This window comes from Diadema antillarum, unplaced genomic scaffold, assembly GCF_040938485.1.
Source record: "Diadema antillarum isolate AM-2024a unplaced genomic scaffold, OU_Dant_1.0 scf00000127, whole genome shotgun sequence".
Lineage (NCBI taxonomy): Eukaryota > Metazoa > Echinodermata > Echinoidea > Diadematoida > Diadematidae > Diadema > Diadema antillarum.
Window position 1 is genome coordinate 1,712,407 of NW_027271016.1, and position 243,793 is coordinate 1,956,199.

Here is a 243,793-nt window from a genome sequence, read left to right on the forward strand (position 1 = left end):
ATCCCCCCTCCTCCATTTCAGGGGGGGGGGGGATATACCCCCCCCCCCATCCCCCCCCCCCCCGGGATTTACGCCCATGACACACACACGTGCCAGTATGTTATAGAAGACACGAAGTTTTTTTCAACTGAAACAAAGACTTGTATTATTTTGCGTATACATAAAATGTTACTTTATTATTGTATCATTTGATATCACTTGTAAGTTGTGTGTATACGATTGTGATAATAACCTAATTCATACTGTGTTGTGTTTTGTTGGAAAAAGGAGAATGAAATAAAATGAAATGAAATGAAATGAAAAGTTACGTTTGGGCTGCTGTTCTGTAACAGACCTATAATTTCCTCATTAGCAAAATGATGAGCAAACAGACCCAGAATGCAGCTTATAATTGTGACACGCATGAGCACATTCCCACTCATAATATTGATTATTTTCACATTATAAAAATTAAAAACACCTTCAACATGTACCCCCTTGACATAACCTTGTAAAATCTCAACCATATCAATTCTTCACTATCAGTGCTCTAGCGCTGTAATCATTTAGCAATGATGATTCCTTAAAGGAGAGGAGATAGTCCAACAGTTGCTCGATTGTTGAGAAAAAAAATTATTTGTACTATATGTCAGGGAACTACACTAATAGACGTACCCCTCCCCCTCCCCCGATGAGTCTATATAGTATGATCACTGTTTAACTACGCTAGTACTCTATTACTAGTATGTGATGCTGCCGAAAGAATTGAAGATGCATCATCTGCACTTGTTCAGGATGGGTAATTTTACACCATCAACTTGAGTATGTGGGATTTGTCGTCCAGATCAACAATACGAAGAGGGGATATACAGGAAACAGACACAAGGGAGACACAAACAAAGGCTACTGAGCTTTCTGCCGGATAATAGCATTTGAAAGTAGAGTCGATCGGCATATATATTTTTGGGCGTCTCTATTAACTGTTGCCTAGGGGCGCTGATATCTAGTACAAGGGTCTGCAGTAAGTATCTCGCGTATACAGGCACACAATTAGCGGTGCGGGACACCGCTATCGCCGCAATAAAAACATGCAGACGAGAGTTCGAATCACCGGCTAGGTACATTCGGACACTGAAAATGTACGGGATGCATTCTCGTTACCAGTACAGAAGATCACAGTTTTGTAGTTTTGTGCAATCGATGAAAGTTCATGACCCGCGCTAACCGTCCAACAGCAGTCTAAATGCGTTCCAGTTCTTCATACTCTTGGGCTTTACTGTGTTGTTATGTTCGCCATCAAACTGCAAAGGTAACCGGCAAATGTCCGAGTCATTGGTCTAATAGCAATGTACGATTAAAGTTCATGTGGTAGCCACAGAGAGGACAAAGAGTTGAATTAGGTAGAGGTAAAACTTCCCGGCGAATAGGGTATTGTTAAACACGTAGTCATCGCCTGTAATGAGGTCAGTGTCCCTGATAATCATATTTGACAATAGGACACTTTGGAGCTGACCCTCTAGCAGAGGTGGTACAAGAAGAGCTAGACTGGCATGTTTCGGATATTTACGTCCTTTTACTGCATTTCTTTTTTTTTAGGGGGAGCTGCTGGAAAGAACACAGTGTCCCACAGTGTGTTCACAGTGTGTTCACATACAATGTAGTTGACTATGTGAAAATTCTCGGATTTATCAGTGTGAAGATGATTTCACACTGTGGTGTGATTTTCACAGAGAGTTCACATAGTAATGTTTTGTTTTACACCGTGAATTGATGATTCACAATGTGTTCACAATGTTAAAACGCTCGAATTTAATAGTGTGAAGAGATTTCACACTGTGGTCACAATGTGTAAACACTGTGTTTCACACTGTGCTAAACACTGTGCTTCACACTGTGGAACACTGTGTTCTTTCCAGCAGGGGGCTGTGGCATAGTGAGTGCCTACGTCCTTGGACAAGATATTTTACTCGCCATGACCCAGGTGTGTAGATAGCAACCTAGCAACGCTATTATAGGGAATAATACTGGTAGGGTCCTCTGGTAGAGAAGTGGTAACACTGAAGAAAATACTATGCAACGAAGACCATATTATCATTTCCGCAAGTTGTTGTTGTTGTTGTTGTTATTGCAATTGAAGGATGCGAATTCTGTTTAAACGTCCATTTTTAGAAGATTCCCACTGTACGTTCTATTATTCACCAATGACTGACACTCACTGGTGAGTTTGTTATGTCATTATTTCCCTAAAGGTACTGCAATATTGCACAGATACTTTGACACTGGTTTTAGTGGAATGCTTCAGGATAAGATAACATGTCCAGTTCAGCACGATCTGATTTCAGAAAGTTTGTCAAATACTTGTGATTCATTAGTTCTTCTCACAAAGCTACAAATCATAGCAACTCTCAAGATAATCAAGACACATGTTTTTACCATCTTATTTAAAGAGTATTAAGCAGCTGCTTGATTCATTCATTAATTAAGAAACAAAAAAAAGTCTTGATATCAATTCACATACTACTACTTTTTCATAACAATTGTAAAGATGAGATTATGATAAGAATCATGTTTCAACGGCTACAAGCTGCAAACATGGTGCTAAAAAAAATAATGCGTGATTCGTAAATGTCTTTATGCGTAATTCCGTTATGCGTAATTCCGTTAATGTAACTTGATACGCTTGCACCTTTTCTTGAATACATCATGGAAGAAGATCTTCATCTCAAAAGCAAAGAGTTTGAGACAAGCTCTCCATCAGTCAGAGTGGCATGTTGACAACAGTTTTTTTTTTAAAGTATCAGGTAAAAGAAAGCACGTCAAGGTAATATTCAAGTTTTCTTAATAGCGTTTTCGATCGTTACCCATTGTTGGAACGACTTCTTCTAGCTCATCAGTGATTGGTCGCTGTTATTGTCTGACTATATGACATACAGACAATTTAGATGACTTTGACATAAAGAGATTTACGACCGTTAACCGATAATGCAACGACCGGTCCATTACTTCCTTGGAAAAACTTTGTATCCTCAGGCTCTCTGATGAACTGTCACGAGAAATGTCACGGCAATGAAAAGGGATTCCGATGATGATATAGCCCGCCCATCCATAAGCGCGTCGATATTTTAGGATTCCACCGAACAGCGTGCGGGCTGCGTAGCTGACGAATCTCCCTTATAGCAAATTGACCGATCACGTGGTATATATCCAATGCATATCTCTATTACGACCTGGCGCTGCGCACAGTCGGTGAAAGTGTCGTTCCATGCTGAGACCGTAATGAGCAGTGGATGTGTATGCATCCATCCAGTTGGTTAAGCATAAGTGACACATCTGGCCCTACATTTCGAAGCAGGTGTGTAAGTTTGCTTAAATGCACCACTGGAAATAAAATAAAACATAATTATGCACGTATATAGTTATGTATATATCCATATATATATATATATATATATATATATATATATTATATATATAGTGCATGAGGCTGAATGCACTATAACAATATAAGCACCGACAAATTCTGAATTTGCCCCGAAGGCCAGTTATATTCAATGAGGCCGCAGGCCGAATTGAATATAATTGCCTGAGGGCAAATTCAGAATTTGGAGGTGCTTGGTACTTGTTATAGTGCAATAAGATGTCATGCACTATGTGATATATAAAATAGCATACATACCCAGGCAAGATAAGCCTACATCATTTCTAACAGTTACACGTGTCTACACAAGCAATAATACCAGTTTCTTTGAACCTGTGTAGACAAAATCCTGAAGATCCAAATTAGTCTAGGGTCTACGTGGTTATATCTAACGTTTTCTAGGCCCTACGATAGGTTAGGTCTAGGACCCTAGCAGAGACTCCAACTCTCCCGTTTTCGACGGGAGATCTCCCGCCGAAAGCCCATTTTTGCACAATCTCCCGTTCTCCCGTTTGAGATTTGATTTCTCCCGCCCTGGCTCTGTGTCTCCCGGTGGAAAGGATTTCTTACTTATTTCTATCGTATGTTGAAAAAATAAGCCTTAGATAGCACCAGAGAACATCTAGAATCCTAGGAACTTCGCGCTTCGCACACATCAACTTGGAGTCTCCCGTTTGCTAGGGGTTTCGGGCGGGAGAATCTCCAGATCAGAAGGTGGTTGGGGTTGGAGTCTCTGCCCTAGGGGCCCTGGCCTAACGTTTTTATACTAGATCTACGTACCGGTACGCTGTACTGTACGTCACTTATACGAGCGACAGAGCTAGTCAACACTTGACCCTACAATAGGTCTAACACTAGCTACCATGGATCTAGCAGTAACACTAACAGTAACACGTTAGACGCCCTACTTACTGCACTGTGGGTCCAGGACCAGGACTAGATGATGTTTTGTAGGATTAGGGATCTACTGGATTTAAACACAAGGCTCGTGCCAGGCCCCATGCCATGCTGCACATGCGGATTCCGAGAGTGTGTTGTGAATGTCGTAGTAAAGTTCATAGCGTAGCGTGGTGATCAAAGAGCGCTTATTTTAGCGTATAGACCGATTCAAGCGACTGTTCATGGAAGTGCGCCCTCTTAAGGCGACGCCATAACTGGGGGCCAAACAGGCTGGGTCGGCAAGCGCCCTGCGTGCGTAGCAAGGGTGCCAGCGGCAGCCAGTGCTTTTACCACCCGGCGCCAGCCGGCCAGCTAGCTATCTCTGGCGCTGGCAGCGATCGACGCATCTGGCTTTGTGACAACAAGAGTCTACTTTTTTTTTTCGCTAGCTAATTAAAAAAAAAAAAAAAAATAAACAACTTATACCGACTATGAGTGAATGGGTAGATGACATACGGCTGTAGCCAAAACTTGAATTTCAAGGTAAATATCGGCACGATCCGTGAATGTTTGTAGACTATTTCTTTGGCGATGACTTGGGTACTCGCGTGTAAGCCCCGTAGATTCACATTTGTGGAAGAGAATAAAAACCGCTGGGGAGAATTATTGCTAGGCGCAGGCAGACGTCTTGCTAATAAGCCTAGGCTGTTGACAAGTTAACTGATATATAAGTAAATACAAATAATGAATAAGAATCTTGAGCTAGATATGGCGTAATAAATTGCAAGCAATCAGTTAACTTAACCTAATTTTAGGGCAGGCTAGGCTTTACTCGGGAGTGTCGGGCCAGCAGAGTACAATCTGTCTAACGTTAGATCTTGTCTAGAAATCTAGGCAAGAGTCCAGACTAGATCTAGACCTATTGACTTCTAGAACCCGTCCCTACACGACGGTTGTCGATAACTTCAGGCAAGCCTAACTAAGCAAACCAAACGGAATATAAATCTAGGCGTTTCTGATAGGCCGTATATGCCTAAACTTACGAAACGACTACGTCGCCTGATGTCTACAACCAAAACTTCTACTGCTTTAGGTCTAAGTAACCTTGCATAACATCACGCTAACGCCTAATATCATAATCTACAAAAGTGATTTTTAAATCATACTTTATTAGTATGATTATGAAACGGATGTTTGCCACCATCCATGATTTAATATTTATAAGTATCACTTTATCAAAAGTCAAATTCAGAGTTCCAGGCCAAAATTGAATAGGCCTATGGTTAATTCAGTGCTGAACATTGAAGAAGTGCAAACAATATAAGAATTTAACGCATCTTGAAACATTTATTTAGCTGTAGTGTAGACTGTAAAATGTTTGTCATAATAATACAGTCTAGCCATGAAGTGTATTCTAACTTTGGCAAGTAGGACACGAAGGATTTGTTAAAAAAAAAAAAAAAAAATCAGTGAATTATCAAATTCTTTGATCTTTGATCTAAACTTGTCTTCTAAGATGAACAACTTATTTTACGAATATGCAGTGATAACCTAATTAAATAGAGAATCTAGTAGACATAGTTTGTTTCGAAATCTGTGCATTTTTATACCGTTGTATTTTACTTAATTGTCTTAATTTTGCCTTGATTTATTATGCGTCAGCGGTGTCTGAATTTCACACACTGCCGTGCTGTTTCCATTTCCATTTTTCTGTTATTTGTGTACCCAACAACTGCACGATGTGTTTTCCTGATCCTTCCTTTGAAGCTTTCAAAGTAGATCAATATGTCTGAATCACTCAATTTGTCCAAAAGAAGGGCATTAAAAGCCGCTGAATGACTTTTCCACACAGTGAGTAAACAATCACAATTATGATATTAGCGCGGCGCCGGCGGTCGCCGGCCGCGGCGCAGCGGCCAGGCCCGGCTAACTATGCGCGATGGGTACGCTAGGCTGCTAGCTGCAAGTGCAACTCGCTGGGTAGCTAGCTCGCTGGAAGCCCCCGTTGGCTCCCAGTTATGGCGACCGTTATAGCGCCGCTAGCGGCGGTAGGTGAATAGGTCATCGAAATTGAATCGGTCTATACTGTACACGCCACACGCTGCCCATTTCCACGGCGCACTTCCGCGTAGAATGTACGGAGGAAGCGGCACAAATCATGGGTTGACTTGCTCAGTAATATCCGTCGGATTGATTCCTTTTTCAGAACAGTAGGAGTCCAAAATTCGTAGGGCGTATTTGATGGCATCCTTTGTGTCCTTATTGTCTAAGATACTGTTTATGTAGATCAGTCTCTCTAAAAGTAGCGAACCTGTTCATTTCAGCTTCCATGTTTAAATCTACCGCTGAAAGTCTAGTCCCATCACACAGATAAGTTGCTGGCATAGCCAGCCTGCGAGAATTGGGAATAACGATAATATCGAGCAAAACATATCGCGGTTGTGGCGCAATCGCGTTGATAAGGTGCGGGATTCAAGTACTCGATGATTAAAATGAGGGAGCAAAAACCGATATCAAATCGATAGTGGGTTATCGTTTGCAATCGTTATATTTTGCGTGCACTATAACTTTTGTCGTGCACTGCCGGCCTGTATCATAAGTATGTATGCTATTTTATATATATATATATGTATATATATATGTTCAAATTCTCTAGTATGTGAATACATAGGCCTACAATGCATATGTATATCTATGTATATGCACATACATGTATATATGCATATTTATTTATTTATTCATTTATTTATTTATGTATTATATAACACATATTATATACTCATATATTCCTTTATTGTATAATGTTCAAACAATTTGATTTATGTGAGCCATGACGGGCGAAAAAGTTTAAATCCGTCTGTATGTGTCCGAGAATGAAAGCGACGGGGAAGAGGATGATGGTTTAAAGGGATTGTATAGTTTTGGTTGAGACCTAACTTCAGGTTTCTAACATTTTTTGTTGAGATAATTATAAGCCTCTTTTGAAATGTGAAAGAGCATGCAATTCCAAGGGGAATACAAGGTATATTTGATGGAAATTGGTTTACAAATGGCTGAGATATCCAAAACAGAGCAATCCTGATAAAAGGTGGGACCCACCTGTTATTATGATCGCTTTGTTTTACTTTGTTTTTGGATGTCTCAGCCATATCAAAGCCGATTTCCATCAAAACTCGAATTCCTCTTAAAATGGCATGCTGTGTACTATTTCATAAGTGGTTTCTTAGTATCTCGCAAAAAGTTATAGTCCAATCCTCGTCTCCACCAATACTATACTATCCCTTTAAGTCTTTCCAAGGAGGTAGTAGGCCCTCCTCGATCTTTCCAGGTTGTCGTGTAATAGGGGTCAACTCCGGATGCTATACTAATACATTAAATAAGTGGGAACTACATAAGAGAGGTAGAGACTAGCCGCCTTCCGTGATATTGTATGATATTCCGCGATGATGTACTTAACGACAATGATGAGGACACTTCAAAAAAAAAAAACAAAAAAAAAAACACCACAGACTATTTCCGGTAAGGTAAAAAGTTTTGGTGCAGCTCACGCTGATCTTTTAGTAATTCGGAATAGCCAGTACACAGATCGAATGACTTTACCACTTTTATCTTGTCAAAAATTGGAATACATTGAAGATGATCGGAATGCTAACGATGAGAAACAGAAAAAATAACGACAAAATGGTAATGGTAATAATAACAATAATCATGATTAAAATTGATGATAATGATAAAAATAAGAATAACACCAAGAACCCTCATACAGCAAAATTCAGAACTGAGAAAACTTACATAGCTACAGAAAAACGGCACAACATTGATAATTAAGTAGCTCTAAACTCATCATTTGAATAGGTTTAAAACATCAGGATCTGAAATGTTCAGTAGTTGATAATATGTATATGACAAAAACGATAGCAATATTAAAGAATATTTATAATCCCAATGTTATGCACAACATGACGTTTGGATTATTTGTCCTTTTGTTTTGCATTTTTCTTTCTTTTTTGCGGGGGTGGAGGTACTTGTATGTAGTGATTTGCTCGTGATATAACGCATCGGGTTGTTATTGACCAAGAATTGACATCATGTGTTTGATACATCTACATTTTATAACCGACTACTGGTACTTGTCTTCTCAAACCCCTACATTGATAGCCAGGAAGACATTCAGTGTTTGTATTCTGAACAAATTGCAATGGCTGGGGTCGATATGCTGGGAGGTAGATCAATATGCGCATGCGCGAAAGAGAACTCTTCAGATTGTGGTTCCGTACCAAGAGAAGCCGGCGCCCTGTTCATGTAAAGGTACGGTCTGTAATGGGATGGAGCGGTTTGCCCTGTGATTGTAACGCACGGGGTTGTTATCTGCTGCAGAAATCGAAGCATGCTAGCTCCTTGTATGTAGGGAACGGCAATAACATCGCCAACTCTAAGGTCGTCGACCATTATGTACCATTCGCGTAATTACGTTCGCTTTTCCGACTTCTTAAGGCATAACCAGAAGACAAGATAAGCCTAGGTTAGTCATACACATTATATACATTCACACACGCACACGTAAACACACACACACACACATACACACACACACACACACACACACACACACACACAACACACACACACACACACACACACGCACACACACATACACACACACACGCACATGCGCACACACATACACCCTCTCACACTTTGATGCAAACACATTTTATTATAGTGAAGTGCTGATAGGGCAATATCTGTTTTCGAACCGAAAATGGTCTCTGGGGATATTCGCAATTACTGAAATGGCAACAACGCAAATTCACTATTACCTCGTAATAGGTCATCAATGTTGATAAGGCGTCTTGTTGTTGAAAATGGCTTCAGGATATAATTTTCTTTTTGGTCAATTGATTTGCCTTATAGTTCACAAGAATATCTATTGACCAAAAATTTAGATAGAGGCCATCTATGGCCAAGAAAAAAAAAATGGTCTTTTTCTTCTCTGCAGATGTGAATTTTGGCAAGAAGGTCAATAAATACAAAGTGTTCAAAATGCAAATATGCCCTAGATGAAATAAGGTTATCATTTGTAAAAGTTACATTATTACCCTCTACGTTGCCCTGACTGTAGGATACGACGTGAGCGATCATTATAACAATTTGCTAAATGATTGCCCCATATACCCGTGTGTTTTTGGTCTTTCATAGACCTTCATTTCGTGTAACGATACTACAAAAGGGGGCAAACTATTTTGATCCAAGAATCTGGGCAATGGAGACAGAGATTTAGAATCCTTCCCACTTTGTTAATTTGCAGTTAGCACAATTATTATTTGTCCAGATCCTCTTAAAAACCAAACATTCCGTACAACATGGAAGGAAATGGTCACTTCTTGCAAACTACTCTTCGAAAAAAAAAAGTCACAGAGAAGAGAATGTATGTCATAGACTTATTTGGTGCTTCCACCAAGCAGGCAATGCGTATTTGAAACAGATTCTATGATCTATTCTATTATATGGTTCTATTCCTTTCTTTGCGAGAATCTATCTTTTGTTCATTGCGAGGAGTGCCAAAGCGATTTGCCACGAAACAAGTCATGGGAAGTGGGAGTAGTAAATGTTGTTATGGAGGCCGCAAACTGTGGGAGAACTGATGAGGTAAAATCGAGACGAAGCAATATATTTTGCAGTAATGGGAAGAAAAATCTGTAATTTGTCACTTGCGTGCAGGTGAGTCGCCTGCACGTGACTGTCCAAAGAATGATTTTGTTGTTTGTTTGTTTGTCATGTGTTTTGTTCTACACTTGCTGCAGAGCGAGATAATTCGCTCTGACCACGACGAAAGCTATTTTCTGCTGGTTTGGAAAGCGACATGGAGGCTTTTTTGTTTTGTTTTGTTTCGGACCACCACCTCATCCTAGTTGAAACGTACGAATTAAGTGGTTTAGACCATGGAGAGACTAGAGAAAACCAAGGACCTGCAATACCTCATTCGGGGTAGTAAAGTAGTTTGGGCTTTTTTTTTTTCAGCCATCAGAGCCTCACCGCCAGCTTAGGTGTGGAATGAACTCATCTCGCAAACAGTCTCCCATCGTGATCATTGTTAGTCTGTATAGTATGAGTTTGAGCAGGTTCTTCATCACGAGCACGGAAGTGTATTACTATCTGTCAAGAAACTCTTTACAGCCCCGCCTACTTCGTAAATCGAGATACCATCACCACGGCAACCAAGCGTGATTGACAATGATGACTATCTAGGCTTTAGTGTTGGATAATACACCTCCTCCTTCACTGTGTGCGTGGGTGTACGTGTGCATGAGAAAGAGAGGAGAGAGGGGGTGGGGAGGAGGAGAGAAGAGAGAGAGACAGACAGACAGACAGACAGACAGACAGACAGACAGACTGACAGACAGAGAAGATAGAAGAGAGCAGGCATTCTGATATCAGTAAAAGACAATGACATGAATGTCTGGAGACCGCATTTTCATCAGGTTTAAACTAAACTAAATGCTACTATTGCCAGGTATTAACTTGATTTGATTCATTTTCATTCGTTTGTTTGACAGGGCCTATAATTATAGTCAGCGGTCTCATCACCACGCATAAATAAAGAAGCATATTGATATCATGACGCAACGCCGAACGCAGAGCATGTATGTGACTTGGGCATTACAGCGGCATTGTTGAACGGAACTTGCTTTTTTGAAATGCTTGAAGGCTAAAGCTGTGGTTTGTTTTCATTCTTTGACAGATTACAATCAATATCGGCGCATTAATTGTGTCAGATGGTTTCTTTTTCCTGTAATAAGCTGCTTTTAAACTTGTCTCATATGCATATTAATTCGTTACTCACGAGCCTCGTCTGGTTGTTTGTGTTTGATCGCGGAAGAGTATTATCACGCCCGAAGAAACATTATGTACTTCGCGTCATTTTCCCCCGATCATTGTTGCGAAACTCGGATAAAAATTTGCATGGATTTTTAACCACAGACTGCCTCAGAGCAAAATTTGGAATGTTTACTCTGTGGAAACAACATGAAAATGATTTGCCAGTATCACGTTTTACGATTCCCTGGGGGTGTTTATTATGGTAGTCCAACTTTGCAACCCTTTTCGTTATATTATCGTACCAAATTTTGACCTGATTATTGCTTGATGAGAACGCGTAGAGAGTCTCACTCTATGGCAAAACTTTGTGAATCTCTTTCCTTCTTTGCAGCATCAAAATGAAAAGGTTTCCCTCGGGAGAAGTGAATTCGTTCTCTTGAGAAGCGGACAGACGACTTCTTGGAGGAAAGAAAACCGCCACCAGCGGGCGTCGTGAGTGGAATAATTGACTGAAATCAGAGGAAAGTCAGTAAATCATGCAAAAAACACCGCCTCTTGGAGTCACTATAAATCAATGACAACCCTGTCTTACATATTTGTGTGAGCGTCTGTCTCTCTCTCTCTCTCTCTCTGTGTGTGTGTGTGTGTGTGTGATTTAGTCAAAATGTCTTACTGTTAGTTAAGCCATGTCATTATGCGCTGTCGTTTTGTTTTCTGGAAAAAAAAATGACACCAGTTACAGAGTGAATAATGGTCATGTCGGATTTTAAGTTCGGAAACGAAACGCAAAGGAGGCCAAACCATCCGCTCTGTTTGTTGGTTTGTTTGTTTGTTTGTTTGTTTGTTTGTTTGTTCATTTGTTTGTTTGCTTTTGCGGCACAACCCGCAATCTTCTCTTTCGTTCTCTTCTTTCCAGCGATGTTAGCTCTCACCAACACCACGAAATATAATACATCACTCTCAAGTCAAAAAAATGTAGGAGAGTTTGACACGGTTTTGGCGTGCTCTTTTTGAGTGACGTGGCGCTGGAGAAAAGTGAGCTGAACTTCAATAAAGATGTGTGCACACAAAGTAAGCTCCTCGGATGGAGTGGGAAAATCCAGGAGACTACCTCAATACGAGTATACGAGGAGTGATTTATCGCGTCTTAAGATGAGAGTAAGATGATACGTGCCTATTAGGCTGCGAAGTGACAAACTTTGAGTGTTCACACGGGCTTACTGTGCGGTCGAGTGCTGGAAAGAATGGGGAAAAAAGATAAAAGGGAAGAGAAACTTGTAAAAGGCAGATCTGCGAGGATACAAGGAGACGAATGATACGCACCAAAGCGTACCAACTAGAGAAGACAACTAGACGAGTAAGAGATGTGATGGTGGTATGCGAGATAGATAGGTAGATAGATGGAGGATAGATAGGTAGATAGATAGAGAGAGACACACACACGCACACGCACTGGGGGAGGAGGGAGGGAGAGGGAGAGAAGAGGGAGAGGGGGAAGGAGAAAGAAAATTGGAGAGAGAGGGGTGAACAATATGAAGCAATGAGCCACAAATTTACCAAAGACAACACGAGCTTTTCTTTTCAGCGAAGCAGCATTGTGTTTACTTGCATACTTGAGCTGAAATCGCAGCGCAATATACAATTAGTATTCTCAGTGCTTCGTATGCTTTAAAGGAACTGAAAACAGCACAAGAACAGAACAAAAAAAAAAGAGGTACCGACGCTCTCTTTGTCCAGAGGAATTTGATTATCAAACTCTAAAAACCGCCATCTCAGAAGATCATGACTCAGATTAAACAAAGCCAGATGTATTTGAAAGGCGGGAAATCGATATCATTCGCTCAAAGTGATATCGATTCCAGTGTACTGAAGAAAGGACGCTGTGAATTCGTGACCGTCGTTCCTATGAATATCTTAAACAACTTCAACTGCACAATTTCTCCGCTAATACACGAGGTATAGGATAATATCTGCGTCTACTCACGTCAGATACAATTACAAAATCATTTCAACAATATGTTGAAAAGCACTTGCAGCAGCACGTAGTTGGAAGCGCAGTCAGAATAAAAGTCATTTAATTATCACAGCCATCAATGTAATTATCAGTTGTTTCATTGTCACCATCATTAGGACCTATACTATCATTGTTAGCAACTTCACTATGCACTTCAAAAGGGCTTAACACAATAGGAAAAAATGAATTGGCAGGAGAACACAGAATTATATTTTTTCTGTCCAAACCAGCAGACATTTATGACCTTTTGCATTGCAGATTTGTATTGTTTTTGTTTACAATAACAATATACCTACACATAATACTTTGAAGGAAATCACATGGTTTTTAAAAGTGGGCTTATATCTCTGGTCGCCAGACAGAATTAATGGTAATGAATTCAGCCTGTGAATATTGGGAGCGGTGTCATCTACACTTGGCAATTATTGCAGAAATTTTATCCTTACTGCATAGATTCTGTCCTTGCTCTGTCTTTGGTCTTTATAACCACATCCAAACGTGTTTCCAAGACGGCGGATGAGTGTACCAAAAGCTCTCGTGGAACTGCCAGCACCCTCCCGCCTGCATTTGCCGATGCAAACAGATGGAATGATGGCCATTATGGTTTGTTTTGAAATGCTGATCTTTACTTCAACAGGTGCGGAAGGGATTCTGATGAGTGATAGCTAATGGCTGCATTAAAACTCAAAAATTATCTTAGTGCGAAAATTACAATTTGTGTGATGCATAAACCAGGTGTATGTGTGTGTTGCTGTCTGTTGAGCAAGACGAGAATGCAATTTTTTTTTCAGAAGACATGAGATTTTCCAGTATCTTTCCTCACAGTCATGATTGATTCAATTGTAGCGCCAGATAGACATTACCTGATCTATCTGTCTCTACTTTTATCAGTCTGCCATGATGAACAGTACATCTATCACCCTGCCCTTTAAAAGTAAAAGAAAATGAGCATACATAAACTGTTCACTTTGTTATCAAAAAGATAATTAAGTTTTTTAATCGGAGTCAGCGAATTCAAGCTCTCTTTTTGTACCCATTCAGGATTAAACCTTGCTCCGCTAATTCGGCCAAAACACGTCTCTGTTTCCCATTATTGCTACATGCAGTCAGTTTTTGGAGAGATTCTGCCTGTAACTAGCCTAGATTTCCAAACATGAGACCAAGTGATTTGCAATTTATCCTCTTAAAAAAAAAAGAAAGATGATTTTGACAGGCCTGACCGCGGTGAGCAGATGGTTATTTGACCTTCGAAAATGGGATAGTCCATCTGTAGTTTCTGAGCAAAGACGTGAAATGGATCTTAACATCAGGTCAAGACATTACGGCGACTGTATTCTTCGAAATCACTGGAGGTTAGCTGGAAGTCATAATGTCAATACATCCCATGGGTAGAACAATGTGGGACAAGTTCCGACAGAACTGCCATGTTTTCTCCTCATTGCGCATCGTGGATGATGTCAACCGGACCGTGCCCCCCCCCCCCCCCCCACACACACACCGGTCACAATGTGCTTGATGGAGCGAGATGTCAAAACGTCGGCCCTGTTTCATGGGGGGCAATGTCTCTTCGAAAGGCCTACAGATATGAGGTCGATATCGCATTAATGTCAGACGTGTTCGATCGATCAGGCATCCTTGGTGAGTTTCCTCCCTCTCTTCTTCTTCTCCTCCCTATTCTTCTTTTTCTCTCTCCTTCACTCATCCCTTTTCTCTTCTGTTCGCCCTCTCTCAGTCTCTATCCCCACTCCTCCCTGCCTCTCTCCCTTCCTCTCTCTTTCATTTTCTCTGTCTCATTCCTTTACTTCGTTTGTCATTTGTACAAAAGTTTGATCTATGATTGTATCATTGTCCATCATACCTTATTCTATGTGCCACAATATGCACTCCGGAAATCCATGCAAAGAAAACAATCATAAAAACTCCCAGACAAAGACGCAAGATGTCCATGTTACCATTTCCAGAAAACACATGCCCCCACACGCGCTTCCATGAGCACCGATACATTATGGTATAATATCTGCTTTTTTTCTGTTCTTTAGTTTGTGTGTTTTCTTTTTCTATAGCATTGTCTTGTTTTATATCGAAAACATTCGCACACTGCCATTACACTTTAATTGGGTATCATTTTTTTTCTTTGGGGGGGGGGGGAGTGAAGCATGATGATAATGAGGAAAACGATGATATTACCAAATGTGGAAACGACGATGACCGCAGCAAATATTACGATGTGGTTGTATTCTATTCACGCAGGGAATGCTTTTCACTGAATTAGCATCGATCTCCCAAGGTGTCCCGAGCCTGTCATCATTCCGCACTGTCTGGCTTCAGTGTTAACACCTTGGCCGAAAGGGACACTTTGTGAGAACAACATCTCGCCAAACAACATTACGATGCTTAAAGAGTCTGGGGCATAATAATCGATAGTGGTGCAAAGCTCCAACAAAATGAAAAATGTACTCACTGTGGATGAATTATGAAGTACGTCGAGCTTTCCCCGACATTGGGTTCTACCCAGTTACAAGGCGATCCTCCAGGTGGAGCTATAGATGTAAGGGTTTTTGAAAATTTATATCCTGCCTCATGCTGCTCGAGCAAATGAGGCACTTACGAGGTAAGAAATAGAGCCGTTCCGTCGTCTATTACTTTTTTGACCTTTCCATCACAATCGTATATCGCCGAAGCGTCCTTTAAACAGCTTCCAATTATCATCTTAACGTGGCAATTTCAGCGTGAATACATGTCGTGAATTCTTAATCCAACTCCTGAAAATGCCACCTTAATTGTTCACGTTCTATTTCTTTTTTTTTTTGTCTTTATTCTTATTAGGTAGTGATGGGACATTTAAAAGAGACTAAAAATAATGATAGGAAAGACAAAAAGACTTTCGACGATAGGAGTCTCTCTAGGCAGCAACACACAAAAACAACTTTCAAAGATTCTGCCTGTTGCTGTGGTAGTGTAGCTCGTGTTACAAAGGGTTAATGTTCCTTGTGATGTTGCGGTTTGATTTTCGTTCCGTTTAAGGAGCTGTAAAAGGAAAGAAAGAATGATTATTTCATCCATCTGGTTACTGAGCAGTTATACTACCAATTCCTAATTCTTTGTTAAAATCACGCAATGGATTGCTGCTTGATTTTTTTTTAACTTTTTCATGGGGTCCGATTCTTATTGACAATAATGAAATTCTTCTACTTTTCATGTTCGAAATATGGTTGTTCAGTGCTGTTACGCCCACTTCTGGTTGATGATATAATTTCGCAAATACACCATGTAATTTGAATCCTCCACTAAAAAGAACAAAATTTCCTATCCAAAATTCCGGATAAGGCTCCATTTGTACAGTATAGAGTCGATTTCCCCCTTTAAATTCGAAATCGGGATCGGTTGTGGTTGCTCAATCAGCTGCCTTTTAAGTATCTGATTCGTCTTAAAATACAATGCAAAGTATGAATTACGCGTGCATTATACGGCCTAGCACGTGCGAATGGTAAAGACACCAATGAAATGCAACCTAAACCTGTGTTGTCTGCTCCTTTCATCTCACAGTCACAATAAATCAATGTCGTTTGTACATATTCATATATACTTTGAGGGTAGCATCAATTTAAAAACAAACTAACGTCGGTATGGACTGTAAGTGGAGTTGAATAAGAGACTGTTTTTGGCGTCGGAACGAGGGAAATTATTGAATGCTTGCAAGCAACCACAAAACCGGAGTCCAGAAGGAATGGGCAATACGTGGTTCCATGGCATTAAACTTTGCTCCTTCGACAATTGCTCCTGTAAAATATCTGCACGCTTATCCAAACATAAAACCTACTCACAAACATAACCCTAACCCTAATCCTAATCCTCGCATCAAACTAACTCTAAAACCCTATCACAACTCTTACTTTAATCCTAAGTCCTTGGAGAAAATCAGACCGGCGCAATTTGTCGTAGGAGCAAATGTTGTCTCACCGCGATACGTCACATGCGCAGGACCAGGCCCTGAGGACAAAGTACCTTACCTGAAAGTATTACCTCTACTACTATAAAGGACCCTAAGGAAGTACCTCGAAATTGATAGTCTGCGGCTACATCCACTCAGCTTTTTTTGAAAAACTGAGTACACTTCCTGATGTTGATTTTTTTTTCTGAAATCCGTTAGGTCGATCTGTCTGGTCTATGAATATACTGGTATACAATCTAACGTATCTGTTGAATCAACTAGTTTCATACTTTTTTTTGTTTTTTTCTTTATAGCTCTTCGGGACTTGTCTTGTAGACTAAACCTGCATTGTCTCACAATGGAACAACGTACAAGACTATGAGCATGATAGCAGCACAGTGTAACCAGAATACTTTCTTTTCGTCTTCTAAATGTCATTAAAAAAGAGCCTTTCAATTAAAATGTGCATTTACCATGTAACTGATATGTTTCTTTCTACATTATGCATCCCTCTCTCTGTTTAAGAGTCTTAATTGTTTTAATTTTACATTTTCTGTAAACTGTCATTTCACTCGAAGATTTCTTCCTGTTGACAGTTGCTGCATGTGAAAAGTATAACGCTACCCCCCCCCCCCCCGTTTAATAACCACATGGGAGTTTCACCGAGGAGGGATGGCGTGTCGCTATCAACACAAGCTTCGTCTCGGTGGATATGTTTCGACGCTTGTGAAACTAGTGAAACGCAAGTAATGATAATGATAATACTAACAATTATGATAGGTCCGAATGCAGAGGACATCATGCTAAGTGCTTGACAACTGCAGAAGAGAAATTCACCTTAAGGATCCGTTTAGAACACTGCTCTGAATCCCTATCGCTTTAGTTATGATAGACTATGGTTTAGAAGTAATAATAGAAAACAAAGGGAAATTCGGAAGTTCCCTACTCCGCGGTGAATGCACTCTAACGATGCGATTAAAACTTTCTGATTACTAGTAGTGTTTCTCAGTACTTTCGTCAGTTAAATATTTCACGCACGACGGTTGCTTTTACAATAAGCAGTATAAAACAAATATTACAATATTGAAACTCTCAACAGTTGATTGCATATCAAACAGAGCGTAAAGTAATTTTTGTCGTTTATGTAGAAATTCATACTTCAATTTTCTCCTTAATGATATTCAAGGCATTAAGGTCAGAAGATATAAATCAGCGTAGTAATTTTCTGACGCTGTTCCAAGTGTATCATACCTTTATCGAGGTTGATGAATTATGCAACTACAATAAATCAGTGACACTTGCTGGTCTATTAAGGGTTTGTGTATGATATCTAAAGAAGAAATAATGAGGTTTCCAGGCGTCATCGTTGTACTGAATATAAATATCATTACTGTAGAGGAAACCACCCAAGATACTGATTGTGACATGAGATAGTTATGAATGTAAAGTTATATCATGCATACTTAATATAACTGGACATAGAGAGACGCGGATATAGTTTGCTGTAGGTGGGTGTTGAAGAAAGGACCAATCAAAACTCTTTGACGTAATCGCGGATTCTCGTTATCTACTTGTCACTTAGAGGGATCGTACAGTCTTGGTTGAGACCTAATTTCAGGCTGCTAACATTTTTTTTTTTGTGAGATAATGAGAAACCTCTTATAAAATATGAAAGAGCATGTAATTCTATGAGGAATTCAACATTCATTTGATGAAAATTGGTTTTGAAATGGCTGAGATATCCAAAAAAAAAAAAGAAGAGCGATTCTAATAAAGTGTGGGACCCACACTTTGTTACGATCGCTTTGTTTTTGGATATTTCAGTCATTCCAAACCTGATTTTCATCAAATAAACTTTGAATTCCTCTTAAAATGGTATGCTCTGTGCTATATCACAGGTGTTTTCTTGGTATCTCGCAAAAAGCTAAAAGCCCAATTCTCATCTCCACCAATACTGTACCATCCCTTTAAAGTGTCCGGTTTAGAAATGGCCTGCAATATGACTACAGCAACTGCTGAACTTTGACAATTAAGCGGCCTCGTAGTAACCCTATTGTAAGTTCTGCTTTTATGGGGTACTTCCTATTGATTCGGGTGGGGCAGAACAAGTGAAAGCTATACGAGACATACCTTTTTCATTTTTGCTATTATTTGCCATGTTTCTTCGATAGTTATTTAGTCAATATCGGTTATAGCGACATCACCCACGTCTCTTTCTGGTCCTCTATGACATTGTGCAAAGACGAGGTGAGTAAATAGCGGATCAACGAAGAGTATAATCGTATTGAAGAGACGTAAATTCAGATTAGTGTGACATGGCAAATTGCTTCGTAATTAGATGATTTAATTCAAGTCACCCATAAAATATGCAACAGTAATCTACAGTTCAATACAAGATATTATTGATCTTGTTCGTGTGTGATTTTTTTAAGGCAGAATTAAGAGGGGAGTCATCCTCAATTAAAGTAATTAGTGCCGTAGTCGGAGTCAAATGCATTTACACATCCATTAATGTGTTCACATCTAACAACGATAGCATACCACTAACTTCCCCGCTTTCATTAGGAAGGTATGCATGTCTCCTACGCTGTGATTTTTTCATGGCACTATTGCAAGTCTGTGCTCGAGGTGCGAAGAAAATGCAATGTGTTCGTCGCATCACCACCCCTCCCCCGTTTGCTTACATCTTACAATGTTGACATTACCCTAGCTTCTTCCTTTTGGTATGAATGTTTCCTACTCTACGATTTTCATTGACACTTTCTATGATAAACCTATATGCTCGAGGTGCCAAGAAAGTGCAATGTTTTTGTCAATGTATAGTTTATCGAAGTGTTTGTTGCATCACCAGACCACAGTATATTCACATCTAACATTGATAGCATTACGCTAGCATTCCCCCTTTCAATTAGATGACATGTATGTTTCTAGCACTAAGATGGCGCTTCCTACTGCAAACCTATGCTCCAAATGCAAATTTGTCTTGCCTATGCATTGCCAATGTATGGTTTATCGAAGTGTTGGTTGTATCACAAGACCCAGTGTGTTCACATCTAACAGCGATAGCATTACGATAGCTTCTCCCTTTCATTAAGACTGTATGTTTCCTATACACTGCGATTTTCCATGGCATTTGATAATGCAAACCTATGCTTGAGGTAGGAAGAAAGGGCAATATTTTGGTCATACCTCTGCATTGCCCGCGTATCATTAATCGAAGGACCAGTCTTCCAGGCTCCACTCCGCTACATTCAGAAAAGCTCAAGTCCTCTCCTGCTACAGAGGAGGTTATCAGCGAGGTGTTACAATGTTTGAATTCTTCAATAAAAGACTTTATTTTCACTTCCTACTCTTCAAAAGATGTGATGTTGTTGTTGTTGTTGTTGTTGTTGTTGTTGTTGTTGTAGGAGTTCGGTTGCATCCCTTGCGTTGTGTTTGAAGACACAGGGGCATCACGAGCTTTTTCCCAGGGTGGGATACATTTATATTTCCACACATGATAAGTAAAACTTTTGAATGGGTCTGAAGGGGGGGGGGGGTACGTTTGCACCAACACCCCCCCCCCCCCCCCCCGTGACGACCAGAAGACACCAAGATCACAAAACGCAGGTGAGGGGTTAAACCTAATCTATGTATCGCCCACCAATATCAGTGAGATGCAGACTAGACACAATGGTGACCAACGATGTCCGAAATTTGATCTATAGATTCAAGATATGACAATGCAATGTAGGACATTTCTCAGTGACACAGAGCTAGGCAACACACAAAACAGAAAGAGATTAAAAAGTGATAAATAAATAAATAAAAAAATCCAAGAATATTGATTATATTGATACAAACCCAATTATATTGATTTGAACCCAATGTAATAATGATGATTATTTTCGGGTGAATGTAATATTGATTGTTGTTATAATAATAGTGTAAATTGTAGTTTTGTTTTGATAACGTTTTCAATGTGTGGTTATGATAATGGTAATTTGGATATTGTTAGGGAATAAAATGAAGCTGAAGAAGGAGAAGTGGAAGAAGAAGAATGTAAAGAGTGTAAAGAATGTAAAGAATGTAAAGAGGAGGGGAAAGAAGATAAAATGAAGAAGAAGAAGAAGAGGAGGAGGAAGAAGATGTGAAAGAAGTTGAATCTTTTAAAGTAATTTTGATTATTTATGATGATGAGAACAGTGGTGTTAGAAACTGTAAATGCATAATTGTATTTGTTTTGCTGTAAATGTTAATACTGTGCAATAGTTAAGATGAATATGTTTGTTTTTTTTTTTCATTCTATGTGTTTTACTATCCTGTACATATTCTATAGTAATCGTGTTCATTTCTGTGAAATGTCCGCAATGCAGCCTGCGGGCTGCAATGGATACTCATCAATAACATACCCTTTTCAATTCCATTCATTTCCATTCAATTCGATTCAATTCAATTCAATTCAATTCAATTCAATTCAATTCAATTTTCAATTCAATACAATTCAAGTAGATCAGAAAACAAGGGAAATTCGGTACACGAAAACGTCAAATATTTGTCAAAATTTCACGCTATAACTGTAGAGAACTAAACCAAAGGACATCCTGGCCTTTAAGCATACAAAAAATAGAGAATAATAGTTACATGGAGTTCGGAAAGACGATCAGCCTACACCCTGTGAATGACAGCTAAAAAAAAGGAGGGAATAATCTCTTCGTGTCGTCCAGAGAAACGGTAGCATACACCAAGTGAATGAAAGCTGAAAAAAGGAGAGATAGATTGCTAGATGCACTTCAGAAAAATTGTTAGGCCTACACCCTATAAGTGAAAGCTGTTCAGAATGGATGGCACCACCACATCGACTATGATACATGGCTGACTTGAGTTCAGACGACTTGGATTTTGCCAGGAAGTAGGTTACGTGATCATTGATACCGCTCGTGAATTGGGGTCCCACGTCGCGCTTTCTCTACGCCTCTTTGACCTTGGCACTTACTTAAATGGCATACCCATTTTGGGTCTGGCACCTCCGTACCCCGCTTCTCACCATAAAGCAGGCAGGCGGGCAGGCGGGCAGGCATATTTTGAGTACGTCATTGTCAATTTCATCGACAATTTGTTCATCTCGTGCGTCCTTCTCTACGAGGGTCTTTTTTCCCCTTTTTTCAGAGGGGTCGTCAGAAAACAGTGGAAAGTGGTAATAGTGGCAGTGGCACTTCGCCGGCAGTATAAAATAATAAGACTTCATGCCAGGCAGTCGTCATAATGTTAAAGGTAATTTTAACCTTTGGGAGCAGTGATTTTAAAGATGTTCGAGTTATCACGATTGATGCACATGTGTAGGCCAGTTGTATCACAAAACAGCCTACCATGTAAAAATTTTGCAATAAAACATAGAATATAAGGAGATACTACTGTTTTTCTCAATAAACAATAACTGTAGACGGTTTATTCTAGAAACAATCGTATCATAACTATTGTTCACATTTTGTATATCTAACAATACATAACATTGATTATACGGATTTACATTTTAGAACTATTTTGAAGCACTAAAGCTGGGTTTTTGTGTCATCTGCAAATGGTAAATACTGCCTTTAATTCTGCTCTCGTATAGCATTTGTATTGGTGGGCGACAGCAGCGGTGGTGTTGCAAGGAAGTATGTGCTGTGAATGAGGAGTCTCTTTTCCCCTATTTTGTTCTCTAAAACGGGGAAAAAAAATCTCGCACTTCCTTGTGAAATATGCTCGCAAGCGTCGCTAAGTGCTTCTTAGGGGGATACAATGTGTTTACTATACGATACAATCAAGCAGTATTAATAATTCCATACGTGTTTTCTCTTTGAGTTGGTGTATACATCTGCAATAATGCATCTGATGTTCAAATTAAGTGACCAGTCCTTACGCCATCCTGATAAATCCAGACTCCTAAACCCGAGAAAAGGATCAAATATCGTGATCTTGCTAAAGAAGTATGAACATTGAGGTAATATTCAAACTTTTGTAATTCTTGCCCCCTTTCTGAATTTTTGAAATAAAAAGAACGTTTAAAGAGCAAAACTTGTAGAGTTCTTGTCTTGTTTTGTATGAGCATGTTACTATAGTGTTAATTCACCGGATTGTGTTTGAATGCTTGTCTACACGTATTGATGCAAAAGTGTTTTCTTCAGCGATCGGTTTTCATGCTTTTTATATGTGGCAACTATACTTTATATTACGAGAAGTGAAAATGGAACGAATTATACCTCTTTGAAAATCTTAGCGTCTGAAAAAGTTAGATATCCCAAAATAAGCAAAAATCGATATTGGGCTACTTCATTCGGGTTTCGTCGAGAAGGGTAACATAACAGGAGTGGTAATAGTGTTGACTTGTTGGAGTGTCTAACGCAGGCGGTTCCGGCGGCGACCTCGCCCATCGTGCTTCCGCATGGGCGACCTTGGTTAAATCGGGCGGGAAATTTTTGCTGCACATGCGTTGCTCTCTAAATTTACCTGCTTTTCCTTCGAAGAGTCCAAGAACCCGACAAACAATCCATACCCTCTCAAAAGAGGGGCGGCATTAAGGACGAGAAATGGCCGGCATCCATCTAACTATTGATGACACACACTTCAAGTGCAGCAATGATCGATTTCTTTTTTCCCTGTCCCGTTCCAACAGCAGTGTTCGACGCCATTCCAGTTTGACACATTATGTGTTCAACGCTTTTCCTACACGAACCATACGAAACATGCGTTCTTGCATGAACCATTGCACGCATTCACAAATTCACGTGAACAGAATATAAATACATCGTCCCGCTTTCCCACATTCGAAGAAAAAGAGATATGCGCAAACTAATATGTGTTACTGAATGAATTGTGCGTACTTATTCAAGTCAATGATTGTTGCGTCGAGTTGTTTTGAAGTATTTTTGAGTAATAGCCTACGATAAAAACTCATGTGCAATCACACTCGAGTATGTATGCCAATGAGATTTTATCAAGGCTATCGATCAAAAATATCGAATAATCGGTGTGTACCGTAGATCGATGAAGGTCAATTTGAGTAATTACTAAAAATAAAAACTCATTTATCATGGCTATTACTACTCAGTATATGACTGTGTGTGTGTGTGTGTGTATGTGTGTGTGTGTGTGTGATTATGTACAATGTTAACAGAAGTTGCATTTTTATTTTGCCCTTTCTCTCGAAAACTGTATCAGTCATTACTTAAACTTAAAATTGACACTGAGTCTTACACATGTACTTCGAGTATTGAAGAAGATGACAAGAAGCATTTTGACACCAATGTCACTGCCGAAGTGGGACTGATGGCGTGATATGGCCCTGAGGCTTCATCCATGCAGTACATGAGTATGATCAAATTACCTCCGGTAATTTGGCTCAGTCGGTAGCGCGTCTACCTCCAGATCCAAACGACACGGGTTCGATTCCCGAGTCTAAACTGAGCAATGTTGTGTGTAATCATACCGTCCCCTCTAGTAGAGGCAAAACACTCTGTCCCACGGATAGGGCATAAAATGGAGGTGCCCTATGTGAGAGTCACAACTTGTGCACGTGAAAGATCCCGCTTCATTCATTCATCGCAAAGAGCAGAGTGCATATCCCAGTGAAGTGGTCTCACCTCACATCAAACTGGACCCTATGGAAGACCAGCTTGTGCAGCTGAATATAGGCTTTCCAGCCGTCTTCTCAGATGGAAAAATGAAACTAACAAACAAACAAACAAACAAACAAACGAACAAACGAACAAACAAACAATAGCTAAAAGTATATTCAATGGAAGCAAACAGAACACTGTACGTTGTATCAAACATGCATAAATCTGATATAAAATATGAAAATATGTCTCAGGTATAAAAGTAATACTTAGTTATTAAAGTTTAGTCAAATATGTAAGTCATTAGATTTCACACGTTTTCCATGGAAAGTCATATCGGCCTCAGTGACACATGCAAACTTATTGTAGTGAAGCTGGCGTGGCCTGCTTTAACTCGGAGTGAATTTACAAGTGATTCTTTTTTGATTTAACACCAACAGTGCGAAACAATAAAATATATAAGAAAAACATTTTTGGAACATATTCTAATGGGTCATTGAATGCAAGAGGCGAGCAAGTTAACTTCTCTATTTCCATCGATCTTGACTTTTGTACACGACATAATCTTTTGGTTGCCTTTTCTTAACAATCCTGTTACATTACTTATTGATGTCTCTCTACTCAACAAAGCGTATATAACTTATCTGTCCCCGAAGAAATACACGCAGAAAGAATATTAAATGCTTCTGACTGATATGGACTACCAACTAAAGTTGGCATTTTCTTCACATTACTTTTGATATGAGAAGATGATGTATCATTTTCCTAAACCTCATGTGTCAGAAAAAAAGGTAAGTGTTTATCATGCAGAAATAATCTCAAGCAAATGCCATAGGCAAATGGACAAACGTATAATGACCGAAAAGATTGTATATGCAAACATATCTGCTTTCCCAATATTTTTTAATATTTTATTCATGTCGTTATTGGGCGACTTCGCCGTTCACCGTCTGTTTGTCGCCGACAGCGAGAAAGGAGAAGGATGCTGCAATTAATGCAGATCCAGTTACATGAAAGAGGAATAACGAAAAAGGTATCACAGATAGTTCATTCATAGCCCCGTGCAATTCTGACTTATCTGCAAAAGACTTCTTGGAGAAAACACAAATTTCTCTACGTCGTGTGGATAAGGTAGCGTCTTTTCTGCGGCTTGGTAGAAAAAAAAAAAAAACCGACAATGCTTGCCAAAGAGAGCCGTGGTTTTCAGGCCAGTTAAGAGAAAGTCGTAATCTCGTTCACAAACGTGAATGAATAAAATATGAGCTGTAGTGGGAAATAAGTTTGTAAAGACAGAAATCAAAAGAATATGCGACAAAAACAGCAGATAAGCCCTGTTGTTGTGAGCAGCTTATCGCCGGCAAACAAGGAAGTATATTCGCTCTTAAGCCGATGCCACTTCTGTAGTATTAGTGCGGGGAAAGGCATTACTGATGTCTTTTCTTTGTTCGTTCGTTCGCTACTTGTTCGTTTGTTTGTTTTCTGCATTTAAGTTTGTGATACTAGTAAGGCTGCAGGAAACACCAGAGAAACCGTACAAAGAGTCATTCTCAAATAATGAAACATGACATGTCAATCATTGTGTGTTTGTTTATTCATCTACAACTCCGCCGCCCGCTTGGAAACCCTTAAACTTGTCACAAAATACCGTAAGGCTTATAGAATCATCCCATCACAAAGAAATTGTGCTAAATGAAAGCAACTGATACTTGATCACGGATATAATATTTCTTTGCTATCATGGTTGAAAATATATTTAGAAGAATTGGAAACATTTTCATTTTTTTTTTTGGGTGAAATGCCTCATTTCTTCCAACTAGAAGAACATCAAATACATTAATCATTACAGAGATAAATACGAAGATGCACAGACAGTGATGAATAGAGATGAATGAATATTCAAACAGTTGTGTTGAGGAAAATGATTGAGTAATGAGTATAAATAATTCTGATGCATCAGTGAATAAGTCTATTGATAAGTAAATGCCTGAATAGATGAATAAACTGACATAAACACTAATGCACTGATTAATCAATGCATAATCAATGCATAATTGATGAAGGGATCATTATCGGAAACAATTCACTTTCTAATCAATTTGATTGATGTCTAAGAATGTCACCTGATTCGTTGATTTAATTCATTTTCATATATCTGAGTGAAAAATACATTAGAGAAAACCAAAAAAAAAAGAATAAAGCATAATTAAACATTCCTAACATAACATGGCTGTAAAGCTACGAAAAATAATGTGATTCTGTGTAATACGATGGCAGAGAAATACGGTGGCTTACTTGAAATCAAGCTTGTCATGCGTAGGGTCCAGTAGAATACGATTGTAAAGAACAAGATGAGGAGCGCGGACACAACATAGGACCAAACTAACGAGAGAAAAAAAAATTGGGAGCATAGGCAATTCTTCATAAAAACTATTTCAATAAAGTGGGTTTTAGTTCTACAAACATGCAAACTTCGTTTATTCTACATTGTAATGTAATTTATGCACTCAATTTCCGTTGGAAATAGAAAAAAAAAGGAATGGATGAATAAATGAATGAAAGATGAGTAATGAAGGAACAAGAAGAGAACAGATAAGCCACATGCTGCAGACAAATCAAAGGTTGTTATGATAGCAATATTGACAGTAGTGTAATATATTAGTGCGATTGAGACATTCATAAAACTATACAATCAACCTGATCAGGTCTTCATCTGATCATCGGTGAATGACAGTCCGGGGTTGACTGCGAAGTTTCCCTTATAATGCCCCGTTTCTACCAGCTTGTCCATCTTATTAAGAGACAACGGTAATGTAAAAACAAGTGATGTTTGAATATGTCAAGAATCAATGAGTGTGTGTGTGTGTGCGTGTGTGTGTGTGTGTGTGTGTGTGTGTGTGTGTGTGTGTGTGTGTGTGTTTATGTGTGCTCAGTTATTATGTTCCCTCTGACCTTTCAAATGAAAATCAATTAGAAACACGTGAACTCTTTTCATTCCAGTAATAACCGTGACCATACCGGCCAAGATTCGCCAATAAAGTGGGTTCGGCTTCTGTAGTTCTGTTTGGCGTGCACTTTTGTCAGAGACACATACGTTGACATTCAATAAAGTAAAACAAACGTTGCCACCGCTGACTTCACAATAACGTCCCTCGGAGTGACGGTTTATTGAGTTACGAGTAATTAATAATCATTCGACGGCATGAAATGTACTTTAAAGGACTGAGGTCACTTCTCGTGTCAACAACTCCTCTTAATTTTTGTCCGTCTGGAATACAGAAAAAAAATCCTTTTTAACAATTATCCACCGTAGTCTGGCAATGCAATCTCTTCGTCTCTCTTTTTTTCTTTCTCTCTGTTCTTCCTGCATATCTCTTTCTGTGGACGACCTGGATTATGATTGCAAATAATATTATTCGTTTGATGCCGTTTTTGGATACCGTACACCTTGTCAAATCTTCTCTCCGCAAAAGCTAAAAACCCGAAATAGATTGGTTAAGCAATGTTTCGAACCATGAGTTTCCTGAATGTGTGGTAAATACAGTCAGTATAAAAGCAAAGCATGGTCAAGTAAAGCTTTCAAAGACTTCTACATAATATTATGCGGAACATACACAGGATAATACGAGCACTTTGCAAATTTCCGTCAGGAGCTGTGTATAAAGTGTATTAGAGTTGTTTCTGGGCTTATCATTCTTTCATTCATTCATTCATACATGCATGCATGCATGTGTTTATTCATTCATTCATTCATTCATTCATTCATCCATTCATCCATTCATTTATCCATTCATTCATTTACTCACCCTAACCCACACAATTTACAGTGTATGATTGATAGCATTTGATGACATATGGCTGGTTAAGCTGCGTTTGTACCATATTTCCGGCGGCCACGGCAGCCCTATTTGCCAGAAAAGTAGTGCGCCGTGGGTAGATTAGACATTCTCCTACCCCCCCCCCCCCCCCTCGCATTCTAGTCTTGTTCGTTCCGGTCTTCGTCCGGTGAACATATAGCTATGAGACGCTGTTCTCACGACGTCTGTTCAGGCTAGACTATCAATATTTTCAGTCGCGTCCCGCTACGGACAGCCTCCAAGTTTTGTTACGGCCTATTACGTGCCACCCCGTTTTGTTGCGTTCACCCCGTTTTATCACGGGATACAAGATTCCTCATTAGCACCGGGACTGCCGTGGCAATTTTTTTGACAATCTGAAAATTTGACATGGCATCCACAGCAATCAAGGCCTGTCACGTTTGCCTATCCCGTCTCACCGCGTTTTGTCCACGGTGGCCTGAAACGGGGCTACCGTGTTTGCCGGGAACATGGTGTAAACACAGTTTTACCTGAGGAGAACCACAAGGGACCGGCAGCATTCGCATAGCTTCCGGTGCAGCTGTGTGAGTGAGTGAGTGTGTGTGTGTTTGTGCGTGTGTGTGTGTGTGGGGGGGGGGGGGGGGGGCTGTTCAGGGATGAAGGGCGAGGGAGGTGGCTTACTAGTACTGTATCTGGTGTGTATATCCTTATGTGGGATATCCCTTTCTGACAGTGGTCCGAGGCTTTGACTCAAGGGCACGCACAGCATGATCGCTCACAAGAATCATTGACGCAATTGATCTCGAATCCATGTCCCATGATTGCAAGACAAAAAGAAAAAAGAAAAAAGGTACCAACTAAGCCAACTTATCACTGGTCACAGAAAAAGATTCATTCACACACCCAGGCGTATCCTTGTTTCAATCTGATAACTAAGCATGATTATAAAACTCATAATGAATCCCCAAACAATCAGGGGCACCAATCTTGTTCATAATAATTCACCTAGGTGAAGCAATAATAATAATAATAATAATAATAATAATAATAATAATAATAATAATAATAATAATAATAATAATAATAATAATAATAATAATAATAACAATATATATAATACACACACACACACATATATATGTTCATCTTGGAATTTTCCACGTGTTGGACTTCGAATGTTATGATTATAAGAAGAATGAGTCTCAAATACGCCATCTGTAGATCCAACAAGATCCAATAAAAACCTTCTTGTTGGGTCTACAGATGGCGTATTCGAGACTCATTCTTCTTATAATTATAATATATATATATATATATATATATATATATATATATATATATAACTATATATACTGTTTCGTCCTTTACATTTCTTACAGTTTAAAGGTACAGTTTATCATTGGGAGCAGCGATTTAAAAAATGTTCGAGATATCACATTTGATGCATAATTCAATTCAATTCAATTCAATTCAAACTTTATTTTCACTTTTCTTTTTCCAACAGAATGTACAAGAAACAATATTATAAGTTTGACATGCGAGTAATAAAATAAAATATACATAACCAGACAGGATTAACAACATGTTCATGTCTACATGATCAGTACAAAAAAGATACAAACAATCTGTATACACTCTGCGAGAAAAAAAAAGTGGAGGTACCCACTCAAAAGACTATGCTTGTATCATGTGGGCACCTCTGAGAGAAAGGGGTGAAATAAGGGGGTGAAAAGCTTACAACTACAAAGAGTGCGGGGAAACGGAGAAAGTCGGGAAAAGAAAAAAAAAAGAAAGCAAAAGTGTGAAAAAGGGAACAAAAAACAGGTAAAAGAGGAAGAGAGAGAGAGAGAAAGAGAGAAAGAAAAGCCTAAATCATTTTGATGCAATCACCAAGGGCGGAAAGCCCACAGAGACAATTAGCCAAGCGTCTTCGAAAGTGATACATTGTCAAGCCGCTTTCCAGGGGAAGAGATTGTAACTGTGATGGTCAATTGAATCACAAAATACCCTGCAATGTAAAAATTCCGTAATGAAGGCTAAAAGATAAGGAGATATCAGTATTTTCCCCATTAAACCATAACTGTAGACGGTTTAGTCTAGAAACATTTTTATCATTACTATTGTTCACATTTTGCATATTTAACAATACTTAACATTGATTATACTGACTCAAATTTTTACATTGGTTGTTTCTATCCCTAACTCACATTATTTTTAGAACTATTTTGAAGCACTAAAGCTGGGTTTTTGTTTCATCTGCAAATGGTAAATAATGCCTCTAATTGAAAACAGCGTCCTCAAACTACAATTCTGTCTCCAGCTGTATAAATGTTGGTGAATAAAGATGAATCCTAGTCATAATAGGCCTATGCGTGTGTCAAATCTTCATACCCTTTTGCCTCTGTTAGCTTTACTTCTAAGTTTGTTTTCATACAACGTGGATTTGTACATAATCGTGCATAGTTATAACGACGCGATGAATAATAAAAACACGGACATTCGGTTAAACGTGTTTTTTACGACCTAAAAAAAAAAGAAAGAAAATATTCTACGGCGTGCTGTTTAAAACAAGGACGCGAATAAAACCAAAAGGATATGCGTATCGATCGTTTTTGTTTTTGCAGAGAAGCACAGAATACATGAATTTTTATATTACTCTAAGGGTTTCATCTCCTTCAAGAGTGGTATAAGATGTGGTGGTTGGTTATTGCGCTCGTTATATTGAAGGCACGCGGACATTGTGCTCCAAGCATATCTTTTGAAGCGGAAGTGTTTCATAGGCGTCTTACAAGCGTGTTTATCACACCCATGTGCCTCACTTTAATATACGTACAGACGGGTTTGCTTTGAGATATATGCAAACATATTACAACTACTAACCAGTTCTCTTGTGGTACCTCTATATCTACCTTGTGCACATTGTACAATGATAAAACAAACTTGGGAATCCTTTTCGACTTCTGCGAATTGGACTTTGCTCTTTTTTTCTTCTCCTAGCCTGTTCAACTTATTTGCAGTGATTACCAAAGATAGTACAAAATATGCTACCGTTGCAAAATTTCTATCCAGCCTCGGCGCATTGTGTATAAAGGGAATTTGGCGTCAGGTACAAATTGTACTCTAAGACTTTTCAGCAGACATGCTAAACTCTGTGCTTGCTTAAATGTTAAAAATGGTTTGACGTTCCTTGGTGCATTTCTTTCCCCAAATCCTTTTTGGTATCATCAAGAGGTAATTACAACGCGCCGTTTGAAGAATAAGTTTGTTCAATTCCATATGTATCATTGGATTCTCACAAATAGCTGTTATCTTACCAGTCGATACAGGTTGTTGTTTTTTATGGTGCCGGCGGGAAGAGGAGAACACCAGCCTCAAAAAAGACAGCTTGAGTTGCGCTGAAGGTGAAATTGGCTAGACATAGAATACGTCCCGGCACGTCAGGGGGGAAACGTAAGCATGACATGAAATTGGCGTATTATAGCGGGATACGGGATTAGCCATCAGGGAGCAAAGACGTCGATCTAATGCTGTGTCATTAGTGGCAGCATAGAGTGATATCTCCTTGGTTGCAGGTTCAGGTATTCATGACAAGTCTATCAATCGATGGTGATAGGGGGTGCCTCTATTACGGATGGTTCGGTCATTAGGACGCATCACTTCACATAAAATGTGACAATCAACATGTGACATTAAGGCTCCCTTCTCAATTATGACTACTTTTTTACTTTCGTTTTTTTCACTATTACGTTTTTATCATTTTTTTTTTAGAAGTATTGTTGTGCACTTCCGTCAAAAGTATACCTTAATGCGTGTACGTACAGATTTTCCTTGCTGGTATATCATCTTGTGTATTCTTCGTTTGTTCAAGATTGAAATAACGCATAATCCTTCTAGAACAATGATGGCACGAACGGAGAGATGATGGACATATGCGCCGCTCGATCCGGGGTGAAATGAATTTGTCCGGCTCCGAGTGGATTTATGTTGTCTTGAGCTTTTTAGCTAACTTCAGTAAGTTTGATTGATATCAAGTTTACTTAGTTTTGTTTAGCTTAGTTTAGTTTAGTTTAGTTTAGTTTAGTTTAGTTTAGTTTAGTTTAGTTTAGTTTAGTTTAGTTTAGTTTAGTTTAGTTCAGTTTAGATTTATTTTAATTACTCAGAGCCGAGTGGATATATGTTGTCTTGAGCTTTTTAGCTAACTTCAGTTTGATTGGTGTAGATTTTACTTAATTTAGTTTAGCTAAGTTTAGTTTAGTTTACTAAAGATAAGTTAGTTACATTGTAAGTTGATATCAGCTTACTAAAGCTTAATTCAGCTTAGTTTATTGATGTATAGTTTGATTAAACTAAGTTTGAGCGAAACTTATTCATTTCAGTGCAGATGATTTTTTTAACTTAGTTCAGTTTACTTTTGTTAAGGTTAGTTTAGTTTTGCTCAGGTTTGTTTGACTTCATCGCAGCAGTAAAGGCAACTTTAACGAAAGGAATAACAAATATGTAATAGACCCTGCCGAAATGCTTATCTAATGACAGATATTAATTTGATAACATTAGTTATAACTTTCGTTCGATAATAGGCATCGAACGACTGTGATTACTGCCCTCGAAGGCCGTTAGATAATCTACTTCCTGTGAAAGAATTACGAGTATTATCATTAATGACCAGAGTGTGAGTACACGTGGAAGATGAAATTGATCCGTTTAACGCAATGGCTATCGTTGCATCGTCCCCATTAATTACTTCTTTATTTGATGCTCAATAATAGAATGACAAGCAGGGCACAAAGAGACAGACAGACAGACAGAGCGGGAGGGAGAGAGAGCGAGCAAAAAGAGAAACAGAGAGAGAGAGGGAGAGAATGAAAGTGTGTGCGAGGAAGATAGATAGAGGGAGAGGGAAAAAAGAAAGTTAGTGTGAGAGATGAATAGATAGAGAGTCAGCGGGGAAAAAGAGAGAGAGAGAGAGAAGAAAAGGAAGAGAGACAGTGGGAAAGATAGGGAGAAATAGATCCGCCCTTTTTATGTCAAAGGAGGTTCAGTTATGTGAGTCGAAACCTCTATGGCCACTTTTTTTTCTAATCTTACCAGACTCCTTCAGTAGACTCGTTGGTAACTTACTGTGGTTTTGTGCCCGTGTTCGCCCCGCTCTGCCGTTTCCACCCCATTAAATGCATTTAATGCATAATGCATGCACAAGTAGCTGTCGGATTCTGCCTTGCCGAATTTCAAACAACCCGTCCCCTATGGACTCCCAAGTCGCCTTCCGTTCTAGGACTTGTCATCAAGAGTAGATGTTTTAACATGTGTTTACATTTTTTGACTCTTAAGACCTTTTGTTTGACATCGTCATCGAGCCATAACGGCAAACTATTTTCGACAATCTATAACGGATTGTATTATACTGAAGGCCCTACATGTATTATTATATGTACACTAATCCAGAATCTATCGCTGGGTATTTCGTCTGTTTGGTATAAGTTGCCACAGAGAATACAACAAGAACGTTACTTTATATTCATGTGCTTCCGCATGTTTATCCTTTTCTCATCCGTCTTACTTTTACGGAAAGCGAAATTGAAAGCAGATAAGCCAAAATTGTAATAAGGAATACATTTAAAGACTATTATCCTTCATTTGCTTCTAAACTGAATTGGATCAGCCAAGAAAGGACGGTATGTATTTTGTTAAAAAATAAAATAACAGGAGATGGTAACCTACTCGCTTTTTATATCATGTATATCATTAGAATTTTCGTTCGATGGTTCTATTTTCTTCTTCATTACTTGTTCGTCCTCCTGTTCTGATTTTTTGTTTTGTTTTATCTTTGGCTCATCTAGCTCCAATGTTACTCTCTCTGGCCTGCTCGAATGATGAAAATACCATTGTCTGTTTGTTTGTTTGTTTGTGTGTGTTGTTGTCGTTTTTTCTATCACACAGCCGTCTCCACCTCTCATCCTGTCTCATTTTCTCTTGATGCCGACAACAAAATGTTTACATGAACGTGTGCCTCTTCTCTCAGGATTTGCGATGAACCTCGTCTATCTCTCCCCCCCCCCCCCCCCCCCCCACTCTCTCTCTCTCATCTTAACCTCCTTTCTCCGAGTTTTACTCGTTTGGCGTAGATCCTTTCAAGAATCTCTCAGGTTGTGTTGCTATCAGCTCAGCTTCTCCCGACTCTGCCTTGTTGGTTAGATTCATTCAAAATCTATTTTCCCTTCGCTGATTGTGTGTATATGTGTGTGTGCGTGCGTGCGCGCGTGCGTGCGTGTGTGTGTGTGTGTGTGTGTGTGTGTGTGTGTGTGTGTGTGTGCGTGTGTGTACCTGTCTGTGCTCATATCTTATTTCTTATATTTTTCTTACCACGTCAATTCTCGGATGAACATGCATAAATATTGTGAGAAAGACACCGTGCACCATCGGATCCCTCGTAATACCTCTCAGTGGTGGAAGTTGATGGGATATGTCGCGTGAAATATGGCTCTCGTTCGGGGGGGGGGGGGGGGGGTATGATACCAGAGCGAGATGTTCGAATGGTGAAAGGAGTCTGCAGGTGCTCCGATGGGAAAAATGAAGCGATTGTCTTGGCTCTCCGCGGGACCACTCCATTCTAGGATGTCGAGGGGGATCTGCATTGACCAATTTGCGCGGGACTTCGCTGATACTTTCGTACCAGTTAATTTGACTTGGAAGGGATGTTTCAGTAGCTTCCTGCCGCATTGGGGCTTCTGAAAGTCTCGATGTGGGGGGGGGGGGGGGGTCATCGCCGGTCTTTATATCTATTTTTCAACTGATGGCAGGGAAATGGGCAAGAAAGTAAAACGATCATTTGCTCTGCAGTACATTTCCGTTCGTGTTCTCAAAACAGTCTATGTTTGTCCGTTCCTTCTCCAGTCATTTTCTTCCAATCCCTAAATTTTTATTGTTTTGTTTGTTCGGTTTTTTTTTTTTGGTTTCAATGTTTATGTTAATTACAGTGGCGGATCCAGGGGGAGCGGACCGGGAGCCCCCCCCCCCCCTTTGTTTTTGGCCAAAACAAAAGAATAAAAAGAAAAAAAATTAGGGAATTCCCTTTATTTCATTTCAATTCTACAATTACAATTTGTACAATTCAAAAGTACAATTACAGAATGACATTTAAAGACACATAGTTACACGAAATCAAAGCATCTCTCTCCCTCTCTCTCTCTCTCTCTCTATATATATATATATATATATATATATATATATATATATATATATATATATATATATATATATATATATATATATATACTATAATACACACACATAAACTTTGTAAACGCTTATTAGTGATACACATTTACATGTAGATTTTACATTCTTTGATATGAAGGTGCGTGAATTACCTACATATTTGTGTTGATGAATATTCACTGATTAGGTGTGAAATCATCAAAGGTATAGTGACTCATCAACAAAGTAACTTTTAATAATGTCAAATTCAATTTATTTTCCGATTCCTCAATGAAAAATGTATCAGCAAAATGGAATAGTATATAATATGATATCCTGCTTGGAAGTATACAAAGTGTTGCTAACATACAATGTTACTGTCAAATTTGTTTTAAAAAAAGTGAATGTAAATGAAAATGAAAAAACAACAACAACAACGGCGGGAACTAACTTAATGGCAACCTCGTTCAGCATAGGTCCCAGTAGAGATCAATGAAATTAAATAGGTCCTGGTAGAGATCAATATAATTTAATTCAGTTCAATTCGATCGCGTATATCATGTAGAAAAAGGTACGGAGCACGGATATAGCTTCAGACCTAACCATACAACAGAAAATAAAAAATGATACTAAGGTTAAATGATATGTTTAGTAGATACAGTAGTTCTCAAATACTATTGAACATGACAGATATGATGCTGCATGTATACTTACACCAGAGCTTGGTTAGGTAAATATTGATTTGTTTTGCCATCCTTTTATGTTAGCGTCATGATTATATTAAACTTGGCAAAATTTAGTAGGCGGTAATGTGGCTGTATCACTCCCTGCTACAAGACCTTGTGCCGTGTATTGCATTCGATAAAATTGATGTTTGTTTGTTTTTTTTTCCGAATCGGATTGTGATAAGGCAACCCAATTAACCTTTTACGAACAACATGTATATCTGTCAAGGGAATGGTTGCTACGTGTATCATGACGTATTATGGATTGCTCCGCCCAAAGAGGGAAATCTCCGGCAAACTTCGGGCTTCCAGTTATCATGGCCAGTGAATCGTGTGGAAAAGTCTATTATTCAGATGTTCAGTCCATGTTATTGTAGGCCAATCAGAAACCAAAGAGATGGAACAGGGAACGACTATTAAAGTGTCAAAATGGAGAACATAAGATTACATTCGGAATGGAGTCCAAGTTGATAGCAACAGAAATGATATGATGCTACTGAAAAATGATTATAATGATACAACTACACTCCACGACTCCAACTAGCATGGTTAATGATACTCCTAAAGCTAACAGGATAATGTAAGAAATAAAACGAATTAATTATACTAATAGAAAGAAGAAGAAAAAAAAAGACGAAGAGGCAGAAGTTCATGACAACAATAAAACACGTCAGCTGCACGTGTTGAGTGATGATAGAGTTTTTATTTGACCTTGTTTACTTTTGATAACTTCTTCAGTGCGTGCGCTGTTCTTCCAAAGGATCCTGCCATCGTCACTATCCCAGCATTTGCCCAGTTCCCATTTTACACACACACACACACACACACACACACACACACACACACACACACACACACACACTCACACACACACGCACATGTACACACACAATCATTTTCATCCATCATACCCCGTCACTCCCACGCGTTCCATCACGATATGAAACGAAAAACAAAAATACAAATGTGCGGCTCACAAAGAAAGCAAATGAACATATACAAAAGCAGCACCACACCGCCTTAGTAGTGTCGGTAATATCATTTTGCGTATACACTCGTATACTCAGTGATTATCGGAAATCTGAGCAGATCACTAGGTAATGACATCAATGTCTATAACGTCACCACTCATACTTCCCTCGAAATAGGGGCTGAAATAACGAGACAGACAAGGTAAACTGAGTACACGAAAATTATTGCAATTTGCTTTAGATGACAGCCGTCTTTCGATTCATTTCGCACAGTAACGAGGTTTAGTACAAATTTGCCAAGTTCCCAAGAATCCAATGCCGAGAATCGAATGTTGAAACAAACGTTATGATAATATACGATGATTTTGAATGATGTTTGCCACAAATTAGACAAAGAGTACGACGATCCTTTGATCAAGTCCCTCCCTGGAATATCTTGGAAGTCATGAATATATCGAGGTAAATATTGTTATGTATGGGTATTTGAAGTTGATATACCATGATTTAACCCTTTCATGGGAAAAACATCAACAAATTTCACACACAGATTTGAACGGGAGACTAATGTGGCACGCAGTGGGTTAAACAGGGAACAGCATTATGTATAGTGCAGCTTCTCTGTCCCTTCTTAAATCAACATCAAAAGCACATATCTTATATGTTTGCTCATCTTCATCTCCAACTCAATGTATGTACACACATTCGCACTGTAGGCACATTAGTATATAATTATATATGAAATATGCATATATATGTATATATTATATATAATGTGTATAAATACACATATATATTTATATAATAACGCTTACACAAGAAGATGACTAAAGGTTCATCAGTGCTTTATTGCTGAAGGTTGAGAGTGTATATGATACGTTACATATACACGTATTCACTGTGCGTGCGTTTTCCTTGCCCGCTGGGATTTCATCTAATAATCGCAAACAAGGTGTAATGCGGTTCTCAAACGATGTTTAGCGTCGCAGCTTAATAAATGACGTTGTAATTTCCTGTTTCGTGGGCACTTGGGATATTTGCGTGTGTATGTGTGTGTGTGTGTGTGTGTGTGTGTGATCGCTTTAATAGGGAATGCGCGGGTAATTTCATGACATTAATCATGATGTGCCACGTCGTTTGGAGGGTATGTCGATTCGAAAGAACGCATTAATCCTATATAGGTACGAAAATTTACATTCCGTTGCTCAAAGTTTTCACACATTTTCGTTGTCAGTCTGAAACTGCTTTTGTCGTCATTCACTCGGTTTTTCGTTCTTCTTCCTTCTCCTTCTCTTCTTTCACCTTTAACTCTGTTTTTCCTGTCACGTCTTTCTTTCACCTTCTTCTCCTCTTCAGCTCTCAATCTGTCTTTCCCTGTACTGTCTCTCCTTATCCTCTTCCTCCTCCTCCTCCTCTTCAGCTCTCACCCTGTCTCTCCATTGCATATCACGCAATTTTTCTTCTTTTTTTTCCTTTTCACCTTTCGTCCTGTCTCTTCCTGATTGGCCATTCCTGTTTCTTCTTTTCTTATTCATCTTTTACTCTTCACCATCCAGTCGTGCGTTTCCTTCTTTGTAATTTCTTTGCATCATCATCATTATTTTTTTTTCTCTTCACTCTCGTCGGCCAATGCCGCCACCGAGTAAACGAAGATGTCGTTGACACCGTCTGAATAGACGATGTTGTTTTGCCCCTTGGACATGTGCGGGGTATGATGTAGTCACATCATACAAATTTCGGCTCCCGAAATTGTTTCTCTTTCATGCCTATGGACCGCTTGTCACGATCAACGACAATATCCGACCATTTCAATCCCCCAGGATAGGCATATCAGGTGGATATGTCGTCTAAACTGCATATGCAAATTGTACAGAGTTATGAAGTTGGAATGGATATGTTGGGATTCCAGTGCGCCTACGTCTGGCTGACTGGCAGTGGCGATGAAAACAACATGTCATTTGAAATGCTACACCGATTTGCTGTTGCATGGAATAATCAAGGCAGGGTATTAAGTGTGCGCCGGGTGAAATATGCTGCACAGTCATTGTAGGGCTGTGTTTCGGTTCGATCAGCGTCAGTAACCGGTGACAGAGATATTGCTCACGACGTTCCAGGCTATCAATAAATGTCGAAAGTCATTGTCATCACAGCGCAGTTCAATTCACTTTTTTCCCCCGTATGCCTCCTATATGATTCGCCTGTCATTCACAATATATCTGCTCAAACGCGACACGATATATATTGATCATTTTAAGGATCCTCTTCTCCCGTGCTGTAGAATTAAAAGGAGACAAAAAAAAAATCAGGGAGAGTTGGTGCATAGATAGGCTAATTTCATTTGTCCTTGACCAACGGTTGCAAATTTGCATCTATCAAGAGAGGGGAGGAGTTATCTAGATTCGATTGTGGACTAATAACAATATGAATGGAGTCCTCACTCTAACGACCAGCTCCACATCCACACGTAGCCTTTTACCTCTAGTCGATAGTGTTTTATACCGAGATGAGCTGTACCGCTTCTTTTCATCTTGTCAAGTCGCCGTATCATTCTAATAGCTGGAGGACGATACTTCGAATGACATTCCAGAGAAAATGAAATACAACTGGATGACGTCTTAAACGTTGCAAGCAGCAACCCAGAAGACGTGGAATATACAATAAATCTCGCCGCTAGTGGAAATAACGTGCCGATGGTCAAGTCTCGATATTCAACTTAAAGAGCCATTTCAGCATTAGCTAACAATGTACAATTTAGTTATGGCAGTGATTTGAAAACAAGGGAGTTCACTCTTTCTTAGATAGAACAGAAGAAGATTGTTCCGCATTTGATAGTAGCACATCCCTTCACGGTTTGCACAACGTGTCCTGCAATAGTTCTGACTATCTATAAAACTATAGAATAAAGTAAAGAGGAGATAGCAGGACATCATACAGCTCTACATACCTACAGTTACCTCATCCTAAGCTGATTCTTTGATAGTAAATTTCGTTGAAATTGCGCATCTTAAGTTTTTTGATATGGTGCCATGTTGTTGTTTTCATTTATATTTCAATACACTTTTCTAATTTGCCCATATTGTTTATATGCTTTTGTTTTTGTTTATTTATTTATTTATCTATCTATTTATTTATTTGTTTATTTTGCTTAAACGTATTTGAATTTGCTTGATGTACATGATTGCCGTTCCCTGGAAAAGAAAAGAAACAATAAAGAAAGCGATATACATGTAACACTTACGTTGACACGACTTTTCCAAGGTAGATAAGCGGTATAACGTTTCTCACGGATGTCGCGGATGCTCGCATGTTTGTGCATCGGGTCTCGCCCGAGAAAATGCTCTTATAAGTCAATTGAAGTTCAGGTACGAGACGATGAATTGCAGCTCTATGGTGATCGTTACACTACATGCACTAGGTTGAGTAAGGATATTTTCCTCACTTAACGTCTGGTGTTCTTGTATAGGAAAGACTCGTTCCATTATCATCTTCGCATATTGCCTTCTTATCTGATCTCAACGTGACTTTATTTGTTTGTCTGGTTGGTTGCTTGCTTTGGTTTTATATTTGTATTTTCGTGTTCTCCGTCAGGCGCATAAGGGCGGACGTCCACTTGGGCGCGGACAAGCTCCGGAAGGGTTGCGGAAGCAAATTTTGTTATTTCGGCATCCTGTCCGCGACAGACGCGGAATAACTTTGTGAATCGGCTTGTCCTGGGACATTCCTAGGACTGTCCGCGGACTGTCCGCGGACTGTCCGCGGACAGACTGCGGACAAACCTAGGAATCACTCCTGAAGAGCGCGAAATACCTCGGAATATGCTAATCGTAGCCGGGCAGCGCGGAAACATCTAGGATTACACCAGGAATGAACGCGGACAATCAGGATGCCTTCCGGACAACACAAGTTAGGCATGCGGACAAACTGCGGACAATACCAGGAAAATGGAAAGGTATAAATTTGGCGCTGACTTTGACTTTTCCTCATTTGACTGCTAGCCGTCATTGATGCTCCTTGTTGTGCTTCCGCAGTAGCGGCTGATATTATATTGATATGATTGGTCAATATTATTTGATGATAGAATGTGACCACCAAAAGTCGAAGAATAGGATTGTCTGCATGTCGGCTGACGACTCATTTTTTTTACCCACGCCGATGAAAATCGGCAGGGGGTTATGTAAAGGGTTCCGTATGTTTGTTTGTTTGTTTGTTTGTTTGTTTGTTTTTTTGTTTTTTTGTTTGTTTGTTTGTTTGTTTGTTTGTTTGTGTACAAGATAACAAGAGAACGGGTAAACGGATTTGCACGAAATGTTCAGGGAATGTTTGGATAATGACAGGAAAGAATCGATTAGATTTTGGTGATAATCGGTTGACCCTTGCAAATTCTGTGTGACCTTGAAGTTTTGACCCCATGGTATAGTGACCATTCCGAAAATTTCCCGTTTCTCACTTTGCGATTTTCCGCTACCATACGAAGACATAAACTCCCCAACGATCCGACTTCGCTGCTCAAATGTTCGTAAGAATTCCGAAATTTACGTTTAGGCCTATTTGAGGGACTATGTCCTTCTAGATTTATGAAAGTTCGTTCTCCGTCATCACAAACTGGCTCGTATTTTGATGATTTTTCAAATTAACATTGATTGTTTTTTTCGTTGGAGGAGCATTTTGCTCGGTCGCAGTCACACTGCACGATATGCGTGCTCAATGTCAATGCGTGTGCAAGGCCGCTGAAAATGCATCGCGCTCTACACTGTTGGTGCGAAATTGCACCGGGGACGTTGCGGCGCTCGTTGGTGGCCGAATACTGGTGCAGTAGACATTTGCATTCAACCCTTGCATTGAATAATTCCCGTAGACACTAATCATAGGGGTAATTGCCTAGGGGGTACGTAAATTTTGTTTTTCTTTTTTGCTTTTGTGGATACCATCAAAGATCGTACACTCATACGACCTTTGATATTTGATGATTTTCTCAAATTAACATTGATTGTTTTTTTTCGTTGGAGGAGCATTTTGCTCGGTCGCAGTCACACTGCACGATATGCGTGCTCAATGTCAATGCGTGTGCAAGGCCGCTGAAAATGCATCGCGCTCTACACTGTTGGTGCAAAATTGCACCGGGGACGTTGCGGCGCTCGTTGGTGGCCGAATACTGGTGCAGTAGACATTTGCATTCAACCCTTGCATTGAATAATTCCCGTAGACACTAATCATAGGGGTAATTGCCTAGGGGGTACGTAAATTTTGTTTTTCTTTTTTGCTTTTGTGGATACCATCAAAGATCGTACACTCATACGACCTTTGATATCATCACACTCTCGGCTTGCTATAATCAAAATATCCCGCAAGAAAACGGCGTATTTCTCGATTTTTAGCGCTTTTTCCGCGACCCGTCGCGTAGACAATACTCTTAAAACTGGACTTAATTCGCGCGCGCTTGGAAAAGTTCCGATTCTGCACTTTTGACGGTGGAATTTGGGATTTTCGATGGATTTTTGGAGGAGACTTAAGGACTTTCCTGTACGTGAATGAGTGTTAATACCGTATGTGTAATTATGTGATTTGCGTGTGATGTGACTGTAGAACCAAAGATCGTACACTTTAGTGTACGATCTTTGGTAGAACTCACTGGCTGGTGATAAAGCACACTGGCAATTAAGTGGCCGAATTCTGGTAGATGACCGAATGCACATTATGTTTACCCCGACTTTGTACTTAGGCGTGGGTCTGCCGCCTTTGACGGCCCCTCTCTAGTTTTTTTTGATTTGTCTCATCTGGGAGAACAATTTTTTCTCTGCCTACAGTCACATGGATGATATTCGCAAACTTTTTGAACCATATATATATATATATATATATATGATATACATAAAAATGTAAATGTATATACATATATATATGTATATATAATCATGTTGATAAGGTAGTCCATGTTTGGGCAAGATAAAAAGATAAGTAACAAAACTGCAACAAAGTTCATGCTGTATTCACCAACGGTTTATTTCTTCACAAGAAATAAACCGTTGGTGGATACAGCATAAACTTTGTTGCAGTTTTGTTTATATATATATATATATATATATATATATATATATAGGTATATATATATATTCTTTATTCCCTTTTTTTAGACCTGTGCTTTATCCATCGTGAAGTATATACATGTTTTGTCTGATACTTCTGTAGAGCATGCCAAAATGATCCTAATCATTAAATTTGTTTTTCTTTCTCTGATTTTTAGCCTTGTGCATCTCTAACCCTCTCTTATTTTGATCACTTTTGAACATTTTCAAGTCCGAGATTTTTTTTTCATGCTTAGAGCTTACTAGCCTATTGTCAATGAAGTGTAAACATGGGGAAATATTTTTAACCTACTTTAATTTACTTTTTTTTGGGGGGGGGGGGGTTCAGCTTGGCTGTCAAATTGGACAATCGAGTTTATTTGCAACTAAAACAAAAAGAGAAAAAAAAATTATTAGGAAATAACAACTACGAAAATCATTTAGGTAAAGAATATTTCTGAAATGATTTGTGATGCTTAATGTGTACTTTTAACACTCAGCAAAAAAAAAAAGAAAGACAGAAATTTCACACTTTTTCGAGTTCATGATTTATTGCTTTTTCTCTCATTTCACTTGAATTTTGAAGTGACAGAAAATTCTTCATTTTCCTCCATCATCTTTAGCTTTCATTGTTATTTTGGGCTTCAAAGATATTACATTGTAATGAGACCACAGGTATGTCTTTGCAATTGAATTCATGCTTTTTAGTGTGATGAATTTGTCTTTTGTTCTAATATGTTGTATCATTAGAAAGCATTTACGTATGAATAACAACTTGTTCATGTTTATAATTATAATACATTAACATTTAGCCAAAAATTCTATGCTTTTTTTTTCTGAGTGTACTTCCACCTACTTTGTGATTTTTCAGCTGGGCTGTCACATGGGACAACATAGTTTGTTTGCAAATAAAATACGAAAACAACATGAAGGAAAATGTACTATAGTAAGTAATAGGAACAAGGAAGGTCACTCAGATGAAAAATAATTTCTGAAAAGATCAAATCAAAACAAACTTACTAGGAAGTTAGGGGGCTGATTTCACTTCTTTCTGGTTGCTTTTGGCACAGTCTCTACTACCTTCTTCTTTGCCTTCTGGGACCGGAAATTCGTTAGATTTACCTGTTCTTCATCACTAGACGAAAGGTGTGCCTGTGATGGAGATATTTGCATGGGGGCCTCGCCTCCCTTCTTGCTCATTTTGCGTTTCATTGGCATGACGCTCGCGGAAAGTGTCGACATTTTCATGTCTGGATCACAAAATTTCCGCATAGGTTCCGGACACTTGCATATATAGATCCGCATCGGCTCCGCGCTGTCCTAAAACATTCCTGGTGTCTTCCGCTTTCATTCGGGAAGCTTCCCCACACCGCGGGATTCTTTCCGGAGCGTGTGCGGAAGGAGCGGAAGGGTTCCGGACAAGCGGGACATCCTCAGGACATCGTCAGGACAAGTCGCCGAAGGTGTCAGGAAGTTCATTTCCGCGTCCAAATTTTGGTCTCGATCAAAATTTGGACGCGGAAATTTTTCTCTCTCCCGAAGGTGCGGAAACGCCCGGACATGTTTAGGACAGTGAGCGGACACGTTCAGGAACGTGCGGACAGGTTGCCGAAGGAGTGCGGAATACCAAATTTGCATTCCGGGTCTTGTCCGGGTCTTGTCCGCGCCCTAGTGGACGCCTGGTCTTAGTAACAAGTGTGTAGGACAAGTGTGCAAACACAATGGAAGATGCAGATCAATATAGGCATTGTCAGTTCCGTACCATCAGTGACCAGTAGTTGAATGCTGTCTCTGGTAATAAATCGTACAGGAAAGTAGCGAAATTGCATACTGTTAATCTCACGCAAAAGAGAGAGAAAAAAAAAACAGGACAGGAGACTTGTCATGAGCATAGATTGACTTTGAAAAAAAAAATACTTGCACATTCACATCACCATACCGTGTATGTAAGCTGAAGGAAAGGCAAATAATATATTGTGCAATGGGGTTTGTGTGTGTGCGTGTGTGAGTGTGTGCAGGCGCGCCGGAAGCAGTTTTGGATTGGGGGGGCAAACACTGGAGGGGGCTCAAGATTAGACCATGCATATGTTACACAATATACACATACACACACACACACACACACATGCACACACATCTATTATATATATATATATATATGTATATATATGTATATATATGTAAAGTGGCGTACGGTGGGTCGAAACATGGGGGAACCATCAAGTAATTTTGACGGTCTGTATGCTTGTGCGTGTGTGCGTGAGCAATAATGGGACTACAATACATTACGATGTGATACATTCAACAACGCAGTCATTGAGGAACATTGTAAGTTTTCCTTACGTGGATTATGGAATGACGGTGTGAAACGATCGACAAATTATATACTGTCAGCAACATAAGGTGAATGGCATAACAATAAAATGCGAGCGAGCGAAGCGAGCGAGCTTGAAAATTTGATATTCTACAGTTCCAAAACTGGAGTTTTAATTGTAGCTATATATTTCGCTTTGGAAATAAATGGGGGCGCATCGGGCGCAACTGCTGGCAATTATTTGCAGCAACATTAGGAGAATGGCATAACGATTCAATACGAGCGAGCGAAGCGAGCAAGCTTGAAAATGTTGACATTCTACAGTCCCAAAACTGGGGTTTGTAGCTATATCTTTCACTTTGGAAATTGATGGGGCGGTGCATCGGGCGCAACTGCTGGCAATTACTGGCAGCAACATTAGGAGAATGGCATAAGGATTCAATGCGAGCGAGCAAAGCGAGCGAGCTTGAGAATTTTGACATGTTACAGTCCCAAAACTCCCGTTTGTAGCTATATCTTTCGCTTTGGAAATTAAGGGGGGGGGCATCGGGCGCAACTGTTGGCAATTACTGGCAGTAACGTTAGGAGAGTTGCATAACGATTCAATGCGAGCGAGCGAAGCGAGCAAGCTGAAAATTTTGACATGTTACAGTCCCAAAACTCCCGTTTGTAGCTATATCTTTCGCTTTGGAAATTAATGGGGGGGGGGGGGGGGGGGCATCGGGCGTAACTGCTGGCAATTACTGGCAACAACATTAGGAGAGTGGCATAACGATTCAATACGAGCGAGCGAAGCGAGCGAGCTTGAAAATTTTGACATTTTACAGTCCCAAAACTCCCGTTTGTAGCTATATTTATCTTTCGCTTTGGAAATTAAGGGGTGGGGGCATCGGGCGCAACTACTGGCAATTACTGTCAGCAACATTAGGAGAATGGCATAACGATTCAATGCGAGCGAGCAAAGCGAGTGAGCTTGAAAATTTTGACATTCTAGAGTCCAACAACTGCCGTCGTAGCTATGTTTTTCGCTTTAGAAATTAAGGGGATGCGCACCGGGCTCAACTGCTGGATGCGAGCGAGCGAAGCGAGCGAGCTTGAAAATTTGACATTTTACAGTCCAAAAGCTGCCGTTTGTAGCCATACTTTTCCCTTTTATTCATATATATATACATATTATTTTATTTTCTTTATTTATTCATTTATTTTTATTATTATCATATTATTATTATTATTATGTTTGTTTGTTTGTTTTTTTTTGGGGGGGGGCTTTTTTGGGGGGCAAAAATGCGTTTTGCCCCCAACTTTTGGATTGGGGGGGGGGGGGGCGGCCGCCCCCCCTGCCCCCCCCCCCCCACTTCCGGCGCCTATGAGTGTGTGTGTGTGTGTGCTCGTCCGTCTGTCTGTCTGTTTCTATAATCAAATTCTAAGTAATTTTAGGAGCGTTCTTTATCATCGAATCGCTTTATCAATGAAATTATGTGAGGATGTATGTGCGTGCATGTGTTACAGTGTATATGAGAATGTAGATTCTATTATTATGTACGTAGATGTGTTAATGTAGATAGCGTTATGGTGCAGTGATAGCTCGTGCACCATAAGCTGCCCTTTTATAATCTTGTGTAGTTCAAAGTATACAAGGTCGTAGTTGTCTCAAATCAATGCCTAACATTATCATGTCCGAGGCGTAATTAAAACTTCAATAACTAATCCCAGGACGCTTTGATATGTCACATTTTACTCACAATACTTCCTCTGATTTTATCACAATGGGAATAATATCTATATTTTAGTGAAATCCGGCATGCTTTCACAGAACGTCGATATGAAAAGGCTATGAACATGTTCTATCACTGTAATGTGATGCGACTGCTTTTTTTTTTCTTGTTATCACATCATGTTGAATAGCATTGTAATTTTATAGTGCTCTGTTCCCTGCACAGTTGGATAAATGCCAAGAGCACTTCACATATCTTTTTATAACTTTGACCTCACCCTATAAAGACAATGATATACTAGAGTCACAATTTGCGACTATATCCTCTTGGTCCCCTAGGGCTAACTTTCTGGCCGGGCAATTCAAACAAATTTGCCTGTGCGTGTACGCCAGCGAAGATAAATTAGGCTGCTAATTGTGCGGCGAAACGACTTCAAACTGTAACGTATATGGCTCAATGGCTGCATAAAAATTTTATTACCAGCTTGCTGGAGAAAAACTGATTGGGTCCATCGTTACCGGATGTAATGGAGTATGGAACGCGGGATGATGAAATATTGGGACATGAGATCTGATGGGCAATATGCACGAATTCAACGAACTAGGCCTATATAAAAGTTGTCGTAACTGGAAATAGATAGATGGATGGATGGATGGATGGTTGGATGGGTAGATAAGTAGATAGTTAAATATATATATATATATATATATATATATATAGATAGATAGATAGATAGATAGATAGATAGATAGATAGATAGTTGTAGATAGATAGATAGACTTGGAAACATAATTCTATGGGCAGATAGAAAGCCAAATGTTTATATAGAAAAAATGGACAGAAAAATGAATGGATTCACGGATGGATAGATAGCTGAGACGATGTTGAAATATCAACTATGTTAACATTAGTTGGTAAACTGATAGGTGAAGTGATTTATAAATGCTAAAGGTAGGATAGTACATACCACAAAGCTATAAGGGAGAGTCAGCGAGAGTAACGTTAGGAGCAAACTACCAGCTAGCCAGCCTGATAGGTAGATGGATGGAAAATAAGAGGACAATTTATATGGCAAAAGACAGCTAGGGACAAGACCGTCGTGTAAACGATTGGCTGATTAGATATCGATGTATTGCGCAGTTCATAGAAGCGTGCTACAGACAAATACTCGGTAGACAGACAGACAGACACTGACAAAATACTATTAATACTGAGCACAGGGAAATTTGGCTCTTTATGACTTTAACGTGGTTTCAATCCAGTATAACAGCAAAAAACAAAAAACAAAAAAATAACTACAACAGCAGCAGCAGCAACAACAACAACAACAACAACAACAACAACAGAAGGTTAGTAGGACCATGGAGCTATGGACCGATGGGAGAATATTGAAACGAGTTTCGGAAGAGAAATTGATCATACATAGGGCAGACAGACAGACAACCCGACTGATAGAGTACTCGAACAGGGGTGGGGGGGGGGGGGTAAACTGTTGAAAGTGCAACGTCTCTCGATGTTTGAATTCACTGGTGTTGATAACAATACTTTCAGTCAACTTCGCCTACGTCGAATCTAAACAATGCACCAGGACTGTATATATGTATATATATATATATATATATATATATATATATATATATATATATATATATATATATATATACATATATATGTATACATCCGGGATAGATTGTTTCTTCGACTTAGGCATTTTTTTTTTCGACGTGTGCGATGTCGATTTACGCGAGGTTGACTGTATATACTGCATTACAGAACTTTAGAAATGTCGCCCAGTAGGACATACGATGAGAAAATTATAAAAGTTTAAAGGGTCACACCCATTTTCACGGAACAGTGATAGCAGTCGCATCGCCATTATTTCATGCAAGTTGGGTTATGTGATGACGTCATCATCTCACTACCTTCTCATTGGCAATGGTTTGTACACACATTGATATAAAATGCTGTCCATAATACAGCAACTACAACTAATTTCCCTGAATCTTAATTCATGGTAGCTTACCATAACCATGGACGTATACTATATGCTACCACCAAGCAATAATTTGATACGAAGGGTATAGTAGTTTTCTTTTTATTACTTGATGTTTAAAAAAAAAAGCAACAACGAGAAACCTGATAAAGATTCGATGGAGAGTCGATTTGAAATTGATGAGTCAATTACGTCATCACCTCATCTAAGCTGCAAAAGTCCCACTACTTCCTCATTTCACATGTCCAAATTTGATGACGATACATTTACCATTTTGTGTTAGTGAGTATTACTTACTCAGTAGTTCCCTGACGCCAACTTATTACATGGAATGTTCTTGCACTTTAAGTACATTGCAGAAGAGCTAGAGATCGCAAGAGAAGAGAAGAAGCAGAGATTGCGCGGTGACGAAGGAGAGATGGCATGTGACACCGACGTTGAAAATGCGACACATCCAAGTGAGAAAACGGATAGGAACAAGATATAAGGGAAGCACGTGATGTTCTGGCTATGTTCTGGCTAGGAAATCTGAGATGGTGTCCGATATGGGGATAAGACAGCAGTAGGAGCTGACGTATGTGAGACTACGATGAGGACATGAAATTGAGACATCGTCAGAAGGGGGAGGAGGAAGAGGAGGAGGAGGAGGAGGGGCAGATGAGGAGGAGGAGGAACAGATGATGATACTCGTCAGGTGTAAACGATTGGTGAGAGAAGGGCTCGTCACCAAGGCCGGTGGATAACAGTCGCATGGCGGCAGACGTTTTTTATAGATTGAAGAGTGACAGTGACTGCTTTCGGAATGATTGTTTTTCACATCACAGAATAGAAAAAAAAAGTCTGGTAATGATGAGGCTGTTGCTGAATATCGCCAATGTCATGATGGCATCTATATTTAGTCAGTCCCCATTCCTCGAGTGGGCGATCGAGGGGAATCGATAATCGACACAATGGAGGCAAGCTCTGTACGCGCGCAAATCGGGAGTTGTCAAGGCTCGCAATGTGACTTAAATCTGCTGCGAAATGAATGGGAGTAGCGTCCAAATGCGACGTTGAGTTGATGACATGCCAGACGAGATTACCATCTCAGGCTCTTCAGAAATGACCATTACTGAAAGAGTTTTATATCAATTGCCATGGCAACACTCACAAACGCTAAGCCATTCGCTGATGATGTTTGCAGCGGTGGCTTTGGATCGAGTCGTGTTTATCTTTTCGACAGTGTCGTAAATCTACGTCGCTGAAGAGAGGGAGAGGGAATTTGAAAAGTAGAATGAAAATCATCATGATAATCACCATCCAAATCAGTCCCTTAACAAAGAAGAAGAACAAGAAAAAATCCGAAATGTATTGCAAGGGACATTAACACAGAGGCGACGTTTTCCGTGTATTTTTTTTTCAGCACGTACCACACAGTGTCACGCGACAAGACAGAGTAATGAATTACATCTCCAACAGAAGGTTTGTATGACGTCTCCCTCCCTCCCCCCCCCCCTCCCCCGTGTGTGAGTGGGGGAGGATCGGGGTGGGATTGGGTCTCCTCATAACACTGAGTAAAGCGGAAAGCTTGTAAATCCACATTTTAGTTGATTGAATCATGGATCTACATGGCAACTTCTGCAGCTCACGCAAATAACATTAGGCTTTAAAGGCATTATTTACCATTTGCAGATGAAACAAAAACCCAGCTTTAGTGCTTGAAAATAGTTCTGAAATGTGAGTTAGGGATAGAAACAACCAATGTAAAAATGTTAATTAGTATAATCAATGTTAAGTATTGTTAAATATACAAAACGTGAACAATAGCCACACAGCTATAGTTTATTGAGTAAAATGACAATATCTCTTCATGTTTTAGACTTTATTGCGAAATTTTTATATGGTGGGATGTTTTGTCATATAACTGACATACACATAATCAACTATGCACCAGTGTGATAACTCAAACATTTTTAAATCACTGCTCCCAATGCACATTAGCTTTAAACTGCGGTATACGTAAATAAAGGAAGAGAGAGAATAGAAGGCGACTTTTCAAAACTCGCCAGTTCGCCTTGTTTAGGATATCAAAGCAAGGTGGAAGGTGGATTGGTGTGGTAGCACCATGGTTGAAACTAACCCGGCGTCTTGTATTGGTACCTGGCTGGTCTCTTTGATCTTTTTTTTTTTTTTTTTTTTTTTAAGCAAGACGCCTTCTCGTCCTAAACGAGGTATAACTAAACGAGTTTCAACAAGTCACCTGCTTGTCTTCTTCACAAGAGAGCTTTTAACAAGGCTCCCCCTTTCTCGTCCTAAACAAGGTGCCTTAGAGAATTGAAAACAAGTCGCCTATTCGACGCTCATGTACATAGGCTTCCCACGCGGAAAGGGAGCTGCTTTCTTGGCAACTCCATTCGTGTTATCGGTTCCTCCAGGGACCAGGGCTGAACGAACGAGTGATTGGCCTGAAACGTATATATATCAGCGGTTGCGGGGCAGCAATATGTATATCGAATATTTTTTTTTCATAGCTGTCTATCTTTGTCCCTCGCTCATTTCAGAATATATAGAAAGAGGCATAACGATGTAATTGCTCCTTAGCAATGACTTTGCCCTCGCGAGTTTGCCAAGCTAATGTGGCTCATTACATTGGAAATGGGCAAATCTATCACTTCGACATAAAGTATGACATTTATATTCTCTATCTGGCGTCCTTGTTTCTCTCTCTACTTGTATAGGTTATTATAAAAAAAAAATGAAATTTTGGCGTTTGTTCAGCATGTCAGTTAATTGGAGGAATGCAAAGTTATGCTCTCCCTATGTCAAATTCCAAACGTTCGAATGACTTCAATTTCAATTCAATTCAATTCAATCATAGTTTATTTCCAATCAACGAAAATCAAAAACATAGTACAAAGTATACATGAAATAATATTGTTCAAACGTTTGCACAAGATTCATGTAGTATACGAGATGAATAAACTTATTATAGAACAACATATATATATACAACAATTAGGAGGAACGATGTATATATACTTCGTGGGCGAGCGGAAAATGAATTCGATTATGGAAAATAATGATCCACTAAAAAGCAAAGCTTGTCGGACGTGGATTGCTAGATGAATAATGAGTAATTATATATTATTCGAGGGTTTTTTTTATAGCTATTGTATTCAATATAGGTTATCTAAGTCATTTACAAAAATACACATGTAGTTATTTTGAGATACAGAGGTTGGGAAAAAAAAAAAAAAAAGGAAAATAGAATACCAATGCTCATGCCCGGACACTGTTCACTGAACCACGTGTACCGGGAAAATATGACAAGGACAACACATTCGTACACACATTCAATTACCCACACGTATATACACTGTAAGACGCGAGACTTTGATGATAGATTTGCAGAAGAGTGCACAGAATGATCTCCCATTACCACTACATTCATCAATAATTGCACGACCATCCAAAAGGTTCATTCAATATGTGTGGATATAAAATTTACTGGTAATTTTCCACTTCGTTGGTAATTTTTGTCGCTAATTTGCCCCTCTCCTGTGAAGATAACACTGATCACGCGCATAAAAAAAAAAACCCACATACATTTCTATCTTTCTCTCTCTTACTTTACCATTCATGTTATGTTTATCATGTTTATCATGATTTTGCCTCACTCCCTACGGTTTCAGCTGCACAATTCTTTAAGTCGGAACATCCCCTTTCATTAGGTAGAGGCAACTCGGAGGTTTGCTGACGCGCTTGCCCCTTGGACAGGTTTGATGTAATTATTTCATGTTGAGAAAAATGCTACCGTAGATGGCGCTTTTCCAATAAGCTCACAAGATACGAAAATCAATTTTTCTTGTCGTCACATGTAATGTGTAGTTTTTCTTTCAACAGCTTCACTTCATACACACTGACAAGTGATAGTGTTCTAACCTCACGTTTGTCATTAACTCTCAAAGCAGTGAGTTTAATGTATTTTATTAGTTGTGTTTCTTCTATTTTTTAATGAATTAAATGTAATGTTTTAAGCTGTCTCCTACGATATTGTGGCATTTATCAAAACGCATTTCTACCGGACCCACCAGCGTTCTATCAGTAATAATTACAGTCAACCTCGCTCACGTCGACCTCACACAAGTCGAAAAATTCTAAGTCGAAAAAAATTCTACCCACATGTTGCGTAAGCCATCTACCCACATCTATTGCGTAAGCATGAGTCAAAGATCGTGTAAGTCGAAGGGTTTTCTCCGGTCCCTTGGATTCTATTCAAGCGAGACTTACTGTACTTAAAAGATGTTTCCATGGCATAGTTAGATTCAAAGTTCAAGATGCAAAATAGTCTACTTCATAAGATGCGAATACATTGTAAGCAGTCTATATATTATAAATATATATATATATATATATATATATATATATATATATATATATGGGGCCTGTATATAAAATATCAGAAGACGATGCGTAACGTTTTCGTTCTTTCGGGATCAAAACATCGAAGAACAATCTGAGGATTAGTGTGTTCAAACATTATGAACGTGGTGTTTAACTGTAAATCTGTTTCTCTATCAAAGTATGTTTTTCGCTTGACAGAGACCTTGCCCCAAAAATACACTTTGGCAAGTTTGCTGACCCCTTCATGTGATGAAACCGGATGTGAAAAAAAAAACAACAACACCACATAACTACACGTGTTCGAATAGTAGACGCAATGGAATGAAATCTCCAGCGACGATTCCGTTATTCTATGTGGCACAATAAAGCACCGTGACGATCGGGTGATCAGAAAGAAATCAGTGCTGTATAACCACGTGCGCACACACATCGCCACTATACAACGTTTCGTGGGGAAAGTCAGCGATAATGAGTTGAATCTTGAAAAGCGAGTATGCATGATTGTTTCTTGAACAACCCTCCCATGCCAAAGCCAAGCCAAGTAAAGCAAAGAAAAACAAAACAAAACGAAACAAACAAAAATATTAAAGGCTCCAGTCATCCTCGATGGTATTACATATCGATGATTCAAGGATATAAAAGACTCTTTCAGACAACGTTTAGCCCACCATTGTGGTGTAGCTTCAGACTGCTTCGATCTTCCTCTGGGAACATGTGTAATCCTCTATCACAGCAGAGAACAAGCTGACACTACTGCGCAAAATGAGTGACGAAGACAGCACCGAAAGAATTGTGGTCCCGTTTTCGGGGTGTTTTCGGATGGGAGTGTTGGAGGGGGGTTTCCAACTCAAGGAAATTGTTTCTTTCGCTAATCGTAACGTAGGCGAAAAAGCTCAAATCCGATTGATTATTTTATCTATAGCTCCTCTTTCAAACCCAAGCAACATCTGCTTTGGGTTTTAAAAGCGAAAACGCTTAGAGCAAACCCAAGCAACATCTGCTTTGGGTTTTAAAAGCGAAAACGCTTAGAGGAAGCGTGTTTCTACTGAGAGCACCTCACATCCCTGGCATCGCCACGAATTTTGTCCAACGCAGCACCTCGTATTTTACGACCACTCGAGCTGTTTCTACTGAGCGATAAAATACGAGGTGATGCAAAGGTGACGTGCAAATGCGGCGATTCCGGAAGTCAGGTATTTTTAAGTCACAGATTTGGGTCACGCGCGCACTGCCTGTTAATACGATCCGAACCCTGCCTGCTTTGCTACAACTGCGTCGGCTATTTTTTGATTAGCCATTTCTCTTCGTCTTCCCATCCAATATACCCCGAACTAACATACTGGTATCCTGCCACTGACTGATGAGAAATCTTTGGAGATCGAGGGTCCAGTTGAGATTTTCTCAAGGCTGCGACACACTAATATGGTACTCTCGCGATTAGAGACAATATAAAATGAAATAACGCGGTGCAAAATCAAGTAAGTGATGAGGGCTTAGTAATGCAATAAGTTAGGCTGTTAATCACGCGAACAATAGGCGATGAATGCCACAATTCACATGTAACGTAACGTATAGGGCCTGTAACACATACACAAGCGAGTTGGTACCAACAAAGCATGATGCGAACACGGTCGCTGTGTGTACCCACGTATTTTGTACACATGTGTGCGATGAACCGATTGAAAAGCGCGGGGAGAAATTCTAGACGTCCGATACACCTCGAATTTCGCTACCCGGTGTGTTTCTACTGAGAATCGTCCTTCGCGTCACCACGCATCGACCACCTCAATAGATGGACGACGGAGCACCTCGCATCAGCCGGCATCGGCCACTACCAGATCTGTTTCTACTGAGGAAAAATTCGAGGTGTCACCACGCATCGGCCGGTATCGGCCGGCATCGGCCGGTATCACCACACATCGGCTGGCATCACCTCGAATTTTCGTCGCTCAGTAGAAACACGCTCTATTATATCGACGAGTCAGCTCAATTCCTCATGAAAGTAATGGTGTTTTGCTTTCACGTGCGGATCCTCGATAACAGAGCTGTTGGCATTTTGCACGGCTCTGATCAACAAAGATGGTAAAGGTGATAATGCCAGTTTCCTTGTCCAATTAAGAGAGTGAAGAAGACAATGTCGTCCGATTTGCCTTTTGCGAAAAGTCATCTGGCAACATTACCGAACTCCCTCACACTCGTGCCCCTCCAAGATGACCCTCATTTAGGCATGCAAGTTGCTGTCTGCTGATCAAAATGCTCATCCTCCACGAGTTTAAATTTGCCGTAAAGGAGATCATTAAACCCCTGTACAATCTTATTTATTACCCTTCCCCGCAGCATGGAAGATAACGTGGAAGGCACAACCGAATGACGTCCGGACGTCAGGTCACAAAACCTTCTCGAGGTATTTCACAGAGTCATTGTTTATGGTTATGTTCGCTGGCGCGCTGGAGGCTGCTGCGTGACGCAAACGATGAGATACGGTGATAAAAGAAACTTTGCAGCTCAGTCTCTCACATGAAAACAAACATGGAAACGAGGGAAAGCAGAGCCACATCTCCATCGTGGATATCGGCAGAATGCAAGAAGGAACGGAACTATTACTACAGTTATGTAATGACTTCTACTATGTACAAGCCAAATGCAGTTAATCAACGAAGTGCGTCCTGGCTTTTATCATTTACTATGGAGAAAAAATCGAAAGAATTGACATTTGCACTCAGCAGAAATATCATTCGGAAAGTTGCAGCACGTCATGGCAACAGAATTTGCAAAAATTGAATACAATAACGGCAATGATGATTAGAAGCGTTTATGCTGACAATTTAAATCACCACTACTATTTTTTTCTTTGTATATGTGTTTGATATATCGATGCAGATTTTAATTGATCCAGGTAGTATGATTACAACAAGGAATTGCATCTGTTTTTCAGCTGGTGAATGCTCGCTAGACAGACAGAGCTGCAGAAGGGACTCGGACGAGTCACGAAACTGTTCCGTTATTTTCACGAGTGAGTCCAGCCGAACCAGATTTAATAACGTGGTTTGTATTGTAATACCAACAAACTGCTAATTTTCTGTCCTTTTTCTTTCTTCTATTCTTCATGATCAATCCCTACTTGCTTCCCTCATCATGTATCCCATCCTCCCTCTCTCATTCTGTTATCCTTCTGTCTTTCATATCTTTTTCTTGGTCGTGTCCCTTCTCTACCCTTTTTTGTATGCAGCGCTGTTTTGCAATGTAGTGTCCCTTTACATTATCCTTTAGTTGAACGTAATTCTGCATTTTTTTTTGCGCGTGTATGTTAAGTCTGCATTTTCTCTCTTTACAAACTACAAGGTACAGTCTTCTCTTTTTCCCATTGTCAGTATAATTATATAATTGAATCTTACATTAGAGTGATTATGACTTTTTTTAATTGCCCCTCTAATGAAGTTTACAACGCAGAGTGTTAAGATTCTGTAGCAATGCCTTCCCTCATGCCTGTTCTTGTGACTGTTACCTCACCCCAGACCCTCTCCTTCGTCCTCCCCCTCTCTCTCCATTTTCCTTTAATTGATCCTTCTCCATGTCAATTTAAGTCTTCCCACTTTCTTGATAACATGCTTTCGGCCATGATATTTTACCGTTAAGGGTACAGAAATGTTGAATTCTGCCATTGCATTATTATAGTCTTACAGTTAAGCAAAATGTGAAAACCCTTTCAACAGTTGCACACATTTATATGTATGCATTTGTACTCATAATTATACAATATTGGATGGCCTTGAGATTAATACAAGGAAATATTGGACGAGCTATGCACAAATATTGGTCGAGTCGAAGACGAGGTCAATGTTTTGCTTAGCGAGTCCAATATTTTCTTGTATCAATTGAAAATAGGACATCAAATATTATCATTATTATCCTACAGAGGATTTTAGCAAAGAATATTTTCACTTACCCTTTCTGTTTCCGAGTGCTGTATTGTCTCCTACTTAGCTACTGTACTTGATCCTGACATGGGGTATGGTACAATCTTCAGTGCAAGTTAATCTACTTCATTCCCTGATAAAACAGTAATCTATGTATCCATGGTAGCCGTCATGTTACTGTAAGGCCGAGATCTAGCTAATTTAGACCAGAATTAGATGTTCTTGTATCCGAGATTTGAGACACAATTCACGTCACATCTACCGTAGATTGTGAAAGATCGAATTACTCGTACTGTAGTCCTATGGCCTATACTGTACTTAGTATACACATAACGTAACATGCATGCAAATGCAAGCGGCGGTGGCCGGTTACGTATTTTTATAAATCGCGCCCAGGCTATCTAGCAGTAGCGCTAAGCTGATCAATCGTCGCCTTCACAAAAAAAAAAAAAAAAAAAAATGCAATTTGTTTTCATCAAACCTAAATTTAATTTCCTGGTATGAAAGTTATATTTTGAAAAAATTGTATGCAAAACAATTTCAACTAATTGATATATGAAATTTGTTTGTATAAACACAGAATTTTAGAAGAAACGATATTTTAGTTAATTCGTGATTGACCAATCACAGACGTTTGTACTTCATATTTCAGGTCATCTCGTATACATCTCAGCCAATCACGGTGCAGTTTATAAAAACTTTGGGGAATCCCCCTCTTGCCGTCCAATATTTTAGATATTGGTCGCCTCGGCAAAAAATATTGGTCGAGTTCAACAAACTTTCTAAGCGGGTCGGAGGTTATGATGTTCCACGATAAAATAACACTTGTATTTGGGCTCTGAAAAATCCTCTGTATGGATAATAATTATATAATATTGGATGGCCTTGAGATTAATACAAGGAAATATTGGACGAGCTATGCGCAAATATTGGACGAGTCGAATACGAGTCCAATATTTTGCTTAGCGAGTCCAATATTTCCTTGTATCAATCGAAAATAGGACATTCAATATCATCATTATTATCCTACAGAGGATTTTAGCAAAGAATGTTTTCACTTTGGCCTACCCTTTCTGTCTCCGACTCCGAGTGCTGTTCCTACTGTGTAGTGATCCTGACATGGGGTATGGTACATGTACACTCTTCAGTGCAAGTTAATCCACTTCAGTCTCTGATAAAACAGTGATCTTTGTAGCAAGGTAGCCGTCATGTTACTGTTAGACCGAGATCTAGCTAATTTAGACCAGAATTGGATGTATTTGTATCCGAGATCTGAGAAACAATTTACGTCACATCTACCGTAGATCGTGAAAGATCGAATTTACTCTACTACTACCACAACTAGTCCTACTGTGCTGTATATAACGTACTTGTACACACGTACGTACATGTACAGTAACTGTAATATGCATATCGCGCATGCAAATGCAAGCGCAGCGGCGCGGGCTATCTAGTTTAGCGCTGAGCATGCAGAGCTGCAGATCAATCGTCGCCTTGCGCCTGCATGCACAAAAAAAAAAAAAAATGCAACTTGTTTTCATCAAACCTAAATTTAACTTCCTGTTATGAAAGTGATATTTTGAAAAATTGTGTGAAAAACAATTTCAGCTAATTGATATATGAAATTTGTTTGTATAAACACAGAATTTTAGAAGAAACGATATTCTAGTTAATTCGTGATTGACCAATCACAGACGTTTTTACTTCATATTTCGGGTCATCTCGCATATATCTCAACCAATCACAGTGCAGTTTATAAAAAACTTTGGGGAATCCCCTCTTGCCCTCCAATATTTTAAATATTGGTCGCCTCGGCAAAAAAAAAAATATTGGTCTAGTTCAACAAACTTTCTAAGTGGGTCGGAGATTATGAGGTGCATCGACAAAATAACACTTGTATTTGGGCTCTAAAAATCCTCTGTATGGATAATAACGCAATATATCGGAATTCACTCACCGACTGTAATATAAACGATTGAAATAAAACCATTCTTGAGTTGAGTCGAGTTGAATAACGAAGAGTGATTAACGCCGTAATAATAACAATGGGGCAGAGATGACGATATCTTTAATAACTTTGACGTTAGAAGCGATAAAACCACAATATTGACAGCATTGTTAATAGCTGGATAAATCGTTACTCACATTCTTACATAATCCACAGAAACATCAGTAGGCCTTAATAGAGAACATTAAACTGGTTTTTTTTCCCAAAAAAAGACAGACACTGCGTGGCAACAACTCACCAAACCCCGCAAGTGTTTATCGCTACTATTCGTTAGTTCTGCATGAACCGTCCAGAGCATTCATGAGGATTGGCTTTCTCTCTCCCCCCCCCCCCCCTTCCCCTCGCTTTTTTTTTTTTTTTTTTTTTTTTTTTTTAGAGAGAGAGAGAGAGAATTTACTGTACTCGTAAGTCCTTCTCACTGTAATCTCAGCGGCAAAATCTGATGCGTAATTGGATTGAGATATGCAGGTCTTACGGGAAAAAGTAATTCGTAGACTTATACAACCTGTGCATAATGGTGCCGTAATCCTTTCTACCTCTCTTTAAAGTCACTGAAAATTTGCCGAAGCGTCTTATCCCCCCTCTCTGCCCCTCCTTACCTTATGTATGTATATATATATATATATATATATATATATATATATATATACATACGCATGGCATGATATCAAGCAGTTCACGGGATATAGGACAAAGCGGTATAGTGTGGGCTATGACACTGACTGTATGATTTAAGCTCGCCATTGTACCAACGATGTACTCCAGCCCATGCTTTATTGTTCGCCAACAAGCTTATGTGTTTGAACGAATATTTCATCGATTTGACCACAGAAAAAAAAGATATGCTCATGAGAGTCAGTAGTTGAATAGTGTCAGCAAAAGTTGATTACACTCACAGATTAAACTTGTAGGTTCTAGACAAGTACAGAATGAGAAGTTTAATCCCAGCGTTCAACCAGTAAAATCTTGAATGAGCCAAAAAAAAAATACAATATTGAGCATTACAAAGAACTTCTTGAAGACCATTTTCAAGACATTTCCAGATCACTGTCAATATGTCTTCAAGAAACTCACACTTCCCTCAGATCTTATCTTCAGCTTGGACTGAAATTTGACTATCGTATGAACTTATCGCGATTATTAAACAGAACAAGAATGAAACATTTGACATTAATTTAAAGGCACCTAGAACTGTACAAACTCATGTAAACTTGCGCATAAGTACTCAGAAGGTCTCACCAGTCATTTTGAGAAGATTGGGAATTGTGAGAAATGTTGATTGGAATCTTCCATTTTGTAATTCGTCGGGAATATGACTGCAATTTGAGTAGAAAATAAAATAAAAGACAGTGCAGAGAAAGAGAGAGAGTGAGAGAGGTGATTTTGTGAAGTGTCTGAAATACAGTACAGTCACCTCGAATCTTGAGTATTAATCTTGGTAATGAGAAGGCGGAGATGGGAATATCACGCTTACAGTATACATTTGCTTGGTGACGAGTATATGGGCTTCAGAGCTTTTCGTTCCGCGCATTCACAAATGTCATGCCTGATTTGGGAGATATGAGATTCTCATTGCATTTTTATCCCAATATCCGGTGGTCAGTTAATCTTAATTCAATCATTGCCGTTAATCCCTATGTTTAAGGCGCGTCGTCAGGCACAATAGGGACTGGGTGCCTGTCGAATTATTGACTATCTATTCTGATATGCCTGCATGTGACTAATGCAAGGGGTACTGAGTGAGAGAGGGTATTGACATATATGTATGCTCATTAGGAATTGCAAGGTGGATAGTCGATCGGATACATTATAATATGCTATTGTGCTCCATCTGGCGACTGCCGACTCAGCGGGGGATATTATAGAATCTCAGTTTATAAAATGGAAAGCTCTTTCACCTATTATTTGTGTGTTACTAATTCAACCACCGCTATTACAGAATAACTCTACTATTGGTGATGATGATGAAATAATGGAAACAGTAGTAGTAGTAGTAGTAGTAGTAATAATAATAATGATAATAATGATGATATTACTTATGATAACATTTGTGATTATGATAAAAATTGTTGATAATGATGGTAATAATAACACTTACATTTGTATACTGCTTGATAATGATAATAATAACAATAGTACTGATAATACCTGTCGCAATAATCACATGAAATTACATATATGAAAATATGAATAACACTAAAGTGACGATAGTTGGCATCATTACAAAAAAAAAAATCCCTATTTTGACTGTTACTGTGTGTGTGTGTGTGTGTGTGTGTGTGTGTGTGTGTGTTTCTGTGTTTAATAGCAAGGAAATGAAAAGCGCGCAAAAAAAAGTTATCAGTAACGTCGTCACTGTCCGTTTCCAGTGGAGCCAATCAACTATAATCCCCCTGCCATGAATATGATACGGTGTAATCATTGCCCATATTGGAAAACAGAAAACGAAGATGTGGTCAGTTATTAGCTCTGCTTTTGTGGCTCCTCCATATATCACATCTTGAATCGCTCAAGGTAATGACATCGGACATGAAAACTATTGTGCCAAATTACGACTAGAATTGATGGCTTGTTTTTGTACCTGGGGTCTTTTTAGATTATTTTCTTTTAGTAAGAAGACTTATGTTCTTTTTGTTCTAACGATGTATCTGACTGTAAGGCCACTCGTCTCTTACAAATTAGAATGAGAAGCGTGCTTTTTCTGGACCAACGTAGATCGCTTTGACTCTCATCAATGGTTTCCCATGGCCCTTCTCCTACATGTCCGAAATGTCAAAGTCAAGGAACTTTTTCCTTTCTGCTGTTAAATAGGACACGATTTGATATTTAGGTCAGTTGACGTCATCAAGGGTGGGAGTGGCTCACGACGATTATTTGTGTCAGTTTTTGTATACATTCAAGTTCCTGACTTTTACTGTCTTCCGCCGCTTGCGTTTCGCTGTCTCTTGTCTATTTTACTTTGGATTAACGCAGCAACGTACAAAAAAGCACAACTCAATTCTCGATCTACTTATCATTCATCTGCTTAACTATCCATCTATCTATCTACCTTATTATGCATAAAATTTTACATGTATACTTATTTATTCCTTCATTTATATATTACAGAAATACATTTGTATAATAGAGCTATATAATTACCTTAATGAACACACATACACACACACACACACACACACACACACACACACACACACACACACACACACATATATATATATATATATATATATATATACATATATATATAAGAAGAATGAGTCTCAAATACGCCATCTGTAGATGACGAAGGCCTGAGGCAGGCTGAAAATTTTGTGAATAAAAACCTTCTTGTTGGATCTACAGATGGCGTATTTGAGACTCATTCTTCTTTTAATCATAACATTCGAAGTCCAACATGTGGAAAATTCCAAGAAATGATATATATATATATATATATATATATATATATATATATATATATATATATATAAGGCGTTGGCCATCCATGCCAAAGACCTGGGTTCGATTCCCGGCGATTACAAACATTTCAACTCTTGCACTTTTCCGAAAAGGAGGAACAGTGAGAGGAATAATGATGTCAAAGCTACGCACCGTTTTCTCCTTCCTTTCTCACATATATATTCATGAATACATATACAATGCGATATACAACATGACATGCAGGAAGATGTGATTTGGTAGAATGAATAACATTGACTTAATTGACACTCATGATTAACCATATACTTTCGTTTCCTATATAATGAACTTCTTGATATGTTGCCTATATTCCGCGCCAAAATGGCGGGGAATGGCGCAACTTAGTAAACGAGTAATTGTGAAAGGAGGTGAATTTTTAAATCACAATTCAGTTTTAAATCCAGATCATGGTCAGAGATGCATACATTTTGAATGCTGATTATTATAATGTTTGTCACTGTCAAGTCTACGAAGAAACACACATGAGCTCTAAAATTGATCGTTGTGTATTTCTGTTTTTGTTTGTTCTTAGATCCATGATGCTGTGAGTAATGCCCAAATGGATACTGGAATGAAGTTCACGTGTCTTTTTTTTTAAACATCTTTAAATTACAGTTCTGTTTTGAATTCATATATTAATTCGACATGCATACATTATGAATTGTGATTATCATGTTTGTCGCAGTGAAATCTATAAAGAAACACACATGTAAACTCTAAAAAGATAGATCACTTGTGTGATTATTTTGTTGGTAAAATCCACGAGTTTCATGATTGCACCTGAAACTGAATTGGAGGTCACGTGTTCGATAGATCTCAAAAACTTAAGACGTCACGACAGAAATCCTCGGAAATCACGCTGACCAAGTCGTAATCTCGAAACGTCACAACAATACGTTGCAAAATGTTGAAAAACAACCGCAGAAACCCGGGATTTCTTGAAAGTAATAGGAATTCTTCTGTGGGGTAAAACGATCCTTATTTGCCATCACTTTTGTCTACCGGTATTTGAACAGATATTTGAAAAAAAGACCAACAAACAAACACGAAACCCACATCTAGAGTAGCAGCTTCAACGTCCCTCCCCCTCCCCCCAGAAAAAAGACCGACAAACAATATTCAAATTCTTTGCGCGTTAAAGGTCTCAAAGGTTCAATTATGGCATGATAAAACAGACATTACGTTTACTCATGCCTTCTCTTTAGCTTCACCCAAATGAACTTCAATTAAGCTTCCTGATTTGTGAAAGAGATCTGTCAAAATGTGCCGACACGAGATAAGATGAATAGCCAGCAGCGGCGGTGTAGTTTCATGTGTTAGTAGTCATTAATGGTAAAATAAATCCTGTATTGGAATCATCGCAACGGCTTTCAAACCCACCCCCCTCCAGTCTTTATCATATATCTTTGTATCTCTGTCAGTCTGTCTGTCTGTCCGTCTGTGTCTTTCTCCTGACGTATTATTCTCGGTCTGTGGATTTATCTCCCCCTCCCTCCTTTCCCCCTTCCCCTTGCTTTCACTGTTATGTGGATCTTTTTGCTTCATGTGTCCCCGTTTTCTGCTGTTCCTGTATGTTTTTTCTTTTTTTTCTCGGAAGCCATAGATCTAGCCATCAAAAACAAAAGAAAAAAGAAAACAAAAACAGGAACTGTTTGTCCACTTGTTTTCCCCCTTTTCTAAAGGTGTCACACGCATATCAACTGCGCATATCAAAACATTACGACTCTGACGTGTATCCAGCACGCGTTCTCATCTTGGTGTTTACTACAGCATGAATCGAGGAGCCATTTTCTTTTTCTCTCTTTTTTTTCTCTTTTCAACGATCGAAATGCTATTAAGAGATTCCGGTTGCAGTGGAACGCGTGAGGAATTCCAATGGATGGAACCTGTGTGATTGGTAAGACACGCCAGAGCAGAGGGACTCGACGTGAGAAATTCAGATCGTAAGCCGTGATATGGGATAACGATATTATATACAGTTACAATTAGCTTATTGGATAGGTAGTTTTATAGCCTTTAAGAAGTATGAGATGATATTATGAGAATATCAACGACGGTCGAAATGGGAGAGGGAGAACATTGACCCATGCGCTATTATACGTGAGATTCAGGGATGCCAATAAACTTTCTTTTCAGGATTATCCCCCCCCCCCTCCCATTCCTGCTGGCCAGGGATCCGTAGAAGAAACAGAAGTTGAAGATGTAGTATAGTTGTTGTATCTTATTGAAATATATTTCAATTCATCACGTTCATCATCTGCGTAAAACCAGTGAACAAAATACACATGACGATGATAAATCAAATACTGGTGGATGACCCTACTCAGTGATGACGATCGTGGCAAAGCTGTTTTCCAGAGGGATCCATTTAACACTCACATGCATGTATAATTTCGTACTTTAATAATAAAAGGGAATTCCATTTTTTTTTTCATAAAAATTACACATTCCATCAACTTGATATTGTCATATAGTTATGTTAAGGGTAGCAATTATTCCCCTTACTTTCTGAAAGCGGTTAGTCAAGTGCTCTTTCATTATGCTAGAAAAGTGAAATCACGTTCATTTTTCTTTATACTTTCTTTATAATTGTTGTCCACACATGATGTCATAAACTCAAGTATAGTCTCCTCTTCCAGCGGTTCCAAACACAAAAACTTTGAAAACTCATAACTTTTGCATCGATTGTCTGATTTTTCTCAAGCTTTCACTGATGTGTTCCACTAATATTTCTAACATTTCTCTTTGGGTTTTGGTTCCGTTTAGATATCACAAGGCGACCGTCTACAGTGAATGGTTTGGCTATATCACCGCGCTAGATTATAGTGTTCTTTTCTTGGGTAATCGATTGATATATGTCGTTAGCATATGGGGGTAAGATAATTACAAGAGAAGATTCTACAACAAAAATTGCGAAATATCTAAACATCAGCAGAAACTAGGAGAAGAACCAGGGGATGATTACTATGGTACCCGCAGAAGCATGAACTGTAACAATCTCATCTGAAGTTTTATGCAAGAAATAAAGGTACGATTAATTTTCGAGTTTATTTCGCATCTTTAACAAAAATACAGCTTATGGATTACATATCATATTTCAAGTTAGAAATATAACTATATGAAATACAAATCAAAATGTTACACAAAATAGATGGAAATAAAGTCAGGTGATAAAGCAATCCTATACCAAAATATTTGTGTGTGTGTGTGTTTCAGGGTTGAATGTTTCCCTATTTGTCACAAGGAGGATTGATTGAGCATATACGTGTGCTCTGACGCTAATACACCCTGAAGTGTTCATCGTGTGACATCACGAATCGGCAAAGGAGAAAAAGACGACCCACTTTTCAAATCACGATGAAAATTTATGATTATGTTTGAACAGGGCGTGTTTCTTCGGGGCGCTGATTCAAGATGTGCGTTCATGACGTTCTTAAGTGTTTAGATTTGCTTGAACAGCTTTATAGTTGATGTATGAGGCCCACAGGAACCTACTGATAAGATCTACTTTTGTCCTGAAGTGGTTGGTCGAGATGTCAGAAAACTGGAATCTAGAGTTACAAGGACACCATACGTTTATTCAGCAAATTTCTTTTTTCTTCTTAATTATTGCTCTATGATTATGCATTTGTGATGTATCGTCTAATTATTCAATTTAAGCTATAAATGTCGTTGTTCTTTTTTATATTATAATAGCAAAGTAACTGTAGGAGAAAATAGTATATATGCAATATGAGCTGGCTATAAACAAGAAATAATAGTGCAAACTAATCGAAAGTTTCATATTCCAGGTCCGAATTTCAAGTCTAGGAATGTATTGAAGAGTTCATGAAGCCTGCAAGCGTTGCATCTTGATCCCTCTGAGTTCAAAGAGTACAAGATTACATCAATACGTTTTATCGTTTCTTGTGGTAAAAATGTAAAAAAGAATATGATATATTATTGTGATTAGAAAGATTAGATTTAATGTAGAATTTGATTATCTAATTCAAAAACAAAAATATTTGGCCGCTTTAACAAACAGGTCACATTCACTACATATATGCATACTATGGTGTGAAATTAGAAAAAAGAAGAAGAAAGAAATTGTTTATTTGTAAATTTCAACGATTTCTTGTCTAGCGATAACCTAACAATGATAACCGGGGTTATTTCATGATATCTTGAGCACAAAACATTGAGAGAATTTTATGTTGATTACATCACCTTTACGGCTATAAATGGTATGATGGTTGAGGCCACAAGCAATATTCAGTAAAATAAGTTGAATTTAAATATTCCACGACTATGTCATTCCCTTTGTTTCATTGTACCCCATTCAAAGTCCATTAAACTCGGACGTGCTGCCAAACTGCACTTCAGAAGAAGGCATTCAATGTAAACACTGTAAATGTGAATAGTTAATACTTGAATGCGTTTGATTTAAAAAAAAATCCCTAAATATTTATCGCATAAATGCAACATGATTATTGACAAATGTTATTCTTTGCTATCTATGTATCATTCCTTCAAACGCATGTTGAATCTGTATTTTTTGTACATTCTGTTGAAAGAAGTGAAAATAAAACCTTTGAATTGAATTGAATTGAACATATTCGTATGGCATCAGAATTTCTCTAACACCACTTAACGTAATATCATATCAAACCATTATTGAAAACATATACGCATATCAAACCCTCTATTGTTGAAGCAGTGCCGGTTTATACTGCCGTTCACATTGAAAAGTAATCGCATAAAAATGGAATCGTTCTCCAAGATGCACCAAGGTCTGAAGGAAGGAAGATAGCGGAGTTTCTACATGGGTTTATCCTATGAAAATGCAAAGTAGACGTTCGGCCATCGGCAAACTAACGGCTCTGGACGGTCATCGCCTCTCGGAGTACACCGATACATCATGATGACAGGACCATAAATAAATCATTGTCCTAGTCGTTGACGGAATGGACTGAGTGGCGGGGGTACGTGTGGCGTGTTGCGATGGACATAGCGTTTATATCGGTTATCATTTTGTAAGCATGGATGGGGTAACGTCTTGGATGAAGAATTAATGTGCATGCATCTCCGCTGTCATTCAGATTCTATCGGTATTCCGTTCATTGTGAATGTGCTTCCGAACATTCTGGAAATGGGCAGCACGACCGCACCTTCTGGCAACTCGTGTTCATTCAATGTAGATGAAATAAGCAAAGCAGTCAAAATCGGGCACTACACACAAATGTAAGCGGCCTATCGTACTGTCTATCAGATAAAAGAAAAGTGGGGAAACGTAATTTTATATACACAGTGTATCAATGATCAACTATTTTTATTCAATAATGGTTACTGATGGCAGTCTATTATGCACTTTGTCTTTTTAGACAGAATTACAAAAATGGAATATGATCTATTGGTAATGTTCAATTCTTGTAAAGACTTCACTGCTTGCTCATCAACCACGTCTGTTTGAAGAGCTGTTCCAACATGATCATTTATGTAATGCCATTATGTGTACCTAAATTAAAACTAGTAATAGCAATAATTATAGCTAGTTTTTATATAGCGCATTTCACACTTGTTAGGTATCTCAGTGCGCTTTACAGACTATTATTACTACGCGTAGTTGGTTGGGACGGGAAAGATGCAAAGAGTAACCGTTCCCCGATTCACAATATCATGTTTTCGAACGGCAAGAAATGCTACTGTGGGTCTTATACCTTTTCGGGAATCAGTCATCATGAACAAGCATTTCATCAATATGTCTTTTTTTTTCAGAGTAGCAAAATGATTGTGGCATTGTACCTTTTAGTGGTAAACCAACGTGTGCACGTGTGTGCGTGTGTGTGTATGGGGGTGTTAAACGCTATAATAATTCAGATCTGATTTCGTAATGAAGTTCTGCAATGTGCATGGTTGATGGATGGGTTACGTTATTTCAGTCATTATCATTTCGCAGAAGAATATTATACAAGTGCACCTTGCGTCATTAATAAAATAATGTTGGGTTGCATCACGACGGTTAGCGATTGAATATGGCAGCAGTACAGAGATACATAAATCAAGCTAGTCGGTCCTATTCCTATAAAAGGGTCAATCTTTTCAGGGTGATGAGAGGCGATCAATTATTGACGCAAGCACAGCGACGGTCACATTGAGAGATGGGAAAAAGAGAGATAAATGAAATGAGCGAAAGATAAAGAGAAAAAGAGAGATAACATAGAGAGATAGACAGGAAGATAGATAGAGAGATAGATAGATAGATGGATAGATAGATACTCTATAGATAGATCGAGTGTGTAAATATGTACAATGTACGTGTGTAAGTGTGGATGTGTGTGAAAGAGAAAGACTCCTAACGTACAAAATCAAATGATTAAAATATGGCATGCCGCTGAAAACAAAGAATATTGCCGCGATCAATTCGCCACCTTCGGAGTCTTTCACACGGAAAAAATGAACTTCGGAATGATGCCGCAATACCCGATGACTTTAGCTAAGTGAAATAATGGTGTTCACACGAAACTCGCACACTGGAAACCTCATTCAGAAATCTTTCGGAGATTTGACGCCAAATTGTAAAAGTACCTGAAATCTTGCAGTTAAGTCATCTTGAAGATTGATGAAAGTATAGAGTAATGATACACAAGCACAGCTGATGTAATGCTTTAGTTTTTATTGATTAAAAAAAAAATGGCAGTTAAAACCGGTATGGGAAAGCCGATATCGACGTCAACGAGTTGGAGAAGCTTTAAAGCGATGCCAGTGGCGTCACAAATACTGGGAAATTTTCGTCCGTGTAACAAACCGACTGCACTGGCCATGAATATTTTCTGCGATAATCTTAGAATAGAAGCACAAAAAGCACAAATTTATGTCTGCCCTTTTTCATATCATCAATCTTGGTCAGATTTCAAGTCATGTAGCCAGATATAAATCTTGCTCCAAATTTGTATACCAGTTTTTGCTTCTGGATTTGATTATAATCTAAAATCAAAATTTCACTGTCAGTATACTAGAGACAGTTGATTTTGCTCACAGTTTTGAAGAACCGATTTCTGAATTAGTTTTTATCATTTCTATCTATGTGAAGAGCACTTCTAAGTTTGATTAATCTCTCCGGTTCTCATGTCACGTATCAATTCATTGTTAGATCATCGGATTCTAACTCTTGTTAAAGATATTTAATAAACAGAGAAAAGCTTTTCCATTGAGTAGTGCTCGAAAAAAATAGAATGAGACGAGAAGTTGTGTGGTGAAACGTTGTGGAAGGATCCTACAGTGATTGTACGAAGCAGCAGGGCACGGTTTACAACCGTTTTGATTTGTTGTTTTTTATGTATTTCTGAATTTTTCTCGATAGCAACAAAAGAAGTCTCTTTTTTCTTTCACAATTCGTGTGGCATATGATTCGACATTACAGAAGCATTTATTCTTGACAACAGTAAACATCGATGTACGGCAATTTGTCAATCAGTTGCAATAAAAACATCTCGACGAAAGAATTTAACAAAAACATACACAGTACCCGCTGCATGCTATAAAGATTAGTTATAAATTAAGTTATATTAGTTAGATCATAAAGATCTAGTGGAGATGACGCCTGTCCGGAGTTCAGGAGGTCGTAGGTTCGAATCCTGCTCGAGTACGTACGCCCATGATTTCTTTTATCATGGCTACTACTAAACACTGATCATGTCAGTGCTTATTTACGTCGATATACGGCAATTTGTCAGTCATTTGCAATAAAAACATCTCGACGGAAGAATTTCACAAATTTGAGTAAATGACAGAAGAAACAAAAAGACGTCTGATATATACATTCTTTTAAATATACAATTGAATATGTGTAATTATCATCTATATAGGACGTTTTAGCGGCGCATTAAAAACGCGTATTGTAGTCAACTCAATTTTTACCGTTCAATATCGGAGCATATTGAACGAATCGCATAGACCAACGTATTAATTCCCCATAGGCTACCGTTGTTACTTGCCGTTCAAGATCACACGATATTCAATTCTGTCTCGTTTATTGCGTGAGCGCTTGCTGAATGCGCAAATACTTGCTACTAGTGCGCGTCATTTTGTTACATTTTTCACAAGCGCGCAAACATCTTGCTAGTTGTTTGTTTCAATACGCAGTTTTAGGGGCTTCCCCTTTTCAGCGCTGGGATGGGACTGCCGAGTCAACTTCAAAGGTGAGTAGAAGCTGGGTAATTTTGTGCAGTTCATGGTTGCTCTACTTGATTGTATAGATGATAATAATTATATTGGATGGCCTTGATTCATGGAATACCAGGGAATATTGCACTCGTTAGAGTCAATATTGCACTCATCTTCGATTCGTGCAATATTGGCCCTAACTCGTGCAATATTCCCTGGTATCCCATTCATAGCCATCCAATATAATATAAATATTGATACAATTCGGAATACTGTACAACAAAATACAAGGGAATGGAGAGAGAGAGAGAGAGAGAGAGAGAAAAGAAGAAGAAGAAGAAGAAGAAGAAGAACAAATCTCTCTCATAAGAAACAAAAATCACCGGAAATGGAACAAAACAAAACAACAACAAAAGACCCGTTACAATTAAACAAATAAAAACTAATCATTGCTTTGTGACATGTCACAAAGTGACTGTATGAAGCAACGGGTGATGTTACAATGTAATATTTTCATAAATAGTGTTCTATTTTTTGTATTTAAAAAAAAGTCGTCATAAGAGTGACGTCATTTTCCAAATAGTCTACCATGGAGTGTCAATCAAGCAAACATTCTGAAGCTGTTGAAATACAAATAGTCATGTGAAGATCGATAATGGTTGAAGTTCAAAACTTGAAAACTTAAGAAAAAAAAAAGATGTCCAAGCTTGAAGTTCTGAACATGAATGTGCCTTTATAAGAGAAGCGGCATTTATGTGCTGTTAACAAGCCGCTGCGATTATACAAGAGGCTTTTCTGCATGAAATATCGGCGCAATCCTTATTGCTGCCTTTTGCCTCAAAGAAATGGCTTAATGTCAGCATGTGTCGGTCGAACGATATTCAATTCAATCGGAGAGAGATGAAAGAAAAAAGTATGTTTAGTCAAATTACAATGGCCAACTGCGATGACTTTAGCCAAAATAAGAAGAAGAAGAAGAAAGGAAGAAAGAAACAGTCTTACCAATTGAAATATTTGATCCCTCATTCTTTCCCTTTTCCCTTTGGTGAGAAAGTCCTTTTATCTGGATCACGTTTTTGTTTTGTTTTGTTTTATAATCCGCATCAGGGGACCACGTGGGACGTTCCCCCCGCTACTTGATATCTACAGGTTTTGCCGCTACGCGCTATTTACCCGATTTTCGTTTTCCACTTTCTTGTTCTCTCAGATGTGCTTGCGAGGGATTACTGCTTAACACGTTGTTACAGCATGACACAGACACGAAGAAACGTGATAGCAAGCGTTAAAAGGAATGATGGGGTTTGTAAAGCCCAAAGACTATACACCCTACAATAATGCACCATAATCCTCACAGGAAGCTTGCTCCAGATTTGCTGGCAGAGGATACACTAATCCATTAAAAGGAATTATTTTATATAGTATGCTTCTTAAAAAGAAAAAAACCGCTGAAAAGAATAGAAAAGCAAGCAACTTGGAAACGAATTGATACATACTTTCTGACTAAATCTAAATGGTATTCGACGAAATAGCGTTGTTGTGAGAGTTCTGAGTCTCCGTCAGTAAAGTTTTCATTTCATTGTCATCTCCGTTTGGTATAAAACGAAACAAATTCACGCACGGGGACTAATTGTATTTAATAATAAGTGAATAATTTCACCTTTTCCTGAAGTTCATCATTCGTTCCTACAGGTGTGTCGATTCAGTGTGTCCTTTGATATCCACGTCAGCATTCCGCAAACTCTGTACATGCTATATGAAGGCATGAGAGCTCGTTCTTCTTGGCGGAGATTTGACTCTTCGGCGAGTTGTCATAATACAGTTTGGTATGTGACTAATGCAGCATAGATCGAAGTCATAATAGTATAATAGCAGTGACGTCACCTCAGGTAATACAATTACAGAATTTGACTGGCTACTGACGGGGCTAGTATAAAACGATATGTATTTATGTAGACCATAAACTCTAAAGTCTAATATTACCCTGTCTATCGTTATAAAAAGGGCAATATCTGTATCATAAGAAATGCCCCCCCCCCCAAAAAAAAAAAAGAATCGGCCCAACACAATTTTATGTTTGTGTGTGTGTGTGTGTGTGTGTGTGTGTGTGTGTGTTGGGGGGGGGGGCATAGGAGCAGATTGGTGGCACCTTGGAGTTTATGTTTTTCAATATTAATGTATACATAGGGGTCATCCGACGAGACCAACACCCGCGAGTCATATACAGCCCATGAGTTCGACACTAGGTAAAAACAGCCCACGAGTTCGACATTACAACATGGGGCTTCATGTGTCGGTCTCGTGGGCCTTGTTTATTAATAGTGTCGAATTCATGGGCTGTATGACTCGTGGGCTGTATCATTCGTGGGTGTCAAACTCGTGACGTGCACATATAACCACATCGTAATTCAGGGTCTTTTTCATTTTTCATCCATTCATTCATCGGTTTCTCAAACTTTTTCATGAACCTAAAATCTTTTACGAGGTAAATACATAAACAAAATAATTATGATGAAACTAAGGGTACATTTTGATTTTGTGATAAAAATCGTTATATTATACAGGACTCTCCTAATCAATGAGTAAGCTAACTGCATTATCTATTTACAGCTGATGAATTACAAACACTTAATATCGATACATCAGATTATAATCAGACGGATTAATTTGTAAAGATCACAGCGACTGTGATTCGATTATATTGATCATGTATATTTCTATTTTAATTTCATTTGTATAGGACAAAGCATAAACTGCTACGTCGAGCAATCATTGTTCGTCCATTTAAAGTAGATATCTAATACTTCTGAGGAACAGGCACAAGTAGTAAGTAATGATTTCTGACAAAAGAGTTTCAGAGCCCCTTCCGTATGCAAGCAAGTGGCGGTTGCCAAAACACTTCAGCGACATTCAGGGCATAATCATTTTTTTTTCTTTTCCGCCACCGGCCCTCTTCTCTTTCTATCTAAATACTGGCTAGATATACAAAGACGAAGATGAAATAAAAAATTCTTTCGGGATTTACCCCCAACTACTGTCATAATCTGTTTGGCGCATTTCAAGGTAGTAAATGGGCCAAATTGTGAATTAATGTGCCCCACTTTGGCGGGGAAATCAGGTCAAATAAATACAGAACGTATATAGTTCGGCAAATAAAGAGGCACTACGGGTACATCATGCGTATTGCTTCTACAGGAACCCCATGAAATTTTAAATAACCACCCCACCCCCACATTATCCCAAAGCTCTCTTTAACCATCCTTCCATCACTCTATTTCGTTCTCTTTCGCTCTCTTTCCATCCCTTTTTCTCATCACTTCGTTATCAATCAATCTCACTTTCGTTCTCTCTCTCTCTCTCTCTCTGACACACAAACCCAGCCCAGCACATTCAGATTAACACGCATGCGCACAATTCTACATTTTGAATGTGCACATCTCTTCGTTGTTATTTAGTAAGCATTCTTTCAGTTTCAAAATTGTTTTTTTTTTTCTGTCCATCTCATTTTCTATTCGTCACTCATTCTATATAACTTTCGTCACCAGTACCGATGTACAGACTGAGGATTTTGTCATCTGCTGCATTTTCATATTTCTTTTTCCTTTGATTCACCTACAAGGTAAAATAACAACAGATATTACATAACACTTTTCTTTAACATTTACAGCACTGATTATCAGCCTCTTAGGTATGATGGTTTAAGGATTCAGCAAGCTTCATTGCAACGTCTATTTAACAAGTGTAATGGGCAATCGACGAAAAATCAAATTGTCACGAATCAATCATCTTTATCATCTTGAAACTATCGTGACACACAATAACAGTCCTTTCTTACCAGTACCTACATAGGATATTTATCATGTCAGTTTAATGTGTATTTTCATGATATAGAACTTCAATAGCGTCACCAAATTTTGCTAGAGACTGCTCGGTACATTAGCAATTTGTCTGCGCATTGTAAAATAATGTGAAACCGCGAAAACACAACTTCAACAGCCTACGGTGATGTGGGGGCGCTACACCTTGCCCATTAAGATAAATATTGGAAAAAGAAAATGTTGAATGACCGTTTGGTTCCAGTAGGGCATAAGCCCTTTACAGTTATATGGACGAAATGCACATACCATACATGACTTCAACATGAAGCAAATCGGAGAAAGAAGGAGAAAGTGTTGTACTCGTTGATCGAAGTGAGTCTCATAAAAACGCATTCAATTCATGAAATAAGGGTCGTTAATCCGAAAATGAATAGAAAGTGTACTACCGAACCTTCGAAATTACGGACCTTATTTCATTTTCGAATTAACGAACCTTTGGAAAAACGAACTGTCACCAAAGATAAACACATACATTACTCGACAATATTATACACACACGCACTCAATCGATTACGTTTAGAGTGAATTAACTTACATTAAGGAGTTGGAAACCCACCTTAAACGTGAAAAGTCTTAAAAGCATATCAGTAGAATAAACTGCTTGCTTGTCCATCTGTTTGTATAGCCATATATATATATATATATATATATATATATATATATATATATATATATATATACATGCATACATAATAAAGCTTTGTATTTTTTGTTCCAGTTTTGTATTGGTATAGTGTAGCTTCTTCAACGTCAGCACTGTTTTTATTACATGATAAAAGATTGTCTTTGGCAAGGACCATGTAGGGCTTCAACAATTATTTTGTTCAAAGAGTTTAAATCATGTTGTGAAATGTATATGTTCATGTCCTTTTTGCTGCACTGAATTTTGTCTCTTTGTAATTACTTTATTTGAAAGACTTTATGTGATAATGGAAATTGAATCTTATTTGAATTGAATTGAGAACAGTACCCCGTACCTGTAAAACAGTTATGTATGTGTGTTTTTGTGTTTTTGTGTGGCTTTTTTTTTTGTATGTCTGCATATATGTTCATATGTGTATGTATACGTCGGCGGATCATAGATCGAAAGTTTAAACTACGAAGGGAGATGTGTACTATTTGTCTGACACAGATTCCATTGGAGGCCGGGAGACGTCTAAAGTTTCGGTTGAGCAATTTGCCCCCTGAACTCTCTTCTGTGTCACTTTCAATTTCTTATTCATCGATATCTGCTGGAGTCTTTATTTTCTCTTTTTTATCTGTCCTGAATAACCTCGAGCTGAATTTGCCAAGCCTTCGGTTGGCTTTTTTTTTTTTTTTTTTTTTTTGGGGGGGGGGAGTGTTTGTGTGTTTTTAGTGGACGCTTTCTTGCGCCAAGTTCGGATAGCATTTCAAGTTTGTTTGCTCTTTCAATTTAGCGTTCATGTCAGTTTGCTGATGTTTTCAGCGGTGCGGCCAAAACGGAATAGATCTACGGCCCACTAAGATGGAAGAGCACAATGACGGAGTACTGACGGAGATGTAAGTGAGCTCTGTAATGGAAATATAAACAAGGTCACTTGAAAATGGGAAGGGGTAGACCCTTGGTTCAACCGTTGACTTTTCAATGATAAAATAAAATGCGATCTCCTACGCCTTAGGTAATCAAAACGAGTTCCTGTCTCGACCTAGAGATTTACCTGATTTAATCGGGTTTTTAGAATACCGGAAGCGAGATTATGGCAGTCATGGCTTACACAAATGCTGAGATATCATTCTTTTAAAGCCAAATGTCCATTTCAGTGCGGTCGAACATCGCTATCGACACAGAAGGTACCCTATAACTCTTTTCAAGGAAAAACGGAAGGTAAACATTATACTTTCAGTGTACACCTAACTGTATGGAGGCCAAAACGATCAAAATGCACGTGGTAATTTTTTTCGCGTTGTTCTTCATATAGCTCCACGACAGCGTTTCGTCGAAATGGGTAATTTCATTTTCAATTTATTTTCCCCTCATTTTCGTTCGCAGACCGACTTGAGCATGAGAATCGGCGAACTGCACACGAGGTGATAAAGGGGAAGAAAAAAAAAGTCTGGAATTGCCGCCTTCTTCACCCTGCCTATACAACAATGTGTGCCGGAAAAAAAGTCAAGGCCCAGAAACTTGAAAATTCCGAATAGTCGCAGCCAGTAATGAATGCAGTGCTGCAGGAATGAATTATCTGTAATTCAAGAGCGCTGGAATCTATAAAGGTTTTTTTTTTTTTTTTTTTCGCGAGTAGAAGGGTGGGGCTCAGGGCTGCAGAATCCCTCCCCTCCTCCATTACGAATGACGTGAAGAGTACTGTCGCCCACGTTAACATGTCGGTCATAATCATGGAGGGTCCATACTACTAGTAGTCATATCAACACCGGGCCTTTTAGTTCAACTTTGCTCCTAATTTCATGTCTGTAATTTTCGAAGAACGTAATAAGCAAAGGTATAGCAATAAGATGATATCGAAAGTGACATTGCAGGCTCATTCCAAAACAGCTTATTAATCGGTTTGAACTATAGATTCTTAAGCAATTCTTATTTGAAGCGAAATATAAGCTATAAAAACCATCCGTTTTGACTCTTAGTTGCCCGATCGGGGCACCAAAGGATAAATTTGGTGGCCTGTCACCAATTTTTTAGTGTCCCTGGGCCACTGCGAATGTCGGGCCCTGTAAATATACGTATATCTATCTATATATATATATATATATATACACATTTGTTTGTTTTATTTATTTTCTTCAACATAACTTTATACAGTACATAAAATCAGAATTCCTTTCAGTTATACCTGTAAAAATATTGATTTCAATGTACATGATTCAAAGGAGAAAATATGTGTAGATTGATTCCATTACCAAAATATATTGTATTACCAAATTTGCAAATAATTACCTAAGAAATTATGAAGCAGAAGAACTGCCACTTTAAGTGGATGCTTGAACACGTGGCAGCCCAGGAAACCTATCTGAATATACATGTTTAGTTTAGCAGAATGGAGAAAAAAATTGAACATAATAATACAGTGTATAATGCATTAAGTTTTCATATTCTAGTGCATAGATACTATATGGTAAATTATGATTATGATGAAAGGTAATGATGAGAAGAAAAATGTGACGATGAAGATGAAAGTGATTGTGATCCAAAATGAAATTGTAGGCACAGAAACATTGTGTATATTAAATGTTTACCGTAGTTTTAAATCTAATTCACAGGTAAAAATCTGATGAAAATCGATGTTCACAGATTGTAGTCCGACAGTAACATACCCTTTTCAATCTTGCCTTAAAAGAATATAACGTTTTACATGATTTGATATTATTCGGAACACTGTTCCAACGGTCTTGTCCATTATGTCTTATGAATTTTAGAGCAATTAATAGAATTTACTAAATGAATATTTTGAGAATTACGAGTGAGATAAGAATGAATAGTACTATTCAGTTTTAAAAACTCATGAAATGAAGCTGGGAGTAAATTATTCAAACGTTAAAACATAAAAAGCAAACTTTGAAATTTATTGATATCAAATATATTCAATATTTTAACTGATAAAAAAGCGGATTTGAATAGCCTAAATATTGTGAGCCGGTACAGATACGAATGGCTTTCTTTTGTAGTAAATGAATAGAGTTGAGTTTAGTCTTCGCACTTGTAGCCCTCACTATAGATGACAATACACAATATACGGCAGGTTATACATGTAAGGGAATGGTACAGCATAAAAAGGGTATTTTTAGGAAGATAACTTTTAGTCTAAAAACAATACCTATATATCTGGAGATGCAAGTTGTTACATAACGTATGTAGGTGGTCATTCCAAGTTGTTTTCATCAATGAGAACACCTAGTAATTAACAGAACTTTTACGTTCGAGAGGTACATTATCACATTATATTGCATACAAAATCATTTGTGTGTTTACATGCTTGAAATGAATATAATTTGTTTCATCAATATCAAGTGATGTTTATTACATTCAAACCCATTCTATGCATTAAGTGTGGAAACTAACGTATCTATATTATCATGTGCATAAAAAATATTAGTATCATATCATACGTGTTATGTGATTCGTAGTCCACGTGGTGGTACAATAACATAAAAAATAGAACAGAACTCACGAAATATAATTCATGCTGTTAATTACCAACAGCGAATATACTGTCTTCAAATAAGCTGTCGGTATTTGACAGCATGATACATTTCTTAAGATGTGTTCTTATATATATATATATATATATATATATATATATATATATATATATGTAAATATATAGATTGTGTGTGTGTGTGTGTGTGTGTGTGTGTGTGTGTGTACAATTAGGCAATATATACGTATATATATATATATAAATACACACACACACATGTATTCCAGATCAGTTTGTGTGATGAATAAGACAACTGAACAGATTGAAGACGAACACTGTCTCAAGTGATTCATCACTCTTATTCCTAAAAATGGGATGAAGAATATGAAATGCGTAATACCAATATAAAAAGAAAAACAACCCAATTGAAATTCTGAGGTCCATGGCGCGTCGACTGAATCTATTACTAGCACTCTCATGGCTGGCGCACGCACGCACGCACGCGCTAGCACACACACACACACACACATACACATCACACACACAGATACGCACGTACACGTGGCAACATTCCCATTTTCTTAGCTAACACATTATCATCAATCATAATGAATTGCCTCCAGTAAAGACGAAAGACGAAATCCATTTTCTTTTTCTTTTTTCCATGACATCTTGTCCCATTTCAATCGAGGGCGAGATGGCGTCCACCGTGGTAACGGTGGTGAAGTGCATTGGCCTGCCCTTGCCAGTGTGACTGTCCTTCTTGATGAAAATGTCCACTTCCTTAGAACGTCAATATATACACGGCAGTGCCTTTCAGGTTTTAACGAAACGAACTACACAATCCTGGGCAACCACTCGATTGACCGGGCAATTATAAGTTGCGCGCACTTCTGAATAACAAACGAAGACAGGGAAACAAACAGCGCCCGCAGACATTACCAGCGCTTGCTTAACCAAACTAGTGTAACGCAAGCGGATTGGAGGGGGAGCTGCAAGCTCCGCCATCCCACTTTTTTTCTGCTCTTAAAAAAAGGAGAAATAAAAACGAAAACAACAAAAAGAAAGTACATACGAAAAAACCTATGACGTTTGAGGATCCGTCTTGAGATAATTCCCATCAAAGGGGAGGAGAATGGGAGCATTTACTCTTGACCCAACCAACCACGAGCACTACACTCCCCTCCCCCCACACACACTCGCACTCACACTCAACCCCCCCCCCCCCCATCATCGTGTAGTTTGAGATCTCAGAGTTACATTTCTGAGAAAGAAATCAAAAAGATGAGGAAAGCAAAACACGAAGGATAAAGAAGACGAAGAGATAAAAACAGCAAAAAGGAAGAGAAGAAAAAACAGGATATGAACGGAGAGGTCTTTATATCATTCCCTCAGTTTACTAGAGCCATTTTATTTATTTATTCATTTTTTTGGTTAAAACTAAATAAATAAAAAATGACAGGAGATAAGCGTGCTGAAGTGTTTTTTTTTTTTCCAGCAGATGAAACCCGGAAGTGGCGCCAGAAATATTTTTGCGCCCCCCCCCCCATTACGGAATTCTGGACCCGCCCCTGTGAGCAAAATGTTGGACAAAACACATTCTAGCCCGTAATATTGCAACATTCCTGGACCTAATCTACTAAACACGAATAGAGACAAGAATATCGTCATCCTTTGCTGAAGCGAATGACCGTGTGAACAAGGTTAGAGAGAACGAAAAAGTCCTATACAGTCGACTGTGGACAGTCGCTTGCAGACCAGACGAATTGGGGCAGACCAGACGAATTGGGGCAAACCGTCGCTATTTAGGCACTAATAGTCGTATTTATGATGTGTTTGAATTGGGCCACTGGCAATTTCATGGTCTTTAAGAACGTTGGAATCATAGACACGAATCATTTACATCGATGACTCCAGACACTCCTACAAGCTCCTTTGAAGAGCAGAAATCACGTGACACCGCCACTGTTACGGAAAGTTTCATTTCATTTACCAGATTCACCCCATGCGTCGCTTTTACGCAAATCGTTGCTCTCACAAGAAACCGTATTTTACTCGAAGCATAAAACGTCCTTCAAATTATAGAACAGTCCTGTATCAGATGTGTTATGACGAGGAGTGAAAAATTCGGTCTAATGCAGAAAATCACTTTTGTTTGCAAACGAGAAATAATGTAAGAACACAAGAATTTGCTCTTCTTTCCTCACATTGAAAAAAAAAAATTATTTCAAGATTGCTAGTAATTAAATCTCTTTGGGCAGCATATCCGTTGTTACTATATCGTACCCTATACACCTGTTACTCCCTGGATTGGAATGACACTGCATTGGACACTGGGAAAAAAATAAGAGTTTGTATAGATACGTATCTCCAATATGCATTCTTCGATAACCTAATGGTAACGAAACGCAACGGCGTATCCAGGATTTCATCTTGGGGGGGGGGGGGGGTAGTCTGCGAGGGAGCGAAGCGAGCGAGGGGGGGGGGGGGAGGGTGTAGGAGGGGCTGTCCCCCCTCCCACGGTAAGAACTTTGTGCATTTTGATGTTGTAAATGGTGCAATTTGATGCATGTTTTTGCGCGTTTTATCGACGTGAAACAGTCCCACTTGTTTAAGGTAGCAGTATTATTTTCATGTAGATTATTATTGAACAATTTGCCTATAAAATGGTATAATCTAAATACACTTCTTGCATTAATTCTCTTCACTGAATATCATGAACGCGACTAAACCCGAGCGAGCGGAGTGAGCGAGGGGGAGGTGAGGGTGTGGGAGGGGGGTGTCCCCCCTCCCACGGTGAGAACTTTTTGCATTTTGATGTTGCAAATGGTGCAATTTGATGCATGTTTTTGCGCGTTTAATACGTGAAACAATCCCACTTGTTTAAGGTTGCAGTATATTTTGATGTAGATTATCATTGAACAATTTGCCTATAATATGGTATAATTTTAATACACTTCTTGTATTAATTCTTTTCACGGAATATCATGAACGAGACTGGATCCGAGCGAGCGGAGCGAGCGAGGGGGGAGGGGAGGGTGGGGGAGGGGGTGTCCCCCCTCCAACGGTGAGAACTTTTTGTATTTTGATGTTGCAGATGGTGCAATTTGATGCATGTTTTTGCGTGTTTTAACGAGTTGGAAACAGTCCCACTTGTTTAAGGTAGCAGTATTATTTTTATGTAGATTATTATTGAACAATTTGCCTATAAAATGGTATCATTTAGATAATCTTCTTGTATTAATTCTTACACTGAATATCACGAACGCTTTCTGTTCAGCGATCAAACAGAAAAATCATGCACACGAGGGTGTTGATAGGGGCATATCCCCTCCCACACGAAGGTGATTTTGTGTTTTCAGACCTGAAATTCAGCGATCTGGTGCAAATTTTTGGTGCAATACTTTTTCATCGAAGTGTTAAAATCACGGAATTTAGCTCTTATTCCGAATGTGCATCGCTGTGTGTATGTACAAAGTCTAGTGAGGTAGAGCTTAGGGGAAGGGGGATTCCCCCTCCCGCTCGCGGAGCTTTTGCGTTTTTAGAATTGAAATAAAGCGATCTGGGGCACACTTTTTGTGGAAAATTCGGAAATTGTCATTCCCAAAAATGTACTAAGTCTATAGTGGGTAACAAGCAATGAATGGGTGGCAAGATACCTCTCCCATATTCAAGGGAGCCTCTTTTTTTTTCAGTTTTAAGCTTTTAGAACTGAAATTCAACAATCTGGCGCACACTTTTGTTGAAATATCTGGAAATTTGTCAATCAGAAGAGAAGTGTAGCAAGTCTGTGGAAGGAGATTTTGTATGATTTTCTGATTGCAGTTAAACGTTTTGGTGCACACATTTTGTGTCATATTTGGAAAACTGTTTATGTTCAAAGTGTAGCCAAAGTCTACTTCTATGCATGGCGGGGGGGGGGGGGGGGGGAGGGGCGGGCTAGCAGGGAGAAGGCGTGGGCGAGTGTTATCTCCACCCTTCCCTTACGATGGAGCTTTTGCTTTTTTAAGGTTGAAATTGAGATATCTCGTATACGCATATTTGATGGAGTATTTGGGAAATCACAAACAAACAAACAAAAAACTGACTGGGGGGACTGAGGGAGGAAGGGGTCGATTAAAAGGGGAAATTTCCCTTATACATGAGGGCAGTTTGAGTCTTTGGAATATAAGTGATAAGTCTTGTGCACTCAGAATTATTCATAATTTTTTGTAAATCTAAAAAGTGTACTAAGCTAGGGAAAGAGGCACAGAGGGGGAGGGTTTGGGAGGGGGATACCCCCTCCCAAGCACGAGAGATTTTGCATATTTTGAATTGAAATTCAACGATCTGGTGCACACTTTGAGTGAAATATTCATAAAAATATGATATTATTCGATGAAAGGTTGCAAAGGAGACCCGCTTCATGTGCATGCATACAGTATACACGCATTTTTTTTCCGCCTCCCAAATCCCCGGTCCAAATCTTGGGGGGGGGGGGGGGGGGGGGGGCGACCGCCCCCATCGCCCCCTGGCTACGCCAGTGACGAAACGCAGGTCTGTATGTATGTAGTTGTTTTTGTCGCTGTTGCTATTATTTAAAGGTCGACGTCAGTACGCAAAATGCCATGCAGGAGAAGTTTATTATTATTATTATCATTTTTAATCGATAGATGACAGCAAATGTGACTAATCCACGCCAATCGCTGATCCAACAAGGACTGACGCCAAGACGTTGTGGGTTGCTCCGCTTCTGTGCAGAATCGCGATTGCGCTATTGTCCTCTACATGTACACCGCTCACAAAGCCCAATTCAGCAAAATTTGAGAGTGAAATCAGTAAGAACTCGCTTTGCACAGGCCATATACTTAGTAATCAGCAAACACTGAACGATTCTCTCCCTGCCTTTCATCGAGACATTGCATATTCCATAGAAGACTTTGATGAAAATCAATTCAATTCATTTATTTTCATACTTCTCATTTATGAATATTACATCAGAAATAATACTACAAGTTCTTTTACCTTGTCAACAATGTGCAAAAAACAACCAATATACATGGTAATAACACAGCAATTGTAATGATAACTGGTCGAAATCGAAATTGGGTTGAACAAAGATAAGTATGTCGGGACCTACATGAAAGCAAGCTTGTTTGGCTGTAAGCTCAAAGTAATCAGCGTTTGTGAAAAAGAAACGGAGAACGGATAGAAGATTAGACCAGGCGATTAATAGTACCAAATAAGAGAAGCGGGGTATGCCTATATGTGATTCAAAAAAAAAATAATAATAATAAAAAAACCACCAAACCAACTAGTATACTAACAATGTGAACCGTTATAGTGACCGAGCTGTCATTCGTTTTCCGGAGTAGAACATAGGGCCTACTTTGGTATACACTTAACTAAACTGTTGGGGCATTAAAACTATCACAAAGTTATATTTAGTAAAACCAAGGAGGTACTAGGCAAAGCCTAGTACCTCCTTGGTAAAACACAGAGAGTGACGTGTACAGTTATTCAGCCATTTGTTGCCTGGCATAAGCTCCTCAATAAATCAATTTATTATATGCCAAATTGAAGGTAATTTAATTGGTTATCAAAATAGTAGGTCAATATAAAGGGAACGTTTACGCATGAGTGAACACATTCGTTTTTGTCCTCCAAGGCACAAAGGTAAAAATTTCAAAAATTGACATGTTGTCTTTCATTTGGAAATGCCCTTCAAGATAACAATGATAACAAACGACCAATCTTACACAATGGGAGACATGAATAAAATAGCAAAAAATTAATAAGTTTTCGTTCTATCTCTTTATAATCTGAAACAAAATCAAAGTTGGGAATTCAAGGGGAAAATAAGAATTTTCTGTCAACTCAAACTTCAAATGACATAGGGAGTAAGGGCACAAAGATGATTGAAAATTAATCTTTAATTCATTCTTTTCATTTAGTAATTTAAGAATTCATGAGACAAATTAAAGAATCAAATATTATTTACAATTTTCCTAATTTGAGATTCCTACAATTTTTTTATACTGCTTCTTCTCTCATTTTTTCAATATTCTTCATTTCCTTCATTATTTTAGCCTTTATTGATCTTTTGGGCTTCAGAGATATTAAAGCTTTATTTTTGCAACTTAATTCATGATTTTATTGCGCTGAATTTGTCCTTTTTTCTTATTGTCACATGGAAGAGCACTTATGAAGAGCACGCATGAATGACCACTTGCTAATTTTTGCATTTTTTTTACTTTTGTGCCTTTGAAGAGAAAAACGAAGGTGTTCACTCATGCGTAAAGTTTACCTTTTTATTGACCTACCAGGATGATAACCAATAAAATCACCTTATTTGGTATAATACATTAACTTTTAGTCAAATGTTCTATGAGAAATACATTATCTTTTAGTCAAATATTCTATGAGAAATACATTGCATAAACTTGAAAAAGTGTTTACTTTTTTTTTGCCGAGCGTCTCGATATTATGTATTTATACACGCGCGCATTATTTTATAAAGTGGAGGTTAAGCATAACTGTAACGAGTATCACTGTAATAGGTGTGAAAGTATGATTGCATTCGCAGTGTACTCGTAAAGTATGGACTGACGTACACATGGGGTGCCTAATCTGTTGAAATATTTATATGGTGGATCCGTAGCGTGAAGTTGGGACCGATTATTTCACACTCAATAAGCAAGTTGTGAGAGAAGCACCATTGAGGGCCCCGGTGTGAAAAAAGGCGATTGGAAAACAGTGCATTTATTATATGAACAGCTACAGGCCATTTCTCGAGACATAACGTGCCAAGAATTTCTTCGAGTCTTGGGTTCATTTGAAATTAGGAAAGTTGAATGTACGCATCTTGTGAAACGTGGTTATATGAATTACAATGTCCTCCACAACGCTTCAAGGACTTGACTATGATGTAACTCCAATGGTTTACGTGAATCCCTTTTAGACAGCCAAGAAGATTAATAAAACTCCACAGAGGTATTGACATTGTCGTGACAGTCGCTTATTACTCTAGGGTCATTCGCCTATGATGCTGCCGCGAATCGACCAGTCGGTGGTTCCTTTGAGGTTATTCCTCCAGCCCAGGGTCACGAAGGGCGTACGGCATTTCGTTTCGCACACAATCTCTTTAGGATGCAGGGGGTCCATCTCTGCACCGCGTTTATTACTCGCCAACCAACGTGTTATAGATCCCTGCGAAAACAGGTCTACCGTGATCGTGTTAATTACATCATTGCTGAATAATTTCAAGCCCGCAATGTTCTCCTTTTTTTTTCTGTCTGTCGCCCTCTCTTCTCTTTTCTCTTCATTTTCTCTCATCCCCCCCCCCCCCCCCGTTGTCTTCTCTCGTACGTTCTTCCTCTACAACTTTTTTTCACCTCTCTTTCTCTACCTCCTTTCTCCCTCTCGCTCTCTTTCTTCGTTCAGTACCAGGACAAAAAGCAAATATTTCACACAGATATGGGATCGAGCCTTGGGGGCGCTGCTAGGATCATAGAATTGAGCGCATCCCGTTCCTGCAATTGGATGACACATATCACTGCATCACCCCTGGAGGGCGCGGGGCGAGATAAGAGAGGGAGGGGAGACAATCATGTACTCATGATATTATGGAAGCATCACGCCGTGCTGAAGCGCGGAGGGCCGTAGAGAAATCTAGAGCAATGTGACATACTGCTGCGCGCAGTCGAATGAATGGGATACCTCCTCCGCCGCCTTCCCACGCAATCACTCGATCTGGGTAAAACTGACGACCCCTCGTTATGTAAAGATGAGGAAAATTCATTATCATGATCTTTGATCACGAGGATTGACCTTCAACTTCTAGTGTTTGAAATCAGCACTTTCCAAATAATTTTTATCCTTACCAAACCATGTTCTCATCAATATTATTTTTACTGTCCAAGCTGTTTGATAATATTAAAATAATATCTACGTTAATGATAATAATGTTTATATCTATAAAATAATGCGATACTGTTACCTATAGCTTATCTCGCCCTTTTCAACCTGTGCTTCATTCAGTCCTTTTGGAGCAGAAAATCATTATTTATGCAAGTTTATCATCTTGTGGATGGTGACTATAAAGAAGTATACAATTTCATGAAGATCTCAGTTTCACAGAGAATCATTGCAGTACTTCCGTCAAGTTTGCGTGGAAGTTCCAAGTTATGTTTGGGTAAGGTGGATCTTCTCGCCCCCTGGTTTGGCTTGTTCCAGTCTCTGCAGTGCACACACTTTTTCAGTTGGAAGGGAGGATGAAACTGTGAATTGGTCACTCATTAGTTTGTTTACTTGTTTGTTTGTTATATTCTCCTTCCCCATCTCGGAATATCGCTCTTGAACAAGATTTGATTTGTATATGGTAACTTAATGTTCTGCCTCTTTTTTTTTTTTTTTTTTTGTTCTTTTTTTCAATTCCTCTACATTGTTCAGTGATTGCGTTATCCCAATCAAGTTGATTGTTGTAAATAGTGTGATTCTGTATAATTTTTCAATAAAACATAAATTTAAAAAAAAAAGTTCCGACCGTAAATGTGTTTATTAAAGAATATACCTGTATAAAACAATGCACTGAAAAGTAAACACATTACACATTCTTCTTCTCACCCCCAGAACCCAATCTCAAAAAAAAGGAGAAAAATAAGTTTGTTTTTTTACACACTTGTGAGCATATATATCACAAACAAAGCTTACAAAAATGCACAAGTAGCAAGCAGAATCAAAGTTGCATTTCATTCTATTAAGTTTTAATCTGTATTGAGACATTATAAATATACATCCATTATCATAGACTTATATATACACATACATATATTATCTGACAGCATAATTCTCTGGATGTCCACAAGTACTGAAATTAATGATAATGGTACAGCCGACTCCCGATTTATCAAGTCCTTGGGACTGGCAGTTTTCTTGTGTAATACTAAAATTTTGTTATAACCAAACAAAATCAATAAACAATAAAAAACGAAGAGTGGATGATGTTGAGGTCTGAATTTTTACTTCATTGTAACTGGAATTTCTGTTATAGCTGTGTTTGTTATAATGGGAGTACACTGTCATGACAATGATAATGAAAATGACAATGAAACAGACATTCTTCAGAGAATGATAGAAATAGGGAGAGTAACATTTTTGCAACGCGGACGTTCAAAGAAAAAAAAAAACTGTTCTGAGGATATGCAGAATCACTTGTCAGAATTGATCCATTTATAGCCCGTGTTGTCTGAGTTTTCACAATGTGTTCTAGGTTATTTGTATGTCCGCTCAGCTCATGGCACAGAGAGCTACTCGATGCACCAATCATATGGGGGGTGCCATTTTAACTTAAATATAAAAAAACAGATTGTGTCCTCGCGTAATCTAAACAACGCAGGGAGAGAGGAGAACATCCAACACAATAGTCTCAAACGTCCGCATCGCAAATCTAGAGCTCCCTAGTGATAGATGTCCTAGAAGATACTGTAGACAATAAAAACTGGACAGCAAGTGACACGAGTACTGTCTTCCACAGAGACTTTAATGACCTAAAAAAATAACAATAAAAAAAAAATATCAAGGTGTTGCACAGGCAGGACGGAAATATCATGTACGATACACTGTTTATCACACACAGAAAACAAAGTTAGAAGGCAAACAAACAAAAATCGCACAGCACATAAAAAGCACATTCAACTATTCCTTCAGTTTATTTGTTTAACCAAAAGTGACACTGCTGACAGAGTGGTGGGTCTTGTGTACCAAGTGAAGCATTCATTCTGTAGAGTACTACCTGAAACATGGTGTATCTCGGCTAATCAGATGATGATTGGTTGATACGAGGGGATGATAAACACCCCTTCTGCATTTGGACTGCCAGGTGCTTCATCACTAATACCTTTAGAACTCACACGTAATGATCTTCCTCATTTCACATCTGGACATCAAGTGATTCCATGATCACTACCATCTGAAGAAGGAGTAGGCAGAGTGGAGAGAGAGAGGAGGTGAGGAAGAAGGAAAAAGATAATAGGAGGAAGGAAAGGAGGAGGGAAGAAGAGGGAAGGGAGAAGGTATGAGAGAAGGAGAGGAAGTGAGGAGAACGAGGAAAAATAGACAATGGGAGGAAAGGAGGAGGAAGGACAGGAGGCAAAAGAAAAGGGGAAGGGAAGGAAGGAGGTAGGAGAGAAAAAAGGGAAATGGGAAAAGGGAGGAGAGAAAGAAAGGAGAAAGGAGAAAGAAAATGGGAGGAGGAAAGAGGATGGAAAGAAGGGAAAAGGGAGGGGAGAGGAAGTGAAGAGAAAGGAACAAGTAGAGAATTATAGAAGGAGGAAGTCAAGAGGCAGGACAAAAGAAGGGTAGATGGGGGGGGGGGGGAGACAGGATGAGGGAGGGGAAGAAGGAAGGACAAAGGGAGGCAGAAGGGGAGGGGATTCTTGTCTCTAGAGGTGATAACTATCATTTCCTCACCTCCCTCTCCTTTCCTACACTCTTCATGTCTAACATCTTCTAGCATTTGCAACAGTACCAGACTAACATGAAAGACATTGAGAAACCGCACAGTGAGGGATACAGTGAAACCAGAGGGAGATACAATATGTGCATTCCTCTTCTTAGCTCCATCTCGCACCTGTCTACCCCCAGAGGCCTGTGGTGAGATGCCACATTTCCTTTTCTCTTTACTGAGAGAAAGTGGCATTTCTCATTAGCATACTTTCACATCTTCCGAACATGACTCCGATGTCTCGATATTCAGTCAGTTGGGGCACTGGGTCAGGTCATTCAACGTCGCCCCACCTCCACCCTTCCACCATGTTCTCTAACCACAACCATCACGACTCCTGGAGGACCCTTTTTTGGTAGCCAGACCGGCAGACGGGGCAGATCTTGTGCTCGCCCAGGGACAGCTCCTCGAAGGCCTGCAGGCAGCACAGGTGGAAGACGTGTGTGCAGGAGAGGAGGACCGTCTTGCGCTGCCCACGCCTGGGAGAATCTACCTCCTCGTTGCCCTCAGCGATGTTTCCTAGCGACATGATGCAGATGGGACAATCCTTCTCTCCTCTCTCTACCGCCTGCATGGGGAAAAAAAAATTTAACATCGAAATCAACTGAGACTGAGTACAGCTCCTTTCAAGTTGAGAAGGTGACTGGCGATGTTTAAAGGGAAATTCCAGACCACTTAAAGGTGTGTCTGAAAAGAATGAGTAAAATGTGGCAGGCACAAAAGCGAAAATTTGATAAAAAATGGATCAAAAGCAAGGGAGTTAAGAAATTTCAAAGATTTGCTTATTTTTGTATTACGGTTCTCAAACAGTTGATCTGAATATGTAATGAGTGAGCTTATGATGTTATCATCTCACAATATTCCATTAATTGTGTACCAAAAAATGGCACAAATTCAATTTTTCTGGTTTTTAAGTATAGAATATGTTACTCCTGATTGAATAACTTCAAAGAAAACATCAGTCAGATATATGGGCATAACTGTGTTTGATGAAAAGCCTGGAAATTTCATGAGTTTATGTACATACCGTGTGGAAAATTGTGAGAGGATGACATCATCCACTCACTATTTGCATATTCATATTGACCGTTCCAGAACTGTTTTGTAAAAATTAGTGAAATTTCTCAATTCTTAATTTTGACATCACAAGCTGTTGTAGTCTTCTCATCTAGCAGTGACTGAGAAGAAACTTCAAAAATTCACAACTTTTGAATGGATTGTCTGATTTTTCCCAAACTTTCATTGTGTTCTACTAATATTGCTGCATTCACTCAATCTACATGTCTATGAAGGTGGACTTGTCCTTCAATGTCCGAGAAATTTGTACATCACAGTATCATACCAGATAACCACTGAATTTACATCCTAACTTGTGATTGAAAGAATAGGGAGACAAGATCTTGGCTTTAACACTCAAAATATGCAATTTGAGTGTCAAAGCCTCTCAAAAGGTGTTACACTATCAACATCAGATGATGACCAATTCACCTTGAGCATGTTCTTGTTTTTTTTTCCTGCCTCCCAAAAATGGCACAATTTACATTTTGCCCTATGTTTACTTCCCCTCCTCCCCCTGTAATTTAATGAAAAAGTGAAAAAGGAAAAAGAGAGAGGGAAAAAAAATGGTTTGCAAGCAGATGCCCCCGCCTGGCAGAGTTCCGGTGGGAGGAGGAGGAGGAGGGACGGATGGAGGAAGTGATGGAGGAGGGTGAACGACAAGGTCACGGGAGGTCATCCTCCTTCCAAGAAGCCGCATTGGCTTGAAGGGGGGGGGGGGGGGGGGAGGGGGAGGGGGGAGGGGGATGTCATCTGAAAGATGCAGACTACTGCCTCCACTTTGATAAGAGGCGATTGGGGTCGTGAGGGGGAGACAGATGGGTAACAGGAAGAGGAAATGGCTTGCACATGCACGGCTTGGTTTGTCCTTGCCTAAAAAGCAAACGCTAGGCATCTGTTGTTGTTGTTGTGTTTTTTTTGGTGTTTTTTTGACAGGTCTAAAATTACTGCATGTGCAAATGCTTATTGAATGTGACAGCTGAAGTGACACACATGGTAGGATGGACGCAACATTTCCATTTGCTACATTTAAACCAAAATGCACGTACATCAGAGGATGATATCTCATCTCTAAATATAGAGCCCACATAGCTTTGGATGAAGCAGGGGCGGATCCAGGAATTTCGTAAAAGGGAGGCGCCTTTGCAAAATTTAAGGGGGGTGCACGCACCCCCCATTTTTTTCTTTTTATTTCTTTTAATCAAAAATAAAGAGGGGGCACGCACCCGGTGCGCTCCCCTCTGGATCTGCCACTGTGAAAGCATGAATTTCTGCCCATCGACGGCCTCGCAGTGCACTCACTCACATTCATTTTGCTACAAGTTTCGTCATCTATCATGACAGCCAGCACAAAAATGTTCCCTAATCTCAAACAGATATTTCCAGTACTAGTATATTATATGTGCATATCGTCGCTGGGGCGACAAGACCTCGTATCTACGTAATGTCAAATGTTCAGGAGAGCCAAAAAACATGGCGGCCAAAGCACTGTGGCGAATGGGATAGCTTTTCCTTTGACATGCCATGGTGGCTTCATTTTTGGAGTAAGACAGTTGGGATTTGGACAGGACATCACTTAACCCATTATTTGACCATTAATCCGAAAAAGTCATTTTCACCAAAATTGCAGATACAAGGTCTTGTCACCCCAGCGACGATATAGATGTATGTATCTACATACATACATATACATACATACATATACAGTCAAACCTGTCTTAGCGGCCACCTCTCTATAGCGGCCACCTGCTTATAACGGCTACTGAAAATCCCCCGAACGCAATTGCTGTATTATAGACCCTTTATATAGCGGCCACCTGCCAACGCGGCCAGCGGCCACTCATTTTGTTTCCCGTGGTGAATATCAACCTGCCTATAGTGGTCACAAAAACTGAGTTGATCCATTAAATCAGCAATGAGTACAATGTCTTTTACGTTCATTGCGTGATGTCTACCGAGTCCTAGCTCAGTCACAATCACACAGACATGATTGACAAAATTAATGCAGCTCTTTGCCACGAAAACCCGTCTTACCGCAAACTTGACTAGATTAGATCTAGGCTTCAGAAAAGCAGCCCTGAATAGCTGCTACAAAGGCAAAGAGAACTCCTAATAACAACTTAGACTGTTACCGAAATGCAGACTAATTAGTGTTAATCCCTTTGAGTAAGGACAACATGGTACCTGTCTGGGTATTGTTTCTATAGTTTACGTAAATTTTACACCTTTTTAATCCTCCATCGAACTCAGCTCTCGTGAACCCCGTTCATGCAAACCGGTAGGGATGAACCACAGCACTGCTCAGGCCCGAAATATTATTTTTAACATCAAAAGAATAGAAGGAGGCAATGAGAAAAAAAAATGAAGTGAATTGTACAACGAAAATCCCCATAATAGCAGAGCTGCTGCATATGCAAACTTAAATGTTGTTGTTGTTGTTTTTTTTAAAGAATAACATGCGGTATTTTCGGCTATCATAAAATGCAAGTAATGAAATTCAAAATGGCCGCCGACCTGTCTATAACGGCCACCTGTCTATAGCGGCCACTTTTGTTGTTTCCCTTGGGTGGCCGCTATAGACAGGTTTGACTGTATACACATATCGTTGCTGGGGTGATAAGACCTTGTATCTGCAATTTTGGTGAAAATGACTTTTTTGGATTATTGGTCAAATAATGTGTTAAGTGATGTCCTGTCCAAATCCCAACTGTCTTACTCCAAAAATGAAGCCACCACGGCATGCCAAAGGAAAGGCTATCCCATTCGCCACAGTGCTTTGGCCGCCATGTTTTTTGGCTCTCCTTAACATTGGACATTTTGTAGATACGAGGTCTTATCGCCCTAGCGACGATATACAATAGAAAGGGATTGGCCTGAAATGAAAGGAAACATAATGACCATTTTTTAGTCAGGCTACCAACAGATAACCTTTTAGAACATTTGGTGCCCCAACATAAACTTTTAGTGGTCCAAAGTCACAGCTAATGTCGAGCCCTGCTTTCACGCATACATACATACATTCATGCATACATACATACATACATACATACATACATACATACATACATATATACATGTACAGGTACATACAGTCAACCTTGCCTAAGTCAAATCTATTTGGACTGAAGAAGTAGCTTTGATGTAGAGAAAATTTTACTTAAGAGGGATTAAAATCAATAGCATATAAGAGAGGACTTGCGAGGTCGACTTTAATAAGCAAGGTTGACGGCAGGTACATATATATATACCCAAATACATACATGCATGCATATATACAACACTGTACATACATACAATAATCATGCAAACAGTATCAATGCACAGGTAGATGAAATGACAGACAGACAAAAAGAAGGAAAATAAGAACAAATATGACAGCATCAAACACAAAACAAAACAAAACAAAACAAATCAGCTAATGTATCATACGGACTGAAGACATGATTTAAAGGGATAGTACAGTTTTGGTGGAGGTGAGAATTTGGCTTTTAAATTTTTGCGAGATACCAAGAAAACACTTATGAAATAGTACAGAGCATACCATTTTAAGAGGAATTCAAAGTTTACTTGATGGAAATCGGGTTTGGAATGACGGAAACATCCAAAAACAAGGTAAAACAAAGCGATCGTGTGAAAGTGTGGGTCCCACACTTTATTAGAATCGCTCTTTTTGGATATCTCAGCTATTTCAAAACCAATTTTCATCAAATAAACGTTGAATTCCCCATAAAATTACATGCCCTTTCATATTTCATAAGAGGTTTTTCATTATCTCACAAAAAAATGTTAGAAATCTGAAGTTAGGTCTCAACCGAAACTGTACAATCCCTTTAAAAAAAAAGAGGTCAAGTATAAGCAGATAACATACAGCATGCCGCAGGAGGCATGGATATCTTGACATAATTGTGAAAACATCAAACAAGCATCTGGGACGAGTTGGCCGCAATTTATCCTCGCGCAAAAATTTCCTACAGTTTGCTGCTACAGGACTTGAAGGCAGACACTGGCAGGGCCTGCTTCTAACTGGGCAAAGTCGTCCTTGGCAATGGGGCGAAAATGGCAAATGAGTATGTGTGTCAACAGCCCTGAGGAATCTCTTCCACAACATTTATCTCTTGATGTGCCTCTTCACGTAAGCTGCTCTCTCTCGTCGTTGTTGTTTTTTTATCATACCTAGATTTTGGAGGCATCCTTATAAAGTCACTGAGATGGGGGAAGATAAATGACAGGAAGGACGTAGAGCACAAATATCCTTGAGCTCTACCTGACTGCAAATCATCCAGCAACCTTCTTATTCTCATTTTGCCTGGGGGGGGGGGGGGGCACTGGGGGAAGGAATACATCGATTGTGTGAAAATGCTAAATGGGAAGCAAGGGGGTGGGGAGATTGGGGGGGGGGGGGAAGTGGGGTGCAATCTTTTCCAGGACCTTGACGATGCATACACATTCTGCTTATTCTCGGCAAAGAATACAACTCATTCCGAAAACAGGTGATTTGATTATTATGATTCCACGCTTTCTGGGCTGTTGTTGTTTTTTCTTTTTTCTCCCAGCACCACATTAACACATGAAAGCATGTCCTTGACAGTTCTTAAAATCTTACATGCAATTTGAATTAGCCCATATTCTGCACACATGTACTTTTAACTGAAAAAAACTGCCCTCACCCCACATTATTTCAAAATTTTTATACAAATTTCTAGTCTTTATGGAAATGCTAGAGAATGTTCTGTGAATTCACTTCTTATGACCATGCAAACTAGAAAAGCACTCGGAGAGCACAGACTTCCGCCAAGCCAGCAATTTATTTCCACCCTTACACGTATGCAATTTCCCAAGATAGAAGCATTTTGTTTACGCCATTGCACGGCGCCTTGCCCGAGCAGAGTGCGCTCTTTAGTGTGTGTATGTAAATCTCCAGTACGCGCAGCTTGAACCCCAAGTTCGTTGACCTTATATGACAAAAGATGAAAAATCCTTCAAAAATCCCTAAAAAATCCCAGATCACTACCAAAATTGAATGAGGTGTTCCTTGTGTCAATGCCGACTTTTTATGCAAGTTTCATTTCAATCTGTACAGAAATGGCATCCCACCTTGCAAAACTCCATCCCAGCCCTTGAAACATTAACCAATTCCGTGCCTTAAAGGGACTGTACAGTACTGGTTGAAGTGAGGATTCAGGTTTATATCATTCCTAAGTGAGATAATGAGAAACCTTTTATGAAATATGAAAGAGCAATCATGTAATTTTAAGAAGGATTCAACGTTTATTTGAGGAAAATTGGTTTTCAAATGGCTGAGATATCCAAAAAAGTGATAATAACAAAAGGCGACAGGCCACGTCTTTTATTAGGATCTCTTTGTTTCACCTTGTTTTTGGATATCTCAGCCATTTCAAAACCGATTTTCATCAAATAAACTTTAATTCCCCTTAGAATTACATGCTCTCTGACATCTCAGAGTGGTTTCTGAATATCTCGCAAAACATTAAAAGCTAAATCCTCACCTCAACCAGAACTGTACAGTCCCTTTAAAGCCTTTCTCAGCTTGAATGAATTGACTATCACATCACTTTTCATAGACAAATAAACAAACAAATAATCAATGATGTCACAGGATCTGTTCATGAACTGTGTTAAATATCATTTAACACAGTTCATTTATAACAACAGCCATATAAATTCTTTTCTCCTGCATACCTTGACACTCATGTTATAATCACCCCATTTCTCCCCTACCCCAGCTTCTCCAATCCCCGCACCTCTCACTGGCTACCACCTCTCCCCAACTTCCACCTCTCAACCATCCCCATCTCATCCCACCCTCTTTTTCCCATGCCCCACCCTGACCTCTCTCCCCAACCTCCCAGGGTCACCTTCCCAATTTTGATAACCTATCCCCATCTCACCTTCAGCTGTATCCTCTCCCACTCGTCCTCTGCGATGGCCGCCAGAGCAGGCGACGCCTCCAGGCGACGAAAGACGTTGCGGCTCTCCGCCACCGAGCGGTCAATCTGCGAGAGGAACGCGTCCACGCCGACATCGTACGATCTCACGAGGCGGTCGGTGATTGCCTGGAGCTGTGAGGGTGTGCGTAGAAAGGGCATGAGATAGAATGGCAAAACTTGAGGAGAGCCATGCTAACACAGCAAGAAACTTGATACCAACAATTGAGCAACCTGTTGGTTCTGCTCAACAAAAGGGGGACGCCACTGAATTGAGATGGATTTTTTTTCTCTTTTCTTTGGTAACAAAAACTGATGAGATAAGCATACTTAAACATTGCTACCTTAAAGGATATTTCAAATGACCTCGTATGGGATAGCTATTAAAGCCAAGCAGAATTTACTGTAAAACCAAAAACATTCGCGGCATGAAACATTCGTGACTTGATGTCGACAGCTTTTTCCACGAATTGCTGCCCACTGAAAAATTCAGAGTATACTACATATGTACTGGATTGAGTCAAAAATTTCTTGTGCATCTAGCTTTTGCAAATTGTGGCTCCTCGCAAAATTCACACAAGTTTCATGCATGCAAAAATTTTCTGATTTTACAGTATTACTAGTAACTTACTCATATGTGTGATCTTAATTAAAATAATGATGGGCCTGGAATCCCCTGAAAACTTATGGCACTAATTAACTATACCTATTAAACAGGCATGGGCAAAGAAAAACAAAACAAAACAAAAAAAAAAACCCTCAAAATTTCCTACTAAGCTTCATCAATGAGTTTATCTCACATCTATGTAGTCAAGCATATACTGCTCCTACAACAGCACGTCTTTGTATGTAATGTGTGTGTTTGCCAACAATGCAGGAATTCTGAAGTAATAACAAAGCATATGCTGTATAAGCTGTTACATGTATTTTCATGTACAGATATTTTTGCACATCAGGAGGTCACAGATCTTTTCGCAAGATCTTGTTTCTGCAAATGACACCTACGCAATCTTCAATGCATTGTTACCTTTATAGCACATGGTGTCATTTTTGCATGTTGTTAAATTCACGATCCAACATTCGCTTCGCAAAATTTGTGAAAATTAAACCCACGCGAAAAAAAAACAAACAGCTTAAACTGTATACAGTAATTCCTATCTTATTTCAAATTCTTGGTCTTTCCGGCTCATATACTGCAACAACTTACTACAACAGTAACAATAAAGGAGGAGGACTGCCTGCAAATAATTACTCCCATCGTACTCTTGATACATCCACAGCACTCAAAGAGGGGCCAGCGGCTACCTTCCTCACTTACTCGCTCCCTCCCTCCCCCCCCCCCCCCTCCTTCCTCTCTCTATCTCACTCTCTCCAATTACTATCCTCACTACCGGTCAGAGAATTGCAAATCGGATGCAGCCGACACCAAAGAAGGGGGATCGATGGCCAGATATTCAAATATTGCCGGACGGAAGCAAACAATAGCTCCAGGGTGGACAAGAGGAAAACTGAGTGGGGTCAGGCACTCAAAATGAGAGAACTCGCACTGTTGCACACACACCACAATGTTTAATATTATGCAAAATATAGATTCAAGTGCATTCAACAGATTTAGATGGTACAAATCATAAAATCATCAATTTCTACTTAAGTTACATCATAAGGACTCATAAATATTTACATATTGGAATGCTTAAAATCATCACACATGACAGATCTGATTTTATTTAGAATTGTTTGCAAGAATTTGGGTGCAGAGGAAAGAAGAAATTTCAAATAGAAAAGGAGGTGATATGATTATGGCTAGCTTGTCAAAATAAAAAATTAATATTGAAAGACTAGATTCAACAGGATTTGGTCAACTAGGCAATTACATGCTTCTTGAAATGAAAGCTTGGACTCCCATCTTGTGCAGTCAAATATGTTTTTTTCTTCTTTATTAGCACTTGTATGATATGCAGTCTTATGCAGTGTTTGGTCATTTGTGAGTGTATTTTCTAGTTGTCTTCTTTAGCAGGTGTTTCTTTCATTTCACTGCTTTGTTTCACTGCTTAGAAACAATGTATAATAAACTTAGAGGTATGCATGGAATTTGATACACATGAAATAAATTACTATCAAAACTATGTGAAGGCAAGGAAGATATTGTCCCTTGGCCTCCATCTTTCGTTAATAGCCTTGGTGTAACTTAGTGCCACCATATTTCAAAAGGATTCCTCCCAACTGATATATGGACTCTCAAAGAAATTGATAAAAAAACATATGAACACTTACGGCATTGCTTACATTCTATTCTTGACATCTTGATATCCGTAGTCCTTGCAAATAGCAGGAAATGTGCTACAACATAACTCGTCTTTCTATTATGTATTGGCATTATGTTTTTTGTTGTTTTTTAACGCGAAAGGACATCAAAGTTAGATATAGTGCTTTTTCAACTAGAATGTCAACAAGTTAGTGTAATAAGACATGAGGGCTCTTCCGGCTATTATTGTTTTGTTGTCTTTTACTCTTTTTTTTCTAACTAATCTCTCTGTGAGTATGTTCTCTATCTCTCTTGGCTCCTACAATGGAAAAGTTGCAGTCCTGAGTTGCTTTATTTATCGCTTCCCTGGCACCCTTCAACCCAAATACTGTCCCCGTCAATTGACAAGAAGGTGAAAGTCCACGTTGCTAGGCAACGCCTATTTCAAATGGACAGGTAAGAAGAGAAGCCTTGCTCAATTGGAATTCTTCAGAGCAGACTTGCATACCAACATGTGCCCCAGTGATTGATCTTTTTCTTTGACAACTTTCAGTGATATACACACTCACCATAAATAACAAGGATGATTACAAAAAGAAGAATACACACATGTGCCATGCATCAGTCAACATTGTTGCCATAAACATAGCCACTGGAATCAGCAAAATATGCTAAGAAGGCCTAGCAGCGCAGTGCCTTGATTCGAAATGCTTGATGTCACACAGTATACAACCCCTACATAAATTAACTCGTTGATTACAGAACCTGGGGCCCTTTTGCATAAAACTCAAAGATTAAACATACTCAAACATAAATCTGGAAAAAACAAAAACAACAACATACATTTGTAAAGTTATGTTTGATTTGTTTGCACAAAGAGTTATGTTTGATTTCAAACATGAATATCAAACAAAAATACCCCATATCAAAATATAAGTTTATGTATTGATAAAAATCAGTCATAAATGCTTTAAATCAAACAAAAGTGCCTGAAATCAAACATAAAGTTGGTTTTAATCAACTTCTTGACAACTAACATGGCTGATTTTGTTGTGGAGGAAGAGAATATGAGGCATTTTAGGACAGAGAAAATTTTATGTGAGAGAACTCATCGTTTTGATTCACACACAGATGAGATTTGAAATTAAAATGAAATACAGCTGTATATCAATCTTTTTGCATGTGATGTCATCCTGCAAATTGTTGACTTGATTGCAGGGGACATCCTGCAAAAAAGCAGATGCAATCAAGCATTACCCCATACTCTGCGGGTACTGATAGTGCTTAACTTCTTGGCTACTGGTGCAATGCTTGAATAGCAATGACACAGTTCAATAGAGTGCATCAATCTATAGCATCAAGATGCATAAAAATGTTATGTCTGATATTCAACACAAAATCATACATTCATAACTTGCTATCAGCCAATCAGAACCAATGGGAGAAAGTGATTATCAAAAGGATGTTTGTCTACGTACATTCATCAGCTCAAAATCAAACCCAACTTAAGTTTGATCTCATTGACCTTTATGCAACATAATCTATGTTTGATCGTCAGTTAGGTCTGATTCTTACATTTGATTTTGGACTTACGTTTGATTTCAACAAAAGTTTTATGCAACAAGGCCCAGCGCTCTAAATATCAACCCTATGGGAAATTTACACAGTCTCCAGCAGGTAATATGTTGATAGCATTTACAGCTGCAGCGTATAGTTTGAGATTGATGATAAAATTAGATGTGTGTAGGCCTACTCTTCATGGTGTTCCTGACAAAGATTTAGACATGTGCACATGTTGTGAACATTTTTTTTTAACGGAAAATATTGTCTGTCCAGGCTCACAAGATATCACGTTTACCATCCTTGAGTGCTCGATAAAGGCAGTCAAGTTTGAGTTATGCCTGCAAGGAAGATATTTTGACAGGGAGTGCAAAATGTAATCAAAATTGAAACAACAACAAAAAAACACTTAAAGCACTACATGAAAGTTTATTGCTGTATTTGTCTGTGTAAAGAACACTCTTTTGATTGTGCAGGAATAGTAGCACAATGGCATTGGATCACAGTTGAATCACAGCTGATTTAAGTTGAAAATGGTAGCCAAAATCAACAAGAAGTTTTAGTCTTAAGAAACTGCAATTTTCTCCCAAACGTTTATCAGCTGGGACATGTGACACATTGTATAGCCTCCTCGGAGATGTTAGAAAGAAATCCCCTGTTTTGAACGTGATGCATTGGACAAATAAGTTTTCAGACCGGTCAGAGAGCGCACTTGTACAATTACTGAACATACATTGTGCTCAACTAATAGCAAGATGAGAGGAAAGTCTTTAGTTTCTAAAAGAATACAAACTCCTCAGTGTCTTGTCTAATTCATGACAAGGGGGATTAAACTTGTGAGACTCAAAAAAGAGATACAACATGTACTAGCAGAGGATATCAATATCTAGTCTCACCTATCACACAACAGGCAGTCGGTCAGAAGCAGTAGCATAATGAACAGGAAATGAAACATCCAACCCCACAAAGAAGGAGAACATGATGTAGAGTGATGTAAAAGTCATTTTAGAGACAATGTTCAGGTATAATTTGACACCTTCTTCAACTTATGGCTTGCAAAACCATAAATCTTCTTCATGGGCCATTCCGTATATTTCATTAGACTGAAATCTTGAAATGCAATGTCAGTATCCTCAATGACACCATTAGTACGAAAGGCATATCCAAGATTTAAAGTAGTTGATTCACCTATAAAACTGAATGAGTCAAAATGTTCACCACATCAAATACATCAATGAAGGCTAACTTGTAAACAGTAATATCCTGCTTGACAACCATTATAACATTTCTGCTGATGAAAAGAAAGCTTCTATGAGAATATGCTAAATCAGACAGAAAAGACGTGCACAAGATACATAATATATATTTCCTTGTTGTTCTAGTTGCTCCTAGTTGCCAAACTACTAGGGGATGAACATACTCTCTGGGAAAAATTTAGGCACATTATACAATCAGGACTAGGATTAGGGGAGGGAGGGCTGGCCTGGAACACAGTGCATTGGAAAGAGATCCCTAAAGCACATGGATGTTTGGTTCTAGTAAACTTTCTAAATCAAAACAAACTTCTAAGGCAGATTAGTTAGAGAAGGGAGTGGGGGGGGGGGGGGGGGAGGGAGGAGTAGGGAGGAAGACTTCATCATGATTGCATGCACCTGAAGTGAAATAATTTATCAGGCATACAAACATCCTTCTGGAAGATTTACGTTCATGGCCAGGATAGTAAAAAGCCTCAAAACTGCCTCAGGCAAATAATCCATAAACACTGGTATTGAATTTTAATGGCTGCCTCAGACACAAATCATACATCAGACCCCGTTTCCAACACCTGACAATGTTAAAGGGAAACACCCTTTGGTGTTCTAATATCATTTGACTTTGATGAAAAGAAGAAAGTCAACAAACTGAACAGTACAAGTTCTATTACAGTGGAAAAAAATATCTATCTGTATAAAACATTACAGAATTTGGGAATTTAAAGATTTGTGTGTGTGTGTGTGTGTGTGTGTTTTAATCTATTGTATGAGGGTAATACTGGAAACAATGATATGGTATGTATATCAGAAAAGAGCGATGATGTAACTGAATCACAGCTCTCTCAATGAATTTGACATACTGTTCACTGTAAGTTCAATTTTTCATCAAGAATTCAGCAACAACATCCCTCTCCAATTTACAACTTCTCCAGTGCTAGATTATTGGAATTCTAGAAAAATGTCATGTGAGGAATATACATTACTTCTTTTTAAATCTATATCAAGAACAGAAATCCTGTGATATGATGACTTGCTTGCACACATGACTTCCTTGCACATAGTTTTGTAAGGTATTTGTGTCAGCCAATGGGAGGTTTGAAAGGCTATGACATCATTACCTAGATCTAATTTGCATATAACTGTAGATCAAATCATTTCTTTTTTTCTTTTTTTCTTTTTTTCTTTTTTTTTTTTGGGGGGGGGGGGGGGGGGGGGGGGAGGGGACACATGAAACCTCAAAATGCCATCAACTATTTTTTTCCCCGTAATTTCTTATCTGATTGAAATGAAATGCTCCTCTCCCCATTGTTCAACATTTTTCATGATTTTTTTTTTCAACATAAAAAGATCTCAGGCTGAAATTAAATGATTTTTTTTTTCACACGTCGCACATATCCTAAGACCCTTATGTTGTGGAGATATGGTGGTTTCCTATGCTTTTTGTGTGTAGAATGCATGGATTTTACAAGTATCATCAGAAGAATGTTCTTTTCTTTTCAGGATTTTCTGATATAATATCCTTTTCGGCTTTCACAATTTATTCTAGAGGACAAAATAATATTAGAAGATAAAATTCAACAAATAGATAATCAATAAAAACAAAAGAAATATGCAAGATTAATGCCCTAATGTTGCATTCAAAATGCAAAATTCATAATTTTGCACACACACATAAATCATAATCAATTACAATTCAATATTAGTGTATCAGGACAACCATCCCATGGCTAAATACTGGTTATAAAAGATTAGGGTTAGGTTTAGAATTAGAATTTGGGTTATGGTTAGGATTAGGTTCAGGATTAGGTTTAGGGTAAGGAGAAGGGTCTGGGGTAGTTATCCAGGGGGTAATTGTCCTAGAACCAAATATCAGATTTTAATACATTTGCCTAAGATCTCCTTCAGATTACATGACATGCTTTGACCATGCCAAATTTGATTGCTTTTTCTACATGAATGGAGGGAATACTGTTATAATTAGAATTTCTTGAAAAAAAAAATCATATTTGCATAACTAATTGGAGAAATTATAAATAAAAATACATAAATTTATACATTTGACTATGCATTCTTGTAAAATACATGATGAGACACCAACATGTCTAGTTTGGTCACAATTGGTTGATAAATGGCTAAAAATCTGACGAGGGCCAAATCAGGAAAATGGACCAAAAAACACTTTTGACTTGAAATTGTTCTTCCTTATTTTCATCATCTTTTTGTTTTGTTTTGTTTTTGACTATTTGAGCCTTCTCTTGCACATGCTCCAGAATTGCTTTACTTTATTTCATTTGCCTTTATTAAATCATGGCATAATTTGCTGCCTTGTATTAATGAAGAGATAGTGATATAATTGGGTTTAAACAGAATACACATTCCAAAACTTTGCTTTCAGGATTGAAGAAAAAAAAGACACAAAAAATAAAAAAATAGCAAAACACACACTCATTGTAACACAAATTTGACATCTTTGCAATCAGGGGAAATACTGTATATGACAGATACTTAATGAGTCTGTTTTGTTTTTCTTTTTGCAAATCAGGACTCCTGGACAATTTCATGAGTGGTTAAATTTACAATTGTGGAGGACAGTAATAAACAGAGAAGTGTATCAGTGCACATTGCATTCAAGTCGTGATCAGTGTTTATATTTTCACTGGTTGTTCAATTCGCAAATGCCACCCGGCTCGCAAACTTCACAAGAATAAAAATGCAATCTTTTACATTATTAGACAAGTGCTTAGGAGGACAAAATCGTCAGGCAGTGCTAGATGTCCTACAGATTCACTCAATCTTGCTATCACACAAAATACCAAGGGCTTTGGTCATTTTATACAATGTCCTACAAGATAAAGCCACATGTTTTGAAATACAAATTTAAATAATTAACTCCTACATCATGCATCTCTCTACCTTTGTGTGGATCTATTTCTGTGACCCATCTAACTGCTTCCATCATAGAAGCCCTAGAAATCATACAAGAGAAAACTGTACAAGGCATTCCATTGGCAGCAAAGAAGTTCAACATAACAATTTGAAAAAAGAACCCAAAACAACCATTATCAAAGTTCAATACCTTATTCCTTCTAATGTAATTCAAAGTCTGAGACAGTGTTTACTAAAACATGTTCTTCAAATCTGTTACATTGATATGCAGATCTTTAAAATTTTGCTCTACAAGCTTGCATGCATTTAGATGTCAAAACTATTTTTTCTCAAAAACTCTCCTGGTTGAGGTAGGCAGTGCCCTTACCAGTTCTGTAGTAGGATCTCAAAATACAATGAGACAGCTGACATATCATTAGAAAGCATTACAAAAAGTTTTGGTTTCTTTGTGTGTGTGTGTGTGTGTGTGTGTGTTCATCAGTGTGCGACTACTACCTTATGTTCCCACACTCTGAATTGAGCCCCACCTCACCTTTCCCTCATAGAACTTCTTTCGAAGATTGGGATCTCTCGGAGGGACAGTCTCACGCAGCTTCTTGTACCAGGAACGGACAACATAGCCTCTCCAGCAGGACTGGATTCTGGAGATATTTTCAAAGAAAGATGGCCTCAAGAATCAGAATAAATCAGAACCTGTTCCGGGTCCACTTAGAAATGATAAAAATCAAGGATCCACAAGAAAATCAAACTCAACCAACTGCAATTAATGATTACTGCACCACTACAACTAACAAAAGACAATGAATTGGTAAGGTTTATTTGCAACTGACTGAAAAAAAAATATCCAGATGATTGCCTTGTCAAAATATTTCCTGTATTCCATGTTGTTGAAATCAAATCTCACAGTTCTGAGGGTATATTTGGGAAGAAGGCACAATTCAGATTTTATTTTGACCTGTGACCCCTGACCTCTACAAATTTCACTTGAAATTCACTTCATGATTATGCTTCATCATACAAAGCTAACTGAAAATATGACACTGAACATTTTACTCTACAGGACAAAACACTGAAATCACAGAATTTGGCACCAACCTTTGACTCTTGGTCTTGACTTGATTTTTCCTAGACTTCATTAATTCTTCTGGCAAGCTTCTCATCTTTACAAATTTCAGGGAATGCTGATGGAAATTTCTTTAGTAAATGGCATGGTACTTAAACTACACAAAGCTGAATGGACAGAGGAATAAAATTACAAATTTGAGTCTAAAGACTTTAGGACACTCACAAGAATGGAGTAATGCATATTTGCAGCACCAGTCTCAATCTTCTGGTACACTGCAGAGCTACAGTAAACCTATAAATTGGACTACTGTCATTTCATCCAATATTTTTAAACTTCAAAGACGGACTGGTCTGCTGCAAGTGCTAGATTCACTAACCTTGTTGCACATTTCTGCCGGTGGTAGCGAGCCCCTTCGTGGATCACCCGTGTTTGATATTCCTGTTTCCTACACATGGGGCATGTCTTGCGGCCGGTAAATCTTTCAAAAGCTTGTAAGCAGTTCTAAACAACATGAAAAGGGGAAAGGGGAGCAAAAGATATCTGTTCAAGTAATTGATTTTGTTTGTTGATATGGCAGATAGCGAATGTAACACCGCACCTACATGTACATGATGAGAAAGATACTGTGCTAAAAATTGCTTCACAGAAATAATGGTGAGAAAATGTTACAATATACAGCACCATATAACAAAATGTAGCAACGTAGAGCAAAATAAGCAACATGCAGCAACATACAACAACATCCCGCGACAGGAATCAAATCACTTCAAGAGAAATTCCATATCATGTTTAACCCATTGAGGACAGTTTGATTTTGCTACAACACGCATTTCCCATAGACACCTGCTCGAGTATACTCAGGACTTGTCCTCAACAGGTTAAGTTAGATATGAAATAAGGTAATGAGGGAACTTTATGAGTTTAAACATTTTTACCATTAGGTTCATGGGGTTCCCGTAAATGAAAAGACATTAAATCTATTTACTGTGATAATGGAGGAGCACAAAATGCTGTCATCTTATTGAGGGTTCAGCGGGCAGTGTCTATATCTTTTACTAAGTGACTATAATTTGATGCTGGTTGAAATGTGATAATATGCACTGATAAATTTGAGCACTATTACTAAATGTCAAATTCACATAATAAATTAGCTAGGGTTTTCAGATTTATTTTGTTTTTTATCTCGATTCCATCATATGTGCACTCTAGCTATCTTTGAACTGACAATGTATTTCTATCCCTTCTCTTCAGAGAAAAATAACCTGCAGTCTGGCTAATGCCTTTTTAGTCATGAATACTACTTTATACATCTGTAAATTGAAAGGAAAATAAAGAAAGCCCCTTTCACACATTAGCTGTTCAGATGGTGGTTAATAGCGGTTCTCACACCGCTTTGAAGCACATCCAATCCATGGTGAATGAACTTGATCAAACAGTGAATAGGGTCTGAAAATGTCATGAGGACTGTTGCATAATGGCAGTGTAACATGGCATTATCAAAGATCTCCCACTGCAAACACAGAGACTGAAGTTCATTATGTGATGAATCGTGATGCCAAAGTGTTTTAACACAACCCATTTCAAGCCACGACAGCCAAGAAAAATGAAACATGCATGAAATTTGGTGGTTCTTCCACAGTCCTCACGAATATTTGAATATAAGTGATGGATGGCTAGAAATTGAATGCAGTGTTAACATATTATTTCTCAGTGAAGCTAGGCAGATTGCTGGACTGCCAAAAACTGCCATCTAAACTGTCCAAGTGTGAAAGGGTCCTAAGGCCTGCTATAACTCCATAGGTATTGTCAGCAAACTATCTTCATGGCAATGTGAGATGGTGGTCTTCAAGGAAGACAAACATCATGATAAGACCATGTTGCTCAAAATCAACAATGAGGGTGAACATGCATTGGCCAAAACTTAATAGCATCTCTGAGAATCACATACTAAACCTGTGCAAAGGCATGATCAGACTGAGCTCACAGACTGACCAGCCAAGTGACCAGCAGGCTGACCACTGGACTCACCCGATGGAAGACATGCGAACAGGACAGCAGGACCTGAAGATGCAATAAAAAGGAAATTGTGGCTGCATAATTCTTTCTACTTTATAATTAACCCGTTGAGGACGGTTTGATTTTGCTACAGCACGCATTTCCCATCGAACACCTGCCCGAGTATACTCGGGACTCGTCCTCAAAGGGTTAATGGTGCTAACTTCTATCATTAGAAGAGGGTATATGTAGGACTGAGACAGAAAGACATAGGCATTCAAAACTGTTCTATGAATGATAACATTGATGACTATAGCGATAACAGTAACAACTAGAAAAGCACTCTGAGAGCGCAGACCTCCGCCAAGCAGCTACTTTCCACCGATGATCTTGTAAAGAGATTTTTCTCCTCTCCACCACTGGGGAAGTTGAAAGCTCTTTGGGCTCTTCCATAGAGATCGGTGATATCCACCGATAGGTATACATGCTGAAAAAAAAATTGCCCGATTTCCCAATATAGAAGCCTTTGTTACGTCATAAACCCTCAGCTGCACGGCGCGCCTCGCCCTAGCAGGAACTAGAGCACGCACTTTAGTGCGCGCATACACACCTCAAATACGCGCAGCCTGAACTCCCAAGTTCATTGACCCTACCTGCCAAAATATCAAAAATCCTTCATAAATTCCCCAAAAATTCTCTGATCACTACCAAAAGTTAATCGTTTGTTACTTGTGTCATTCTCAACCTTTCCTGCAAGTTTCATCTAAATCTGTTAACTACTTTTTGAGTTATTTTGCACATGGACAAACTAAGGAACTAACGAACTAACTAACTAACTAACTAACTAACTAACTAACTAACTAACAAACAAACCAACGGTAACGAAAACATAACCTCCCCCTTGGTGGAGGTAATGATGCAATATTATCATTATAATGATCACAAAAAAATAAGCATAATAATGATAATAATATTTATGATGATATTTTTGAGAAAAAAAACAAGAAAAGAGAGAATAATAAGCATAAAGAAAATGTGTTGATTCAGGCACAGAGACATATAACTGCAGCTAGAAATATATGTTTTGCTTTCTATTTGTTTGTCTGTTGTTTATTCATAAATGGCTTTTTGAGTAATTGTCAATTGCTTTCTTAGCCCTTGCTGTCAAACTGACACACTCACTTGCTGTTCAGTGCCAAAATCCTCCTTGCAGATGACGCAGGGCTGCACCGAATCATCCCTCTTGTTAGACTTGTCCTTGACCCGGGCCCACTCATTCTCAGACAGAGGCTGCTCTGGGGCTTCAACCAGGCCCATTTTTTGAGCTAAAGCAGAGGAAATGAAGATGAAGGAAAATTGATGGAAAAAAAAAATTCTGAGAATTAAGGTCTTCTGTATAGATGGGGAGCAGCACATCCCTATAAAAGAGATTTTTTAAAAAATAAACCTGCAAAAACCAGCAAAACTACAAAGTTGAATGAACATACATGTAAGACATAATCAGAAAGTTGGAATTACTTCACTTTCAGTAAAATATGATAAATGATATCATATGGGCACTTGAAACTGACAGTCGAGATCATAATATCACTGTTTCTTCAGTAACTTTATTCAATTTTTTGTTCAACCACAGATTCTGTGACTAGAGTTGGCATGTTGTACCTCAGCCACATTCTTTTTTTTTTTCAATATCCTCCAGAAAAGAGGGTATATACATACATTTGTAACTCCAATCCACATTATGTCAAACTCGTAATGGCCATACGGTGATAAATTATTACAATCATGGATAACAAAATATAAACAGCAATACCATCGTCTTATTTTACCTGGGGGTACTCTCTTCCTATGAGTATCATTCTACCGCGTACTGTCAGTAACATTACCTCAACATTGCGGGGTACACACATGCATACAATCACAAACACATATACAAACATACATACTATGCACATAATGTGTGGAGGCATGTGTGTATACAGGAATGCCTGGGTCAATCATGTGAGACAAATCAGATGGAAACATTTTGTTTGAGAAAATAAAATCCTTTCTCTCTTGTTTAGTGGTACACAGCCCAATTGAATTTTGCATCAAATGTGATCATTGTAATACATGAAGATTGTTTATCATTTAATAGCTGACATAACGGCTCTCACAGATATGCATTACTTGCTGATTTGCACATCTGTGGAGATTTGATGCTTCATAATCATGCATTTTGGTGTAAAAAATCATCTAATCTGTAGAAAATCTTCACAAAGCAGGAGAACTACAGTATACTTTACACTTGCTGTACTGGGAGCTCATCTCCTTACTTCAGTACTTTGAATCAGCGCCTACCAGGTACTCAGGGGTACTTCCAAAATGCATTACAAATTATTTTTCTATGTCACATACTTACCGAGTGAGAGTGGCTTTGGCTTTGGGTCAAGTACATATTCCTTTTCTGTCTCTGATTTTTTCGAACCCTTGGAGAGTTGGGCATGGCGTCTAGTGTCAACAATGGGCTTGATGTTCCTTGGCGGCTTTTTGGCTGGTGGTGGTTTGTGTTTGGCCTTCTTGAATGGATCAACAAGTGACAGGTTCCTCATCATGTGGTCTTGGATTGCAACAGCTGTAAGGGCAGTGCTGCTGCCCTAGTGGTACAAACAATAGTTCAAATGTTAACTTACTGACCAGTGGTTCTGGCTCACGTTCACTAGAGAAATATCCACATACATGTCATATTTTCACAAGCCCTAGGGAGCATTAAAATCAACAGTCTGTAAGCAAATTAGAGATTTAAACCTGTTGGGTAACTATACATAGCCCTGTCACTGTGAAGGCACATAGCGTCTGGTCGGGCTACCTGTTGGGGGATGTACGTACATTATGTACACTTACAACACTGAAAGCACAGATTTAGCTCAATTAACTGCAACTCATGTTGCTTTTCTCATGCTGAATGTATCATTTTCAAATGTAATCAAATTTTTTTAGACGTATGTTTTTTCGACTACAGTATGTACTAATGTAGCGTTGTGGGAAAAGGTTGACCTGACTGATTGAATCAATAGTTGTTGTTGATTTGTTTTTATCAATGCCTATGTAAAACTTGAACAATTTTCTCTTTAGATTAGTTATCCCAGTCATTTTCATACTCCTGAAAAAAAAAAAAAAAAATATATATATAGATCTATATATACATATTCAGTGGTAACCTCAACAGTTGACAGAAAGATCGGTCTGTATCTGGTTGTCAAGATACATGTACATTCCGCGGAGACTGCGTCTGGCTTCACGGATCCCCTCCTGTCTACTAGTAGTATAGACAGAAAGATCCGTCTGTCCGGTGGACTCTTTTATATTTTGCCAGTGACGCTGTCCTCCGTAGACAGACGGAAGGTATCAGTACCCATTGCTGTGTGGATGTTCTTAAGCACTGTCTCAATGGAAAATTGGGTGAGGTACCTCACCCTTCTTGATTGCGTCTAATTCACGGCCCTAGGTCGGCAAATTTAAGCTTGTATAATTAAATTAGCTTTTTAAGAATACACTACACTCACCAGATTAATGAATAATCCAACATTTTAGTAGAATTTTCAACGTAAAACACAGCCTGTCGCGTCATCACGTTCAAACTGCAGAAACATACACCATGAATATATTAGCCAATCACATGCGAGGTAGTTTCTACGTGTTTGTTTTACTAAAACACGTACCTCGCATGTGATTGGCTTACAGATTCAAAATGGCGACTTACTGCTTGCGAACGGCGATGTTGCGATATCGATAAAATTTCTGCGTTATAACCGAGTTTATGTGAGTATTTCAATTGCACAATGTGAGAAATTTATCCCAAATATTGCTGCATAATGTGTCATGTCACGTCAAACTTGTTTGAATGTAAAAAAGCTGTCTGAAATTTGGTTTATCGTAACGTTTGATCTGTGCGCGACTGCTCCACACAGGAGCCGCAATCATTGACTTCGGTCTGTATACGGAGGGGATCCGTGAAGCCAGACGTAGTCTCCGCGGAACATTCACCGACGGACAGATACAGACCGATCTTTCGGTCAACTAGTAGTAGTACTACGGAGAGCGATAACGTCAAACAAAAAAAAAATTAGTAAAAGACTCCTCCAGACAGACAGATCTTTCTGTCTACCTCAACAGCGACCCCAAGTTACTGGCTACATTGCTACAGTGCTCCGCAACGGGGTTAAATCAATTCAGAGGGTGGCAGGGCCAGGGACTAAACTCAAACAAAGTGTAAGAACAGTGAGAACAAAGAAGCTACAGATCTCAGTCTAACGTTAGTGTTTAATGTCTTGCCCTCGCCTTGGTCTTGTACACAGTCAATTAAAAATTGCGACAGGCCTATTGTGCACAGGACAAAGAGATTTTTCTCCTTCATAAGCTCTTTGGTACAGGATTAGAACTAGGTAACATTACTATGGTCGGAGTCATTACACACATCAAAACTTATTTAAATTTTACCAGCAGCGAACACTACGGATGGGTCTACGCACTTCACGTCTTGTATTTTTCATAAAAGTGTAAGGAAAATACTTGCCTTCGTTGGTTTAGAAGTGTTCTGACTATACACAGCTGACCTTTTATGATGTTGAGACCCCATTGTCGACAAAGAAAAATCAAAGTATAGAGGTAAGACTGCAAAACGTCCGGTGTCAAAGGGCTTTTATCGTCTGTTCATGTTCGGACTTTCCCAGTCCAAATCCATTTGTTGTCATTAGCCACCGCATCATCACCCCGTGCATAAAAAGCTTGCTGCAGCTGCAGCGCTACGACGTGCAGCGATGCAACCGTAGTACTACATGTACATCGTTTTATGAATTTGCCTCCCTCTATTGGCAAGATAACGGTCATACTGAGTTTTCGATTGTCATAATCCAAAAAATCTGTGAATAAACATAGCCTGCTAAAAATACAAAATTATAAAAATACACGAAAATACATAAAATACAGAAAAAATACAGAAAATACAGCCGTGGAGATTGCACCAGCAGTGACTTTACTTTTCCAAGCTTCTATCAGCCAAGGAAAAGTGCCTTCACAGTGGAAGAAGGCTCAGATCGTTCCATTGTTCAAGAAAGGAAGTCGCTCTGATGCTGCAAACTACAGACCCATTTCTCTAACATCCGTACTGTGTAAGCTGTGTGAACACATATTTCACTGTGCTGTAATCCGTCACCTGACTGACAACAACATCATTTCGGATGCCCAGCATGGTTTCCGCAAACTGAGATCGTGCGAAACACAACTCATCTGCATGCTGGATGACCTTGCCAAGGGTTTAGACATGAAGTCACAAATTGATGTGGTCCTTCTCGATTATGAGAAGGCCTTCGATAAAGTCTCCCATCGACATCTCATGGAGAAGGTCCAGCACTATGGAATCTGTGGTAAAACAGCAGATTGGATATCTGATTTCCTCCACTCACGCACACAATCTGTTCTTGTTGATGGCCAGGAGAGCAGGGAATCCCCTGTTACATCGGGAGTCCCACAAGGAAGTGTCTTGGGCCCCCTGCTCTTCCTCATCTTCATCAACGACCTGCCGGACTGCATCTCAAGTTCATCTGTCAGACTATACGCTGATGATAGTGTGGTTTACAGGCACATTTCTTCACCTGCTGACTCAACCCGCTTGCAGAGGGACTTAGATGCAGTTCAAGAATGGGAAGCGAAATGGCTGATGCGATTTAATGCTACCAAGTGTCAGGTCTTGCAGGTCACCAACAAGAGGAATCCCGTTCCTGCCTCCTACACCATTCATGACCATGTACTACAAGTTGTCCGCTCAACCAAATACCTGGGTGTCCATATCGATTCAAGATTGAATTTCAACAATCATGTGGATACTGTCACCAAGAAAGCTAATGGTACTCGAGCCTTCTTCTCACGCAACCTACGTCATAGCAGCCAAAAAGTCAAAGAAGCTGTCTACACAACATTCATCCGACCAACTGTCCAATACGCAGCGACTTCATGGGATCCGCACACACAACGGAACATACACAAGCTTGAGCAGGTTCAGAGAAGTGCAGCTCGATTTGTCACGGGCGACTTCGAAAGATCTAGCAGCGTCACAGCCATGCTGGATTATCTCAAGTGGCCTCCACTGCAGGAACGTCGCTCCCAAAATCGTCTGCTGATGATGTATAAGATCAGACATCACTTGGTTGACATCCATTGGCAGACTTACCTGACCCAGCTCTCAAAATCTACCAGAGGACACTGTTCCCGATTCACTATCCCCCACACCAATACTACAGCGTATGCCAACTCATTCTTCCCACGCACCATCCGGGACTGGAACAGCCTGTCTGTTGATCCTGCCACATACCCATCCCTCATCGCCTTCAAAACTGCGCTGAGGGAACTCTGTAGGATGTAACTCTTCATCCAGAGATTTTTACTCGCACCTGTAAATATTTTTCACCTGATTTCAAATTTCTGTTGCCCCGGTGCGGCGTATGCGCATGTTCTCGCAGTGCGTTCATCCTCGACCATTTGAGGGCAGCACTTTATCGGAAGAAGAAGAAGAAGAAAGTCTCAATGTATTTCGTCTTACATATCTAAGTCGACGAACTTATTTCACTCCAGTCCTGAAATTTGAATATGGAGGTCAATCTCATGATCTGCTCAAATTCCGATCAGAAAGCATTAATGTGGGTTGAGTGAATATAGCAATATCAGTGGAACACAGAGAAAGTTTGAGGGAAATCGTAAGTCCGTTTAAAGGTTAATTCTTAAGGCAGACATCATTTGATTTGGAGACTACAATTTGTGACGTCACGTGTTAAGAACGATTTAAAGGAAATACAAAGAAAATTCAACACAATTATTTTCACTTTTATGGCATGATGAAAGAACATTTACCTTACTTTCAGATAGAAGGAGAAATAATATTAACATTAACATTATGTCGGTAACAAGTCAAGGTAATGTGCACTTTCCGTGGTTCTTGTAGATAAATAAAATGTTAATATTGTTTATATAAATGATGTTCATTTGGAAGTTTTGCTGAGGGTGATTTGCCCCAGAATAAAATCAGAGCACTGCCATGCTTCTTCGCGATCAACATAATACTCATCTTTACGAGTCTTTATGGGTAAGGCCCCAGTCACACAATGCTCTGCGTCCGGTGTTACGTCCAAAAAAGTAATTTTTTCTGCGGATTCCCGCGGATCCCTCGCCGTCCCGTGAAAATTTTGACAAAACTTACGACAGAAAAAGCGGGTGATACGGACAGATACGACCAGATGCGGATACTTGCGTCCACTTGCGGATAATCTTACGAATTGAAACGTAATTCGTTCTTTCGACTTGCGTTAACTTCCGAATACTTCTGAACACTTGCGGAAAGTTGCGAATATTTACGGAGATTTGCGAATATTTTCGAATAGTTGCGGAGAGTTACAGATTGGTATGAATAATTGTGGACAATGTGGTTTTCTCGGGAGACCCCTGCTTATTCGGTGTATTAATGTCAGCAAGGTTATCACATTTATGACTGTCTTAGTACAATGGGGGAAAACTGAAATTATGTCACGTTCAAGTTGTGGATGAAGACTTTTCGTATTATTTTTTATTTGTTTAATAGCAATAAAAGAAAAATGAAATTTTGAACTTTTTGAAATTTTGAAAGTTTTTCATTTCAATTGTGCAACTCAAATGTGAATGTGTATCATAAATGATTTTATCTTATTTCATTTCGTTTTATTTCTGCCTTTTTCACAAAATATTTACACGTAACAAACAATTTTCCAATACTGTAATCATGCTTTATCCAACACAAAATTAATATAAATATCTTCAAGTAAACGTACCAATATTGAAATATTGTATAAGTGAGTTATAATCATACTTGAATTATTGCGGAAAATCATTGATATTTCAATCGAATTAATGCAAACAAATTGGAGGAGACCGTCATCTTAAGCTAAAGCTAAGCTAAAGCTTGAATTTGATGACGGTCTCTGGATAAGCATATAGCTTATACTTCATTACAAATCATTTAATACATATTAAAGTGTATAACGGAGTTCCATATCAGGGTACGTACAAATGCATCAGTGCAAAGGTGTTGTAAGGTGAGTTAGGGTACAAGTGCATATGTGCAGTTATGTTGTTTGATTATTGAAGTGAAATTTGGTGCTATTCAGAAAAAATGTGTATATCTATTTTCATATAAAAAATAGCATACACAATGTTTATGTATGGATATATGTGCGGATACGAGTCATGTAATGTTAAAAGGTGGTGAAAAGAATAAAGTGCATCTTGGTAAATAAGAACTGCGTCCGCACTCTGTGTTTTATCAGACATGGAACCCTTCAGAAATTTAAGATTTCACTTCAAAACTAATTTATGAATTAAAAAGATGTATGACTAAATGCATAGAATACATAACATAATTATACCACGAATAAAATACTACATGGATCGATAAGTTAAACAATATAGTAAGAAAATATAGTTTAGAGTCCTAGAATAGACAAATTTTGGTTACGTTGTAATTGTGCATGGATATTCATGACTTACTGGATTATGTTACGAAGACTGTTAAAGTAATGCTTGATAAATTTCCAGACAAAAATGGACTTTAGAACACCCCCTCCCCCACCCAGATACAATATAAAATATGTATACGCATTCCATGGAGTGTAGAATGGCTAAGACTACAGAGAAATACTAAATTCGTTCTCATTTTTTTTATATAGCTTATCGCTGTCCCACACCTTCGCCAGGCCAAAAAAGTAAATAGAATGCTGTCACTCTATCCCCTACCAAAAAAATATTGACCCTTTCGAATAATATACATTCAAGGTTACAAGGAAAACAAGTTCACCACCCGGGGTCGACCGATGTCATCTGTATATGGGTGTCATCTTAAATTGACCATTTGCGGGGAGAAATTTCATAACTCGACCATGCGGTTGTACCACTCCACCGCTCCGACTGTGTTATAGTATTCCTTCAGGTACATGCGCTATAGTGGTTTCCCGGAGTCTCTGCTCCCATGGGAGTGGAAAACGGAAAACGTCAAAGGACGCAGTTGTCCGCAGCTTTCGTGACTGTCCGCAGATGTCCGTAAGCAGACGTAAGTGTTGTGATACGTTAACTTGCGGTTAATTTCGGATACTTACGGCGGACGCAAATGAACGCAAATGGACGGGAGGTAAAACATTTTGCGGATGGTCTGCGTCCAAGCTACGGATAGTTACGTTCAGTTACGGATAGTTACGTTTAGTTACGGTTACTTGCGTAAGTCTGCATCCGTGGAGTCCCTCTGCGAAATTTTGAACATTTCAAAATTTCGCAGGCTTGGTGCCGTCATTTTGCGTTTCTTTACGGATTAGTTACGGACAGTTACGTCTACATACGACCCTGCGGATGTCTGCGTCCACGCTGCGTCCCCCTGCGTCCACTCATCCGTATCTATCCGCAGCGGACGTAACCCATCGTAAGGCATTGTGTGACTGGGGCATTACGTCCGCCGCGAATAGATACGGATGAGTGGACGCAGGGGGACGCAGCGTGGACGCAGGCATCCGCAGGGACGTATGTAGACGTAGGGTTCTGTCCGTAACTCATCCGTAAAGAAACGCAAAATGACGGCGCCAAGCCTGCGAAATTTTGAAATTTTGAAAATTTCGCAGAGGGACTCCACGGATGTAAACTTTCGCAAGTTACCGTATCCACCAAACGTAACTATCCGTAACTGAACGTAACTACCCGTAGCTTGGACGCAGACCATCCGCAAACAATTTTACCTCCCGTCCGTTTGCGTTCGTTTACGTCCACCGTAAGTATCCGAAATTAACCGCAAGTTAACGTATCACAACACTTTCGTCCCCTTACGGATATTTGCGGACAGTTACGGATGCTACGGACGATTACGTCCTTCGACGTTTTCCGTTTTCCACTAGCATGGGAACACAGAGACTCGTGGGAAGCCACACAACTCATGTTGCGAAGCTGCAGCGCATTTACCTGAAGGAATGCTACAACACAGTCGGAGCGGTGGAGAGGCAGAACCGTATGGTCAAATTATGAAATTTCTCCCACAATTGGTCATTTTAGGTGGCACCCATATGTGGGACAGCGATGAACTATATAAAATGAGAACAAATTAAGTATTTCTCTATAGTCTTACCCACTTTACGCTCCATGGAATGTGTATTGCATTTATATATATATATATATATATATATATATATATATATATATATATTCAAATGCAATACACATTCCATGGAGCGTAAAGTGGGTAAGACTATAGAGAAATACTTTGCCCATGAAATTTTGCCTATGATCAGACATGTTTTCATGTCTGTTTCAGAAACGGGTTTGATTAAGATCTTTTGTCACACCATAGGCATGAAGAGTGTGACCTTGCCTTTCAGTTTTTGAGAGCTAAGCTCCGTTTTTAAGATCTTCAAGATCTATGATATATTTTTTACGGCGTTCTTCTTCTACCAATTCTTTTACTTATATCTATATCTATATATATATATATATATATATATATATATATATATATATATATATATATATAGTACTTGGGTGTGGGAGGGGTGTTTGAAAGTCTTGATGTCTTTTTTTTTCTGGAAATTTAATAAGCATTGCTTTATTACCAAAATCTCCTTAACATAACCCAATAAGTCATGAATATCGCTACACAACGTCAGCGTAACCACAGTTTGTCTATTCCATGACTGTAAGTAATATTTTCTTACTCTAATGTTTAACTTATCGATCTATATTGTATTTTATTTGTGGTATAGTTATGTTATGTATTCTTTACATTTATGACGTTTATTAAGTTGCACAAATATAATTTAAACTTCAAGTTCAAAATTTCATATATCTTTTATTACTGTAAAGCAAATTAAAGGATTACGAAGTTTTTTCACAACTTGTACGTAATTCAATTTCAGTTTTCCCCAGTGTATACAATGTAAGACAGTCCAATATGTGATAACCTTGCTGTCATAATACACTGACTTAGCAGGGATCGTCATAGAAAACCATATCGTCCATAATTATTTATAACAATCTGTAACTATCCGTAACTATCCGAAAATATCCGCAACTCTCCGCAAGGGTTCAGAACTATTATGTGCCAATTCCAGTGGCGTATCTAGGGAAAACGGCGCCTGGGGCAAGCGCGAAAATTGCGCCCCTAATTTCTGAAAAAGACTATTGTTCAACCCCAACCCCATCCCGGTAGGGACTTTAAGCAAAGTGCACATGATATGCTTTTCAAGCCCTTAAAAGGGGTCTTTTGAGGGTGATTTAAATGTAATGAATTTTGATAAATTTTGGCGAGCGAGCGCAGCGAGCGAGCCGAAAATTTGTGTATTTCAGCTGACAAAACATGGAATTCTAGTCATTTTTTGCTTATCAAATCTTACAATTCTAATCAAGATAGTGACGGCCTTATAGATAACGATTTATCTATACCAACAAACTGAGTACTTTAAAAAATATTCTAAATCAGAGGGGCATTTCATGAAGCATTTTGTCCGACAACTTGTCGGACAAAATTTGCTTTCAGCCAATCAGAAGCAAGGATTTCAGTAGCTTTTAACAGTTTGTCAGACGAAATATCTGACAAATTGCTTCATGAAATGCCCCCCCCCCCCCCCCATGTACGCGCGAGTGAGCCGAAATTTGTATATTTCCGCGTCATCATCACGTTTTGTTCTTATCTCCTTTTTGTTTTGATAAATTTTGGCGAGCGAGCGCAGCGAGCCAGCCGAAAATTTTTGTATTACAGCTTACAAAACCTGGAACTCTTGTCATTTTTTGCTTATCAAATCTTACAATTCTAATCAAGATATAGTGACGGCCTTATAGATAACGATTTTTACCAACAAACTAAGGAATTGAAGAAATACTCTGAATTAGTACGAGCGAGTGAGCCGAAATTTGTATATTTCCGCGTCATCATCATCACGTTTTGTTCTTATCTCCTTTTTGTTTTGATAAATTTTTGCGAGCGAGCGCAGTGAGCGAGCCGAAAATTTTTGTATTTCAGCTTACAAAACATGGAACTCTTGTCATTTTTTGCTTTTCAAATCTTACAATTCTAATCAAGATATAGTAACGGCTTTATAGATAACGATTTTTACCAACAAACTGAGGGTTTGAAGAAATACTCTAAATTAGTACGAGCGAGTGAGCCGAAATTTGTATATTTCCACGTCATCATTACGTTTTGTTCTTATCTTGTTTGATTTTTTTTTTGGCGCCCCCCCTCCCCCCCCCCCCGTATGTTCGAAACCGTTGGCGCCTTCTTTTGATCCAATTGGCGATCGCTTCAGAACGAAAGAAATTGCAGCCGCTGCTCAGTGAAACATTTTGCCTACTAAATATAAAATGACACGTGTGAACACAATAGACATTGTCATTTTGTCCGATTCATCATCACATTTTGTTCTTACCTTCTTCTTCTATATAAAATTTAGAGAGCGAGCGCAGCGAGCGAGCCGAAAATTGTATTTCAGCTTACATAACATGGAATTCTTGTGTGAACACAATAAACATTGTCATTTTGTCCGAGTCATCGTTATGTTTTGTTTTTATCTTTTTTTGATTTGGTTTTCTGCCCCCCCCCCCCGCACATTCTTCCTCCCCCCCCCTTCCGGTGAGTTTCTTCTTCTTCTTCTTTTCTTTTTTCGTTTTTTTTTCTTCGTTTTTTTTTTCTTCTTCTTCGTTTTTTTTTTGCGCCCCCAAGGAGTGGCGCCCGGGGCACGTGCCCCCCTTGCCCCCCCCCCCCCTAGATACGCCACTGGCCAATTCGTAAGAATATCCGCAAGTGGACGCAAGTATTCGCATCTGGTCATATTTGTCCGTATCGCCCGCATTTTTTCCCCGTATGTTTTGTCCAAATTTTCTGGTGACGGCAAAGGATCCGCGGGAGTCCGCAGAAAAAAATTACTTTTTTGGAAGTAACGCCGGACGCAGAGCATTATGTGACTGGGGCCTTAAGTTCCACTACAATAAGTTATCGCCTTAGCTAGAGCTTCTTTACTATACACTTCAGTTCAATGATCGAGTGCACATTTCTTAATTTCCATTACTCAACAATCATTTTGATATATACGCTACACAATCATCTCTGTTTGCAAACGTCAATGTGTTTTAGACACAACTGAATTTTAGCGCCGTTCACGATCACGTGCACCGTTGATCTTGTCTGCTGTCATCGGGGAGTGATGATTTTCAAGTCGCTTGTCCATGTCTTTCTAACACTAATATCCCCCACAGCCCCTTTTTCTTTGTTTTCTTTCTTAGCATCACCTGTGTACATGACCGTGTATGTTTTTTTGTGTAACTGTTTTGTTGTGTAAAACTAGTTTGTTTTTGTTGTAGTTAAGTAAGCCGATAGTTCATTGAAACTGTTTATTCATTTATTTATTTGTGCATGAGGCCCCAATATTAAGCTCGGCTTACTGGGGATCCTCCTACATGGTACCTTGACATTTTTATTATCATTATGTCTCCGTTCTTTGTCACAATGATTATTTTACTTACCTGTCATGTGCAAAATCAGCCATGACTTTATTTTGAACCATGTGTTTATTTCTGAAAGTGATCAGAGGTGATTATATCATTTTACCATACAGAAACAATATGAAATGAAATGAAATGAAATATTTAAGGCACTTTCTGGCCTTCTGTTTGATACCCTTTCGATATTATAATTGTTATAATTATTATTATCATTGTCATTATTGTTATTATTATTATTATTATTATTATTATTATTATTATTATTATTATTATTATCATTATTATTATCATCATCATCATCATCATTAGCTATTCGTCATTTGCCAGGCAATACAAATGATAACAGATAAACAAACAAAACAAGCTAAACATTTCGACAGTTTCTTAAGGCAATTCTCAAGAGCAGGATATTGTCCAGAAGAACGAACAGGAATTCATTAGCTGCATTATGTCAGTGATAGCATGACTGACATGTCAAGCACTCGCTAAATAATTGAAGTTATTTTCCGAACGTTCACGAAGTATACATGCATTGTTCCTCGTAATTATTGTACATATGTTGTTGTATATAATTTATTTCGTATACGACTTGAATCTTTTGTAAACGTTTGGACAATATCATTTTATGACATGTATACTTTGTATTATGTTTTGATTTTCATTGATTGGAAATAAACTATGATTGAATTGAATTGAATAGAATTAAATTACATAGTAGATAAAATTCACTAAATGCACATGATAACGATCAAGAAGTGTGTTTGCGTTGAAGCTGGAGTTTCTTTACGGATCGAGGGGATTGCATATTCATTATCACCGCTTCTATTATAGTCTCGTTAGTCTCGATGAATCAGGTGTAAGAGTGCAACCTACTCCTATAATGAACGATTATGATCGATAAAGATGTAGGTGACATTTGAAAATCTGGTAAGATTTTGTTTTGTTTAGCGGAGATGTAAATCGTTTTTGTTGCTGAAGCGATCATCCTGGTTTGTTTACGTTACGGCGCTAATAATCTGCATCATTTCAATTCAGATAAATCCCCATTTCAAAGACTTAAAAATCATTAGGTAATTGCAAAAAGAAAAGAAAACTTTAGACAATTTACATACATCCAAACAATAATCATTGCATTGCTGTATTCCATCCACGTTGTGATATTACATTAGTGGCTGAAAGGACTTATCATATCACCTCTGTGCTATTAGTGAAAGCAGAAAAACGCCACCGTGGATCTGTTACGATGGAAAATGGAAGCTTCGGATTCCAACAAAAGAGTCCTACTGTCATGATTGTCAAAATGAATTTTGCACCCGTCCTTGAGCTCACTGATCCTCAGATTCACCCACTAATTAGAAATTAGAGAGATCGGTGTTTGCATTACGATATCTGCGCCCTCGCAACGGGATTCGGAACTTAATGGAGGATTTAATAGCATGGACCCTGAGCGTGGTGCGGTATGTGGTTACCGACGTAAACACAAGGTTTCCTTTGTTAGCATTCTATTGCCATCGGTTAGCCAATCGGAAAATCGATGAGCAAACAGGATAGACCGTTCCGTTAAGTAACTTCTCTTACTTATACACAGGTGGAGAAATGCTTGTTGCGGTATGGATATACTATAGGATCTGCGTTCCTTGGAATGACTTATCTTTGGATATTGAGGAGAGTTGCATCGATCAGAAAAATAGGTTGGAAAAAATAGGAGAGGATCACAGATATCATCAATATTATCGATGACAATTCGTGTGGAATAACCCTACTTTACGTTATAGATTAGACTTCTAAATTCATGAGGAAACGAATTTTTGTTCTGTTGTGTGCAATTCCAATAACTTTATTTATCTTCCAGTGGACATCTTTTCGTGGTCAACGACTAAAGCCGTGCAGAATTTAATTTCTTCCATTTTTTTTTTTCGTTTCGCAAAACACTCTTGGGATGTCTCCGTGAAAGATATATTATCCCAAAACTCTTTATCAAAGGGACGAAAGCGCTACCAAAAGTCGAAAGTATGTCCTGCAAACCCGGGAAACTTCACATTCGACACTGGGCCGCGGAGGTGACGGACTTCCACGGCCTGAAGCATGTCGCCGGCAATTACGGCGGGGCGTTCAGACGGATCGTCTGGCTGCTTCTGTTCTTACTCGCCTTAGGTTACTGTACCTACCAGTGCGCCCTGGTCATCATCACTTACAGAAGTCACAGCCACGTCACCAAGATCGACGTCGAATACGAGACCGAAGTGTCTTTTCCTGCCATTACTGTCTGCAATTTTAACAAGTACCGCGAGTCTGCGTTCACCGAAGACGATATCAAAAATGTCGGTGTGCATTTAGGTGAGAATTCACAAAAAAAGGAAGAAAGAAAATTGTTCAACACTTGATCAGTTTTGAGCGTATTTCAGCAATCTGTTGTACATGATATTTTTATTTATGTGTGTGTTTGTGTGTGTGTTGTGACTATCTCTCTCTCTCTCTCTCTCTCTCTCTCTCTCTCTAACTACTATGTATACGTATGCTTGTTTGATAACCCTGCTGGAATTAAAAGAACTCATGTGTCTCACAGTGTGTTCACAAAGTCGACTATGTGAAACGTTTGAAGTTGACAGTGTGAAAATGATTTCACAATGTACTGTGGATTTTCACAGAGAGTTCACGGAGTAATGTTCTGTTTCACACTATGAATTGATGATTCACATTGTGTTTACATTGTTAAAAAGCTCGAATTTAACAGTGTGAAGAGATTTCACACTATGTTTACAATTTGTGAACGCTGTGTTCACAAATTTCTCATTATGTTTCACACTATGAGACACTGTGTTCTTTCCAGCCTGGAATTCTTAAACTCGATCTTTGAACTTTTCTGAAGGTTTGCTCAAGACTTGCCTGACCTAACGCTAAATCAAATTACATCCCTATCTTGTAAATTATGTTAGCGACACGACTAAATACCTTATTGCTACGATTTTGACAAACTAATATCAATCAAACGGAAATGGAACCAGATTTATGTCAATGAAGTAAATGAAAAAAAAAATGTAAGCAGCACAGATTGTGAAGTTTTTGGAAATTCGGACAATCCGTCAATAATCATGAATTCATAAAAGTTTTAATGCCGTCGTCACTGGATAAGTTGATGGTAGAAATTTTTGATGTCGTAGTATCACAGCGAGATAGAGAAAGTGAAGAGAATTTAACATGTGTTTATTTTTCCAGCCAATAAGGAAAGATCACTTAGAATACATCTTTAGATGATGCAAGGAAAATATACTCCCTCGGTATCATGACACTATGACAAAACTTTCCCATTGACACTCTTGTCCGGAGGTAACCAATGTTATATTGCTGGCTCTTCGCATAATAATTGTCTCTTTACGGCTGTGAGATATTGCACTTTATGGGTGATATCAACGCAAAAGATTGCGAAAAACTTTCCCTCAGTGTTTCCCTATCACACATGATTATCCCCAGAATGCAAGTCAGGTAGTTCATTGATCATTTTTCTTTTCTTTTTTTTTATATAAAAAAAAGAGACGAATATTATCTGCTCATGAATGACATCTAACCTAATAAAAAAAGTCACTGGTATCTCACAATACTCCATACAGTTTTAATATCATTTGCACATGTTTGTATACAATTATATACAAATGAATATATATTTTTTATCAATTTGAGATATCTAAGGTTATTGAATCTGCTGTGAACAATGAAAGTGATTAAGATGCATAAATGATGTCTTCAGAAAATATTTTTTTTTGTCATGTAAGGAGTGCAGTATAAATTAAAAAAGACTTATTTTTCTCTATTTAATGATGAACTACCTTAAAAGATTTCAAACTCTTCATATACATTTATGTTACTATGATTATTACCATTTTTACCACTGTTATCATCTATTTTTAAACAACTTTGAAAATTGGCAAACTGATGCCATTATGTAAATCCCATTGTTAACTTATCTAGCCACTTTACCGTGTATAAGTCACCGCCATTTGATGGTTATTTCACACGATAAGAAAGTAGACATTCTCATTATCTTCTTATTAATGTGTTTCCTGCACTCCTGAAGATTCTATATAGGAGACGTGACTGCAACATTAAGATTCTTAAACCAGCCAGATCGTGACAGTCTCATGCCTGTAGTTTTGGCGAAAAATTGCCGACAGTTGACAAAATTGAGAATGGGGTTACCATCGACGAATAGCAGACTTGTTGGTTTGGTCTCCCCCATCAAACTATTTTTTTTTTTTTTGGTTTTATGTTAACCCGTTCAGTACGGGACCCTGGTGACCTGTGTATTAAGTCTATGGGCAATTCAGAACTCAGTATGGAACAGGTTAAATGAGATTTGCCCAGCATAAGCATTGAAAGTACTTGCCAGTGCAAACATCATTGTAATGACAGAAGATAAAGTATAGATCATAAGGAGAAATGCAAAGCACGATGATAACCTACTTCGAACGCATGTAACAATGAAAGCGAAATAAAAAGTACTGCATAATCTTGTAATGATGAAGAGAAAATTGAAAAGGGTGTAGTAGGTCCGTTATAACAAACAATGCCGTCAGATGATTTTTAAGCACATACGTAAAGCATAATTCATTCTTTTGGAGTCTTAGGATCACATCATTCCAACAGGTATGATGTGGATCATCACAACATTTGGCACACACACACACACACACACACACACACGTCTTTGTTCAACAATTTCTTATGCACACCATACACCAGAGCATAATAACATCCACCTGCTGGGTATGGAAGCGTCTTATATACAGTGTAGTATCAGTTCTACTCAACTGCGATCAATAAAAACAAACTTCCAAGGGGGCGACAGAAATAGCTAAAATAGATTCAGAGAGGGAGGGACGGCGCGCACAACTTCGTACCTTTCTCCGTCTTCCAAGGCGTGTAAGCCGCAGCCCAGAATCAATGATCAGTTAAAAGGATTATCGATTTTTATACTTCCTTCTCTCACAGTGGGCCTATTTCCTGGCACAAAGCTGAACAAACCTGACTGCATTTTTCTCCTCGTACCCAGTATCCAATGTATCTTTCTCCATTATTCGTAGCCGCTATATCGAATGCATATTCACAACATACTTATCTACATAATATCTACATGATGTTCGGTTCAAATGCGTTAGGGCTACTTGCTGGTAAAGTAATGTCATATAAAAAACAAACAAACAAACAAACTTACTGACATAATGTCGTTAACGAGATGGAGACTGATTGACTACAAAATACGTCATAATATATGCACCATTTTAGCCATCCCCGTATAGTATGTTCTGTCCATTCATCTATCTGCCTATCTATCTATCTATCTTTCTATCGATCTATCTATCCATCTATCTACCTATATCTAGCTATTCATATATATTTTTGTTTGTTTTATCAATTTCAGCTACAATTCCAACTACTGGAATTTTAACTTTACCAGATTTCTTTTGTCAACTCAGAGCTGAAAAGTGGGTTTTGATAGCCACATGCGAATAATTATAATGATTAAATTGTCATTACAAAGTAAAATTAAGGAATTCGTTCGTAAGTATAGTTGATGAGTACCACGTTTATGAACATTGTGCAGTTTGATAATTTTTTTTTAAAAGACCTCATTTATATTCCATATCTCCTCAGCGAATATTAGCACCTTTGTAACATATAAGGCAAAAAAAGAAAAGTGTAAGGGATTCCGATGGCTGCTAATAGAGTAATAAAAAAAAGGTCACAAAAAGATAACGCAAAACATTAGATACGTATTAGAGGAACTGACGAACAATTATTCAAAGATAGTGACACGGAGCAAGTATTAGCATTTGTAATTCAGCTTGATTAGGTGATCACACGTCATCAGAAATGTATTATTTCTCAAAATTGTCTAGGTCACAGGGGCAGCATTCCTCCCTAGTCTTATGCATTCCTCCCCATCTTCTGCATTTTCTAAACTTCAGAATGTGTTTTTTTTTTTTGGCGCTTTTTTTTCTCACCATATCATTTGTTTATACATAAATATAATTTATCATATTTTGTAATGTTGACACATACATGTACTTATGTTTTTTGTGTGAAAAAAAATACATTCTGTAGTTATGTGGGATGGAAAAAATGAATGAATGAATAGATTGTTAAAATAAAATGTTATGTTAATAGTAATTGGAATGAAAATGAATGAGAACCTCAAAAGAAATGATCATATAATCTAATTATAAATTATTTCCTTTAAAGAAATTGAAACATGATCAAGATTGGGATAGTACCTAGCAGCACTTATAGGCCCCTTCCGAGTATCCTTTTTTTCTGTGCAGAAGCGTTCATATCATAACACTTCCCCCTCCCTCCCTCTCTCTCTCTCTGCTTGATGACGTCATCTGTGAGAATTACATGCCGTTTAGCCCCAGGAATTAACGATATCTCTTTCAATGATTTCCTATTGCACAAAAATAATAATGCATTGTGATCAACAGTATATAGCTACAACCCTTTTTTAACCAGTCCAGACAGTAGCAATTTATGGCGATACATTTGAGTGCTCGAACACGATGATAAATATTGTCAAGAAATAAGGATAATATTGGAAGGCCGCTGACATTACATTAGGCCAATTAGTATGCCACTAGAACCTACATCGAGCCACTGCTGCATAGATAAGCTTTTATTTCATCTTTTTATTTTCATTTTTTTTCCTGATCAATCGAGATCTTTGTCCTACTGAAAATCAAATTGGGAAAGTGGCAATTTATTGAGAAAAATGAAGCAAATATTGACTTCTCGATTAGGGCATGCATCGCTTCCCGCGGTGGCGAGCCGGGGCGTTGATAGGCGAGAGAGTTCGGATGTGGGATGATTGGTATAGTGACGCAATGGAATTATGGTAGTGTCAACACGAAACGGGCGTAATTCATGGACCTACTTATGCAAGGTGAATCAAAGCCACATTTGGAGTAACAAGTCTATTTTACGTGTCAGAGACTCGAAGCACCCCGGAACGATGCAGAATCCGGGGGGAGGGGGTGGGAATAGTGACATACAATAACTATCAAGCACTCATTCTCAATTATCGCAATATTGATCAATTTTTCTGTGTTCGCTTGACGCCCGTGTTTAAAAAAAGACAAAGATTTGAGTTTTATGACATCAGCAAAAATGAGAGAAATATAATAGGTCTCCTGCGGATGTGTACTCAGATAACTCGAATGACATATTCTTGTATATCCTTTAATCTCATGTGCAACTTATAACCAAACCAAGATATACCAACCTAGTTAAAAAATCATGCACGTCATAACATAGACAGATGCATAATCATAAGTCATTTACGAATCATTCATGTTCATTAGAGTAGACTAGATTAGATCAGATCTAATTTGATTCGATAAATTAAAATCACGGAAATAATGATTGCTGACGATGGTAACCCTTTTTTTGTTCATAATCGTTTCCAACAGTTGATTTGTTTATTTTGTTTTGCCCTTGTTGTTGTTGGTTTTTTTTATTGCCTTCTTCGGGGGTTAGATAAGGAGGTGTCTACATGGTATCATTCATTGCAATACACAGGAAAAATAGAGGTACATAGAACAGCTCATTTGCATCTTTGATGAGAAATTCCACTAAGAGACTTTCGTCATAATTAATCTATTTCTAAATCATGATAAGAATTGTGTCTTTTTAAGTGATCCTATGTCATTTTTAATTTCTTGGCCTGCTTTCAGTGGCATTGTGGAATGTGTCGTTCAACCTGGGTCAGGTCTAATTTGTATCATTCACTTAGAGTATAGTTCAAAGAAATAGTGATGATGAAAGTTTGGAAAAAACTTTCTGACGGCAGAGGGAAATCTTTGTTCTTTAGACTCGTAACTCGCAAGTTGTTGAAGTTGCAAAATTTTCACGTAGTACAATTTGAAGACAGGATGGAGTGGGGGAGGGTGCATTTCGCACATGTAGTTTTGATGTGCTAGGCTGATTCTTGTATCTTTTTCTTTTTTTTTTTTCTTTTCAGGCATCATTGACGAAGATCATGACCTGATATACCCCAATCTCTATACCGACGAGTTCCGCGATTTTCTGGACAACGTCAACTGGACGGCGGTCGAAGAAGACAGCGATTACAACATGACAGAGTTCACCACGCGAACTGGACACCAGATTGAGGACGTCGTTGTCTCGGTAGGCTATCTCTGTAATACATGTACGACAGGATTTACCGGAAACATGCATTCCTTTATTGCGTAGTATCATGAACAATAAGCAGATTGGGTACCACTATTGGATTTCCCATAGGTAAATCGAATTGGTTCAATGCTGCTCATAACACCATTGCGGATACAAATCACGCGAATATCGTTCAGTAGATAAATCTATGCAGAATACAAGTTGAAAGAATGGACAACGTTGAATAGAAAAGCGAAATATCCCCACCAACTGAAAGTCAGATATATATATATATATATATATATATATATATATATATATATATAATATATTATATATATATATATATATATATATATATATATATATATGCATATATATAACTATTATCCAGCTTCCATGCTCTAGAAAACAAAAATAAAAATCGGTGTTTATTTGAAAAGTAGGATTCCTGCGCGTACATCTAACTGACCATCGCCCTCACTTTTGTCCCTCTTTCTTTCCTTCTTCTTCTTCTTCTTCTTCTTCTCTCTTTCTCTGTCTTGCTATCTTGACACCAAAGTGTGACTGGGATGACCAGGAGTGTGAGGAGGGCGCCCTCACATCTGTGCTAACCCATCTCGGCAATTGCTTCACCTTCAACGCCCAGACGGATGAATCGGACAAGGAGAACTGGTTCGTGTCGAAGAGTGCAGGAGCAGGTATTAAAATCACACGTCCTCTCGCCATTTTTTTGTTTTTAGACTGGTGCCTTCACCAAGGTCTTTAGCCATCGCTGCTATACCTATCCGTTCGTGCAATAAACAATGATAGGATGCTGATGCTACGACGCGCCTCCTCCCTCCCTAGTTACCTCCGCCAAGAGGGGGGGGGGGGGGTTATGTTTTTGTTACCGTTGGTTTGTGTGTTTGTCCGTGTGCAAAATAACTCAAAAAGCAGTTAACAGATTGGTATGAAACTTGCAGGAAAGGTGGAGAATGACACAAGTATAAACAAACGATTATTATTATTATTATTATTATTATTCATTCGGCAATTCAATATACAATACAAGCTGACATAAAAAACAAACAGAAAATCGTATTACATAATATCAAAATTGTGGTGGTTCCAGGTGCATGCTGCTGGTTGCCAGGGGAGGAAAAGGCAAACTTAATCACCGAGGCTCGAGACCTTTCTCCCCAACCAGTGCATGCACCCAGAATCAGCTATATCAATGTAAAACAGATATACAAACATTATCAAATAATACATTATTACACAAAAATGCTCTGAATTCAAACACAAGTATGACTAAAATTATAACTGAATATAACCGATGCCCTACCCTGACCTGACCTGAAACTGGTGATTTGATATTCTTTCCAACCCCCCCCCCCAAAAAAAACAACAAAAACAAACAAACAAACAAACAAACAAACAAACAAACAAACAAATGTATCATTGTGATACCATGGCAGCACATTGCCCAAGGATGATCAAAAATATATTCTGCTCATTTTAAAACTCAACATCCCTCCCAAAATCTCTATGCAGAAACCCAACCAATGGAGTGAGCGAAACACTGGTATTTTTTTTCCCTAAGAATATGGTTGCCTTGGCAACACACTGTCTAACACCGACATGTGACAAAAGTTGCACTGTCACAGGAAAACAGCCACATAATAAATCAAACCTAAACTCAAATACTGCACATTAACTTTTGATAGTGATCCGAGAATTTTGGGGAAATTTATAAAGGATTTTTGATATTTTGGCAGGTAGGGTCAATAAACGTGGGAGTTCAGGTTGCGCGTATTTGAGGTTTGCATGCGCGCACTAAAGTGCGTGCTCTAGTTTCTGCTAGGGCGAGGCGCGCCGTGCAGCTGAGGGTTTATGACGTAACAAAGGCTTCTATACTGGGAAATCGGGTGATTTTTCAGTGGGTGAAAATCACTGATCTCTATGGAAGAGCAAGATCACGGTGGAAAGTAGCTGCTTGGCGGAGGTCTGCGCTCTCAGAGTGCTTCTCTAGTTTGTTCGTTCGTTAATTAGTTCGTTCTTTTGTTTAGTTCGTTCGTTTGTCCGTGTGCAAAATAACTCAAAAAGTGGTGAACGGATTGGAATGAAACTTGCAGGAAAGGTTGAGAATGACACAAGTAACAAACGATTAACTTTTGGTAGTAATCCGAGAATTTTTGGGAAATTTATGAAGGATTTTTGATATTTTGGCAGGTAGGGTCAATGAACTTGGGAGTTCAGGCTGCGCGTATTTGAGGTTTGCATGCGCGCACTAAGGCGCGTGCTCTAGTTTCTGCTAGGGCGAGGCGCGCTGTGCAGCTGAAGGTTTATGACGTAACAAAGGCTTCTATATTGGGAAATCGGGCGGCTTTCAGCACACAATGCAGTACGTACGGGTGGAAATCACTGATCTCTGGAAGAACAAGATCAGTGCGGGTGGGAATGGGCTGCATGCTTGGCGGAGGCACAGAACTCTTAGAGTTCTGTGGGCGGAGGTCTGCGCTCTCAGAGTGCTTCTCTAGTTGGACGATGAATTAATTTTTGGAACAGGTGTCTCGCACATGCGCAGATCATATTTGTTTAATTCTTTTTCTTCTTTTTTAAATAGGGGTATCACGGTAATAGTGTCGCAGATCTGAACTGCCTAAATGTCAATTATTATTGGAAAATTGATCATGGAAAATAGGATCCATCGGGATTCGAACCCGAGACCTCCGGATGCTAGCCCGGTGCTCTAACGACTGAGCTATAGAAAGCCCTAGTTCAGTGTTCATCCTAGAAACCCTAGATTCTCAATGCTCGGATGGTCAGAAGCTATAGCAGTGTATGTACTCATCACGTGGTTTGCGGTTGCTTTCAATTAGTATATCAGATGGTCTGATCCACTTCTTTTGTTGGGGAATTAATCTTCTTCTTCTTCTTCTTAATCTCGTATAGTGCATTCACTCGAGATCCTGCACTATACTATCTTTTGTCAACACAACAGACTTAGCAATTGGAGCAGCAAATTACATGAAAAAATCAACAAACAATTATAGAATCGAGATGAGAGGCAAATTTCCTCACTAGATGCTTTGTGCTATTCACACAACATTCACATACATGACACAGCTTTCACATGAATTGAAGTTTCCATGTCCTTGTATGTAGACCATGTCTCGAAAGGCAATTTATTGATGTTTGTATGATACCTCTGGCGTCACCTGTGCTTTTAAGTCTGTCGCAGGATGATATCGGTATTAAAATCATTCACATCTACAAGTATGTACGTGTATATCATGATTATTACGACAATGTGTAAAGGTGTATTGTATAATTTATGAGTTCATTCTGTATAGGTAGATGCCCAATTTCAAATCAGCATACAGTATATCATGATTATTATGATAATGCGTAAAGGTGTATTATATAATTCATGAGTTCATTCTGTATAGGTAGATGCCCAATTTCAAATCAGCATACAGTATATCATGATTACTACGATAATGCGTATTGTATATAATTGATGAGTGTACACCATAGGTAGATGCCCGATTTCAAATTAGCATTATAGATAACATTGATTGATAGATCACCTTATTGTCCGCGATGGAAATTCTTCGTACATTGGATATGCAACAAACATACTTAAAATACATTGCAAGTACACCCAGAGATCTTGCACAAAGCGCAAATGTAAATGTAACATTGACATACAACATCACGTACACCATAACGTAATACATTATAACCCGACTTTTACAACTAAAACAAAAACTTTTTATATCTTTCTACACAATCACTATAATAGGGTATATATACATGATTGCATTTTGTAAATAAAAATCATTAAGCGATACGTAGTGGAATCACAATAGTCATATTCGATTTCTTTGATTTTCTCTTTTTTTGGTTTTTCCCTCTTCAGCGAACGGGTTGCGTCTAGTGCTGGACCTAGAAACGCCCGAGTACACGCCTTCCAATGATCTGGACGGCGGAGCCTCTGATGCCGGTTTCCGGGTGATGCTCCACTATCCGACTGAACCTCCGTATCCGAAGGAGCTCGGTTTCTCTGTTGCCCCTGGCATGCACACGACGGTTGCCATGCGATACGAACATGTACGGGAATCCCTAGCGGTGTCTTTTGTTCAATTCAATTCAATTTAATTCAATTCAATTCAATTTGATTTAATTTAATTTGATTTAATTCAATTCAATTAAATGTTAGTTCCAATATATCACATTTTTGCCGATATAGTCACAAAAGAATATAATGCAAAAAATCTGTTCAAAATTTTTCGTTTGTACGCTCAATAATAAGGGCTTGCGAATTTGAAAGTGACGTTGTTTGTTTATTCATCTTTATGTCTTCTTCATGATGACATGAAACTGATAGCGATGTGTTGGATGCATGATTTTGTTTTTTTACCATTGATGTTTGTTGTTGTTTTTTTTAACATTGAAGTTTTGACTTGAAAATAGTGACTGTGAAATTCCTCTCGCAACATTTATTGTAAGCAAAATGTTTTTTTTTTTCTGGATTTTATTGATCAGATCGAAAAACATCGTACTTTTTCACAGGTCATATGACAAATACATTTTTGACATCACAAAACAAAAGTTTGATAGCATTCAATGACAGTAAAACTACCAGGCGTCTGATCCTTTTTTGGACTATTGTCTCTAACACACGTTAACACCAATAATTCTAGAATCGTATACACAGAAAACGAGGGGAAAAAAGAAAAAGAAAAAATAGCCTTCAGTGGAAACACTAAATATTACCAAAGACCAGACAAAACAAACCAAAGGCGCAAGAACACACACTACAATCTTTAAAAAAAAAAGAAAAGAAAAGAAAAACCAAATCAAAGGTATTATTCACCTAGCTCATTTAGGCACTCTCCGTAACTTCCTTTCTACGATAACATACTATACACCCAGCCCTGGGCTGAAGATGCGAAGTCTCCTGTCCCTTCTCCTGGCAGGGGGGGGGGGGGGGGGGCGGTATTCGACGCTGCAATCTTTGAAGTGATAATGCAGGACAGAACAATTGTTTCATAAACATAAACTACAGTGTATGCCATGACAAGAGAGAGAGAGAGAGAGGGAGAGGAGGGAGGGAGGGAATTAGAAAAAGGAGTATAAACCGCGGTGAGGAAGAAAGGACCATCAGAGCAAGGGAAAGGAAGAAGAAAGTGGGAAGGGCATTTGACTTTCTATAAAGATATAATTTGTTTTATATCCCTCATGTAAAGCTTCTTGCCATAGGATTGTACAGAGCACGAACATGGTGTAGTTTTACTAGCTAGCTACAAGCAGCTGGATGCGGTGCAATTGGTTACTAGCCAGCGGGATATAGTACTTTTGGGAATCCACGATTTGCACCCATCGTGATCGTGTGATCGATATCTACATTTCTCACTTAAGAATGTACGCAGTGCGCGTAGTAGCGATACTTTTGAGCGACAGTCCTGTGGCTTGTAGCTAGCTAGCTAGCGCTAAGAGAGCGCGCGGTGTGATGTGCGACAGCATTACAGAAATCTGTGTGGTGCGATGGCGTGGCCGCGTCGGTCGGTGTGTAACGTGTGGACGTGAGATACGTGATCAATGCATTCAGCTCAATTGACAAAGTGACTGCTTCCAGTAACGGAAGAATGATCGCAGGAGGACACCATATCAGGTACGAATTAGGAATAAACTAAAACCGATTTTGAAGATGATCTGGGTAACGAAGCCGCTTTAGGCCTACTTCTAACGTAGTCCTGGACCTCGATCTTTCGGAGTTTTGCACGCTGTAGTGTAGCTCGTGTGTAGGAATCAACAACAGCGCAGCGGTGTCGTTCGCTACGCGCTGCACGCACTGCTGCTGCACTGCTACATCCTAACGTTAGATTTATCGTTCACGAAACCTGCACACTTTTCCAAAAGGGAACCGTCATTACTCTAGTAAAATGCTCGAGAGGGATATAAAACAAATATCGACTGCTTTCTTTCGGGCCATGGTAAAACTATTTGACCTCGGTGCAAATAGTTTTACCATCTCCCTCTGCAGCAGTCGATATTTGTATACTATTTTCCTCCACTTTGCCCCATGCAAATCAAATTTATTTTTGCTTTTTGGCTATTTCTTCTTCAATCAAACTATATATATTTTTTTTACATATTGCACAAAATGTTGCCTTTGAGGACATAAACTTTGATACTTACAACTTAAAATAAATTGTTTACCTAATAATATTATGAAATTGTATGAAAAAACAAAATCGTTCCTCGGATGTATAACACCATATAACACCTTTTGACATGAAAACAATTGCAAGGAATCAATTTTACTTTTTTCCTCTTTAACCAATGATTCCCAGAATACTGACACCTTCCGACAATTAAAAAACAGATGTTCTATTGTCTCCGGTTCACTTTTACAAAAGGAACATCTTGAGTCATCTTTTCTCCCTATTCGAACAAGCCACGAATTAACGGGGATCAAATTATTCAGTATCTTATATTGCGTTATTCTTAATTTTGTCAAACTGGCAGGTAATTTGAAAAGAGATTGAACATCTTCAAGTCCAATGTCATACATAACGTCAAAACGATCAAAAACACTAGATTTTCCAGGGTTATTCAAGTGCAAATATATATTGTATAAATGCTTTGTTGTTACGTTATGTAATTCCAACCATCTACCCTGAACCCAGATTAAAGGAATAATACTCAGGGGTTTAATAAAGGGGTGATAGTTTTGACGAAGAAAAAAAGCTTCCACTCACTTGGCATCTTCTTGAAGCAATCAAGAAGAGTGAAATACTGAGTAAACTGTAAACCTTTACCCTTACAATCCTTCCAACGCAGAGGTCGGCCGTACTCATCTAACATATCAGTACCTTCAAAAAACCTTTCTCTACTATGTTTATTAAACATAGACTTCCCGTGAAACAAAATGTATTTATTATTCCAGATTATTTGATTGGGTATGCTTAATTCTCTGTTCTGAAGGAGGGACCACGTTTCTAATACCTCTAAAAACCACCGTGAAACATTAATCTTTAACTTTGAAACATCAAAGTTGCAGAAGAACAAAAATTCTCCTCCTACAGATGCTAACAAATTCAAACAAATGGATTTCCATCCTTTTGAACATGACCCAAATAACCTCTGCACCCATTTTATTTTTTGAGCTTGCATCATTGACTTTAAACAGCACATTTTCAAACCTCCCTCCTCATAATCTTTTACTAAAACATCGCGCCTTATTCTATCTGGGCCTCTCCAAATAAATTCATAAATAACTTTATTCACGTCATGTATAAAAGAATCTGGCACTGAAACTATACTTGCGATATATAGCAACTGAGATAAAGCATAAGTCTTAACAATCTGAATTTTCCCGTAGAGGGATAAATCTCTGAATCTCCACCTATGCAGTTGTGATTTAATATTCATCAAAATTCTTTGTAATTGCGCCTTCCGGTCGTGAAAAGAATACGAAATATCTATTCCTAAAACAGTGAGAACAGATACAAATTCTACATTCCTAAATTGTTGCACGTCCGTCTTAGGTGCAGTAGTAAACACCGATGGACCAATTCGCATCACTTTTGTCTTATCATAATTAATTGATAAAGACGAACAGATAGCAAAATCATCTAAAATCTTTGCAAGATTAAGAAAACATTGATCATTTGTTAAAAAAACTGTGATATCATCAGCATACATAGAAAGTTTTATTTCCTCCAGTACACTTAACTTAAGCAAAATGTTTGCTGCGTACCCAGTGCATTTCTTCTCATGTCTAAAACCCAACCAAGATTTATGAACCAATGTTAGAGTTTAAAGACTGAAGAAAAAAAAGAGTACTAAACAGAACAGATTGAAGTTGAAACGAAATGCCTTGTTCAAATTGACCTTCCTCTCATTCAGAGTAAAGATTATGTTTACAAAGCTTCCATTAAAATCAACACAAATGAAAGTAATTTCACATAATGTTTACGTTCTTCATATTCAAATTAGATGAGGCGAATATGACCTTACCTCTCGGTGGTTTTTGAGGATATGAAGTTAATCAAATTAAATCCGTAAAGCGAAGGGAAAGGAAGTTCTATCTCGGCTTTCGGGAAGTCAATCGGAAGAGTATATTGTCTTCTTGTTGGTGATGCTGATGCGTATGACGATAATAAACACATGTCTCCCTCATCGTTCAGATCACGAGCTTGGCACCGCCGTTTTCTACCTGCGAGGATGAAGGTGCCGACATCATCACCCATTTCGACCACTACTCGCTGCAGGCGTGTCGCATCGAGTGCGAGACGCAGGTGGTGCTCGCCGAGTGTGGCTGCCGCCTGCCCGAGCAACCCGGGGACGAGGAGGTGTGCGGCCCGGCGGAGACGCATGAGTGTGCGCACTCCACGCTCAGTAAGTTAAGGCTTAAAGGGGAGACCTCCTGATGATTTTTTTAGACTTTTACATCTGAACGACTATAAATTAGTTATATTGAGTACAAACTGTAATGAACGAGGTTGATGACAAGGCAGCCTCACCATAAGAATGCATGAGCTGGGACTCAAGGAAGCAGAACAAAAGAAGAAGACATGCATAGATACATAGGTGAACTTGTTAAGCAATTGGTTTTGTAACGGAATTACACTGCTATATTTCTATGTGTGAGGCTCCTCTGTCATCAACACTGTTCAGTGTAATTTCTTGAAAAATTTTCAGAGCGTTGATTTCTCTGCACAAGGACCGCAATAAATTCCACAAATTTATGCATGCAGCTGTCGATTTATGTACTACCTGATGTGAAATTATGAAAATCGTCTGGAATGCCCTTTTAAAGAAGACCCCACGATTATTTTTAGATATTTGTATTAAAAAGAAGAAGAAGAGGAAGAAAAAGAACATGTATTCAGTGATCAAATTCAGGGTGACTGAGGTGAAAATAAGAATGTTTCAAAATTAAAAAAAAAATACAATGAACGAGGATGCATGACTGGATGCTAAAAGTCCAGTAGAACGAAAGAAAAGAGCATGCATATAGGCCTACAGTCTATACAGGTGAAATTTTTAAGCGAGTGGTATCGTAATGGAATTACGTTGCTACATTCCTGGAAAATGTGAGTCTCCTATGCAATCAATCTTGTTCAATGTGATATATCATGTTTTGTGTTTTTTTTTTTACGTAGCTATATACAACATGACGTCGAATTAAAGCAATTGTCTGTTCCCCTTTAAACATGGAGCTAGGATCTGAGTTCAGTGCAAACCTAAATAAAAAAGCAAAATCCATTTAAGTTCCAATACAAAGAGAAATCGAGAAATTGTGAAAGCTAAAGGAACACATTTCACTATTTAGCATGAAACCTTGTCCCCACCCTCTCTCTCTCTCTCTCTCTCTCTCTCTACTTTTGATATGTGTTTTCTATTTGTGGTTCAGGACAATTTATAGCGGGAACGCTGGATACGGACGAAACGTGCGAGTGCAAATCGCCGTGTATATTCGAGAACTACCCGTTCACGGCAACTCAGTCCAAATTGCGCTCTTCCTTTCTGGAGAAGCTGTACAGCAATTCGTCAAACAATTTCACTACAGAATACATTGAGTAAGAGAACATTTCCTTGGAACGTTCACATATCTTTGTATAGAATGGGTCGTGATTTTCAGAGGCCACAAAAATCACAAATGTTGTTTTATGCCATACACTTTGAATGTTGTGTCATCTTAAATTGAAGATAATTGTCTGATTTTATGGTCGGAGCGGACGTCATTTATAGTGTCATATCAATTTGTAGGAAAAATAGCGAATGTTGTTTAAAACGCCATACGTGAGAATTTCTTTTTTATTAAAAGATTTAAAAAATCTTAAAGAGAAAAAAAGACGCAAACAATTGCAACTTCAAATAAACATACTATCACGGTGGGTGTCCGTGTTTCAAGCGTAAGTTCAAACATTGTATACACACATACACACACATTATGCGACACAATGTAATTAAATATCATATCAATAGGGCATGATCTTGAGTGCACATGCTGGATTATATGCACGACAAATTTAACGCATGATAGCCCATGAAGTGCATTTCTATTTCATGAGGGCCGAAGGCCAGTGCAAAGTAAACAAGATGACTTATTCCAAGTTTTTAACACGGAATTACCAGTGCAATACTAAAAAATATTATCATGACGTGCCATAGAACAAAATTAATGAATGCCAAGCATATACATAATAATTATATACCTAATTATGTATGCATGTATATCATCAATGTGTTATTGTCCATTTGTATATACTATTATGTCTGTTGTATATGAGTATTAATAGAGACATATTAAATATAAATCGAGCTTTCATCTCAATTCTTCTTTCCAACCGTTCAGCAACAACATTGCAATAATAAGTTTCTACTACGAGGCCCTTAACTACGAGACCATTGAAATGCTGCCGGAGTACACGCTCCCTACTCTTCTAGGTAAGATAACTGTTAATCGTATTTATCAGTGTGTATTTCGATATGATCATCTTAACAACAACTGTATCAAGCAACAAAAACAGGGCAATTAAACCCATCTAGGAAAGATTCCCGCTTTGAAAGATCGCTGCATACAGATACCCTTTTACCAACGGATACATGTAGGCCTACATTTATGAAGCATTTTAGGATATACGTCACAGATACATAACTATTTATCGTGAAGTCATCCCTTGACTCTCTTCGTGCTACGTTAACATTCTGTCTGTAGGTATGTGTGAAATTTGTGAACATTAATTTGACTCATAATTAAACATTTGCAGATGAAACAAAAACCCAGCATTGGTGCTTTACAATAGTTCTAAACTGTGAGTTAGAGATAGAAACAACCACTGTAAAAATTTGAATCTGTGAAATCAATGGTAAGTATTGTTGAATATACAAAATGTGAACAATAGATATAGTAAAAATATTTCCAGACTAAACTGTCCAGAGTTACGGTTTCATGAGAAAAATACAGAGTTGATATCTCCTAATATTTTAGGCTTTATCGCGAAAATTTATATGTAAAATTATAAATACAGCATGTGCATTAAATGTCATATCTTGAAAACGTTTAAAATCACTGTTCCCTAAGGTAAACAGGACCTAATCGATTTTACACGAAGTGCATATTAATACCAAAACGATTTCGTATATCAATTTGAACAATCTTTCAGAATCTTTACATGTTTGATTACTCAAAAGGTAGTGCTTAGATAGTGAAATGTCCCGGTGCTTTGGTCATTACGTCTAATGGATAAAGCAATGGTTCAAAATACAACACAATACAGACAAAAACTTGTCTTAGACAATTTTTTTATTAATTTTGCAGTTGTATGAAAAATAATGACAAGTTTTATCCATTATCAAGAAAGGAACACCAACGAAGTATAAGTAAGGCCTTACGTTCTGAAGGAAAATTATGACATCTTTTCAACATCCACATTCTTGGAATAATCTAAAGTCATCTACCTCTTGCATAATTCAATTTGGGTCTAGCGACTCTCAAACAGCCAGATTGACTGAAGATTATCCCTTATGCATACTTTTATATTTTGGTATACAACCACAATAGACTTTCAAAACGAAGCTGTCTTGTTACGCCAAAGTTAGCGGCCAACCTGAACCTTCTGTGATTGATCAAGTTGGTAAATGCAATTGGAAAATGTTAGCACTTCAGTAAATTGGAGAACCTTTTTGTTGTTGTTGTTGTTGTTGTTGTTGTAGTTGCTTTTTTGTTTCAGGGTTTGAAACTTGAGAGAATACACTTTTGAATTTGATCTTGTTTCTTTCTTCCGGTACCTTGTACACTTTAGTCACTGATGATTGCTATAGCATCAAAAATCGTATGTCCTGAATATGATACCGTTTGCTAACACTGTCTTGTGTGTTCTGTTTAAAACAGCCGTGATTGGCGGCAACATGGGCTTGTTTCTCGGAGCGAGCGCACTGACGGTGGTCCAATTCGGCGAGTACATCGTCGACGAGATTAGCGGCTGGTGCGTGTGCGGGAAGAAGAAAAACAACGCGAAAGTCAACGGCGAAACCGCAAAAGTCGAGCCGGTACAAACCGTCAGCGCCAAGGACGCGTGGAGTGACGGAAACGTCTGAGCGATCGTCTGCAAGGTTTTTTTTTGATCTTCTTGCAGCCAATGTGTATTGTTTGATCTTTTTCTGGAATGTACCCTACCGTGTGGACCATCATGTTTGTTATAAGCCACTTAATCAGCGTCTGGTTTGCAAGAGAAATATTCTTAGAAGCCAAAGATGGACGAAATCTTCGTTTGATGTGAACAAACAATCAAAATAAAGCATTCCATAAGTTATATCATCAGACGGGATGTTCATTGTGAGATCATGGACTTGTATAATATGACTGTGTACTCGGTGGTATGGTTTGAGTAGTAATAACGTGCATACATAATTATACAAGTTTGAATAAATGTCCCTGTAACTAGCTGCAAAAGAATTGATCAGTACTCCTTGTCCCTCGTCACATCACGATTTATTTCCTCTAAACCAGTTGCAATTGGTATTCAGATGTCCCAGAGAATCTAGTTCGGATCTAGCTATCTCCCCGTAGACATTAAATCGGTGGAATGATGTTGCAGTAATGCATGAATAACGTTTAAATGATAACCTGGAGGTGTGTGCGTGTGGACGGGGATATGGCACAGACGGTATGCATATTACCTTCACGATGTATGTGAAGCACTTGAATTGACATGCTGAAGAGTATTTTGCATTTATTCTATTTGTTATTATTAATTTTTATCTCAGAAATCTGATATTATTTCGGTAAATCCTGCTTACTGATGCCAGGAATTCGCCGTGATGTATCTTAAAAGTGTCCAGTGTGCAAATGCTCTATAAGTTCTGTAAGCACAAGTGAAAAAACAATCAGGAAATCGATCTTTCGTGCTACCTTTTTTTTTTGGGGGGGGGGGGTGTACGTTGATTTTAATTCAGCATCCTTCAACCGCGTTCATTTTGTCATAATTGCTGTCGTATAATCATGTGACATTTGATAATAAATTGAATTTTCCAGTTCATAAACCACGTAACATTAATTGTAAACAATTTGACACGCATCAATCTAAGCTTCCAGGGTACAGTGTCGATAAAATGAACATCTATTATGTCTGTTATGTGATGGAATATGTGTCCGAAAGACGTATACACATTGTACTCGTCGACTCCGGATCAAATTATGCAATTGGTAATAATGACTTCATTTTTGCTCATTTCTGCATAGGGGGAGAAGATATCTCTTTACAATATGCTATCAAAAGTCACCTAGGCTCGTAGCTTATAAAATCGGCTGAACAGTGATCATTTTCCATACATAAATGACTTCTCTACAAAGTTATATATACCTCAACGCCAGCATGCATTCTCGACAGACTTTCAAACACAGGCAAATTTAGCCAACTGATTGTCTAAAAACCCTATACCGTTTGTTTGTTTTTTCTGCACGTTTATATACAAGTATTCATTCATATTATGTGCATAATGTCTATAAAAGTATTGTAAATACAATTTGAACCATTCGAGGAAATAATGTTTGTCATCATCATCATCATCATCATTCTGGTCTTCTATCTGTTCTCCGTTTCTTTTTCACAAACACTGATTACTCGGGGCTTACAGACAAACAAGCTAGCTTTCATGTAGGTCCCGTCATACTTCTCTTTGATCAACCCCATTTCGATTTCGATTTTGACCAGTTATCATTACATGTAATTACTGTGTTATCACCATGTATATTGTTTGTTTTCTGCACATTGTTCACAAGGTAAAAGAACTTGTCTGGTTTCTGTTGTAATGTTCATAAATGAGAAGTATGAAAATAAAATGAATTGAAAAATTGAATTGTTTTTGTCCGTTTTGGTCGTTTCCGTCCTTATGTCCTAGCGAAATCCAATCTCTTCTATCTTATCCAATCGACACAGTTATTCATGGTAACAGCTTAGCATGTACCGTAAAGCTTAAATGGAATAGTAATGGTGGAGGTGAGGATTGGAATTTTCACTTTTTGCGAGGTACCAAGAAATCACTTATGAAAAAGCACAGAGCATACCATTCTAAGAGGGATTCAAAGTTTATAGATGAAAAATCGATTTTCGAATGGCTAAGGCATCCAAAAACAGAGTAAAACAAAGCGATCGTAATGATAGGTGGGTCCCATCTTATATCAGGAACGCTCTTTCACATTTTTATAAGAGGTTTCTCATTATCTCATCGAAAACAAAATATTAGAAACCTTAAATTAGGTCTCAACTGAAATTATAACATTCCTTAAAGCATACCAAGAGGTTCAAACCATCATAAGACAAATGCAAAGATAAGATATACAAAACAGTATTAAAATCAGAACTGACTCTAAATTACAACAGAATAATGGATCACAATCGACCAATCCAATACACTAAAGATTTCACTTGATATTCATCTGGTGATCGACAAGTAATTTAAGCATTCAATTTGTTGATTGGCGAATCCCTTCTAAATCCCCTCGATAAACATGCCTGATAGATTGTAACAGATTATTTGTTAGGTTTCATTCTATGGCTGAAGAAAATTTCACAGGCGTAAAATGATGCAAGGATCTGACTATCATCACATGATTATGGGATATTCTGACCCATTCCTTGCCATTCCACATCAGTTTGGTTACAGGGGTATGAATTCAATCGGCTAGTGGTGTCAAACGGCTAAGTTCTAAGTCAAAGTCCTTATGACGATGAGGAAAAGAAATCTTTATCATCCTAATTACGATCAATACATGAATCATAACATCACAACATTTAAAAAGCGAACCTATTTTGTCATTTTCTAAAGAGTACTCTCGAACTGACGGCAGTGTGAGCATACTAATAATTAAGATTGCGACGATTCTTATAAAGTTACCCTTAACTGGTCAGTATATATGACTAAACAAAAGTGAGAAAATAAATGAAGAAAGGATTTTGTGATTTTTTTTCTTATATTCCATATGGGGTTTATGCTTGAATTGGTATATATACGTATATGGTAATCGTCTAAATCAATCCATTAATTAGGGATTTTTAAAAATTTTTTTAGGCCTTACTATTATGACAAGCATATTAATAATAAAATGTAAGGGACAGTGGAATTTGTGCATTGTCGACATTTAGGAGCCGATTGACTCAAGATCAAAATTTGTCAATTTTTTTTTCGAAATCTTCTTCTTCTTCTTCTGTTGTATGAAGTCTCCTGAATACTTTTTTAGATCAATGTACTGCTGTAAAGCTGCTATACATCGTATCTCAAAGCTGCCGTCACACACAAAAAAAAAATCTGAGGCAAATGATTTGCGTGAGTTTTCAGGTTTGTCCGTGAGGCGACACACTTTTTCCAATTATTGCGTCTTTTCACTCACGCTTACTGAGTCACTTGACTCAGTAGTGAAACAGCTGAGTCAAACAGCTGAGTCAAATGACTCATTTGCGTGAGTCTTAAGTTTGTCCGTGTGGTGACACACTTTTGCCAAATATTGAGTCTTTTTACTCAGTAAAGTCACTAAATGAGTCAAGTGACTCAGTATGCTGAGTCAAGTGACTCACTGTGTGATAATCGAAACGCAAAATGATCGAAACGTCTCTTGTTCAGCATACTGATCCAGTCGCTGACCTACGCATGCAGCACGACCGTAGACGGAGTAGGGAATCAGATCCTATATCTTGTGGTAGCCTATCCCTAAAGCCAGGCTGACACTTGTACGACTTTTGGCCACGATTTTGTCGTGGCAAGTCGTGACCAACATTTTGAACAATTCAAAATTCTCGTCCCGACATGGCACGCAGGTCACGACGGGTCTACGCACACTTCATGCCAGTTTACGACTAGTTTGCGCACTGGCACGACTCGAGTCGTGACAATGCGTGCCACAGAATCGTGCAAGTGTCAGCCTGGCTTTACCTATTCCTAACCTACTCTTAACTTATTCCTAATACCTAACTACACATCACGAGACAATGCTTCTAATATATACTCATGTCGTAAAATTGTATTCATGTATGTGGTTACTGTTTTGAAATAGATTTTCTATTCATTTATTCAAGACTTATCTTCTGATAACAGAGCTGAATATTTCATAAATTATATGAAATTATAAATATTTGAAAATTATGCAAATTACCATCCGCGACAAAATCAGAAATACATTTCAGAAATTATTTTCTGAATAACAGTTAATTCTTTTGCTTGAAGTTATTACATGATAGATTATAATCGTCTCATTGGACTCACATGTCTCATTTATAACAGTTACTGAGTCAAATAGAGATGATGCAATATGAGTCATCGATTTCGTGACTCATTATTGTAATTCGGTGTGCGTCATTTTACTCGTTAGATTCGGTAAAACGAGTCTTTTTACTCAGAAGAACTTAAAAGATGTGTCACAACAGCAATGACTCAGTAGATTTGACCTAAAATGAGTCAACTGACTCGGGTATTTTTTTTTTGTGCGTAACCATCCCACGGTGTCACGGCCTGGGTTGGTCAAGTTGATGGGAGATTTCCCAGTATAGGTCCAAGCCTGGCGCATTCTGACAGAAAGTAGACCGCAGTTTTTTTCGAAATGATAAAGATGTTGTTATGGTGTTACATGCTGCGACAGCTGCTGCGTGCACGAAGTTTGGGTGACGTCAAACACGGAAACACACTAGTATACGTGACATAACACAGTGAAATTCGCCCTACAAGAGATGTCTTTTTTTTAAGGTGATGGTAGAAATTTAGCACTCGAGGACTACGTGCTGTTCTGCAGAAGGCAAGTCGTCTATAAGCCTCCGCGCCAATGCTACCAGCGGTGGCTCCAGGCTTTCCATCCACTGCTCTCCCTTTGCAAGACTCGCCGAGATCGTCGGCTCGAGATCGTGGAGCTCACCCAGCCTCCGCTGACGACGAATAGCGGTGATCAACTCGGCGAGGAAGAGCATGACCAACAGGGTAGCAACCAGTATCTTGTGAAGAGACTCATTTACCGCTGTGCTGTTATCATCTAAAAGTTAAAAAAAAAAGATTATACATCATTTCCAGTAAAACTGACATTCTGTGTCGCGAGTCACAATTATCGCAGAGGCTTTACAACAACAACAACAACAACAACAACAACAACAACAACAACAACAAGAAGCACATTAGTACTCAAACAAATTATATATCAAATTGCTGGATCCACTTACTCACATATTCAACCTTTCCATACTGTCTGGAAAATGTCCCAATTCTTTAAAGATTGCTAAGGTAAACCCAGTGTTTAAGAAAGATGATTCTTGTCAAATTAGTAATTATAGACCAATTTCTATTCTTCCTAGTATTTCCAAAATTCTTGAAAAAATGATATATGATAGGTTTTATAAATTTTTGCATGATCATGCAGTTTTGAATTTACATCAATATGGTTTCCGAAAGAATTATTCTACAGATTTGGCTTTGGTCCAGTTGTATGATCAAATTACAAACGCAATGGCAAATAGAAAACATGTTATAGGAGTTTTTATGGATTTATCTAAGGCGTTTGATACGTTACAACATGATATTTTACTTAAAAAGTTACAGTTTTATGGTGTTCGCGGTGTTGCACTCTCGTGGTTTAGGGACTATGTATCATGTAGACAGCAATATGTTATACATGATGACATGTCGTCAAATATTTTACCGATAAAATGTGGTGTGCCCCAGGGCTCAATATTAGCCCCCCTTCTCTTTTTGTTATATATCAATGATATTGTTAATTCGTCGTCTATATTAACATTTATGTTATGCCGATAACACGAATATTTTTTATTCCCACGATAATATAGAAACGTTGGTATCTACACTTAATGCAGAGTTACCAAATGTATCAAACTGGTTTAAGAATAATAAATTATCACTTAGTATTGATAAAACAAATTATATTTATTTTAAGCATATGAAAACTCACACAGATGATCTTGTAGATAATATTAGGATTGATAATGTATTTCTTGAACGTAAAAGTTCTATTAAGTTTTTAGGCATTTTTATTGATTAAAACCTAACCTGGAATGAACATATACGTTATGTTACAACCTGTATTTCTAGAAATATAGGTGTTCTTTCAAAGATGAAAAGTTATCTTCCTGAACATACTCTTTTTATGCTTTACAATATTCTTTAATCCTACCATATATTATGTATTGCAATCTAGTGTGGAGTACAAGTTCAAAAACTAAACTCAACCCTATTTATTTACTACAAAAGAAAGCCGTTCGCATCTGTACTGGATCACAATACTTAGCCCACACCAGTTCACTTTTTTATCAGTTAAAAACACTGAATATATTTGATATAAATACATTACATTCTTTGCTTTTTATGTTTAAGTATTTGAACAACTTACTTCCAAACATTTTTCACGATTTCTTTAAACTGAATTATACCGTTCATTCATATCCCACTCGTAATTCGCAAAATGTTCATTTAGTAAATCCCAGATTATTAATTGCACAAAAATCTATAAGACATGATGGACATGAATACACTCCCAGATTATGTTAAATCATGTAAAACTTTATATTCTTTCAAGGATAGATTGAAAACTACATTACTGTCAATTTACAATCTATGAATATAGCATTTGAATATTTATTTTGTTTGGTTTGATCACATTTCTTTTCCTGTAAATTGGATTTAAAACTACAATAAATATACGCAATGTTTCTGTGTCTATCATTTCATTTCATTCCCATTATCTTCAGCATCACCACTATCACTTTCATCTTCATTATCACATTTTTCTTCATCATTACCCTGAAAACATCATCATACATCATCATCATCATATCTCACGTTACTCTTATTCGTATCTATGCACTAGGAATATAAAAAACATAATGTATTTACAGTGTTTAATATTTTGTAGTATTTCTCCATTCCGCAAACAATATAATGTTTTGTGTATTATGTAGATAGGTCCCTGGGGTGCCACGTGCTCAAGCTTTTGCTTATAGTGGCAGTCCTTCTTCCGCATAATTTCTCAGATAATTATTTGGAAAATTGGTAATACGATTTATAATTTGTTAATGAAATTAATTTACACAACGATTTTCCTTCTTTGAATCATATACTTGTAATCTGCTTACTGATATTCCATGTGATATTACTGAAAATAATTTTGATTTATGTATGAAATTGTGTTGGAAGAATAATAAATCAAACAAACAAACAAACAACAACAACAACAACAACAACAATAATGTCCGGAAACTTCTCCGGTTACATATGTACCCTATTCAATTTTGTGCTTGTGTTTGTGTGTGTGTGTGTGTGTGTGTGTGTGTGGTGGCTGGCAATCTCTGGACTACCTTTAACCATCTGCTTTGTGTGCCCGGGTTGATGAGGTTGAAAAAGCAATAATATTATGATTTTCCCTTTACCATCCAATAATAACGGACAATGAATAGGTATAATACATAATCTGATAATAACGGGTAAAAACAGGAGATACTCACTTATCTTTGAGACGAGTGTCTCGATGTTCCCCGAAAAGATCTCGTAGACTGCACTAAGTTCCCAGTATCCAGCCTGAAGAAAGACAAAAGTCCATCAATGATATAGTATTGTTACTTTAATCATGGGCTGCACGTTGAGTAAACTATTATCTAAAAACAAACAAACAAACAAACAAACAAACAAACAAACAAACAAACAAACAAACAACATCCTCCTAAGAAATACATGACAAGGCCGGCTCCTGTATAGGTATACAATGGCCCTTGCTTTAAGTGCAGATTGGCTTAGATAAAATCCTTAGCTTTGCACATACACACTGTCCTTAAAGCCTCTGGCAGAGAAAGGGTTAAATATGACCAAAAATACGCAATAAAGATGCATTTTTCATGATTTTCGTGCGTGGATGGATGCCATGTTTTTCTTTCATCTCTCTGCACCCCCCCCCCCCCCCCGGGGCAAAAGTATTTTGTGCCCCGTAGGATGAAAGCACGTTGCATTCACATGCAATGTGAAACTCATTGTCAAAGACCTGTTATGTTATTTCTACATTATTGATAGTATGGGGAAGAAAGAAGGTACTAGTACGTCAGACAAATTAAACCAACAGAAATTGAATTTACCATACGGTAATTGCTGAAATCATATCAATCCGACTTCAAGGGCAATGAGAATGATATTCTTTCCAGTCGAACCTCCCCCTCCCCCTCCCCCTCGATCTCTCTCTCCCGATCATCACATACATAGGAAACCCTGCATCACTAACCATCAAAAAAACTCGCTAGGCATGGATTTTTAGTTTAAAAACAGATTCCGAAAGAGCAACCCCAAGCTTTAAAATGATGCATTACTGAATGCAAATAAACTCTCCTAACCTATCTAAATAATGGAAAGAAAGTACACATCCTGGAATGGAGCTTACTGAGATGGGAGACCTTGAATTTAAGGGTCTATTCAAGAGTTTTGATAATCTAACCAAGCCGTACTCTGTGTTACAAACCGCACAAAATACAGGGTGTAAAACCCCAAGGCAAGCACAATGAAGGGATTATCAAATTAAGCTGAAAATTTTCTCACTCTTTTAACATATTCTACTCAATACCACTGTAAACTTTGAAAGCAGTAGCATTATCTTTTTGAAAGTTCTTAGAGTTGAAAGTAAAGAGCGTGTACGGGTTTCTATGAACTTACAAGGAGCCTCTGAAACATATCTTATCACATTTCTCAGTGGCGGATCCAGAGGGGTGGGATCCACCGGGCTTTTTAGTGAAGAAATAAAAAAAAAAATGGGGGGGGGGGGGTTGCGTGCGCCCCCTTTAATTTAAAAAAATATATGGAATTCCTGGATCCGCCCCTGCTTCTACTAAAAAAAAAGTGTTCTAGAAAAACACAACTTAAAATTCGTTTCATGATCCCAAACTTCCACTTTATGTAAAATAAGGGTTCTCTTTAAGAAAATACATAAACTGAAAACTGACTAGGTTCATCCATTTCACCCATTTTGAGTCCTCACGTGGAATCTTGACATGCGACTTTTTGTGATGCATGCGGTCACAGAACCTCTCTCTCTCTCTCTCTTACACTCACACACGCATACACGTACACGCATACAAACACACACACACACACGCACACACACACTTTTTTTGATAATTCTTTATTCGAATTTCGTTCAATTTCATATCATAGAAACAGGAACGTTCACAGAAACAAAACATCATACAAAGACAAACTGCATTTCACACAAACATTGTACACAATAACATCAATCTTACCCTAGGGACAAAATACAGTAACACCAACATTGCGCAAACTTATATCAAACTTACATTGTAACACACACACCCACACACACACACACACACACACACACACACACACACACACATTCCATTCGTATCATCCAAAGGTTCTTACACTGCTCTGCCGGTGCAAAATCCTGGTGACGTCCTCGGCGCTCAGCTGCTTTCGGCGGACAGTGAAAGGAAACCAAAGCGCGGAGACCTCTCGCTCTGGCTTCCTCTTGGGTTCTTCCTCTCCTCTAGAGTAAGAATCTTCCAGAAGATATAAATCATCGGCGGCGGCTGCCTTATCATCCAAAGCAGCAAACATCATGTCTTCTGCCACTGTTACTCGTGAGGGCAATCCACTCTCAGCTAGTTCTCGCGTAGGCTTCTCATACTCCTCAATGGGTTCCCAGTACTCCTCCTCATCATCCTCACTCTCCTCATAGTATGACATACCTCTTATGCCTTGTGTTTCTAGAAGACCCCCAGCATACGGTACATCACCTATTCTATCACGGAGTAATTTTTCTCTTCTGCCTTCGTCATCTCGTTCTGCTACCAGCGAATGTGGTAGTTGTCTCCGTGTAGAAGAAGTTAATAGAGGCGGCGGCGGAGGCGGCGGCGCCGGCGGTGGCGGCGCTATCATCGCGGCGGGGATGTCATCACCCCCCTCCGCTATGAAATATGTTGACTCATCAAATGCGGGGGGAGGGGGCGGTGTTGGTTGCTTGGTCGATCTCTTCATGAGTTGCTCCGGCTGTGGCGGTGGCAATCCACCTGCTGGTGTTGGCGCTGGTGGCACCGCCCCTGGTAATCGCCTTGGCTCTACATATCCGAGGTAACGGGACCCGTATCCGAGCGATGGTACTGGTGGTGGTGGTGGTGGTGGCACCGCTCCTGCGTCTGATGTTCGTTTTCGTAAAGGAAGCCGGCTCGGCAAATCTAGCCCAGATTTGAGGCTCTTGTCAAAGGCGCTGAATTGCGCGGCGCTGTCAGGAAGGCGGTCGGATTTCTCCTCCAGATCGTGAAGTCTACTCCCTCTTTCACGCAGTTCACTGGCATCAGTGGGGATATCTATATCGCGAAAACTCGCGGGAATTTCACGTTGCTTCTTTTTCATTGGCTTCGGCTTCCTTTTCTTTTTCTTTTTTGATTTCCAGAAAGAAAATGACGGCAGCCCCAGTGCGAATCCCCGTTTTATCACTGCCCGTTTACGTGTGTCCATCTTTAGACTATCGGTTTTCAAATAATCCCTCTCTATATCTATCGACATGTCAATCGCCATGGATCGAAGGCGAGCTATCTCGTCATCTAAGTCAGTAAGTGGTGTGGGAAGTGGTTTGGGCGTTGGTTTGGGCCGTGGTATCATAGGTGTCACTGGCACTTGAGTAGCCTCGTCTGCAATAAGGATGATGGTTACATTGGTTAAAAAATATGCTTGTTTCGTCCCACGTATTTCTGATTTTCACGTCTGTTAAGACAATCATAGCATAGATTTATCAAATGACTAATGAATCACATTAATATCAAGGTTAATTCTATTGCATTAAAAGTTTTTTTATATGTGGTGGCAAAGATGAGACGCCCTAATTGTTCACCCGAGCCACACCACAGTGATGCTTGTTCATAATCAGCCTTTCACATTTACATTATTGTTATCAACAGAAAATGTTTTAAACATAGTTAATCACCTCAATTCTCTCCCTCTCTTTGTCTTTTTATAAACGGATAGTAAATAAAGAAGTATATGTATATACATATATGAATTAATATGTATATTACACATTTTACACATTTACAATATATATATATATATATATATATACATTTAAATTCATACGTATATCACACATTTTATACATATACAATATATATATATATATATATATATATATATATATATATATAACAATTTAGCACGATACCATGACTTCTATTAGAAATAAATTACTGATACACGTACTATGTTTTGAAGAAACCTATCTCAAATAATAAATGAGCCCTTTCTGCAATGATACTGCATTCATGGGCCTGTTATTTTTTTTTCTCGTCAAAATCTGAAATAAAAATCGACCCTTTCCATAACTGGGCCATCCACTAATGGGGTCAATACCTGGACTTCCCGGATGCACAGCTTGTGGTTGACCCTTCGTCATGACGTCAGACAGTCTGCAAAAATGAATACCAACAGCATGTGATTACATGATTGCATAAGAAAATATACGATAGCAAAATAAGATGCAGAAATTGCGCAAGTTGATAACCTTTAGATTTAACTACATTATACTACGAGGAGACTGTGTTGTTTTTTTCTCACTTTGATAGTCAGGGCCGAGAAACAATTGATTTAAAGGCTGACAAAACAAGAATTTCATCGTAAATTTTCCACAAATCGCAGTGAAAGTTCTTCATTGTAGTTGTGAAATTCTATCATTCTAAAAATAAGTAAACCAGTTGTAAACACTAACATGAAACCAACCAACTTTGATCACTAAGAAAAGATAAACTGATAGGGTTATCACTTACTTCATGTTAGCGTAGTGTGTCTCTATTTTATCAACAATACTGAAGCAGAACTGAATCATTCATTGGCCTTAGCGGAAATTAGATGCCGATTGAAAATGACTTTTAAACATTTGAACGAATTTTACATGGACGCACTAAACAAAATGAAATAAAAATTCTTTAAAGTCTACTTACACTTTAGAAAACTGCTTAGTTCTCTTTTGCAATCCCTGATGACGATTGAAAAGGACTTTTAAACATGTGAATGTACTTAATATGAACGCATTTGAAAGCGGTTTTGAAGTTTACTTACACTTTAGAAAACTGCTTAGTTCTGTTTTCCAGTCCCTCAGAATCATCATCTAGTTTTCATGCGTTTCCATGAGATGTAATACCAGTCAAACACAAATCATAATAGAAAAACAACAACAACAACAGCTGTGAATTATCCACCCAAGGGGGTTATTCATTACTCTTGTAAACCTGCCTACATATAAATTGATAAACGTTGCTTCTAAAACTTTGGATTGAACTTAATAGCATTTATTTGATTTTATCAAATTTCATTTGAAACATGATTTAACCTCAGGTTGATAATTAACCTAATGTTCATCCACCTAAAGATAAGGCATAATACAGTGTATACATTTTGCAAATTATATCGTACAACAATTTGTAAGAAGTACAATACAAAGTACATGTACGAATGAATGTGATAGATAATGAGAGAAATAATGCATAATTTGCCATGATGAAAAAAGTAAATTATGGCGATGGGAAAAAAGTGATCTATCCTGAAAAGCGGAGCTTGTAAGACTTGGATTATGCACTCGAAAAACAACAAATGCCAATAACATTTATATACATATCCTATTTGTGTACGTTTTTCACTTGGGTTGATTTAATTCAACATATTGATTTGGCAAATGACCATGCTAATGCTACAATTTCCATTTTTGTCTATTTGGGGGGTTTCATTTTACATCTGAGAAGATGGCTGAATAGCCCATGTTCAGCTGCACTAGCTGGTCTACCGTGAGATCCAATTGGATGTTTTCCAATAACCCAGTTATTTTGAACATTAATTTCACGTGTATATGTATATCTACATCTATTGTTGCATACGTTGTATTTTTTCCCCTTAAACTTTTATCAACCAAAATGTGTTATTGAAAATGAAATCTCTTTTGATAACTGGATTGAATTCATTTCAAATTGAACTCTCTAAAAAAATGAGTGAAAATATTCACTCTTATAGGAGTGAATACAAAAAAGAGTGAATTTAGAGTGAAATTGGAGTGAATTTTGAGTGAAAATGCTTATTTTCACTGATTTTGGAGTGACCTCAGGGATCACTCCAAGATTTAGGAGTGATCCCTGAGGTCACTCCAAAACGAGTGAAAATGAACATTTTCACTCAAAATTCACTCCAATTTCACTCTAAATTCACTCTTTTTTGTATTCACTCCTTTAAGGGTGAATATTTTCACTCATTTTTTTTTTTTTTTTTTTTTTTTTTTTTTTTTTTTTTTTTTTTTTTTTTTAGAGAGAGAGAACTAATGTGAGGCGGGCCACTTAATGTACCCTGCTTTTTGCGATGAATGAATCAAGCGGAATCTCTACGTGCATGAGTTGTGACTCTTTCACACACAGGGCCTCCATTTTATGTCCAATAACCTATTCAAGGGATAATATTTTGGCGTTTACTGGAGGGGGCCGTATGATTACACAGAACATTGCTCAATTAGACTTGGGAATTGACCCTGTGTCATTTGGATCTGGAGACCCCTACCGACTGAGACATATCACCACCTTGAACAATGGAAATAAATGCACCAAGGATCAAACGAACGTGAAAATGGACACTTGGAGCTTTGCTACAGATGTGGGAGAGTTTGCCTTCAGGAATATCCTAAATAATAAAAGTGATGCGGAATCTTAAAAGGTAGTCTCAACTGCGATAATATACATCATATTCCCCTCTTAAGCCTACGTTACAATCTCTGTAGGAGACTGGAAGGGTTTGTGCATGCTTGTCACAAACGAAGTTATATCGAATATAGCAACTTGATGATTTGCTGTGATTTCATTTGCGTATTGTGGCCTCATTGGCTCCTGGAAATGATTCTCTATTTCATCAATACAAGTTATACAACATGAAGTGTCTTACCGCTCACAACTGGGGGCGTAGCTACAGCAGGTCGGAGCCACTCCATCGCCTGAACTGCGTCACCTTTGACCTGTAACGTGAACTTAGAGATCGCCAGGCAGCACTGGTATCGAACAGAAATGGAGATTTACAACAGCATGAGGCAATGAAAGTGCAACGAATGACGCCATGTACGGTTTGAATGGAAAAGTAAGATAGGAAGATAAGAGAGGAGATGTGTGTAGATTACACAAAATCTCAGATTTTTGTGTTTAGCGTGTGACAATAATTAGAGAGGGGAAGGGGATGGTGATACAGCAAACATTTATCTGCAAAACGTTATTTATAAACCTCAGGTCACTACGCATAGAGGTAAAGATAATCATATCCTTAAAACATGAATGGTGTTCAGAGCAGGATTTCGATAGAAATACTGCGTCTGTCTTATACCAGATATCGTATTCTATTTACCACTGATTATGGTAATAATAAAAGTAGAGCAAGAATATAAAATACAAATTCATTCAGCGTATTGACGTTGATTGTGATAATGACGTGGCAATAGGATTAATTGTAGTAGTAGCAGATCTCCTAGGGGCACCAGTGTAGCGATTATGATGTAAAAAATGATAGCAGTAACTTTGATGAAGATGATAACAATGACAAAGATGCTACATGTACGTACTACTACAACGGTCGCACGTTACGAGACCGACACCCACGAGTCATACAGCTCACAAGTCATACAGCCCATGAGTTATACAGCTCACGTTTCATACAGCCCAATAGTTAGACACTATGCTAACAAGGCCCACGAGACCGACACATTAAGCCCCCTGCTGAATCTGTCGAACTCGTGGGTTGTTTTTACCTAGTGTCGAACTCATGGACTGTATGACTCGTGAGCTGTATGACTCATGGGCTGTATGACTCGCGAGCTGTATGACTCATGGACCTGTTTTCAGTGTCGAACTCGTGGGCTGTATGACTCGTGAGCTGTATGACTCATGGACCTCTTTTCAATGTCGAACTCGTGGGCTGTATGACCTCAACGGTTTACTGTTAATACTGATAAAAATAATTAATCAAATTTAAGATTACAACATTTCATTTCTTTGCCAATGTTTATCTTTATATGAAAAGTGAAAGAGAGATAAAGAGAAAAGGTGGAAGGAGAGAAAGATGGTTGGAAGAAGAAGGGAAGGAGGAAGGAAGAAGAGGTATGCACGGTCTTTCCCGGATGACTTTCACGAACAAGAAGAGTCCTCACCGTATGAAACAGGTGGTGAAAGTTGGGAAGGTTGTCTCGAGCGGCGTTGAGGGCGCCATGATAACACTTCTCGGCAGACGCATAGGAGAAATGAGACTGCGCAGCCCTGGCGCGTTTCAACAGGCGGCCAATCATCCCCTCTGTTGATTCCTGTCCGTAGAAAGCCATCCCATAAGTATCGTATAAAGTTCCAGACGATTCAAAGTGGGTGCAAAGAATACAAAAGTAGTGTAAAAGCGTCTGTTGTCAACGCCAGTTTACTTTACCATTGATTACACGCAGTTCCAGTTCTGTTTCAGTTTAGTTTATTTCACATTTCTCAAAAATTAACGATACATTATGCTTAAATACAAAACATGCACAAAAATACGTCTCACAAAAATATACTCGGAATATTGTACATTGACGGCCATTTTGCTGATGTTGCAGGTGCCAAAGAGATGAGAGAATAAAAAAATTTAAATCTACGAAAGGCTACAGTTTGTATTGCAGGTTTTCAAGGAAATGTGAGTTGATGCGTAGCAAAATACGTAGGTCGGAAATGATTTGAAACTGACCAAAAGGAATATTCATAGGAAAAATGCATTACATTGTCATGAATATTCACAAGAAAAGCGGTGTTACATTGTGCCTTGAAAAAAAAGAATCAATACTGACGTGATACGACGAACTCTCTTCTCGATAATAGAAATGTTCCGATAAAAAAATTACAAAAGTCAAAACCTCTACAATGTGGCAACTGAGAGCACAATATAGTGTCTGCATCAACATCATTATAAATTTTTGATATTATTCTTTTCTTCCTTATGGTCTTCTCCCCACTGTATACAAACAATATAATATTTCCCAGAAAGGAGAAAAGGAAGTATAAGCCGTAGTTTCATGAAACACATTAGTTATTAGTCGGTAGCGATGTAAGCGCTTCATTATTGCAAACAGCAACATCGCCAGTTTGCCCCCCCCCCAAAAAAAAAAAAAAAAAAAAATCCCCATCGTCAACAACAGCATCATCACTGCTATCAGTAACCAATTTTTTTCGTCTTTTTGTCCTCGTCGCAAACGTGGAGTTACCCCCTCACTTACCGCTTGTACATCGGCCACTTCCTGCCAGGGCAGTGACGTTAGGTCATCGCTGCTGATCATGTGTATTAGCTCAGCAACGTTAGGGGGTTCCCCTCTCTCCTGCTTCTCCTGGAGGATGCGTGATAACAATCATTGATCGAGGTGAATGGAGGGGTTACAGTTCGTTATTCCGAAGGTTCGTTCATCCAAAAACGAAATAAAGTTCGTAATTCTGAAGGTTCGTTTACATGCACCTTTTATTTTTCTTCTTTTTTCCCTGAATTAAGCAACATTTGGAATGAAGGTGCCTTTTTATTTTCGGATTATTGAACCTTCGGCATTAACGAACAGCACCCGAATGAAGAAAGTTAAGTAAAAAAAAAAAGGAGAGCTATACACAATATGCTTGCATTAGTAAAAGAAGCCTCGTGTGAGTGATGATGACAAAATTGCAATCTTTTGCATCCAATAAAAATATACCTAAATGAAAAAAAAAAGAAGTCATGAAAAAGTATCATTTTAATCCAAACGTGTTTATAGGTTTGGGTTGCCACAATTGTCATACACAGAAACTTTATTTTACTTCATCCACGAAAGAACTTATTTCGGTTGAAATAATGGTATTTCACCATTTGGCATTATTTGAAATTAATGAAATGACAGGACTCTTGTATCGTCTGTTTTGTTCTAAAAAAAAAATGTTCTCAAAGACTAAAACAGAACTGTATTCATAATCTCTCCAACTTTCAGACATATCGTATACGACTCGTCTAGACTGGTGATAAGCTTACACTGTCTCGCTCCTCGACCGCAACAAAGCTGGTAAAGGGTGTGACTATCGATAGTGCGATACTGAGCTCGGTCAGAAATGGCTTGAGATCATACATGCGTGTCTCGTGGGCCATGTGATCGCGATCAAAGGATCCGATCTCCCACTCGCGAACGAGGGCTCGGGCTGCTAAACGGTGTATCATCTGAATTAATAAAACAAACAAACAAACAAACAAACAAAAAATGATACAAACACCCAGACTGCTTATTTCTAGATTGATAAAAAGCAATGGTCGTCGCATTGAATAGAATTAAATCAAATTCAATTGAATTGAATTTATTTCTCAAATCTCGCGACAAAACCAAATACAATACATATCAATGGACAAACAATATCAAATCATCATAGTACAATTCAAATCATTAAAAAAAAGTGTATAGCTACAAAACTAAATACAATGATGTCAAGGTGGAGCGACAACACACTGTTATCTTTGAGTAAACAACGATCCCAAAGCTTAGGTCCGTTAAAAAGTGAAATACATAAGATTATTGTTGTGTTATGATACTCAAATCTATTACCATCCCCTTCCAATATATTCCAAAATAATTTTGTAAAATATGGTGGATCTATATAAAAGAAATGCTTGTACGAACTATACGGTAGTTGGGGTGAATGCGTTTCATAATCATGAATGCATTGCTTTACAAGTGTACAGGAAAGTGCACGCGATTTCTTTTTAATAGTACATATAAATGGTATATTGAAAAGGTGTGATTATTCATGAGTAAATAAGGCTTGATCTATCCTGTGCAACAAGAGTTAAGCAATCTCGCGAAGGAGTTAAATAATCGTGTATTTAGTATCCAGTTATTTACAGTCAGTTTCTTACCAAACTGTCGTCGTGGTCGGCAGACGTCGAGCTTATGGTTTCGCTGATAGTTTTCCCGTCCATTTCAGCTGACACGCTCACCTGCCGAGATTGACAAAAATACAGAGGGCAAATCTTTCAACAACGACAGATCACAATCATGCCCTCTAAAACTCCTACAAAATCCATTGACCCTCAAAAAGGCAAATAACATTACATTTACAGCCAATATTTATATCATATTGTGTCTGACACAATGGTGTTTTACATTCACATCGGAAATCACGTTGCAAAAATGGCCGAGCTGATACACCGAACGCAGCTGGTGCAATACCCTAATATCTGCTGTACCCGATGTTAGATGTTTGCAACATCGTGATAGTTGCACTCTCTTGATTACGAATGGAAACACCACCAAAGCTGCACAAAGAGCACTCATTAATTAGCCTAGCAGATAAAATACTGAACGCTTATATAGCTCTCTGTTGATTCAAATGACTTAAGCCTAAGCATTAGAACAAAATATTGACACACATAATTCTCATGGTCTGACTAAACCATTCCTACCGGATATCAAAATTGCTAATGCGATGACGATTTGAATATTATCACAAAGTGCAGCACTCAAAAGAACACAATAAGACTATTCGAGAAAATCCAGATTGCTGTGATCACCCTTTATCGTATAAATATACAAAATGTATTATTCCCGTGATTCCCGAGCATGCTCTGCTATTATGGACAGAATTTTGTGGGTTGGATAAAAAGGAAACATGGTTGAAAAAAGGCAATGGCTGTACGAAAAAAAAAAAACATGCTTACATTGTAACTGCGTTCAACCTCGTTATCCATTATTAACTTTTACCATTTTTAAAAGTACTGTATCTGTCCAAACCAGAACTCCGATTACACATTCTTAAAAGTCAATAAGTCTACACTACATGTAGTGGTGATGCAGAGGATTACAAGTCTGGATCAAGGTTTTGAGATATTTTATCCTGACTACGTGATTCATAAATGTACCTATGCTTGGTAGCATCAATATTGGCACTAATGTTTGAATGCTGTAGTCATCAAAGGATATCCAAACATTCTCCGTTCAGGCATCGTCTAGACCAGGGAGGTGAATCTCTCACCTCCCTGTCTAGACAGAGTTGCGAAAACATTTAAAAAAAAATGATGAGAGGGTATGCTCTGACGTCACAATGGTTATAATAGTTACCTCTTCCGCCTTTGGTCCTGTCGAGAAAAGAATGACCTTCGACCCCGTGAAGACCGACGACACCTGGGCTGGTATCTGCAACAGCTCTGCCTTTCGCTGTCCCTTTTCTGCCCCTACTGCACCGCCATCTTGTCCAGCGGATTCCGAAGTCCGCCATTTTGTCTGAACGGAGGTTACGGCCGGTTGTCGGCATCGACGTATCTGTGCAGCAACCTTTCATGGTCCCGGAAGCAAAAGCAAAAATCATCTCCCAATAATGAGCTTCTTTATCCAGGACAGCCTTGTAAGAACATTGCATCACTTTGAACTGAACTTATTTTAACTAAAATTAATTTTCAATTTGAGACAGACACACCAAGGTTAACATTAATGAAAATGTCAAAAAAAGGTATTGTTTTAAAGATTTCACACTTTGTGAGATTTGAACCAAGACTGTATTGATAGTCCAGGGTCTTATCCACTGCACTGGGACATGTTTAAACTGCAAAGAATCTCAAGTAGAGTAATTCATTTTCTGTCCGGAGCGACAATAATGTGACTGTAGAAATAGTAGAGGTTAGTAAGAGCGACAAAACATCCAAATCAGCTACTATATGGATGTCATTGGCCTATAACAACACAATCCCTTATTAGCAGAGTGTTTCTGGTCAGAACGGGGCATCCCAAACCGTATCCACAGATATCAGTAATGCACTCCTCCCCCTATCTGTTTTCTAGTTGTCATGATAAAGTTACTGTACAGACAAAAAAAAAAGCGTGTTGAATACAAGCACTGGGTCGTTATCGCCAACATGTCATTTATTATCTGACTCTTCGCTTACCACAGTCAGTGATGACAGTATCCAGAGGGCCTTGGAAAAAGACCAATGCGTATGCAAATGTTGCAATTTACTGCAGGGGTAAACAGAATTCATTCTTATGTGCGTCTTTATTTGTACGTTTCGAAACCAGCATGTAAAAAACAACAACCAAAAAATCATGTTGCTTGCAGTAGTTCTCGCCATACCTTGCCTTCCCATTTTGACTTGAATTTCCCTTCGAACAAGTCAAAGGCCCCTCCAGTGACGTCTGCTAAGGCACGTAATAGGTGACGATTCCCCGTTGAACTGTAACAGAGGAAGAAAGTGAAACAAAGAGAAAACAGAGTGAACGACTGTAAAGGGGGATGATAGAGATCGAGAGGAAGGGTGGTGGAATTGCTCCGAGAGAAGGAAAGCAGTGGATCCTCACCTCACGCCAAACGTGAAAATCCTGTTCTCGTGTCGATGTTCGGCAGCGACGAGCAACGTGAACTTCTCGTTCGTCAGATGACCGTCCGACACGAGGAAGACGTTACGCGTCCTGTTCTTCGCCGGCGGCAGCAGCGAGAGAGAACGCAGAGGGCGCCACGCTTCCGATCCGCCGCCGCCCACAGATGACGAACTCCTTTCTATGAAGTCCACGGCCTCGTCAATCTGGTAGCGATGGTTGCGCATGACGCTCGGGAAAACCTCGGTAAAGTCTGTCAAAGTAGGAGACGTGGTAATACAAGATGAATACATTATAGGCCTATATGAATCAACAAGGCAGAGGAATATAAGTTTACCACCTTTGAATCAATGAAAACCTATACCAACTACCAACACATAGTGCTATGTTGGATCTACATATGTACTGAAAATGCCACTGTTATCACTTAACACTTTCAAGTTGCAGCTCACAGAATACTTGAGTTTGGTACCTAGCTTTAACCAGCCTATTGCTGAGATTCAAACGTATCATTCACAATCATTTGATCACCTTGTTGAAACAAAAGATATCGCTTATCTTTTTTTAACCGGAAATTTTATCTTTGAGTCTTACAAAATCATTTGTATCTATCTATTAAATCCTTGTCTTTAACACCATGTCGATCACCAGGCAGTGGAATGAAGACATACCTGTACCGAATGCAATCACATTGAATTGGCTTTGGCTCGGCAACATCTCAAGGATCAGTTTGCTCAGCTTCTTGGCGTCCTCCTTCGGCTGCCCTTTCATAGACGTGGAACAATCAAGGAGCAGAACTACTTCCGGGTCAACAATGGGCACGAACGTCGGAAACTCGGGATAAAAGACTGCCATGCTGGCCTGTGGAAATAAAACGATCATTATGAAGATAAGCCATTACAATTAACACTTTGATGCAAAGCACTTTCATTCAAGAAGCACTGCTGCCTTTTATTTACGAATTATTCGTCAAACACTGTCGTGAGTTTCGGCTTTGAAATTGCTTTATTAGCTAAAACTAATTAACAACTCTAGAGAGAAAATAGGACTATGAACCGCTGACGGTTGGCAGGCAAGAAAGGAAAAGAACTGGACTGAGGGATAGAAAGTGCAGGCTTCAGTCCTTGAATTTATCTTAGAACTTAGACGATTCATGTCAAATCTCTCGGAAGGAATATTCCCTTTCTGCTTTCTCACACCATTCATCATTGTAACGATCTTTTGAATGCATGTAATGTTTCTCAAAAAGTAATTGATAAAGAATATGCTTTCAAGCATTGTTTGGGTTTGTAGGTAAACTACAGTAGGAATCATGCGACTATTATCAGTGATGATGTGCATGAGAATTTTGACACAAAGTTTGTTATGAGAAGAACCAAAGTTCGCAAATGGATACGATCGAACTCTGGCCAAGGAACTTACGTAAGAATCTCGGTTCGGGTCGTATTCTTGCCACATGCGAGGCCGGTGCGGATCAGCCACGCCCACAAGTAATTGAAAACCATCGCCTAACTTAACGGAGTCCTGTAGAGTGACAGTTGCTTTGCTCCCTCCAATCTGAAGAAAAAAATAGATTAGCGGTTAGAATATCACGGCCCTCTTGCATAAAGTCCCTCTTCTAACATTTGAATTAGAACTGCACACCGTAGCAAATAATCATCACTACAACCGAAAGGTCGTTCCTGAAATGGATTTCTTAGTCACATCGATTGAAACAACAATAACAGCAGCAGCAGTAGCAGCAGCAACAACAACAACAACTGCTAAATGTACCCAAATTTATCGAGATGGGATGAGCTTCAGTTTTCCCTTCCCCCATCCCAACCCTCATGGATCAACCGATATCATTGATAGGCCCCGTAAATGGTCTGAAGTTCACCTGTTTCTCGGTCCAGAGTAATTTGTCTTAATCTGACGTTGCTAACGATAACATCAAGCAATCTTGGTGACGAGAGACGTCGTCAATATCACGAGGAGTAAACAACCATCATTAAAGCCATAGTGACGTCATTAATATCGCCAGGAGTAAACAATCATCATTAAAGCCATAGTGACGTCATCAAAGAGTAAACAATCATCATTAAAGCCATAGTTTGAAGTGGAAATGAAGGTGCGAACACGTCGCTTCTAGGGCTGAACATGTTCTAATGACTGATTCCATTGACGATGTGTCGGGCGAGTCGGCCCTTTGCCACGCATTTCAACATAATAACCCATAATTCACAATTTTTCTGTTCTCGGGTCTGTTTATCTGTGTGCGTGTGTGTGTGTGTGTGTGTGTGTGTGTGTGTGTGTGTGTGTGTGTGTGTGTGTGTGTGTGTGTGTGTGTGTGTTGGGGGTGGGGACATACGTAGTGAATGCTATGCAGAGTAACCATGCAGGGGCTTGGTTTTGAAAAGAAAGGAAATAACTACATGTATTGTGTTTCGAGTCACGTCTTGATTTCGATTTGGAATACCTTAGCCTTGATTTGATGTGTTGGCGACTCCAGGCGTTGAATATCCGACGCCATCTTGATACTGAGTTGTAGAGATTCCTTCCTGCGTTTGGAGTTTCGTTATGAAAATAATTCTAACATGTTACAGGAGTCTCGTTTACCTGGAGCAGTGTCTTCAATGTCACATCGCTACATCTTTACGTCGTTACAACGGTACATCTCCTTTCCTTAAGCGCCTTGCTATTAAGTGCCTAGACGTTGCCAGATGTCCATTTTTTACAACTGGGTCGAGAGGGGCTTTGGCATAACGTGCTGACTGAGGGCACAAGTACGAATAGGATTTTATTAGATAATACTTGGTCTTCTCGTTCCAGTTTCATCATCATGTACATAACTCTAACATATAGATTTTGATTCTAAGGCATCACTTTTACTGTATGGAAAAAATGTTAAACATACAAATCATTTTTTTGACAATAATATCAATGACAATAATAACCACGATGATAATCATCATCAATTTAATAATTACGATGATTATGATAATAACAATATTACTACTATTACTACTACTACTAGTCTTCTACTACTTGTATTGCTACTGATGATGATGATGATAATTGTTATTGTTATTTATTATTATTATTATCATTGTTATTATTACAGTATTATTATTACAGTATTATTATTATCATTATTATTATTATTATTATTATTATTATTATTATTATTATTATTATTATTATTATTATTATTATTATTATTAAAAATCTCATGCTGACCACTCGTGAAACAACAGGCTGTCACTTCTGTAATCATGAGCGAATAGATCAAGAAGACAGTTTATTTTATCTTATTTTATCTTAGCACGGAACATGCTTCAGCAAATGGCTGTTCTTCAGCTGGTCCGTGACAGACGTGTGTTTGCTATTGGTTATGTTCAGAGCTGGAACTTGGCAAGACTGTTCAAGGAATAACGTAAAGTGTATTCACCTCTCATTCTCCCGCCCACTCACTCCGGAAACCGCCTGCTGGTCAGCGGTCAGCTGACTGCCTTGGATCTCCTTTCGTATCCACGGGGCCACGCTACCGAGCAGGGAGAAGACCGCGTGATCGTCCTCCGCCCCGAGCTCGGTGACGTACGTGATCTGGATGACCACGGTGGCGAGGGAGGGCAGGTTGCCGATGCTCACGGAGAAGACGTTCTGTCCATACAGTGATCGAATGAGAGCTTAAATTTACTATTCATCTTATTGTGTGTTCTCAAAACATTACCCCTGGATAGAAGAACGCCACTAGCCTATATACAAAGCAACTTCTATGAACATGATGAAGAGAAAATTCTGATAATTTGCACTTTCTCTCTCTCTCCCTCTCGATCTCCCTTCCCCTGTCTTTCTCTCTGTATATGTATGTATAGAGAGGGAGATAGACAAAAGACTAAAAGACAGGAGTCATTATCATAAACGCAAGAATGGAATTGCAGTATATCATTCAAATATACTATGTGACAATAAATAATTGCTTTACTTTGTAACATTTCAGAAAGTAGAAAGCAGCGCGCGATGTCAGAATTGCTTTGTGATGTCACAATTATTTTGAGACATCCTTTGACGAATAATGCAAGATTTGGAAAATGTCGTCATAAACGGTGACGTCATTTTGCAAAAATGGCATACCATGGGGTGCCAAACAGGCCAACATTCTGAAATAGTTTAAATCCATATAATTGCTTAAAGCTCTGTCAACTAATCACGACAGCATTGATTTTCATCCAAAATATTATCAACAATACTAACCGACGCTTCCTCTTGCATCAAGTAAGCCCCATGACCAGCTCGGACTGCAGCCTGGAATTCCTCTTTTGCCCGTTCTTTGGTCTTCACCTGACCGATCACGTGTTTCCCGTTAATGTAAGCTTCGAAGCCGCAGACGGCCGCCCGGTCGTCGAGCGGGAACACGTAACGGGCTTCCGAAACGTCACCGTCGGACTTCGTGCTCTGGTACACTTGTAAGACTGTTATCTGTAGCCGGACAAGGGGGAAATGACAATATCTCTTAGCCTACACACTGAACTGCTCTCGCATTGCTGCCACTTGTCAATTCGATACAATACATTATTGGTAATGCTGACTAGACGCACGTGCCTTTCTTATAAACAGATGATTAGGATACGGTTATTTTTCTCTCTCTTCTTCTTCTTCTTCCTCCTCCTCCTCCTCCTTCTCATTCTTTTTCTTCTCTTTATCTTCCTTTCGCGTTTTTGTTATTCTCCTTTATTTTTTCTTTCCTTCTTCTATCTCATCATCCTGGGTATACCTTGGCCGCAAGATCAGTTATGTGTCCACGAATGTGAACTTCTCGCAGGTCTACGCACTCTCGTCCATTAGCCGCTACGAGTCCGGCGTCTATTTGGCTGACGGGGTCCCTGCAGCCTTGTACGTCCAGGAGATCTGGAAAGTAATGAAAGACATTGAATGTTTTAGTTGTCCACCTTCTACTTTTTCCTCCTCGGATCTTTTCTCTCATTCTCTCTTTCTCTGATCCCTTCAATCAGAGAGAAAATAACATTTATTAGGAATGTGTTATGATGTGTATTTCGTGTTGATAGCCAGTGAATTTATACAATTATCGTTACTTTCTCATTCCCCCATTTCCGCGAAATTTTCATCTTCATCTTCTTCTCAGTTTCATCATTGTCTCCTCATTACCTGTTGCTTTTGCGTGTTGTGTTTTTCCAAACTTTTCCTCTTCAGACCGTGTACAAAGGGTAGGTTTTATTTCAGTTTTACTCATCAGCATAATGGTATGATACATGAGAAGGCAAGGAGTGCGAGCAAGTGTATTCATGTGTATAATATGCGTATATGGATAAGCTCGTGTGTGCTTGTGTATGTTTGTATGCACAAGTGGTGTGTGTATGTACGTGTGTGTGTGTGTGTGTGTGTGTGCGTGTGTGCGTGTGTGTGCGTGTGTATTCGTAAATGCAAGTTGGTGAGTTCTTTATAGTTGGAACAATGTATTTATATGTGTTCAATGGATATGAATTTCTAATTGTTGTGAAACTCACGTAAACTCACATACAATTCAACCTCTTGTTGCCACGCATGATTAATACAGATCATTATATTTATTTATCTATCTATTTCTTCACCTTCCTTTTGTTTTTTCCTTCTTCTCTACCTCCTCTTCCTCCTCCTCATCCTCCTTCCCATCATCATCATCATCATCATCATCACCATCATCATCATCATCATCATCATCATCTATCATCATCATCAGTATATTCATATCTAATCTCAGCAACATTTGAAAGCTTAGTGCAACATACCAATCTTCTCGTACGGTTCTTCATCTTCCACGTCATCTTCTTCTTGAAAGTCGAAACCGTCCACCATATCATCGTCCCCTTCGATGCTGAACTCGACGAGATATCGGATGCACTGCTGCCCGGTGGAATACACAACGTACTCGTCCTCCTGCAAAGAACGGGAAAAAAATCCGTATACATGGTAAAAGCGATATTTTCCCGTTTGTAGTGCACTTGCAAATATGCAGTACAGACGACTCTGAGACAGTATGGGTAATGGAAGTCTGTTATCATACTTTGTAGTTGTATTGTTCCTTTGGCATGACTTTAATGTTGCCTGCTTTGAATTTGGGTAACATGATATCTGCCCCTGTATGATAGCAGTGGGTTCAAATTCAAGTATAGATATATCAATGTATTACAGTATTCGGGATCGTAGCATAGAAAATGGCGTACACATAAATACTTCACTAGTTGGTACTTTGCATGTTCAGTATATTCACTCATTTATCATGCACTGATGTAGGCTCTACAATGTATGCATGATATATTATGCATGTATGTGTGTGTGTATGTATACATGTATTTCGATCAATTCATGTTCGTCACCACATTGTAAATGCCTTTCCGATAAATAGCATTAGAACGTGAGAAATCATTCTAAAACTATTTTTACTGTAAATTCTGAAGGTCTATCCACTGCCGCCCGCACTCCATGCGTGCTGTTGTATCCCTCCGGAGCTTCTTTCAATGTCATGTCCACTTCATAGCAGTCTTTGACGGATCCTAGCGCCACTTTGTTGACGAACATCATCCGAGTTCTCGAGAAGTAGCCATTTTTGCAGTACTGGATGCAAGTGCTACAAGGAATTCAATCACAAATGTTCATGGACATCAGGGGGCATTTCATGAAGCATTTTGTCCGACAAAGTTGTCGGACAAATTTGCTCTCAGCCACTCACATGCAAGGATCTTAATAGCTTGTAACAGTATGTCGGAAAAATATCCGACCAAAACGTTTCATGAAAGGCCCCTCCCCCGATGATAAAGTATATTCAGCGGTGACACAACAGTTGATTCTGCGACAATACAATGTTCCGGTCTTATTTTCTCCAAGGACTAAAGATTAGGGTTAGGGTTGTGATAAAGTTCTACAACTGTAGGTTTAGTTTGATATGAGGGTTAGGATTAGGGTTAGGGTTAGGGTTATGTTGGTAGGAAGAATTCAATTTTAGCATACCGTGCAGAAATATCATGGGAGTATATCTCGCAGGAGCAAATGTCACGGAACCATTTTCAACTCATTTTTAGTGACCCTAAAGCCCGCCGCACACTATTCGACTCACGACTAGACAGACTTTGGATCTGAAATAAACAAGCGTGTTTATGGTGAGGCTATTGTGATTTATTTCGGATCCAAAGTCTGTCAGTCGTATAGTCGTGAGTTGTATAGTGTGTGGCGGGCTAATATGAACTTTAACGAGACGTCGCGTCGTTGTAAAGCGCTAGTAAAGGATATTTACCCTGACGGTCATGGACTATAGTGTGAGTGACATCTTGACGGTTAAAAAAATTGAATATTCAAAGTAAAAAGTAAAATGGAAGTCAATTTCAGTTTATTCTGTTCTTACTGTATTAAAAGTGTAGGTCAAGCACAGATATATTACGTGACATTTCTAAATTAATCTTCGTGCCATTTATGAAGGGCTCAGTAATGTGAGTCGATAACTATCTTGATTTCCAACAATAGTCTACCACTGATTGATATTCCAGACAATAGATTTCAGCAGCCGATGTTCATAACGGATTGTATTGTTAAACTGTATTGAACATAGAACATTCTTGATGAACATCTGCTACAATCTGATTTGATAACTATCTTTTCAACGATGCCCCATCACTAATCATCATTCAAGACAGTTGATTTCAGCAGACTATCATAACGAATAAAATTGTTTGCTGTGTTGAATATAAAACATTCTTTACGAAGAAGTGTTGATTCCCCGGAGCTCCATTTAAATGCTTCCCCGTCATCGTGTTGCGGTAAGCTTTGGGTTAAATGACAGGTGTGAAATGGGCAAAGGACGAAGATAGTAAATGAGGGAAGAGACTCCAACCTCGTCCTGTCTCCAAAGTAAAGACCAGCTCCGAGCAGTCCTTCGTCTCGCCTCGATCCGTCGAACATTTCCACAACGATTTTCGGCATAAGCAAGCCCCTGCAGTGGAACAAACATAACCACGGACATCAACACACCGATGGACGCACGCACACACACACACACACACACACACGCACACACACTTATTTCTTTATACAATGTACTTGTAGAAGAGTAGGAAACCAATAAATTGGGGTGCAACTCAGATGAGATCAGATCGGATCAGAACTACGATGCCATGGCGACTAGAAAGTGCCATGTTTGTTTGTTTTTTATTAACGCAATATTAGAGAGACCAGTGAATTGATATCGATAATTAGGTTTTTACAGAAGAATGTTGGTACATAAGCATTCACAATGAACATAATGATAATTTGCGATGATGATATTCACCACTTTCATCACCACCATCATTACCATAATAAAATAACAGCCATTACCACGGCAAAAGAAGAAGAAAAAAAGTATATGAGAATTCAGTTACTTTCAATTCAACCTATGCGCCTTCCTTTGTCATAAATTTCTCCAAAGTAATGTAGGGTGAAAACAAAATGGTATGGGGTATAACAAACAACAGTTGCTTTCTTTATCAACAGTTATCGTATTTCTAACACCGTCAAAATAATTATCTAGATTTTTACATATTGTTGGACCAACATATTTGGGATAGATAAACCAGCGCCATCATAGTGACTTCAAGTATATTTCTAGAAAACATACTGTGAAACTTGCATTGTGATACCCTTGATAAAAATTAAGATATCGTTTTTGGTGGACGTTACTCTCTGTAGCCAATATCAAAATTGAAATGTATTCCCTTATTTAGATGTAGGCAATGTATATATATATATATATATATATATATATATATATATATATTTATTTATTTATTTATTTATTTATTTATATCTGTCACATATTTTTTGAAATTCTGACCTTGATAGGATGCCAAGGATGCTGGCTGGCTTGGAGGCGTGGAAGAGCAGTCTGTCGTTGCCTATCCCACGGTCGAATCCCTCCTCTTCGGGCGGCCTACTCACCGCGTAGATGCGAAGTGTGTTGATGGTCGTTGCCCTATAAAACGAAGGAAGGATATTCAAAAATAAAAAGGACGGATGACTTATTTGGAACGAATGGAGTAAAAATGGACTAAAAATAAAACTCCTCAGAATGGCACAATGAATGTTGACAAAGAAGATGGGTATAGTTCATACGTCGGTCGGAAGTAAGTTGAACTTGATATATTCGGTGAAAGTTAAGGAGAGCATGGTATGTTATGGTATGGTATGGTTTATTAAATGAAATGTTCTCGCAGCCAAAAGGCTGAATTGCAACATTTGTTCACACAATACATAGTTGATTAAAAAAGAATGTATTTACAATTTTCGCAATTTCACAGAGAACGCAATTAACGGCAAGGAATTCTGTACCGGAATCTATTTCTGGCGATAACAAATAGTGCGTTCTTCTGGAGTATTGGGTTTAGGAAGACAGCTCTACACCGTGTCCTGACTGCACACTAGCATCATATAGTTACGTAACATCCGGATACTGAGGCTATTGTTTGGAGCCATAACCACTTTCAGTTTCATTTGGCACGACAGAATCTTCAACAAATGAAAACATACAAAGTGCATAGGAAGTCCGTCTGTCACTGATATATTGTACGTCTATTTGCTAAAAAAAAAAAAAAAAAAAAAGTTGAATTGTCATTTGGCTCCAATATAGGCCTAACAGCTTTACACTTGTATTTGCACCTGTTTGACTTATAACTGGCAAAATTTCTTGAACAAAACGTAATGGAAAATGTGTTTCACTGTTACCCAAACATTTCATTGTATCCTCAATTTGTTGGAGATGAAATAAAACAACTTGAAACTTGAACTTGAGGGTACATTGTTGGCGGAAGCATACTACTGGAGAGTTTACCGAGGAACTGTGGAAAGCACAAGATCTCTAATCTTCTCGTGCTCCGGATGACCCGGTTCCAGGAACCGGATGTAGCATCTCAGCGCCTTGTACTTGGCCTGCGTCGTCGGCTGCTGCCGCCAGCCAGTTTCCTCGCTGATGTACACGATATCCCGGATCATCTAAAACCGCATCCGTACATCGAAATTCACATTATTAGTCATTTTGTTTCCCTCTTGTGAAACAACAGTATAATACGGATCATGAGACTGTTCTGAAACTGTCGTGCACACTACCAAGATTATGCTTCACTAACTAATCATACGTGGTTGTGTTCACAAAGATATCCCCACTAGTTTTTGATTGAGTTTTGGTAGATATACGAGTATTTACATTTCACGTATGTACTTGCACGGAGATGAATACTCACTCATATAAATTTTGCAGCATTGCCGGAAACGTATTTCGGCTTTTACGTATCAAATATGACTTTCGGAGAAGGTGTGAAGGACGCCTCTGCTGGATTGTCAACCAAAAACCTAATTTCGGGGGTTTTTTTTGTGTGTGTGTGCATTATGCACGACAAACTGAAAAGATGTAAGAAGATGACATCACTGGGTAAACTAAAACTTTCCTTTGAGGTTGCGCCCAAATTAACATGCGGCGAAAACATTTTCATGCGAAACTTTCCTTTACATCGGTATTTCATATCCGATGTTGAGGACACTTCTAGCAATCTTCTCCTCTGGCATTAAACTATTTATCAGTAATCAATCTAAGCCTTCTGATTTTATTTTTTGCTTAACAGTATGTATTACCCCAATGTCAAGAGAAATAAACTTATGAAAATAAGTATTTCATTTCATTTTATTGTTTCTGTATGGCACAATATAATCAACTCTGATCACTTTCAGAAATAAACATATGATTCATAATAATTCATGGCTGATTTTGCACATGACAGGTAATCAAATCTTAGTGACAAAGAACAAAGACATAATGATAATAAACAAAAAGTCAAGGTACCATACAGGAGGATCCCCAGTAAGCCGAGCTTGATATCGGGGCCTCATACACAGATAAATGAATAAACAGTTTCAACCAACTGTCGGTTCACTTAACTACAACAAGACAAACTAGTTTTACACAACAAAAACAGTTACATAACAAAACATACACGGACATGTACGCAGGTGATGCTAAGAAAGAAAAATAAAGAAGAAGGGGACAGCGATAATGAAAGATGGTGAGAAAGAACAGGAGACAGAGAGAAATAGAAAGACCCTCGTTCACTGTACAATAACACACTGTGCAAATACAACACTATTGCAGGTGCATACACCCTGTTGCCAGGTAACGGCTGGGTGTAGCAACGTACGGACCAGTTACATCTGTATATAAAAACAGAGAAACATTCCATGGCATGCCTACAACAGAAGGCAGAGTACAACATAGAATGAAGATGCTTCAAGTAACAAAAGAAATTCATGTTCTGGATATGTTAATTAAGTCACTGATATTTAGCAACAAGCATATGTTTAACAAATCTTTTGAAGGAACCAATCGTGCGAATTGCACGGGACTGAGATGGTAAAGAATTCCATACGTCTGGGCCAGTGTGCCGAATTGATTTTTTAGCTAAACAAGTTCTGGGATTTATAAGATGAATATTGGAGGCATTTCTTGTAGGGCAGGAGTGGATTTGTTTATTGAGTTGGAAAATATTCTATTGTGCTGGAAACTGTTCGCTAAGTCTCGAGTGTATTCAAGATGGGTGTAGTTTCAGTATTAAATCAAAACATGACACTAAGATGTGCATTTTGTGTGCGCATATATATCTCTTGTGTATGAATAGGTGTGGATTGTTGTAAAAAACAAATTACAATTGCAAAACAAACTACAATTTGCTGCGTCTCCTTTCAGAGCATTATAAGATGAAAAGAAAACTTGCCAATACTTCTAGATTGATTCCCAGTTTTCCCCCAATGCTTTCCCGCTAACCTGACAGAGATCCAGTTTGAGAGCCACGTTGCTCTTGCGCAGCAGCGAACTGCGCATTTCCTCCTTGTGCGGTATTAAGTCGTAGAATTCCTTTTCCAGCTCTTCCAGTTTCTCCTCCTCCTCCTCCTCTTCGCGGTCTGCATCCGAGGATTCTTCTCTCCCTTGTAGGTCCTCGTCATCCTCGTCGTCCCCTTCTTTTCTCTCATCGTATGGACGTCGTCGCTGCAGAAGGTGCCAAAGCTGATGAAGGATGGCTTCGGCCTTGGCAACCTAGGAAGAAGGGTTGCCAATTTTGTGAAGTAGCGCGAAATTATAGCAGTGAAGAGGATTATCTGCATCCACACGAGGAGCGATTTCAGGATGCGTTTATTGTAATGAGAACCAACCCGCTTTCTTTTGAAGCTGATCGACATCATACACTGACAACAAAAGAAAATGTCCACTTTTTAGAACAGTTCCTTTAATCAGCTTCCTTTTTATTCATTCATCTATTTATTTATTTATTTATTTATTTATTTATTTATTTATTTATTTATTTATTTATTTATTTACATTTCGAAAGGAGGATTTCGAGCAAGACTCCTTGGGTGTCTGTGTCCGCATTAATTATTTCATTATAACGGGGCCCCGTAACATTTTTTTTTTTTTAAATTAAGCTGGGGGTGGGTGGGAGTAGTGCCCCCCCCTCTCTCTCTCTCTCTCTCTCTCTCTCTTTCTCTCTCTCTCTCTCTCTGGGGATCCCCTCGACAGTCATTGGTTTTGCTCATTTTTTGTCGGCTTCAACTTATCTTTTGAGCCATTATGTGCATGGGTGCCACCAATGTCATTTACCTGACCCGGAAGTATGGTCTCAACCCTGACCGAGAGATTTTCGCGGAGAGTTCCCATGGCCTCTTTCCAGACGTTGTCTACGAGTTGGGCCACCTCGTCCGATAGCGACTCTGAAGGCGAGTAAGTTTCCCGGTACAACAAGGTCTATATGGGTATCAAAGTGAAAATTATGATGCTATTAGTTTTCCATCAACCTATCGTTGCACTATTAAAAGTGTATCCGTTGAGGATATCCAGACCCAACACAGGGACGAAAGGAAGTTTAGTGAATAGGAAAAAAATCGTTTGTTGCACTAAATGAAGGGTAAGTCTGTATTCTCGTTATATTGCAAGATGGATTACAAAAGATCACGCATAAATGCAAAGAAAAAAGTCGATCAGGATTCAGCAGCATAACAACAAAAACAGCTACGAATCTAAATGGAAACATCTGGCACATAAACATATTCCCATTTTATTATCAACCAGTGTCCAGGGTTCTGCGTTGTAATGGGCTGGTCTAGGCAGACATTAAAAACTGAGAATGATTTTCCCTGACGAGCTAGTATAAGTAACAAGTTTTTCAATTAACATTTATTATATTTACTGAATATATTCATGTTAACAATTGGAATTGTATTTGCATGTATTAACACAGGTAAGCTTATTGACTGAATAGTAACTTTCGAGTCTCTATACTGGAGTCTCTACTCATTGCTGGATTGATAATAACTCACGTGTCTTTGCAGGTCGTATAATTATACCATTACGTGAATACACGTATAATTCTTATCATAATGTGGTTAATGGCTACAGTATAAATGTATAATTATATAATATCCCACGTATATGATGATCATGCGTATGTGTGTCTGCGTGTGATGTGTATTCGCTTCCATATCTTTGCTAATCGCACACATTAACAAGAGACTTTTCCGAAGTGTCATTTGGGTGAAGTTCAAAGTACATGTCCACGCTCTCCATGAACAAAGTAATCTTAGGTCGACTGAAAAGAAACAAAACCAAACAAAACGAAGCAAAACAAAATAGAGTCAAACGAAACAAATAAAATGAAGGAAAGTTTCTTTAAATCTGTTTTGAATTGAAAAAAAAAGTGTAGTGCAACTATACACATTGACTTGTATTGATTCACAAAACCTGGATTGTTGCTCATTTTCCCAAAAGAATATCTAAATACGTGTCATATAATTTCCTATAATATTTCTACTATTTCCCTTTAGAGTGCTTGGTACGCCCACAAATAAGAAACAACAACCAACCAAACACACACACACACACACACACACACACACACACACACACATCTTTCAGACCAACATTCCGCCAGTGATATCATTACGTGATTGTGTCAATCACTGCTGAAGTACTTACATGATTATCGAAAGACATTTGAATGCACCTTCCCCTATAAACCGCCCATAACTTGCATGTTTCCCTGCATTGGCTTCTGTTAATCACATTAGTAACGTGGAAACATGCAAGTTATGCTCAGTCTATGGGAAGGTGAATTCTACTGTCTTTTGTTAATCATGCAATGATTGACAGATGACGTCACTCCTATAGAAGAATCTTGGTAGGGAATTAGGGTTTTCGAAAGTTTATCTCCGGTAATCTGAAGAAAAACAGTAGACAAATTATTTCTAAATATATGGCACGTAATAAGATATGTATTGGCCACGTAGGTGATGTTGAGGGTATCATTAATCAACGCAAATCGCCACCCATTTGCATTACATAGTTCCTTTAAGAAGGTCTTATTTTGTTGTTTTCAGTTTTGTTCGTTTTTGTATATGTGATGAAGTTATGCCCCACGTTCTCTTACACTTCATTTTTTTTTCTCTCCAAATGTCCTCTTTTGAAATGCTTTCAAAACAAAAAAGAAAAATTCATGTCCATTTCACCAAGTTGTTGGATAATATAGTGCAGTAATAACCTCGCCGAAGTGAATCTAAAGGGGGAAGGTGTTGGAGTTGGTAAATCATCAACCAAAGACATAATTATTATTATAATGAAGTTCCTATTTGCGTTCAAACCAACGTGAGATACTAATAATTACAGGACGTCATCACTTCACTTTGTATGTGCACGTGGGTGCGATTACGACCAACATCCCTGTTTAGTGAGAACCTGCGAAGCCTTTTAAATGAATCCGATTAATTGCTTGTAATCCACGCGTTATATTTTATACCCTTTTAATCAAAGTTATACAGAGTGACAGTGCAGTTTTAGGAGCGGCATTTGAGGATGTACATAATTATCAGTGGCCAATTCAAGTAGCATATCATTTTCAAAGTTTTCAATGATTACACTTAGACTTTGCTTTTATTTGTTCGTTTTCTTTATCTTTTATTTTTTTGGAGGGAGCAGATTCCTGAACAAGAAGACAATCGCAGAAGGAAAAACAAATTGAGGAAACACAGAAAGAGATTTTTTATGTTTCATTTTTTCAAACTGTGCAAGGAATAGTCACTTTTCAATACGTTATTTTGGTCTCATGGTACTTTCCTTGCAGTCCTTGACAGTAATGGTCTCGAATAGCTCCACTTTATATAGTAAAGATCACTGTCAGAATTGAATCAGAAGTGCATGCTTTGTTTACATTCAACAAAATACAAAAATAAATGAAACTAATGTAGCAACAAACGTCTGGAATTTCGTAAATGGCAGGATTGTTTCCCAATTAATGTGCACGTTTAATTCATAAAGCGCATAAGACCATACCACACACCATTATCTCTTTCATGGGCAGGTAGGCCCTTATTTTGCTTGGATTGAGAAGTGTTTCGAAATATTAACGATATAGGAATGACCTATACTGTACTATCTGATTATTGTAGCTGATTATTTGTCATAAGTTGATTTAAATCATGATTTATATCACGATAGGTTGCGGGTTCGCTCATCAAGGGCTCATTGAATAATAAAGTACAAATAACCCCTAAGAACTTATTTTTAATGAGTTAACCACTAAAGATGACCCCTGTCTTATGACACGTGTTTTCCTTGAACTTAAAATCATGATGAAAACGGGGCGTTTTCTTCCTCGTCTTTTGAGGATTAAATACTATATTCTGAGCAATTGATGGCCTGTGGTGGGCAATTGATTAGCAAGGATATATGGTACACGCATTATTAGTGTGATTATAAAGAGTAGTTGTTAAAATTATCATTAACATGATCATAATCGATATCATCATTATTGTTATATTGTATCATTGCAATCAGCTTCGTTGTCGACTATTGTCATCAACATACTTTTGTATAATGGTTAATATCGTTTTCAATATGACTATTACAGCTGGTTGTCTCTGTTGTTGTTTTCGTTGGCTTGCTGTCATTGTTGTTTTTGTTTTTGTAGTTGTTGATGTTGATGTTTATGTTGTTGTTGTTATCATTGCGATTTCTTTTACGCGCCCCACCTTTCTGAGAGCCTCGGATCCGATCCATCTCGAACTGATCTCACCCGATATGGGCTGCATCGGAACGTCTGCGTCCGTGGCCCGCCTCTTGTAGATGTCCTCGTAGATGCGGAGGGCTTCCTCGGCCGTGGCCGCATAGTGGCACTCGCGCTCCCCGCTCTCCTCGTTCTGCCAGTGAACATGCACACACAGAAATAAACAAATAAACAAGAGTGTTTCCAAGGTGACGGGATATTATTTGACTTTAATAAGGGGAATCGCGCTGACCGACGAATGTTGGTTTTTCGCCACTCGATCACTCACCCCACCCCCATTATTTGTCACCCAACTCATGTTTGACGGCCCTATTACTACCACGAGGGCGATATTAGAGGGATTGGGGGGTCATGATAGGGCTAGGCTCATGTCTACAGACGTGCCAACTATATAAGGATAGTGATTCATAACTTCCCCTTTATTTGTAAAAGGATAGTTCATCATACAAATGCGTTGCCTTTCATATAAACACGCACAGCACACGCACACACACACACACAAACACACACACAAACACACACACACACACAAGCCAATTAAAGCTTAAGTTCGGGATGTAGATAATAAGTTTAATCTAAAGTATAAGAGCGATACACAGCTTGTGTAAACATTCTTCAGTCACAGTGCAATGTTGCTGCACTGCAGTACATGTAATAAGGACCTTTATGACCTGCTGCGTTAACTGTGAACAAAACATGTAAGAAAACCCTCAATATCTTCTTGCAGGGTATCAACATTGATTCTTCAAAACAAAATATCTATTTCCCCATTCTCGTAATTAATGTAGAAGAACGCTCTGTGGCGAAAAGACAGGACCTATTTTTACAATCAACCAAGTAATTGAACAGCGAAGGTGGCATAAATGCGGTATAATTGCCGATAAATGACATTTCTTCTTTTACATTAGCAAGTAGCCTAATCACAGCTTATATTGCTTGTACTCAGTGCTCAAGATTGGCAATATTCCTAAACATGAAACAATAAACAAGTCACTACCGATATGATCTTCACCAAGAAGTTTGCGTAATTTTATGAGTACAGCGCGCACTTTAAATGAGTCATGTCCGGTTCAACTTCCAACGAACAGAGAAAGCAATTACTATATACCGTAGCACTTGCAGTCGATGTCAGATGCGTGACGACTTTAAAGGGGAAGTCACTGACTGTAGAAATGACGTCGGCACTTCCGTCACAATCATCTCCCGACGGTTGGGGGGCAACAGAGGAAGACGAGCTCGTGGCTGATGCTGACGAAACATTTCGCTGAATCTCGACGGTAAACAGGCGAGTGTTCCCCGGAGCTGACGAGTGTGTTTCCTTTGAGAAGGAAAATGTCAGAGAGTGCATGTATTATTGACTTCATTATAGGAAACTTGTACCGGGTGCACCTTTGTCTATAGTTTCAATTGTTAGTGGGTTATGTGTAAACAAAACAGGGTAGGCCTACGTCTATTAGCATTCTGTCTGTATTTATCAGATCAAATCATGTGAGGAAAAGACTGTGGCATATATCTCATCATCGACATAATCTTCGCGTACGTCATTCAAACGCTTATATTATCAATATCATTATACAAAATTCTCTCAAATTTTGACTTCTACAAATGTTATTGAAAGCACACAGGTGTAGCTGACACTGATTTTCTTATTGAGCTAACTCCTCTAAGTGTGTTTCAGAGTATCAGTTATGCATTACATGAATTGTTTGGTTAGCTGACATGTCATCATAACTAATTTCTGTTCTCGATGTATAAAAAACGGTGAGACCCGCTTTTTTAATAAGTGTCGGGATGTGTCACAAATCCTTCATAGTGGGTTGATTATTGATTATCTCTAAAAGTTATAAAAAGAACTCTTAAAGGTGATATCATGCAGAGAAATCAAGAGGTATGGCGAACCCGACACTTCACTGGAGCATTTGACCAATTGGAAGATTTGTGTGATGAACGTGAGCGTGATTGTCCCACAAAAATGACAGTTAAAATGTGATCATTGTAAAGGAAACTTTTTCAAAAAACGCGCCCTGTAAAGGATATGCACTGACAACTTAACAACAAACTTACAAACGAGCACCAAACTAATGACGATAAAAGAAAAATAATGAAGTCCTCTTTTTTTTTTTTTTTTTTTTAAAGAAGAGAGAATTTTTACCTGAAATATAGATGCTTTAACAAGCTCTTCTTGAACGGGAACCACAGCCGGGCCGAAACTGGAAAGCGAAATCAAGGATAAAGTATATACAACTGTACATATAGGAAATATTTCCTTCTGCATTTGCAGGGGCAAAACATATAGACCTTTTTAGCTAATGGTCTGGCGTTATATAGCTTTTATGCCTTTGTTATTTACGTTAGTATTGCAGGAAGTATGAATTTTCGCCTTTTTTTTCCTGGAAAGCTCGTTGTTTGGGCATAAGCATATTGCCAAGTAATTCAAAATAAAGTTTAAAAATATGATTGCGATTGTTCTATTTTGTTTAGATGAGTGATAATCATTTCCTATCTGTAAACATTCTTCGCATTCGAAACTTATTATCAATACGTTGTACTCGAGGGATTCAAATTAAACAATTTACTCAAGCAAGGTGAATTCTTCACTGTCATCGTGCGAAACACAGGCTACTATTCATCTGGTCTGTTATGTCTTTGCAGTCAGATTGGTTACTTTCTGGTTGGATTTAAGTTGCTTTTCTGACCAGATATTGTAATAGGCATGCAACACGTACATGTACTTGGTTCAGCTTATGAAGTGTGATACTTGAGGCAGACACGTTCAGATGTTGATTCGTGTAGTGTGTGCATGCCCATTTTTTTTTTTTTTTTTGCTGTTGATGAGCCCAAAATGTGTATGTGTGTGTGTGGGGGGGGGGGGGGGGGGGGGGGAGAGCGCAACCCACAAGCCCCTCCCCCTTCCCCGTTCCGCCGCCCCGTATACAATGCTATTGTCCTTGATTACGATTGTTGAACTAATTTAGTGTAATTATATGCATTCAAATGTCGCATTGCAATTGGTAATTTGTTTCAAATGAAATAAATGAAATGAGACGACTACAAAAATTATGATCTACAGTTTTGAGTAATTTCGAAATAATACGATCAGAGTATAGGCTACTGTCTGCAACACTCAATTTCATATATTTCTATTTCACTGTTGAGGATCACGAGGGTGTGGATATGGAATAAAGGAATCAGATTACTGTTAGTATACGGTATAGAATGGGTTACAGTACACTGCAACACGAGCCTATACCGGTTTCCGGGTCAGGCCAGCAGATTTGTTGTATAGGCCTATAGTAATTATATACACTGTGTACTACGTCGCACTGCCCACTGTATTGCAAAGATATGCAGGCTTTTGTAATTTGTATACAACCAAGTTTGCGTTCCGCGCTGTTCAAGGGCGTAGTGGTTTCAGGGTTTTTTCCGTCCGAGGAACAAATTGGGCCTGCTTACTTCTTTGTGAGTGTATGTGCGTGTGTATGTCTGTGTCTGTGTCTGCGACTGGAAGGTCAATTTTTATTTTTAATATACTGATGTCATTCTTGGAAATGATCCTGGTATCCTGACGTAGATTAAACGTCTTTTGAATGATTGATGGTTGCTCTGAAATTTTCATTTGCATGTTTTTGTTTTTTCTTTCATACATTTATAAGTGAATGATGAGGAGTTTCGCAAGAAACATGTATTGAATGAAATTAAAAAAAAAAAAAGGTTACTTAGAAACAAAGAAGTGTGTAATAAATTACATGCTCGGCAATGAATGGACCAATCTGCGTGTAACTACATGCTTGAAAATAAATGATGCAGATGTGTCCAGACTTACTCCAGTAGATTTTTCTTTACAGCAGCCATGATAGGGAGCTGCTCCTGGGTGTGCAGACAGTCCTAGGCAACCATTATGACGTCAGTGACACAAGCAAACCAAGCAACAACAACAACAAAAAAATCCTGTCCAGGGAAAACAAGTACAAAGCAAACAAGAAGAGTGTAAACGCAAGAATTATTATCATTATTAAAAACACGATCAAACGTGGTGAGAAGTGCGGGTAGATAAAGTGACAGTTGCGGATCGGGGGGGGGGGGGAACCGGGCTCCCCTTTATTTTATTTATTTGTTTTTACAAAGGTGTATACATGAAATCGCATGATGACCCATCTTTTTTTTTTTCTTTTTCTTTCTTGTCAGCTGATGAAACCCGGAAGTGGCACCAGAAATACAAACCGTGCTCCCCCCACTTTACGGAATTCCGGGATCCGCCCCTGAGTGATCATACACGCCCTATTTTCAGATTTCATGTGTAGAGTGGAATTGTCTCGTGCTCAGGAAAAGGGACATTGTCGTTACCTTGCTAAAGGCTACAAAGTCGGTCGAACTCACGAAAGAACCGAAGTGCGAGATAACACTACGTTACTAGCACATACAAAAAATTCTTATCGCAAAATACATGTATTGCTGATATAATGCGTACACATTCAAAACACAAACGCACATTATCAGATCACACGTGCACATACACGTCTTCTGTGTTGTGTTATTAGTTGGAACAAGGCTCACTGCTCCCTCCCCACAAAAAAAAACCACATAAACAAAAGCAAAAACAAAACAAAACAAAACAAAACCGTCTCCTTCTTTGTCAAGCACAGATACAAGACACTCCGACTTCAAACCTAACTCCTTCCCTCTGCCACTATTCATGGTGGTAATTACAATACCATGCAGCACTTTCAGTTAATAAAAATGTATACTCCAGTACTGTCCTATTCATATAATAATACGCTATGATTTCGCGTCACGGCATTGTATGATGTCAACATGAAGCATGGAACCTCATGCGATATTCTCTATATTCATGTGTCCACACACACCTGCGTGTTCCTGTTATATAACTGCGATCACTTTCACGGTATAGAGGAACTTTCATCATTGTTCGGATCGAGCACATACCATGCAAGTAACATAAATGAAAAGCGCATCGAAGAACGAAAGGAAATAACGTCATGTGCACTGGCGTAGCCAGGGGGGGGGGGGGGGGGGGCGATGGGGGCGGTCGCCCCCCCCCCCCCCCCCCTAAGATTTGGACCGGGGATTTGGGAGGCGGAAAAAAAATGCGTGTATACTGTATGCATGCACATGAAGCGGGTCTCCTTTGCAACCTTTCATCAAATAAGATATTTTTTTTTTGGAATATTTCACTCAAAGTGTGCACCAGATCGTTGAATTTCAATTCAAAATATGCAAAATCTCTCGTACTTGGGAGGGGGTATCCCCCTCCCAAACCCTCCCCCTCTGTGCCTCTTTCCCTAGCTAAGTACACTTTTTAGATTTACAAAAAATTATGAATAATTCTGAGTGCACAAGACTTATGACTTATATTCCGAAAACTCAAGGTTCCTTCATGTATAAGGGGAATTTCCCCTTTTAATCGACCCTTTCCTCCCTCAGCCCCCCCATTTTGTGTGTGTGTGTGTGTGTGTGTGATTTCCCAAATGTTGATTCCATCAAATATGCGTATACGAGATATCTCAATTTCAACCTTAAAAAGGCAAAAGCTCCATCGGAAGGGAAGGGTGGAGATAACACTCGCCAACGCCTTCTCCCTGCTCGCCCCCCCCCCCCCCCCCCGCCATGCATAGAAGTAGACTGTGGCTATACCCAGATCGCTTTATTTCAATTATAAAAACGCAATAAGCTCCGCGAGCGGGAGGGGGAATCCCCCTTCCCCTAAGCTCTACCTCACTAGACTTTATACATACACACAGATGGTGCACATTTGGAATAAGAGCTAAATTCCGTGATTTTAACACTTCGATGAAAAAGTATTGCACCAAAACTTTGCACCAGATCGCTGAATTTCAGGTCTGAAAACGCAAAATCTCCTTCGTGTGGCAGGGGATATGCCCCTATCTACACCCTCGTGTGCATGCTTTTTCTGCTTGATTGCTGAACAGACAGCGTTCATGATATTCAGTGTAAGAATTAATACAAGAAGACTAGTGTATTCAAATTATACCATTTTATAGGCAAATTGTTCAATAATAATCTACACTAAAATATACTGCAACCTTAAACAAGTGGGACTGTTTCAACTCATTGAAACACGCAAAAACATGCATCAAATTGCACCATTTGCAACGTCAAAATGCAAAAAGTTCTCACCGTGGGAGGGGGGGACACCCCCTCCCACACCCTCCCCTCCCCCCTCGCTCGCTCCACTCGCTCGGGTTCAGTCGCGTTCATGATATTCAGTGAAAAGAATTAATACAAGAAGTGCATTTAGATTTCACCATTTTAAAGGCAAATTGTTTCATAATAATCTACACTAAAATATACTGCTTCTTTAAACAAGTGGGACTGTTTCACGTCGATAAAACGAGCAAAAACATGCATCAAATTGCACCATTTGCAATATCAAAATGCAAAAAGTTCTTACCGTCGTGGGAGGGGGGACACCCCCCTCCCACACCCTCCCCTCCCCCTCGCTCGCTCCGCTCGCCCGGGTTCAGTCGCGTTCATGATATTCAGTGAAAAGAATTAATACAAGAAGTGTGTTTAAATTACACCATTTTATAGGCAAATTCTTCAATAATAATCTACACTAAAATATACTGCTATATACCTTATACAAGTGGGACTGTTTCACGTCGATAAAACGCGCAAAAACATGCATCAAATTGCACCATTTGCAACAACAAAATGCAAAAAGTTCTTACCGTGGGAGGGGGGACATCCCCCCTCCCACACCCTCCCCTACCCCACCGCTCGCTCTGCTCGCTCGGGTTCAGTCGCGTTCATGATATTCAGTGAAACGAATTAATACAAGAAGTGTATCTAAATTATACCATTTTATAGGCAAATTGTTCAATAATAATCTACACTAAAATAAACTGCTACCATAAACATGTGGGACTGTTTCACGTCGATAAAACGCGCAAAAAAATGCATCAAATTGCACCATTTACAACATCAAAATGCAAAAAGTTCTTACCGTGGGAGGGGGGACACCCCCCTCCCACACCCTCCCCTTCCCCGTCGCTCGCTCCGCTCGCCCGGGTTCAATCGCGTTCATGATATTCAGTGAAAAGAATTAATACAAGAAGTGTGTTTAAATTACACCATTTTATGGGCAAATTGTTTCATAATAATCTACACTAAAATATACTGCTACCTTAAACAAGTGGGACTGTTTCACGTCGATAAAACGCGCAAAAACATGCATCAAATTGCACCATTTACAACATCAAAATGCAAAAAGTTCTTACCGTGGGAGGGGGGACACCCCCCTCCCACACCCTCCCCTACCCCCTCGCTCGCTCCGCTCGCTAGGGTTCAGTTGCCTTCATGATATTCAATGAAAAGACTTAATACAAGAAGTGTATTTAAATTATACCATTTTATAGGCAAATTCTTCAATAATAATCTACACTAAAATATACTGCTATATGCCTTAAACAAGTGGGACTGTTTCACGTCGATAAAACGAGCAAAAACATGCATCAAATTGCACCATTTGCAACATCAAAATGCAAAAAAGTTCTTACCGTGGGAGGGGGGACACCCCCCTCCCACACCCTCCCCTACCCCCTCGCTCGCTCCGCTCGCCCGGGTTCAGTCGCGTTCATGATATTCAGTGAAAAGAATTAATACAAGAAGTGTATCTAAATTATACCATTTTATAGGCAAATTGTTCAATAATAATCTACATCAAAATAAACTGCTACCATAAACAAGTGGGACTGTTTCACGTCGATAAAACGCGCAAAAACATGCATCAAATTGCACCATTTACAACATCAAAATGCAAAAAGTTCTTACCGTGGGAGGGGGGAAACCCCCCTCCCACACCCTCCCCCCCCCCCTCGCTCGCTACGCTCGCTCGGGCTCGGTCGCTTCGCTCCCTCGCAGACTAACCGCCCCCCCCCTAAGATGAAATCCTGGCTACGCCGTTGGTCATGTGTGCTTTTACTTTCTTTACGCAAGCACTTCCGTATAAAGGAGCCAAGTTATTGTAAAGCCATGATCACAATCGTATACCAAATTGATTCGACTGGATAGATTTGGATCAAATAGAAATGGATCAGTCAACCAATAAAGCTAACGGTGATCTCATTATCTCATTTTTTGAACAATCAAACGAGGGAATTGTCATTAGTGTCACAGACTTAGCAGTGAAAATCATGTAGTTATACAATTATTCTATCTTTATGTTATTACTTTCTACATCCATGTGGTCTAATCAAGGAGGTACCTCGCCTAGTGTAGCCTACCTTCCTGGTCTATAACACAAGCTTAATATTTTATAGGAACAGATAGAAAAATTAATATAGTAGCTTTCTCTCTGTTCCATAACATCCTATTTGCCTCCTTATGAGCTGTTCAAGACAGCCGGTTGAAAGATGATTTAAGTTGACATAATCACAATAGTATCTATCTCTTAGATCTCAACCACCATTTACGGGTATAATGCAAAAGGTTCTCAGTGTGTTACAATAATAATAGACTCACCAGATCTTTTCACCCAAGCCTGTCGATACGCGAAGATCTGTGACGGGACCTCGCTGCTTAACCTATATATTGCTTTATATAGGTATATAATAATATTCCCACAATTATTATACACGGAAAGGTATAATGAATGCGATATGCATCGGCCCACTGGGAACTCGATATTGGCACGTCTTACTTCTGCGTGTAACCGAGTCAGTGTGTGTCATTGGCCGGATGTTGTGTGCCGAACCGATCGCTTCCAGAACCAGCTGCAACACAATGACTTTCAGGAATGTGCACTGAGGTTACTGTAACGCAAACAACAGCTTGTTCAAAGTACGATCCGCATGTCTGCTCATTCACCGATATAGAACGAGTGAAGCAAAGCAACGAAACACTTTTTTAACCATCGTCGGTGTATATTAAACCAATCTTATCATTACGTTTGAACTTTTAAGTTTTACTTACCAACATAATAATTATCGGATCGCACAATTTCTCTTACATTTTTCATTATCATTATTCATTGACATGTACTTTCTTTTCTTTCTATCTATTTATTTACTTGTTTCTTTGTTTATTTGTTCATTTATCTATCTATCTATCTATCTATCTATCTATCTATCTATCTATCTTCTATCTATCTATCTATCTTCTATCTATCTATCTATCTATCTATCTTCTATCTATCTATCTATCTATCTATCTATCTTCTATCTATCTATCTATCTGTCTATCTGTCTATCTTCTATCTTCTATCTTCTATCTATCTATCTATCTATCTATCTATCTATCTATCTATCTATCTACCTATCTATCTATCTATCTATCTATCTATCTATCTATCTATCTATATCTGTCTGTCAGTGTGTTTGTCTATGCATATATATCATTAATATGTATATCATGATTATGTAGATGTACACAAATAACCTCGTATCGTTCTGGACTGCTACATGTATCAGTACTGAGAACTATACGGGAGGTTTGTCCGCCGTTAGATAAGAGAAATCGTTATATCAGTCGAGACGTGCTCAATAATTGAACTATTAGCTACTGACTGTAGCTAATTATTAGTTCAATTATTGAGCACGTCTCGACTGATATTGCCTACAGACTGCTTTTGGGTGGGATAGAGAGTTGGGACGTCGAATCGTAGTTTGATGGCTATAATCAGCTGAGGTGGGATGAGAGGTTCCCACCTCCCTGCTATAATAGTGTTTGCAAACAATATGGGAAAAGTCTCTGTTCATCCCATGCATCTATCTGTGAGTCTCCCTCTCTCTGCTGTACAGACATGGAATTGCACACAACAACCAATTTATAGTAATAAAGTAAATTGACAAAGAGAGTGATTTCTTATCTTGTGCTCAGCGGTCGGGAGACCTTTTTGTTGGTTGACTTTTGTATCGATAGAGGGAGAGAGAGAGATAGGAGAAAAAGAGGGGCGAGGGAGGGGGAGGCAACTTCCTTTATTCTATTGTTTTTACTTTGAGGATTTACAGGTACATCCAATGAAGTACTCATATCCGTGGTATGTTGGAAGGGATACACCGCAAAATGCCATACTGTACTAGTATTTCTCACCCGTGTACAGAACTGCATTTTTGTGTTTCTTGCTATTGTTGTTGTTGTTGTTTTATCTCGCTGAGCTACCTGCCTATAGCGCATGCGCATGTACTAAAAAGCAAAGCTGGCTGCGTAGGTTATTGTGTGTATGAAAATACGGAGGAAATTCAGACATATGCCGTAAGTAACACATTCTTTAGCAATATAAACTCACCAATTAACATAAATGAGTTCAGAGTGTTTGGGGGTCATGATAGTGTAGCGTATTTTTCAAGGAACATTTCTTGTATTGATAAACAATATTGAGTGTCCAGCTACTCGGGAACGACCGACTTATCCACAGTCCCATGTGTAGTGATGGATGTCTTGTGTGCTTGTGACTTTTCGTATTGATGTTGTTGGGGGCCCGATAGCCCCGGAGACCGCGCCGCCAGGCGCGGTCCTGGCGGCTTCCCCGCAGTTTCGCTTATGTTATAGTTCAAGTATTCTGTGCGCTTGTGCCAGTGATTGTGAATTCTGTGAACATCGGTGAGCTGCTTATAAGACATCATTTTGTGCATCACAACACAAGCAATGAAATGCATCAAACAGTCGCCGATGATAGTCATTTAGGTTTCATCGACCCATGTAAGTATTCCTAGTAGTTTCTGTTGAAAAATTAAGGAAATATAGCGCCGCAAAGGCACCCGTTTGTTCAACATGAAGATCTTTTATGGGAGCACGGCGCAGCCGCAGTGTGGCGGCTGTCGCAGTTAGGGGCCCGATAGGGACGCGACGGCGGAAGGTCATCAGATCGATGCTTACTTGACATTCATTGTAAATAATGATATGGCATAATCGTATATTAATACTCGATAGGCTGTACGGTACAGTCAAACCAGTGAATATAGTTCGTGAGTGAATAGTGTTACTAGTAAATTTAGATCTAGGTCTATATAATATGAGGACGATAGCTGCAAATTTGCGGTATCGTCTATCGATCAGTGACCTTGCCTTAAAACAGATTCTTGTAATCTTCAGCATTTTTCCTGTATGTGAGTGGGATTTTTACAGAATTTCAGTGACGAAATGTGATTCAAATGTGCATAAACATTAACTATGACGAGGTGCGGGTCACCCAAGTCTAGTTATACTTGGGTGACCCTCACCTTGTCATAGTTGATGTTTAGATACTAAGCACATTTGAATCTCATTTCGTCACTGAAATTCAGTGAAATCCCACTCACAGGAAAAATGCTGAAGATTCCAATAGATCACAAGGTCCCTGATCGATACTGCAAATTTACAGCTATCGTCGTCAAACGCGAACGATGCGGAATAGTTGTGCGCTAAGGAAAGGGGCCCGCAACTCGTCACCCGCGCTCCCATAGACAAAGGCAAAGCACGTAAAAGACGTGTGCGGGTGACCGTAATGATACTTATAACACATAGGATCCTATTCCTAATATGAATTTCAGATTTTCGCGAAAACTCTTCGGTTTTCGCCCAATTTGCTTGGTTGTGGTACTCCTGTCAAGTTTCAAGGGTACCGGTACTGAACACAGTCCCAGTCATAAATTATTGTTCAGTGCACTCTAATTCTAAAACAGGGTGACGGTATTCGGGCCCCTGGCGAGGTGTGGGTACCTCACTATACTATAGTAACCTACTACTCTACACTTCACAGTGCACAGACAACCTAGAGTAAAACCCCCAGTTTTCGACCGGCCTCCAGAATCCGGACACCTTTCACATATGACTTGGCACAGCACAAGCCAGCAAATTCTATTGTGTAACACACATTATGTATATCACATCGTGTCACGTACAAACACTGGCACTGTTGTTCAAAACCGGAAAGTGCCTTTGTCACTGCCAAAAATCCACCTAAAATCCCAAATTTGCTGTTAAAAAATGCAGAATCAGCGTAACTTTTTTGAAGTGCGCGCAAATCGAGTCCGTGTTAAGAATCAGGGTCACCGAAAAAGCACTAAAAAATTGAGAAATATGCTGATCTGTTGGAGATTTTTTGTGCTTATCGCATGCTCAGAGTGTAAAGGTATCCTCAAAGACATACATGTGCCAATGTATAGGGTTTGAATGCAAGTGCCGACTCGCCAGAATTTGGACACCAACTGGTGCCGCAACTGGTGATGTATTCAACATACAATTGTTGTAGATATGATTTTGTATGTATTATTTGAGTTGAAGAAATATTGCAGAAAAGCTCAAAAGGATGGCACAGTATTGGTGGAGATGAGAATTGGACTTTTAACTTTTTGCGAGATATCAAGAAAGCACTTGTACAGAGCATACAGTGTACCATTTTAAGAGGAATTCAAAGTTTGTTTGATGAAAATTGGGTTTGGAATGACTGGAACATCCAAAAACAAAGTAAAACAAAGAGATCGTAATAAAGTGTGCATCACACTTTATCAGAATTGCTCTTTTTTGGATACCTGGTATCTCAGCCATTTTAAAAACAAATTTCATCAAATGAACGTTGAATTCCTCATAGAATTACATGCTCTTTCATATTTCATAAGAGGTTTCTCATTATCTCACAAAAAAATGTTAGAAACCTGAAATAAGGTCTCGACCAAAACTATATGATCCATGTAAGCTGCGCCGCCAGTTCGACTGACGTGCTGGCTGGCTGGCTAGCTGGCGATAGTGGAATCGAAACACATTTTCTTATCCTTTTGTTGGCTAGAGGATACCTTCATGGCTGTATCTTACAGAATATTCTTTGATGCATTATTCAAAGAAGTCTCTAAAATTTCTGCCATCTACTAAGTGATGCCAGTCATAGAAACATTCTATGAGCTCATTCACCTTGGCCAAAATGTGGGCAAAAATGCTCAAAAGAATGTCTTGCAGGATCATCTTCCATAAAGAAATACCACGTAGAGGAGAATTATGCAAGTAAAATAATTATTACAAAATGTACATGAGTGTGTGGGGACATCCACTCATGTAATATTTATTTTATTAAATCACAGTTTCTCCCAACCACTTGCAAAACTTTGTATCTGTGAAGCAACCGGCTTAATGTAACCAGGATGGTTTTTTTTTGGGGGGGGGGGGGGGGGGGGCGGGGAGGGGGAATGATCTCAGCCATCGATTGTGCAATTGCCATGAAAATGGGCACATACTGTATAAACTTATTTTTGCAAGGGTTTAATTTTCATGAATTTCACGAATCACATTTAGATCGCAAATTTTTAAAACAGCATGCGAAAATGTCACCATGCGCTAGGGTAACAATGTTATGATAGTGTCCATGTCAATTTGCAAAAACAACATCTCACGAATATGTACAAAACATGTACATGTGACCTATTTCGTGAAAATAACAGCTTATACAGTACATTACCTGTGACATAATCTACCAGACTAAACTTGTACGTGAAAAAAATTTTTCTTTTTTATATTTTATGTTAATTAATATTCCTAATATTTGTGGAATTCATACCTTTTGCTCTAAATCAGAAAATGAAGCTCAGACTAGAAGCTTATTTTTATATCATATTCTTTGTAGCTTTCCTACAATGTACAGGACTTGAAAAAAAAAAGATAAGTTTCTAAATTTGATTCTTATGTATTTTATTGTCTTATAAATTTCTTATATATTTCTTTCTTTTTTCACCTTTTGTTATTTTTTCCTGCAAAATTAATCACACAACCTTTTTCAAGCATAGTTATTCTAAGATTAATTAATTTGAGTCATTGAAAGGGATAATTATACCTTTTACAATAAGGAGAGAAAACACTGTTTGCATTGACTTTGTACACAAAATCACATTTTTTAGTCATCTTTGGTCTGATGAGCATGAATATAAGGTCGTGTAGCGTTGTACTGGTATGCCTGATTTTTGCAAAAATGGTGTCATGAGATGTGCAAGACTTGAAAGTAGACAGTAAGCGGTGCATTTAGAGTTAGATTAAGTTGGAATATGATGAGATCCCAGTCACAGTGAGGTCAACTCAAATGACTGGTAGTTAAAGAAAACAGTTATATCTTTTTGCTCTGCAATAACAAGGTGACATTTCCAGATTTGATCCAATCTCTCTGATCCAAAATTCTGACATCACTAGCATGCAGATTGAGAGAAAGAGCTGGGGAAAAAACTGTTAACATGAAGTACTTTGCATTGTGATTTTTTTTTTTAATTCTGAATTTTGCACTTTGCAGAACTGTCATTAAAGTAATGCACAGATATTTGTGAAGCTATTGTGTCATGTACAGCTTTACTCACATCTGTACAACTAAAAACAAGCAAAGCTCATTGACATTGACATGTGAAAAATTAATTGCCTGCAATTTTCTGGATTCAGAATAGGTTAATTTATGCTTCATTTTTTTTCTTTCTTTCATCATCAGATGGGACCAAAGTGACACACCCATTCAAGCAGACACACCCATTCAAACACATCTCAAGATGGAATGTGATGCTGAACGTTGTGATTCATCACATGCAGGCAGTGCAGTAGCCAATGCAACTCCTGGTGGAAGCTTGCCAGCGGCAGTCACTATACAGCATATGGAAGTAGATAGCAATTCTTGTCAGGTTTCCCATGGTTCAGGGACTGACTTGGAGAAGGATGGAACATCATTTGCTTCAGAAGTTGAGCAGGATAGAAATGTAGTGCCAGAATGCAATGTCCCAGACAAAAGGGAAAGCCAGACAGCAACTGTCGAGGAGCAGGATCAAGTAGGGTCTGGGCATTCAAACTCTGCTCTATTGGACACTGTTGAAGAGGGAATGGACACAGGAGGTGATTTTCCCAGTCTGTCTCATGAAAACAGTGAACAAACAGTTTGCGATACAGAGAGAAATCTTGCAATTTCAAGTAGTGTTGAGGAAGCCACAGAGCAAATGGAGGTAAGTTCCACTTCCATTGGAGAGCAACCAACATGTTTGCAGCTGACCACAGCTGATGGATGTTCTGAGATAACAGTGACTGCAGAGGCAAAGCTTGTTAGTGAAGAAACAGCAACTGATGTGGTAGTGAGTGTTTCACCTGGTAAAGAAACTGGAATGGCGAAAAGTGTGCTCGTAGAAAGCTCATTGTTAAGTTCCTGTTTGAAGGTGAAAGGACATGGAGGTTTGGATACTGCAACTGAGTCTCTCAAAGGAGCAAGCAGTGTTCCACCAGCAGAACTTGCAGAACAAGAAGTCGAGAACTTGCAGCCAGGTGATGATGGGTCTGCAGAATGCATATCTTCTGCCAGGAGTGTTGATACTTGTAAGGTAGTGACGGACAAGATCCAAAGCATAAACAACTCAAATAAAGAAAGAGTGCTGCATGACCCAAACTTTGACGGGGAGTGCAGTTCAGCAGAGAAAGCAAGTGGTGCTACTTCATACACAGCTCAGACAATACATCCTTCCCAGGCCAATGGAGGAAAGAGTGATAAACTTGTAGAGCACACAGAGTGTCCAAAAGAAAGAGAAGCAAGTGATGAGGAAGTATCATGTGAAACACCCCAGAACCTTGATATGGCGCATGAACCATTGGTTATACCAACAAACACGAGTGCTGGAGCAAATGTTTTTGCAACCGAGAATGTTGGCCCTTGCTCAGAACTACCAAGCTTGAGATTAGTGAGCTCATTTGAAAAACCATGTGTGTCAAACATTTATGAAGCAGGACCATCACAGGCCTTACTTGTGCCAGAGACAGACTTGCAAAATGATCATAAACCACATACATCGATAGAGATGGAAGCTACAAAACCGCAAGGGGTGGAAAATAGTTGTGAACTTGATACTCAATGCAGGGGAGCTATTGTCCCCAATAATGCAACAAAAGAAAAGTCTTTCAGTGCAAACCCATTAAGATCAGATACTGCAGTTATTGCTAATGATACCATCCCAGAAAAAGATGAAAGCGTGTCTGAAACTGCACTGGCCTGGAAAGGAGAAAAACAAGAAACACCAAAGACTGTAGAATCAGGGGAAAATACAGTGAAAACTGATCTTGTCGCCAGTGAAAACATGGACATAGAAGAATGCCCCAACAACAGAAAAGAATATGCCCCAGAGGTAGCTGCTGGTAATTGTGGGAGAGGATATACTACAAGTGGCAATCAGGTAGATGAAAGTTACTTGGCAAAAATGGAAGTGACTGAGTCAGAGAAGGATGATTATATCATCGATGTGAGTCAAGAAATGGGGGAGAGATCAATTCAAGAGGTACCAGCGGTTAGCAGTTCTGCACCAGGTAAACAGAATATGGTGGAGGTTTCAGTCAGTGAAAAGGATATGACTGACACAGCATTAGAGAATATGTGCTGTAACTCTTTTGAAAAAGAAATTGATAAGGAAGAAACAAAGGACATTGACTCAGAGAATAATAAAGCTGCCACCCCTACTCTAATCCCTGACATTCCACACAGTGCTGACAAGATATGTGAAGAATCAAACGAAGACATTCCACTGCAAGAGAAAATGGATAGCCTGCCACTCAGTTCCAAAGTTGCTGGCTCACCAGAAATAATTCCACCTGGTTGTGCATCATCTACTCCCACCCCACCAGAACTGCAAAGGGACATGCAAGATGAGAGATTGCATGGGGATGAATTTGCCCCAGGAGCATTGATAGAGTCACCAGACAAACCTGAGGGAGAGTCACAGGAGATGGAACAGAGCCCATCCTGTCCAGAAGCTGATGGTACAGGATTTGCAGAAGGAACATCAAATGGTGCAGGATTTATAGAAGGAACATCAGATGGCACAGAAAAAACTGAGTCAGCGCACACAGGATGGAGTGCAGGAAATGAAAATGAAAGATGTCCAGAAATGCCAACATCCAGAGTTTTAAGCACTCCAAACAGCCCACCCTCAGAACTCCAAAGAACCTCTACAGGAGACAAGACAGTGGAGGAAGTTAAAACAATGAATTATGACACATGCACCGATTTGCCTAGCGTAGCAGCCCCGGCAGGGGACAGAGATGTGGAGTCACGATCACATCCCGATCCTCCTGTCCTAGCTCCAGAGACGATAAGAGGTGGAACATCTTCTTCCTGTGAAATTTCGGCTGATGAACCAATGGAATGCACTCCTGGCTTGCAGGACAGCACACCAGAAGAGGCTCCTGAAGACTCTCCTGATGAAGTAACAATACCACGGCTAGAAGCAGAAACAAAAAAGACTCAGAATGACTCTCCTGAGGATAGTAAAATCGTAAATGATGATACAGAAATGCTGGAACAATGTGCAAGGGATGGAACAGCAGTAGCAGTACATGAACCTGTATTGAGCCAAAGTGGTGCAGAAAGAATTCAAAGGGATCAAGACAATGCAGCTCAGCATTATGAGAGTGTCAGTTCAGTGCCTGAAATGGTCAGTGAGAGTCAAGAGAGGGTCGAGCCAAGCAGTAAAATCATAACTACACAGTTCACCGGAAGCTCCGAGCGCCAGAGTGAAACATTGCCCAAGTCAAAATTATCTGAAATGATGACAAGAGAGGATATAGAGCAAGAGATGGAGCTATCTCATGAAGAAATCCCTTCACAATTGGTGGATGTTTCAAAGAAAGATGTGGACAATGATAATAGTCAAAATTCTGAAAATGAAGTCTCAGATTTTGAGGCAGTTAGGCCTGGAGAAAGAATTGCTGAAAACCTTGGAAACACAACTGTGCTTTCTGCTCAACAAGAGGAGATGCAACTTAGTTCTGAAATATCTGATGAGACAAGAAAGGTGGATGAACAGAGTATTAGCAATAAAATTGATATTTGTGAAGACAAGTCTCAAACATTAGATGCTGTAACAGAAAATGAGAATGATGAAGACAGAGCTGAGCAAGGAGAAAAGTTTGACTCCTCATCCAATCTGTCAAAGCATCCTGTTAGTGATGGTGATGTTGCATTCTTAACTTGTGTAGAAGTTGAACATCCTAGTGATGTTGACGAAGAAATGCAATCTTGGACAGAGACTTGTGAAAGCAAACCTCAAGTGTCAGAAACTGCAACAGAAAATGAGAATGATCAAAATAGAGATGAGCAAGTAGAAAAGTTGGATTATTCATCTGGTCAGATGTCAAATAATCCTGCCAGTCAGAGTGAGGCTGCAGGCTGGACCACTAGTAGAGTTGAGGAACACATAAATGATATTGACAAAGAAATGCGGTCTGAGACAGATATTTGTGAAGACGAGCCCCTGGCATTAAAAACAGTAGTAGAGAATGTGAGTAATCAAACTGGAGATGAGCATGGTGAAGAGCTGGATTCCTCATCCAATCAGTTTTCAAAGCATCCTGTTAGTCAGAATGATGTTGCAGGCTTGACGAGTGTAAGAGTTGAGGAACAGCACAATGATATGGACAAAGAAATGCAGTCTGGGACAGAACATTTGCAGCCAACAGAAACCAGCCATGAATGCAGTGAAAACCAAGAGATGACTGAACATACTGATGCTATGGTAGCACCTGATACAAACATTGACATGCAGCAAGATTCAACAGAGAATTCAGTGGTGTCTGACCCTGTATGTGTGGATGAAGCACCCCGTCAGGTTCTATCTGCAGAAGAAACACTTCCACCACCAAATCTCACCCCTTGGCAGCAAGAATCTGAAGTCAGCACATCTGTGTCTCCTCGAGACAACATGGAGAATGTTGAACATGAACTGGATCCAGGTGCACCACTCTTGACACCAATGGAAATTGATGAGTCTCCTTTGCACAGTACAACCTGTATGGGACAGTCAAGGGAAACAGATACTATCCTCGAATCAACTGTGTCAGAATCAAGAGAGTCTGCAGAGTTGCCTGAGGGAAATATTGATGATTGCTGTAGCACATCGGGGAGTGAGACCCTAATGATTGATGAAGTGCCTTCCATGCCAGCAGCAAGTGAGACGAATGTATCACAAAACACAGTGCAGAGGAGTGAACGAGCTATGACAGCGTCAGAGGATCGGGATTCGACCAGTATGGGTCATGATGTGGCTGACAGCTGTGATCCAGAGTCCATGCAGGCACACACGAGTCCAGCTGTGCCCTCCCGTACCTTCACCACATCAGACACTCATCAGTCAGCTGAAGTCATCCGTGAACAAGCAACAAAAGGTGTGTGTCATGTTTCAGAAGCTTGGGATGAAGCTCACAACAAAAGCGAAAAATCTGCACAAAGTGACTCGGACAGAGTGACTCCAGATGCTTCAGGTGCGTCTTCCAGGACCAATATGTCAGAGCCAGATGATGCCAGTTCTTCCACCCCAAAGCAACAAGAGTGTGCCATTAACTCTGATTTGTCCATTGTCGAAGTTGATGCTGCTGAGGCATCAAGTTTAGTCGGCTCCAAGCATGTGAAGGAAGGAAAGGTTGACAATGCCTTCAACATAGTGATGGACACTGCTGTCGGGGATTTAACTGTTTCTGGTAGAGACCAACAAACTGCCCAAAAAGAAACAGACACACCCAAAGTGGATACATTGGCAGAGGTAGTACAGACACCTGAGAATGTAAAAGTATGTGTAGGAGATAATATTAATGAATGTAAAACTGCTGAGATGGATGTCGAAGGTGAAATAGATGTGGCAAGTGATGCTGTTTCAGAGAAAGGGAGGGAACAAAAAAAATTAGGCAGCTCTTCTGAAGGAGTGGTAATCTCTGAGAGGAGGAATGCAGATGATCAAAACAGGAATGCATGCACATCATCAGTGTCTGCTGATGAGTCTGTAGGGTCTGTTGACAGGGAAGTTGCATCAAAGGAAGCATTTTGTAGCAGTTCTCAAGAAGTACCATGTCAAGTTGATACCGTTAGTACTGCACCTTTTAGAAATAAATCTGATGCAGGAGGGACTACATCCCTTTATGAGGAGGGTAATTTTGGTAAAGCCTCAGAGATGCAAGATAGTACATTGAACAGTTGCCATAAAACAACAGCTCCTGTGGGCATAGATGATGCACATTCAAAATCGCCACATGAAAACATTTCAACAGTGTTGCCATCTCAGCCAGCACAGTCAGAAGATGAAACATGTGGTGGGAATGATACATCAGAAGAAGTGAACTTAGGTAGAGCAGACGAAACTGTCGTGCTAACTGAAATAAATTCAGAAACAAGAGCACCACTGGATCCAGAAGGCAAAGATATGCCCCTTGAGGAGAGAGCTCAGAAGGTCAGAAGAGAGCTGATGAACGTTTCAAAAATCATTGAGCAGGTTAGCGGAAATCTTGCAGAGAAGATAGCAGAAGATGTCATTCAGTTCCCTGAGTTGTTGGGGCAAGAAAATACATCAGCGATGCAGCAGGTGGTCAGTTGTGCTGGAGACAGTCCTACTGATGGTAAAGCAGCTAATCCCTCAATAATGCCCAAGGCTGACAGTAAACTGAGTGAACTTCAACGTGGTATGGATCAGACAGAAGTCAAGAAACTCGCTTCTGGAGGGGATATTGCCATTCATAAAACAGGGCAAGAGAGTCAAATTGCTAGCTTGACAGAAATGCAGGATGATGGAGGGATCCAATCTGTTGGTGGTGCAGCAGTGCCTTTGACTTGTCATGCTTGTGAAGAACCAGAGCCAATGGAGACAGATGCAGATGGTGGTAATCTCTTGATTGCCGAAAATACCTCAGAAACTGTAGATGTGAGGTCCTCTGAAGGAGAATCGTTAGATTCCAGAATGTCCATCAAGGTCCCAGTCCAAGCTGGACAAACAGTACAGAATAATGAAAGTGGCATTCAAACTGCTAGTGAAATTGCCAGGGTCGAAGTCCCCACCCAGGTGGATGTGCAGAGTGAGGAAAACAGGGCAAAGCCCACAGTTGTGAGTGACCCACTGTCTGGTCAAAACATTACTGATTCGATTCCCCAGGCAAGTGAAGATACAGCAACCATCATCTTAGGAGAAATTCTCAAGATGTCGGAGAGCATGAGCAAAGGTGGAGTGACTGTTGCTCCTCTAACCGAAGCTGGCGTTCCTCAAGAACCTCAGGAGATCTCACAAGTAATGCAGGAGGCAGTAGAGATTGATGATCGAAGTGCATCCAAGAAGGTAGAGCAGAGTATGGTGAAGGTAGAGCCGAGCTTGGGGGCATCTGCTTCCGATCAAGTTGTCATCTCATGTGAATTTCTTTCCAAAAGTGATGATGTCATTGAACATTTGCATTATGAGTCTGCAAGCCAAGAGGTTGTGGACAAAGTTTATGAAATGGAGGTCTCGTCGGTTTGCCGCCAAGCTGATGCTCAATCTGTAACTGGGAAACCCATGCCGGCAAACCAACTCAAGAAAATGGAGGTCCCGTCGGTTTGCAGTCAAGCTGATGCTCAATCTGTAACTAGGAAGCCCAGGAAGCGATTACTTGCCAAAACATGCCGCACAGGGAACTGCTCTTGCAAATACTGTACCAAGGCAAAGAGAGCCAAGCTGGCTGAGGCAGAGAGGGAAGCAGAGGACAATCGCATCAAGAGGAAACCCATGCCGGCAAACCGATTCAAGAAGCTCTCAATCTCCTTCACCCCAACTGCTGAGACTGTGAAGTGCACCATGTGTACGAAGCAGTTTGAGAATGAAAAGAGCATGCAGGAGCACTTTGCGTCTGCCCACACCAACCTCACAAAGCTCTGCCCGATGTGTAAGGTGAACTTTGAGAGTGATGTAACCCTGCAAGAGCACGAGGCAGAACATATGCACAATGGTCTGTTTGTGTGCCTTGTGTGCGGCAGGACTTACAAACAGAAAGCAAATCTTGCCAGGCACTGCGAGACTCACTCCAAAGACATCAGGGCAAAGGCTACATGTACCAAGGGAGAGGCGTCTCCCACTAATACTGCCAAGCAAGAAGGATTGGGGATGAAGGTGAAGAAGGAACGGTTTCCGTGCACCCGTTGTGGCAAAGAATTTGTTGACGAAAAGCTGCTGGAAAATCACAAGAGGATTCATACTGGTAAGTCCTGGGCTTTAAAAAAAGAGAAAAGAAAATGAGAGTACCAGAGGTGCATCTTAGAGACTTGCCTACAGTGTCAAATTGAGCTGCCAAGGTGAATGTATGATGTGCTGGATGTGATCTAGACAATGGGAAACTCACCTCATGCACACAAAGTCTCCACACTTTAAAGGCATAATTTAACATAAATTGCAGATGAAACAAACACCCAGCAGTAGTGCTTCAGAATATATTTGCAGGTCATAAATGTGTGTTAGGGAGAGAAACAACCAATGTAAAAATTTGAACCACTATAATCAGTGTTAAAAGTATTGTTAAATATGCAAAATGCAGGCAACGTGAACATAGTTTGATAGAAATGTTTCCAGACTAAACCGTTTACACTTATGGTTTAATGAGAAAAAATAATGATATCTCCTTTGTATATTTTAGGCTTTATTGCAAAAAAAAAAAAAATATATATATATATATATATATGGTAGGATGTTTTGTGATACAACTGACCTACACATACAATGTATGCATCAGAAGTGATATGTTGAACATTTTTTAAATCCCTCTTCCCAATGGTAAACAGGACCTTTAAAGGGATGGTACATTATTAGTGGCGATGAGGATTAGGCTTTTAACTTTGTGCAATATACCAAGAAACCACTTATGAAATAGCATAGAGCTTGCCATTTTAAGAGGAATTATAAGTTCATTTGTTGAAAATCAGTTTTGGAATGGCTGAGACATCCAAAAACAAAGTAAAACAAAGCAACCATAATAAAAGTGGGTCCCACCTTTTTTTAGGATTTTTCTGTTTTGGATATCTTAGCCATTTCAAAATCAATTTTCATCAAATAATTATTGAATCCCTCTTGGAATTACATGCTCTTTCACAATTCATAAGATGTTTCTCATTATCTCACCAAAACCTGAAGTTAGGTCTCAACCAAAACCATACGATCCCTTTAAAAGTTCCGACATGGCAGATCACAGTTCTTTCACAAAATTCTGAGTCGGACAGATCAAGATTTGGAAACAGAATTTCATGTCATGGCAGGTTTGGGTGAGTAATGGCATGTATCTGATGTCTTGGTGTTTACATAGTGTGAGGATGCCATTGTGCTGCCACTCAGTTGAATGTTTAAGTAACAGTGTTTTGGTCTTCCCACCACCCCTTTCTTTACAGGGGAGCTACCCTACCCATGCACAATGTGTAACAAAGCCTTCAAGCTGCCCAACCAGCTGCGCCTGCACGAGCGGGTGCACACGGGCGAGAAACCGTTTGTCTGCAAATACTGCAACAAGACTTTCCAAAGCAGCAGCAACATGAAGCGGCACGAGCGCACCCACACCGGCTACAAGCCCTACATCTGTCGCATATGCGACAAGCCACTCAGCGAGAAGTGGATCCTACGCAAGCATGAAAAGACCCACCTGCACATCGCCGGAATCTCTTTTGACGACTAAGTGGATCCCAGTGTTGGGGATGCTATGTGGAAACCCCCGGCGCAGGTGCCACTCTTAGACCATAGATCGACAATAACTCTAGAACAAAAACAACTTGCCAACGAGGACGGATGTTGCCAAATCAATTATCATCAAGCAAAATGTAAATTTGTGCGGAAGACTACCAGCCGTGTCATCATGAAAAATATGTTCAGATACAAGCTTTTGAGCCCTATGCAATATTTTTCATGCACAGTTGAATGATTGCTGAATGGAGGAGCCTGTTTGAATCACTCAAGACTTTCAGGGAAAGGATGACTTATGCTGATAACAGAAATCTTTCAGTCACATGCTTTCTGCATTCAAATTCTTAGCCATTTATAAGATGAATAATGACATTTTCAAACCTCTGATATTTCAGTCCAGCATCTTTAATTCTACAGTGTATCTATACATTGTATCTTTGAAGACAGCAGAAATAGATTTTTTTTTTCTGTACTACATATTTAGTATGTCAATGATGTTAGAGTCTGTTTACACCATGTATATTGGAAAAGGCAGTCAAGGTCATACACATTCTATGATGTTCTGGCTTGTAAATGATGATATGTAAGTCTTGATGGAGTGCTTTTTATTTTATCGTTGTTGATATCAAATCGTAGCAGAGATACAGCGTTGAGGGGCATCATGTTTTTCTTTTTCTTCAAAATCTTATAAAACAAATAGACACATCACTAGCAGGAGATTTTGAAGAATATCTTTGTAGGCAAGCTGATTTTTTTTTTAGTGGGACTGGTGCTGCTTTGACTTTAAGAAACAAAGACATAGGTTTAGCAGCAATTAAAGCACCCCTAGTTGATAAAAGTACCTACACACAGAAATTGCATACATTTGAAAAGGTTCCTTCTCAAGTTTGTTTCCCCTTTGTAAGATTTTCAGTGTGCGAGTCCTAGTCCCCGCCCACCCATTCCATCAAACTTCCTATGGAGGTTCGAAAGCATGTTTTTTGTACCCCTGCATACACAAAGTGTACCAGGGGATATATAGGAATCAACGTGTAGTTTGTGTGTTCGGACGGTCGGATGGTCCATTGCAAATCTTGTGTGGAAAACTCCCTGTACAGTTTTGAATCAATTTAGATGAAATTTAGTGTTCATGATGAAATTGAGGTGTAGATGTGGTTGTGTTTGTCGGAGAAAGCGTTGTCATGGTAACCACAACGATCTAACTACTTCCACAGTATATAAGCAATTTATTTCAAATTGGTGGACATTATGGCATTGAGGTACAGACGTGGAAGACCTGATTTTTGTGTTTGCCAAACAAAATGTTGCCATGGTAACTGTATACCAGATGAAGTGTTGCTATGGTAACCACAATTTTACCAAAACTTTGTGGAGCGAACTAAATGCACAGTATTTGAGCAATTTATTTCAAAATTGGTGTGTATGATATCAGTTGTAGTTATGCAAGACACTCCATATGTTTGTACCTGACAAGGAATTGCCATGGAAACTGCATATTTTCTTTAAAATCTTGTGGAATGAACTACTTCCACAATTGTGAAGTTATTGAAACCAAATTTGGTTGACATTATGGCTTTGAGGTTTAGGTGTGGAGACCTGGTTTTTGTGTTTGCCAGACAAAGCATTACCATGGTAACCACAATTTTACCAAGACTTTGTAAATCATATTACTTCCACAGCATTCAAGCATACCTGTGTATGTACACAGGTGTAGATACATGCAAGACACCATAGGAGTGTGAGCTGCCGGAGCGGTTGTATTAAATAATCACCTTCAGTGATAGTTCTAGTTTTAATTGCATCACTTTTCAGATTTGTCTGTATGAAGAAAACATTTTGGCATTCTAGACCAGAGAATGTCTCTCTGGTTGTCCGAGTGAATGGAAGGTCCTCTATATTGTGAAAGTTGAGGATCGTATTCGTAAAAAAGTATTCCATTATTGTGCAAAAACTGCACGCAGTACATCTAAATATTTGTTCTGGCAGTCAGGAATGAGTGAATTACACCAGAACACAGGGGACACCTTTTTGCTGGCCATTCTATGCTATCAAGCAGAGTCTTCACTTTAATAGTGTTCCACGTAAGTCTTTTCTGGTAGGAATACAAGTGTAAATCTGATGTAACCTGCAAAGTGGGATTACGGCTGACATGCCCCATTTGCCACGTGGCAATAATTAATTGAGTTTCAGTCAGTCTTTTTGAGCAAGAAACAAGGAAATCTGTAGGCCAGACTAAATGAGCGTTTTGGCTTTCCCCCACCATGTTCAGCATCATGGTTGATGTTGCCATGTGTAGGAGCGTAATCGTTACATGACGACTTACTACAACTTCAGCAGAGTTGTTGTCCATCTCTGTGGGCACATAGCAGTAATAGGTGGTCTGGCTTGAGCATTTTGAAGGCTGCCCCTTATGGTGGTTTTCATATTTCCAAGGGTGTAGGATGCCTTCATCATGGCATGAAGAATCATGTTTCATCTTTAGCTTGGGCCTTCTTGTTTTGTTGAGTGAATAGAAGTGAACAGGTTGAATGAGTTCAGTGAGGAACATCAATGTTTCAACAGACATTGCATCTTTTATTTGCAGTCAACATGTACATACATGTAGAAATTGACACAGTATATGTATTCCAGAGTCATCTGTTTTCATGTAAATATGAGTGCTTGTATTTTTCTCCAAACTCTACAAAGTGGCAGAGTGACCAAGTCAAGAAAGCGTTTGTGGTGCACAGGTTGTTTTCACTATCTAAAGGCAGGAAATGTACAGCACGCACTGTTTATTGAAAACGAGACTTTGCAGTTGTAAAGTTGATAGTCAAAATTGCTCCCGCTTCCCCGCCCCCTCCCGAAATGTAGATGGAATGAATGGAAGGTACAGCAGTCATAGCATTTACACATTGCCTTCCAATGAAGGAAACCTTCGCTATTTAAGTGGATGGAGAACTGCACTTAAAACCTGAGCACCTGCATGAGGAAGTGATTACATAGTTAATGCTCTCCCCTGAATAGGAATTGTTAATTCTCAGTAAGAACTATGCATGCATCTCTCAAAGGCATTTCCTTCTCCCACTGTTTATTTGCACTGCTTGAAAGAAATTATAGTTCCTGCTTATGTGACAAGGTAGAGCAAGAAAGATATAAGATGTACAATGATTTTTGTGTTTAATTTGGCTATCAATGTGATTGTGTAAGAACATGTGCATTGTTGTCATACAGGGGACTAGGGCAGTTATGCCCTGGGCAATTGCCCTAGACCCTTCCCCGGACCCTAACCCAAATCCCAATCCTGAACTTAATCCTAACCCTAACCCAAACTCCATACCCTAAACCTAAACCTATCCCTAATCTTTACTCTGACCGTTAATATTACTTGCCAGTATTATGCCGGGGGTAATTGCCCTCGGGGGTACAATGTATTTGCCCAGACACGGTTACACAGTATTATATTTACTGCACTTGTAATACTTGTGATATCTCTGAATCATATGTTTGTTTTTTTTTTTAAATAAAGTGTGGAGTCACTCTCAGAGGGTAGAATTAGATTTTGGTAAATTTTCCAGTGTTTGTAGGTTTGTCCAAGAATGAAGGCCATATTACATACAGCCTGTGATTTGCCAGTTGAAACGAATGCCCAGTGTTCTATTTTTTTCTTTAAATGCCATTTGCTGGCAGCAAAAGGCAAATTTAATCATTACTCAAAGTCCCATTTCAGAAAAGAATTGATAAATGTAGAAAGGTGGGTTATTTTGAGTGCTCTTTTGAAGCATTTGGAGGCAAGTAATTAATGCATCAACATGAATGTTATAAGAATATGGGTGTCAAGAAAACAGACACTAAACAAACGAGTGAGGGGATAAAGAAAATTGGATGGTGATGTCACTTCTGAGTGAAAAAAAAATGGAATATATGTATATGTGTGACAAAAATATCAGCTGTGCATACAATCGTCCCCACATCTTTGCTTTACATGTATTAGAAAACTTGCCTGAGTCGACCCTCTCATTACGTATTATGACATTTCTTTTTTCTTTTTTTGGGGTGAGGAAAGCAGTACGTTGCATTTGACTAATGCAAGAGTGGGAGTGGTGGAAGGGACCTTCTTTCATCCAAGGTGCAACATAACTGAGGTTTACAACAAATGAAAGAGTGTGAAGTGTCCCTTTAAATCTCTTTTGCAGCCGCTCACACCGTCTCCCCTGGATAGATGTGCTTTGCATGGATTCCTGGATTTGGAGGAAACATCTTATATATTCATGTATGTATTTGCAAGGGATGCTAGCATTTGTACATTTTTTGTATTGGCATCTGAATAAGAGCAGAATTCATCCTCCAGTCACCAAAGCAGTGAAGAAGAGATTTATCACAATTTTCTTTTAATGTTAGCATTATGCTTGTGAAATGCTGAATGTGCAAATAATTTGTGATTTTTTTTAAATCAAAATTTTGAGTTTACCATCTCACCAATTATATTTAAAGTGATACAATGTGATTTTTTTAATTGTAAAACTGTGATTGCATGATGCCTGTGAGGTTTGTGATAGGTGTATACATTTGTATACGCACATCCTTGTCTCGTGTCTGTGTATCCCAAGCAGTAGTGTGAAGGGAATATTGTAATTATTAAACTGTAAAGCAGGAGTTGGGAAATGTTTACAACTGAAAAACAATGTTGCAATTTTTGCTCTGAATTGTGACTAGTGTTAAGTCATTCGCCTTGCCAATTCATTAACTGTTTACTTTTTGTGGTCGTTTTCATGCACTGTAAGTTTGAATCGTCCCCCATCGCTTTTTTTTTCTTAAATCTTGATTTGTGTGCAAAAAGGGCAGTAAAAATGTTATAGCTGCAGCCGTATGATGATCATGCAGTTTGCAAATTGAGAAAATGTAGAGAAATGGACTTGGTCACAACTCACCCTCTATATATTTTGGACTGTGTGTCATTGTGATGTAGATTTAGAGATGGAAGAAGAAGAAGCGATGTCAGTTTTGCGTCTATAAATAAAAAAATACCATGTTTAACTTACTTTACTGGTTCTTCTACTCTTGCCTTCTATATCTTTCTTGTCTGTATGTGTTGCTTGGCTGTACTTTGTGCACATTGTTGTCATGTGTTAGTAGAATACACATACATACATATATCAAATACTTATCTTCTGTTTCTGTAACTTGATTTGGTCGATTTGGCACCTTTTGGCATTTATTTTGTTTACATGTAGTTGTACAGTGTACTCCTGTTATAACGAACACGGTTACAGCGAAATGAAAATTCAGGCCGCAACATTATCCGCTCTATATGTTTTTTAATTATTTATTTGTTCGGGTATAACAAAATTTTGATGCGATGAAAGAAAACTGCCGGTCCCGATGACTTCGTTATATCGGGAGTCCGCTGTACTGTGCAAGTAATACATAAGCCTACATATACATGGTTGTGCACTATAACCAGAAATCTGTTATCAAAGGTACACACACTATCTTAGTCTACCATAACAAATCAAATGATGCATGCTCTGTCGTGGCATATCTAAAATGTGATGCACACCTTGTGCATGTAATTACAAATGACTCAGTTTGCGGTCGAGTTGGTCGTTTGCATTTGCACGAGGTAATTAGTCGGAAGGCTCTTAGGCCCGAATTCACGAAGGTGGTACAATTGAAACCATGGTTTAAACCATGGACAGTTTGTATGGAGCGCCAAGTGTTGCATGGCCTATTTCATTATGAAATAAGTCATTTTGTCGTTTGTCATTTTGTCGACAAAATGACTGATTTCGTAGTGAAATAGGCCATGCAACACTTGGCGCTCCATACAAATTGTCCATGGTTTAAACCATGGTTTCAATTGTACCACCTTCGTGACTTCAGGCCTAAAAGTTTGCTTGTCATTGCAGTGAAGTAGACAATTAACTGATCATTGTGTCTTCAACATATCAGGACAGTTATCCCCCAGGGAAAATTACCCCTGGCTAAAATTACCTACTTAGTTATAGTAAAGATTATGGTTAGGGTTATAGAGTTAGAATTTGAGTTAGAGTTAGGATTAGGATAAGGACTAAGTTTAGGGTCAGGTGAAGGGTCTGGAGTAATTGTCCTAAAACAGTCTTCAATAACACTTTTTGCTACATCTCGTTGCATAGTCTTGCTATTGACAACTCTGCTGGTGAGAAGTACCCTGTACAACTGTGTGTGTGTGTATTATTATTATGTAATAAATGTTTTTTTGTTTTTTACACAACGCATAGAGAGAAAACTCTTGGAGTGCAACTTTAGTGATAGTAAAGATCTGTTTTTATTGTACAGTGTACTTTGTCCACAAGTACTGAAAATCACACTTTCGACAACATATACACAATCAATACAGCAATAAATAAAAACCAAGCATACAATTCTACATTGAAGTCCAACTATAATACATGTACATGTATATAATGTAGGCCATGTGATGGGCATATAAAACTCAATTTCCACAATATAAGGCAAGTTATTCAAGAAAAGTTACCTTTCAGTAATTATTGACAGACACCTATGTACAATGCACTGTGACAATTGATCATGATAATATGTTGCCGGGGGAAGGGGGGATGAGTGGTAAAACTAATTCCGTTGTGACTAGAGCACGGATAATTGCACTTTGAAACTTGTATCTACAACAAGAGTTTATGTTACCATCACATTACTGTACTGGGCATCAGCGAATACAAGAGAGAGAGAGAGAGAGAGATCTATCCTGTTTTAGAACTTGCAAAAACTTCAAAGAACGTAGAAGGAACTATCATATATGTAAGGTATTCTAGTGATGCATTAAAAAGGTATACATCAGTGTATTTTTGTCTGCTTGATTCGCATATACAATGTCTGAGAATGTTCAATGCAACTTAAACTTCCCAACAGGCTATCGTACTAAACTGGCCGTGTAATAAAACACAGTTTTGTCTCTACTGTTGCGCATGCACAAAGCATACACCTGGGCATCATTTCATAAAAGTTGTCAGCTTGACAAGTTGTCAGTCTCTGATAATTACTGTTTTCAGTAAAATCATAGGTTTTGATTGGCTGAGAAGCTCTGCATGGTCACTGACTGTAACTAAATGGTAATTGTCAGAGACAACTTGTCAGGGCTGACGAGTGCAATGGTATCATCTGTTTCAAGCTCTGAGTGGGATCAGCACTGTTGCAGAAATCCTATAAGCTCTCATGTTAAATATGCAGAGTAACTGGTTTTCACAATTTATGCTTCATGTAGGTTCTAGATATCGATTATAGATACATGTACATAATAATTATACTGAATGGCTTTATTTCATGGAATACCAGGGAAAAATTTCACTTGTTAGGGTCAATATCCCCTCTTATCCCATTCATTGCTGACCAATATCATATGATTATTCATACCTTATGTTTTTAAAGCATTTCAGTGCTTTGTTCGCCAGGTGGCACAGACGCTGGAGTCCTCTATCACTGTAATATATGCCATATGTTTAGTGAGTCTAAATTTTTGCGAATCGGGACTTCCCGACAATTTCTCGAGTGGTTAAATTTGCGATCGTGGAGTACTGTACTGAACAGAGAAATGTATACATGTGTGTCACATTCATATCGGGATCAGAGTCATTATTTTCGCATGTGTTTAATTTTGCGAAAAGTACCTAACTCGCAAAATTCGCGAAAATAAAAACCTTGCAAAATATTCGGCGTATACAGTATTCGGCACAGGTGCCTGGAAACTTATTGTCAATAAATAAAGATCATCGCACCTATTTATCTGTTGCTTGAGGCCAATAAAGAATTTAAAAATATATATACAAAACAAAACTAAGCATTATTACTGCAGGAATACATATGTCGGGACAGGATCCAAAAATATTTCACACATTTACAAATTTTATGGGCGCAATTAGTTTCAAAGTTTGAAATCTTTTCTGGTGACCACCTTTCTTACCTTTCCTGTGACACGTTTTTGAATACAAAGCAAAGCAAAGTAAATCATAATTTTTGGACAGCCTTTGTGATGACTGGTCACATACTTCGGAGAAGAGTTGATAAGGACACTTATGATTACTACGTGATCGCAAAATTTGGGCTCCTAAGGTACATTTCCTTGTAGCATAACCCCCTCCCCCCTCCCCTACTTGATAAAGCAATATTTAGCTTAAATCCTTATATGCCAAGGCACTTATCTTGAACTTGAAAAGCTTTTTCAACACAATCCATTAATCTATCCAAACTTGACCTAGTTGTAAAGTTAGCTAGCCTACTCGGGCATAGCCTTTTGACAAGACCTCGTGGCTGAAAAAGAGACTAACTGCGAGGGAATGAGTGAACGCGAGGCCCAATGGCGCAGTCAGGAGGCCTTTTTGAACCGGACATGAATTTCTTATCTTGAGACCTGTTTCTCGCTGATTCTACTGCCAAAAAAGTAATGGCCAATCAGCAATCGCATTGCTCATAGTGACGTTGCATATAATGAATACACATAAATTTGCATGTCAGCGGCTTGCTCATTCATATCCCACTTGCGCTGCCTGTGGTAGCTGCCTGCGTTGCCAGCGCTGAAACATGATTCATTAGCATACCAACTGCAGGTTAACTCATAAATACATGAATAACTCATGTTTGTATACATCATGAAGTGGCAGGGAAAAAAAAAGGGTTTCAAAAGACCTCCCAGCTTTGCCCCGTTCATCCGTTACTCGCACAGCTCAATGTGGCGAGTTAGTTTCATTCCTCAGCCAAACGGCCTTGTCAAAAGGCTAACTCAGGCATAGCAATGTCCCTGTGAGTTAAACAGGAAGACCATGTTGACACAATACAGATTAAGAGGATTAGATAATCTCAATTCATTGACAACTAGTTTCAAGACCGATGTGCCAATCTGCTAGGAAAGGACAATAAGGATTTAACGAAGCAATTCTCATACGTCCAGAAGTGCCACAAGTTCACAGTTGAATAATGCCAGAAGGTCACTATGCAAGTTACTATAGGGGTCTGTCACATTTTACATGTGTGGGATCACATAATGACAGTTCTCTCAACCATCAACGATGCGCAAGATGTCAGCGGCGAGTGAGGAGACGGCGACATCGGCGTGTGAGCTCGCCGTCTGCATCATGACCCGCAGTGCATCGACTAGAACAGCGCCCTCTGCATTCAATCTCTCTGTGTGCTGGACCTCCGTGGACACCTGCATGCATATAGAAAGTGGACTAAGTGTTTACGCCATCAGATGCATAATCTCCATTTACCGGGCCTAGATTCTACCTTCCATAAACTGATCACTGTTTTTTATTTTGTGTGTGTGTGTGTGTGTGTGTGTGTGTGTGTGTTTAACTGTATTCTATTTACAAATTCAAGATGGCTATCATACTTTATTCTACTTCATCTACATTCAGCAAGGGTATGCATTCTTCACTGAGAAATAGGAAATACGTTGAATATGAAATTGAAGTATAGTCAGTTCGTATCTCGAAACAGGGAAATCAACCATTGCCTTAGTCACTTAATGAGTGTGGATGGCCACTAGTATCAACTGTGTCATTCCAATATTCGCCATCAGTAGGCCTAAATACATTTCCTTTTTCAGTGATATTCATTCACTTCAATCAAATGATACCACAGATGGCAATTCAATCTGGTATTACTGTACAATGTAACAAATATTCATCATGAGTCACAGTAACCAGAAAATGTTCTCTTTAGAGTGTAGTATTTTTGCACAGTACATGTACATGCTCAAACTCTACACTAAATCACAAGAACAAATGCATTACACAAAACATATATCCATACACAAACATACACACAACCACACTACACCACACACATATCCATACACACACAGACATACACAAACACACTACACCACACACATCTATTGTATACACACACACAAACGAATGCATTACACCACACACTTGGCCATACACACACACACACATACACACACACACACACACAAACTGTACTCAGTAGTGCAATCACGGTGTCAGAATGGTCGACACTTGCCACTCTCTTGATGTATCTCAGGATGAGTTTCTGCCGCTTGGCCTCAAAGGTCTTGAGGGCGTGGGCCAGGGAGGCGCTATTGGAGGAGGAGAAGGAGTTGGGGTATTCCCCTCCGTACAGCTGGCCAATGAGGGACAAGCACTCACAGGCAGACGTGTGTATGTCCCGGTCTCGGTGACACAGCTAGGTGGGAGGAAAACCAAAGGAAGCATGACAGACTAAGTACAGTCAACATCATCTAAAGCCCGCCGCACACTATACGACTCACAACTATACGAGTGACAGCCTTTGGATCTGAAATAAAGAAGCATGTTTGTTCTGAGGCTATTGTGAATTATTTCGGATCCAAAGGCTGTCAGTCGCATAGTCACGAGTTGTATAGTGTGCGGCAGGCTTATGTCTACCTCATGCAAGTCAAAAAATTGGTGAAGTTGAGGTAAAATTGTACCTCAGATGGATATGAATGTGTTAATTCTGTTGTGTAAGTTGACAGATTTTAACCCCTAGTCCTTTTGGACTCGACTTTAGGCAAAGTTGATTGTACATTGTATACCTTGTCAGAAGGTATCGTACGTCTCATTCCACTATTAGTAACTCAATGTTTTATTGAGTTGCTGTTTATTCACCAGGATGTATACTTCTTTGTTAACCATTTGCGTCTTAATGCACTTTGTTGTAACTTGCAAAGCTCTTCTATCTTTTGTCACCATTTGTTTTATTGTTCGTTGACATAGCCATGACATAAGCAAGACAGGCTGACTACTGTGTAACAACATGAAATTTTCATACATAAAAGATTGCGATGCAGAGGGGTTAGGGGATAAGATAGACTTAAAGGGACTGTACAGTACTGGTTGAGGTGGGGATTCATGTTTTGAACATTCTTAAGTGAGATAATGAGAAACTTCTTATGAAATATGCAAGAGCATGTACAAACATGTAATTTTAAGAAGGATTCAACGTTTATTTGATGAAAATTGGTTTTCAAATGGCTGAGATATCCGAAAAAGTGATAATAATAAAAGGCGACATGCCACAACTTTATTAGGATCTCTTTGTTTCACCTTGTTTTTGGATATCTCAGCCATTTCAAAACCAATTTTCATCAAATAAACTTTTGATACCCCTTAGAATCGCATGCTCTTTGACATCTCATAGAGTGGTTTCTGAATATCTCGCAAAACGTAAAAAGCTAAATCCTCACCTCGACCAGAACTGTACACACCCTTTAAGTAATTCTTCTTAATGAATAGTTAAATGGGGTTCATGCTGATTGGCAATGAAAGCATATTGTATAAGCTATCACTTTCATGTACAGATATTTTCGGAAATGAGGAGGTCATGGACATTTTCACTAAATGTTGTTTACGCGAATCGACAACGAAGCTATGGTAAGTGCACTATTACCCTGGCACATGGTGACATTTTTGTGTATTGTTAAATTTTGCGGTCCAACAGCAATTCACAAAATTGCAAAAAATAACTATATCTATTCTTCTGTACAAGTGCCGTCTCCTTCACCTACCAGACGGATGATGATGGACGTATTGTTCACCAGAGTTTTGTTCATCATCAGCATCTTCTCAGCACCCTGAGTGTCTGCACTTCCCCCTGACTTTTTGGCCTGAAAGTAAGAAATATTGGGGGAATATTTGTCTACATGCCATGGAGGAAACAACATAAAAAAGTCACATGTACAGTAATGCAGCATGATGGAAATAGTTTATGGGCAAATGTAAGCTTGTGAAAGATCGCAACTGCTGATCTGTAATTTAACAATCATGTTGGAAAAAAGGATTTAAAATTTAATTTGTAGAGGGAGACAAATTGAAGAAACTCACACCTGAACCTTCAACCCTCTGAATAAAATCTTTCTTTCAAATGAAATGTCCTAAAACATCTTCATATAAACAAAGGAACATAAGACTCTTCTTTGGTGTTCAGGCAGAATATTACCTTATGGTTATCAATTTAGCTAAAGGGGATAGGCTGTACCCAAAACTCATATCCAGATACCTTATTTCTAAATCTTAATCAGGTCATCACCTCAATGCAAATTTCTTGAAACTGAGCAAAATTCTAAAATTGAAACACAAACTTTACAAGGGGGGAATGAAAATGATCAATAGACACATGTTATCATCCTCAATCATGTGGTAAATGCCAATTCAAATCAAAAGTTTAAACCTTCAAATTATGCACAGCCCTGTGAAGAACGTGATACGACAGAAAAAGAATAAGTGACTATTAACAGACCAATCATTGAATCATGAATGAAGATTTCTGCAAACTTGTGTGAAATTTTCCATAAATTCCCAGAACAAGCTCTAAATATGCACTGGTTACACAATCTTACATCATCTTTAAAGCAATGATTTAAAGTGACTAGATAAAAAATGAAAAAAAAAATTGTCCTCAATCTTGCCCAAGACAAGCCCCTCCCCCCCAATCTTCTTCCCATCTCCTCTAAGGGTGTGTTTATGCTCAATTTGCGAAGGCAGAATCAGCGTTTTGAAAGGCTGATTCAAAATGCTGATTCAAAACGCCGTTCATGGGAGGACTGTTTATGCTCACTTTCTTCGAGCCTTGGAAAGAGCGTTTGCGATTGCTTCGCTGACCTTAGCAGAGGCAGGTCAAATTGGGGCGTGCGCTGCGATCGGTGGCCTGGCCTGGGAGAGCAGCTGGGAAAGACATGCGTATGCACAGTACATGGGAAAACTGCACAGGCCAGGGTAGCTGGCTGGCCGGGCACGCTATTTTTTCACATGAACCGGAAAGGCGTTTAGATGCCGTCACTCTAAACGTGTTTAGAAACGCTGTTGCGTTCATGCTTCCCCGTCAAACGTGATTAGTCAGAAACGCTGATCGTAAACGTACCTTTTTTGTGCATTTTGGATCGGCGTTTTGAATCAGCGTTTCTATCGAAATGAGCATGAACGTAACAGCGTTTTGCACTAATCACGTTTCAAAAGCCTGAATTTGGCCCCCAAAATGGAAGCATAAACGCACCCTAAATCCTCCTCCCCCCAAATAAAAAACATTTCAATTGAGTCTTACATGGAGCACGTTCCTGACGATGCTGGCAAGGTGCTTGAGGAGGCAGTGGAGGAGGTCCAAGAGTCCAGTGATGAGGAGGTTCAGGGCCTTGGAGTCCACCTTACCCTCCTCGGCACCAGGGTACATCCGTTGGATGTCTTCAAATAGGATGCTCACGTGGTCCTGGATGCCTGCACAGTGATGCATGATCATCCAACAAAATTAAGAAATTCCAATAAAAAGGTTTTGCAAATGGAATACATATCACTTTTATTTCATTATAAAGCAGGAGAAATTGCTAATTTTCTTTAAATTTACATTTATTGAAATTTCATCCTCCAGTAAGTAGAATTGGACAAAGAGTTTTATCTTGTACCCAATAATTGACTAAAATGAGTTTTGCTTGACCAATGTTTTGTCCGATTTTATCAGTAACAGTAAAGTGTTTTGAAAGTATTGTTATCATTGCATCAAAAGACTCAAAGAGGCATTCCAAAAATGGTGGCTGTGTATTGTAATGATTTTTAAGTTCACCACGAGAAACTGCATACATGTGGGTCTTACCTTGGTTATACAACTCCTGTAAATCAGTGTCGGCATCCGCTATGACGCAGTTGAGAATAGAGATGACATAACGTACGGTGCTACACGTGGGACTATTACGGTGGTCAATCAACACCTGGAATAGCACAGCAACCAGCTCCAGCTCCTCGAGTTTTCTTCAGCATGAAAGAAAAGAATACGATCAAACATACAAAAGGGCTTCAGTATGGAAGAAATAAATAGATAAGATACATATTGACATCCTGTTTTCAACAATAAAACAAATCTTAACTTAACCAGTTAAAGATGAGTTTCGAGAATACTTGGGCAAGTGTCTATGGGAAATGCGTGTCATAGCAAACTCAGTCCGTCCTCAACAGGTTAATATATGTTACAATGCAAAAATGCTTTGTTTCTATGAAACCAGAACTCGTAGGCCACTAACTCCCATTCACTGGGATGTGCAGTTGTTGTTGTTTTTTGTTTGTTTTTTGTCACTTCACTATCAAAAACACTGTTGAAGTAAGGTCTAACAGATTTGGTGCACTGGTATCATAGGTACAGTATCACAATTTCCAAATGGCTAGTGCAATGGTTTAATGGCAAACATTCTATAAAGGTCCTAGGCAAGCACTCGTGATGAGTGATAGGTCTGCCCCGCCCTGACCTCCCCTCACCTGATGAAGGCTGGACTGGTCTCGATGAGGGCCAGCATGAGCTTGAGGCCGTAGAGTGGCAGCGGGTCGGCGTCCAGCAGCAGCCGACTCAGGTGGGGCAGGGTCTGTGCCGTCACCTCGGCCAGCAGCTGGGGGTTGGTGACGGCCCCGTCCTCCGTCAGGTTGTCGTGGTTCAGGAACAGGCACATGATCTCGGCGAACAGGCGCACGCAGAACATGCGGGTCTCATCTACGCACCCGTGAGAGGAAGAGCATGAGAGAAGAGGGGGAAATGAAAATGAAGAAAAGTCATATTAAAGACATGTTAACTCCTTGTATCCCAAATCTCTTGGCAAATAAATACATGTTTGATGCTAATCCTTTATCAGTATGTGTGAATTCAGATTGTGAGTTCCTACGAACCGTAAACATATTGCAAACAGTACACCACAGTGGCAAGTTTTGTAAGTACTCGTCAGAGAAAATGTACATCAAAGCTGTTTGCTCTCCTAAACTGACTCACAATCCTCCTTTTTTTCATCAGTGTACAGCATGAGCTAAACAGGTTCAAGTGAGCAATGGGAATTGTAGATAGATTTATATTCTTTTTGTACCACATCACAGATTTGAACTGCAATCTGGGAAAGCACTTTATGAACACAGTAATCATGAAATGTTTTTGATTTTACTCAGTTTTACCACTGACTTGCTACCCATCATTCCTGCTGGTCACCAGTGCACCAAGGGGGTTGAGGATGATATACCAAAGACCCTATTGAAGAAGAAATAGGCCTTATTAATCCATTCCACACTAAATTCTGAAATCCACATATACTTAATACACAGGCCACCAGGTTCCCGTATGGAACTGGTTAAAAAGATGACTTGCTACCCACCATTCCTGCTGGCCACCAGTGCAGCCAGGGGGTTGAGGATGCTGTCAATGACCTCCACATGATGGTCCATGAGGAGGGCTGGGTGCTGGGCCACCGCCTCTAGGATGGACAGGATGACGTTGTTGAACTCCACGATGGCCAGCATGCCTGCGGGTGAATGGGTGGGTGTGGTCGATGACGTGCAAGGCGGGTTTAAATACAAGGTAGGTTACAACTCTCAGCAAGTTACAGCTCATCATATGAACGGCAGACCTCCCCATCCATCATTAATGTCACACTTGCACGACTTAGTAAATATCATGATAAACATGGAAGGGGGGGGCATTGTTAAATTTCAAGTTCATCATTCTCTCCTCTTTCATTGTATTACTCTTTCTCTCTGGTTGATAGCATCATGTGAGTAGTTGTGCAATTCTGATGTTACCCTCAGATATAAACTGTAATGCCTTTGATCAATTATCAACTGACGAGTGACGTTTATACCATGGTATTTACATTACAGAAGTATATTGTGTGTAATGAACATTACTGAATTTGTAAAAAATAACCATTATGTGTCATACCACATATGTATATGCCACACACACAGAACAAATAAATCATATCAAATCAAAGCAAATTCATATCCATAGCTCACGTGGCCTTTCAAATCCTAAATCTCTATGAAAACACCATCAATGCCTCATCTCAACCCTTAGCCCATCAAGTTCTGGGAGAATTTTATGGCTCAAATTATTTTCATGTTATCATTAAACTGGCATCACTGAATTTCATGGCATATCTTACACTGAAGGCAGATCATACAGAACTTGCTAAATTGGTAAACTGTGCACAAAGTTATAAAGATATTGACGAGAATTTGCCAACTTAAGAGAGAAACCTGAACTCTAAGATTCTACAGTGTTGCCAATTTAAGAGTAACTTAAAAAAAAGAAATGGAATTAAAGATGGTTTTGAAAATTGTGCAACAGAAGCAAATAATTACCTATCAACAAGAAAGGGTTCAGCAAATTTATTTTGCACTCCCTCCTGAAACACTAGCAATAAATAACAAAGATTACAATAAACAGACACAGTACTAAACTACAGAAATGTTTGTTTGGTGTTTTTTTTTGGATCGATTGATGAATTGAATCATGATGTGTTCCTAAAGTTTAACTCACCTACAGCAGGCTCAATATTTGTCTCGCCACTGTCCATGGACTGGACATGTTTTAGAAGGGCTCCAATGTTTGCTAGGAACTTCTCCCCAACCACCCTTGGTCGGAACACCTGATGGTCACAGAGAGAGAGAGAGAAAACAAAAACAAAAACATGTTAAGAATTCAAGTCATGAGGTATTACCTCTATTAGTATGTGTTAGGCTAATGGATGTTTAAATGAATGTGTGCTGCATCTGCATTGTGGAGTACACTCATTCATGAATATTCATGGCTTGTTTTACATGCCTATGGTCAGAATCATGTGTGAGTGGTAGTTTAAAAGTGAGCAGTTCCACTAAAATTCTGACCTCATGCACGGAGTACCGGTGCAGTAGTGTACACTCATAAAGGAATATTCATGGCTGCTGTTTTACACAGCTTCGGTCAGAATAAAACTTATCATTACCACCAAAAAATGGAACCACTACCACTACCAAACCTACTACCACTGCCATTATTCTCCTTACCACTCCTGCCAAACCTACCACATACCTGATTGGTGATCAGATGGACAGCAAGAGGTACATGGAGCACGCCGTGTCTCATTACCACCATTAACTATCACAACAACCACTACTAACACTACTACCACAGTCTACTATCAACACAGCCACAGTAACAAGGAGCAGGCTACATCTCTATGTCACCACCATTAACCATCACAACAACCACTACCACTACTAACACAACTACCACAGTACTATCATCCCCCTACCACCACTATCATACAACACCTAAAAAGAATGTAGCTATCCGATTGGTCGCTTGCCCATCACATGACATTTAGATAAAAGTACCATCGCACACTGTGGCCTGTGCAATTTTGTTTGAGCAAAAATGGATAGTGCAAGGCTGATGACACCAATTTCCATTGACTCCTGTGCTTAAATCACAATTAACTTGAAGTTTTTGTTCGAATGCACGGCTCAGGTTACGTATCGTTACCATCATTATCATCATATTAACCACTACCTCTACCAACACCACTACCACTACTATCATCCTTCCACCATCACTACTAACACTCTCCTATGTACATCCCCTGCCACACTCACTACATACCTGACTGGTGATGAGATGGAGAGCCACAGAAACAAGGAGAAAGCTACGTCTCTATGTCATCACCATAAACCATCACAACAACCATTACCACTACTATCATCCTTCCACCACCACTACTATCCCCCTCCTACCACCCCTGCCAAAACCTCCACATACCTGACTGGTGATCAGATAGATAGCTAGAGAAATAGCAAGGAGCAGGCTATCTCTCTATGGCACCACTATCAACCATCACAACAACCACTACCACTACCAACACGACTACCACTACTATCCTCCTCCTACCACCACTACAATCCCCCTCTTACCACCCCTGCCACACTCATCACATACCTGACTAGAGATCAAATGGAGAGCCAGAGAAACAAAGGGCAAGCTACATCTCATCACCAACATTACCACTGCAACAATGCAAAAGCCACTACCACTATTATCATCCTCCCACCACCATTACTATCCCCCTCCTACCACCCCTGCTACCACACCTCCACATACTGTACCTGACTGGTGATCAGATAGACAGCTAGAGAAACAAGGAGCAGGCTATCTCTCTGTGGCACCACCATTAACCATCACAACAACTACTACCACTACTATCAGCCTCCCACCACCACTACTATCACCCTCCTACATCCCCTACCACACCCACTACATACCTGACTGGTGATGAGATGGAGAGCCAGAGACACGAGAGGCAGGCTGCTTTTCAGCTGCTTGGCCTGCACGGTGGAGGGATGTTTGCGGCCGGAGACGGCTGCCAGGCTGCTCTCCGCATCACCTGCCATGAATAGGAAAAACACTGTACCTAAGACACTGTCTGCAAAGGCCTGCAATTATAAAGCCCCAGTCACATAGACATGCCGGATCAACTCGGATCTGATCCGGAGTGATCCGGGGAGAGATCCGTGTTGACGCCTTGGGCATCCTTGGACATCCGGGAGGCCAACAAGGCAACTTTTGGAGGTCAAAAACATCCGGCATCATTCCGGGACTGCTACGTTGACAGAGAAATCCAGGATGGTCTATGTGGCCGCGATGTAGATGCCATGTAAATGCCATGCTGTTCCGGCAGTATCCTTGTAGCTGCCATGTTGATACCGTGTGTACAGTCATCAATGCTCCTCGATGCTCCATCCAGGGTGAAACTATCATGGAACTCCCCGGATCATCGTGTAGATCCTTGAGGATCCATGTTTATATGTGACTGGGGCTTTAGGTGATCAAAAGTTGTTTTACCTTCACACATTCGATTATTGCTGTTCAGGATTCATTCCTACCTGGCTGCATGTCAGTTGTTTTTGTTTTTTTTTCACTCACGGTCACCAGTGTCTCTAGTTGGTGTTCATTTCTCAAGTGACTGGACATCAATAAAACCTTATCTACACATTCATTTTGTTCCTTAGGATAAAAAAAAATCTCCCCCCCCCCTTCTCCATCCCCATTATCAGAATCTACAGCTAGATATTTTAAAATCAGCAGGTATTTCATATCACTGTTTTGAATGCATAACCCTTGCACAGATGAGCAAAACTAACAGAGTAAGCAAAGAGAGTGGCCACATACCTAGGATTTGTGGCAGCAAGTTGACCAGGTGGTCAGAGAGGACGGTCAGGCACTGGTCCATGTACTTCCACTGGGCGCGGCCCTCCCCCTTGCCCTGGGAGATCTGCTGCCGGATGTCACGCTCCATGTACGTGATGAGTCTGCCATGGGAGGTGTGGATGCAATGTAGATGGTTAAGAATCCATTTTCTGTAATAAGTACTACCACTAATGCCATCATAAACAATACTTCTGCTCCTGTTATTGCTACTTCTTTCACTACAGCAAAGCCAACAGCAACAACTACTATTACTGACTACTGCTACCACTACTACTATAATCAATATCACTACAACTACCTCTACTCTAACTACTACCACAACAACCATACTACTACCACTACAACGTAACCACTTGTGACTGCTACTACTATTTGCTACTATTACTACCACTACTTCTACTACTACTAAAGTTTTACTACCACTACTACTACTACTACTTCTACTACTACTACTACTACTACTACTACTATTTTACAGCTACTACTAGTACTACAAACTTCTACTACTACTACTACTATACTACTGCTACTACTATTTAACTACTACTACTACTATTACTACTACCATTAACACTATCATTATCAAAACTAATGCCTCTACTTTTATCACTTCTACAATCATCACTATTACCACTACTTCTCCGTCTACTACTACAATCATACAATGCTGTTTTGTATGCCTATTCTTGACAATTGAATAAAACTGTCTCCTTTCTCCATGACTGAATGTACAATGACATCTAAAAACTAGAAATGTCGCTATGGCAACTGGTATGCCTCCGCCATAATGCATGATTCTCCCAATAAGTGTATAGTAAAATGTCTTCACAATGTGTGATGACAGTTTCACATAAAAGTGAAATTGTAACATTTTCACCTGGCCTTTGACCTTTTGACCTTTGACCTTATGACATGAAACTCTCTCTGGAGAAATCTTTACGCAGTAGTACATGTCTACACTAAGTTTCAAAAAAATACCTTTGGGCATTGCATAGATATGGGGGAAAATGCAACATTTTTAGCATTTGACCTTGACCTTTTGACATTTAACCTCTGCCAATTTCACTAAAAAAACTAATTGCCCCATCATACTTCATCCTTGGAACAAGTTTGGTGAAAGTTGCTTCATCCAGTTTTGAGTTATCACGTAAACAGATAAATTTTAGGATTTGACCTTGATCTTTGACCTTTGACCTCTCTCTGATTTCACTCAGAAAACTAATCAAGTAATTGTCCCATCATACATCATCCTTGGACAAAGTTTGGTGAAATTTGCTGGATCTATTCTTGAGTTATCGCATAAACGGACACAATTTCATGATTTGACCTTGACCTTTGACCTTGGCCTTCAGCTGATTTCACCCATCGCATAAACGAATGCGGACGGATGTACGGACGGACGGACAACCCGAAAACATAATGCCTCCGGCACCACTTCGTGGCAGAGGCATAAAAAAATAATTTTGCATCCAAAGATTACAGTTCAAAACTTGTTGAATATATATTCAATGCAGTGGTGTTGCAATAATGTTAGCTCCAGGAAGGAAGTTTTACTTCTCCTGGCAAGCTGCTCATGTCAGCTCAGAGTCAGTTATTCCACAAAAGTTGAAGGAAAGAAAGAAAGAAAGCAAGAGAAGGACAGAGAGGGAGGGATACAGAGAGAGGAAAGTGAAAGAGAGGAAGGGATGAAGAGACTCCACTTTTGTGTATGTATGGTTTCTTTGACTTAAAGGCAATCGCTCGTCGCAGGCGATTCGCAGCTCAGTAGAAAAGCACGACAAGCTGCTCCTCCCGGTATTGTACCCCCGTACGTACCGAATGCCGAACACGACGCTACGCAGCGCACCAGCGAAAACCAGATGGGGCATGAGAGCCGTGCGAGCCGTCCACTGTAATTTCAACATGGACGCCCGAATACCTACCGAATGGGGCCGAATGGGTGCACGCACAAAACCGCACAACAGCCATGTGCATGAAAATCTCTCCTACGGGTCCCCGTCGCGACACAACAGTAGAGCTGTGTGGTGTACATATGTACGTATCTGGCTGCAGTCTCTGTTTATTTGCACTATGGTGCCAATTTCAGCAATCTAAGCAATAATATTTTAAAATGTCTGAAAATATTATATAACAATATTTTAAATCATTCATATATTATGTTCTTTAATATTTGGTATTTATAAATATGCTTTGATGAAGAAATATTAAAACTCTAAACTTCATGTATAGCAAGTTGCAATGCTCATGGCCATATGGCGGGTTGTTTTGATCTCATTGGCAATTGTCTGCTGCGTCAGCTGTGTTACAGTATGTTGGGCCGGATCGGAACATAACAAAGTTGGTATAAAGTCGTCGGTACCGGTATGTCAATATCAATAATGTGTGTGGTATGCGTGTACTGTTTCGGATTAGCCTTGGCTTTGGTTTAGTAATGAAACCTCACAATGGAGATCAAAACAGCCGTCCAACTCGAGTAAAACGTATCTACTTGTTTGACGCTATCGACGAGTGGAGAACGCAGAGAGACGTGTTCTTAGCATGCTTAGGACAGGGAGGTTTCCTCTCACCTCCCTGCTTAGGACAAGTAAGAGACCAGTGGCAGAGGGGGAAGCTTCAGCGTCAGCGTGCCGATGAAAAATTTGCTTTCCACTTGCTGGAGTTGCATGAACAGTTTTGCAGGAATTTAGAATGTGCAAATTCGTGTTACGGCATGCACGGTGGAATTGTAATGCCACAGCTTACGCCAATCAAGCAACCCCAGCTGACCAAGTCAACAACTTCAAGGAATCCAGATCCAGATGATGTGTAAGTAACGTTAGAAGTCTATTACATGAATCAATGATTGAAGTGGAATGACTTTTTCTAATATATCTTTAACTGCTAGGGCCTTTGCGTTTCATCGACAAGTAGGCCTATTTTTCTATGTATAATTCCGCGAAAAACTTCTCTAAGTTCTCATTTATGTCAAATTATGATAACGCCGTAATCGAAATGACATTTGCTGGGTCAGTTTATCGCTTCTTAAAAACTGACCCAGCAGTAGGCAGCAAATGTCATTAGTCAGGGAATCGCAAGTAGTGGTAAGATTTTTGTCATCACAGTATTGAGAATTTAAAGTATTTCATGTGCAAATGTAGAATCTAGATAGATACAGAGAGGTCACTTTCCTGAGCAGCTAGCGTCAACAATCCAGGTTAAATTTGCATAGCCAGATTTCATGGCTACGATTCAAATACAGTTTGTCCCCATTGATTTAACTGTATAGCAAAGTCTCCTCTTTCATATTTAGGGGCCCTACATTTTAAGTTTGGTTAAGGAATTTTGATAAAGATTGTAATTTTCATAAGCTTGGCAAAAGTTTCAGGCATCTATGTTGCATTTATAGTCAAACTTCCAATGCATTTGGTCCAATAATTTGAAACCAAATTCAAGTGATCCAGTGAAGTGTACATCTTTTCATGTGAATTTCTACAAGTATGTTGAAATGTAAATTCTGAAGAAAAAAAAATTGATCCTTTACAGTTGAAATTCGTTAAAGTTTGGTTACACCGACAGTGTCAGGTCAGTGGTAGTAACTACAGAGTTACAGTAGTGTACGTACAATACCCTTGTACGTGAAAGTTACAGTTTTATTTACCTTCACATCTTCATATAGGAGTGTCTAATAGGGATGTTGATTGGTGTGGAAGTTGTTGATGAACAACAGTTCATAAGAATCCATTGTTTTAATTCTAATACAGATATTGGTCATATGAACCTATCAGTTTGTAACATGCTAATATGTACAGGTATGAGCTTCATCAAGTACGATTAATTGGTATCCGTGGCACATCCCTTATTTGTTGATCAAAGGTACGCCTCTGATTGGTATTTTAATCAGTGTTTGGTAGAAAGCTAACCCATTACAATGGCTTTGCGATGTTACACTGAGTTGACTATGGACAAAGGTCTACTGTCCGCGATTTTCATTAATTTGTAGGGCATTTTTCACACATAACCTCAAATACTGATACCTGTGATAGGTTTATTTATAATGGTTATCCTTCACACTGTTTGTTGCTAGACAATAGTGTTCTGTTTGTTTGTGTAAGAGGGAGATAGACAATAATTTCTTTATGCTCCTGTCTGAAGAAGGCATTACATCTTATTTGTCATGTACTTATCTATGAGTTTTAATGTTCACTTTGTGTGTGTGTGTGTCTTTTTTTTAAAGATTATTCACACCAGGCTAAGCTGACAGAACTATAACTGTGAGTTTACAAACTGTACCTAGTCAAATGAAAGGGTTTCGGCATTGCTTCTTGCATATAGTATATTCCAGGCAGGTGATACAACGCTCACCTTCTTCATATCAGTTAGTAAAACAATGAAGAGTGCAAAAATACTGCATAAATGTGCAGTGCAACTGTGGCCGTTGGCCGTTGGCCCTGCACGGGCACAGTCGCTTCCCCGTCCTGAATTTATGTACACACGCCAGGGCAAGTACATGATACAGGCAGGGTCTCCGACCCAATCGTCCGCGTTCAGAATAGACAACTCGGCGGTAATATCCGCTACCCATGACGATGTGTCATCGTCCATGATGGCCACCCTATCTATTATAATGTGGTCTGCACTCACTAATCTGATCTGATCTGATGATTACAGTATAGTTGACGAGTGACGACGATCGACGATGCGATGAAGAGAATGCGTAGTCGTACGAAGTATACGCAGCTAGCTACTAGCTCATGCGAACATCACTCACATTACACAAAACGTACTGTCCCGCGCTCAGCAAGCGATCGCGAGCAATCGAGATACTATAGCGCGATACATTGCTTTAGGGATGTCTTGCGCACACACATATTTCGCTTCGTAGCAACTTCGGAAGCGAGTTTACGTGCTGCCGCCCGCGGCTGAAATATGTCCATGTATCCTCGCGACTGGGTGTCTTTAATTATTCATATGAATATCTTTTGAAGTGTCTATTTTGTCAGGACCCCATGGCAGAATGGCAGTATCATTGTTGATTCAGCTGAATGGGCAATTCCTCTGTATTCATGTATACTGTAAAAGTGGAAATTTTCACGCATTTCGCGCAACCAGAAACTAGCGTGAAAATAAAAGCACGCGAATATTTTTGCTTGCTATATGTTCCTGTGTGTGATGTCTTTATTCCGCAGAATTAAAAACACGCGAATCTCTTCTTATCCAGCCAAGCGCGAAAAATTAGTCGCGCGAAAATATCCACTTTCACAGTATTTTGTTCTCTTTTCATACAATGCCTTTGCACATATTCTATCTCAGGATTATTTGTTTGTTTGTTTGTTTGTTTGTTTGTTTATACTACTATTCTTTGTATTACTCTGCTTTCCATTTATGGAAAATGGAAATTACTAAATAGTAATAATGATAAAAAAACAAAACAAAACTTTTGTCTTACCTGGCCTGACAGCAGGTCATGATCATCTCTGGGCTGCTCTTGATGATCTCGAGGACGACCAGGAGTGCCTTGGCACGGATGAGGACAGACGGGCTCTCCACCAGCTTCATAATGTGGAGACAGAACTCCTGTGTGTGTGAGACAGGGAAAGGTGGTATTCCTGGTGTCTTGAGAATTCATGTGAACTAACTGCAGTAGGCTCCTTTAGGGATTCTTCACTTTACTGTGCAAACTCTGGACAAATTTTGCAAATGGTAGTATGCTCTTCTGTACAATGTGCACAGGAAACCTCAATTATGTACTCAAAATGTACTCAAATGCAACCCCCCCCCCTCCAAAAAAAAGAAAAAGTTGACACAAACTTCAAAGGGACCACATAATCTTTACTGAAAAGTGTGGCAAGAACTCTATAGAATTTGCATGTGTGTGTCAATTTGATTAATAAACTGATGTGTCACAAAGGTTACATCACATTTGAGCATACATAAAGTTATAAGACAAAGGAACAATTTTGCATGTGTTTTCCACGTAGGTCTCAGAATTAAGCATTTCACAAATTCATATGTACATGAGTAATTGTCTTTAATGCCGATTCTCATACATGCATCGTTTGTTCTCCCGACAGTACGTGTGGCCCAATCTTGATCATCAAAACGCACAACATAGAGCAGCCCCTAGTGAAAACTCAACACCTTTGTCATCACAAAGAATAAAGAGCAAGCCAAAACAGGAATTTTATCCAAAGAAGGGGCTTGAAATATGCAGTACCACTTGTGGACTCAACACTAAAACCAAGACACAAAGTCAGCTCTGAGTGTCTTGTACGGATATGATGCAATATTACACTGTCTCTACTTCTCTATCTCTGTGCATGTGAACATGAATGCATTTTTCTGTAGCTTAACACTCTGTGTGCTCTGAGTGCTGATTGGCACAGAAGACCCAAAAGTATTGGACACACCGTCAAAAGTCCCCAGCACAGACAGGGTTAAACCATTGCGGAAGGAATTTGTTCATTTTACCCTGTCCTGAGTGATGCGCTGAATGTGCGAGCCTTCGGTCAAGAGGTGGGCAAACATGGTGACTAGGGCCTGCAGGACACGGCTGATGTTGACCGCAAGCCCCTCCAGGACCTTGGGCAGGCCCACCTTGTCGATGATGCTCTGGAAGATGGTAACGGAATGCCGGCAGATTCTCGACAGAGCCTGTCAAGTTTTAAACAAAAAAGAGAGAACAGTTGGTGTCTCAATGTCCGTAGAGTCTCAATTTCAGTTTTATCTATAGTGTGAACTAGATACAAATCCAAGCCTTCATTTGTCTTCATCTAGGTGCCAACATCTTATTTCCTGTGACGGCATCATTTCATGATTTCTCCTGTATGAGCAACACCTACAGGTACCCATTCTCAAATATTCTACTCATAGTCTGCTTCTCAAAAATTCCCTTTGCATACTATATTGTTTACAGTCATAGCCTAGCTAAGAAAAAATTATGGTAACACTACATATGCAGTTGTAGTACATGTAGTTGTCCTCTGGGCAACCTACTCCACTAGAAAAAAGTAAATATTTGTACAGTGCAAACAAAATTATCGCGCTTAATGAAAGTACACCCCTCTCAACAATGTATAAAAATGCTCTAATAACACAAAAGATTCACAATCTTTCATGTCAAGAAGATTCAAATGAGATCATATTGACTTTCTGAATGTCTCCAAAGACAAAATAGATTGATAAATTGTCACTCTGTGTGTAAATTAAGAGGCAGGAAACCACTCACCGAGATGGAGCAGATCTTGGGAGTGTCCGCCATGGAGTGAGTGAAGAGATGCCAGAGCTGGTGTCCGACCTCCCCGGTGGCCAGCTTCTCACCATGGGCACTGTTTGTGGCTGCCACGTTCTCCACCACCTTGGCAGCAAAGTGCTGAACAAAGGCATCCTCCTGGGTAACAAAAAAATGATAAGAAGATCATTTCTCCACAAATGCTGCATAGTAAATTCTACATGAGATACTCCCTACATACTGTGTTAAACTTCAACTTGTACTCATCAGTGATGACTCAGTTCAGTAAATCATGTACTTTCACTTTGCACAATGTCTTCGCCCATTTGACGTACTTTCACCGAGTACTTAACCAACTGCTCACTAACTTGTGCATAATTTGCAATTTGCACAAAAAGCCCCCAAATTAGATAATACTTCTTGCGTTGAACTGCAAAAATGTCAGTTGCTTTGAATGCCTTCATATACACAATAATTATATTGGATAAGCTGACTAAACTGCTTTGGGATTCAACAAACACCTGCTTTAGCATGGTTGTACTTTACCATCATGTTGGGTACACACAAATGAAAATGAGAATAGATAATTGTGCAAATAATTTGCTCACCCCTTCTCGCAGACAGCGCGATATCATGGTGTAGGTGAGGGTGGGCACCACGGTCGGCTCCGATGTTCCATCCTGGTCGTGGGTGGCCGCCAGGAAGAGTAGTTCACCAACTGCGGGGACAACGCTCTGCTTCAGCTTGGAGTTGCGGTTGTTGTCCCTGAGGACCTCTGTTAGAGCTGTGATCACCTGTGGTAGAAAAAGAAAAACCATACACCCTTACATACATGCACACAGAATCATTATAATTAACTATAATATATATATGAATATACTTTGCCTTGAGAGTTTCTGGTTAAAACTATCAGCACTGAGGACCAAAGTGTTAACAAGAAGCTCGCAATTACGCAGAGTACACTGTACATTTGCTTTATATTTTGGATTTAAAAAAAAATTAAATAAAAGAAGGAAAAAGATGAGGTAAGAAGTCACACGGCAAATGCAGTATAGTGGAGGGATCCTACAGTGATGATACGAAGCAGGGAGCAATACCACAATTGCTTGTGACATTTCACAAAGTGATGGTATAAAGCAGCATGTGATGCCAGAACTGCTTTGTGACATCTTTTCACAAATAGTGTACTATTTGAAAATATATGTCTGTTAATGTAGGTATCTGTGTTAGAAAGGTGTCACTCATATGCTACTAACATCTACTGAAATCAGAGGCTAACTATTCCATGGTCTATTCATCATGAACACCAGTCACATACCCATTATTTTTCATAACAAAGTGTCCTTGAAAGGATTTTGCTCACATGAAAATATGAAGACTGCTAAAAGCATTCGTTTGTACATGAATTCCCTTATCTAAGTGCTTGAAAAAAGAAAGAAAGCATCCTGACAATATGACACTATGATTTATGAGCAGTCACACCCAAGTTTGCTGGTTTTTCTTTGTCAGATGCATGTTATTTCATAACTTATGTGTATTCCTGACATAAACAACACAAACAACAAATGAAAATAGCCCAAATTTGAGGAGAAACCAACACATTCGCTACCTCAGTAAATGGCAGGTCTTGAGGAAGTTCGTCCAGGCTCTGCGCCATCAGTCCCAATACTCTGGCAGAGCGGCATCGGCTGCAAACAAACGGACACTCGAAAAGTGATTTTATGTACGTGATAACCTACAAATGTACATGTACAAAGTAAAATCTTATGAGTTCAATGGCAAAAACTTGACTGAAATTGGATGAAAAATACGGAAGTTGTGAAATTTTGAAGAATGATAAAAATTCAATGTCCCCCATCCCCGGCCTGATTAGGGTTTAAATATGTATATGGCAAACAGAGCGCACAGAGGTATTAAGCCACAGTTAAAGCTGTATGGTTCTAAAAGCGCCAATCATCTTTTCCTTCATGGCTTCTTGGTTCTGCAGATGTAGTTTGCAGGATGGCAAGTGGTCTTATTTCACAACGAAAAAATGTTGAATGACGTGTTGTTTCATTACTAAACTTTCCTTTCTTTCTTCTCTCTCCCTCTCCCCCGTCTCTTCTGATGGGATATGACAAGACTATGCTTGATATCTACCTGTTTATGTACTAAATATAAATTAATCACTGCTATCAGAATACTAGACTTGAAATGGGCAAGCCAATTGTGAGCAGGGCTGAGGCACACGCACACACACACACATTACAAACTCGAAGGATGTAAATCAACTTGGGGATAAATGCAAGGGATCTCTGAAGTGATGTAGCTTTTTAAACATGTTATAAATGCAAACAAAGGGAAAACTGACCAGACTGACTGTTTCCAAAGTGGAACATTTTTCTCTGTCTTTCCAATAATCTTTATTTTCTTTCCACTTTTATTTCTTCTTTTTCGAATCTACTATATTTCTCCTCCATGGCTACGTAGAAATGGTCCGGGTTTATAGGCCCACCATCTGAGTATGAAAATACCGCGGGTAGGCATCTGGCAAGATACATCAGTTCATAAGAAGAAATCAATACTTTAAAAAACTCTGAAATCTCAGAGTGTGCCACATTACATCCAAACAATGCTCACATTTCAAGTGGCTGAGATGGTTTCAGGAGCTGTAGCAGGCACGGTATCTGCCAAAGAGAAGAAAGACAAATGTAACATGGATGAACAAGTGTAACACGTGACAACAGTTGTAAGTTGTGGAAAGAAGTAACACGGTGTTACCTCATCACAAATTTTAAGGAATACCTGGTGTTACCTCATCACAAATTTTAAGGAATACCCTTTTTCATCTAAACCCACAATACAGTTCACCTGTACTGAATATCAATTGAAAATATCACTTGAAAATCAAATATCAGACTGGATCTACAGTAAGATTCTATAAAAGGAAGTGGACTACACAAAAATTAACTAATTCTTTTGCAGCAATGGGTCTAGTGATTGGTGACATATCTTAATGTAGCATATGTTCACCACACAAGAAGTGTGGTTAGAATTTGACTTAAAACTTTGAGTGAAAATGAAACACAAAATAATATCCCTTATGGCACGAAGAGCAATAGTTGCAGCTTTTACACTAACATTCGTATGTAAAGCGCTCCAACAACCCTGATATCAGTGTATGTTTCTGCGAAGGTCACCTCAAAGATGGTCTTGCCTTACAAAAGGTCAACATAAAAATCCTAGAGGCAACATCTAAAAGATTAAAGTCCCATGAATATGATCAGCCAATCAGTTAAGTATGCATACCATGTATCCTAGTAAGGCTTACATCATGGCACTTGCATACCTACAAGCTCCTAATGCTTCACACACACAAACACTATTGGCAAGAATTTTTGGCATGGAAGGAGGGAGATGAAGAAGGAAACTGAAAGAAGAAAGATACAAAGAAGAAGATGATGATGATAAAGAAGAACCAAGAGAAGAAGATAAAGAGAAGAATAATAGGAAGAGGAGAAAGAAGAAGCGAGAGAATAAAATGAGGAAGATGAAGAGAAGGAAGAAGAAGAAGAGAAAGAAGAAGAGGAGTAAAGAAAGGAGAAGACAGCCAATTTCCAAATTATTCAACTATTGTATATGCATGGCATGGAAAGATGGCAAAAGAAAGTTACTTACTATGCATGATCAATACCGACAAATAAGCTGAATGATTCTCCACTACTAACACCTACCAGCTTGGAGGTTGCCACAGCCCGTGCGAGGGCGCCGTTGCTGCAGATCGTGCCCACGTAGTTCAGCAGCTGCAGCTTGGTGCGCTGGGCGCCGGCCGACTTGTCCCCGCCCTTGCTGCCGAGAGAGTCGCCCACGTTGCCAAAAAAGATCTGGACGGCAGATTCACTCATCTTGTGCAGCTTCTCCATACTGTGCACCGGGATGCCCAGGGTTCGGGTGTCAAACTTGAGTGAGGCTGGCTTCTGGATCTGCCAACCGGTATAAGGGTGAAAGCATCTTTAAAATGCGGTAGCTCTTTCACAGTTATATCCAGGGTCATCATTCCTTATGACATATCATCATTGTCATCATTCCTTATAACCTAAACTACCCAAGGATGGAAAAGAGACATATAGCAATATTTCACAACTGATATGCAGAATAGAGGAACCAATGAATGATTCTATGTCTGACTGGAAGAGGGAGCCATACCAAGCAAAGATGGTGTTACCAGAAATCAAATCACTTTTTGTTTGGTTGTTTTGTTTTGACATTTGACTCTTGAAATAAAATTGATAGGTTAGTATCAAAGCAAAAAAAAAAAAATAATAATACATCACGGCATGGGAAAGGTATAATCCACCTCACGAAAAAAAAAAAGAGACAGATATTCAAAAATTAAATATCCTACGAGCTGATGTGTTACCTCCGTAAGATACCAAACTACAATGTACTACTCTGGTATTTGGCTGATATCCAGCTAAATTTGACCACTATGCAAGTTTTTCATGGTTACTCTGGTGCAATAATCCAACCATTTGTAACAAAGGCCCTTGGGATAATCTAATCAGGACTAATAGGATTAGAGGATTCAATCCCAGGCTGGTTTCCACCTCTCTCACCTGGTCTCTTAAGATAAGGTCAGACATCAGTCCTTACTTATGGAGGAGAGAAATAACACAGATCATCTATTCATTCATCCTGATTCAAAATCATTCCTTCCTTCAAAATATTGGCTCCATGACCATTAAACTCTTCTATAATCTATGCAGGCATGCCAACCTTGTAAACACCAGTGCAGTATTCTGAGGGTTCTAAAGGCATATTTTTGGTGGAACTACAAAACTGCATTTTTACCTTTCCTACCATAGACATGGGTAATAATACAATTTAGGAAAAACATTATTTTCCGTGAATCCTTGCAGTATTTTTGGCAAAAGACCAGAACAAAATACTGCAAAAAAAGTAACTGCTGGCATCTTTGACATCGGTCCTGGAAAGACACCCACCTTTGGGTTGTCGACGATCGGACTGACCCCAAGGTCCCACTGGGTGAAGATGGTCACGTCCACATCCAGCGAGTCCTCGTGGGAGATCTTCCTCTCCTGCTGGTAGCGGGTCTGGCTCCGGATCCCACCGCCGGTGCCACGCCCACCGCCATCACTCTTCTTCCGCTTTCCCGCCGTCTTCTTCTTCATGGAGGATGGTGGCAGGTCCTCGATGGGGTCCTCGGGGGGTACCGCTGGAGACGTCCTTGGACGGGAGCTGAAAATGTCAATTTCAATTTAATTTCAATTTCAATTCATTTTCATATTTCTCGAAAAAATACATCAAATATAACAAACTTACATTGTAAATGATACATGATATCCAGCTTGGAGGAGAATATTGCAAACATATAGAACATAGTGGTCGATCTAGATTCCAAATACTGCAAAATAGTTAGAATAAACAGGTGAAATGAAAAACTTGTCTAGCTCCTCATTAAAGAAAGATAAAAGAAAGAAAATTAGTGAAATCGGATACATTAAACGACAGGCTCATTCAGTCAGTCTGTATTTATTCATCTCATCACAATGCGCTAAGGACAAGAAGGGTGCTAGTACTGAACAAAGTCTATGACATTAGTGCCTTTCTGCTTCTCAGCTCGATGCAAGACATTACATTCTTCTCTATCTCTTCCTGTGTCAGATCAGTGGGGAAACTCAATCTGTACCTTAATAAGAACTGCGGCTCTTTTCTAGCTGCATCCGGCGAGCTCTGAGGCCTCGACTCTGGCCTGTTCGAGTGGAGCGAAGTCCTCATCAGGTGGTCTGGAATCGGGGCAGATGACACTGGTCTTCCTTCTGTGGACAACGTCACCAGGGTCACATTCTGTGTGGAACCCGATACAGGAGTATATATATGATTAGCTTCATCCATCCAAGTAAAAATTGTAAAGTATTATGCATGGTTACCATGGCAACACTATGTCTGGCAAACACAAAAATCAGGTCTTCCACATCTATACCTCAATGTCATAATGTCCACCAAATTTGATTTCAACTGCTTCAAAATTGTTGGGGTAGCTCTCTCTGCAGTTACCATGGCAATACCTTGTCGGGTACAAACCACAAAGAGTGTCTTTCATAACTACACCTATAGATCATTATATTTATCAAATTTGAAGTGAATTGTTTTAAGCCATTATTTACCCCTTTAGATGAAACAAAAACCCAGGTTTAGTGCTTCAAAATGGTTCTAAAATGTGAGTTAGGGATAGAAACAACCAATGTAAAAACTTGAATTAGTATATTTAATGTTAAGTATTGTTAAATATACAGAAAGTGGACAAATGTTTTTAGACTAAACTGTCTACAGTTATGGATTAGTGAGAAAAACAGTGATATCTCCTTATATTTTAGGCTTTATTGCAAAATGTTTATTTGGTACAATGTTTTGTGATACACCTGATCTACACATATGCATCAAATGTGATATCTTGAACACTTTTTAAATCACTGCTCCCCATGGTAAACAGTACCTTTAAATACTGTGGAAGTAGTTCGCTCCACAAGGATTTTGGGAAATTGTGGTTAGCATGGCAACGCTTTCTCTGACAAACACAAAAACATGACTTGCACATCTACACCTCAATGTCATCATTTACCCTGAGTTTCATCTAAATTGCTTCAAAACTGTAGAAGGCGCTTGCGACACAAGATTTGCAATGCACACTCTGATTCGTATGTATATCATACGCTCTTCTGCACTTCAAGTATGGGGGGGGGGGGTATGAATATAGATGACAGTTTTATACATCAGAATGGCAAAAACTTCTACAGGACTCCCTTAGAATTGCCCAAAAGCCTGACCTTCATTTCCTCCGGAGTCTTGGCACTAAGACTCATACTACTCTTGTCAACGTCCCCGTCGGTGGCACTCAGCGATTTCTTCTGATCATCGCTCACTTGAAGCTTCCCCTGCCAGAACGGGTGTGCTACAAGATCATGCCATGTCGCCCTTAACAACAAACCAAAAAGAAGAAGATGAAGAAGAAAAAAAGATGAAAACGAAGATGATAATGATGATGATGAAGAAGGAGAAGAAGGAAGAAGTAAATGTATTTTTTGGTGACTCAGAGTCCGATAAGATGAAGGAGACATCATACAATCTGTTGACCAAGCATTTCTTCTCAAAGATGATGATGATGATGATGATGATGATGATGATGATGATGATAATTATTATTATTACTATTATTATTATCATTATTATTATCATTATCATTATCATTATTATTAACATGTTTGTTGTTATCACTATTATCGCTGTTTATTCTGTACACGAACGATTGTAAATCAGCAAGGGAAAATGTATTCATTTTGAAATATGCAGATGACACTGTTATTTTAGGACTTATTGATGAGGATGAATCTAGCTACCGGGCCGAGGTTGGACGTTTTACCTCTTGGTGTGACAAGAACTGTCTGCAGTTAAATCTCACCAAAACTAAGGAGATTGTGTTTGATTTTCGGAAAATGCCCCCACAGCCAAAATTTATAAATATTGGTGGTACAGATATTGAGATAGTCAAGAGTTACAAATACCTAGGGACAACAGCGGACAGTGAACTTTCTTGGACTGAAGAGTGTAGATCTGTTATCTCAAAAGGCTGGACTCGTATGTACTTTTTTAGAAAACTGAGATCACTACACATTGATAGAACTATTCTCAATCTTTTCTATAAATCACTTGTTGAAAGTATTGTATTGTTTAACTGTGTCATCTGGTTCGGGGTCTGCAGGAAACAAGACTTCAAGAGAATGGAAGCTATAGTGAGACAGGCTAGCAAAATCACTGGGGAAAGTTACGACCTTACAAAGGAATGTACAGATCGGATCGCCAATATGGCAGATGGTATTATGTTAAACGAGAATCACCCGCTACATGATTATTTTGAATTCCTACGATCAGGCAGAAGACTACGGTCTCTGAAATGTCGTACAAATCGATATGCAGACTCCTTACGCAATCAGGATGTGTAATAACAACCGCTGATTTTTGTATAAAGTGAAGGGAGAGCTGTAGCTGGTTTGGTGTATGACGGCAGGGGGGGGGGGGTATTTTGAGCATTATCAAAAACACACAAGAATTTTATGGTTTGCAATTATTTGAATAGAATAACTTCTAAGTGAATTAAGATTAATGTGCAATAGTTGTCTGATTGTGCACATCGGGCGTGTCAGGGATTCAGTGAAACGAAGCAGATTTTAGCTGTGTGTATGGGGGGGGGGGGGTGTAAGGAATATGTGCAATATGTGTTATAATTTATGGATTATGATATTTGGAGTGGTCTGTGTAAAGTAAGGTGTTTCAGAATTTGTGGTTATACAACTTTTTGCGGCAATTGATTTTTCCATAATTTTCTGTGTATGTACACAAATATATTTATTTTTCCCCCTTTGCACGTTAAACACATGATGCCAGTCAATGTTTTGATGTATGTTTGGTTCCCTGTATTTTTTGAGTATTCACTTGATGTTTTATATGTAATGTAATATTATTTGCTATTTATCTGTTGTCAATATGTGTTTATGAATGTGTGACAAAATCAAATTTCCATGCCATGTTTTTATACATAATTTGGACAATAAAGAAATAAAGAAATGAAATGAAATGAAATTATTTGCATTTGCAACAGAAACTTGTTAAACAAGTGAAATCGTAGTCAAGTATGTGGGTAGGCACAATGAAGCAAAAGTCAGACAAGTTCTTAATTTTTCATATAAAACTTGTTCTTGTGTAAGGTCCATGTATTGGTAAATTGCTGCCTGAAATGAATTGGATGATGTCTTCAGATTTATAGTTTAACCATTATCATGTTCTTGAATATGTTGGGTTTATTAGTTTTTCCCCCTTTTTTTATGTAAGGAGCATTGACAGCAGACATAACAATATTTCATTGTAAAGTGTACACATAGACATTTATACAAAGAACACATACATTGTACATCCAATTCCATTTTGCAAGTGAGATATTTCTAAACATATGTGTTGATGCTGTGTGTAAAGATATCTTCCTGGGGTTAACAAACCTCTTGGATGGATCCTTCCGTAAGAGAATTTGAATAAGACTGCAAAAGTCTGGTGTTGGCTTGGTGGCTAATCTTGGTCCTGCAACAAATGCACAGACACATACAAATATATACAAATATTATGGAAATCACAGCCCATTTCTTTTTTTTTAATATATACCTCATAAAGTAAGGTACATGTTGGAGCTCTGAGACATTGGCCTACAGCTTCAATTATGAACTTTAGACACAGACCTCTTAAATATCATTCTGGAGAATTGATTATCAAACTCAAGTTCCTTAGATGACTTTTTCAAAAGCTTTGCCAAAAACACACATAGAATTCACAAGCTCCTTTTGCTTATCTGAACCCTACATATAACCACAATATTTTCATATAAATGATAAGGGCACATAATTCAATAAGGGTAAAGCTTCTTCATGCTTGTTGTTTTCTATTGCTGTGCCAAAACTATACTTCATTTATGAAATATTGTCCCAATCATATTGCTGCAAAGCTAATGGATTCATGAAGCACATGCTTGGATGAAACACACACACACACACAAAAATATATAAATAAGTAACCAAGCATGTTATCAAGGATATCGATGGGTCTTGTCATGGATCATGTGCTAATTCTAAAGAGCAATAGTTTTTCAAGATCCTGAGAGTTGCTGAAATGTGATGGATAACTACTTTTTTTTTCTGCACATATATAGCGGCCAATTTTTGTTTTCCTTCAATTTAAAGGTTAATGAAATAGACACCTTACAAAGATTGTCTGATTGTTTTCAGATCACAAGCACACAAACCTTTGACCTTTGGCACCGGGTAGTCTTTGGTGATGATCTGCTCGACAAGCTTGGAAAAGTCATCATCGTGGAAAGGGGGTTGTCCTGAGGGGGTGATTAACAGGAATTGGGGGGAAAAGGGACAGAGACAAACAAAAATAACCATCTGTCAAAATATGACATTATTTGAATGGCATTATTGTATGAATACAAACTTAAAATTACATAAAAACATAAATTTAAGTTTTTTTTAGAATCTCATTATACTCCATGGTGAGCATCCATTCACTACAGGAAATTGGGAACATTTTTAAAAGTAAAATGAGGGAAAATGACAACAAATCAACAAAATCATTTCAGAGTTTTGAATATCAACATGTTTTAACAGATGTCTTGAAATACTATGTTGTATTCCCTCTTTATTGTGATGGAAGAAAAGCTACTTCCTGTCTTTAGATAAAAAAAAAGAAAAGAAATGAAAACGTCTTCTGGAAAGTCCAGTCTAAAGTTTGCACAAAAGTAAAATAAAGAAATATTGACACATGCATTACATGCACCATTTTTTTAGATGCAAAAATAACATTGTCTCTTGCTGTTACTGTATGCACTTGTTACTAGTCAAATGAACTTTCTTTCAGTGATTTTGAAATATCTAAAAAAATATACTTCTAAGAAATTGGCCTGGACCACTTACCCCTATGTTCAAATGCATCAAACTCAAGATTTGATGAATAACTGCTTTGTCATAGTTGCAATTCTATTAAATCCCTATCAGAGTCAATCATATACTATTTCTACTGATGCATATTTTCCAACATTGCTTGATCTGTATTGCTTTTTTATTGTTTTTTTTACTTAAGATTTTACAACTCTAAATCCAATCATTTTGCTTTGTCCATCTACGTACATACAATTCCATGATGCTAATCAAATTGTTCTCAAGATATCAAGGTAAACAGACAGATGTATAGATAGATGAACTACTGCAAGACTGCCAGATTTGTCATATTTACTTTTGGTGCATTTGACATTATATCAATCTAGAAGTTCAAAACCTATGACCAAATTTGAGCAACATGATATCTATGTCTGCATCACTGCAATGAAAGCTGCTAGAGAAAATGAACACTGCAAGGAGAAAATGGCAACAGAGTAGGAAATGTTTGAAAGTAATCAAAAAATTCTCATTAAGTATGAAATCATGCATTACATTTTACCTGTGTACATTTCATAGAGAAGACAGCCAAAGGCCCAGAGATCTGATGCAATACTGTGAGGTTCACCTTGGAGTACTTCAGGGGCAAGGTAGTTTGGACAGCCTAATGACATGGGAAGATATTCAAAGTATTTTCTATGTGAAAGTGAGGATTGAGATAGAAATATGCAATACATGATTGTAATACAATAATGTACCTGCTGCATTTCTCAAGCAAAGCCCCCCATTGCGCGCATGTATTCTCCACTTATTTTACACACTTGTGATCTCATTTATGCAAAGATGTCATTCCCTGGCAGTCTGAGGGGCAGAAATTTGAAGTGTGAAAGTTTAACTCCTTCTATCCTATATCTAAAATTCATGGATCAAGAAAGTTATCCCACCCATTTTTTTTTTTTTTTCATACAAGGAAGAAGACAAGGACAAACATATCAAACATTAACCTTGACAAATTTTGAATTGGGAAAAAAAAAAGAGAGAGAAAAACAGCTTCTGAACATTTTCTTTCTGAGCCCACTTTGACATGATCATACCTGAAAGGGATTCGATATTACCATGACACTTGACATTCACGGCAAAGTCATTAACCTTTGAATTCCACAAATAGTCTCATACAACTGAGATATCAGTGTGCAGTTGAGCAGCACTTCATCAAAGTTCACGTGGAGCCTCTAAAAGACTCTAAAAGTCTGAGGTATAAAGGAGCACGATAGCATCCACAAGGAGGCAGTTCCCAATAACATTCTGCATGGCTTACCATGGGTGGCTTTGTTGATACTGTCGTCTGTCTGCTTGGCCTGCTCTGAGGGCTGGGCACCATCTGCCAGGGTCATCTCGAACAGCTCTTCGAGGTTCTCCCCTTCCAGGCGCGCCAGACTGAAGTCGTCGTACTTCAGGGTCCCCGAGCTATCAACCAGGATCTAGAAACCAACACTTACAGAGTTTAGAAGCCATCCATGACAGACCACTCCCTGGATGATGATAGTGCGTCATTTCTCATTGACCACTAATCATGGTCACATTATACATGGTGAGAGAAATCAAATCCTACAAATGCAGCTACACAGCACATCTAGTATCATTCATTCTTTTGCTTTATCTTCAATACTACATATGTACATTCATAATTGCTTATGAAACAATATTTGGCTGCACAAGAAAATGTGAAAATAAAAACCAATTAAAAAACATTTAACACTAAGCATATTATTTACTTGTAGTTTGAAGATATATATGATTCCAAAGATGATATTGGACATCATTAACTATGTGTACATGTATCACATCTTGTTCCAATTCTGAGTTGGCAAGAACTAAACATTCACTGGAAATAAACTTGATACCAAACTTTGATAAATGCAGTCAACCTCACAAACACATACAATACAGCCATGAGGTTCTCTATCAATGCACAAACTACATGTTAACTCTGACAGCAATTTCAGGTATTCAAAGAATGCATTAATTAGAATATAAAATGTGTTTCATATTTAATGGAATGCATTAAGATATCATAATGTCTTCTTTACTTTGCTTGGCTTGAAGTCAGAAAAGAGCATTCCCACAGAGTGGATATAATGGAGTCCCCTGACAAGGTCCAGGCCAAACTCGCGAACAGCCGTTTCAGGGAAGTGGCCATCCTGGGACAGAATTAGCTCCAAACTCCCACCTGCATAAATACAAAATATGCATGTGGTCCAATTTATATAACATGATCACTTATCCACTGCTAAACATTTCATCATGATTAAAATGAATTATATCTCCTGCACCCTCGGCAAATTTATCAAGTGAATTGTTACTGGGATTGGATGATCTTCAAATAAATGTAGTAAAAAAAAGAGAAGCTGCTGAAAACGGCTTTCCCAACAGCGGCAAGCCTGAAAAGTGAAGTGGAGTCAAAAAGGGGCCTGAGCTTTTGATCCCAGCAGAATCTTTGCAAGAGGGGAAATGACAAACATACAGGGTAAGAAGACACATTGTGGATTACACACAACATACACTGTCTGGGAGGGGCTAGGAACACAGAACAAAGGAAACAAAAGGGGTAGGTAAGGTGTCTATAGGCAGGGAGTCAAACTGGTAAGGAGGGATAATCAAAGCAAAGGGGTGAGCAAACAAAGGGAGAGGTAGGGCCAGTGGAGATCCCAAGGATCACTGAGGGCAACCTGTAAAGGATAGAAATTGACAGGGAGGTGACATCACACAAGATCAGGAACAAAACAAAGGTAAAGGATAGAAAACAGGTGAAATAAAAACAGCATGAGTGAAGGGGGTTTATGCAAAAAGTCCTAAAACTGGTGTACATGTCATCTTCAAATGAGTTGAAAGGAGATAGATTCAGCAGATGATAAATTGTACAAATTTGTATTTCACCTTTTTTCAAAACAAACCAATGAATACATGGTGGAATTGGCAAAGTTGGAAGTTTTAAGGGAAGGTAATTGTGGACTTTTAAGAGAATGTTAACATCAAAATTCTACAATGAGAAGTCGAGTGTGCCATTGGCACATACATATATTTGATTAACTGGGGTAAACTTAACTTGTAAAATGTTTCAAGAATCACAACACATTACAAAAGCAGTATTTCAAGAAAAAAAAAAAGAAAGAAAGAAAGAAAAAGGAGCAGGCCGTTGCATTTGTATACTAAAGAGGAGAAAAAAAATAACTGATTAACTGAAAAAAACCACATTAAACATAACCTCACCAGTACAGAGCTCCACAATAAGCCACAGGTGGTTTGTTGTCTCATACCACTCGAAAAATTCCACAACATTGGGATGGTCGAGTTCATGGGTCAGACGCACACGATTGGTCACTTCCGGTCTCTTGGCCTTCTCCACGCAGTGAATGGCCACAAAGTTAACGGATCCCTTCCTTCGACCCTTATATATGATGGCTTTCTCTGTCTGTCTGATTTCATCGTACAGGATAAAGTTTTCCATGATGCGATGGTGAAATCAGTCAGTGTGCCCAGACATCCTTGTCAAGTGAGAGATACAATGTGGCTCTCTTCTTCCTGGCGAAAATACAGTAAACACTTTACAGATATTTCAACTAAATTGGCTCTCTTGTCTTACTTAGGAATTTAAGATTTCCAGATCCATTTGACTTGTTTTAGTTTTACAACGCAAACATGTTTCAATGTTTGTTTGTCATTGTCTTTTATAGGAGCAGGAGTAAGTTACCGAGTGTACTGATGGTAATAGTATCTGCACCTGCACCTGGCATTGGTCTATTAAAGGTCCGACCGCCCGTGCAAAAAGGTTTGACCATGCACAAAAATATAAAAAGCATGTACTGGTAGCAAGCAGCTGAATTTTGGACGGTGGTGTGGTCAAATTATGGGCGGCTTGCGTTAAGTTACATTAAGGTCTTTATGGGAAACGAGGTAAAATCAATCTATAACATAACTACAGGCACAGCTGTAGTGACTCACTAAAAAGTCAAAAGTACACTCAGATATACCTACAATGTATACCTACGTGTAGACCCTTTGTAAACTACTATTACTAGTACTAACGTTAGTTTACGAGTGTAACCCCGTTGCAGGGGGTGCTGTTAGTGCTGGGGTTGCTGTTTCGGATAACAACATCAGTGCAATTACAAAAATTTAAATAGACTGACACACTCGTTGATCTAGTTTCCATTTCAACTTCAGAAGAGAAATTAGCATTATCGCGAAATAGGTCCCCACTGCACTCCAGTCCGGGAAACCCGCTCATGAGGACCGCTCCCGCGTACGAGGACTGCCCCGCCTCATGAGGACCGCCCCCACGCCTCATGAGGGCCGCCCCCATGCCTCATGAGGGCCGGGGGGGAACGCCTCATGAGGCCCCCTATTCACTTCTATTCATCTCACATCTGACGTATAAATTGTCGCAACTTTGCACGGTGATTTTTTGTTACACACACATGTCCACTATCCATGATGAAAAGAAGAAAAAATCTTATCTGTTTTTTTTTTTTCAAAAATCGAGTTTTAATCAATCGATGCAGAGCGCCCATTAAAACACACGTGTTTTAATGGGCGCTCTACATCGGTTGATCAAAATTCGATAAGTGAATAGGGGGCCTCATGAGGCGTTCCCCCCCGGGCCTCATGAGGCATGGGGGCGGTCCTCATGAGGCGGGGCAGTCCTCGTACGCGGGAGCGGTCCTCATGAGCGGGTTTCCCGGACTGACTCCATTCACCGCCATTCATTTCGTCACAGCTAGCCGGGGACTTCTTTCAACATCCATAGACTTTGCACATAGTGGAGACACACACGCAGAACGAGAGGGGGTCGATATCACGATTTGGCCGAGAAATTGCACGCACAGATAAAGAATGCAATGATTGCACCTTCATAACCACATAGACCCTACCTCCTACACAGATTTATACATGTCGGACTACAACGACGTTTCTCGTTTATTGTTTTAGAACAATTCTAATTACGAAGTGCCGTTGTACAAGTAATCAATATGCGCTTGTGGTTACTTATCAATTCATAATAATATTGATTAAGATAGACATATTTTATGTACCTAACCAAATGTATAAGTTACACATTTCATACGACTCTAGAACATTTGAAATGAGTGCGAGCTTACCGTTGCCTTAGAGCTGAGAGACGCCACATTCCGATCCATTTGGTGGCAGGACAAGTCGACCCTAGCAAGCACGGTTGTAGGTGAGCATAGGTTACAAGCTCGGCCCGGCCCAGTGTGAAGCTCGGCACGATCGAGAGACAATTAATTTTGTTCTAATATCCTACGGTGTGCAGAAGAAATCATATTCAAATTGGTTTAGACATAATTTGTGGTTAGCCGTGCTTGTAGGATTCACAGAATCACGGAACCCTCCATAAAAACGTTATGAAATACATTTCATATGAAATATGTTGATTTAAAGTGCAGGAACATCAGGAAGACCCACTGAATCCTAGCAGCTAGCTTCACTTTCAGAATAATAACAGGGAGCCAAATAATAATAAAAAAAGAAGAAGAAAACAAACAAACATAATGTATAAAAGTTATGTTAGTGATAGGGCAATTCATTTACCTTCTTCAGAAGCCAAAGGAAATAATATTGCCCCAGAATATATCCCCAACAAGTCGAGGAAATGTCTACTTTAAAACACAAACAAACAAACAAACAAACAAACAAACAAACAAACAAACAAACAAACAAACAGACA

General features: G+C 39.0%; 5 protein-coding genes across 5 annotated transcripts; 2 read left to right on the top strand and 3 right to left on the bottom strand.

Annotated features, from left to right (window-relative positions):
• Positions 1 to 90,119: 90,119 nt before the first annotated feature.
• Positions 90,120 to 112,415, bottom strand: LOC139720374 (RING finger protein 32-like). Its single transcript, XM_071631739.1, has 8 exons — positions 112,353 to 112,415; positions 110,199 to 110,433; positions 108,980 to 109,122; positions 107,831 to 107,863; positions 106,179 to 106,303; positions 105,269 to 105,377; positions 96,757 to 96,927; positions 90,120 to 90,359 (listed from the first exon to the last, which is right to left on the bottom strand). The coding sequence occupies exons 1-8, from the start codon at positions 112,413 to 112,415 to the stop codon at positions 90,120 to 90,122; spliced, it is 1,119 nt and encodes a 372-aa protein (XP_071487840.1).
• A 10,924-nt stretch (positions 112,416 to 123,339) lies between these two features.
• LOC139720375 (acid-sensing ion channel 1C-like) lies at positions 123,340 to 141,589 on the top strand. The gene is made up of 8 exons (XM_071631741.1): positions 123,340 to 123,664; positions 129,336 to 129,502; positions 130,050 to 130,188; positions 133,395 to 133,585; positions 137,671 to 137,881; positions 138,900 to 139,065; positions 139,845 to 139,936; positions 141,384 to 141,589. Exons 1-8 carry the CDS (start codon positions 123,340 to 123,342, stop codon positions 141,587 to 141,589), a joined length of 1,497 nt encoding a protein of 498 aa, XP_071487842.1.
• Positions 141,590 to 146,241: 4,652 nt separating this feature from the next.
• LOC139720376 (protein mono-ADP-ribosyltransferase PARP4-like) lies at positions 146,242 to 181,819 on the bottom strand. The gene is made up of 30 exons (XM_071631742.1): positions 181,791 to 181,819; positions 180,120 to 180,177; positions 179,076 to 179,285; positions 177,933 to 178,100; positions 174,514 to 174,657; positions 173,683 to 173,952; positions 171,703 to 171,863; positions 170,710 to 170,847; positions 169,732 to 169,830; positions 168,291 to 168,474; positions 167,636 to 167,783; positions 166,624 to 166,757; positions 166,104 to 166,328; positions 165,298 to 165,509; positions 164,326 to 164,407; positions 163,290 to 163,424; positions 162,539 to 162,728; positions 161,850 to 162,120; positions 161,626 to 161,725; positions 160,620 to 160,832; positions 159,419 to 159,499; positions 158,546 to 158,728; positions 157,776 to 157,883; positions 156,693 to 156,842; positions 155,444 to 155,546; positions 153,587 to 153,635; positions 152,882 to 152,937; positions 150,899 to 152,166; positions 148,984 to 149,056; positions 146,242 to 146,507 (listed from the first exon to the last, which is right to left on the bottom strand). The coding sequence occupies exons 1-30, from the start codon at positions 181,817 to 181,819 to the stop codon at positions 146,242 to 146,244; spliced, it is 5,508 nt and encodes a 1,835-aa protein (XP_071487843.1).
• Positions 181,820 to 188,148: 6,329 nt separating this feature from the next.
• LOC139720377 (uncharacterized) lies at positions 188,149 to 201,641 on the top strand. The gene is made up of 3 exons (XM_071631743.1): positions 188,149 to 188,200; positions 192,384 to 199,903; positions 201,081 to 201,641. The coding sequence occupies exons 1-3, from the start codon at positions 188,169 to 188,171 to the stop codon at positions 201,359 to 201,361; spliced, it is 7,833 nt and encodes a 2,610-aa protein (XP_071487844.1). The 5' UTR covers positions 188,149 to 188,168; the 3' UTR covers positions 201,362 to 201,641.
• Positions 201,642 to 210,391: 8,750 nt separating this feature from the next.
• LOC139720378 (serine/threonine-protein kinase ULK4-like) lies at positions 210,392 to 243,234 on the bottom strand. The gene is made up of 27 exons (XM_071631744.1): positions 243,207 to 243,234; positions 241,318 to 241,629; positions 240,138 to 240,277; positions 239,366 to 239,528; positions 238,610 to 238,711; positions 237,414 to 237,497; positions 236,620 to 236,698; positions 234,397 to 234,544; positions 233,259 to 233,416; positions 232,552 to 232,807; positions 231,283 to 231,531; positions 230,189 to 230,235; positions 229,179 to 229,257; positions 228,178 to 228,363; positions 227,567 to 227,728; positions 226,810 to 226,992; positions 225,788 to 225,915; positions 220,324 to 220,463; positions 219,417 to 219,538; positions 217,660 to 217,768; positions 216,497 to 216,643; positions 215,622 to 215,850; positions 214,966 to 215,120; positions 214,423 to 214,592; positions 212,891 to 212,989; positions 211,366 to 211,548; positions 210,392 to 210,544 (listed from the first exon to the last, which is right to left on the bottom strand). The coding sequence occupies exons 2-27, from the start codon at positions 241,553 to 241,555 to the stop codon at positions 210,392 to 210,394; spliced, it is 3,909 nt and encodes a 1,302-aa protein (XP_071487845.1). The 5' UTR covers positions 241,556 to 241,629; positions 243,207 to 243,234.
• Between the last annotated feature and the right edge of the window lie 559 nt (positions 243,235 to 243,793).

Excerpts from the sequence above, each read along its gene's own strand:
- LOC139720375 (XM_071631741.1), top strand. The coding sequence starts at position 123,340 with ATGTCCTGCAAACCCGGGAAACTTCACATTCGACACTGGGCCGCGGAG. Across the intron at positions 123,665-129,335 it reads AAATGTCGGTGTGCATTTAG|GCATCATTGACGAAGATCAT; the intron begins GTGAGAATTCAC and ends TTTTCTTTTCAG. Across the intron at positions 139,066-139,844 it reads TTCACTACAGAATACATTGA|CAACAACATTGCAATAATAA; the intron begins GTAAGAGAACAT and ends CCAACCGTTCAG.
- LOC139720376 (XM_071631742.1), bottom strand. The coding sequence starts at position 181,819 with ATGGCTGCTGTAAAGAAAAATCTACTGGA. Across the intron at positions 180,178-181,790 it reads GTAAAGAAAAATCTACTGGA|TTTCGGCCCGGCTGTGGTTC; the intron begins GTAAGTCTGGAC and ends TTCGCTTTCCAG. Across the intron at positions 152,167-152,881 it reads TGTGCATCCGGGAAGTCCAG|ACGAGGCTACTCAAGTGCCA; the intron begins GTATTGACCCCA and ends TCCTTATTGCAG.
- LOC139720377 (XM_071631743.1), top strand. The coding sequence starts at position 188,169 with ATGAAAATACGGAGGAAATTCAGACATATGCC. Across the intron at positions 188,201-192,383 it reads AGGAAATTCAGACATATGCC|ATGGGACCAAAGTGACACAC; the intron begins GTAAGTAACACA and ends TTTCATCATCAG. Across the intron at positions 199,904-201,080 it reads TCACAAGAGGATTCATACTG|GGGAGCTACCCTACCCATGC; the intron begins GTAAGTCCTGGG and ends CTTTCTTTACAG.
- LOC139720378 (XM_071631744.1), bottom strand. The coding sequence starts at position 241,555 with ATGGAAAACTTTATCCTGTACGATGAAATCAGACAGACAGAGAAAGCC. Across the intron at positions 239,529-240,137 it reads CTGACTTCAAGCCAAGCAAA|ATCCTGGTTGATAGCTCGGG; the intron begins GTAAAGAAGACA and ends GTTGGTTTCTAG. Across the intron at positions 214,593-214,965 it reads ACAGGAGTTGTATAACCAAG|GCATCCAGGACCACGTGAGC; the intron begins GTAAGACCCACA and ends ATCACTGTGCAG.
- LOC139720374 (XM_071631739.1), bottom strand. The coding sequence starts at position 112,415 with ATGGGGTCTCAACATCATAAAAGGTCAGCTGTGTATAGTCAGAACACT. Across the intron at positions 106,304-107,830 it reads GTTCGCATGTCTTCCATCGG|AACTGCTTACAAGCTTTTGA; the intron begins GTGAGTCCAGTG and ends CATGTTGTTTAG. Across the intron at positions 90,360-96,756 it reads GGGAGAGGATACAGCTGAAG|GCGGTAGAGAGAGGAGAGAA; the intron begins GTGAGATGGGGA and ends TTCCCCATGCAG.